Below are 284,919 nucleotides of genomic sequence, written 5' to 3' on the forward strand. Positions count from 1 at the left end.
ACCATCTTAGGCGTTGGGAGATGATCTTCCGATCGAATCACACTGCCAACGATTTTTCTTTTATCTTTACGAAACGTTCTAGATGCTTTTGTATGTCGGCAGATCGGTTTATTTTTGTAGTACTAGATGGTGATCGACTAATTAACGTGGATTTAATTTCAACAATTTCACACTACATGTCAATGAATTATTAATTGAATGGGAATATATGTATATATAGTTAAGTAAGCAATAAATCTCTTAGAAGGGACCCTTTTCTTAATTCTGTGTCTCATAAAGATAACCTATCTGGCAAAACAATTAGCTGGAAACATCAATCCATAGTTATAAAGAGTTTTTGAGTTATTATTTTTCTCATTATCAACAACACAACGTTTTTATCAAGAAAAAGGAAATCCCCATTCTTTCGTTATTAAACATAACAAACAAAAATGTCTCACAAGTAACCTTTCATTAACTCCTAATATAAATGCCAGACTTCAAACAATATATATATATATATATATTAAACAACATTAGGCAGCAATACAAGTAAGAAAAACCCTAAACTAAAATATTTTTTTAAATAACAAAATCGTCAAAAATATTACAAAATATAACAACATATATCAAATATAAAATTACTCTACTTCTAAATTTCTAAATATATTATAGTTTGTAAATATTTCTCTTCTTTTAGTTAAAGAGATAGAAAGAAATAAAAAGGAAAGATAATGTCCACCATAAGACTTTTCTTTAATTGTAAAGAGAGAAATAAATAATGTTTTCATCATCTTTTTGTCCATTACTTCTTTGTTGTAACTGCAAATTTAAAAAATAAAGCAAAAAGTTTGTGTATACATATATGAATATATATTGCACCACACGAAACCATTTTGATTATAAATTTTGAATGGTTTGAGAAAAGAAAAGAAGAGGAAGAAAAACACTCTCAAACAAAACTGAGAAAACAGAATTGTGAGAGATTACTGTGAAACCTTTCTTTTGTTTTGTTTACACACACAAAAAGGGCAGAGTAGACAAAGAAGACAACATACAATGGTTTCCATTAATTTGTCTCTAACTTAAAATTAATTTGTGTTACACAGTGGACAAAGAAGCCAACATAAACTTTCTGTCTATCACTATATACAATATGGGCTCAACTACAACTACAACTTCTTCAATTTCATTTTAATTTAAAGACTGTTTATATATTTACCTAACTCTCAATTTTATTTTAATTTTCTGCCCAATAAGTTCATTATCTTCACAAATGAAAAATAGGTCAACCATGGTTCAACATGCCCTTTCAAATCTATTATTAAATATAAACTAATAAAAAGTTCAAAAACTTACTCTACTAACCTTAATTAACTTACCAAGAGTTTAAACCTTTTTTAAAAAATGTTGTTGCAATAGGTAAATTTTTTCTCCAACAATGCTATCTACTACGTAGGGTTTGAAACAATTAAAGACCGCATCTTTAAACTTGAACCCAATTTTTTTATAACTAGGTTACGTGTTTGATATACGACTTAAAACTTAAATCTTAAAAAGATTACATCTTCACCCTACAATTTTTATATTTTCTTTTCTTCAGATTTTGTTAATATAAATTGGGTAAAAAACTTACTTATATCTTCTTTAAAACACCAATCATTTTGAATGAGTTTGAAAGTTTTTATATTTGTATAAATAGTTATGGAACTTTTTTTTGATAAAAGTGTGGGTATAGTGAATGGACAAGTAGGGCTGAGGTGGAAATATGGGGGTTTGTAGAAATGTAATGAGAATGGTTGCTTTGGCTTAGTGACATCAAATTTCCTTTTTCCTTTTTGGTTCCCTTATGGGATTGGGTTTTATTTATCAACACATTTCAAAAAGTCTCTTTTTACACACCATTCTATTTTCCTTTAATTATCTTTTCCTAGGTTCCAATTATATATACCTTTCTTCTATATTACTTTTCCATTCGTATCAACTTCCTTTATCTTTTTTCTTTTCTTATATATATATTATACACATTTATTATTCATTTTTGTGAGGTAACTTATTTTTAGATTAGAAAAATAAGATCAAAGGATCCTTTTTTATCCAAAGTAAATTTATTTCAAGAAGAAAATTGTGACCTTGGAAAAGAGAAAAATCTGCCCATAAAGTGACTTAGTCTTTTGATGCTTTTAGATATTTGAAAGTCATAATTAATTAATTGTACTTAAAGTTATTATAATGCTATATTATTTATAAAGATTATTTGAACTAGGATTAGTGAGCTCATCGTGGGATTTGCACCTTTGGATAAGGGTGCATCCATAGAGCATGCATCAATACAACATGATGCTAAACCTCCGTCTAGGTCAAGCATGGAGCTTTCGGGCTTCCCTTTCTAGCTTTTAGATCGATCCATTAGCATTTTAATTAGAGTACGATTTTGACTCGAGTCTCCCATTTCTTTTTTATTTGGTTGGTTCCTAAACTTTGCCAAATGTCAATTGCATTGTTTGGTAAAACAAACCACTCATAATGATGATTATATTAGTGGTAATATAAATGCAAGTTATGAAATAAGCATCCAGATGCACATCTCAATTATCACGTAGTTAATTTCAAATTTTGATGTAGCTAAAGTATTTATACTTCAATTTAATTATTCATAAACTGTTAAGTAGAAAAGTTGATTAGACATACATTTTTTTTTGGGTGAGTAGATGTCAACATGACCAAAGTGGTCAAGTGGTGTTATGTATCTGTTGTTTGTTAGTTTTTTTAATGGTTCTAAATTATTGGTTAAAATCCTCATGTTTTTTCCATCAAAGTTTAAATTTAAAAAATTAAAGGACATATTGGATATGAAATAGGAATTATTTGTCCATACAAAACTAGCTAATGGTGTAGTGTTGATCATATAGCACTTTATACATTTACTTGCACACATATACTTATCTCTTAATTTGTTATCCAAATGTATATAGGTAAAGGTAAAAAAAAAAAAAAAAAAGTCAGAAATGGAAGAATCATTTCTTTTATTGAATAAATTAGTATTCTTTTTAGTACTACCAAAGTGTCATATACATTCTTTGTTTATATATCATCGGGAGGCTCTATATTAATATAAGTGGATCTTACCCTATTTTTAAATCGATGATGATGATGTACCCATTAATAAATAGATGGAGTGTTCAAAAAAATTAATGCTCGTGGAGTATTAGAAATGTTTTTTTAAAATATAAAGTAATAACTCTTTTTAACCTTTTTAAAAGTTACCAAATTAGCTGTTAAAATTAATTAATTTATTTTTGTGTTCATTAGGGTAGATGATAACATCACCTTAATGTGGTCCATAAGAAGCTAATAATAAAAGTGTAACTTTCAAGAAGATTGCAATTAATAATATTTAGATTCTTTTGGTCATACAACTGTCAACTCAAAATATTCATTGATCAATACAAATGGAAAAGATGGTAAATAATTAGTCAATCAATGTTGATTTGTAGATGGATTTCATTTCAACCTTTACAAAAGAAAGAAGAAGAAGAAAAAAATGACAAAACATAATCGAGCGAGAGATCTATGATACACTCGAGTTTTCATACATTTGCAAAGTATAGGAAAGAAAGTTTTTCGCTCTAATCTCATACAAAAATTAAAATGTAGATACCGACATAAATGTCATGTTTCAATTTATGACCATGATCATATTGATGAATATGTTATTTTTAAGAAAAATAAAAATATTTATTATTATATTTACGTTAATGACAATTTTGTGCGTTTTCTTTTAATGTTTTATGATTGTTTATGATAGGATGGAAATTTAGAAATATTGATCCAAAATGTCGACACATCACAAGTTAGCAAAATTTCATCTCCTAGTTTTCTCTAGTATAGTAGTAGATGGAGAATGAAATTTGAATATCTAACCTTAAAATATAGTAATACAAATATCATGATTAAATTATAAATGTAGTCTATATATAACGATTGGTAAAAAATTATAAATTTAGACTTTATGATTTGATAAAATCTTCCGTATAGTAGTTATTAGATGAAATTCACATTGAAGGTGAAACATAATCAAACTAACCTACCTTATTAGTAGTTACTTATTTTAGCTCAGGTTCTTTAGTATAATAGACCGTAGAATGATTAGAATAATTCAAATTACAAACTTTTATTATGCTCGATTTTGCTAATCGGAGATATTGGGTGTACCTCCTACTAATCCTTCTTTACCTTTCTCCTAATGGTTTTAGTAACTCCAAGTAATATAATTGACAAAAAGTTAGTAATTTAATATGAAATGGTGAAGATATAGCTCTGCATTACTCAAATTAAAATCCATCAATTAATTATAATGTATAAATGAAATTGAGATGGCGAAGATATAGCTGAATTGATACAATGTAATTTTGAAATTAGAGATTGATTCCACCATCTCATGTGTTTTTTATTTTAAATTAAAATATAATTTATGTTTTTAATTATCATACAACAAAAATAAATTTTTCAATAAAATAAAATAGTAATTCTTTTAGAGGATGTAGATTGGTAGAATCAAATCTTTATAACATGAAAGTTATTGAGAGAATAATAAATAAATTTAACTTTTCACAATAAACTTATTCCATTTAGAATTATCTCTTAAGAAACTTCACCAAATTAGCAGGAAAATTTATCACATAATCCTAAATGAGAGAAGAAAGATAGAGGAAGAGAAGCAAATGAAAAATAATCACTCAAATTAAAAAGATAATAATAATCGTTACTCTTTTTAGTTATTGCATTTTTTAATCTAGTTTATATTAACCATCAAATTCATAGAAGTCGTCTTATACACATGTAGAAGTTACGCACCCGTAGCTTTAAAATGAAACTTTAATGAATTGTTAAATTTGAAAGTGAATGAAAGTTAAGTTTAAGATTTAAATGTATGTAACTATTAGGTCAATAATAATTTTTTTTCGTAAAACTAAAAAAGATTGAGATCGTAAGAGATGTGTGTGGGAGTAAGCAAAGGTGCACATATGGGTTGGATGCATGATTTTGTGGTAACTTACCTACCAATCCTCCACCTGTATTCAACTTTTTCTCTTTCTTTCTATACAATCACTTCACTTTCTATATAAACCAAATATCTTTCATGCTTCTTCTCAATATCATCTTCTCTTAAATAAAAACATCAAGAGAGAGGGCTACACAAAGGAGAGAGAAAGGCGCGCGAGAGCGAGAGAGAAGAGAGAGGCTAGGGTTTCTTGCCCAGCCCCCCTCTACTTTCATATCAAGAACGAGAACAAGAACAAGAACAAGAAGCAGTTTGTTAGCGTTATTACTTTGAAGGCAAAAAAAAATGACTATCTTTCATAGTCCTCATCTCTTAGTTTTCACATTTGGCCTTCTTGGTAATCATTAACGTCTATTTACATTTTTTCCCATTATCATGATATACCTCTCAAATTCAATTCAACTAATTAAAATATATGTTTTAAATTATCAAGAGATCTCGTTCGAATCCTTTTACTTTTTCTTGTCATTTGATTTATTAAAAATTAATATCTAACATTAGCTAAGTAAGCAAACCCATTCATCCCATTCAAGGAATGGTCTCTTCTCATGACTTTCTTTGAAGACCCTTTTGATGAAAATTCTTAAAATTAAATCTAAAAAAAAAAAAGAAGAAAAAAACCAAATAAATCTTCTTCCTTTATTATTATTGTGTTATGATTGTTAAAGAACAAAATATAGCATTGGTGAGAATGAAATTAAAGAAATTAAAAAAATAGATACATGCATTTAATGAATGAATTAATTATTGGGGGCCGTGACATGCATTAATGATTTCTCAACTAACTTATAAAAATTTTGTCTTGCAGGTAACATCATTTCCTTCTTTGTCTACTTAGCTCCTTTGTGAGTTTCTTCTCTCTCCTATCTCTCACTTCCCATTTCCCCCTTCTCTCTTTTAACAACGATTAATTTGGCTTAACACACATTAATCAATCAAATGTTTAATTACAAGTTTCCTACATCTAACCCTTCATCAATTCAAACCCTACGTTAACATCAGACGAAAAGTAAAACAAATTAATAAACTGAACTGTGTTTTTCGATTATTGATCTCTCCTCTCAGGCCAACGTTTTACCGAATATGGCAAAAGAAGTCCACGGAGGGCTTCCACGCATTGCCATATCTAGTCGCTCTCTTCAGCTCAGCCCTTTGGCTTTGCTATGCCTTCCTCAAAACCAACACTTTTCTTCTCATCACCATCAACTCCTTTGGCTGTGTCATCGAGTTTCTCTACTTCATCGTTTTCATCGTCTTCGCTGCCAACTCAGTCAGGGTTAGTCTCCTTCCTTCCTGTTTTAAATTATTATTAATCGTAAAAATACATTTCCATTGACAATTTTTTTTGTTTTGGGGTATAGATGTTGACAATCAGAATATTTGCTATGATGAACATGGGGCTTTTTGGATTGATCCTTGTGGCCATTCACTTCATTCCTAATCCTTCAAATCGTACTGATGTTATGGGGTGGATTTGTGTTGCTGTTTCTGTCTCTGTTTTCGCAGCTCCTTTAAGCATTTTGGTGAGTATTTTCTTTCCCTTTTCCATTATTATTATGGAAAAATTTTATATATAATAATTAAGGATGCATGCTTACTATATTAATCTCACAATTTATAAATCTAATGTTTACATAGTTGAAAATATAAATGATTCTAGTACTATAAGGTTTCTATATTCTCCTATTACAAAAAATTATTGTATCTACTCATCTATATATATATATGATGTTGTTTTCAAAATTACTTACCCCATGATGGTAATGATTGAATTAATAAGCAATCCCTTCTATGTTACTTTAATTTACTTGATTAAGTAACGTTTTGTCTTATTACATAGCCCAAATTACAAATTTACTCCTTTTAACTTTCTAATATTTAAGTTTTTTTTTTTTTTTGTATTAATTGATCTCTTATTAGTATTTGAACTACTTTTAAAAAAAATAATTTGTTAAACACAGAATTTAAACTTTACTTAAGGTTATAAATTTAAAAGTTAAAAAGGTCACCTTTCTTCTTCTGATATTTAATCTTTAGATTTTGGATTTAGTTTTATTTGGTTTATAGGTTTGGAAATGTTATTATTTTAGTCCTTCAATTTTGAGTGCGATTTTGGTTAAGTAGGTCGATAAGTTTCAAATTTTATAAGTTAATTAATCTTTCACATTCTACTTCATTTCAAATTCAGTAGTTTGTTTCAAGTTGAGTGAAACAAACTAAAAATATTTATAACTATAGTAAAATGTCACAAGTTATTCGTGATAAATACTGATAAACTACTAGACATTGATGTATACATATAGATATATAACAGAAATTAATTTTGGATGCAGAGACAAGTGATGACAACAAAAAGTGTTGAGTTTATGCCATTTACACTCTCATTCTTCCTTACACTAAGTGCCATCATGTGGTTCGCTTATGGTCTTCTCTTGAACGATATATGCATTGCTGTAAGTGAACAAAATTAAATTTACTGATCGAGCTTCGTTTCATTTTAGTATTTTGTACTATTTTCTGAACAAAATTAATAATTTTGAATACAGATTCCAAATGTGGTAGGATTCATATTGGGGTTACTTCAAATGGTGGTATATGCAATTTATAGAAAAAGGAAAATAGTAATAATGGAAGAGAAGAAACAGCCAGAACAAGTAGTTTTGAAAAGCATAGCAGTTTCTGAGGTTTTTGCCATGAAAAAGCCCAACGGAAATGATGCACAATTAAAGGAAGTCATTATAATAAAGCAAGAAGCTCAAGAAGATGACAAACTCAGCTGTGACAAAATCAATACTTAATCAAAGTTTGTCTATACACTTTCATCAATCACCAAAAGATTGCCCCTTTCGTTTCTCTCTCCTTTCATCCAACTTTTACATCATTTCCTATTATCTTATATATCTATATAGTTTACAATCATATATTGTTTGCTCACTCTTTACCTCCTCCTGTGTGTTTCAATTATAAGTTCAAGTTTACGAATTTTGATTTTCTACGTACATGTTACTGTGTAGTTCTATGTTCTATTTTCAATTGAGTTATAAGTTTAGTCCGTTCGTTTTGAGTTTTGTGTTTAATATATGTCTTTAACTTTCCAAATGATTTGCTTGGTGGATTTTTAAAATTTTAAAAGTAATTGATCCATTAAATGTGATTGAATTTTAGGGCTAAGAATTACAAGGTGGAGTCGTAAATTATATAAGAATTAGACTTGAAATATTAGAAAAAAAAATGAAAATATAGTAGAATTTCAATCGAGTTCAAGATAGATTGTGTCACTAATTATAAGAATTTATTAACAGACTATAATTATTCAAATAACAAACAAGTTAAGTGACAAGACCACATTTCAAATTGCTTTGGTTGAGCTATAAAAATTACACAACATGCCAAAAGAACTAATATTTGTTTAACAAACTGATAGTGATAGGTGAATGATAATTAATTACAAAGGTTTATAAATGGAATGAGTGAGTAAGGATGATTTAATTTAATTAGTTAGTTGTGTATATGTTAGATTGTTATACACTCACAAAAAAGCTTAAAATTCGGTATAAAGCTGATGGTTGTTTAAAAGAAACGAAACGAAACGAGTTGAAGTGACGAAAGTCCGGAGAGGAAATGGGAAGGAAGTGCTTTGTTGAATTGAATATGCATAAGTCGCTTTTGAACGTTCATAAAGACCATATTTGGATCATACAAAGGATGCCTTTTTTGTGCGTGTAATGCCCACACATTAGTATTGTATATGTAAAAAAGCTAAAGGGAAACGAAGGTGCACTGGGATGAAGTTTGATAGGAAGAAGAAAATAGCAAAATTGGCTGATTCAAACAGTTTTGTATCTCTTTGGTTCATACAGGACATAAGCAAATAAAAAATGCCAAGTCTCACCTTTTCAATTCCTGACTCTCTCTTTCTCTACATTCTCCTCCACCATGCTTGCCTCTTCTTCTTCTTCTTCTTCTTCTTCTTCTTCTTCTTCTTCTTCTTCTTCAATATCATCATCATCATTATCTTCTTTTTCTTCTTCCTCTTCTTCCTCATGTGTAAATTTAGGGAATTCATATAAAAGAGGAAAATTTTAATTGAACAAAGTTGAGAAAAAGTATTGACCAGGTCCCTTAAGGACCAACCCAACCCCTACATCAATTGCTTTTGCTGCTTACAAATGACAGAGTTGCAGCCTATGAGCAATGATTTAGAAGCTTGAATAAGCCCTTCGAACATCGAAACTTCTTCATTTTTACTCAACTGATCATACATAGTGCAGGAAAGGAGACGAGGTAACAGAGATGATCATTCCTGTTTCATATCTTCGTCTAATTGCATTTACTTTATCCATTAGATCCATCAAAACTGCCTTGTGTGCTCTGCCGTCGTTTTTCTCGCCAATTTTCTCCCCACATCTTGGCCTCGGCAACTGCACGTTCTCTGTCTAAATCCCTATTCAAAATCCTAGCAGTCTCCCTTGGGGAATCGTCCTTCTCGGGACCATCCAATGGCCACCTTCGTCCAGATGCTCCACCTTCTTCATTCTTTACCATCCCTCCTCCACCTTTCTCGTCTCTATTCCGTCTTTCATCCCGGTCACCAGAACCTCTCTGAGCAGCAGTACCAGCAGCAGCAGTACCTGAAGGAGAACTCGGATCGTAGGATTGATTTGCTAAATAAGACAGCGCAGTAACCACATCTCCAATGAGCGGACGGGCGGCAGCCTGTTCTTGCGTACACATGGATGCCACAGCTAAAGCCTGGTAGAGACCTCTCATCGGATACCGCCCCTGCAACTGTGGATCAGCCAATTTTGAGAATCTTCTGCGATCGTTAAAAAACGGGCGTGCCTGCATTGTAAAAAACAAGACCCCAATTATAATTAGCACACAACAAAACACTAGTGAACATGCTGAAAATATATCATGTCTTACCCATGTAACAAGATTCTGTTCTCCTTGGGGTCGGGTGCTATCAATGGCTCTCCTTCCAGTAATCAACTCTAAGAAGACAACACCGAAACTATAAACATCAGATTTGACAGTTAATTGTCCAGTCATGGCGTATTCGGGAGCACAGTAACCATATGTTCCCATAACCCTGGTGGAAACATGAGATTTATCTCCAACAGGGCCAAGCTTTGCAAGGCCAAAATCAGAAAGCTTTGGATGGTATCCTTCATCAAGTAATATATTGGAAGATTTGAAGTCTCTATAAATAACTGGAGGGTTGGCTTTGTCATGCAAGTACTCTAGACCTCTGGCTGCACCAGCAGCAATTTTCATCCTTGTGTTCCAATCTAGGGGTTCCTTCTCAGGTGGAATTTCTGAGTAAGATGAAAAAAATTATTAACAAGATACAATGACAGAAGGCTAAAAGTACTTGACGTTTGCTATGTAAGTAAAGTAACATTCTTCATGGATAAAGTTACAAGGGAAAACAAGAAATTCTCCCTAAATCCAGTAGAATCCCATTCCATTGGCAGTAAAAAAATAATAATTAAGAAGATAAAAATCTAAAAAAGGATAAAGCATGATTCCCAATTGCTAAGCCTTGAGCTAAAAAATAAAATATTAAGAACCGTTTCTATTGGTTCATTCTTTTTGGGAGGATAAGGAATGTCATTCCAATTCTCTCATTTTAGTAGGTACCACTATCATTCTTCCCATTTTGTGTCTTTCTCTATCTACTTTTTTGCGGGTCTCACACCAAATTAACTTTGATTCTGATCCTAAACATTAGTAAACAATGCCATGATAGTCATCTGCATTTAGATTCTGATTCTATAACAACTTTAATAAAGACAATATTAGAAATTTTATTAACTTGCTACAATTTTTCTTCGTTTTCTTCCTTGTTGCTATTATTTATCAAGTAAACGGAATCAATATGATCAAGCATGTAACAACACTCCTCTCATGCATATTTCTAAGTGACTATAAAACAATCAAATGGTAAGATTGATATAACATAATTAATTCATTTTATTCATAAACTAAACTAGCGAGTTTAGAGTTTATCACAACACATCTCACAAATTCCAAGACGTATAATTCACATAATTGCAATAACACTGATGATATGATCCAATAACACTCAATAAGCTTCATTAATAGCTGCTGTGAATCAGAGTAGAGAAGGTTACTTAATTCATAAAAATGGATAACGGGAACTAAAAAACAGCTTTTCTTAAATCACATAACCTCATGCAAGATAAAGTACCTAGATTTGGACTTTGCCCCTTTCCAAAATAGCTTGCAAGAATATTGCAAGGGATAAATTATGAACAACAGACAAAGTATATAAGTCAATAAGAGGTACTCTTTTCTGTGTGAAATCATAGATCAACTGAAACTTTGTCTTATTTGGATGAGAAATGCTTCCAGAAACTAAATGGAAAATCTTTGTTTTCATTTCAACAGTGTCTTTAGATTTCAACATAAAACTCACAAGACAATTAAATATTAATCTAGCTACCATGTGATAAAGTTAAAAGGTGGTGGAGAAAACGAGGAATGCTTTCTCCAAGAGCCCACAGCAGGCAACCAAAAATCATAAGAATTTGGTCTCAACCCTTTCAAAGTATGTTCTAGACTATATCCAATATTAAATTAACAAGAAAAGTGGAAATATATTGTGGAATGACAAAGGTGCAAATGAGAGTTAAGAGGCAACAATCAACATCAGATCTAAATTTAAAATTTCTCCCTAAATTGCAGGGTGTGATGAACAAACGATTTCTAAAAGAAAATACATATATTGAATTCTTATTAACATGTGTGGATCGTAATAATAAGATTTAAAGTCAGGAAAAAATGTTACCGTGAAGATGGTCTTCCAATGATCCCAAAGGCATGAACTCATACACAAGAAGTCGTTGATCTCCATCAGCACAGTAACCAATCAGATTCACCAGATTTGGATGATGCAGAAGGCTAAGCATGAGAACTTCCACTAGGAATTCTCTGTTGCCTTGAAGACCATTCCTATCCAACTGTTTAACAGCAACAATCTGCAGCGAAATGTACAAATCAGAAATTTTCTTTGTAAGAGGAAGATTGCTCAAGATTAGCATTTCCATGTAACGAAGGCTGCTTATACTTATTGGAAGATCAATCCCAGTTTGGTGGACTAATATTGTAAAGGAATTAATCGTTCTCAGACCTATACATCTATATATGTTTTGTTCCTCAAATTTATGTGAATAAATTCAATTAAAATTCTGGAGCATGACAAATCTGTCTTTTCTTCCAGTAAAAGTCTGCATAGCAAACTTGTAGGTACCATAATTCATCTTGGCCACACCAAGTTTCCCATGGAAGTTGATCATGTGTAATAGCATCAGGACATAAAATAGTACATATATATAACCTAATCAAACACTTATACCTTCAATCCTACAATTTATACATACATGCATACATACATATACATACATGCATGATGCATACATACCAAACTACTTTTCTCTGGCATAAGTAACTTCTAAGGTACTTGAGCAACAACACAAAATCTTGTTTTCAACAAAAATAAGTAGCTAACATAATACAATTTCTAGAAAACTCATAATTTCTTTAAATAGATAAATGATATTAATTTCATCCTCCTTACAAGTCTTTATCTTAATGGATATGAACCTCGCAGATCATGAAGACTAATTAAATTTTAACATTCCCTTCAAGTAAAAGATCAATTCCAAACTATTTTCCCAACATAAGATAACCTGTAACAATATATATCCAAGTATAATATATAATTGAAAGTTGTATGCCTATGCCTAGAACAATATATATTTGATGCCTTAAAATATAGACACATAACCTGGCTTGTGCTTTCGAGCCGCCCTTTGTATACACGTCCAAATCCCCCTTCCCCAATAAAACACTCTGGTCTAAAATTCTTCGTAGCTGTTGCAAGCTCACGAAAAGTGAATGTTTGAGCAGAAATATTGACAAGAGGTGTGGGAATCTGCTGTTCCCTTTTGGAACCTCCATTACTTTTCGATCTAAGTTTGTCTATTCCTGCAAGGAAAACATACCATCAGAGCAATTAAGTAACCGATCCATTTGAAGCATCCAGCCCTCCTACCATTCTAAAACCTAGGATCTGACCTCCGTGAAAATAGGGAAAGACACTTGGAGTGTTAAAACTCTATTTGCAGAAAGATCACGAAGTCATCATTGCTAAGTGGAAAGAATCTAATACTGCAAAACACTATTGGCTGGCATACAAGCATGATTGCTCCAGAGAACAAAAATTTGGATGAACACAATTGCCAGATTTAGTGACATCAAATAATTCATTGCTACTCTGATCCCTATTACATACCCATCAGTCAGATAGAATTCACCATGATTCCTCAAATGAAAAGAACACAAGTCTATCAAATTTAAGAAAATCTACTGGGGTCCACTAATCAGCAATCAGTAATCAGTAATTTTTCTCCATTGAATTAAAACCTTTCATAGACTAACAAGAAGCAAGAAAAGGAACAACAATGAAGAATGGTTTAAACTTAGATCAAGAACACAAAGATTCTTCAGCAGAGACAACTCCAGATCAAGAACCAAAAAGAAGAGATAAACTCACCAGAAGGCAACTTGGCAATGTTTGGTGGAACCATTGGATGGTCTTGCTTACCATCATCGCTTTCCTTTTCAGGATTCAACTTCTCCTCCTCCCTCGAATCGAAACAAGGAAAACAACCCATATCCTCAAATCAAAAACCCAATCCACAAAATCCTTTTACTCCCCAAAAAAACAAAAACAACTGGAAGAATTGATCTCAAACGCCGCCAGAATCAAGGACTCAAAATCCAATCCAATTACAACGAGAAGCAAAGAAACCACATCAAGGATCAGTCCAAATCTGTCCGTTCCTAAAAAATTTCAGTACTCCAGAACCTTCCCCCCCGATCGGGTAGGTGAAAAAACAAAAGAACCAAACAGAGAGAAAGAGAAAGTAGAAGAACCGAAACAGTATAGAAATAGGAATAAAGGATGTTGAAGAGAAGAGGGTCGTTGGGGGAAAAACAAAAGGTTTCGTGTGAGATAGATTAACTGGGGTCTGTACAGTGAAAATGAAGACCAGAGTTGGAAGAAGAAGAGCCGGCTTTGCTTTGAACTCTCTACTCGGCTTCCACACGCCCCTCCTTGTAATTACAATTACAGTAACCCCATTTATTCAATTAACAAAACAGAATAAAAAAAACAAGTGGGAAAGGGAAAAAGAGGAGAAAAAAGAAAAGAAAATCCCATCTCAAATTTCACATCCACTGTTCTTCTCTCTCCATGAATAATTGAATAATTATCCAATTACGCACCATTTCTTTGAACTGTTTTGTTGGGTCGTGTTCATCAGAGATAGAGAGAGGAAATGGGGTTGAATTTAAGCACAAGCAGTGATTAAAACTAAAAGAGAGACCTCAAATGGCGGGGACTGGTGGATTCCATATTCAACCCATCTCTTTGTTTATTCAAAGCTTCAAATTTTTTTCCATTAAATTTCTTCCCCTTTTAGCGTTCTTCTGACGCTGATTTCAATTCAACCAATCACAACCATATCTGTCATCACCCTCGGATTCAAATCCGACGGTTTTCTATACATTTTTCTTTCCCTTTTTTTTTTAGTGAAGTGTGAAAATGAAAACTTTTTAAAAATTTCCAGTGATTGAAATTTTCTCTTTGTCATTTGAAGTGATAACAACAGCTAATGAATGAGATTCAAAAAGGGAAAAACGTCATTTCTCCATTGTGTTTTTCTAACTCTCTCCAGTCTTTAATCCAACAAATAACCTTTTCTTATTGTTGTAATTTTATTCTTGATCATTCTTTTCATTGAATATATTTTTCAAAGTTCATAAGAAAGGAGTTCAAGTTTTATCTATTTTCTCAAATTCAGTTCTACTTAATGTTAGTTTGGTTTAAAAGTTGCTCTCAACATCTATATAATTTAATGCCTAACTACCTAATTAGTTCAACTAATTTTTCTTTAATTAGAGTCTGCCTCCCCTATTTTAAATTTGGTATTCGATCTTAAAATGAGTCATTTATGTATTTTATAAAGATTGTGAGACCTCTTCATCCTTCTAACGTAAGATCCTCCGTCTACTTTCTTAAAGTCCATTCTTTAGACTTTATGGATACGATTTCAATATCGTATTAATTAGATTAAAATGAGAAACTGCATATTATTTATTAGATAATTTCCATAACTAGTAAGATTTGTATAACATTATCTAATCAAAGAAACAAAGAAACAAACACACTCCTCTCTTTAATAATGAAAACTTCTCATTTAAATGCTAAAACTTATACTGATATTAAAAAGGTATAAACATCAACCCTTCATAATAAAACTCTTACTATGTTTCACAAAACTCTCATTGGACAATTTCAATATGCATATCTTTTACTTTAAATATCATATACCATAATTTTTATAAGCCAATTGAAACTTAGACATGAGATGAATGGTTACATAATATAATACAATAAATTATAGATTTAATTTATTGAAAATTCATATTCCCACTATACCCTAATAACTATTTAATTAGTTGAACCACCATAACTTTAATTCAAAAACTAAACATACACACCAATGTGGAAAAAATTAAACTAAGATTATAATTTGTCAACAAAAACGTTCATCCATGTGGTAGAAATATTCCAATTTTAAAGCTATATTGAAGATGAAATTATTAATTTAGTTCAATAAATGGAATTATTTGCTCTTTGTTTTCTTTTTGAACCCAAAAATAAAATAAAATTTTCATAGGACATCAAGTTGACATATTTATTAAATGTGTCACTTGGTTTATAAAAATCATAAATTATATCTGAATTTTACTAATTGCTTCCTGGAAAATAAAATTATTATTTTATATGTGATTCAGATCCATTTATATTTTACAAAATAATTATGCAAAATTAACACATAATTATGTCTTTCTTTCATATTTATATAAGCTTATAGTTTTCTCTTTTGTGATTTATTATTTGTAGTGGGAATAGTGTATTTAAAAATCATTAAAATTGAATAAAGCAAAGGAAAAAATAATAAGTATAAAGGAATACAAAAATTCCCTAAATAAAATTCTAATTCTATAATACATTTTATTTAAAGGATGGCAGCATTTTAGAAGGTAGAGAAGGAAAGAATGATTCTCTATCTTTGGATAAGTCTTTTGTAGGAAGAAATAAATCATTAGACTACACATGGTCACCAAACTTCCCTAACTCTCCACATTTTTTTCTTCCTAATGTATCAAATTTAGCCATTGAAGTTTAATTAAATTTTGTTTTTTTATCTTTAGATCTATTTTTGATTTTGAAAGGAGGAAAAGAAAGAAGAAAAAAAGGTCAGCACCGACAATATTGTAAAAGGCAAAACACACATTGGTGGGTTTATAGGATTTTCCCATATGTGCAAAGATTCCCATTTCCACCACTTTCTCACTTTCTTTCTCCTTCTAACAACCCTTCCCTTTTTCATACTATTATTTAACCCTTCAATACCAAAAAAATATTTACCACATTTACCGAAAGTCATAGAAATTAAAATTTAAAATTTTGTTATAGCTTTGTAAATGTTTTAACTTATTTGGTTGTTTTTAAAAATGTCTCCCAATAATAATGAAAGTACATAACATGTGAATATGTTTTTCAAAATTTATATTTAAAATGTTAGTAGAGATGACAATTTGTGGTAATGACAAATAAGCGTTTAAGAAATTAATAATAATTAATGTAAAGAAAGAAAGATAAGTTTGTGGTAATGAAAATGAGGCTTTGGATTAAACTTAGAGTTTGACCATATTGTATGGACGTGGAATCGACATTCAATTCTAACTCAAAAATTCCATCAATATATTAGCATGTTCATAACCCCCTACATTCTCTCTTTTTTCCTTCTTCTTTTCTTTTTCATTATTGGCCAACATTTTTTCTAAAGCTTATAAAGAGTAAATGTGTAATTTGGAGAAATGACTCCTAACACTATCTAATTTATATTATAAGAGTTGAGTTGATTTTTTATTATTATTAATTTTGTAAATGGATAAACTAAAAACAACTAGCTCAAGGTCAATCTTCATCCTTTCTCATCTCTCTTCAATCATTCTCGTCGTGTCTTTCCAATCATTCTCGTCTTTTTCAATCTCACCGTCTCCTTCTCTTCTCTCGGACTCTTCATGCCACGTCTCGCCTCGGTCTCTCATCTCTAGCTTTAATTGTCTCCTTCTTAGTTTTCAGTGTCTTAATGTTCGTGATTATTTAGTTTGAGTTTTTTTCCTTCGTTGAAAATTTAGTAGATTTGTAGTTTTTATGTGTTTTGAATAATAGTAGAATGATGAGATTAGAAAAGGAAAGCAAGCCTTTTGCAATCCACCCAACCCAACTCATATTTTAAGGGTTTTTTAGGGTTAGATTGAGAATAGTGGTTGGTTGGAAATATGCTCCTACCCGACTCGTTTACCCTCAAAGAAATGAGATAACTAATCTTTTTTTATGTTCATTAAATTAGTCCGTTATTATACTATCTTTAGTATCAAAGTCTTGTAGGCTCGACACATACATATCCTCGTACGTGGATTCTCTTATACAAATCGACTCAAAATATATTTTATACCAACTTTGTAAGCTTTATATTTCTATTAAATCTTTAACCATAGGAAAATTTAAGAACTCATCGAAAACTTGCTTAGACAATAATATGTGTGGTCAAAAATTTTAAAGGTCTCTAAAATTTAGTCCCTAATCTCAAGTGAGCTATAATGTACTCATGATTTCTGAAAATCATAAAGGTGTTGACATTGGTGTTGAATTGATGGTGTAACAAAAAAGTGATCCTAAAAGGTGAAAAATAACGGAAAAAAAGATTTAATTAAAAAATGTCTAAACATAATCGGTTTTTAATAAGAATTTGCACTCAAAATGCTTTAATTGTTTATTTCACTTTGTTCCATTCTAATACAATTACAAATGTCCAAACATTTCGTAGATTCTATTAAAATAATATATTTTAATGTAAGGAAGGGAGAGATCAAACCTCAAAATTTTAAATTTATAATTCAAATTAACACAACCAACCTTATTAATATTTGATTGAAGTGAGAGTTTGATTAGTCACGTCACTTGATAAGGATGAATTTGCTATTTTTAGGAAGAGTTATTTTGAAATGAAAGTTAAAGTAATAGAGGTTGAAAAGGTGATTTAATATAATTTATATTATTTTTAAATTTATAACCTTAATTCTTTCCAACTCATGAAATTTACAAAAATAAAAAGCGCGCTGCCCAATTTTTGTATTAGTGGTAACACAAGATGGGTTTGAATTTTATATATTGATAATTTGATGGTGGGTTCATTTGAGAAAGCTATACATTTGTATCTTTCTTTTTAACTTTGAAATAACGTTATAGACTAATGAGAAGTGGATGTTTCCCAATTTCATAAGTTTGAAATATTCATTCCCACTTACCGTTAATTGAGGGGAAACTATTTTTATTCATTCTTTTTTATTATTATTATTATTTTTAGATTTCTCCTCCAATAATAATTTATTCAAATATTATTTATGCCTTCTTTTCATAAAGATAAAACAAAATAAAATCTTAATATTGCAAATATGGCTATAAGGAAATTCATTAACTGGGCCTCAAAATAGGCTTATGAGTTTTGTGTTTGCTCTTGTGGGCTACTAATGGGTCAAGGCCTTAAACTCGAAGGTCTCTAACTGGCCCATAATTAAAGTCCATTATTGGTTGTTCTCCAACACCATTAAAATTGTACCATATAACTTCCCCAAAAAAAAATATATATATATATATTAAAAATTTTGTTTAAAATTTAGAATAACTTTTCAAGTATTTTTGAGAAACACTCTTTCTTTTAATCCGTCAAACATACTATTAATCACATAACAAACTAAAACCATATAGAAATTTTTTCAATATTATATCAAAATAACCTATGATATATTTAAGGTAGCACATATTTTGTGTAGTTTATTATTATCGGTATACTCTAACTATGATTTCACTAGACCACTATTATAAAATATAATAGAAAGAAATAGGGTAGGGGTTGAGGTAATCACTATTACGTGTACTATAACTCAACACTCATTATAACTTTAAGGCGTTTATTGATGTTTAAGTAGACAATTAACAAAAAAAAATGTTTTAACATTCATTAAAACTCTTGCAAGTGCTTTTTTCCCATAATGTTATGTTCTTGCTTTTGTTTAGTAGTAATATTGATTGGATATTATAAAACAGTGGTATTCTAATAGCATAAATCATACTTGTTGACTTCCTATATTCTAAATCATAAATTAAAAGGGTTGCATTTTTATATATCATATAGGTGTATAAGTTACATAGTGTAAGTGAAATAATTGGTTGAAATGGAGCATGTAAAAAGAAAGAAGGAAGTTTTATGGAGAGAAATTGTAAAAGTTGATATATAAAAATAAATGTTGGAATTGAAGAAAATGTTTTTAACATTCCAAACAATGATTTTATGACAATGATTCAAAAAGGGAAGACAAAAAGAGGTGGTATGGAATAATGCATGGCATTTAAATCCATATGTGTTATACATAGATTTCATTATTTTGTTCCAATATGAAATGTATGTATTCTCTTTTTACTTTTATTATTTCCCCCCCATCCAAGTTGACTTCACAATTATTGGTTCTAAAGAAACATCTTATGTCAAGAAGAGTTCCCAATATATATATATATTTTAATTAATTTATAGTTTATATAAATAATTGTATAGTAGTTTTAAAAGGAAAATATTTGAGTTGGAAAGAGGTTTATGAGTAGTGGCGATGAAATGTCCCCTCAATTAGCAACAAGGTTTGATGTGTTCATTCAAATTGATGACGTGTGCGCTATTTAATGGTTCGTTGAGGTTGCCACGTCACTCTTCCCTTTTTTTATATTATGATTTCTACCAAATCCGTAGTTGGAAGTTATGTGTTTTTCTCTTTTATTTATTTATTTTACTACACAATAAGTCACAGCAACCAAACAACATCATTGTAGTATTTCTCATTTCCTTTATCACCCTCCTACTTATTCTTATTTATTTCTTTCTTCTTTCCTTTTTTTCTCTCTCTCTATATATATATTATAAGTTTGTGTTTAAAAGTTTGCAATTAAAAAACTATATAGATGAGATACAATAAACTAAATTTGAAACTCAAATTTCAGTCAATCAAATTTGGGCAATTGTTTTTTACTTTTCATTATTACTATGTGTCATGTCAAATCATTCCTATATTACATCAAAATTAGTGTGTATTATATATATATATATATACACGGTAATTATTCCAAAGAATTGAAATTTGATTACACGTCCTAAAATATTTGGGTTATTTCATTATATTTAAAAACAATTTTTAAAAATAATTTTAAATATTGAAATAATTGAAATTATTAATAAATATAGTAAAATTTTACATTTTTATTATACCAGTAAAAGATTTATGTTGGACATCTACGAGTATTTATTTAAATATTTATAAAACAAAAGATTTACTAGATGAATATTTTTAAAAATAGCAACATAAATTAAAATGTTAACGAGCTCTAACAAAATTTTAGATTGTATCTGTGATAGTTATCACTGTACCATATCAATAACTATCAGTAATAGAACTTGTTAAATGTTGTCAATATTTTGTAAAATCTAATGTTCTTAAAAACTTCCCTTTACTATATTTATAAATGATTTGGCTAATTTTATCATGTTTACAAATTATTATAATTGTACTTATGGATTAAACTAAAGAAGAATTTTATAAAATATTTACGACAAATGACAAAAATTTAAATTCTATAATTGATAGTCATTGATACGCTATATTGATAGAAGTCTGTCAATTAACTATTATTAATAGAATTCAAAATTTTGATATTTTAATTTATTTTTCTATTTTAAAATTTTCATAAATTAAAAATAAAGATGGTGAATATTGTATTTTATAAAGAAACATATTTGAAAATTTGGTATATATATATATATATATATTGGGAAGGGGTAGAAGTTGGAATTAAGGGAAAATATTATGTTGATGGGTTTCCTTTCCTGATGTTGCGCCGGTATTCGGCGCCTCCGTACGCAGCAGCCGCCGTCCCAGTTCTGATTTTGCAGGCCACGCCTTCCCATCCCTTTCCTCTTCTTCTTCCTCTTCCTCTTCCTCTTCCTCTTCATCTCTTTTTCTTTTTCAATTATACAACTAACACCACCTTATTTTTTTTCCCTTCACCTTCTCTCTCTACAATTAACTAATCAAATGTTACACCATAACTCATCTACTGCCTTTTGCCTTCCTAACTTAATAACACATGCTACTGTATTAACTTAGCTTAGCTCAATGTAATCCACATTCTGATACATTGTTGGATCATCCTTTTTTGTAAGTGCTGTGCTAAAAAAAATGATCGTACAGTTTTTATATTTGATTTTTCAAAAACTGTTCAATCAAATTTTCAACCTTCTGCTTCATGTTAGTATGTTACTGATAAATTCAATTTGTTTATTTGCTACCATTTACCATCTAAACTAACATAAAAATATATAGTAAAAGGTGAGAGATTGAACTTAAAAGAAAACATGAATATATGTATATATACATTTACTATATATTTTTATTTTTAATCTCTTTGGATTTCTTGTTTTTTTATTTATTTCTTTTCTCTCTTGAAAATGAAACAAAGTTCATTAAATTTCTTTGGAGATATTCATGAGCAAAGGTACAATTATGACATATGAGAATCACTTCAAAGGGGACACAATTTAATTGGAGTTGCTATTACACACAACTACTCTGAATAGTATGAATTGGGAATGTTTAATTTCTACACATTTAATAAAAAGATATCATATATTATTACCTTTCCTTTTCTTAATTCTATTGTTTTTTTTTTTTTAATTTCCATTATTTGTCATCATATGTAATAACATCTAATTTATATATTTTTCTAAATCTCTAATATTAATATAATAACGTGTGAGTATGACCATTTTTAACCATTGTGTTTTATCCTTTCATCAAACAAGTCTCCTTGTTAATTTATCCAACATAAAAGTGAGAATACATTAAACTAAATTTCTTTAACAAAACTCTCACATATAGTATAACCACAACATGACATAAACATACTTTTTCGCATTTTTCTAAAATCATTCAATATGTGGCCAACCCATAATTATTTAGCAATTATATTGTCCTAATCCTTAGATATATGGCCAAGAAAAAAGAAAAGTTTGAAACTTTTTCGTATACATTTAATCACATAGCTACATTGGTTGGACTCCCTAGCTCAAATAACTTCTTAAAACAACTAGTAGGTATGTACCCTAAAAACGATTAAATAAAATATATAGAGATAATAGACGGTTAAAAGAAGCTTGTTACTTAAGTTTAACGATAAATAAAGTAAAAATTAGATTCAAACCTTTTGACTAATTGATGTTGTCTAACAGTTGAGTTATATAAACTGCTTAGTTAGGTTGGTTAGTAATATTAAAAAAAGATATGTATATAGATAGATATGGATAATAAGCAAGGTTTATATATAAAAACAAAATTGGGTTGTGTGAATGGAAAAAGAGGAAATGTTAGAAGAAATGGAGACATGAAAAGAGGGAACAAAAGCAGAGAGAGAGAAGAAGCAAAGTAATGTATGAAAGGCCAAAGTCTGCAAACTGTGAAAGTGATTTCTTTTTACATAATATATATATATATATATATATATATATATGATGCTTGTTTGTTTGTTTTTGAAACTTTTTATGCACTTTATTTTCTGTTTCTGAGCTGATCAGTTTCATGTGTGTGTGCTTTGCAATGAAAAGTTAGGTTTGTTTCAGCAGATCCACGAGAGGTCAAAGCGATAAACCCCATAAAAAAAATCCTCACCTTTTCTCCTCTCCCTTTCACCATCTACCTTTTCTTTTTCATCTCTTTAGGGTTTGTTTGTTAAACCACAATTAACTCAAAATGTAAAGTAATAGTAGTATATATATTCATATAACTTAGTTTTTGAGCCTAAAAATAACTTCAGGTAACTATATATACGTAATCTTGACTAAAAAGAATTCAATTATATTGAGAATTTGAAACAGTTAAGTACCAACCAAAGAAGAGCTAAATAAGATAAAGAGTCATGAGTTTGTTTTTGTTGGAAGTTAATAATAAGATTAAGAAAGGGGTTGTGTGGTGTGGATTGAGAATGGTAATAAGAAGAGAGAGAGAGAGGTAAAAAGAAAAGCAAAACATGCGCGTAAGGGTCACGTCAGACATTTCCTTTCTTCTTCCCTTCTTCTTCTTCCTATCAGAAGAGAAAAAAACAACAACCCGACAACAACCACAGTACATCACAGCCGTATCTATTTATACAATTTGTTTTTTTTTTTAAAAAAAAGAAAAGATAATTTTTTTACTTTCTCTTTGCTTTTATTAATTTTTGGTTTCTATGTATTTATTTATTTAAATCCCAGCAGCCGCCTCCCATTCAGAATTCTGACAAACCCTATTTTTCTTTTCTTTCTAATGTAAATCTATCTAATAATATTGTAATTCATTTTCTCTTGACACAGTAGACAGGAAAGAAAAGAAAGAAAAAAGACATAAGAAAACATAATAATCCCACGCCTCTCGACAACAACAGACAAATTCTCCTTTTTATTACTTCTCTTGCCTCCTCCATTTTTAATTTACTACTCCACTTCACTTAACCACGTTTCTCTTTTTTCATTCTTTTTTATCTATTATATAATAATCTAACATGCTCTCTACTTTCTATAGTTTTGTATTCCACCTCTTCTAATCTTTATTTTCTATCTAATTAATTAATATCTAACTAGACATACCTTAGTCTTTGATCATCACCTTATATTAGATATCATTACTATAACTTCAACATCATATCAAACTCACTATTTGATTTAATATTTTGAGTATTCTTTTCTAAAGTATATACTTAAAAGAAGATGTAAAAAGATTATTACAATGCAAAATATATTGGAAAATCATGTCATGGCTACACAAAATACATAAAAGATAAAGACAAAGGTAAAAATTTATTATTTGGGGCGCCACCAACATAACTACTTCCCCTCTCTCCCCTATATAAACCCCCACATCCCTCACAATTATACAATCACCCAAAACAAAAATCCCTCAAACACAAACTATTCATTTCCCACTTCTTTTCAATCACTCATCACGAAGAAAAATGATGCATTATCAAGCAGAGCGTTCATGGGAGTACTACATGCCGGTGACGGCATCAGCATCAAGAGACCCCGTGGACCGAGTAATCCGGCTAGCGGCGGAGAGTGCAGTGGTGATATTCAGTGTGAGCAGCTGCTGCATGTGCCACGCTCTCAAGAGGTTGCTTTGTGGAATGGGAGTAAGCCCGACGGTGTACGAGCTGGACCATGACCCCAGAGGCAAAGACATTGAAAGAGCTTTGATGAGGCTGGTTGGAGCCACCTCGCCACCAGTCCCCGTCGTCTTCATCGGCGGGAAGCTCGTAGGGTCCATGGATAGAGTTATGGCTTCTCATATTAATGGAACTTTGGTTCCTCTTCTCAAGGAAGCTGGGGCCTTGTGGCTCTAGATCTTGATCATCATCATGATCTTTATTTTTTTTCAATATATAATTTTTTTTGTCCTTTTAAATTTTCTATTTCTCCTAACAAAGTTCAAGTTGTTTTTTTTCTTCAATTGGGGTTTAATTTTATGTATCAGATAGATTGATTTTCATATGTCTTATTTCTGTATAGAGATATGGAAATTTAGGCTTCATTATAAATGCTTTAATTATCAACTCTTCTTCTTAATTAATTCTCTACTCCTAATTTTTCTAATTGATACAAAATTATACTAATGAACCCATTTAAAAGATCTGTTCTTGTTTTATTTTGCTGTACTAAAAAGTATATTTAGAAAGAGAGAGATGGAACAAATGCCTTTTTTTCAAAAAAAAAAAAAAAAATTATCTCTTCAATATCACTTCTTAAATTGTTCTTAGCAGAATTCATTGAACTTTTCATTTAGTTTTTGTTTTAGAAATGTTCTTATTAGCTAAATTAAAGAGTATGATATTGGTATGATAAGAGATATCTAAGGATCCAAAATATGAAATTTATGGATAACATTTTAGGATAATGAGTATAATGAACTTTGACTATGATTGTATTGTTTTAAAATATCACTTTCATCTCAAAAGTTGATCTCTATTTTTCTTTTTGGGAAATTTCAAGAATTGCCTCTAAACTTTCCCCCATACTTCGTTCTACATAATAATACATATGATAGAAGTATTACTAAAAGTGGTAATAGAAGAAACTTTAGTAATTAGAGACTACATCTATAATCCATTTTTAAAGTTAATGGTGTGTATATAATATCTAACTTAAAAGAAAAATAAAACTAAAATATGTGAAACAAGTAGGATTAATTGTGAAAATAAAAATAAAAATGAATAAAGTTTGAGAAACTAAGATTACCTTTAAACCGACCATTTACCTTCATTAATTAATAAACTATTTCAAGGTGTAAAATTAGTCCTATTAAGCAATAACATTTACATTAAATTGTCACCTTTTTAGTCCAACAAATTACCAATTAAAGAAATGAAGATCAAACTTTCAACCTTTAATAAGAAAAGTTAGGTTAATTATCATTAAATTTAGCTCATTTTAGAAACTAAATAGTTAATCAACAACATTGTTCTAACTACTTTTTCATGCTATATATATTATTATTAATTTCAGAAAATAAAATAAAATGATAAACACACATATATATATATATACACATATAGTATATATATGATATACACATATTATATGTTTCATTTGTGTCCATTGCAAACAAGATAAAAGCATGGAGAGGCAAAATAATGTTGTTCCTTCAATTATTTTTTCTTCTGTCCCTTTTTATTTTTATACTCTTTGTGCTCTCTCTCTCTCTCTCTACACTGAGGAGTTGTAATTTGTCTACAAAAGCATAATTTATAGATCTAATAATTAAGTATGATTAACTCATGTTGTTTTCTATTATTTTCTTCTTCTTTTCAATGTATATAGTCAACTATACATGGTCCGATCTTTGCAAAGAATTTTCCACATTCATATTTAGGGAATTATTATTGAACATATGTTGCATAGGTAAATTTGAGTTCAACTAGGTTTGTCATCTCAATAAATTGTATATTTGGAAGTAATTTTGAAATGGTAAAATCACTTGTACAATTGATTTTGAGTGATTTGAATAAGATGTGTTCCAAGGAAATTTTGAACAATAAAAAAGAAGATTTTAACTTACTCAAAATCACTCCCAAACCATGAACTAATAATGAATGTCTTGATCATATCCATAGTCTTCCAATTTGGAACATTTTGTGAGAATCATTGCTCTCTATCTTCTCCTTTCTCCATATTTTCCCTCTAATTTTCACAGCTTGCGGAGAAGTACAAAGTCAAAACCTTAGGTTTATTTTGTTGGATTCACATCTACATCTCTTAAAAATTTGTCACATGCAGTGTATTAAATTACACACACATTCACATAAGTTTACTTTTCTTATTCTTCTATTTTACATATTGGTAAACTTAGGTGGTAAACTCAATAAAAGTGTCAAAGTAAACCTAGGTTTGTAGTAGAAAAATAGTTTTAAAAAATTAACATGAGTACAATCACTTCAAATATAAACAAAACCAATGTTGTTCTATAAGTTTCTTCCTAGTTAAATTATAAAAAGTATTTGTTGCAAAAATTACCACGTTATATCCTTGAACTTTCTATAAACATCTCAAAAATTATATCTTTGAGTAGATATTCTATAGGATTTCAAAAAAAAAAAAATTGAGATATAAAATAGTGTATAGTAGGTGATATGAAACAGAAATTTGAATCACCGTATTGTTATATGTTATCGTCACACACAATTTCAAATCCTAATTTCTACTTGAAATTCTAATTTATATTTCATGGATAGTTTTAAGGTGTGTTTGGATTGATTTTTGTATAAAAATTTAATAACAAAATTTCACTAAAATATGAACATTTTGATTTGAATTAATAACATCAAACTTAATTCTAACATGAAATATCTTACACCAAAACAAAAGAAAGATCTAAAAGGTTAATATGTAGTGCGATAAATAACATCCCAAGAAATTTCAGCTATAAAACAACGATATTACAGCCTAACCAAATGCAATCTTTGTTTTGCAGTTTGTAACTTGTACTGAAAAAAAAATGTACTAGGTTTTATATATGATTATGTTGAGAACTCATGCAATGTACTATCATCCCAAATATGAGCTAATATCAAGAATTTTGAACTCAGACATTCGGTTGACACATAGTTTCAACATACAATTTGTCCAGAACAATCCGTAGATCATACAAAAGTTCAGAAAATTGGAAAATAACTATTGTTAGTAGTTTTAAGCTTAAATTAAACAAAATGATTAATGAAAATTTTGGTTCTTGAAGAGCAGTAGACTTTAAATTGAATAGATAAAATTCACAATTCAACCGGATATTATATAAAATTAAAATTTTAAATTGACATACACTATAGTATGAAAGGTAAACCTGGAAGAACAAAGTCACCACAAGCACAAGCACAAGCACAAACATAATAAATTGATTCTCAATATCTATCTAGTGATATTTAAATGCTTCTATTTCAAGGGTTTCATGAAGGAAGCCATTCTGAACCGCAGCACTCTAAGCCTCTGTGGAGAGAACAAACTGGTGTTGCAATCTTAGTTTTAATATCTCTTTGGAAAATTGACTGATAGAAAAGCTATGATTGAGATTTGATGTTTTACGTTTCTTTCACTTCTTTTGTGTTTTAATAAAAAGCTTAGTATTCGGATGAACTTCTCTTTTTCATTCTCCATTTTCTTCTAACATACAAATTATAGATAGATATTTATCAAGACTTCCATCAGATATTCATCATTTATGTAAGCAACATCCAAATTATACATATAAATAGACCAGCCCCATTTAACAACTTCCCTTGTCTGACCAGAAAAATGTTAAATTACACAAAAAAAAAAAAAAAAAAAAATCAACTTTCAAATTTGTGTATATCAATAATATTCTAAATTTTGAAAAGTTTCAAATATGCTCTTCATCTTAAAAAAAAGAAACAAAAATTAAAAAGCTTAGTTTTAGATGGAAACGATTAAACTTTTGTTTTAAAAAAACACAAAACAGTTTAGAAGTTTCATACTTCAAAAACAGTTAAAAAAAATATTCTCATTCATACAAAATTTATACCAATTTTAAGTTAAAACCATAGATTTATATTTATTTGATGAACACAACCAATGTTAGTGATTATTGTTTTAATTAACCTAAAATTTATTGTCAAATAGAAAAACGTATTTGACTATTAAGAGTAGTATAGTGATAGTTTGATAGATCTATACATGTGAGATTTTTTTATTTAATAAATAATTGTTTTGGTATGTTTTAAGGACGTTGGAGAAATTGTAGACACCTTATGGATAACTTATTTTCTCATATACGAACAATCAATTAAAATGTGCTTACAAAAAAAACTCATAATTGCTAAAAATAAAATCCACCTTCTTACCCACAAACTTAACATGTTAACAAAAAATAAATTAAAAAACATTAATTTAAATAATCACTTAATTTGAATCAATCTTCAATCAAAGATAATTTATTATTTTAAAATTTTATAAGATTTTGTAAAATTCCACGTTTTAACCCAATTTAAAATAAGATATATAGATGGATTATAGCCTTAATTTGAGACGTATACATGAAACGTATACAAGTTTGTTGGTAATATTGAAACTTTTGAAAGTATATAGGGAGGAAAGTTTAAAGGTATTTATATAATATTTTAGCATTTTTTTTCAAACACTGCTAGAATAGAAAGTTGAAGGAAAGGAGGGGAAAAAGTCAGATTGCATTAACATTAGAGAAAGAATGAAAAAGTTTGAATTACACTGAAACAAAGAGAACTAAGAGAAAGGGAGGCTGATCAAATTAACTGAATAATAGAATGGGCAGTTAATTAGTTGAAAAAACGATAAAGCAATAAAATCAGTGAATATCAACGGTTCATAAATAGGAAATCACTTTGTATATATAATTATGAAGCATTAAGTGTTGGCTCCATCCATATGGCCTAAAGGGTCATCTGAAAGAACCATTTTTGTAGAATGTTGGCTGACGGATGGAACAGTTGAATTCATTTATCCTGTTTTTGTACATTAACATATTCTATTATAAATTTTGAGCCTTCAGCTACATCATTAAAAAAATCATATTGCATTTAATATAAAATCAACTCACCCCATTGTTAAACTCAAATTTGGTACAGATAGCCTAAAATATAAGTGTTGCATAATATATTTGTTACAGCTATTGAAAGCATATTTGACATTAAAAAGAACACACAATTGAGCTAAAAAGAACACACAATTGAGACTAAAAAGAACTAAAGTTTTAAAGGTAGTCTTTGAGGATTTAGGATAGAACTCTTAGAAAAACAATTTTTAAAAAGTGATCATTCCCATGGGTTTCTTTTTCCAAATTATCTTCAACTTTTAGTACACAAAGTGCAGCAAGAGAAAAAAAAGAAAAAGAAAGACAAATGATAAACATTCACAAGGCAGAAGAAGCAGAAGAAGAAGAAAATTCATACTTCCAGCAAAAGAATATTCATGTGAACTATAATAAATGTGAAAGTTTCTATACAATTTTATCGATAAAAAAGGCTAATAGACTAAGTAAAAAGCTGATGACTATAACTTAATTGATATAAAGTATGAAATCTCAACCTAACAGACCAAAAAATTGAATATCTAGTCTACAAATGGTTGAACTCAAACATAAATTTTAGAAAGGCATGAAACTAAAGGGTTTTCATCCAGATCTTCAAAAAGTTGATCGATGTTTCGAATGTCATGATCAGAAATATGATATTGGGCCTTTGTAAAAGTTGACGCTATATATCGTTATTTTAGCAGCTCATCTGACCCTTTTTTCTGCTGCCTTTTCAATTATAAGTTTTGTTAAGTTAATACATCTTTTTGTTTTTTGTTTATTCGTTGCTGTGTTTGTTGTGTTCCCAACATCATAAGAAACAAGCAAAACAGTTGAGTACAGGGGAAGCATGCAAAAGAGACAATACATGCTTAACCAAAGCTTTATTTGCAACGGCGAGCACCGAGCTTATAATTCAGCCAATCCTTTTATATTGTTTTAGATGCTTTAAGATTAAGATCTTTTTAGCTTCTTATACAAGTATTTAGAATAATCAAATGAAATGAAAACAGACAAATAAGAGGGATATATATAAAGTCTAGACGCCGTGGCACCCATGCAACAACTAGACAGTCTAGAAGGGCAGAGGATTTAGGCTAAAAATGAATCCTTTTCCCAATCAACCGGAGCTTAAATTCAGGGCAGTTCCTAAATGAATCCTATGAAATTGCCTAACAAGGGCTTCATTTGGTATCATAGAAATTTTTTCTTCTTTTCTCGTGGCATTTTTCTGGGTCCTAAATATAATGAAGTTCCACTTATTGGGTAGTCAGTAGAAATATGAAAAGTTTCTTCCTTGCATCTTTCCAGATCTAGGAAATCAAATAGCCTTTTAATCATCCCATTTATCTCTGAATCCGCCTTAAAAGACTAACCACAAAACCCCTTTCATTTTACACTTGCCCCCACATTCATCCAAAAAGGTACTTCACATGTCTTTGTTTGTAGTGAATAGAATAATCATTTTTTCTTTTCTGATTACAGTTGGTCTAACACCAAGAACTCACGGGCACATTATATGCAAACAGTATATAGCAAACAATCACTTGAAAATTTTAAGATCTTACCCATTGATGCTTCTCGCAAAACCTCCTCCACTTCATTGAATGTTTCTTATGGATCCCACCATTTCTCTCCTTCTTCTCCTTGTTTTAACATCTTTCTTCACTAGTTTGTTTGGCCGAACAGCTGAAGCTCTAACGTCAGTCACTCGAATCACAATAGTGGGCGCAGTTTATTGTGACACATGTTTGAGCAACAGTGTCTCCAAACACAGCTACTTCTTGCCTGGTAAGAAAATTCCATTTCATAATAAAGAATTTGAACTGCCCAGCATTGTGTGTTAATAGACTACGTGATGTGTGGTGTTCAGGTGTGGATGTTCATTTACAGTGCAAATTCAGAGCAATTGCTCCCAAAATGGCTGAGCAAATGGCCTTCTCTGTCAACAGAACAACAGATAAATATGGAGTATATAGATTGGAAATTCCATCTGTGGATGGAATCAATTGTGCTGATGGTATGACAATGCAGTCATTTTGCCAGGCAAGCTTAATAGGCAGCTCATCTGAAGTTTGCAATGTCCCAGGTTTAAGAACTACTTCGGAAGAGATATCAGTCAAGTCTAAGCAAGATAATCTATGTATATTCAGCTTAAATGCTTTGAGTTATAGGCCAATGAAGAAGAACGAAAGCTTATGTGGGAGTAAGAAAGAGAAAATTCCAGATCCCTTTACCTCCTCAAAGTTTTTTCTCCCTTTCTTCCCTCCTTATTCCCTCCCTTTCCCCTTTCCTCCTCTGCCACCATTCCCTTCCTTTCCTTTACCTCCACTTCCTCCATTGCCTCCACTGCCTCCACTGCCCCCACTGCCTCCACTGCCCCCTGTTCCATTTTTTCCTTTCCCTACTTGTCCTAACCCACCATCTTTACCATTTCCTTTCCCACCTTTGCCTCCTTTATTTCCTTCACCTCCAAGTCCATCTCAACCATCTGCACCACCTCCGCCACCCCCATTTAGTCTCAGTGATCCAAGGACCTGGATACCCTATGTTTCTCCATTTTCTCCTCCACCGCCTCCGCCATCATCACCACCTCCATTCAGTCTCAGCGATCCAAGAACCTGGATACCCCATCTTCCTCCATTTTCCCCTCCCCCACCTCCTGCTTTCGATCCCCGAGACCCGAGAACCTGGATTCCTAATATCCCTCCATTTTCTCCTTCCCCACCTCCTGCATTTGATCCTAGAGACCCCAGAACATGGATTCCCCGTATTCCTCCATTTTTCCCTCCCCCACCTCCATCATTCGACCTTAGAGACCCCAGAACATGGATACCCCATTTGCCACCATCCCCTCCACAAGGCCCTCAAAATCAAAAACCCTAATATTGTGCTTTGTTTTCCCTCCTCTTTACCACTACAAATTTTCTTTCAATATGATATTGTTTGATATGTGCTTATGTATTTTTCCGGTGCCCTGTCCATTCGGAAAAACAACAAACACCTTGTGTGCCAATATAATTCATGTACAGAAAACAAAAGGGGATTTGTCTGTTATTAATATGATAAATCAAGAAGCTGGATATCATCAATGTATTATTTCATTAATCTTCAAATTTGCAAGAAAAGTTTACATTCTTAAGTCTTTAGAGAATGATACTAAAAGGAAAAGAAAGAAACTCATAGACCGTCAGTACCTTGCTTCCAGAAAATACCACCGCAACAAAACAACCCCAAAAGAAAAAAAGAAAAAAAAAAAAAAAACGAGAAAAGGAATTGAATTGCCTTCAATACAGAATACCTTTTCTACCTAACTTGAGCGGTGGCAATGGCGAATGAGATCATTCACTTCTTGTTTTCTTTTTCCTTCTTTTTCTGATTCTAACGCTTTTTGATGTGATAATATGAATTCATTGATCCCAAACTAAATTCCCTTTTAAAGACTTCATCTATATGTTCTAAATGGATCACATTCTTCTCTGTAGAAGTACAACTACTCCTCATCCAGCTCAACAACCTTGATAAGCAATCAATTGAAAAAAATAATGGGATTCAAACCAATGGAGTTGATGGATGTAAGATTGTTGTTCTCTTCAGTTAACAATCAATTAGACTTCACACTTATATCAAACTCAATATATAGTTATTGCAGTTTGTAAGTTGGTCTCTTGTCTAAAACCATTAAAATTCCTCTAAAGTTTCTGGCCATCTCTAGTAATACAGCAGTGTCATTGTATATCAATTCCAACTACAACTATACTACTTGAGTTTGATGAGTCCTTATTAATTCAATCAAGTATAATTTTTTCGTATATTTAATATTATCATTATTATTTCTAAGAAACAAGAAAAAAAAAAGTTAGGAATCAAAGATTAAAAGGAAATACTTCCAATTTTCTATCCTTTTCGGCCGCCCATATGACTTTAGATTTTGGAACATTATCTTTAATCTATATAAATCATACCAATACCTATTCTTTACCAAAACATAGTTTTTTTTTTTTTTTTTTTACTTTCTTTTTTCATTTATCAAAGCATATATTATCTTTGAAACATTTTTAAATAAACCAAAATTTTATATTGCATAAATATTTTGAATAGTTTTCTGATTTACAATAATTTTAATTATAATTATCTTATTATTTTCGTACCTTCTCAAGTTGATTCAATAATTGAATAAAATAGTAGCCTACCTAAGGGCTTATTTGACATATGGTTTGTTAATTTACAAAGTCAACATCCAAGTTGATGTTTTGTTTTCCTCTCAATTTTTTTAATTTCAATTTTGTTTTAATAATGAACTTTAGATTAAATTGCAATTTTAGTCTCTTAAATTTAATTCTTCAACTTTTTAATTTTTTTTATTAGTTGACTAAACATAGAATGAAAAGTTTATAAACATTTATATAATAAGAAATCACGTATTTTTTTTTCTTTTTGGGAAATATATAACAATTACAAAAACGATTTAAAAAAATTCCTAAGGTTTTCAAACACCATTTTTTAAATTGAAAAACACACCAAACTCAATTTGATACAAAACATTCATGTTTTTTCAAAGAAAAAAAAACTGAAAACAAAAAATCACAAATTAATTCGTTAGAAACGAGTCCTTATAATTTTATAATTTTCAATTTTTGTTTTTAAAAATCTATGGTGAGAGACAATAGTTCATGGTAGACACGATATATGATATAAAATTGTTTATCTCCCACCCCAAGTTTAATCAAAACTATCCCTTACCCACCTTTCATCTATACAAACCTAAAGCTTATTATAAATACAACAATGAGCCTATAACCTAAGTTAAAGTTATTAGAAACATTATGACTAAAAATTACCAAAATGATTCCCTAACGACCACCCTCCCCACTAATCTCAAACTTATAAATAAAATAACTAATTAAATGTAACATCAAAACTAAATGACTATACCAACTTAGCTAAAAACATAAACTTAGAAAATACTTGTTTGCACCTAAACTTAATTATCCACTCACCCTCCCCCATCTTAATCACAAAACTTAATGTCAAAATTAATCTAAAGGTAAAAACTCTTTCTAGTTGGCTCCTCCTCCATCTTTGTAGTCTAAATAAAAGGGCAGTAGCTGATTAATGAAACTAATATAAGGTTTAGTGGTAATTTATAATTAGTGACTTGCAATTGCATGTATTATTAAAATCCAAATTTGTAATGTGCTTTGACTAACCCCTCCTAGCTACCCACTAATTTCTGCCCCCATCAATAATTCACTCCACCATCATTCTAATATTGACTCCAAATTCCATACATTCTTTTTCATTTTTTATTTTACACCATTATTATTCTTTTTCATCTTTAAAATTAATATTACCATTCCAATCATTTTGATAAAAAGTACATATTTTCAATTTATAATTTAGAAAAGTTATTGATTTTTTTATCAAATAAACGCACGATACTTTTAATTTTAAAATAATTTATTTTGAAGTTTAGAATTTTCACAAATATATTTTCTTTTCCGTCAAAATTTCGTCATTTACTTTATTTATGGAATAAATCACGAACTTAAATATTAATAACATAAACAAAGTTAAGTTATACTTATTTTCATCATGTTATCTTATTACACTCTTTTTTATGTTAATTAACTATTGCATTCGTGGTTTTTTTTTTAATTACTAAAGTATATATTTTTTTAGAACCCTAAACTTATTTGTTAACGTTATTAAACTAATCTCATAGGACTAATCTCATTTCTTGGTTTGGCCGACCTTCGTTTAAAAAGTATTTCCAAAATTGAACTGCAAATTAGAATCTCTAACAAACAAATTCCAAAAATTTAAATATTATAAGTAATTATTCTAACTATATATTGAGAATCTTTAGAATTATACTTCCTGAGGAAAAAGTCTATGAACCCCACCCATAGTTATTAGACTTAGATATAAACAATTCACATTTTAATTTTTTTGTTTTAGAGTTTTTCTTCATTTCATTTCCTTTATTTTAATTACAACTAATTTCACTTTGATTTTGGCCATTAGAATTTGACTAAAATGGTTTCATAAATCAAAATTAACTGATATAAACTATCTAATTTTTTGCTTTGTGGTTCAATTCAAGTAACTTGGCCTTTTAATGCCACCCAAGGGACCAAAAAACTAAACATAAACATAATAATAAAAGAGTATAGTTTAGATTTTTTGGCCAATCTGTTTGTTTTTTTCATTTAATAATACAAGTTGACTTTTAAATTTTTATAATATTTATTGTTTATTTATATCTCAATGTGCTCTTTTGAAAATATATATTTAAAAAAAAAATAGTATGTTGTATCAAAATTGTTTACGTGTATTTGTTTGTTTTTCAAATTTAGATCGTCAAATTAAATGTTGACAGCGATGAAAAATGTCATTTTCTCAAATCTAATGAACTAGTCAATGGAAGTTTCAAATAAAATGTTAGATGTTGAGTTAATAATAAAATATTTTTTAAAAAAAATTAAATATGTGTTGATTACATTAATATTATTAATTTCAAATATATTTTTAAAGGCGTCGTTTGAAGATTAAAGTTTGAGTAATGTTGTAACATGATTAGATAAGCTTGTCATCTTCTATACGTAAATTCACAAAAGAAGAATAAATCTCCCTATTAAAGACGACGACAAAATTAATCAAATTAAATAAGTTTACATTTTTTAAAACATAGAGGCTAGTATGAAAAAAATGCTACTACTATATTTCCCCCTATTGAAGGAGTAACAATCTCACATAAAAGTCACATTAAGGGCTATTATGAAAGCAACTCTTCAAAATATTTGTTATTTATTTTTGCATGAATCTATAAGAAAAATATTGTCTAAAAATCAAGAATGGCATCTTTTATAAATACCATCCTTTAATGGCACATTCATTGAATTACAATAATTAATAAATATCACAATTTTTTTTGTTTTTTTTTTTCATCACCCATTTTAAATTTTAGTCTACCTACTCAATCTATCAATCTCATCCCCTATCCAAGTGGCAATCTTTCCTCAAGCCCACATAATTATATGTCATATTGGGAAATAGTTTGTCTAATCAACATGTCAGGTTAGTATTCGAAACGTAAATTGATATATTTAAAAGTTCAAAAACTTGAACACGTCGCACTTTTTTAAATTCAAGGATATGAGGTAGCTACGGATTTGAAGCTCTTTAACTTTATCATCGTAAGTATATTAGTGTTATATGTTATTTGAGTTATGTTCATATTGGTTATTTAATCGTAAAATATATATATTTATCGGATTGTCTAGATTTTCATCTCACCCCTAAAACAATAAACCCTATCAACTTCAAATGCAAGCTCTCTCCACCTACCATAATAATTTTATAAATTCAACTATTTCCACGTTATGGTATAACTTAGAAGATTGTAATACTTTAACTAAACAAAAATATATTTTGGATTGCCTTCCTACCATTTGTTTTATTTGAACTTGATTAAATTAGACAAATTAAATGATCTGTTAGTGCTAAGTCACGATCAATTTACTAGGATTGTAATTGAATGGATCATTAAACAAATTTAAAGGACTAAATAAATACGATTATTGAAGAAATTTAATTTAACAATTAATTTAATTAAATTGTATTTTAACCTTAAAATGAGTAAAATTTGGGTGTGGTTGAGCTGCACAGTCTAAAAACGTGTCCCAACCTTATGGCTACACGTGTCAGCTTTTTTTGTTGGTGTCTTTTTTCTTCTTTTTTTTAATACAAAGCTTTTCTTTCCTTTTTATTCTTTTTTTGTGTGTGTTTTTCATTTTCTAAACTTTTCAATTATAAAAGACAAATGAAAAGGAAAAAAGAAAAACAACATAAAAAATCAAAGTAAATGTCCAAATGGAAAATCTTCTAATACTACAACATAGATTTTGAACTCAAACAAACATCAACCATGATTATAGTTAGTTTTATTTGATTTTAATTAGCCAACACTATCTTCCTATTAACTAAAAAGTAAATAAAAAGAGTGTTTAATATCTCCTATAGTAATAAAAATTTTCTTCAATACCATCATCGATTCGTTGACTCATCTAGTCATTGTAAAATACAATAAATAAATAAATATTAAAAACCCTATTCTAAAATATTAATAATTTATTTTTCTTAATTTTCCATTTTAAAATTTTGCACTAAGAGACATAGCAGTTGAGAAGTGAGTGATGTCATGGAAAATAAATATCAATAATTTAAAATGAAAAAAAAAATACAAAGGAGAGAAATGGAAAAAAAATGTATTAAAAATTAAAATTCCACATGGGGTTGGCTTTATATATAAACCTCTTCTTCCTCCCTCCATTTTCATACAGACGCCATTTTCAATCAATCTAAGAAAATTCCTTCCCCCTTTTCTCTCAATTCTCTTTCATTTTTCTTCGTAAGTCTTCAAGAAATTTTCTTATTTTATTTATTTATTTATTTTTTTCATAATCATCTTCAATTAATTTTCTCCCCAAATTCATCGAATTGGTTTTTCGTTAATCACGATGAGTAACACAATGAGACCTAGGGTTAAGATCTTGTTTTATTTAGTATACGATCGAGGTTAATTTCCATCAAATTCAACAAAATCAAACCCAAATTTCCGTTTAAATCATTCTCGCTAAGTTCCGATCCGAAGGATTTTCGTTTCTGAAATTCGCTAGTTTCGTTTACATTTGATCCATGGATTTAAGTAGAGAGAAAGTGAAGAACAAGGGATTGATCTTGAAAACCTGGGAGCGGTGCAAATCGATGGGCCGAGGGCAAAGAAATTCACCGTCCTCCACTGGAATAAAACGATTCTTAACGAGGAAGACAAAATCCTTGCCTCGCTTGGAGGTCTTCTCCGGCGGAGAAGACGAGGACGAGAAGGAACGCCGGCGTAGCCGAAAACGGAGAGTTGCGCCTGAAGGATGTTTCACGGTGTACGTCGGAGCAGAGAGGCAGAGATTCGTGATCAAAACAGAGTGTGCTAACCATCCTCTGTTCCGATCGCTGTTGGAGGAGGCGGAGGCGGAGTACGGATACAACTGTCAAGCGCCGCTATCGCTACCTTGCGATGTTGAGAGTTTTTATAGCGTATTGATGGAGATGGATGACGACAGCGCCGGTGATCTCCGCCGTGGATGTGGGTATCCAACTCCGAAGAGATTTGGATATAATCTTCTCAGTCCACGATCTTCATCGCTGGTTGTAAATTAAATCAGTTTTCCACTTCAGATTCTCTACTTCTCTCTCTTTTGAATTTAAAAGTGGTTTTTTTAATTTGTGTTGGTTGGTGGTTTTAGATTTTAGGATTATGTGTTGTTGTTCTTGTTGCAAAAGGTGGTGTTATGAATGTGGTGTTTTGTTGTTGTAAGGGTTCGTCTTTTAAAAACCGAATCGATTTGGTTTTAATTAATCGATCGGTTCGTTCTTTTAGCAAACTTATATATACATTAAAGTTGGAATTTGTCTAAAATCGATTTAAACAAATTTGTATAATTAGACCGAACATAGCTCAAAGTTTGACAATTCATCTGAAAGGTAAAAAAAAACGATACAAATATGTCCAATCTAAATTAAGCTAACAGTAATTAACTAGAATTTGTGGAACAAAATTAGAAACCATATAAAAGGAACGAATGCATGAATTTGTTTAGTCATTGTCTAATAATTCTTATTAATTTGAACGAGAAGTTTTAATTAAAGAACCATAAATAAAATCTTAATCAAACACAAAAATTCAGCCAAATAGGCACTAAAGGCCAATGATTAAGCATAAATTTGATGATTAGGCTAAGAGCCATATCAAGGGGCAATGGAAAAATAAAAGGTTTTAATTAAGAGATCAAATAGGCCTTAAATGGAGGTAACCTACTTACAATTTTCTTGAAATTAAAATATAACAAAGTCAAATAGAAGCTAACAATTTTGCATCGTTAGATGTATTATAGCGAAACTATAAAAATATTTGAATGTTTTATATATTTAGATGTAAACTATTGGACAAATACGATGACTTTGTATAATCGATTATTTAAAAGCATGCAACATTTAAAACAGTACACATGAGACAACTATTTATTTTGACATACGTCATTGACAAATAAATATAATAAAATTAGATGGATCGAACACTCATAGATATTTGAATATTAGTTTTAGTGTATTATAATAATTTGTGATTTTAATCGGTATTTTTCGTTTCTACTACTTTTCTCTTCATATTTTTCTTGTTTATTGCTGTCTATGGTATAATAATTTAGTCAATAATATAAGAATATTGTTATCTCTCTCTAACAAAATATGTTGTTTCAATGTTAATCATAAATAAACTTTGACCCTCTAGTTTTATTTTTCGAGGTGCAAATTCATGCAACTAATAAATGGGTAAAATTCAATGATGAATAATAACGTTGTCATAAATTATTGATTCCGATAGCCATTTTTGTTTTTAGCTCATTATTATAATAAGCTTTTTATAATTACAATCGAATTTATATTATTTGTTCCCTTTAAAATCTACTTGAAATATATTTATGGTAAATTGGTGGATGAAGGGTTAAGCAGTACAACGTTTATAAAATTAATTTAACAAGTTAACTATAGACTTTCCAGTTTCAATAACAAATTTGATACAAAAACTACGTAATATACACCCCTCCTATTAAGTGCATGCAATAATAAATCTAAAAGCTTATCTTCAATTTAACTTATAATTATCTACATAATTATTGACCTTAGGTTGAGTGTCCATAGGATGATCACAAAAAAGAACAAAATTAGTAAAAGATAAAATTAATGTAAAAATGATATTTTCGACAATTTCTCTAAAATATTTATAGAGGGAGAGGTGGAATCATATATAAATTTAAAACCCTACAAAAGATGAAGAATGACAATGAGAAAGAAAAGGAAAGAATGTCGTATTATTGTTTTGTTAATATAACAGAAAAATTCAATGCCTATCCACACCATGAAATTTTCATCATGCATGACGTCCCATCATTTTTTTTTCTCATTAACTAAACAACTTTATATAAATCTATAATATAATTTACTCTCATGCACAAACTTTACTTACTATTTATTTACTTTTCTTTTTAACTTTGGTACAATTTTTTTATAAAAATTTATTTTCTTAGAAACGAGTTTCTTCAAGGGCCAATCGAGCAATGTGTCATAGTTCCTTCAGATGTTTGCCAAACTTCACGTTTTTTATTTGTGGTTTATGGAGAGGAAAAGAGGAAGAAAAGGGAAGGTGGAAGAGGGGGTTTATATGAAGAGAAGAGGGAATTGAAGAATATTAGGAAGACATCTTTTTGTGGTAAAAAAATGATGTAAATATGTGTAATAGATATATAAAATTTCAAAATTTGTATCTGAATTTTTGAAAAAAGTTTATACTAAATACTATAAGGATATCTTATATAAACTTTCAAATTTTTTTTTTAGAATAGGTATGAAAGGTTAGCAGTAGTAATTAATTTGTATTTTAAATATGTATATTATACTTAAATACTCAAACAAAGACGTAGAACAAAAGGAGGGGCTCCTTACCAAAACCTTCCATAGAGAAGTTAAATATGGAAAAGATGAATAGGGCAATGGGAAAAGATGGAGTAGAAAGTGTCAAAAAGAAAAAAAAGTTATATTACTTGTCTCCTACATCTCACGTATCCTTTAGTAGCAAATATTTTATATAAAAATATGGTTTGATTAACTATGGTTAATAATGATTCCGTAGATGCATTTCCAAATTGAGTTTTGACGTAAATAATTATAAAACGCTAACAATAATATATTGGTAATTTATTTTATGAATATGATTTATTTTTAAAAAGATACCAATTTTAAATTATCTAACTTCTTTACAATTTTTGAGGTGAAGATCACATACAAGATTTGATCCCAAAAAATATCATTTAGTAGTAAATATGGTTTTTTCTAAAAAAAATTCAAATTCTTGTGCAGTTAAATAAGATGAGTTTGTTTGAATAATAACTATTGAGAATAAAAATTTGAGATTTATTCTAAATTTCTGTTCCTTTCTTCTTTTTGTTGGGTTCATTATTTGCCCTTAACTTTTGGTTCTGCAAAAATAGGATGGAGTTAGGAAGAGGGCTTCCACCGCATATTGTTGGTGAAATCTTGTGTAGGGTTGTCATCTCCAATTTTCCCAACTTGAGGCTTCTCTCTAAAGCTTGGAATCATTTTATCTTACATAACGCTCACGATTTCTTTTTTACAAACGCAAATGATGCCTTTCTTCTCTCCACATGTGATCGAACTCCCGATAACAAAGATCTTAATCCTAAGATGCATTGTATCCGTTTTGATACTACCAAACATTTGGGTTTGGATTTGGAATCCGAATGGACTAAATCACCATCGTTAACCTTTGATGGTGACTGGTCCTTTATCTATATGAATGATAATTCCTGCAATGGTCTCGTCTTTCTTTGTAAAGGTGCTTTTTATTCTCGTCATGATGGCATATTCAATCCTATGACTAATGAGTTCTTCCAAGTTCCTCGAAGTGAGTTTGATGGTGATAATTATCACTTTGGATTAGGTTTTAGCCCTATAACAAAACAATACAAATTGTTTCGAGTTACTGACTCATTCTTTATTGATGGTAACTTTGACAATAACTCATCCATAATGGATGTTTTACACTTTAGTAGAAGGAGTGAAACTAATCACAACTATAACCAATGGAGACAACTCCACTCTATCCCTCCTATCATATGTAGTCATGGTGCTTATTTGAATGGTGCCATCTATTGGATTGGAATAACAGAATTAGATAAACAAGATGAGTATCACGTATATGCTCTCGATGTTGAAACTGAACAGATTAAACTGAGTGCTGTCTTGGATCTTGGTTGTCCTTGCTCCATCTCCAAATTATCGTTGCAGCAATTTAATGGCAGCATTTATGCATCTTTCCTCATCAATGTCATTCAAGTGTGGAAGATGGAAGAGAAAGATTTGTGGATTAAAGAATTTGTTATTGATGACATACCAAATAATTGGGGCTCCTTAACCCTTATCAAAGCCTTTGAGAATGGAGAGATATTGTGTATGGTTAATTTTGATTTTTTTTGTTGGTATAATTCTTTCACGGGGAGGAAGAAGATTGTGCCTAAGAATCAAAAGAAGGGTAGAAATGTGTGTCAAATAGAATATTTGAATTTTGGTTTGCTTCAAAATATTTTGACAGGAAAAGAGACAAAAGAGTGACAGATCGTAGATAGCAGCTACGTTTCAGTATCCATTGTTTATCCATTGAAGGTTGGTGAAGGGGAAAGGCAGTGATTGAGAATCCCGTAAGCTTTGCAGAGATGTATAAGCAATGAAGCTGTTCTTGCAATGTTTAATCATAAAGGACACACCAAACTCAATCCTTCTACTTAATTTATTGCTTTAGTTATAATTATGTCCCTAATATTTATGACTTTTTTAGTTCTCATTTTTGTTCTATCATATTGTGATCTTCAAACCTTTCATTTTCATCTCTTTTGTGTATTTTTAATTTCTTTCAATAAAGTACATTTATTATTATAGTTTTTTTTTGCTTTTTCATTGAACGTCTCTCCACCCTTTCGTTTTGCTTCTTTTCTTTCTTTTCTTTTTTACTTCCCTTTCTTTCTTGCTTCTTTCCTTTTCCTTTTTTTACTTGAATTAAAAAAAAAAAAATCAACTTTTCTCCATGGAAATTCAGCAACATTTGTGTTCTTGTTCAATAGACAAAATCTTGTTGTGTCCATTATGAATAAACATTGCAAGAGCAGCTTCATTTTTCCTTATAAGAATTGAGTTTGGTGATTACACCACATGTGTCATTTGAATATATCGTATATGCTTTGAACGCTGAAACTGGATCTTGATCCTTGCTCCACTTCCTATGTATGCTTGAAGCAATTTAATGGCAGCATTATTTATGCATTTTTTTCATCAACCTATCCACTTATAACTCCACCATACGAGTGTACTCAAAGATGCAAGAGAAAAATTTGTGGATTGAAGTATTTGTTATTGATGACATACCAAATGATTGGGGGCTCCTTTACCCTTCTGAAACCCTATTAAGATGGAGAGATATTGTGTATGGTTAATCTTGATTTTTTTTTTGTTTGTATAATTCTGGGAGGAAGAAGATTCTGACTAAGAATCAAAATAAGGTGAGAAATATGTGTCAAATAGAGTATTTGAATCTCTAGGAAACAAAAGACATAGATATTAGAATGATTATGATTGTTTTAGTATGGGTAAGATTTTTCTTTTTTCATTCTTCCTTTTTATTATTTATGATTATTTTTAGGTAAGATTGCTTATGCTTTAATCAATGACACATGTGATTAAAAAATTATATAATTTGCAAGGTTGAAATGTAGGAATATGTTAAATTATTTGACTCTCATAACATTGAGATACTAAAACAAAATGTAAGATATTAAATGTTAAGGTATCCAATAGATTAAAGTTATTTATTTATTTTGAAAGTTGTCTCTTCTCTTCTTGATAAGATGAAATATACGGAAGAATGTGGAAACCCATGATGGAAAGAGGGTTCTGATCTCTATCTAAATGTCAAAAAGGAATAATGAGAATGCATTTATTTTGAATTTAGATTGAGGTTGCAAACAGAGAAAGCAGAACTTGGGAGGAGAAAATCAGGTGCACAAACTTTACTTTCTATTTATTTACATTTTTTTTTCTTAGAAACGAGTTTCTCCAAGTGCCAATCGAGCAATGTGTCATCAACTTGTTCCCTGAGATGTTTGCCAAACTTCATGTTTTTAATTGTGGTTTATGGAGAGGAAAAGAGGAAGAAAGGGGAAGGTGGGAGAGGGGGTTTATACGAAGAGAAGAGGGAATTGAAGAATATTAGGAGGACATGGTTGGCGTGATGAAAAGAAGTCATTCAAAGTAAAATTAAGAAAAGAAGAAAGCATATTTGATTGGTTTATTATGTTTAAATAATATTATTGTAAATAACTATAGGTTATAAATAGAATAGTTGTAAATACTATTGTTATATTTGGAGCTTTCAAAAATATAATAATGAGCACTAAAAACTACAAGTTGAGGACTAAAAACTCTTTTTTTTGTTTGTCCAAGCTCTAAATTTTATGTTTTAGTCTCTAATGTTAATGTTATATGAAGGAAAATGCATAGTCCTTTGAGTTGATGAATTTAGAGGATGGAGAAAGATGATATTTGAGAGAAAGATGATAATTCCAACCTAACATTTCTTACAAAGAGAACTTGATGTCTTAATCAATTAAATTAGGTATATATATGTGTATATTTTAATTGTTTCATATATGTGCATATTTTAATTATATCATTTTCAATCATTAATAAAGAAATTAAATGTGACATGTTTCTCTGGATTGAATGTTGTGAGATATTCGATACTAAATTATCTAAGATTCACAGTTTTTCTAGATTGAAGGTCGTGAGATATCCGATACTAAATTATCAAGAATCAACATACTAAATTATCAAGATTCAACTATTTCTCTCGATTGAACGTTCAAGAATAAAGGTCTTCCATGTGCGTGCAGGCCTACCCATGTCGTAATCCATACGTGTATAATTTAATTCAACCTAGTAACTTGGGGATTCTTAAATTATCAAAGATTCACTGTTCCTCTCGATTGAACATTGTGAGATATCCGATACTAAATTTTGACAATTTCATCTATCGTGCAAGGAAAAGGAAAAGTTTTGTTGATTGATTATTTCCTTTAGTTCTGTCATCTATTTGGCACCCATTTGCCTGCTGAGTTAATTAAGTAGTGTGTTCTGCGTACTAGTTAATTAGTTCATTTGGTTAATTAATTAGATGTTAGTGTTAATTATTTGGTTGGTGTGTTAATTATTTGACATACTGATTTATTATTTGCATCTTTTTAATTACTTGACACTCATTTGTTAATTACTTGTATTCATTTGGCATCGTGCGTTAATAATTATCCATTTGACATATTTTTAATTATGCATGTGAAAATAATTATCCATTTGACATGTATTAATTATGCATTTGAATTATTTGAATAAAAGAAGACACCATGTATTTGACAGTTTTAATTTTGGGCATCCTGCATTCTGAGTTAATTATTTGGTACTCATTTGGTCTCTTGATCAATCTCTTGATCAATTACTCATTCAAATTATTTGCATTCTGTATTATTAATTATTTGACATTTGGCTACTGTGTTATTTATTTGCATATTGGGTTAAACCTACTTTGACATTCTGCCGTCAGTTATTATTTACACCCATTTGGCATCTTCGTTTAATTATTTATTATTCTTATGCATTAATTAATTATTTATTACCTTCTCTTATTTATTTTTTAGTTCTCACTAATTGTTTTGCGTACTTCTTAATTAATTATTTTGCATCATTCTATATTAATTAATTATTTTATATAATTATGCATTAATTAATTATTTTGCATCATTATGCATTAATTAATTATTTTGTATCATTATGCATTAATTATTTATTTTGCATACTTTTTTATTAAATAATTATTTTGCATTTTTTTACGTTAATTAAATATTTTGCATCTTTCTGCATTAATTAATCATCTTGTACATTTTTGCATATTATCTCTGTATTTATTTTATCTCAACATATTATCTTAAGTATTTTTCAAATTTTACAATGTTTTGTCATTATTATTATTCATTTTCCAATTTAAATATAAAAATGTAAATTAGAGAAAAAGTATTGTTTTTTATGGATTTTATAATTTAAATTTCATGAATACATGAAATTTATCTATTTGAAATTTAATTAATAGATTATTTTTAAATAAACACATTTCATATTTTAAATGAAACTAAGTAGTGTTTTGTATGAATTTATTATTTGTTGGACACATGAAATTTCTTATTAAACACCTATGATGTAAATTAAAATATCAAAGTTTTGGTATTTTAATATTCTTGAGGTGAAAAAAAATATATATCTTTTGAAATAAAAATAAACTTCATTAGAAAATATATATCTTTTGAAATAAAAATAAACTTCATTTTTCTAATGGCATCTATGCCACTCAAATCAGGCTTAGATTTTATTTTATTCGATGAGAATTGAAAACCAAAAGACATTTTAAAAAAAATCTAAATAAAATTTTGTTTTGTGAACCATTATAATTTAATTTTAAAAGATAAAATTAGATAACCATTTTATGGTGTTGTGGGGTGCTAACACCTTTCCCACACACAACTGACTCCCGAACCTAAATCTCATTAATTTACCTATACAAAAATCTCATGAACCTTAATATGATTGGTGGCGACTCCAAATTTATTTATTTTTTAAATTAAATAAATGATGGAGGTCGGCTGCTCCGTGTAGCGATCACGTCGCGACAGCCGACATTTGTCTTTTGGTCACTACAAGAATAACGGTCTTCCCCAATGCACAGAAACGTCGCTGAAAACCCTAAATTCATTGAGAATCACTCTTTGCCTCACCGAGCTCTACAACCGCACAGGAAAGTCTTGGGAAGCAAAGTCGTATGCAGACAATGCATTGAGAATCTACCTAGAGCCCCAAGCAGGGGCTAGCTTCATATGAAAAGATTTCAAGTGGGCTAGTGGAGATCTCAACCGTGTACGAAGCCACGAATGAATCTGAGGAGGCATTTAAGGTTCTACGAAGGGTAACAAAGATATTGGAGCAGGGAGGGGGAGGGGGAGGAGGAGAAGGAGGACGGTGATAGAGTGGGAGCAGGGCGATGGCCGGGATAGAGGCTCAAATGGGGGTGATATGGTGGGGAAATATGGAGAGGCTAGGAAGGCATTTGAAGGGGCAATTGGGAAGCTAGAGGGGCTAAGTCAGCAATGTTTGGGGTTTTGTTGAACCAAATAGGATTGGCTTGTATTCAACTTTACAAAATTGGAGAGGCAGTTAGGCTATTTCAAAAGGCCAAAGTGGTGTTAGAGGAACATTATGTGGTGTCTATCATTTTGATACTCTTTCTGGTTCTAGTAATCTTGCTGCTGCTTATGATGCTATGGGAAGCAGAAAGGAATACCTTTTTTTCTTAAAGTGTTTTAGCAAAAAGGTATTTGAATTGGAAAACAACTCTGAGAAGAACTCCAAAAGGCAATTTGTCTTGTTTGCTAGTTGAATTTATAGTGTGATATATTCTAACTTTGTTTTCAATATTGCATTTTTATGATTTGTAGGCAAAACTTTAAATATGCATTTGCAGGTTGCAAGGAGACTCATTGCCTCTTTTTAATATGCTAAGAGCAAATTACAAGTCAAGTTTAGAGAGAGAACCCCTGAATGAGGTGCAACTCCTGTTACTTTTCGAACTTTGATGAATCAACACCTTTTGAAATGTGCAATTATCTCTCATCTTAATTTTTTTATTAGATGAATTTACGGAGAAACTTAGTTGAAGTTGCATAATTGGACTCTAATTTAATGAGTTTTCTTCAGCTTCTCGATGAACTTGCGGAGAAGTTTTATGGAGTAAGGTGCAGAGAAATCCCATGGAGTAAGGTGCAGAGAAATCCCTTACAAGAGATCTTTAGAGATTTCAAAGATCTCTTGAAGGTGATTATCTCTCTCACAATCTTCGTTTGAATTAAGTTTAATTCATATTTGGATTCGCTTGTTTTGTTTTGGTTTCTAAACTTCCATACATCTTGTTTTGCTACCAAACTTTGAAGAAAAAAAAAAAAAAACACACGAAACACCAGTACATAATCAATTCATTTACTTGCACATGACCACATATTTGAATCTTAATGTTTCAATTGTAGAATCTCGGTATGCATCGAGAAAACCAAAAAATCATAAGTTGGAAAATTTTAATATTTTTATAAAATCTCGTGCTGGTTTTCATCAAATTATGCGTTTTAGACAATGATCTATTGTTTCTCCATCATATATAGTCTCAAATCAAATACTTATGGCTTTCTAGAGTCTTACATACCTTATTTTTATAAAATCATTGAGTTAATATGCTCATTTTTTTTTTATTATATACTCTATTCAGAAAGAGCCCACTGCCTCATCTACTTAAATTTCGTTTATAAATATCAATAAAAATAAAATTTTAGTTCAATTGATATCGATGTGAATGAAAGACCAACATGTTCCAATTTATACTAAAAAAAATTTGTTTTAAATTACTATTCTCACATTTTATATATATGGTTTCAACCCTCCAAACTCAATTAATTTACTAGACAATTTTATAAACAAAGGTTAATAATTATACTTAAATATTTTGAAGTCATGAATTCATTATAAAAAAAAAGTTCCCAATTCAATACTTTGTTAAAATATAGCTAAAAATAAATGTGAATAAATCCATGTATGCCTTTGGACTTGCTACTCTTTCATTCAACCTAATCCGATCATGAAATTTTATAACTACAAAATATGATTTATAAGTCTAAATTGCCATTTTAAAAGAAGGGCGGATCCATTGGGCCGATTTAGCCCATTTGTTCAACAAATGAACCAAACCCCTCGGCTCACAAGCCCAACTAATGGAAAAGAAAATAAAAATGATATGATTGAAACCATGATTTCATTGAATTATAGTACTTATCATCTAATCCATTTAAATATTGATAGTCACTTTATTGTTAAAAAAATAAAAAATGAAGAAGAAAGATATAAACATATATATAGTTTTTAATGGAAAATTGGAAAAGAATAAATAAATAAAATAAAAAAAAAAAAAAAAAAAAAGAAGAGAAGAAATCACATTTACTTGGTTAGTTGATTTAGCTGTTCTGACCACCCAAAACACAAACCCTTCCCTTACCCTTTTTCCTTCTCTCTCACACACACAGCTTCTCTCTTTCTCTTTCTCTTCCTCTCTTATTTCTCTCTCCTATTCTTCTTCTTCTCTGCAAACAGTTTCACCATTCTCCCCAAACCCCTAGATTTTCTCATACAATCCCTTCTCTTCTCTTCAGCTTCTCTCTTTAAATCACTTCTTCCCCAAACCCCAAATCCGGCCTTTCCTTTCGATCTCCCACTCTTATTCATCCCCCCACCCGCCCCTCATGGCCGACGGCAAGTTCGATCTCCCCGACGATCTTCTTTCCTCTCGCCCTTCTGATCACTCCTGGACCCCCAAAGGTACTTATGATTCTCTTTATATTTATATTCATATATGCACATTCCTTTCTCTCTCTGAATTCTCTCTTCTTTCTGCTCTCTATCGATTTGATCCGTTGTCTTCTTCGATTCAATTTCTTTCACTTAATGTCTTCTTTATCTTTCTTGATCTGACCTGGGTTTGCTTATGGGTTTTTCTTATGGATTTGAATCTTTATTTTTCCACTCCTTGAATTAGGGTTTTGAATGTTTTTACTTCTTTCACCAATTTTTTTTATCTCCTCTTTCTTAGGGTTTTCAGATCGTGTGCCTTTCTTTTTCTGAATTTTTACTGCTTTCCTTTATTGGCTATGGTTATCTCTGTTCTCTGTTCGTTGTTGTATTGGTTTTCGTTTCGTTCTATGGTGATTGGATGAAGGAGGGAGGAATTTAGATGTACTGATGTTTTGGGTTGTTGTTCAATGAATCTACATTTTCTTTTTAAATTTTGGTGGCTTTAGTTTTATTGATTCGGTATTTGCTATCTCAATCCTCTGGAGTTCACTTGTGGGTTCTGGGTTGTTTGTTTTTCGTAGTCGAATTTGTTTATGGGGTTGTAATCTTTACTAAAGAGATGACCATGTTGGACAATTCTGAGGCCTTTTATGTTTATTATAGGATTGTATTTGTTAGGTTATTGATCCACTTATTGCGATCGTTATTATTATTATTTCTTTCTTCTTGTCTTCTAACTGTGTTTGGATGTATTGCCACTTTATTGGTTTTTTTTTTTGTTTTGTTTTGGTTAGTATGTTATATTTATTGCCTTACTAACGTTGCAAACACATATGTCCTTATTCGTTGAAGCTTCTGGAGGGAATGATGAGGAGAAGGTGCTCTCGGGTTTCCTTGATGAGTCTAAAGGTATCTTTCTTAAATATTATGAGTTTGTTCATTTGTATTGTAAAATTAACAATGCTAACATGGTCAAATTTTGCAGACTCTGTGGCTTCAGAGAACAGCATACCATTGTCCCCTCAATGGCTATATGCCAAACCAAGTGAAACTAAGGTAGTAATACTTTGAAACATTTGGCATAATTACATTTATTCTCCTTTCTGTTGTTGGAAAAGTTTTATTGATAAGTTTTAGTTTCCTGATTGTATGTACCCTTTTTAAGTCTTTATTCTACAATCTTTTTCTTGAACATGAGGTCTTTTGAAACATATCTGTGCTGAGTTTCAAAAGTAAGGCTTTGGTCAGCCAACTTTGTATTATGTTTGTGTTTCTCTTATTCTCCCACCTGAAAGGTTATGTTATTTTATTGAATCAATGTTATGTTCTTCTAGAGATAATAACCCCATATTGCTTATGTTTTTGAGATAATGGAGTTTGTTTGAATAGATTGCGTTTTTGTTTTTGTCTCAATTTTGTATTTGAAGAACTCATAATTTTTTTGTGGTTGTTGTTGTTGGAAAGTTTCAACATGTTTCTTTATACAAAAATATGTTTTCTTGTTTGTTATGTGATTTTTTGGTTTTGTTTATTTCAAAATGTGATTTATTTGTTTTTGTCTGCTGAAGTCCCGAACTCTCTTGATAGAGGTAAAGAGGTAAAGGAGAGCAAACCTTGTTCTTCTAACCATTACTTTGAAAGATGAGGTCTTTATTTGCGAAAATGGAATGAAGATAAAAAATGTATTAATTGAGCATAAAGAGATAGCTATTGATGATAAGCGCTGAATTTGTCAGCTTATGGGAATTCTTTTTAGTCATGTTTAGAAGTCGATTTTTGAGTTTGAAAATGTAACAAAAAAATCGGTAAAATAGATTTTTAAGTGTGGAGAAACATGCGAAAAAAATAAGTAATGTAATACTCTTTTCTTGTGCATTTGTTTTATTTGATTGACGTTTTCTAAATCAAAGAATTGTTTGTAACTATACTCGTTTTTTTACAGTAGGTTGATTTAAATGTGTTGTATTAAATTTATGCGTACAAGAATCAAATGTAATCTCAGCAACATAAGATACTTATGTTAACCTATTCAACTTAAAAAGCAGGGAACTGTTTAAAAGATAAGTTTGCAAAACTGCTCACAAAAATAATTTTCAGAAAGTCAACCAGCCTCTTAGCTTGCACCAACTGTATCATATTTTGAATAGGGGATTGGAGCTCGAGCTACTAAAGTATTTTACCCTTCTCAACTTTGCTGTCTTACCGGATAAATTCAATTTTGGATCAATTGGAATCTTTTAGTCATTTCTGTCTCCCAGGTTTCTAGCTGATCTTAGAAGTTTCTCCTGCAGAAGTTTAATAAGCACAAAAAAGATGTTAAGATTTCTCTTGCTCTGGCCTCAAAATGTTAGAAAGGATTTTAGTTTTGTTAGTTAGTTTCTCTTTCTACTAGCTTGTCATGAGAACGAGAGTTTCTTCTATTGATATAGATCTTTGTAGAAAATTTAGGTAAGGCAATTGCAATCCTATGATAGCCAAGTTTGATTCTGGTCACACCCAGTTAACCACAAGATTGTATTGGTTGTCTGTCAACAAGGAGGAGTAAATCTTGTTAAATGCTTAACATTGTAACAGCTTCTATTTAATTATTTGGAAGAAATTGAATTTGGATAGAGCCTGCATTAATTTTTTTTGCAGTAGATAAGCATTCTGTTCAATGTGGAACAGGAAGTGCGTGCTCCAACACCAGTGTCTCTTGCTAACTCAACTGATCTCAATCAGAAAGAGGGTTGGCGCCCTGATGGGTCAGAGGACAAGAAGGATTGGAGGAAGAGTACTTCTGAAAATGAAAGTGGCCGCCGTTGGAGAGAGGAAGAGCGAGAAACTGGCTTACTTAGTGGTCGCCGCAGGAAAACTGAGAGACGCATGGATAACATGTCAACTAAGGAGACAGTGGAGGGTAGAGTGCTCCCTAATTCAGACAGATGGCATGATGGTCGCACTTCTGGGCATGATAGTCGTACTTCTGGTCATGACAGTCGTACTTCTGGTCATGATAGTCGTACTTCTGGACATGATAATCGTACTTCTGGGCATGACAGTCGTACTTCTAGTCATGATGCACGACGTGACAACAAATGGACGTTGAGATGGGGACCCGATGACAAAGAAAAGGAATCACGAATGGAAAAGCGATCAGATGCTGATAAGGAAGATGTTCGCAGTGACAGTCAATCAGTGAGTGGCAATCGCCCTGCTTCTGATCGTGACTCTGAATCGCGTGATAAATGGAGGCCTCGCCATAGGATGGAAAGCCATGTTGGTTCAACTTCCTTTCGTGCTGCACCTGGTTTTTCACTTGAGAGAGGGCGCGGAGATGGGGGGTCTAATTTGGGATTTACAATTGGAAGAGGAAGAGGAAATACCATTGGGAAATCGTCTACTGGTCTCATTGGAGTACCGCACTTGGATAAGATTGAAAATGTTCCTGGGAAACCAAGATACTCATCTCATGCTTTTTGTTACCCTAGGGGTAAGCTTCTCGACATTTATAGGAGGCAGAAATCTGATCCATTGTTCTCGGATATGCCTGATGATATGGAAGAATTGCAGCCTATGACTCAACCTAGTGTTGTAGAACCATTGGCTTTTGTTTCTCCGGATGCTGAAGAGGAGGTAACAAATGGATTTCTTGAAATGTTGGATGGCAGTGAATGTACTGGAAATTTTAATTAATATTCTGATCATGACATCATTTGTTTCATGCAGAGTACCCTTGGTGACATATGGAAGGGGAAAATCACCAGTAGCGGGGTTGTTTACAATTCACATATGAAAGGAAAGCTTACTGAATCTGTTTTAGGTATTATTCTATTCAATTAGCTGTGGCATTTGTCCATTCGTTTAAAAACTAAACCAGGAAGTAACTTTAATCCCAGGAGATTTAGACTCTGTAGATAGATATCAGGCTGCGCTGGATTTAACTTTAGAGTCCGAGAATGTATCAGGTATTGAGTTTGTCTAAATCTCTCTCTACATTTCCTTTATCTAGTTATCAAGGATAACCAATATACTTTACAAATTGGATGTCTTTGCAGAAACTGCGAATGAAGATATTCCTGATGTGGGTCATGAAGTTACAAACGATGAAGCATTCCAAGATGCCATTGATGGGAGCATTTGGAGTCATCCTTCAATGAGAGATGTCCTAGATGGTTAAACATTATGCTCTATATCTCTTTTTTTTCATCTTGCTATCTGCTGATAACAAATATGATATTGCTAATTGCCATCTCTTACTGAAAGCTTTCTTTTTGCATTTCTAATTTCTGTGAATTAGGTAAATATGTCAGCCATAAGGAAGAGGAAAAAAGGTCTAGTGCCATTTCTATGCCAGACTCTCGTGGATTGGCCCACACAGTTTCTACAGCCGGCTCCCTACGTGTGATGGAGATTGGCAGTGGGCACCCTGGTACTCAGCTAAATTCTGGTGTGAATGGGCGAGCAAATTATGATCATAAAAGGCCTCAGAACTTTGATGAAATTGAGTTTGCCAATTCGTTTGATGCCAGATCCAAGCTTTCTGATGATCCTAGTTCTATTTTCTTTATTCCCTTCTCTGAGCAAAATCCAAATAAAAGTTCTGACGTGAGATCCGAGGAGCTGAGTTTGTTCTATCTTGATCCTCAAGGGGTTATACAGGGGCCATTTATCGGGGCTGACATCATCTTGTGGTATGAACAAGGTTTCTTTGGGTTAGACCTGCCTGTTCGGTTGGCAGATGCCCCGGAGTCCCCATTTTGTGAGCTAGGGGAGGTTATGCCACATTTGAAAGTTAGGGAGGGAAGTGTTGATTGTGCTGATGTGAAATCTCTTTCAGGCCAGTCTGGTGCCTCAGGAGGAATAATGGAGACCAGTTTACCTTCCAAGCATTCGGCACTTGATATGAATGATGCATCTACAACAAATGAGGTTCATCGGACACTTGCTGAACTACATGGCCTGTCGAATCAACACATAGCATCTGGAATGTCTGAAACTGAATCACCATTTCAACTACATGCCAAGGGTCAAAGCTTTCATGATGTTGTTGCTCAGGATGAAGGTTTGTTGTGTTCTTTACCATGTTGATTTGTTTTATTTGTAATAAAATGTTTTTTTTTCCTTTTTTTTTGACAAACTCGTCATGGTAATTTCTCTGTTCTCTAGAAATTGTGTTTTCTGGAAGACCTGGAAACGATGGTTACCAATTTCCCAACTCTCCTGGGGTGCTGCCTATGGTGAATTCTATCAGCCAGCCTTCTCTTTTGAATGAGTTAAGTGATCGCAACCTGCCTGTTCAGAATGAAAATAAGTTGCACCCTTTTGGATTGCTGTGGTCTGAGCTGGAAGGTACAAATACGAAACCAGTTGAAGTCACAAATTCGAAACATACCAAGTCGGTTAATAACATGCCTTCAAGCATGGTAAGAACCGCACCGTTAGTTGGGAAGCCAGAAGTATCTCTTAATGCAGAGACTTGGCTTGATGTTTATAGAAGAAGTATGCATTCTGACCAGGGTGTATACCAGGAGGCCAATGTTGCTCATTCCTTACCACATATAGAACAAGAATCTAATAGGTTTGATTTGGCAGATCAACTCATGTCTCATCAATATCATCAGGCACTTCAACAGCGGAATTTATTGTCTCACACTAACGAAGCTACTTTAGATCATCATATGCAACAACAGAATCTTATTCACCAGCAGCTGTTGGCTAATAGAAGTACACCCGATCTTGATCATTTCTTGAACTTGCAGATGCAACAGCAACAACAACAACAACGGCAGCTGCAGTTACAGCATCAGTTACAGCAGCAGCAGTTGCAGCAGCAGCAAAAACTTTTGCAGGAACAACATCAGTCTCAAGTCCAGCAGGCATTGCTTGAACAGTTGTTGCGTCGACAAATGCATGATTCAGGCCTTGGGCAGTCACGTATTGATCCAATTAGAGCCAATAATGCTCTTGATCAGGTGTTAATGGAGCAACACCTTTTACATGAGCTACATCAGCAACAATCTCATCATCAACAAAGATCTGTTGATCCATCTTTCGAGCAGCTTATCAAAGCGAAGTTTGGTCACTTGCCACCGCACCAAGAACAAAGAGATTTGTCTGAATTATTATCTCGGGTTCAGCATGGGCACATTCAATCTTTGGATAATCAACTTGCCCACCAGGATGTGCTACAGTCGAGACAGTTGTCTATGGCATTAAGGCAGAGGGCCAGTATGGAGGACAAGAGACACGCCTGTGGTCCTATCTGGCCAGAGGATGAGGCCGATCAGCAGTTTTTCAGAGGACATGCTGGTACACAACGTCTACCAACTTCAGGGTTTGAATTATACCAGCATCAACAGAGGCAAGCTCATGCAGACCAGCTGAATCACCTTGAGCACAACCTTTCCTTTCAAGATCGGTTTAGGCTAGGTCTTTATGAGCCTGCTTCACTTCCGCTCGAGAGATCAATATCCTATCCTGATGTTGCTCAGGGGATGAATCTGGATGTAGTTAATGCCATGGCTCGTGCTCGGGCTTTAGAATTGCAAGAATCCAGTGCACATAATCCACCTGGTGGTCAACTGGTGGGGCAATATGCACCCGGTGCCATTCCACAGAATCATCATCACTCTCTAGTCAGTAACCAGTTCCATGTTTCACATTTTGATGGAACTGAAGGCAACTGGTCTGAGAAAAATGAGCGTCTTGGAAATGAATGGATGGAGTCTCGGATGCAACAAAGGCATATCAATATGAATGCTGAGCAACAAAAAAGGGAGTTGGAGGCTAAAATGATTTCTGAAGATCCAACTTTATGGATGTCAGATGGACTTAATGATGAGAAGTCAAAGCAGTTATTAATGGACCTACTCAATCAGAAATCTGTTCATCAACCCACCGAACCCCTGGATGTAGGAAGTGGAGCATCTTTCAATAGAGGATCATCTGGCCTCTATTCTGGATCAGGCTCTCTTGAACAATCGTTCATTCTTCATTCAGGCAAGGAAAGAGGAATGAACAACACATTGCCGGTAGGGTCTTATGGTTCTAATGCTTATGAACCACTGCAAGATGAGCATCCTGGCAGCTTGAGCTTGACAAGCAATGAGAAGGTCCCATACAGGTCGGATTCTGTGTCTGCTGTCAAGGGAGCATCAATTTTGGCTGGTCTTAAAGCCAATGGTGCGATTAACAGCTCTAGTTCTACCATGGCTGCCGCTGGTAACCTTTCTATGAATAGGGACGTCTTAGAGGTGGAGGGTAGGGCACGGGGATTGAAAGGTGAGGGTTTGGTGAAAACTCAAGCTTTTCAAATTCAAGAAAGCATGCTTGACCAAGTGGCATCTGCTGATCGTGGGGAATTTGCAATGGATACTCATACCCTTAGTCGGCATTCATCTCTTGGTTCTGCTGGTATATATTTTTTCTCTTGTTTCCTAGTAACATTTTCTTTTATCAATCTCCATTACGAAGATGGAATCTTATGTTCTATTTTTTCATTTGGAATGTAGGATTTCACAATGAAAAGATTGCTAATACGTTTCCAGAAGAAGTTGCTAAAGACCCGTAAGTTCAAATTCTTAACAATTTCCTCAGTTTAATAAGTACGGTGGAACCTTTAGAAATATGTAATTCTTTATGATTATTTATCAACATATTCTTAGTTGTATAAAATGAATATATTATATAACTATTTCATTTATCTGTCTTTTAACAGGGTGACCATTCACAACAAAGATAATACTTCATTGAAACGCCCTCCTGTCTCACGCACTTCGGCATCCCAGGATGGATTGTCTGTTCTGATTCCAGATCCAGTTGTTAGAGGGAAGAACTCAGATGGTAAATAATAAGTGATCCATTCTGTTATCTTCTTGATTCATTTTGAATTTTGTATACATTTATATTATATTTTAGAATGATCAAAGATCCATCCCAAAACGCTTTATTCAGGTGGAAGACCGGACCCAACTAGTATTTTGGTGAACCAAGAAAACATGGCAGCCATGAAGAAAGAGATGCGTTTCCGACGCTCTTCTTCTTGTAGTGACAGCGACGTGTCAGAAACTTCTTTTATCGATATGCTGAAGAAGACAGCTCCACAAGAATCCCATTTGGCAACGGCGGGAGTTCCAGAGCCATCTGATGGAATGCAGGGAGGTAAAGGTGGGAAAAAGAAAGGGAAGAAGGGGAGACAGATAGATCCCGCTCTACTCGGATTCAAAGTCACCAGCAACCGAATTATGATGGGTGAAATCCAACGCTTAGACGATTGATCGATTTAGGCAGGATATAGAACAGAAATTGATTTTTTTTTTAATCATTTTTGTAGATTGTGCAGTTATTTGTTTTTGTGTTTGTTTAACCCTCTTGTAAGTTGTTGTATATAGGTTTTTTAGAGGTGTCAGCTGCGTTGAAACATGTGGCCAAAGTATATGTATTCCAATTCTTTTCTTTTTTTTCCGCAGTTGTAAATGATCAAATTTGAGTTGGTCAAATTACCAAACCTTTGTACAGGAACTTGGAAGAGAGTTGAAATTTTCATCAAAATTTGTTGAAAGTATGGTGTGTACCTTTGTCTATCCTATTCAATGTGACGAATCCAACATACTAAGTTGAAAATTTGAAAACTATTTTTGTATGTATGGAGTATAATGCTTTTCAGGAAGTTATCTTATCATCTAATCTTTAATGGGATTCACATAAATATGAAAATTCATTTTTGTTTTAAAATTAACCTTAGGGTGGAAGAAATAACTATGGGATACTAAAAAATAACCAACCTCAATGTTTTGGACCAAGAGGTCTGAGTGTTTATACTTTAAAAGAAAATTTACACATATCCTAAGAGATTAAAAGGTTAAATTGCTTAAATCAAATTGTTAGGTTTCATCAAAAAAAAAAAAAAAAAAAAAAAAAAATTGTTCGCCTTGAACATTTTGAATTACATTCCATCTTTTTCCTTTTTTACGATCCTCGAACTCATCGATACTCACAATGGAGAAAAGCGTCAGAATGCCGAAAATACCCTTCTTGTTCGCTTCTTATACAAAAAACACTATTGGCTTTATCAACGGAGCGGCAGCTACTCTCCTTTAGCACAAATCTCTCTATCCATGGCGGCTTCTCTCCCTACTACGCCTCTGGTAAACTTTCTTCTCTTCTTTTCTTCTTATCTCCATTTCCCACTTCCACTTCTACTTCCATTTTTCTTTCTTTTGATTTTTCTTGCTTTTCCCATTCCAAGGTTGCCTTCGCTTCTGGTTCCGATACCAAAGCTTCAGGTCCCTCTAATTCGGTTAAGCTTCATAGGCTTCAATTCCCCTCCTCCTCCAGTTTTCTATCCGGTTCCTTGCACTTTCCTTCTCTCACAACCTCTTTGAACCCCTTGTCTTCGAGGATTGTTGTTCGTAGCTCCGTCCGAGCTAGTGCTGAGGTAACCTATATAAGAACGATTGTACTGATTTTCTGTTCAATTGGTTGCTACTTACATTGAAAATGGCGACATTGGTCTTCTTTTCTTTGCTTTTAGGTACCTCCTTTACAAGCGAAAGTTACAAACAAGGTGTATTTTGATGTGAGCATTGGCAATCCAGTAGGGAAGCTTGCTGGGAGGATTGTGATTGGATTATTTGGGGATGATGTCCCCAAAACGGCAGAGAATTTCCGTGCTCTTTGCACAGGTACTATATCTATTATGAGATTGTTTACCTCTTACCCATGGAAATTCAAGTCAGTTCTGGATGTTATTAACTTTACTAACCTTATTAGGAGAGAAGGGCTTTGGATTCAAAGGTTCTGTCTTTCATCGTGTAATCGAGGATTTCATGATACAAGGGGGTGATTTTGAGAAGGGAAATGTGAGTTCTCTCTAATGTTTGTCCATGTGTATATTTTATTATTTTATTCACTCGTCAATTGTTTTCACTTTCTTCTGTCATGATTAATAGAATTCATATCTTTTTTTAGATTCTTTTTCAAAAAATGTTCTAAATAGTTGCTCTCTGAAATACCCGAACTGTTTATGTTGTCATTCGGTCATTTTGTAATTGCCTAATCTTGGATGCAGGGATGGTTCTATGGGGTTGGGTGTGGAATCATGATTACCATAAATATAATATATTTCTTGTCAGTTGGTGAGTTTGTGAACGATATTATTTGTTTCCTATAGGGAGCTTGTGTAATTTGTTGGACACAACGAAAGACTTTAGACCAAAATTTTAGAATGAAGAGAAAATTTGAAATGAGGTTTTCCTATTGTGTGCGGTGGTATTTTGCTTGATTGGAGCTTGACACTTACACAGGGTGAGAAACACCTCTATTTACAGGTGTTTAGGAAGAACTATAGAGAGTTTTAAATTTAATGTCCTAGCTAGGTAATAGACATTGAAGAAAATACATAATCCTTGCACGTTCCAAAAGATTCGTAGAATAAGTGAAAAGGCTTTTTGGAAATTGGAAATTATATTTAGCATATGCTAGCTTAACGGGGAATTACCAAGATAAATAACATCTGCTTACCTGAATAGAAAAAGAAGAGGTACTTGGTTGCGTTATTTGCAGCTGGAGTATTATGAATGCTTGAAATTTCTATTAAACCGTCAAATCACCCAAAAGCTTAAGCTGGTGGTTGAAAGCAAATTTAAACATATATCATCAACACTCCTCCTCACTTGTGGGCTTGAAATATTTGAAAATTCCAATAAGTGGAAATTGATTTAAATTGGGGAGGAAACGACAATGCAGAGACTTAAACACAGAACCTTCCTGGACCACCTATCCTGATACCATATTAAATCGCCGATTCACCCAAAAGCTTAAGTAAGTGGTTGAAGGCAAATTTAAATATATATCACCAACAATTTCTGTGACCATCTCTCTCTGTTTGTTTTTGTTCATGATGCAGTGTCTGAAATAAACTCCAAAGGATATATTTTGTTAAGAGATGCTATTTTTAGGTTGTGCTGGTTGGTTTGATTGAAAGATTTTGTCAATATTGGCAAGTTTCTCATGTTGGTAAAAGAAAAGGAGAAATATTGCCTTTGAATATGATTATAGTATGACAATGATAATGAAGTCAAAGTTATGCTACTTTGACATTTGTGAGCAAGTACATGGAAAGCGCATAAGTTCAATAATATCTTGTTATGCACGATATTATATGTTTACTATTGGTATAAGATAATTCTTTGGATAAAAGGGAGACAGATGATGAATTAAGATACTTACACCATGTTGAGAATATAAAGGTTCATATTATTAATGAGAATTTTAAGGGCTATAGGAAATAAATTGATTTGTGACTTTTGGTTTTTATATTAAATTGTGTCCATTGAGTTCTTTGGGAGTTTTTAGAAGTTATGAGAGTTAAACTATTTACGGTTTCTTAACCATTGAAATTCCATGCTTACTTTTTGTAAGCATGTATAAAGGCATGTTTAGTTGAATAAAAAATGACTTTCTCCACACTTGTGTCATCCACACCCTTTCTCTTCTAACAAGCAATTAGTAAACAGTAATAATTACATAGATATTCTCTAAATGGTTTTACAATCAATGAACCATGTACTCTTTCATTTTTATTTCCAATGAAATTTGTTATTATTAAAAAGAAAAAGGAGAGTTTTACAGTCAATGTTGGATATGTTATCTAACAACAGGGTCTTAGTAGATCTTTTCCAAGTTTTCCATTATATCAATGTGTTTATTTATAAACTGGATGTATTCTGATTTTAAAAAAATAGATGAATTCTTCTGAATGATTACTAACCGGGTCTTTCTTTCACTTTTCAGGGAACTGGGGGCAAAAGCATATATGGCCGTACATTTAAAGATGAAAACTTCAATTGTAAGTTAAATCCTGTACCGCATGCTTCAGTTGGTGCTTTCTGTCATCTTTTTCTGTAACTACCAAACTTTCTATTTAACCAAAGAAAGCCTTAATTTATTTTCTACTGTATGTCTATTAAGAAATGACTTGACTATTTGCATTACTGGCATGAAGTTTCCACATTGTTAGATGTTTCTTCTTTATAAAATTGTGTTATATATTGCCCATGTATTATTAGTGGCTATTTTGGGCACAGTTGATTCTTATAGTTCTAGGTGCAAACTATTTTAGTTTGGATTATAATAGTATGTATTTAAAGTGTGTACTATTTTACTTTTTGTTTACAAAATAGTAAACTTTGTAGACAAAGAAGATTTTCAACTAATTTTATTGTAGCTAAGTGTGGGATCTATGCGTTATAGTAATAAAAAATTTCAACTTATTATGGGAGATCCAAACATTGAGCGAGTGATAACATAATAGCCCACCCCACCCAAGGCAAGTTGGGGCTCAAACGCCCCCTTAGTATATGTTATTATTAGTATTATGTAAAAATCTCCTTGAATGATGAAAAAAAAAAACTTTAAAGGGAGGTCTGTGGATATTACTGAACTGTGCCTATGTCCTGGCATGTGGAACTATAACCTTTGGGCCTTGTCTAGGTATGCAGAACTGTGTCCAAGAATTTGAAGCAACATCAGGCCACTTTTAATGCTTTCATGCATGTACGCTCTAGTTGTTGAACTCAGACATTGGACCTTTAGGGAACAGTCGGTGCTTTTCAGATCAAATTTTAACTTTCAATGTAGGGTATCAATTTTTTAGCTAAGCCATGCATTATCCAATGTCAAAGCAAATTTTCAGTTATGAGGCTAAACCAAAGTATTTATAGTTCTGGCCGAATTGATTTTGATTTAGTGTACTATCTTTGAATTTATTTAAACTTTCCTATGTTGTTCAATGAAATGGTTTGCCTCTCCAAGTAAATTGTTTTTATTGAGTACCATCATTTTATAAGATTGATTATTGAGTGCTTATTGAGTACGAATAGTGCATTTGTATTGTGAAACACACGTGACCTTGGTTGGTCTTCATGTTCTTGAAGTCTATGTATATTCTGATCTATATGTTCTTATACACACACGTACACATGCAATATTTTATTAAGAATTGACTTTTTATTTATTGAAAAGGCTAAAGTCTGTATTAAAGACTTCTAGTGTCCCCTTTACTCAACTCTGGAACATATTCTTCTTTACAGTGAGTCATACTGGACCAGGAATTGTCAGCATGGCAAATGCAGGTCCAAATACTAATGGAAGTCAATTTTTCATATGCACTGTCAAGGTACTTTGCACTTTGGTCTTGATATTATAGTCAACTGTTAGCCCTGGCTTATAAAATTATAATGCCTAGTTGAGTTCCTTGACATGGCCATGATCTGGCTTGAGGGAAAATTAGGACCTTTCTTAGCTTCAGTTTTGGATTTATAATTAGAAATAAGTTTATTAAACTTGAAATGGAGACAAGATGATCAACCAACGTCCATCTCTTGTCTCAATAGCTTGTGTTATTTAGTTGTCCAAGTCCTTATTTTTGCATCTACTGCGTGAATGCTAGACACAATGGCTGGATCTGAGACATGTAGTTTTTGGGCAAGTCTTGGAAGGGTTTGAGATAGTAAAGCTAATTGAGTCGCAAGAAACAGACCGTGCTGACCGGCCGTTGAAGAAGGTTGTCATCAGCGACTGTGGTGAGCTTCCTGTGGCCTAATTGATCCATGACCAGATAACTAATCCTACCTTCGGATCTTAGCTAATTTTTGATTGAATGATATTTTCTTGAAGTCTTTTTGGTTGTAAAAACTGGTTGTTGGTGAAATAGAGCTCAGGAGGCGGGATTTTATTTGATGAAATTAGACGATGTTTTGTTGACCCAAGTTATTATGGAAGCATATTGCCCACGAGGCTACTCCCCCCTTTTTTTTTGAGAGAAATAAAGAGGTCGCCTTGAATCTGTATTTTTCATTGAACTATTCCCCCCTTCTTCCTTTTGAGTAAATAAATATTACTTAACTTTGACATCTAGAACTGACCTATTATGTTTTGGTCAAATTGTAAATCGGTCTCCTGTCGGTTTCTCGAGATCTTCATAAATAGTTAATACATGAATCTACAAGGATTTTTTCGATAAGCAGTACTTTCAAAGTTAATAATTAAATGTATAATTGTATAACATGTCTAAAGGATTGAAAATAGGTTGACTTGTATCACTACTAGGAACTAATAGAGTTTATATCTGATAGAATTCAAATTTTGGTTTTAAATTTTGTTCTACCTACAAATTATTTTGCATTGTCCTATGTTTGTTACTATATTAAACCTTGATTGCTATATTTGTTGGTTGGTTGGAGTCAAATTTCAATCAAATCGTAAGTGAATCGAATCAATTCGTTAGTGTTCAAACCGACTTTGATCATGGAGTACAAACTAGTTGTTGGTTAGTTGATCTGTTAAGACTTTGAATTTTTTTAAAAAATATTCTGATATTGGATTTTTTTACGAAACTATTATGAGCTTTTATCAAACAATAAAGGACAATATTCTAACTTTGATATAGAGGTCGATTTTGTAATTTAATATAGTGGGTGTTCGGTCTACCGACTTGATAGTGGACGTTAAAAAACTAAGTTTTGTAGTGCACTCTTGAAGTTAAAGTTGCACAATTATTTAGAAATTTTATTTTGCTTTCTTTTGCACATTTATTAATTAACTCCACACTACAACCCCTATATCTTGAACACGAAATTCTAACATTATTGACCCCGTAGTTCATAAATCTCTCCAAACACTTTCTTAAATGTTATTGGTATGTAGTTAAATGTGAAACTTTAATTGGCTTGTCTTTGTGCATTTTTTTTATACAAGTTAAAAATGTATCATTCTAAAGTGAGGAACTAAGTGAAAATTATAACTTAGAAAAAAAAAATAGTACAAGCATATAATGTCAAAAAGATCATAGTTCAACCAACATCTATATACATTGAAATCTATGGTTTGAAACCCAATCCCTTTACGGTATATATTTAAAAAGAAAAAACATAATCACAAATCGCGTCTAGACCAATTACATCGAATAAGATGACAACAAAATATTCTTGATGAATTTGATTGGTAGTACTTTTGATCAACCCCAAACCTTACCCATCCTATATTTTCTTTGCATTTCTCTAGATATTGAATCTCCATTTTCTTTTATAGAATGTGTTTGTATCTTTGAAAGAAGGATGAAAGAGATTACATAGGTGAAAATATTTGGTTGGTTTATCAAAGTAATTAAACACAATGATGTAAAGTTTGATCTATAAAGATGTTTATATAAGTTGGTATTGACTCAACCATTTTGATCAACTATGACATTTATACAACTTTCGATCTAGAGTCCTTGCCTATTTGATCGAAATGATCAAGAGCTAATGTTTTTCTACTTATCAACTATTTATAAGTAAATATGATCAAAATTTAAAAACTAAATGGTTATTAACGATCTCATTTGAGTCAAAACGAGTATCGATCAATTGACATAAAGTTTGTATACTTTCAACCTCAAGGTGATAAGTTCAATTATCGCATTCCACGCCCTTGTACTTTGAAATTTGTATCATTTTAAACATTAAACAAATAGATACTTGAGCTATACAAAAATAGATCATTTAAAATTTCGAACTAAATAGCTCTGTGTGATAACCATTTGTTATTTATCTATTTATTTTTAAAAACTAAGTCAATAAATCTTCATTTCACCCCAAATTTGTTATCTACATTTTACCAACGTTTTAAAAAGTCGAGCAAATGTCGAAAATGTTACAAATATATATGGGAACCAAACCCCAATGAGATGGACCAAAAACTAATAGTACACTTTCACCTAACCAAATAGAAAATGTAAATTACAAGTTTGATCTTATAAGTTCTTTAATTCAAGTATTCATTAGTCTTCCAACTTTGAAAACGTTAAAAGATCTCTAAACTTTAAATATTTTGAATCTAATAGTAACCTTTGCTTATTTAGCTTTTTAAAATCAACAAATATGATATAAACGTGAAATTAAATATCTAGATCACGAAATTATAAGTCTAATAAGTTTATAAACATCATAACTTTCGAATAAGTCAACAACAAATTATAGATCTAAAATAAAAAAAGTTCAAAATCTTGTTAGATAGAAAATTGAAAGTTCAAAAACTTATTAGACACCTTTTAAAGTTAAAAAAACGAGATACAAAATTAAAAATTTATACTCTTATTTTGTAAAGTACAATATAAACGTGATCGTCGAAAGTAGAACTAAACTTGAAATTTAACCTATCGTAATAAAAATAATATCCTTTTGTATTGTATGTAACAGACTTTTCTACCTATAGATTCCATAGAAGTTAACTAATAATATAAAGATATATGTATGTATGTATATTTTGGTCCTTCTTTATAAAGTATATTTGCAAAAGAATGTGTTGCAAAAAAGTTATGATTGTGACAATTGATTCTCAAAGAATTACATATCACTGGGTTGGTTTTTATTATTATATTAAGATTCCAAAACAATATGAATTCATCTCAACCACTGATATTTTTACAAAAATTCTATATTAACTGATCTCTTTCTTTTGCTCTTTTTCTTTTCATCCAAGTGGGTTGAATTATTATTTATTATGGAATCAAATCAATAAAATTTCCCCTTAAAGTACATATCATTCAATCTCTCTTTACTCATTCAATTTACTCATTCACTACATCTTTTTAAACTAAAATTGCATTATCATGGTTTACTTGTACCTTTTTATTTCTTTCTTCTCCAACAAACCTATCAATTCATTGGAAGCTTTGTCACAATGCACTTACTATCAAGTTTTGGATTATACTTAAATGGGGTGAAAATTGTTTTTCACTATGTTAATCAAAATAGGAGCATTTACTTTTTATGGATATGGATGTAAAGAAAAAAAAACTGGGAAGATATTGTTTTTCTTTTCGTAAAAGAAATCGAACCTTCGTTTGGAAAATGGAAGAATATACAAGATCATAAAAATGACCAAAAAAAAGAATAAGAGTATTTTGTTTTCTATTTAAAAGTAAACTAATAAGATTACTTTTGAAACTAGCTTCAAGAACAAGCACTCTTGAGTATTAAAACACAAGTCACTTGATTCTATATTTTTTAGTACAACTAGGGTGGAAAACGACCTTCAATCGCTAGGAAAGAAGAGAATGTTCTGTTGCTACGTTTACTTTGGCACTTGATTAAAGGAATTAGGTAATAAATGGATGATTTGATGTGATATGAATATATATGTATATGTATATTTACAAGATATTTAGAGCAAAGGGATGGAGTTGTAAATGGATATACATGATGAATAACACTGTACAAGTTGAAACTGAAGTTGCAAAGATCAACATAAGGATTGACCTAAAACTGTGGTGTAATTTTGAGCTCTTTCTAAGGTCATTTATTCACAAGGAAATTTCTAACATTCACTAAACCAATTTCCTCAAGAACATGACTTTATCAACCCCAAATTGTAAAGAAACTTTTCTGATCTAGATCGAAAGAGATTACCGAGCGAAAATCTACTGCTTTCTGGCGATGGAGATTTCATGCAGAATTCGTCGTCTTTGACACACAGTACTGTGAGACCGATTTCTTTTCGAACTGCTTCAATCATCTCACTCTTCACTGGATTCCCAGATGCATCAGTTACATAGAACACATTAACAGCTTGAGTACCTCGTGTGGTAACTTCAGCTCGAGTGACTGAAAGACCGTTTTCTCTAAAGATTCGAGTTACATCGGAAAGAAGTCCAGCCCTGTCATCGCTGCAAAGTTCTAATCTTATACCCTGAGAATTTAGGAGAGCACAGTCATATAAGACTCGAATCGATAATACAAATCATATTCAAGAAATGTAAATTGACATCGTTTATCACCTCGGATGTTCGTCTTCGAATGGCAGCCTCTAAGCAATGGATTACTCTTTGCCTCTCTGCTTCAGAACTAATAGGACTTCCATCCATGTGACGGATGTAATACTCCTGCTTAACAAATGCATAGTCAATTGATTTCCGGCTTCACGCATACGGCAATTAAATGAAACGAAGTTACATCAAATGGATCGTGGAGGAGCTGCACGAGCCATGAATAGATTAGAAGTTACCTGAGTAGCCTCTGGTCCTTCAGCAATGACAGTAGCATGGTACACAACATACTGCATGTCTGTTAGTGTGCAAACTGTATCAAACAGCAACTTTGGACGATCCGGAGACCTCAAGTTCACAACGGTATATCCCTTATCAGCACAACTCTCGACAGTCACAAGGGGTTTTCTCCGCTCACTTGTCGAGCCACAGTCCAAATCGTCTTGATCATAATCGCGGTCTGCATACATCATTTGGTGCAGCCTCCTTTCCTTGTGAGTAGAACCCACCGAAACAGCAGTGTTGGCACTCCTCTTATCTCGATCCCCCTTTAATACGAAGAGGAGAAGCTGTTTTATCTTACCAAGCCGATCAGGATCATCGATTGGAAACCCAGTAGCCTCGTCGGTGATGTAAACAACAGAAGCCATTCTTGAATTATGAGTCCAAACTTCTGCAGCTACCACATTGCACTTGAGGTCTGCTAGAACAGCAAAAACCTCAGAGAGCAAACCAGGCCTATCTCTTCCAGTCAATTCAATGGTTGTATGTTCCTCGGCAGCTTGAACACCAACCGATCTCCTCAATGACCTGAAGCTCCGACCCCTCGGCCCAAGTGACTGCAGCAAGAAAATTCATTCATAAGCAAAACGTAACATCTTATACAATCTCAGGACATGCAAATTTCTCAAATCAACTTGCATAAAAACTGTGAAGTAAATTCTTACTAATAATGCTTATTTGATCACACATTATGTTAATTTTTCAAATAAAAGTTACAATGAAATGATAAGTTAGCCAAAATCAACACATTCAGCAACAAACACACCATATTATATGTAAATTAAAAGCAGGAAATTCTGAGGCTGTAGAAAGAAAGAGAACCAGAGAGTAAAATCAACTGAATTACTATGAAAAACTAATCCAGAATCAGAACCCTCTTCCTAATTTCCATATTTCCTTATAATTCCAATTTAAGCAGAAACAAAGGAAGCCTTTGAAATTCACCTGTTGAATGCGCTCAGCAACATCATTTTCAGAGAGCTTATTCCCACGTTGATCCGTTACATGAAACACTGAAGAACAAAAAGAGAGAGAGAGAAAAAAAAAATTAATGAAGAAATGCTCACAAAATCGGAGACCCTTTATTTCAATTCACTTGACTTAAATATAAAATCCAGCTTCATGGGAGGACATAAAATCTTAGCTCACCATCCATAAACCATTCGCCGTCAGAAGAAATGTAAGCTCGTCTAATTATGAGATTCAAATCATTAAGAACCTGAACCACTTCCAGCAAACTCCCTCGCTTATTAGCACTATCAACCTGAAAAATTTCACAACTGAATTCGAATTAGAACAAAAACCCAAAAGCCATCTTGAAAATAAGAATTGAAGTAGAAAAAAAAAGACCTTAATCAGAGTAGCTTTTCTGCTGGAATCATTATCAACGGTAACCCTGGAAAACAAAACCCATTTAAGAAAAGAAACAGAGTAAACAAAACCCATAATGAAAATCGAAGATTAAAGAGAAAAAGAGACCTGGGAGGGTTCATACGATTGACGAGCTTCTCGAACTCGTCGTCGAGAGGGAGAGAAAGAGACCAACAATCCATAAAAGAAGAAGAAGAAGAAGAGGGAAGTAGTGGAGATTTGTGAGTGAGTTTTTTTTAGGGAAAAAAGAAATGGATGTCTCCTCCGAGTTTCTTTGAGATACCTTTGGCTTTGGGAATTCTGATTTCCAAATTGCTTTCTCTTTCTCTTTCTCTTTCTGTGGTTTGAAACTGACCTTTTCTCCCCTCTCCACTGTCTCTTGGTGCCTCTTCAGAGCTCTCTCAATTGTTTTTTTCTTTTTTCCTTATTTTCTTCCTTACTTCCCTTTCTTTCTTACTTTTCTATATATACACACACCCATATATGTAAACTTTTGTTATATCTACCAGCATAACTCAATTGATATACACACAACCGTCTCATAAAGATCTAGATCAAATAGTTTGACTTTCTAACTGTGATATGACATTTGATTAGTTGAGATATGTTCACGTTGACATTTCACATTTTGTTAAGTCGACTAATATAAGAGTTAAAGATATCAAACTTTCGTTGTCCTAGTAACTATGCTTGCGTTGAAATAATTTATTTAATATTTAAAATGTAGTCACTCCATTCATTTTAGGGTATATAATATGCTTGCAATTCTTAAATGTTTGACCAAAAACTTGTTTCTACTTCTAAACTATCTCATGAGGTTTATCAAATTTATAGTTTACCTGGTTTTATTTTAAGTCTATCTAACTTAAACTAGCTCGATTCCATAATCCCTCGGTCAACTTGTAACTTTTTTTTATTATAAAGGATGATAGGAGTTATTTTATTTTGTTTTTTTCTACTCTATTCTATGCAAGGTGAAAGGGTAAAAAAAAATTGAACTGACCCAGAGTGGCCAATCAAAGGCATATTCATCATTAAATTGGCTACAAATATTAAACATTAATTAGTTTTGTTTATACATATTATATAAAGACAAAAATGTTGAAGGAGGCTGAGCCACTTTTATATAGTTGAGCTAAGGTTCATTCTAACTCCTTAGCTAATATGTTTAGCTTAGTTGACAATTTGAATTATCATAAACAAATTAATAATAATATATGATGTATCTTAAAATTCTAAACAAACTATATATTTCATGTTATGCTAAATTAAACTTGATATTTTAAAATAAATTATAATAATTTTATTTAATGTTTTAAAATAAATCATGATCGTAAATAAATCAATAATAATTTGTTATCGATTAATATTTAGTGGTCAACTACCCATCTTTCAAATTTTAAATTAAAATCTAATTTTTAAATTCTTGAAATTTTAAATTAATTCATCCTTTGTTATGAAATTTGTGTTCATTAATTTTCTTCCGTAATAACCTTACATTTAGAATATATTTTAGTTTAGTAATCCTTACTACTAGTAATTTTCTTATATATGGAAAAAAATAAAATTTAAATGATATTTATATAAAAGTAAAAGAAAAAAAACAATAAATATTCCAAAAAGATGTTGGTACTACTAGTAGGCATGGGGTATCTTTTAAAAGAATAATTTAAACATTTATATATATATATATATATATAAATAAAAAAGAAAAAAGGAAAAAAACTAAATATGTGAATTTGATGTACGGTACGGGCAGCACTGTCTTCGGGTGGGGCCGCACCCACTTTTGCCACTTGGCACTTTGCTTCCTCTTCCTCTTCCTCTTCCTCTTCCTCTTCCTCTTCCCTTTTACTTTTTTTTTTTTTAACCTTTTCTTTTCTTTCTTTTTTAAATCTATCTATCTATCTATATATATATATATTTTTAATCTAAAAGAGTGATTGTTATTTTTTGTTTCTTGGGATGGGGGTGATGGTTCACGAGAATGAGAAAAGTGTATGATATGAAGTTAAAAATATTGGATATGTGTGTTGTGTTGTCTCTATTTTTATAAAACACATAGAATAAGGTTTATGTGTAGTCCATATATATTTAAATTGGTAACTTCACATGTTAATTATATAGCTTCGACTTCTCAACATCAATGCTTCCCAATTTTCATCTTTCTCCTATATCCCCTTTTCTCTTTCTTTTTCTTTCTTCTTTTTGGACTTTTTAAGGATACGTACATACATATATATATATATAGCCTTACAATTCCCACTACCTACTCCTACTACTGCTTCTTATCTTTTACTTCTAACTCCCACTTATCTTTAATCCAAATATGTTTATAAACCTAATTTTACTTTATTGCTTCCCTGGTAAATTTGTGTTGTTCTTTTTCTTTTTTTTTTTCCCTTTATATATAGATACCAACACAGTGACAACAAAACTAACAAAAGTTAGTAATTAAGACAGTACAAATCTGCCTATAAACTCTGATGGATTCAAATGAAAAAAAATATATATATATATCCTTCCACCACAAATGAGAACAATTTCTATGATGTGTCAAAAGATATTAGATGATTGACTATCTAATTTTGTATATGCTCAATGTGTTCGTACATTGGTGCCTACATTTATGTACCTCAAGAATTTCATTTATAAGAGATCTTAATAGTCCTCAACAAAAAACTTCACAGTGATAAAAATTATAGACTAGTACAGAATTTAATGTCACATTGACATGTATATAGATTGTGTTTTATTTCATAATCCTGAAATGCATACCCTATATGTGTCCTATGAAAATGTAGCGGGGATTAGGTTGTTCATTGGGATACCCTACGACTGAAAAAAATAAAAAAGAAACTTGTTGACCTTTAAGGTAGGGCACGTCGTTGTGGTGTAAGAAAACCATTTGTCCTTTGTTTGTCCTACACTCTAAATTTTAATTTTGTAGCCTACAATAATAAATAAATAAATATAGGTATATATATATACAAAACTTAAATATCAATATTATAATTAGTTTCTACAAAACTCATTTCAAATAACTTTAATTTGTTTTTCAAAAATTCATTTTCATTTACACATTTTGTAACAAAAATTTCTTATAAATAAAAACACATGCATTAGAGTAAAGAGTGCTTCTATTTTATACTCATTTATTGTTAGATGGTTGCCAAATACATGATTGTTTATGAGCAATGTAAATCAGTTGAATATGAAGAGGATAATAGAGGGCTCAAAATGAGTAGTAAATTATGTTGCATTGTGCAAATCTTCATATACAAATATTGGAAGAAACTTAACTTGTGAAGGTGAAGGTGAGAGGAGCCTATATAATATGTTGTGTTAGATGAGATCTCGTACAAAACATCAAAGAAGCTTAATTAATAAACGTATAATATTTAATTATTCCAATTTATAAGTTTGTACGTATGTATATTATGTGTTAGATTCACTTAAAGTCTTTAACTATTTGTCGTTTTTCTATTATTTTGTAACCGACAAAAACTCATCCAACCATTAGATTTTACTAACGGATGTTACTCCAAAACAAAACCTTGTTAGATTATAAAAGTTTCCATAAATGATATGACATTTTTTCCTTTCCACAAGCTCTCATGACCTTGTTCTTCACTTATATACTCACAATCTTATTTAGTCAATGTGAAACTTTTATTGCATGCCAACAAGTTTTATTTGATTTCATTAAATTCTATATTGGATTTAAACCTAATTCTAACCTAGTTATTCTATAACATTTTTTAAAAAAAAATATCAACATGTAGACTCCTAAACTTTAGGTAAATTGAAATGTGTTGAAGTAACAAACATGTGAACTTTTGCAAATATATCAACATATGCATCAATTACATTTCATTTCGACATGATTTATAACTTTATAAATTAAACTTTTAAATTTTTATAAACAAATCAAATTAGACTCTATTAATTTAGTATGCATCAATTATAATTATCCATTGTGTTAATTTGTTGATATTTGAAAAAGTCTAGACATATATTTAGATAGATGATATTGAAACGTATAATCTTGATAAAGAGTTTAAATTAGTTCACTCATACCCATTTAAAAGTTTATATCAAAGCATTGTAAGTCTTATACATGATATTGAAAGTATAGGGTGGGGAAATTCTTTTATATAGTTTTTAAAATTGTTATTATATATATATATATTGAAAAGCTGAAGTGGTTTGGAAGAATTGGGATAGTTTTTTTGACCACTTGGAGGATACAGCCAACCTTTGTTTTTGAAGCTTTTGATCCTCTCATTTTTCTATGATGATTGTGATAAGATTCCTTCCTTTTCTCTTCTCTTTTTTTGAGTTCTCCTATATGCTCTAACTAAACTAAACTACGTCCCATTTTTTCAATTTCTTTTTTTCCAACTTTCATTTCATTTTGAACTAATAAATTATTTATCAAAATCAACAATAACATTTACATAATTCTACACCAAATAACATTTCAAAACACATCTCTAATTACTTAAATATATTTAATTTAACACTTCTCTACATGGTTTTTATGCTATTAGAATTAATTTGATTGATTAAAAATATTTTATGAGAAATTTTGAATGTGAAATTTTAATTTCAATAGCTGTTTTTTTAAGAATACAATAAGAAATGAAAAAGAAGAACTAGAGATTTATATATATATATACTGTGTGCTATGCTACTTGAGCTTGGTTTGGCAATAAATTTATTGTAAAGTTTTTACTTTTGAAGCTTATATTTGGTAGTTTGTTCTTTCGCTAGGTTTTGATGTTTGGAATATTACTTCACTTTTCTTCGGTTACTTTACGAGTTTTTTACGGTGGATTCTCTTTACTTACTTTCCATCTATACATTCATTGTCATAATTTTATTAAATTTAAGATTTTTTTTTATATAAAAAAAAACCCCCAATATTTTCTTAAATTAAAATTAAGTGTGTCCTTTCTTCAAATTTAATATTTTAACTTTCATAAAACATTTAAAAATATATAACAAAATATTTGCAATCTATATTTTTAAATTTCAAAACTATACTATTTAACTTAAAAATCCTAAAATTTGAAGCACCCAAAGATAAGCATAAAAAGCCCTAAATCAAGCAACATCAAAACAAATTACCAAAAATATATAGCCTTCAAAACTGAAAACCCTACCAAAGTAGTCTTAATTAATTTTCTTTTTTTCTTTATTTTAGCTTTTCTTTAAAATTTTAATTTAATCTTGTTAAAAAAAAAAAAAAAGAGTTTGATTTGAATTAGTCTTAATAAAAATAGTGTTAAAATTTAAAAACGTGATCTAAGTCCATTAGTCATATAATTCCATAATTAGATTCTCACTTTAATACGTGAAAACAAAAAACTTTAGACTTAATTTAAAGGGCAGAAATAAAAATTGATTTAAATTTAATTTTGTTTCCAAAATTGATCGTATTATATATATATAAATTAAAAATAAGTGTGTTGGTAGTGAAGGTGGGTTTTCTATGTGTATCTGAGTCAGCCCCACGTATTCATGTGTGTGTTTAAAGAAATCCACTCATTTTAAATGGAAACCAATGTGACCATTCCATCATTCTATTTTATTACAAATATCCTATATATATTTTTCTCTCTCTCTCTCTTTTTTTTAAACAATAAATATTCCATTTTTTTTATTTATAATTCTTAAATTATTCAACATACCTTAATTAATCAATTTTCTTTTTCCTTTTTCCAATTTTTAAAATAATACAAATTGTATTCAAATTTTTAAAAAATATACGAAGCTTTAGCACTTGAAAATATACTTCAACTTTATTATTTTTTCTGTTGGCTCTCATTGTTCTTTAGATTGAATATTATTAACAAGCAAATATATTGTGGAACACAATTTGATTGAAATAGAGTCAAAAAGTTGAATTCTAATTTGGAGAAATCTTGGGAACTAATGCTCAACCTTTGCTCCATGGGTCCTCTTATGTATAGATGAGGATGAAAAAAATTATATGAACATTTCTATACATCAATATATTCACTTATATCATCACTCAAACATTAAATAATATTATGAAAATTTAGAAGGGTAAGATCTGTTGATTTTTCTAATATACAATTATCAACATCTAAACATTCTATTTATATATTAATTTATTTTATGTGATTGAATGTGTTTAGCATAAAGATGAGTTTATAGTAATTCATGAAGCAATTTCATTACTTTAGCTTTCGAGAATATTATATGATAGAGTGTTTGTGAAATGGCATTGGTCAACCCATCAAATCCATATATACTTTTTTAATTAAATAGGAGGTTGTTATTTATTTGTTTTATTAGGAAGAAATTGATAAGTTTCATAGCCATTTTATTTCATTTATTAATATTATTTTCTTAACTCAAACTATCTTATTATATAATTCAATTTTTAAGTGTATCAAATTATCCTTCCCTTATTTTCTATTTAAGAACATTTATGGTTATACTAATTAAATCTCTCAATGAAATAATTTAGGCTTAAAAGTCAAATTTTGACTAGAGATATATTCACACATTTTATATAATTATTTATTATATAAAATTGATATTTGAAGAAGAAGGTAAATTAGTATCCATACAAAAATTTAGAATTTAATTAAATTTATTTACACAATTATTAAGACCTGTCTTTTTGTTTTTGTTTTTTATTAAGTTCTTGTGAGTTTTTTTATTTTCTTTTAATTATTATTTTGGATTTTAACCTATCGTTTTCGTATGCTTTTTTTCATTCCCTTTTAAGTTGTATAATTTATTTTGTTTTTTTCTTTTCCATTTTTCTTATCTTGTTTGGAGATTTCTTCACAACACTTTTAAAGATTTGTTTTATTTTTATAATTATACTTTCAAATATTCTATTATTTTCTCTGTAATTTGACCTATTAATACGAGTAGAATAAAATACAAAAAGAATTTTGTAGAAAAATTTCCCAACAATCCACCTACTTAATATTAAAATACAATGTATATATCATCAATATATATTACAAGGCAAGATAATTATCTATCACATTAGATATATCACACGTAAAATTGTCGTATATAATAACAAATAAGTCAATCTATACTATTCAAGTCATATATCTTCGTTTTTTTATAATTATTACAACAAATATTTTATATTTTCATTCTTTTCGTGTGGGACCTAGCTACTTAATATTTGGCATATGATTTCCACCGATATAAACTTACTACAATATTCTTTCTTCTCCCATGAAAAAAAAACGTGTAGAATATTAATAAAATTCGATCTAATAATATAATACCATATACGGAAGAGTTTTCATTAGGTATGGAGAACTGTTAGTAACAGCAATGAATAAGTGAAATCTTCAAAGTGTTTAATTACAGTAGATAGTGAATTTGTCTAGATTTTGCATTCACGTAATTAAATGGTTTTGTGTTGACTTACCGCGTGGGATGCATGTCACATGTAACATGTAAGATGTAACGAATCTCCACCAAACTTAAAATAGAGAGATTGAAATATGAAATGATTTTAGAAAAACAAAAAGGGTAATAAATGAGAGGTTGGGAAGGGGCAAAGGAGGGGGGGGGGGGGGGGGGGGTGAGGGGAAGGGCACATGGGGTGGGAGCAGCATGGCATTGTGCTCTGCCCAAACTGTCTAATTCTTTTTCACAAGAGATTCACATGTCCACACCCCCCACAAGCAAGTGGCTCTTTTTTCTTCTTCTTTAATATTGAATATTTATTAATTTGTTGTGAAATCTAAATATTATTGAAAAATAAAAGTGTAGGTTGAGTGAGTTAGGAAGTGTTTGGTTGTGATGCTATGTGAAGGTGTTGGTAGAATTGTTTAGGCTCACATTCCCACGCAAATCGAACCCACATCTTCTCTTCTCTGCTTGTTATTATTTAGTGAGTGGAATGATGTAATTTGGTTGTGATTATGTGGTGTGATAAATAGGAGTGATATTTGAAATATTTAGGAAAAGGAAGGAAGAGGATTGAATGTGAAAGGGCATTGATGGAGGGAAGAACCAATTCCAATATTTGATTGTGCGGTCCAACAATCAACTACATTTTGGTCTTTGGACCACTCTTACAACGTATCTGAATCCCCCTAACTTAGGCCCACTTTTAATTCTTGATTTCGATCCACCAATTTTTCCTTCACACTTTCATCATTTATCACTCTCCTATCAACACATTACTTCATACTAATTATAATATACCAAAATTATCTGTCTTATACATCTCAATACTAATAACAACACTTACTTATACTTACTTATATCATATAATTCCATACTCTAGCAAAATAATGACAATTTATATTTAATACATATATAAAGAGAGTTTTCAAAGGAATGAGAGAGAGAGAAAATTTTAGACTATACATTTAAATTTTATTCATCAAGATTAATGGATATTTAAAGGTAGATTATATAGGTAAATAATTTAAATTATGTTTGTTTCTTTTTATGAAAACTTATATTAGTTTTTATACCAAATATTGGTATTTTATTAAAATTTTATTTTATGTTTTTTTAACACACTCAAATTCAACCAATATGCATTTGAAAATTTTACTTATAAATATTATTTTGATATTCAACGATCCAACTATTGAGATAAAATTTATAAAATTAAAATATGTCATAATAATATATCAAATTGTAAGATAAGATGTGTATAATATCATAAAAGAATATATGGAGAGTGAATTTAGGTGATGGGTAGATGACATTGATGCCATAATGGGCTTTTTGTAGATTTGGGCTTCAACAATAGATTTGATTCTTCCATTAATATGCAAATTAATAAAGTTGTTTTGGAAGATAGAAAATTAAACTAAAATATTTATAAAAATGTAAAAATATAAATTGAAAATTTAAATATGAACATACATTGAATGTAAAACTGTTGAAATACAACCTAGCTTCCAAAAATTGTGCGAAGCGAATTAAAACTGGGAGACTTAATCTCAAAAACTGAGAAAGAGTCTTCAGTTTCATGAATCTTTGTGATCTTTTGAGTTTTTAAATCATATAATAACAAGTATTGTTCTTCCAATAAAAAGAAGATCTCCCCGCTCTCACAAATTTTAATAATTTTAAGAGAGCACCCCTTCCATAATATATTATCTAAATAAAACAACGGCACACATGCTGATATGTTGACCACAAACCATAACGTCCATAACCCATTTGATGCACAACTTCCCAACTTCCACACTTCAACTTGTTTTTCGTGTTCGCCAACTTCTTCTTCTTCGTCAATGATTGATACATAAATCCCGTCGTCAAAAGCATCAACAATAGCAGAATTAGCTAACTTTGGAATATCAATTATGCTAAAACTTTCTTCTTCAACATCCAAACAAAGCATTTTGATTTTCTTGTCTTTGTCTATGCAAATCCAATAAAGTACTCCGTTGAAATAAATACCATCTTCTTGATCGATATACAAAATTGGCAAATAGCTAACATGCCTCCATTCATTACTTTTTCCTAAAGTTAAAATTTCAAGGCCGCAAATATTTTTCACTAAGAAAATTCTTGCAAACTTGTACTCATTAGATTTAGAACTAAACCCTAATCCAAATCCAAAGTACAAACAGTATTCATTATATCCTGGAAGTGTAACATACTCGTTTGTCATCGGATTTATTATAGTAGCCACATACGACGTCTTATAATATTTGTTTTCCTCTATAATACACAACAGCCCATTGCATGAATTTGTGATTTGAGTATCCGAGGAAATAGGAAAATCAAATGTAAACGAAGACAAAACATTCATGCCTTGAGAGAATTTGTGATGAAAGTCGACACAATCCATGCGAGGTTGAAGAGGCCGCCAGGTGATGAACAAAGTAGAAGAAGAAGAAATTCTACAGTTCAATATCAACCGATTCCAATCCTTACAAACTGCCCGGAAGAAAGAGAAATTTACGGTGGAAATTTTGGAGAAAATTTCCTCAATTATATGAGATGGAAGCTGGGAGTTGATGCTCATTGTTTCTTCTGACGTTCTTAATGCGAAATCTGTTTGGAATTGAAAATTTGAGATGGGCCTCTGCCTATTTATAATTAAGTAAAACTTTTTCCATATTCCTTATGGAAAAGGGAAAGCAATTTTACGTAATAATATAATAATATAACTATAATTACGTAATATGATAACGTAGTAATATTATAGCGTATAATCCTAATAACTTAATTTTACATAATAGTATGATCGGATCTTATCTGTGATCCTCGTCTTGCTTTGTTCATTGGATTAACAATGGCAACCAGAACTGCTTGTTAAGCAAACCCAGTCAAACAAATTCTTCCTGTAGCCACGGGGCCTGCAGTCGGAATTTTGTGAAGAAGTAAGCAAACCCATTTGCTGTTGATGTTCATCCAATTTTTTGCCTTCATAAACAATGCTGACCTCGCAAAATTCTGGTGCTTTCTTTTTCACTATCTCTCCTGTCCTCATTCTTTTCCCTAATAGCCTATTAAGAAATCCCACAGATGATCATATGAGAATTTGAAAAGATTTTTTTTTTTGGTACGGACAACCCAATAGCAGCAATGTTGTCTCCACCATGCAGTGATACTACTAGTTGGTTGAAACGAGTATTGGGCATCCCTTACATAGTGGTCTGTACAAAAATCTTAAAAACACAAAATGGATTAAAAAAAAAGAGATACAAACCTAGTGGAAAGAGGTCTTTTAGTCCCTATGACCAAATTTGTGATATTGAGCACTGGAATTAGTTGAAGGATTGCTTTGGTTGTTGTATTGCTCTCTAGAAGCAATGTGTCTACTGTTACCTGACACATATGGGGACAAATTAGTATCTCTATTTTGTGTTTTTTTGGCAAGTTTAGGAGGATTCAAAAATGGTCATAAAACCACTTGAAAAATACTTTTATTATTCCTTCCAAATCAATTTTAATACTATGAAAAATGAATTTACATTTTGAGTGATGAAGTTATGTTTCAGTGATTAAAACATATGATATTGTTTTGACAGGAGAGTCGGAGGAACTGATCTAACAACACCTTGGCATCAGTGCATAAGCGGATGTATTTCTGCAACAAATTTCTCCTTCTATTGTTTTCTTCATTGATATACACTCTTAATTGTTCTCGGCTCAGTTGGCTTCTTGCTAATCTTCCAACTGAAACCAAAATGCTGCAGCTCAGAGAAATTCATGAACATAGATGAATATCAAACCAATGAAAATATGCTAATGTTCTTGTGATCATATCTTTTTTCTCGTGTGTCTGAAGAGATTTTCAATTGCGTAAACAAGGAGAGGGTCACATTAGATTCAACACATTTTGCTCTTAGTGTTCTTCCCATCCTCTAAAGAATGATTCATTCCTACAGTCTAGACTTGAGTTTGACTTTTTTGGAAAGAAAAAGATAGTCAAAAGAGACAAAAGGAACAAAATAATGGCATTTCACTATGACCCGTATTCATCAAACATCCTCTGTAGGCATATTATGGAAGAAAAATAACCTAGAAAAGTTGTTGATGAATGATCTGTGAATCTTTGATTATGATCTGAAAGATGGAAAAAAAAAAGGGAAAGAGAGACATAAATCTTGATTACCTGGTGTAGGGATGTAGGTGAGAAGAGGAAAAACATGGACGAGAAAGACACAACAACCTGGTGAGACGACATGATTAAGGGCCCATTTAAGCACATCTATATCATCTTTACCAACGGCGACGTAGACGTCGGTTGCAGCACTGTCTCTGCTACTAATAATAGTCTTACTTTCCTCTCCGATCTCAACGATCTCTGGCGACACGATCCTTGCACTGAAACATTGCAGTTGCAACTCTGTTGGTCTCCCTTGAAAATCCTCTTCCATTCTTAGCTCTCTCTTTCTCTTTTGCTATCCGTAACAACTAGAACTGATATGAGAATGAAAATGACAACAATGTGTTTTAGTGGGGTGAAAGTATACAAAAGAAAAAGAGAGAAAAAGTGGATAGATTCTCTTGTATCATGGGCCTGCAACTTCGTTGTTATGTCAACATTTGTTTTTTTCCCCTTGTTGTATGTCTTTGGTTAAGTCAAATAGATGAGATGAAAAAACCAAAGAAATTCTTTTGACTTGCTTCTCTCAAAGTGAAAAGTGTGACTCTTATTTCCTTAGATTTAACCACATGAATAAAGGCCTCCTATCAGTTTGATTTTTCTGTTTCCCTCTCACTTTTTCATCCTTTGTAAAGTATATACTGACCTCTTTTATTTATTTCTTTCTTTCTAAACTGACCAACAACTTCTAAGAGTAACAAAGATGAAAGAGAAATGAAAAACATTAAACAAATACATTCATGTCTCCAATACCAAAGAAGAGAAACAGAGAGAGAGTGAGCAAGAATTAAAAGTGGGTCCTTGTCAAAATAGACTAAAACAATTAATCTTTAACATCTCCATCCTTAAGTGGGGTCCTATGTAGAATATTATGAAGGGGTGGCACATACAGCCACCGATAATTCTTCCAACTTCTCTTCACTTTTCTTCAAAACAACAAGATAAGCCTCATCTAAAAGCGCATAAAATATGACTTTGGTAGGTGTTGAAGATTTTGATTAAAGTTTGGATTAGATACATCATTAGGCTGCTGATTAATATGAAAACAGATGTGAATGTTACAGAGTGAACCTCTTTTATCAATGAAATAAAATGAATAAATAAAGTGAAAAGTGGCTTGCTTTTATAATGGTCCTATGAACCATTATTTTTGGTAATGGACAATTGAATAATTTCTATCTCTAGTTAATGCTTCCTGACCTTGTATTTGTACTCCAAGTGATTCCATCATCAACTTGCCTCTGCTGGTTGACCACCACCATTTCTTTGTAAGCTGTTTCTAATTTCCTCGTAATCTTCACATTAAAATGCCTTAAATCTGTTATGTGACGCTTCAACAAACAAGAATTTGTTACTTACATTATTTACGATTTTAAACCCTACTTGTTACTTACATTATTTACGATTTTGACCCTAGGGTTTAAAGAATTGCATTAATATAATTTGTGCAACTGTAAATGATCCTTTATGCAGCCAATACAATATGTGCAGTCTTTTTTGCTTAGGTTTTTGGCTTATCTTTTAATATCGATTTCTTTACACCTGAAATAGACTATAAGCACATTTATGTTTGTACATTTATCCAACATCCAAAGACTCCATCCATTTCTTTTTGGCAGCGAGCTCGTAAGAAGAGGGGATAACATTTTGGTTGTTGAACTCTTCTTTCCTGTCAAGGTAATAGCTATGTTTATGAACTTTTGCAAAATAGGTAGTGTATTACTTATCATTTCACTAGTTTTTATGGAGAAATTCAATCCAATTGTCTCCTCAAATCATGTTGGTTGGAGAAAAATAGGAACTTTTTTTTGGTCATCATGTTAGCTAGTTTAGTTTATCTGTCACAAGCACGTTGTGAAGAGACATCTATGTTTGTTGTTTTGTTGTTTGTTTCCCTTTTCCCTTTTCTTCTTCTTTCTTGTGGCTTTCTGCAAGTTGCAGAGTAGAATCTTGAGTGCAAAATTGTGCTTTGTGGAATCTATGAAGCCTCACATAGACCAAGAAAAGTGCGGTGTGACAATTAAGATCATGCCTTGGAAAGTTGGCCAGAAGATGCTACTACCAAAATGGCAAAGATAACGATCAATCCAATCGATGAACAAACTGTGATAAGGAAAAAAAATGAAAGAAAGAAAGATTATGTCATTTTCCCACCATGAAATGACACCATTCTCCATTTGTCGATGATCAAAAGGCACTCATAATATAGTATAACAGTATCAGACCTATGGCTTCAACCTTCAAGGCTCATTACAAGCTGATTTAGATGAAAAATGAAGCTTGTAAATTTTCCATTCTACTGCAAAGAAGATGTAGTAAAATAATGACAAGTTGCTAAAGCGTGCATGGGTCAGCAGAACCGTATTTGATATGTACTTAATTCTTTGAGATAGGAGGTTCAGATTTTCGTCAATAACGATGAGTTAGAAGAAACTATAACATGTTATTACACTGTTATCATGTTACAGTCCCACCATAAATATTGACACTTTGCATTTTAGCTGTGTGAATTCAATTCAATCTGACACTGAACAAATCCTAGACTTTTCAAGCCATATGTAAGATTTTCAAAAGATTTGTTTTATTTCTATCACTTTTAGTGTCCCACCACGTAGCTTTAAGCCTTTGACACTCGTGGAAAGTGGAGAAGTGCCTTATTAAATACCTCCAATGAATTTAGTGGAGTCAATCAATTTTGAAAAATCCTTATTGATTTCCCTCTAAAATGTATAAATTCAGAGCATAAACTCAAACCCCAAATAGCCAAACAGCAAATATGTACCAAAATCAAAAGGAAAGAGCCATTCTTCTTACTGCTACCAAACTGTTGATGATTCTATTATGTGCTGGCTGGATTTCTCTCTGGCTCTTGAAACCAACAGATCTTTGGACCAAAAAATGGCATCTTGCTGAAAATAGTGCCCGAGCCTCTCTATTTGGATATTATGGTATGAAATTTGCATGTTTTTCATATTCACCTTTCTTGCAGATCCAACTCCTGCTATCCATTATATAATTGATATGAATTTCATGTTTTTCAGGTCTCAACTTTGTAGTCTATACTTTTCCTGTTATTGTTCTTGTTATGATTGGACTAGTTCACTTAAATAACAAACCCTCCAGTCCACAAACTTTCAGGAAAGTTCACCTTGGTTGAAGTTCATTTGAACAGTTCAAAATTTCTATCAGACCTTTTGATCTTCTTCTTGAATCCTTGCTCTTTTTTTTTTCCACAGACAAACAAAGTTCTCAACTTTTTCGAATGCTCTCTCAAACCCACTTGTTGTGAACAATTATTTGGGTATTTTATCTGGAATTGAGCTTCTGGGTGTTGCTTTATTTCTCCTCTTCCTGGCTTGGACATTCTATGCTAGAATTTCTAAAGATTTCAGAAAGTTGCTACCTGTTGAATCACTCAACTTGAAGATGTGAGTTTTTTTAAAAAAACAAACTGAATGTTTTTTTTTTATTATATGAATCTGGGGTTGAATTATTATTGTCCATTTTGATGATTTTCAGATGGGAACTCAAGTATTTAAGAATAGCCACAAGGTTTGGCTTGCTAGCAGAGGCTTGTTTGAGTCTACTTCTTCTGCCTATTTTGAGAGGGTTGGCTCCATTTCAGCTAATTGGCATTCAATTTGAAGCTTCAGTGAAGTATCATGTTTGGCTTGGAACGGCAATGGTGTTATTTGGCACCTTCCATGGCATAAGCACCTTGTTCATCTGGGGGATCAGCAACAAGATTCAAGATGAGGTAGCTCTCCTCTTTGCTTTTGTTGTTACTAATTCTATTACTTTATAGACAATGTCAATGATACCATTTGAGTTCTGGTTTGTTGGAACAAGGTGTGGAAATGGCAAAACACTGGCCGGATTTACATTGCCGGGGAGATTACTTTGATTACAGGATTAGTGATTTGGATCACTTCCTTGCCTCAGATACGGAGGAGAAAGTTTGAGATCTTCTACTATACACACCATTTGTACATTGTTTTCTTTGTATTCTTCTTGTTTCATGCTGGAGATAGACATTTTTACATGGTGTTTCCTGGACTGTTTCTCTTTGGCATTGATAAGATCCTCCGAATCATTCAATCAAGAATCGAAACTTGTGTCGTGTCTGCTCGAATCCTCCCTTGCAAAGCTGTGGAGCTAACTCTGCCAAAAGATCGAAGTATTTCTTCATTCATCCCTATTTCTTTCCCTTTCAGATTTATGAAACAAAAGGTGATAGTTGTTTGAATGGATAAGTTTGTTTGCTAGTGCAGGGCTGAAGTATAAACCAACTAGTGTTGTGTATGTGAAGATACCAAGGATTTCTAGATTTCAGTGGCATGCTTTCAGCTTGATTTCCAGCTCGAGTGTTGATGATGAAACAATGTCAATTGTCGTTAAATGTGATGAGTCATGGACAAGGTCTTTGTATGACGTGATAAGCACAGAACGAGAGGGAGAATCAGATCAGTTGAAGTGCATTTCCATTGCAGTTGAGGGCCCTTATGGACCTTCCTCCATGGACTTCCTAAGGTTTACATAAACAAAAAATGTTTCGGTTCAAATGTACATGATTAATGTTTCCGATACTTGTTTCAAATCGTGCATAATCCAAACACGTAACTAATTTCATGCAGATATGATCACTTGCTTCTAATTGCTGGTGGAATTGGAATAACCCCTTTTTTGAGCATTTTACAAGAGATCAATTCTATGCAAAACAGTAGTCGATTCAAATGCCCTGCAAGAATACAACTTATACATGTCATGAAGAACTCCCAAGACATTTCGCTACTCAACTCGATCTTACCTTTACTGCTGAACAGTTCAAACAAGAAAATGAATTTGCAGCTCAAAGTATTTGTGACACAAGAAGTACAGTCTGGTGCAACTGTTGTAGAATTGCTAAACAAGTTCTCTCAAATGCAAACCATACAATCAAGCACTAGATGTTCAAGCTACGCAGCACAAGGACTTGAAAGCTTGAACTGGATGGCTGCAATTACTGGATTAACATCAATTGTGTTCCTCGTCGCCTTGATCATCTTCAACCATATTGTCATTCCAACCAAGAAAGCCTCTAAAAAGACGAAAGATCGAACTCCATCTTGGATCTCAGATCTACTTCTGATGTCTTCCTTTACTTTAGCTATCTTATCCAGTGCAGTCGTTGGGATTGTTTTAAGATGGCGAAGATTGAAGAAAGAAAATCTAGCACTCATCCAAACTGAAACCGGAACCCAAAATGCAATTCCAAGTTCAGTAGTAAGAGGAAGTAGACAGGAAGAACATGAAATATATTATGGAGGAAGGCCTATCTTCAAAGGTATGGATGGTATCTCTTATACAAACTCATTCTAAGCACATTGCGAATTTGCATATTCAAAACAATATATGGTTGTAATTTGTTTGGGATTGAACAGAGATATTTTCAAACATCAAACACGAAGACGAGGGAACCGAAATCGGCGTGATCAGTTGTGGACCGGCAGCAATGAACGTGTCTGTAGCATCAGCATGTAAGCAAATTTCACAAGGTTTAAGGAAAGACTCAAAGAAAAAGAGACAACAATTCATTTTCCATTCCCTCAACTTCACACTTTGATGTTGCCCCTAACAAGAAGAGTTGCCAAAGTAGAAGACAGAATAAAGCTGCAGCCCAACAGAAAACATCTTTCTTAACTAAGAAGATGTTTTTAAGCACTTGGAATGTTAGTGGGCACTTAAATAACTAAGAAAATACATTATACTCTTCGACATCAAATGTCAAAACAAAATTTTACTTCATCTCTATCGAGCAAGCTTCTTCCACCTGCAACATTTCTTTACACAGATTCACTAGCTTTCTAATGCACATCTAGTTTTGGTTTTCTAAAAGCTTAATTAAATATCCATGGATACCCCGCCTCAATTTGCTACATCTGGATGTACATAACAAAATAAAACTTTGGATTATGAAGCCAAACCTCCTAGTTGGGGACTGGGGAGTCTGTCTTTGTTTGATTTACATGTTTGAGAAAATTGAAGTCTTTTGTTATTTGTCTTCATCAATATGCATATAGAGAGAGAGATGGAGGAGCCAAACATAGATGAACTTGTTAGATTACTAATAATTTCCATAAGCAAATTAATAAACAATTTTGTATTTCGCTCACTAGTTTTGAAACTTATGTTCCCTCCTCACAATTTTCAAATTATGATTTTCATCTTCTTTTTTTTCTCTTTGAACACAAATATTTAATTTAAATTCGCATTCAAATCTATAAAACAATATATACGTTTTTAGAATATGTTTTTGTAACATTCTCATGTTTATTTCTTTTCTATTCTTTACCGTAGTTTTCATAATTTAATTTTCAAGCACACAAGGACTGAATTTTTAGTACAATTTTTTTGTTTTCAAAAGTTTACACAAATTTTAAGATTTTGATAGAAAGTAAATTAAAGGATGTCTTTTAAAAATATATGCAAAATATATCGTCTATCTATAATTGCTTGCGATAGATAACGATAGACTAGTGTCTTTATATTATAATGGTAGTATCTTTCGACTTAAAATTTAAATATTATCTTTAAAAATATATAAAAAAAACAGGGGAGAAATTAATTGTGAGAAAGGAAAGAAATAGTAATAATATATGATGGTGAAATTATTGGAGAATTATGGAGATTGATGGAATTGGCATTTGGTTCTCAATATTGACCACAAATTTTGCAATGGATAGATTGTTGTTTCTTCTTTTAACTTACCATCCATTAAATTTAAATGCAGTGATGGAACAGTTTTCATTTTCCATATCAACTTCACAAAAATTACTAAATATTACACTCATTTTCTTTTCTACAAATTATTTATATAAATTATTAAAAAAAAAAAAAACAAAACAAAACATACACACACCTCAAAATTGAAGAAATGAAAGTCAAATTCAATCTTGCAATTAAACCACTCTTCTCCTCAAAACTTCCCACCTGCATATTTATAAAAGAAAAAAAAGCACACTCTAAATTTTTATATATATAAAAGAAGAAAACAATAATCTTGAATAGATAAATTATATATAGAACCTTACATTATTTTGTTTTGGTTAATTTATTTCCAAGAACAGATTATTATTATTATTATTCCATTAAAATAGAAAATCCAGAAGTTTTCTTCAAAAATTAAGTATTTAATATTGAAAGACTAAATTTGGGATTTATTCGAGAAAGATTTTAAAGAAATTAATTTTATTTTCTCAGAAAAAAAAATTGTTCTTATTTATTTATAAGGAATACTTATCTGAAAAATGAAAAAGAAAAAGAAATTCTTTTGGAAGAACAAAAGTTAAATTAATTTTTGGTTGGGATATAAAAAAAAAATTGAGGATGAGGAGCAAAGAATTAACCTGAATTTGAAGAATCAAACACACACACTGAAAATTATGAACCAATCTTTGAATCTTCGTCTTCTTCATTTTGCCCCTCTTTCCAAATTTAGTCCTAATTTTAGACCTAGAAATCCGAAACAGTTTCCATTTGGAAAACCCAAATTATCAAATTCTTCATTCATCATCATCATTCTTCATCTCGATTCTTGAGAATCATCTTTCTCAGGAGCTTGATCCTGCTCCAATGGCTGTGCAGAGGAATCACGATTTTGGCCAATTTGATGATAAATTTGCGAAAACGAAGGCGGATTCAACATCCCTCTCAAATTATTCCCATCCTGCGAAAGCCCCAACTCCAACCCAGGTATTTGTTGATGTTGATTCCCAATCATGGCCGGGAAATTCACGGATCCCAAATTCATCCCCTGAAGTTCAAACCCATGAAACCCAAACTTGGGCATAATCGACCCCGGATTCTCACTAACAAATCCAGTCCCAATCCCACCTAAAGAGGGCCAAAACCCCTGGGAGGCCATATGAGATCTACTCAAATTAGCACCCATCATCGCCCAATTGGTCCTGGGAACCGCTTCGATTTTAGGGGTTAAAGAAGCAGAGACGGAAACAGAGGAATCATGATCGGAAAGGGAAACACCAACAGCATGAAGAGCAGAAGCGGGGATAGTACCGGAGCCAGTGGCAGCAATAATAGAAGGCTCAGCTTGTTGAAGAAGCCATTGAATGGTCTCCCCATCAGTTTTATGACCCAATTCACGAGTTAATTGAAAGACACGAGCAGCACAAAGAGCAGGCATACGGATTCTACGACCACGGCCATCGACTTTTTTATGACGGTCTTTATTAGAGGTACGTTTAGGAGCCAATTGCTTGTTGTTGATGTTGTTGTTGCTGTTGCTGTTGTTTTGATCTTTGTTTGAAATAATGAGAGTGAAGTCTTTGATATCTGAAGAAGTTGTAGGTAATGGAGGTGTTGTTAATGGAGATGAAGAAGTTGCAGGAGAAGGAAGTAATGGGTGATGCTTGTTGTTGTTGTTGTTGTTTTGGTCTGCCATGTCTGTGTGTGGGGATGGGGAGGACCCAAAAAGAAAAGTGGGTTCCTCTTTGTGTGTGGACTAATGAAGGGGTTTAGGAGAGGATGAGATTTTGAGATAAGAAACAGATAAAAATGAAGAAGATGGGTCCTCTTTCTTCTTCTCCTCCTCCATGATTGAAGAGCTTTGCTTTTGGCTTGGCTTGGATTTGGATTGGCTTGGCTACTTCATCAAATATTTGATGATACGATACTCTTTTATGACTCAATTGTAATTCTTCTTGGATACTTTATTATATAAATATATATATATTATATATATTTCCCTATTTATTACAGCTCTTATATTTGATTGATTGCTTTGCTCTCTCTATTCCAATTTTTCTCTATTTTTGTCAAAAAAGTGAGAAAACTAAAGTGGGGGTAATGAATCTATGTTTTACTATCTAACATTTGGCCTTTTTCTTTTTCTCTAATGGACAATACTTTTCTACACAACAAAATTTCTTTGGCTTTATATACCAATAACCTAAACAATAAACAAAATAGTATATTTACTCTTAATACTTAATAGTATAATCGTCTAAACCTTTTAAGAATATTAATACCAAAAAGTCTAAAGTTTCTGGTGGATATGAACTAAACAAATTTTACTCACAAACGGCAAAAGTAGGGATTGTTTAGAAACCAAATTTTTAATGAGAAAACAATATTATATATTTGATATATACATCATAGCTTATTTAGTATATATTTTGATTCTCTAGAAATATCACATTCTCAAGACAATTGGTACAATATATCATCTTGTATATTGAATAACATATGTGTTTATATTTTCATTTTTAGCATAATTGCAACAAAAAAAAAATTATGGTATATGTTATGTATGTTTATATTTTTTTAGTATAACAAAAAAAAAAAGTCAAGAATTAAATATTTTTAAAATTTTTAAAAATGATAAAATTATTAAATTGGTCTAAAATTAAAGCTAAATCCCTAAAAGATTTCACGTGTAAAAATCTCAATTTCCTTTTTTTTCTTTTTAATATTTGGAATAGTGTATCTTTGTTGGTCTAATTACATTACCTTTAGTTGATGAATAGACTTGATAAAAAAAAAAATGATGAATAGACCCTACTCAAAAATTGTCGTGGCTAAAAATGTTGTGTAGATTTTATTTCAAGGGTATTGGCTCTTTGACATTTTGCAATCAGATATTTCTTTATTTGTGAATGCTAAAATTGGGTTGCTATCAATTTATATAAATTGATTCATTAGAAATTGATAGAAATCTTAATGGAAATTAAAGTCTCATCTAGATTTTTAAGAAAAAATGTTTATATAAAAAAAAAAAACTTATTTTTATTAAACTTTTTCGATAAAAATGGTTTAAACCAAACCTTGAAAAGCTATTTTTGAATTCAAATCATTCTAAATCAATCTTTTATATATAAAATAATAATTAATAATAAAATATCGAACTATTCTTTCTTCAAAAACTTTGAAGTTGAACATGTCATTAAAAAATAAGTTTGTTCATACAAATTGTGCTTAATTATGAACTATAATCTTAAACTATGGGGTTGATTTCAATTATATCACAAACTTGTAAAAGTAAATTTAAAATCTTAATCAAATGTAAAAACAATAAAATATATTAAAATTACTTTGGTTTCCCTCCATTCAAAATTTAGCCACCAGTAAATAATAAAGAAAAATGATAGAATGAAAAAAAATGATATTACAATTTTTTTAGTTTTATATTTATTTATATAAATTTATATGAATAATGCACCGACCACTAAGCAATATATTTAATTTGAATATGAAATCTACTGAAAACTTTTAAATTTCTAATTCAATGGTCGAAGTATGTGGTCAATGTTTCATTTTTTTTTTAATATCGTAAACTAATATTTACAAATGTAGCAAAATATTACCGTTTATCTACAACAAAACGCAATATAGATAAAGATATAGATAAAGATAAATTTGGCCTATTATAAATAAGTTATATGCTATTTTGTTATATTTGTAAGTATTTTTGGAAATTTACTCAATTAAAAGATAATTTTCTTAATTTTAAACTTATAAAGTGAAATATAAAATGGTTATCGTATAAAATCAAAGATAATTATTCAAAATATAGTTAGAAATATACCTCGATCTAATTCTTATTAATTTTTCACATTTCGTTGATCCTTTGAATGGTTGTCTAATTAACCATTTAGAATAAAATAGTTCCATGATGTTGAATGGGAAGGTGAGTGAAAATTAAATTGATAAGATTGAGACAATTTTAAAATTAAGTTTATTATTACTATATCTATTAGTTTAATTTTCTTTTTAAAAAAATGGGAAGGGAAGTTATTTTGAAAGTTAAAATAATAATGATATGTTTTAAATAACTTATTTTTGGGGTTTAAGAAATGGGTTAGAATACACTTAGTTCTCTATTGATAAAATACAAAAATATTAATGATGATATAGAAATGTTTTAAAATTGAAGCCAAAATTTGAACCAAAATTGTGAATAATAAAGAAACTTATTAGATTAAAAAACAAATTACAAGTTGTGGAGATGGGTAAAAGGTTACCTACCAAAATGAAATAACATTTTCTTCAAGAAAAAGTAAAATTGAAAATGATCAATAACATTTTTCTCACCTATTACCCTAATCTAAGTCCTATGATATGAAATCTTTTGATGACATTAGATTGTGGGAGTAAGTATCTAAAAGACCTACATTTATTCATTTATTTATTTCACAAAAGTTAATATTGATTAATTGTACTTTATAGGGAGGGGTCTCTTTTATGGTTGAAATTATATTGGAAATATATAGAAGCACTCTTAATTTATTTGCAATTACTTTTTTAGGGCATGAAATGTTTTGCCCAAATAAAATAAACAACTTTGTGTTAAATTTTGGAATTAATTAGTGCTCCTCATCATCATCGGTCTCTGCCTCACATATTCATTATTATTATTTGCACCATCTCTAACCAAACCAAATTTCTTCATATATGATTTCTTTTGTTCAAATCTTTATTCATCATGAAATAATTTAATAAGATAATTACTTGAAAACCAGAATGATTTGATATTAGAATTTTGTAAAAATCAAACTCAATAATTGAAATTAAGTCATGTGGTAGTCTTGATTTTATTTAATCTATAACTTAATTAAACCTAATAATTTCTAAATCCATGTCTTCTTGAAAGAAATGTATGGATGATGAACCAATATTCTATATCTTTTTTTAAAGGATAATAGGGGGTGGCAAGAGAATATTTTCTAACATCATTAAAGTAACTTTTCATTTAATTTTTAGAGTTGAAATTTCAATTCTATCATTCATTTATAAAAACAAAAATTGAGAATCAATTATTTATTGGGTAGAATTTTCAAGTCTTTGAATTTTAAATAATACATAGCTGTGATGGGATATATGAAAGACGTGTATGAAAATTACTTTTAAAATACTTTTTTATTTGTTATTTAAAAGAGAGTGAAAATAATAACTTTTAAATTTTGAATTATTAAAATCATTTTAAACAATTAACTCTTCTCACTAAAATTATTTTTGAACACGTTTTTTTTCAAGTATATATATATATGTGTGTGATAATTAATGTAATTATATTAGGCATAGGACCACTTAATTTTTCATCCTCCTACTTTCTATATTTATATCTATGTAATTTGGTTTTCATACTTTTTAAAACATTTATTTTCATCATGAAAAGTAATGTATCTTTAACTAGTATACATATATCTATTTTCAAATTCCATACTCATCACGAAAATCCTTTTAAATAACGAACATTGAAAATACAGTGTGGTGTTAGTTCTTAAAATATAAAAAGAAATAAAATAAACTTTTAAGATGAAGAGATAAGCAACTCGAAAGAATGGAGTAAAATATACCTAAGTTAAAAGTATAGAGATCACCAAAATTGACACTTAAATATTCGAAACTATATAAAAACTATATATATATATATATAGTATCATATTGTAGCCATTTGGTTTCTGTTTTTATTTTTTAAAATTTAAGTTAAAAATAAATTTTAAAACTTTTTTTTGGTTGAAATTTAGTTTAAAATTCAACCATGGTTATAAGAAATTACGATTATAAGCTTACTTTTTCAAAATTAATTTAACTAAAACAAAAAAAATGAATGGATTTCCAAACAATTATGATGATTGATTAAAATTCGAAAACCTAGTTTGGAGAGAAATTATAATAGATATCTTAATTTTGCTACTTTAACAGTTGAGCTACTAAATTCCACGTCTTTAAAGGGTAGAAGATGAAAAGGAAAACGTGTATGATTGAAGTGAAAGAAGATGAAGATTTTGTATTATATTGTGGATGAAAAAGACTCACGTGTATGGCTAAGAGGTATTGTTGTTCATTGCCATGAATGAATAATAAAAAGAAAAATGGTTAGGTTAGATTAGGTTATGGGGCCATATTTATTCATCCACGAAAGACCATTGTGTGACCATCTCCAACCATATTTGATTCGTTCCTATAAATGTTCATTTTTCATATCCCATCTTCATCACTTCTTATAGCCGTATAACTATGTACATAGAATCACGTAAATTTAAAAAATAATTAAAATATAATAACAATCCTGTTTCAAAATCATGCATATTATTTTAAATTTTGAAAATTTAAAAACAAAGCAGAAGTATTCTTTACAAGCTTCATTTTCAAAAATAGAAAACCAAAATTATTATTAAACAACACTTTAGTTTTTAAATTTTGTCTAGAATTTTAAACTAATTTTAAAAGAAGAGAACGATTATGAATGGATAGTTGTTGCATATATAATTTGATTATTATTTTGTATTGCCTTTGTACATTGAATGGGGTGAGTACCAAATGATTGTTAATATTTTGATTTAGATTTCATAATTTTTATTATCATGTTCGTTCAAAATGAGTCATGTCAATTCTTCTACCCAATTGAATAACTTTTCGTAATTGACGGTGGTATGCATAATCTTTTTTATCCTAATGTGAAACATAAGCCACATGTCTGGTCTATTTGATAAGTGTGTGAAGGGTACAAAATACAAATATTTTTGTTCTATCTTGACTTAGTATAATATATGTTTTTCTTAAATTTTAAATTTAGGGTTTTGATTGAAGTGGCTAGATTGAGTTTGTGGGTTTCCTACTGTTTAACAATTATTAAATTGTTGAAATATAACACACTAAGGGGACTATGTGTATATTTTGGTTTCTTGTTCCTAAGGACTTGGATTTAACTTTTGTAGATGTATAATTAGGGTTTTGGTCAAGCTACTACTACTCCAAATATAAATTGGTTGGGGAATTATCAAAAATAGGATAATTTGGAAGGATGTAAAGAGTTTTGAGATGAATTTTAAAAAAGATGACTTTTAGGACAAATTAGTTGGAAAAAGTCTATATTACCCTCAAGTTAAAAAATATCCTAAAATCAATTTATGAATCCTCTCTTCTCCTTCTCCCTCCGTTTTTTCACTTTCTAAAAATGTTTCATTTTTCTCTCATCCCTCCCTCTGGTGTTCCATTTTCCCTCATTTTCACGAAATTTCCTTTTTCTTCCTTTTCCATTCTTTAATTCGTTTTCTTGAAATTTCTTTCTGAAGCTCTTCCCATGGTCTCCCACCGGCCTTTGAAAACCATTTTCTCCATTTTCTCACTTCCAAAAAGAATATTTCATTTTTCTCTCATCTCTCTCCATTTTCATACATTGTGGGATAAATTGGCCTTCCTAATTCTAAGAGCATGAAAATGTTGCTCTCACCTGCATTGTTGTACATTATATAAAAGTTCTGCACACTTTACAATTTTCCAAGATAATGAAATAAAAATTGCATACCAAAAAACAAAAATGGTATTCATTCCATTATATAAAACTATTTATGTACATAGTTTGGAACATATACAATTCCTTCAAAAGTTGGAACTAAAAGTCAATACATGGGATTGTTGGTCCATAATTGAAATGCCAATTGTTTTCTAAAATATGACATGTTTTCTTGACATAATGTAGCTACATCTAAACCAGAAGCTTCATATTCGAAATACTTAATTGTAAATACACCACAATCACTATTGTTGCGTTGAAGTGGAATGGAGTCGACAATGACAAGTGGCCAAGGTTCCTTGTGTGTTGATGATCCGCCTCTCCTAACAAAGAATCCAGTAGCATCGAGCAAATTTGGCACCATCTCTTGAATTGGCTCTAATATGCTTCTCATATCTTCGGCACTCGTCAGCGACGGAAGCGAATCCCATACCTTAACTTGACAACGTACCAAGTCCAAGCATAATAGAATCCAATGATTGCCATGGATATTGAATGGAGAGTAAATGTAATCAACATTCACCCAAGGATCTTGACAGTCTTGTTTTGATCCGACAACATAGTCAACCTGCTTACTAAATGTGATAAACTACTTACTATAGACTGAAAATGATGAGCAGGGTCAATCTTGTACATGGGACCGTTAGTTGATGTTGAAGCCATACTGAAACCTGCATAAAAAAAAACTAATTAAATATAATTGCATAAGAGACTTACTAAACATGGATGCACTAGCATCTTGGGACTTCTACTCAAAATTTTGGAAGGTGAGAGATAGGTGCGAGATGCTGGAAAACTTCAAGGCAAAGTTGCTAAGTCTAATAAAATTGCTAACCCTAAAGCCTTAACACCTAGTAGAGTAGCTAAACATGCATTCTAAACGGTTTAGGAAGGTTAACACTCTCATCTTGGGACTTCTACTCAAAATTTTGGAAGGTGAGAGATAGGTGCTGATAGGTGCGAGATGCTGGAAAACTTCAAGGCAAAGTTGCTAAGTCTAATAAAATTGCTAACCCTAAAGCCTTAACACCTAGTAGAGTAGCTAAACATGCATTCTAAACGGTTTAGGAAGGTTAACACTCTCATCTTGGGACTTCTACTCAAAATTTTGGAAGGTGAGAGATAGGTGCTGATAGGTGCGAGATGCTGGAAAACTTCAAGGCAAAGTTGCTAAGTCTAATAAAATTGCTAACCCTAAAGCCTTAACACCTAGTAGAGTAGCTAAACATGCATTCTAAACGGTTTAGGAAGTTTACACTCTTATATTGGGACTTCTACTCAAAATTTTGGAAGGTGCGAGATAGGTGCTGATAGGTGCGAGACGATGGAAAACTTCAAGGCAAAGTTGCTAAGTCTAATAAAATTGCTAGCTAAACATGCATTCTAAACGGTTTAGGAAGTTAACACTCTTATATTAGGACTTCTACTCAAAATTTTGGAAGGTGAGATATGATAGGTGCGAGATGATGGAAAATTTCAAGGCAAAGTTGCTAAGTCTAATAAAATTGCTAACCCTAAAGCCATAACACCTAGTAGAGTAGCTAAACATGCATTCTAAACGGTTTAGGAAGGTTAACACTCTCATCTTGGGACTTCTACTCAAAATTTTGGAAGGTGCGAGATAGGTGCTGATAGGTACGAGATGATGGAAAAATTCAAGGCAAAGTAGCTAAGTCTAATAAAATTGCTAACCCTAAAGCCTTAACACCTAGTAGACTACCTAGACTAGCTAAACATGCATTCTAAAGATTGTATTCTATTGGAACTACATCACTAAAAACATTAACAAAGTAGAGAACAACAATGCAGCTTATGATAATGTCTTTCAACAAATTGCAAAGGAAATGGTCTTTCAACAATGCAGCTTATGATATTCTATTGTACTGGTAGCTTTGCAGAGTTTATATGGGATACCAAATATATGTTCGAATTCAAGTTCTAAACTCCAAGGTATGGTTTTTCTATTATTACAGTACATTGCAAAGGAAATGATGGATACGGCACTGCCAACGTAGAGGAGTGGATAAGAAATGGAGAGGTCCGGTGAAAACAAACCTGAAATCGAAATGGATGGAAGTGGAGAAGCGTCCGCCGGAGTTGAAGTCGAAAGTAAAACAGAGACACGTGCAATGTCAGTAGTACGACTCTCCTTCCTTGCATTTTGAAGATTAGTGAATATCCCTTCAAGGTCATTAACACAATTCTTTTCTTTTTCCTTCAAAACCTAATGAGAAGTAGATTGATATTTACTCTTCAAACCCTTTGGCATTGATCCGTCTCTTTTCTTCCACCAAAATTATCTTAGCAGCAACTGAAAAAAAAAGAAATCACAATGAAGCACCAACCCTATATATAAAGTCCGTTCAGATTGCAAAACAGAATCTACCCAAAAGGAAAAAAATCATATGGGCTTTCGAAACAAATACATTTCTAATGCTACCATTGAATATTCATCCACTCCCTCTTACTCAGTTCAAAAAATAGGAGACTGAATTGGAAACAAGTAAAATTGTAACCATTATAACGATCATAAAATGATCACAAAATTTCACCTAAGCTAATCCATCCTTACCTAGGTCTCTATTTAAAATTTCGGCAAAATCTTAAACATGTTTTTCTATCATGTACTAATTCACCGTGATCTCTGTGTGCCATCATCAAAGATTCGACTCAGTAAGCGGTCTTTTGATTCAACCCTAATTCACGTATTAAAAAGGAAGAAAAACAGAAATAAACAAAGAATAGTTACCCACCAAATTGCTGAATATTTGAGTCGAAAATCAGAGGAAAGTTTGGAGGAAGAAGATTAGGGGGTTTAGTTTTTTCCTTAGAGAAGTAACAAGTGTAGCTTTGGCTCTTTGTTCAGATCTTTTAGTTCACACCGGAGGAGCGACGAACGACATCCGAGAAGCGATGATATGCACCGAAGTAGAAGGAGAAGAAAGCGAATGTGTGTGTGTGTGTTTTTTTTTTTTTTTTGCGTTTTGTTTCTGCGTTGAGGAGAAGGAATGGAAGGTAAAATGAATTAAGGGTAATTTAGACAATTCACACATAATTTGTCCTAGAAATCAACTTTTTAAAAATCAATCTCATAAATCTTTTATTCCTCCATTTTTGGCTTATTTTTGTTAATTTCCCAAATTGGTTACCTTAGCTTCTTTCACATCAATTATTATTTAGATTTGAAATCACACTTATATAGCTATCCCATTTAAGGACCAAATCTCCATCCAATTATACAATTTTCAACATATAAAATTGAAAACAAATTTGTTGCATTTTAACCCTTTTATTTCAAAAACAGAAAAAAAATGTTATTTACAAGTAAATGTCGGTCAAATTTTCTATAAAATAGAATAAAATTTTAGGTTAGATAAACATTAGATATCGATAGACTTTTATTAGTGTATTAACTATATTAATATACACGAATATAATTAGTATTGTAAATATATTTTAAATTTTTATTATATTTTATAAATAGCTCCTATAATTAATAAAATAGATTTTTTAAAATAAAAGTCTGTATATTTAACCTTTTATAAGTTTTCAACAATTTTTTTTCTCTTTTTCCCTCTCTCCAACATTTCTTTCTCTCTAATTTTTTCTTTTCACTTATATAATTTTTATTTCTCTAAAATTTTGGTTGGAGTCACTGCATAACGTTTTTCCTCTCTCAAAATAAAACATTTTTCCAAGAGCTTCTCTCTCTAAATTATTTGTTTTTAAAATTTCTCTCTCCAGTAAATAAATCTCTAACTTTGCTTCACTCTAAATTTCTTCTCACAATGTGACTTTCTTTGTTTTTACCAATTCATCTAACATATTTAATTTACTCACAACTTTTTTCTCTCTAATTTTCTTAAAGTCTATTTCCTTTACCATTTATCTATTTCCCTCGAAACTTTTATAATTTTTCTTCTAAAAATAATTAAATATTTTCCTGTCACGCGTCTAAATATATATATATGTTCGTTTAATTAATTTGTGACTTATTTATGAAGTCATATGTATAGTCTTGTTTGTTTACGCATATAGGATGAGTATGTCTTGTCCATTCAAGTAAAAAAATATTTTTGGTGTATGGTTCAAATATTCTACTTAGAAAAATTATATTGTTACATATCAAGGTAAATTTTTTTATTCTAGTGAAAATGTGTAAGTACACAATGGTTAAAAGAAACTAAAAAGATTAAAAAGAAGAAAGTGGTAAGAATTTATTTTAACCTAATGTTTTATTTTCTTTGGAATTTTGATGGTGATTGGTAATGTGACAAAACACACACAAAAGAATTGTCAACTAATTTGGGCAGGAAAATTATTCTAATAGACTTTTCTTCTTTTCATACTTGAATATTGAAAAAAGTAGGGGGAATTTTTCTTTTTCTTTTGGAAAAAACAATAAAAGTGAGAAAATTAAAAAAAAAAATAGAAACTTGGAAAAAGAAAAGGTGGGAAGAAAAGAAGAGATTGATAATAATGGGTAGGTGGGTTACATTTGTCCTCTTCCTCCATGGTTTCACATCTTGTGTTGCCCATCAAGGGAACACCAATGGGACCCTACTCTTAAAGTTTGCTATTGACATATCACCCACCCTTTCCTACAATTCTTTTTCATTAAATACATTCATTTTTTAATCAAAAACACCATCCAAAACCCATCAATTTAGTAAATGTTCAAATAGAACGCGCGGATTCCTCTTTTTTTCTTCCCAAATAACTAACTTAAAATTACAAAATCTTAAGTTAATATGTTAGGGTTAGAAAGCTTGTATTATACGTCTAAACATATACATATGTATACTATTAGCAATGATTTCATTTGAGTTCTTACCCTCCACTTACTCAATGTGATTTTCCTTACCATAGAGTAATATGAATTTTGAAGGAACATTTGAAGAGTACGTAAAAAAAATACTACACCATGCACTAAGAAAAAGAAAAGCAATAATTAATTAATTTTTGTATAAATGAAGGTTGAATTTGATATTGAAAGGGTTAAATATGAAGAGGAAAAAAGAAAGAAAGGTGCTTGATTAGATCACGAGTCTCGAGGAGTGGAAACCCTTTCTTTCATGAAATCATTGTCCTTTCCTATTGGGAATCAAATGGTGTGGGGGAGAGACAAATTTCAATAAATTACATCCTTTTTATGATTTATGTCTTCTTTCTTTCTTTCTTCTTACTAATTTCCAATTCCAATTCTCCCTTTTTATCATTTTCATTTCGTCTTATACATTATGATTATCAATATCTTATATTAACTTCCATTTTTGTTTCAGATATATATATATATATATCTCATTATGGGTTTTCATATATCTAATAATTGTGGTGAGCCGTATTTGTGTTTATTTTGCTTTAATTTATGTAAAGAATCAAATCTTCTATACTTTACCCTTTCATTTTTGTGAATAATAATAATAAAGTATCCAAACAAGATTGTAATATTTTGTTTTAAAAACTTAGTAGATATGAATTTAAGTTAAGTTTTTAAAGATATAGTTTTTTGGTATAATGTTTGGATTAATTAACATTACTTTTTCTACTCATTTTTAGTACAACTTCTACTCTTAAATAAATGTTCCTATATTGACACAATGTTTAAAATTTCACATAACAACAAAATAGTTGGAAAGTTTACAAATAAAATAAAGTTTGTGTACTTCTCTGTGGAGTAGAAAATACAAAATAATTATTAAATGAAACATATTTTTCACACACATTAAACAAACACACATAATTAAATTAAACAATCACTTTTAAAGTCCCATTTAACAAAAAAGAGAAAAAAAATCATAACAACATTTATTTAATTAGCTTTTGGTTTTCTTTGCTTTGGAATTGAACCTAGGACTTGACAAATACAAAGAGAAGTAAAGAAGAGAAGAAGAGAAGAAGTTGTCCCCCACATGGATCATTTTAGATTAAATATATCCATGTAAACAAATTATAATTTAATGTGATTTCTAATTTCTTATTCTCCATCATATTTAAGTCTCTTAAAATAAGAAAAACAAAAAAAACAAAACAACATTGTTCAAGTGAGCTCGCTCTATCACCTCCTCGTCGTAAAGAGCGAGAAAGCATATGTGAGTTCTCCCTAAATATAGTTGGACATATGCATATAGAAAAGAACTAAGAAGAAATCCTAACTATTATGAAAAATTAATTTTTTCTTAGTTAACATACAATATTTGGACTTGATTTAAATTGATAATATATATTTTATGTTAATTAGAGCTTGTGATATATGAAAATAACATTAGTTTATATATCTTAATTTGATATAAATGGACCCACTAGTTATAGATAATATATAGATCAATATATTAGTGCAAAGACTATGAATATGAGATATTGATTTGAATGTTCTTGTTCATGCTAAGAAAATGTAAGTTGAATTCTTCATTGAAATAAACCATGTTAAGAAAGGTTTTAGAAATTGATCCTCCTTTAAATTTATCTAAGATTTCAACATTTCAATTTTTAAAATAATTTAAAATATTATATCCAATATATTATACTTCAAAGTTAAATAGGGATTAAAATCTAGATTTTTAATTTATAAAAGAAACTTGATATCTAGTTTGATTTATATATTTTTTATTTATTTTAATTAGTTAGAGATAAGGAGGAGGAAGCAATCTTTTTCACAAAAGGGAAAGGGAAAGCGATTTTGACAATTTATCTCTATAAGAAGAATTCATAATTGGGATTCAATATTAAAATAGATAAAGATGACAACAACCATATGAGACAACTCATTTCTTAATATATTTATAAAACTAAAATACTAATTCAGAATATTTTTCATTCTTTAAATAAATTGTTGTTTAATAAATAATGGTTTGGAGTTCCAAATATTAGAATTTTGACCCCAATTATTAAAAGTAAAAGAAAAAAAACAACTATTTGAGATTTAATCGAACCTCTTCATCTACTTATTTAAAATTTTGAGTTAATTAGTAATTTAATAGTGCCAATATTATAAAAATATATTAAAATTTTTGTTTGGAGGATTAATGCTACAAGAAAAATCAATTTAAGTTGTATGAGTTAAAATTTAATAAACTAATAATACTAAAACTAAAATCAATTAAAACCCAAGACTTTAAAACTAAAATCAATTAAAATGTAAGACTTTCATATGTTCCACAATTGGCAACAAACCTCAAGAATAAGTCTAACTTTGTCATATTGAGTAGTATAATACTTGGACTCTAGTTCACATGAGCCCAAAAGTGGCCCATTAAATAATGTGGCCCATCTCTCATTAATTTTGTACAAAACCTCCAAAAGTCCACAATACCTAATCTCACTTTCGTAGTAATCTTAAGAGTGCATAATGAATGATTAGAAATCGTGCTAAATTCACATTAAACATAAGATCAATTTAAACTCTACCAATTAATTTTTTTTCTTTCGAACTTGTGGTTCGAAGAGTCACAGATTTCACTCACTACTTTGCTGAAAAGAGTTTGATAATAAATTAATTTTCTTTTTAAAAATATAATAAAAACAAGAGATTTCAAATTCCATATTTATTTTTGAGATATACTTGTTTTAATATATAAATTATTTAATTGATTATAATTATTGTCTACAAATAATAATATGGGAAAATAATCGATGATTAATTGGAATAATATCTTGATTTTGATTTACCTATATATATGTATATATATTAGCTTAATTAATTAGAAGATTTCTACTCCAATATTTAAAAACTACTACTCTTTTATCACCATTCACATTAAAACTTAACTCATACAATTGCTACTAACTATTTTTACAAGTTTTTGGCCAGCTCCTAAGACATATTTTTTAATTACATAAAAAATATCAACCTCGTTCATATCGATCGAGACTCGAGTCGAGTCGAGTCAAGTCGAGTCAGAGTCTCATCCCGTCCCTACCGAAAAGATTTCCATATCTATTAATGAAAAAATATGGCTTTGATGAGGTGGATCATACTTGGCCTAGTGCCCTGCAGTTACTGCACTTTATGTACTTATTTCCCCCTTAGCATGTGCATATATCGAATATATGTCTTCAATTTTACATTAACCTATTTATTCATTTTATGTAAAACATTACAAATCAAGTTTTAATATTTTGCTATTTACTTAATTTATAGGTATTAATAACATAGATATTATCATCTAAATAAACTCACATGTTATATATAAGTAATGTGTATTGGATTTGCAAGTTGGTTGGTATATATAGGTTTAGTAAGTGTTATTCTTGAAAGATTAGTGGTAAAGATGAGAATTAATAGAGAATTATTTTAATTTGGTTCTAAACTAAACCTTATTTTGAAGCCTTTGGAAATTAGTTTAAGATCAAAACAACTTTCCCTTTGGATTTATAAAGTAAAGTTTATAATGCAAAATTTTGCATATGCATGTGTCCTTCTATGTTAAGAAAGGAATTTCAAACCCTTCAATGGGTCCTCTTAAAATTGCTATCTCATGTAGAAGTGCTCTACAAAAAAAAGCAAAAGAAATATTTATTTCTCAACATCATGTGAAGGCCATTTGGTACATAGGGTAGATTAACGAGGTTTTCTTTTAGTAAATTAAATAGAATAATATTGCAACAATTATATTATCGGACGAAAGAAGAGTATAATTATATCAATTAACCGCTAGTTATATATAATATATTTTTATTTACAACATGTCAATTGGTGAAAAAATTTTAAATTTCTAACCTCAAAGTTGATTGGACAAGTTTTGCATTAGTTGAATATTGTGCTCATACTAATTAGTTATGTTTATGTCCATTACAATTCTTGAACTTCTATCCAATAAGCATCAATGAAATATCTTTATATATATATATATACACGAGTAATGTTGACGAGAAGAAAACACGATTGAAAATGACTTTATATTAGAAATGAAGAAACCTCAGCATTATTTGAACTAAAAAATCTTAATTACAAAGAAAAAAATAGAGTTAGAGTTAAATATATAACTACTAATATATGGATATGATTTCATCAAAATCATGATATATACACATATTAGCTCATTCCAATATTCACCATCATGCATGAAGCTTCAACATTGACTAGCGTAAAGATCGAAAGAATTTAGCATTACATTTTTTATCTCAACTATTGTGAGATCAAATGATTAATTATTACATTAAACAAAATAAAAAGGGAAGACAAAAAAAAACTAGCATGAGAAACAATCCACAGCTTCAAGCTTCCTTTGCTTGTTAACTCTTGCAATGAAGGCTTCAGCTCTTTTGTTCAACTCTTCGTTGGCCAACTTGCAGTCCCCTTCGTTTTCTTTTTCGCTAAAACCGATACCGTTGTCATCCTCAATGGGGCTGATCCCTTCCTCTTCCTTTTCTTCCACAAATTTCTCAACAACCAATTCTTTCATATTTTCGCAAGGATTCAAGTACTTCATCTCCAAAGTCCTCTCAATATAGTATTCATCATACATTGTGTTCATGAAAGCTGATTTTGCACCGGTCAGCTTTTGTTCTCCAACGATGTAGACAACAATGAAATTAACAATAACAAACAAGCAACTCGGGCTGAAGAACGAGGGCGGGGTTGCAACCATTTTGATTATCGAGGAAATCGTGTCGGGAGGAAAGTAATGAGATTGAGAAGAAAGCCAATAGGTAAAGAAGAGGAAGATGAGAGAGTGAAAGATATTGAGATTGTAGAGGAAGAGTTGGCTTTTCTTGTAACAATATTTTATGGCAAAAAGCTTCTCTGCATTGATGACATCCATTTTTAGGGTTCTTTTAGAGTTGGGATTTAGGGTAACCTTTTAAGTTTGGGAAGTTTTGGAGGGAAACCTTTTAAGAAAATCTCAAAAGCCTCTATTGCTTCATGGACACAAAGTTGAAGGGATTGTATTTTTATTTATATAGTGACACATAAAGTTAGTTGATTCATTGGGTTAGGTTTCTGAACCCTATCTAGGGTTAAGCATCCCAATTTATATTTATTATTTTTTATTTTAAAAAATATATGTGTGGTAAAGAAAAATGTAACTTCTATTTTTAATTTTCTTAATTATGCATGCTCCTCATAAGGTTAATGGTAAAATTAAGGCATCAAAACAATAATTTAAAAATATGAAAGAATAAAACATATATTAAAAATATGGATGAGTGAAATGAAATAGAGCTTAGGAAATTAAACATTTTACAACATCATTTTCAAGAGGTTAATTAATGGTTCACTTAATTTCTATTAATTTAAATGCCATATAAGATCATCATCATCATTATTATTTTCAAATTGAATAATATTTTAGGGTTTTCCTTCAAGACAAAGTAGAGAAGAAGATATTTTGGTGGGTGGGATTCAAAGAATGTTACACTTTAATAATTGTGTGCTAACTTTTTATAAAAGTGACATACTCAAAAATTATATTCTAATCTAATTTTACTTCGTGTTTTTTCCCCTTTATTTTCTTTTGGGTTTTTGCCTCAATTTCTTCATGATGGCTTCATTGATGATTTTGAGTCTTTTTAATATTCAACTTAGAATCTAATTTATATTTTTTTTAAAAAAAAAAAAAAAAAACCTTTGGTTTTTCTACATCCATTTTTCTACTTACTTTTTTAAGTTTTTATTACCCTTTCCTATATTATATATATATGTATTTTTTGGGCTCATTGTCATTTCAAAGAAGAAAAAGGACACTTCCAATTTTACAATAATCTGGGCCCATTTTCAATCGAATAAAGGGCCCAAAAGGGCCCACAAGATGATTCATGGAAAATTTAACTCAAATTATGCCTACCTATAAATGATGTATAACTTTAAAAATTAATTGTCCAACTCGAATACGGATATAATTCAAAAAGAACATTAACATACAAATATATTAGTGACGAATGAATATATGGTACAAATTTCTTTTGTTTGTTAGAAAGGGAGATCAAACGTCCCACCTATTGGATGGTGGTCATGCCAAGTACTACAAAACTAGATTCGTCTCAACATGCATAATTGAATAAGTAGAATATCTGCAGGTATCGCTAACATGATTTTAATAGGAAATATAGAGTTACGTAATTTTGTCGTCCAAGGTCTTTTTGGCAAGTGCCTCTCCTACAGTTTTGAAGCTCTACAAACATGGGAAAAAAATCCCTCTAAATAGGCACCATGTTTTTAGCCTTTCAAAAAGGTTATTTGGTGGTGTCAACTTCATCACACCTCTAAACAATTAGATTTAATCAAGATTAACTCCGAATTAATTGTCAAGAGTAGTCTAATAGCTCAATACAAATTGTGTACCTTACAAACTCTAACGTAATGTGTTTCAGACTAGTTAGGTTAGACGAAAGTGTATTACGTGATTTAGAATTCGACATAAATTATCTTTTTTCGTTTATTTTAATCACCTAATGACATCAAATGAAGGCTACAAATGGGTGGCTAGACAAGGCGGTTTAACTTTTTATCCATGGAACAAACACAAAATATGAAAATTTGGTCACTATTAAACTCATGCATATCAATTTTAAGAGGAAAAGAAAAGGAAATTTGACAAAATTTGTCCACAATATATAAAAGTAAAAGTAGGAGGAAGAACAATCTATTGACAAAATCTGGAAATGTTTAATTCTTAAAACTATTTTAGAAACATGTTCAAAACTAACCAAATAAATTACACAAAATTCAACCAATAATTTTTTTTTTTAAAAAAAAGTTGTTTGCTTCCCACTAAATATTTTTGTATTATTAAAATATAGCTAAATTTTCAAAAAAGGGGAAGAAAAAAAAAGGTAAAAGAATTAGAAAGAGATTTAGATAAAATTAGATTTATAAAGAGAGAATGAATATAAGTGATGGTGACAAAGTAGACTATATCTTAAAGTAATAAGTGGACTATATCATCTTTAAGTAAAAATGACTCCAATTCATCATCACATATCACTTTACTCTTTTTTTATAAATAAAGTTGTGTTATCTATTTTTTGTTAGGTAAAAATAAATAAAGAAGAGATAATTAGTATAGGCCTTATTGTCATATTTATCATTTCTTTCTTCTTATTTAACTTAAATAAAAATTAATGTTTTTTTATCGTATAACTTATCAACAACAACAAAAAAAAATCATTTATTTTATTTGAGAATAATAGAATGTTATTTTTGCATAAAAATATATATATATAGTATTATTATATCAAAAACATTCTCTTTCTTTTCTTTTCTTTATATTGAATATGTTCTTTTTATCAAAATTTCTCGAACGAATTTTCCTTTCGACTTTTTTAGGGAATAGGATAGAGAATAAACTCATTGTCTCATTAAAACTCACTATCAATTCCAATATTTGAAAATTACTTCATACCCTAAATAGTAAGATATAGTAGTTATTACTTTCAATATGTTTAATTATTTTAAAAATGAGAATCCAACCGTCAAGAAAAAAACTCAATAATTTTATTTAGATATAATTAGAGATATATTTTCATTTCCATTACAATCATTAGTACATATTAACAAAAACAACTTATTAAAATTACAACAAGAGAGAGATGGAAATCAAAAGATGATGATGAATAACAAAAATTCTCTCTCTATATATAAAAAGGTAATGAATGAATAATTTACATAATAGAACATGAAAATACATTATCATCACTAAAAGTTTGATTGGGGTAAATATGAAGCAAGGAATATTGAGGAGGATATTTAAATGTAAAATGATCCAACTTGTGTTGAACATTTGAATCTTTGTTGTTGCTTGATTTGTCTTCAGATTTCTTATTAAAAATCTCAACCTTCTTTCCCATTCTCTTTTTAATGCATTCCATTAGCTTTGGAGGATCAATCATTCCCTTCACTATCACTTTTGAACTCTCTCTATCTGTTTCCACTCTCATTACTCCTACATCAATATTCATAATTCTCATATACAAAACAATGGTACTTATTTAATATGTTGTTTAATTAAACTACAAATTTTACATTAGTATATACATATATAGTGCATTATTCATTTCTTACCTTCCATTTTCCCAATGGTTTGTTTGATGTCGTTTTCACAGCCTTCACAATGCATATTCATTTTTAGTTCCACTGTCTTCATTTGAACCTACAAATTACCCAATCATTCAATGCATAATTAAGGAAGTTGAATATTAAAAATAAATAAAAATTTAGAATTTACCTCTTCCTTTTTAGGTTCAGGTTTGTTTTGTTTGGAAGTATCAGGCAGTTCCTTAGGAGAAATAAGTTCCACATTTTTTGAGTATTTTTTCTTAATTTCTTCCATTATTCTCTCTGGGTTTAGATCGTTTCCTTTTATTACTACTTTTTTATTTTCCATATCAGCTGCCACTTCCTCCACACCTATATATATATATAACCCAAACATTGTAAAAATATAATAACATATGATCGGTAGCAACATATTTACAGTAGTTTAACAAAGAAAAAAAGTGAAGAATAAAATAGGTCAGTTACCATGGCGAGAAGCTTTCAAGCATTTAGAGAGTTTATGTTTGCAGCCTTCACAATGCATATAAACTTTAACCACAACTTCTGTTATCTTTTTCTGTTCTTCTTTTTTTCCCTTTCCCTTCTCTTCTTCTTGCCTTCTCTTCCCATTTTGATTTTGACCCTTCAATTAAATAAAAAAAAAATCAATAATATTGTAATAATAAATTGCAACCTAAACATATATTAAGTTATGAAAGTTAAGGGTTTTTTTTTCCCATACCTTTCCCATCTCTTTGTATGATTTGAAATCCCACTGTTGAAAAAAGAAGTGTGATGAGAGGGTAATGGCATCCATGTGTGGCTTTATATATAATGATTTGAACAAGTGAAAATATATATGTAACTGACCTGTTAATTAATCTTCTGTAATGGACAATATATTAAGGAATTATAGTTAATTATAGAACAATCATGGAAACAATTTAAATACAAAATTACGACGAAAACAAGAGAAATGAAGATATATGTTTCTTTATTTGCAAACTGATGAGATATACTAATTTTGTTCTAAAGAACAGTTTCTTTTTCTTTCATCCTTGCATAATTAATGATTATTTCCTCTTATATTCCATGCTTTAATTGTTAATTAAAGTTAATATATATTTTTCAATGTAAAGTAAAGTAAGTTTTAAATATTTAATGAAATTTCCTTTCTTATTTTTAAACAAATAATATATATGTGGCTTTATATATAATTTTTTTTAATCTTATCGATGTGTTTAGTATTTGTTTTTTTGCTTTTTAAATCGTACTTATATGGTAAAGTCAAAAGTGTTTTAAAATATAATCTAACTTTAAATTAATGCCAAATTGGGCTTTCGGTTAATTATTACATTTATTTTTAAACAAAAAGATTAAATTTCTAATCCTTGTATTTATTTGAACACTTGAAGTTTAGACATTGCAAGCTTTTATTTCCCTAAGATTTTATAACTTCAATTACTAGAAATAGAAAAAAAATGATAGAAATTTCAGGTAAATTTTAATAGAAGGATGTAAACATTAATGAGAAATTTAAAACATTATGTTATGTATAAAATTGGAGTTGGACGGTTAAAACTGCCTAAATAAGTAATTCATTTACTACTAATAAACCTTTCAAATTAAGTTATGAGATTCCTTCATCAATATTATAAGAAATAAACATATGAATTAATCTTATGTTAATACACAAACTAATTAAAGAAAATATGGCATTGAAATAAAACAGCATGGCTAGTGTTCATGCAAGGAAAGGTAACTACGTAGGTTGAAATTTTTGGATTTAGCTAAGAAGTTTTCGAACATTAATTGTTTCCATTGAAAAATATAAAATATAAATTAGGTTAAATTAATTATCATTTGAAAATTCTCAAATATAGTAGAATAAATCAAATAAATATTTACAATTGATTTTGTTTTTTTAGTGATTTTTTCTTATAATGTAGTTTATCTTTTATTATTTAAAAAAATCCTAAATTATATCTAAATTTTGAGGTTTTGTTATTTGGTCCATAAATTTTTAGAGTGTTTCTAAATATTTCTAATTTTTAATTGTGTGTTTAATAAATTTTGATTGATTTAAAATTTTAAAAATTAATTGATTTATTATATATAAAATTGAGTTTGATTCAAAAATTTTAAAAAATGAAATTAAAGGGTGTTGACTAATTTTTTATTTGATATTAAAAGTTTAAAGGCTGAAATAATAAATTTTAGAATTCAATTTTAATATTTGTAGAAGATGGAGAACTCAATTTTTACCACAATTAAAAGGTCGAAGACATAATTGCAATTTACTACTCAAATTTTTTAATTTCTGTTATATGTATAATTAATCATTAACTTACTTCTAAAAGAAGAAAATTATCTTTTAATATAACGTAGATGTGTTTTCTTCCTTTAACAATACGAATCTTTCATATTTATTTTAGGGATTATGGATAACTCTTATCTCTCCATCTCCATCATCATCATCATCATCATCATCTTCTTCTTCTTCTTCTTCTATCTCGTGGTTAGGTCCACGGCTAGTCCCTTCTCCAGCAGCTTCTCTTTGTTGATCTTCTCCTCCGGCAGAGGCGGGTTCTTCTTTGATGACCGTGGCAATTTTCTCCACTCCTCTTCGGATGTGAGCCAAAAGCTTTTTCACTTCAAAAACTCCCTTCACCGTTATCAGTTCAGGAACCTCCTTGTCAATTTCTGCACTTATTACTCCTATTTTTTTTCCGTATCCAAACAACAAAAAAGCATACAAATATTATAATTTCAACTACCTTGTAACTATAATCAAAGTAATTAACTATATGGAAATTGGAAATTAAACTTATTTCATACCTTTCATATTCTTGCAACATTTCTTCATTTGATGTATACAATTCTTACAATGTGCATTATATTGTAGAACCACAATAACACCCTAAAACAAAAAAACAAGTTTTTCAAATAAAAATTAAAATAGACAATGAAAAAAAGATAAAAAGTTTCTCGATAACTTTCGTTTATTTTATATTTTCATTTTTTATCAGATTGTTATATAGTTTTGTTTTAATTTCTTACTTTTTAACGAAATCTCAAAATTTTATGATGGTTTTCTAAAATATATTAGAATATCAACCTACATTAATATGAAATGAAAAATGTTACCTTAGTTTAGAAACTTAACCTTTTCTAGAAAGTCTTGTTCACTGGGTGTTTTGTTTTTGCCTAAAAAGATGTCCCAATATTTCTTGGAAAGCCCCATTTTTCTTCTAAGCTTCTTAGCTCTCACTTAAAATCATACTCTCTCTAATTTAAATACTAATCCTAAAAGTGCATGCTCATTAAAGTCATTAAGCCTGCCAAGATACAAATATTATATAACATTAAAAAGTCTTTTAATAAAATAATAATTAAAAAAACAGCATGCACTTTTCTTTCTTTCGATTATCCCAATAATAAAAGCTAAGTTTTGGAAAAGAAAACATCATTTTATTTTCATTAAATATTCAAGACAATAATATTACTAAAAAGCATTTAATTTCTATGATTACCATTTGGTTTATTTGTTACTTATAATGTTAGACATTACGTCTAATTCATATAAATATTTAAGTGTATTTTAGACAACATCTATATTTATATATTCATTCTATTAAAAAAAGTTGGGGTTTAATCAGAAATACAAAACAGCCTAAATTGTGGAAAGTAGTGTGAAAAAATAACAAAGGGAAATGCGATGAAGACGCTGACGAGTACAAGAAGACACGTGTCATCCCAATTTACACTTAAAAGAACGCGTGTCAGCTAAATCAACTGCAGTATACACATTTCTAACTCTACAACCTCCACGTGGGCACAAACCCCATCGTTATATCTCTCCTTTCCTTCAAACTCGGACCCACCCCCATCTTCTTCTCGACTCTTTCCTATCTTTCCCTCTCCTCATAATCACTCTCTCTCTCTAAAACCAAATCTGAAATCTGAAATCTTCACATCGTCGGAAAAATTAAAATTATACTCTGCCAAAAATTTATTTCATGTCGGGTGTAACTCTTGCGATGGGTCCAGGAACGGACTCGAACGATGCAGCGATGCCGGAGTTGAAGAGGGCACAGCAGCTGAAGCCACCTCTACGGCAGCAACATCAGCAGGAGCAGAACACTGTTGTTGGTGGGGTCATGGGATCTCTACGCGTAATTGAACTCCAACTTGTTGCTTTCATTATGGTGTTCTCCGCTAGCGGCCTCGTACCATTTCTCGACCTTGTTTTCCCCGCGTTTACGTCTGCCTACCTTCTCTTACTGGCGCGGTTTGCGTTTCCGTCTCATGGTCACACATCCACCAGGTCACCAGAGATTTTCCAGGCAAGGTTTTGATTTAGTGTTATGTTTATATATATCGTACTTTTTGGTGTGATTAGGGCGGAATCACCATGAGATAATTTTTCACGGGACAAGCTGGGATTAGACAATTTCCTAGCTTTAATTAGGATGCATCTCGAACAACAACAATAATATAAGAGACGTTTTAATATAATTTGATGGGTTATTAATTAAACAGTGTTTTTGTCATCACAGGGAAGCACGTTGTTTAGAATGTATGTGGTGGTGGGAACGACGATAGGATTGTTCTTGCCATTGGCCTATGTGTTGGGTGGATTTGCTAGAGGCGACGAGCATGCAGTACGATCGGCAACACCGCATTTGTTCTTGTTGTCGTTTCAGATTCTAACTGAGAATGTGATAAGTGGGTTGTCGTTGTTCTCACCACCGGTGAGAGCATTGGTACCGCTACTTTATACGGTCAGGAGGATTTTTGTGATTATGGATTGGATGAAAGATGTTTGGCTAAACAAATCCCTACCGGCAAATGCACCGATCAAAGTTAGTATTTTTTACATATTGATTCCTCAATTTTGCATGATCTAATTGTATTACTCACTGTGTCCTTGTGATGTATTGCAGGACATAGGATGGTTTTGGTTTGGAAGGACATTAGCGGTGGCTAATTTTGCGTATTTCTGCATAAACTTATTTGGATTTTTGATCCCAAGATTCCTTCCAAGGGCATTCGAAAAATATTTCAAGGAGAGAGATGACGAAAGTCATGCCAAATTTCATGAAGATAAGCTTTCTTCAGCTGCTGCTGCTAAATCTCAGCCCTCCGATAAGAAATCCGATTGATTCATTCTCTTTTCTCCCTTCCTTTTTTGTTTAATCTTTCTTTCCTACAAAATCAAAACTCCCTCCCCTACTTTTTGTATCATTTTAGACTCTCTTGATGTTGTGTTTCTTTTTTGGGTGCCTTTTGTCCTATAATTTATTATAAAAATAGGTAACTTTTGACTTCGACTCACTACCCTACACTTTGTACTATCACATTACAAACTTAGATTGGTCATTTTCTAGTTTCTCCATCAACTCATAGTACTATATTAAATTTTCTTTTATAATGTGTTATATAAAAGTCATAAATTAACTTCATATTTTCATTTTGAATAGTTATATGACAATTATTTAAATTAGAACAACAATTGGGTAATTAATTTTAAACCTTCAATTATAATTTATAAAAGAACTACACATCTTGAAAATTGGGTATAGTTTGAAGTGATGTTTGAAGTCTACTAGTTGGTTTTTCTTGCATATGTTAGGTCTTCACTTATAAAATAATACTACATTTACTCTCTACCTATAGCTTAAGACTTCGGTACCATATAGTCGTACTATGAAAAATGGCTTAATTATATGGTGAGATTCGGCCACGTGTTATGGTTGTTCTTATCGGGAAATAAAGGGGGAAAGACTGTTATACCCTTTTATTATAATCTTGCGTCCTATGTTATTTCTCCCTCACCCGCTCCTTCCCTTCTTGTAGCCTCACGCGCTCATCCTCCTCCTCTACTCTTTCCCAACATTTTTCTCTATTAACTTGGAAGCCTATTTTTCAAATTTTAAAGCTTAATCATATTTATTTCTCTAAATGTACCTTTTTCCTCTTTTTCTTTATGTATTGATATGTTGTAAGGTGACAAACTATTGATAATATTGATATAACAATGTCTCAACTTATTTTCAAAGCATGAAAGTTTTATTTATTTTATTAATTGAGTTTTTTTCGTTTGATGTTTTTAGTATTTGTTTAAGAAGATGTTTGCAAGGATATAAGATATGTTGAGCTCTAAGTTTAAGGCTATCATCGTAGATATAGAATGTGGATTTTTCTCTAGTTGTTTTCTCTAAGTTTTGTTGAAATAATTGTCACGATTTGTTTTAAAATAAGTGGAGAAAAAATATTTTAATTGAAGATCATTGCTAATTACCTATTTAATTACTCATAACATTTTTCTTATAATATTATATACGTGATTCATTTGAATGTTACACGTATATAATAGTCGAGAAAAAAACTTGATCTATATGTTCTAGAGATCAAAGATAGTTTTAGAAAAGAACAGACGAGTAAAATAGAGATCATAGATAGTTTTAAAAATCAAAGCTTTGAAAGTCGATATTATATAATAAATATACTAAAAATTATTTTAAAATATCTCTTGATATTTATGTTCTAATAACATTTCAATATTTTTTTCTAATAACATTTCAATAATTTTTTCATGTAGTATTATTCATGTAATATTGTTGGTGGAAGTTTGAATTATAATCTAACAAATAAGTTAGGAATTTATCTTAAATAGTATTTTTTTTCTCTTTTTTTTTAAAGTTTTTAAATCAAATTATCTTGTTTTAGAAAATTATTAAAATTTAACAAGAAAATTATTAAAATTTAGAACGAAAAATTTGAGAAGAAAATTGATATTTTTGAAAGAAAATTATTAATATTTAGAATAATTTTATATTTATTTTTGCATACCATCCCTACACCAAAATTAAGTAAAAGTAGGTATTATTTAATATATATATATATAAAGTAAAGAATATATTGCAATATGACAATTAAAAATTAATATTAAAATATAAAATTTATGACAATTTAGAATTAATATTAAAATATAAAACTCGATAACGTCGTTTTTGTTTAATAAAAAATTTATTGACTTTAATGTGAGGTGGTATTACGAGATAAAAGCCTAAACTAATTAAACATATATAATCCTTTAATTAATCAACCATAATAAGTTCTATAGTTTAGTTTGAGCATTATTCAAACTATTATTTCTAACTTATAACTTAACTTACTTTGTAAAGTGGTTAGTTTAATGATCTCATCTTTCACGTAATTGATTATATGCTTCAATACCCTCTCCCCACCATATAACATTATTATTATGTAGAATATTCTTCTTTAATACATCATTTTAGATTTTCTATTCAATTATTTTAACTTCATTTTTATAATATATCAAACCTACCAAATTTTAAGCCTATTTGAACTACTTTAATCTTTAATTAAATCAAATAATTGATCATTGGAATATTCAAACAACCATCCTTTTGAGTTTTAGTCCATCTAGGAACCATTTTTTTAAAAATCAAACTTATAAATGCTTCTTTAATGATAATATAATCCAATGATTTTCTTTTATTTACCCTTTATAGCTAGCTCACATAAATATAAATAAAGCCTCCAAATCAGCACTTACCATTTTCTATTTTTCAAAATTTGACACTAATAAAAATATAATAATAAAAAAAAGTATTAGAAATTTGTTCTCTCCATAAAGAAAAATTCAATACTAAAATTGAAATGTAACTTATAAAAGGATTGAAAATGATATAGCCATTTTGAAGAAAAATTTCTTCAAAAAATGTTTGACTTTGACAAGTAATTTGGTCTCAAAATCTCTCTTTCAAATGTGTTTTGAAAGTGTTTTTTAGGTCAATTTGTTTAAGAAATAAACCAATAATAGTCAAATATTGACTATAGGTAGAAGAAATGTTTTTCATTTATAGCAATGTGGACAATTTCTCCATTTAGGTGGGAATTGAGAGTGTGGAAGAAAAACAATCTATATGAACTCATCCATAGATTAAAAAAAAATGTATTCTTTATGTCTTCATCTCATTTTATTTTCGTTACTATCTTCACCTTACGTACAAACATATGTATATTTAATAAAATATTCTTAATGATTCTCTTTCCCTTTGTACATAGAGACTTCGAGATTGGAAGTTGTTTGGTAGTAGATTTCTTTGCACGAATGAACCTTATTTGAATTAATGAATTTAATCTCATAGCCTTATTTAATTTTAATATCTACTCAACATGTTTGTGTATATTTCAAAGATGGAATTAAAATTATTAAGATTGAGATAAATGAGTTAGTTTTAGTAATTTGGTAATACTAAAATGAACAATAAAACTAAACACAATAATTTTATAAACATACTTTTACAATAATCTGATTTTCAATTCAGTTTATATATATATATATATATATAATGATAATTTTGTTTCTTTTCTCGAGAAGAAAAATAGATACAAAAAGACCAAATATAATGAATACAGAATTGAAAAATGTAAGAAAAAGAAAGAATAAAGCTGAATTAAAAAAGAAAGATTGGAGCAATCAATAATGGAAAAGAAAATAGAAAGAAAGGGGAGTGTAAGCCTAAGGGCCAAAGCTGCTTTCACACCCCAATTTAAATTAACAATATTTGACCAATCCTCTTCCTCCACATGTCGCTATTTGGTTCACTTATTTTCACTCCTAAACACTTCAACACGCGCTACTCTGTGCGTAATTTGGATAACTTTTTATACAATCATTTAACAAAATACTCATAACTTTACTTTTGTAAAATAAACAATAATATATATAATATATATATATATATATATATATATTAATTTGGGTGGTGGAATTGAAATTTTCAATTAGAGACTCGATCCAACGATAAAAAAATTAAAATTTTCAATTCAACCTATGTAATATGGATTGAGTTATACATATTATTGAGTTATTTCTAATTGGACTTGCATCTTTGGTTTAAATATTTATGCTTCATACAAAAATTTAGTTATATATAAATTTTGTTTTTTTTATTGATTTTTTGTGCACAATAATTTGGTTGCTATAATTTAGTTTTTCTATGGAATTCTATGTAAGTATTTTGTCAACTTTTTTTTTACTTGAGATACTTTTCCAAATTTAGAATTCAACTCGTAATGAAGTGGGATATAATTTCCTAATTTAGTCTTAAAACATTATTTTTTTTCAACCTGACAATTTATATTTATATTTTCTCTCAACTTTTAAGATTTTTATTTTAATCCCTGTCTTTCTATTTTAATTTAGAAAATGTTATTTTTGGTCCAATATGACGACTTTGATTTCTAGGTTAGATTCTTCAACATAAATTTTGATTGTGTATTTCAAGAAATCTAGTAAATAAAGTATTATACTAAAATTTGAATTAGAAAATTTAAATTGAAGTGAAAGTTGTAGAAGAATAATACTAAAAATTTTATTCAAACTTATAATATAATGTTTTTCTACTGGTAAATTCATACTTCCAATGTTGTTTTTAATGAGAAGCTATTAAAAAATATGATATGTTTCTCATTTTATTTAAAAAAAAGGTCATTTCTTGTTTTTCAAAAACGTTTTAGAAATGGTGTAAATATATTAAAACAACAAAATCAAACATTCTTTAAACAATAAATTCTCCATCTCTATGTTTTCAAAATATATTACAACAATGTATTTATCACCCCTTCTTAAAATCCACCTAATAAGTACGTTTGAACCTTTTATTTTAAAATGACTTTTTGTATAAAATTTTGACATTTTAGATAACAAAATACGTATATAATTTGCATGACTATCACATGTCGTCTATTATATTTTTCCAACAAAAAAATTCATAAAAAAGATAAATTTTCATATATTTTTACCAACATAAAACAATGTTAAATGTGGTTCAAGATAATGTTAGAAACTTATAAGCTAACTCAAGTCCATAGAATAATGAAGGAAACTTAAATAAAAGTTGGCTCACGATTAAAGTTGAAAACATATATATCGATAGACAAATAATCAAGCTAGCATGCAGTTGGTTTGACACCTTGCAGTCTCGAGGGTTGGAAACAACTTTGATATCAATAAAGTTACACGTGAAATCACATATGAATTTTGAGGGAAGACATTATAAGTAACTAACCTCATTTAACAAACCCAAATTAAGGAATAAGTAATTATCGAAAGAAAATCTTCACATTGTTTGTTACTTTGAAAGTTATTAAAGTATAGTAAACTCGATATCAAGTCGATGCAAGGATCACATACAAAGGTTCGGTCGAAAAGCGAGACCAAATTAAAAGGAAGGGAATCAAAGATTAAGTCTACCAAAACCCTAGAGATCAAATAAATTAGCAATTAAATTTATTTATTATTTTGTACCCAATGAATTGAGAGCTAATGAAATTAAAAAAAAAGAAAAAAAAGAAAAGCAAAGAGCTTCATTATCTAAACTTTATTTGCTTTTTTCAACGTATAAAAAAACAATAAAAGTAAAAAAGAAAAGAAAAAAGGGACCTCTGAGCTTTTTCCGATTGTACCCTTCATTCAGTCTCTCTTCTTCTGCCTTAATTTCCAAGTAAATTAATATCTGAACCAGCAAAATCAGAAACCCTTTCTCTCTCCCTCTCTCTCTCTCTCTCTCTTGTTTCTATCTCTAAAATCCCACCATTATCAAGAACCTTAGAACGTAAAAAAGCACAGATACGAATACCCATTTGCGTTTTTTGTCCAAGAACCACAAAAGTGGCCAATATGAAAATAAAGAACAAGGGAAAAGTTCATCCATCTCCTTCTTCTTCTTCTTCCTCTTCCTCTTCCTCCTCTTCTTCTTCTTCTTCTTCTTCTTCCGATGGGAACTTTTTCGATGTCTTGAACTATCTCCCGGTAGCGATTTTTGCTCTCATCTCCGTACTCACTGTCGATGACCGGGAGGTTTTAGCCTTCATGATGAGGAGATCCATGGAAACCTCATCCCCATCTTCTTCCGTTTCCGGAAAGAAATTTTCCAAGAGAGTTTCCAAGAAATCGGATGCTCCACGCGCTGGTTCTCATAGCGCGTGTGTTCACGCGCCTCCGTCTCTTACTTGCTTTGATTGTTACATGAGTTACTGGGACCGATGGAACTCATCGCCTAATGGGGAGCTGATTCATCAAGCCATTGAAGCATTCGAGGAGCAATTAGCCAAAGGGGAGAAATCCAGCAAGAACGTTAAAGGGAAGAGGAAGGACAAAATCAGCCGCCGGTCTTTAGATAAGTCATTGAATATTGTTTCGCCGCCGCTTTTACCAGTGCCGGAAACTCATCCTCTGCAGATTGATGAAGGTTCTTCTACCGCTCAGGCGACGTCGGGAAGTATCGATGTGGAAGTAGAAGAGAAGACGGCGGATGGAAGCTTAGACCCACCTCGGACTGAAGAAGATTCGGTGGAGTCAAGAGGGGCTTTAGTGGTTATTCCATCGCCTCCACCGAACAGCCATAAGGGTTTCGCCCGGAAGGTATGGCCGGACGTGCTAGGGTTATTCAATTCTCGTTTATGGAGTCTTTGGAGTCCAAATTAGAAATTCAGAAAATTAAAAAAAAAAAAAAAGGATGTTTTGATATTTTCCCACTCCTTTTTTTTTTTATTATTTTTCTTGAGACTCAAAATGAGAGCGTAAATTCCCAAAAAAAAAAAGAAGAAAAAAAAAAGAAGAAAAAAAGAGTAGGTGTTATTTTGCAATGGAATATATAGGGTATGGTCCCATCTTTGATCAACTTTTGAGAAATATGCCTTTCTTTTTTCTCTATTATTATTATTATTATTATTATTAAATATTAGATGTTTTCTTTTTTTCCTTTTTTGAGTTATGGATTGTGTTTGGCTGCTCAGAAAATATGTAGGAAAATGAAAAGAAAATACATTTAAAATATGTTTACATTAATAATGATTAGTTGTTTAGTTAAATGGGAAGTTGGAAATTTGCTTAATAATTAAGCATTCTGATTTGGTAGAACCAATTTCTGATGGCGACCCTTCAAACCCCCCTTCTCTCTCTTACTTCCTATATGAATTGATACTGCCCTTTTTTTAAAAAAATAAATTGTTTTTATTTAATTTGAGTTGAGTTGTTTTTATTTTCTTAGTTTTCTTTTTTTATTTTTAATTAATAATGCTTTGGGGGACAATTTTTCTTGTGTTTGAGTGAAAGTTTTATTTGAAAATAGAAATGTGTGATAGGAAACAATCAGTCAAAATTTAATCTTGTTCGTGGAATCTTTAGCACTTTCTTTTTTTTGTTTATATAAATAGAAAACACAATGTTATATAAAGCAATCTATCAATTTCCCAATATTCAATTCTCTTGGAATTATTTTCATCATTTTTTGTTGTGGGGATATTGGTTCATTTTGTTTGGGACCTTTGAATTAAATACTATTTGTCCTCCATCGATTATATCTTCAAGTTGTATAGAGAAAAAATAGTAATTATGTTGTGGATAATAGAATCTTGAAGTATGTAAAATTGCATGGATTGATTGATGTTGATTTTGGGCAGCATTGGTACAAGAAATCTAAATGAATTTTTTTCTATTACAAATGTAATTAACTGCCATAATTAGAATGAAGATATAGTCTTTAGATTCTATAAATTTATAGACTGTTTAGTGGTTAAAAATAAGTGTTTGTTTTTAACAACTTCAATTACTTTTGAAAATTCTTGATAAAAAGAAATAGTAAAAGCAAAAAGCCAAATATTTGTAGAATTTATCAGTTCATTAATAATGTTGTACACTGCCATTTTTTTGTGGACAGAATGTTACATTTAAGGTACTGCTCTATAATAATAATTTGTCCTTTTATTTATGTATTTTTTTAAAAAAAAGAATTAAGAATTAAGAATTGTGGATAACATTGTAAAAATAAAGGCACCGTCGAATCGTAGACGGCCACATGTCAAATATGTGTATGAAGAAAATATTAAAAATGCCATATCTTGTTTCAAAATGAAAGGAATAGAGTGGCTCAACAACCATGTGGGAGACACTTGGAATTGCCAAAAATAACTCTCTCCAACCCCTAACCCCTAAGCTCTAATGTCCTTCCCAATTATACTTTGAATTCACCTATTATCTTATTCCTTCTCATTTCCTACTTTCTCTTCTTCTTTTTTTCAATATCAACTCATACTCTACCAACAATACACATTGATACAAACTTGTTATACCTATGATATTCTTTAGGTTGGCATTAGTTGGCTTTTCATTTGAATTCATGGAGGATTCAAACTAAGGAATTGAATTGACGATAAGAACACTCTTGAACATGTAATAAAGGGATGAGAAAAACAAACATTTATTGCATTAGTTTCATTAAGAAAGAAGTTCAAAGGGATCCTCACTATCTTTCATCAACCATTTCAATCTAGTTTTAGAAAGAGTATCTGGTTTAATAATTTTCCGAGTGTCCTCAACCTCTGGCTTTTGGTTGTTCATCGTCATCCTCCCATCCACACCAAGATGTCGGTTTTTTAACGACGGGTTGACTCTCTTTTTGTAATCGTTTCTGAATTCCATGTTATCATTCCACTGGTGCATAAATTTTTCAACCTGTTTGTAATGGAAATATTAGTTTTCATAAGTTCTCAAAATCCTAAAACTGTTTATGAACAAGGAGAGCTATAGCTAATGTAACAATGAATATCATGGAGAGTTTAATTATAACATCCTTTCCCTAAAAAGAACAAAGAAACAATAAACAAGGGATATTGGAATAACCTGTGTTTGAGATACTTCTTGAACTGCTGCAATGTCTTTCTTTTTAACAAGTGCTTCAACTTTCTTCATGAGGGAACGGTATTGGTAGTAGGAAGCATTCTTTACACGAAAAAAAACCAAAAACATTGATAAATTAGTTCAAACTCAACTTACATCATGAGAAATCAGCAAATAATTATGCAATTCAGGATATGGTGATCTAAATCAATGACTACACTGAAAATAAAAAGCAGAATTTTCATTTCTATCAGTAGATATAACTTATAAAACAACCTGATATATGCATTATTTATCTTTTTCAAACAAAATTTCTCGTTTATTCACATGCTCGGTAGACAGGGCCAGGTTTCTATACTTGATGTAGCATGATTTAAGTGCAAAATTAGAGTTCATAAGTTTCCAATTATCATTTATACCTCTTCCCCATACTGCTTCTTCAGTCTAAGAATGGTTGTGTATGCGTCATCTTTTTTGCGATTTGCATCTGTGAAGAGCTTTTGTAGAGAACGTATATCTTTTTCTACCTTCTCGAGTTCTAAATTTACCTTCCGAATTTCGGTTATTGTTTTCCTTTGTCTTTCCCTTGGTTGAATTGAACTGTTGTTGAGCATCTCTATCTGCAACATTCAACATCACAAATTTTTTAGTTATAGTTGTATGCCAGAAAAAAAAAAAAAATCTACATTTTATTTTTGGTTCTTACTTCTTCTTGAATGGACTTTTTTGAGCTTAGAGAGTTCCACAATTTTCCATTCACTACGGCATTAGCAATGGCTTTCTCCATAATAACTTCATGATGTTTTATGCCTTTGAGAATGGCTTGTTTACGAGCATTTTCATCGGATTCTGTACGCCCCATGTAGTTGGTGGGAAATTGTCCTCGCAAGCGCTGAATCTGTTCATGAGAACCAAGAAACTTAAGAAAGAACATAATTCATGTACTAAAGATCAAAGGATAAAAAACGAGAAGTAGAATTGAATATTCTATTAATGCTCAAGGTTTAATATTACAGGAGCATGAAGTTCATCTAATGTGATGCCCCCATCCTTCCCTTGGCTTGCATTGACTTCCCTTAATAGCTTTCTCTCATCAGCCATGTTTTTACAGCCATGTAGCATCAAGAAATGCAGTTTCTGCTCACATGATAAATCTATTACATAAGACAAACAAGATCGAGAGCGTCACAGAAATGCACGAGAAAGAGTTCAATTGACAATACTTGCTTATCGACTTCCCCTGACGACAAGCACGAGTTGACCGGCTTTCCTTTATATGCGTTGTTTGCAAAGGTCAGTTTGTCTAGTGATAGATGCAGGATGTCCAATCTCTCCTTATGCCATTTTATGGTGAGTTCATAATAATCATACTTCTTCATCCAGCTCAATTTTGAGCGCACCGCGTCGCGATCCATCTACAAACAGAATTCACTAAATTCAATGTGTTTTATACCACTATCAGTTCATAAAGGAAATCCGATTTTTGTCCAATGAATGAAAAGTTACAATCTTCCATTGTTGAGGGCTCACATGGGCTAGTGCCAACCAGCTGGAGAGTTGAGTAAAACGTTCTGAAAAGAAAGGCTATGGTTTATTTTTCACATACCATCTTTTCCCGTATCTTTGTGGCTAGCAGAACTTGGTCTCGATTCGTCTTGTCAATCATCTCTTCAGCCTTCTTGATCATGGCATCCAAATTTGGGTTCTCAAGTGGCAAAACCTTCACAAAATAAAAATGTCGAACAACTCCAACAGGCATTTCATCATCAGAACAATCTATTATCCCCTCTTCACCAATTACTTCCGATCCTTCTTGTTCTTCCACCATATTCTTCTCTCTACAATTGAATTGATCACCTTCTTCCATGGTGCTTTTCTTTGCCTAATGCAGAAACATACTTCAAACTAAATATAAAAAAACCTTTCAAAAACACTGAAAGAAATTGCACCCAGTTCATAACTAAAGCATCGGGCTCTAGTTTTGTGTGTAAACTAAAACTAATTCACATTACAGTGGCAATGTCAAAGCTTCATAACTAAAGAAAAATTCAAACTTAAGGATGAAAAACAGACCAAGAAAAATAGACAAGGGGTTTGATATACCTCAAAATCAAAACAATGGGTGTCTGAACTTGGTGCTGTGAATGGGAGAAGATGGTAGCCTTGATCAGATTCCATGGAACCACCATTTGAATGATTTTTATAGAACAATGGGAAGTGGATTTGTTAGCTCAGAATTGAGCACTTGCTCCCCACGCCAAGTTTGTATTTAAAATATTTGTAAATTCAAGTCAACTGTTTGTTGGATTTATATATAGTGATCATGTTCAACCCTTTTCACAAATGATTAAAAGATTCTCTTAAATGTTTGAATGAGGCTAAATTATTGTCCATATGATAAAAAAAAAAAATCAGAAAACCAAGCTCAAATCACAGAGACTGAATTGAGTTTCCTCTACTTCATTCTACAACTTTGGCGTTAATAAAATAAGGGTTGATTTATCAAAATATTAGTTGGTTCCTTCAAATGTAACACAACTATCTCTTGTCGTTGGCATTCACCCGAATCAATTAGATAGAAGCTAAACTGTGACACACATCGAATCTAAGTCTGCATGGGACAGAGAATATGTGAATTTTAGAGAGGAGTATGAGAAATATTGGGAGAATTACATCAGTAATTTCTCAACCTTCTTACAACATGATTTTTTTTTTTAATATAATATTTCATATAGAATTGATTAAATAATAAATATTAATCACAAGACTTTATTCCATAAATCTATGAATTTTTTAGTCTTAGAAAATAATAATAAATGAAACTACATGAAAGTGAGATTTCATCACCTATCTAGTTTTAGGGTGGGTTTGAAATACATTCTTAACTATTTAAATGTAAAAAAAATATTTGATAACCGCTCAAAATAAATAAAACAATTTTCGAACGGGGGTTTGCAAGTTGTTAGTTACTGTTTTGTAATGAATATTTTCTTTGAAAAAAAATTCATCAAAAGAGATAGTCTTCTTTAAAAACATTTTTTTCTTAAGTCAATCCAAATAGATCGAAAAGAAATCTAATCTTTAGGTTAAAGAACTTCTCTAAATAAGTTTAAATTTTGTATTTTTTTCTTTAAAACAAAAACCAGTTAAAATTCAATTTAGTTATATTATCAAAATGAACTTAGCTCAATATCCCTTCTATGCAATTATTGTACTAAAAATCAATTTAGTTATGTTGTAAAAGTTAATTCTTTTTCATTGTCACGGTAGCTATGTTCAAGAAAGTTTATTGTTGCTTCCGAACAAAAAAATTGAGTACATTACAACTTCGAATCAGTACACATTGATATTTTTGAATAATACTTACAGAAATGGAAACATTTGAGCAACAAATAACCAAACAAAATCTTCAAGCATATGTAATATGTGCAAGTGAACAATAAATTTTACAAGGACACAAGCTGAGAAATTTTGTTGACATGTATATACTTTTTAATCTATGAGAGCTAGAACTTGACTAATCTCATCAGACAACCACTTGACGCTACTATATTTGGTTACCAAAGAAACTCATACGTTACATCTTTAGTCAACCATGATTTAAATCAATGACCTTCCACATCTTTCATCAACCATTGCAATCTAGTTAAGGAAAGCACCTCTTTTAACAAAGACATCGACTCTCTGTTCCTAATCACTTTTGAAATCTGAGGCAATTGTTATGTTGTATAACCTTTTCAACCTGTTTGTTAGAGGGCGAAAGAAAAAAGAAGAGTCAGTTCTCAAGCTCTTAGAACTCAAGTTGTAATAGCATGTGCAAGCTAATGAAAAACCTGTGCTCGAAATAATTCTTGAAGTGCTGCAATGCTTTCTTCTCAGCAAGTTCTTCAACTTTCTTTGGGAGAGGAACCAGCGTTCTTAACATATAAAATACCACAGAATATATCAGATCTCTAGTTTAAGAAAAGCTAACAAAATATTACTACGGTTTTTGGATCTTGGATATTAAGTCTCTCCCACTTAGTTTCTTTGTTTTTATTACCTACTTTTCAAAAATTCTTTTAAAATTGGTCAAGTTTTGAAAAACAGAAGAAACGGTTCTTAAAAACTTTGTTTTTGATTTGACTAAAAAACCACATGTTACTTCCAGAAATTTGAAAATTATAGTAGGAAATATGAATAAACAAACATAAGTTTCAAAAATAAAAAACTAAAAACTAAATTAACTTATTTAATCAACTGCACAATGATTACAATCAAGCACTAACTATGAAAAAAGAAAGAATCTTGGTGTCTAACAGACATAAGATATCATAACAATGTCACAACACAAACCTTTCTTCTTTTCGACAAAAATTTTCACTTACTTCGCAGTACTTTGCAAGTGAAGAGAGGAACAAAGGCATACTTCTAAACTTTCTTTTAATTATTTGGTTCAACAAGCAAATGGTAGAAGATCAAAATTGAACTTTCGATTGGTAATTAATGCCTTAATCCACTAAGCTATGCTCGGATTGGTTACCGACTTATAATTTGATGAACGAACTGAGTGCAAATTTAATATAACTAAGCAATAAAATATTCAGTTTGTATGTGATCAGTTTATCATATATACCTCCTCTTCGTATTGCTTCTTCAGCTTAAGAATGATGCTGTATGCCGCGCCCTTTTTTCGATTGGTATCTTTCAAGCGTTTCTGCAGAGAACTTATATCCTTTTCTATCTTCTCCAACTTTTTTTTTAACTTTATAATTTTGATATTTATTTTTTTGTGATTATGCTCAACCTGACCTGAGTTGTATTCGTAGCTGTGTTCCTCCTGCAACTGTTCATTAACAAGAAACATTGCACAAGTATGAATTACAACTTATAGAATATGATAAATCTCTAACATTTCCATTAGACTAGATTATACAAAAAATACCCTTGAACTTTTGGGTAGGCTCGTTTCATTTTAAACCTTGACCTTTGAAACTGTACCAATAAATACCCTTAGAAAGTTTTCCCACAAAAATGATATCAGGAAAGTTGTCTCTAAAGATGGTGTTTGAAAATTGAAATACTTACCTGACATCATTTACAATATCATTCATGTAAATTGATGTTAGAGTTGATATTTAAGAATAGAGTTTGTGAGTGATGATGTAAATGATGTTCATGGTATTTTTGAGTTGAACTGAATTGTAGAACTGATCTTAGGCATCAAGATAGTTCGAACTAAGTCGTAAAGGATGTAATGTAGGTTTTTCAAATTTTATAATCAGCTATCCTTCCAATTCGTAATATCATAACCCTCCATTTTATGGGAAAAAAAGAAGAAGAAAAAACTCTCCAAGGGGTACTTTCTGAATAAGTTCTAAGTTCAAGGATTAAAATGAAAAAAAAATGCTAAAAGTAATTGAAACATGCCCCAAAGTTTAGGTGTGCTTTGTCTAATTTAACCTTTGTTTATGGCTCTTACCTCTGCTCGTATGGCTTTTTGTGAACCTAAGGAGTTCCACAATTTTCCATTCACAACGGCATCAGCAATAGCTTTCTCTCTAGCAATTTGATGTTGTTTGATGTCTTTGAGAATGGTTTTATTACGAGCAGCATCATCAGCGGCTTTCGCACAATCCCTATAGTTGTAGCACATTTGCTCTTTTAGGCGTTGAATCTGTTTGCATAAACCAATAGGCTTTAGAGATATGATAATTCATACAAGTAATAAAAATCACAGGAATTGAACCAAAAGTTGAAGATTAATGCTTAATATTAAATATTACAGGAGCATAGAGTTCTTCTACTGTCATGCCATCATCCTTCCCTTGGCTTGCTTTGATCTCCCTTAATAGATTTCTCTCATCAGCCATGTTTTTACGGCCATGTACTATCGAAAATGACAGTTTCTGCTCAAACATCAACAAATGTATACACACACATTAATAAAATGAAGATCAAGAAACTCTAAGATGTCACAATGAATACAAAAAGAAATTGAGTTGAATAGGCCATACCTGCTTATCGACTTCCCCTCCCGACAAGCACGAGTTAATCGATTTCTCTTTGTATGCACTGTTTGCAAAAGTCAGTTTATCTAGTGATAGATGCAGGGTATCCAATCTCTCTTTCTCCCAATTTGGGGAAATTCCACAGTTATCATAGTAATTTATCATGCATAATTTTGCCCTCACATCATCGCCATCCATCTACAACGAAAACTTATGAAAATCAATGTCTTATAGATCATTAATCAACATCACTTCAACAAAGAAAAAACTAACTTTTCAAGTTATAGAAAATTCTAATGATCTATTTATTGGAAGAGGCTAGAACCAAACAAGGAGAATTGACTATAATGTTCAACCAGGATTAGGAATGACTACGGTTTCTTTTCACATACAACTCTTTTCCTTATCTTCTGAGCTAACAGAACTTGATCTTGATTCATCTTTCCAATCGTCTCTTCAGCTTTCTTGATCATGGCATATACTTCAGGATTCTCAAGTGGCAAAACTTTGACAAAAGAAAATTGTCGAACTGGAACAGGCATTTCATCGAATATTTGGTGTAGATAATCATAATAATCCACTATCAGCTCATCACCAGCAGGTTTCTGTTCTTCCTCCACCACACCCTTCACTCCATAATCGAACTCCCCTCCGTGCATGGCGGGGCTGTTCTTTGCCCAATGCAAAAAAGGCTTCCAACAAAGAGAAAAAAAGAAACCCATGAAAAAATTTCAACGTATTCACATTCCTACTGATTCATAACTGAAGAAAATTCAAAGAGCAGAAGAAAAACAGAGTGCAGAAAAAAGAGAAGGCGTATGATACCTCAAAATCAAAGCAATGGGTGTTCCAAATTCTTGGTGGGAAAGGGATTAGACAGTAGCTTTAATCGAATATAGGGAAACATTCTTTGATTAGTTTATATGAAGTTAATATGTTAGCTCTCTTCTCAGGACTTGCTCCTCACGCAAAGTTGGTATGTGAAATATCTTTATTGTCGACGAGTCAACTGTTCTTCCAATGGTTATGGTCAACATGAACGTTGTTTACTTCTTTCACAATATCAAATATTTATTCATAATCTTAAATCACCAATTCAGTACAATTTTATTTTATAAATAAAAGTTATATTAATTAGAAAATAAACCATATGAACTTTACTTAAATTTTAAGATAAATTTAATATAATATCGAACTGATTATAATTTATTAAATGTTTTTATGAAAAATTGTTATGAATACAAAAAAAAAATGAAGTTCTTTACATACTTACATAACCGATAAAAGTCTACATTAATAGAAATAGATAGAAGTCTATAAATGTTTACCGTAGATAAAATTTGTATTTTTGTTATATTTTATGGAAGAATAGTAAAGATTGTTGGAAACGGTAGACATGCGCAGCGGAATAAGAATCAAATTTTACTCTAATTGTAACTAAACAAATTTAGTAATCAACATGTATAACAACCCTAATTAAAATAAGATAGAGTTAAAAGAAAACTCACCTTTAATGCTTTTCTTTTCTTGTAATATCTTCAAAATTTTCTCACGAACTCGAAGCCGTGACTACCACTAGAGTTGACCCGCTATTCTCCGCACTTGGAACCCAGTTGTGGGACTCAAATGGTGGAAGGAAAAATAGAGAGATGATATATTTTGGAGGAATCTAATATTTAAATTTTTTTTTGTTGTTGAGGGAAAAAATGTTCTTGGTTTATTTTTGTAATTTTCAATTACAAAAATTAATCTTTTTTTTTCAAACATAAGGGTTCTTTCATCTTTGTAAAAGAAACTTTTACAAGCAAACTACATGCAAGAGTTTCCTTATCTCACCACTTGGCATTCTCGGTGGGATAGATGTCTTGCATGCAATAAGTCACTTGCATATGTTTGTCAAATCTCAACAAGTGTTATTATTTAAATTAGTCTAAGGGCAATATGGTAATTTAACATTTAAATTGATCGTCTTGACCAATTTCGACCTCGCGAGCATGAATTCATATTCATTTTTTTGAAATGCAAATCACATTTGAATATAAAGTCGGTTAAAGTTTGACTTTTCAAAGTAAAATCAATGTTTTGACTTTTCACAACTTTGACCATTTGCATCAATTTCGAGCTTCTGAATATGAATCCATATTCATATTTTTAATATTTAAATTATATTTAAATATGAAGCTTTTTTTTAAACTTATAACTGATACAAATATATTCGTAGGTTTCTCTCTCTTTGCTTAATTCGAACAATCTGAATTATTCCATCATTATGTTCTAAGTTGATTCCTTTTAAGCTAGCGGGGGAACCTAATGGACCTATAAATCATGAGCTCCAACGATCCGAAATTAACTGGTTAAACTCTTTTAGATCAAGTTAATCAATCTTCGTTAACTAACGAGTCATTCTACTAAAGTCTCGTAGTTGCACTTCCCTCAATATATAAATATTTGTGTCCATGTGATATAATCATAATAAGTAAGTTAATCTTTCACAGGTTGTTCGTAATCTCACTTGGGTAAAAGTACCAGGGTAAAAGTACCATTGTACTCCCAAGACTACATCTTGCTCCTTAGGTCCTACTAATCCACTAATGAATAATTGGTTTAAGGTCCAACCTTTAAACCGAATCCCTCTCGAGCCAACGAGAGGGTGGGGCCCCTTGTTGAAGACCTGGATTCAGTCCTTAAGGGAACAACCTATCTATTATTCCTAAAATGGGTAGGAGTGAATTTCGTCTTGCACCCTATGTCCCTAGCTATCCACTTGGTCTTATCTCTGAAATGGAAGGCTTATTGGGCCAGCGCCATTGAGTTGCCCTCATCTATGCAGATCTAAGGATAATTCCGTATGAACAGAAGTTCATAGTTAACTCAGGATTAAGATTAAGTTACATTGGATATCTATAAACGAAATAGTCAGTTTTATTAAAGTTAACGATGTTATAACCCAAGAGCGATTACATTGGATGCCCCACTTTCATGTCTCTACATGAACGATTCAAGATCGCATCGTTTGTACTAACTACAAAGCGGATCGCATCCATAATGTCCTCAAAATAAGGTGTCCAACCGTATTCGTATACAATAGACTATTTAGGTTATATATTCGAACTTAATCCACGTTTATGTTTCTACATAAAGTTCAAGTTTACTCAATAATAACCTAGGGACCTTTGTTTATTGGTTTTAAGATTATAATATCAATAACGATTTTATTAATTGAATATGATTACAAACTACGATTTTTAGTACATAAATTCCAACGAAAGAATAACAAATTTAACAAAATATTTGTAATATATATCAAAATTTTCAGATTATATCAATAATGGATATTGATAAATACGGATATGCTTCTACTAGTGACATTGAGTCTATCAATTTCTATCATTGATAAAATTCAAAATTTTGCAATTTGTAAATATTTTAATTTATCTTATTATTTTTAAAAATGTTGAAAATTTTATTTATTTATTTATTTACTTTAAATGATTAGCGCCAAGTAGGATTTGAAAGCAGAGCCTAATAAATCTATGAAGATGATAAACTATTTGAATGAAATTTGTTTACAAGGTAGATTTTTTTGAAGCTAGAGGGTAAATAACTCACAACTAATGATTGATTCTAAACAAGAGTTTAGTTTGCATCAAACTTAGAATATATGATTATCGCGTTACGTTCCAAGACAAGTTCAAAGAATCTATGAAGAATGTATGAGAACAAACATTTATTATATTGCATTTTAGCTCTGTTAGAAAAGAAGTTCAAAGGGATCTTCAGCATCTTTCATCAACCATTTCAATCTAGCTTTCGAGAGCACTTCCGGTACGATAACTTTTCAAGTATCCTCAACTAATGATGATTTTTGTTTAGTAATCATCCTCCCATCGAGGCAAAGGTCTCGACTATATAGAGATGGGACGACTCTTCGTCTGTAATCGTTTCTAAACTCCAGGCAATTATTCCACTGTTGCATAAACTTGTCAACCTGAAGGGGAAAAACAAGTCTTCATAAGGTCCTAAAATTCTAATATATACAACTTCCCGCCACCAGAAAAAGGGATTATTAGATTTAACCTGTCCTTGAGATAATTCTTCAAGTGCTGCAATGTCTTTCTTTTTAGCTAGTACTTCAACTTTCTTCATGAGGGAACAATATTGGTAGTGGGAAGCATTCTTAACCCATAAAATAGCACAAACAACGTCTTAGCCATTAATGAATAAGCCATTAAACACACAAAATCATTCAACGAGGAGGTATAAAGCAAGATTTATAAACTTGATGTGGCATGATTTGAGGGGAAATTTGAAGTAAACTAAACAATAAGAATATGCATATAAATATATAAATATACCTCTTCTCCATATTGTTTTTTCAATTTAAGAATGGTATCGTACGCCTCAGCCTTTCTGCGATTGGTATAGATAAAGCGTTTCTGTAGAGAGCTTATATCCTTTTCTACCTTCTCTAGTTCTTTCGTTGTCTTCTTAGCTTTGGACCGAAATCTTGCCTGTCTTCTCCTTATATAATCTGAAGAGTCGTGAGTTCTTGCAACTTTTGATGTACAAAGAACAAATGACAAATTTTAATTATAAACTATACAGTTCAAAAAATCAAAGTCCAGTGTTTGCATTTTTGCTCTTACTTCTTCTTGAATGACATTTTTTATACGCGAGGAGGACCACAACTCTCCCTCGACTGGATCATCATCAATACCTTCGATCTTCTTAATTGCATGAGTGATTTGAAAACCCAGTGGTTTAAGCCACAGATTCCCAAACAATGATTCAAGCTGTTTGTATAACACAGAAAATTAGGTGAGATGATAATCATCTAGACTAGATCATATTGTATAATGCATAATGTAGAATATTACAGAAGAATCGACTTCATCTACTGTCGAGCCACCATCGTTCTCTTGTCTTGCTTTAACTTCCTTTAATAGCTTTCTCTCATCAGCCATGTTTTTACACCCATGTCGCATCAAGAAAGATAATTCCTGGTTATACGTTGATAATGGATTGCATAAGGGGAAAATGATCGAGGAAGTTTAAAGAGTTGAAATGAAATTACAGAAAACAAAAGTTTAAGAGTTGATCATACTTGCTTATCGACTTTCCCTCCTGATAAGCACGAAATATTTGGTTTCCCTTTATGTGCCTTATTTACATAAGTCATTTTCTCTAATGAAAAATGGAGTATATTCATTTTGTTTCTGTTGCACAGTAGGATGAAATCATCCCAAGATTCATAGTACTGCTGGTCATTCAACTTGGCAATCACCTGATCACGGTCCATCTACAAAAAGAAAATTACTATATTCAGTGAGTAACATACCAATATCACTTATATTCTAGGAGAAGTAATTTGTCTAATGAGTTGAGATTGTAATCGGCCATTGTTGTGCATCAAAAGGCTCACATGATTCATGATCCAGCGCCATACCGGGAGAGTTCATTAGAATGTTATGATCTTTTCACTATTTGAATTAGAAACAACTGAAAGAGTATAATTCTTCTCCACACACCCTTCTGTCCCTTATCTTCTGGGCTATTAAAATTTGGTCTTGGTTCATCTTTGAAATCGTTTCTTCAGCCTTGATCATGGCATCTGTGTTTGAGTTTTCAAGTGCCTTAACTTTGACAAAATAAAATTGTCGAACTCCAACAGGCACATCATCAAACACTAGGTGTTCATCAACTACCGCTTCATCACCAGCAACTTCCGATCCTTCCTCCACCAGTTTATTCTCTCCAAAGTCGCAATCTCCTTCTCCCATGGGGCTGTTCTTTGCCTACCACAAAAACAACGCCTAACAGATCAAATACCATTCAAAAACACTAAAAGAAATTAAACCCAGTTCTAAAATTAGCATCAGATTCTTGATTCTTTAGGGTCCAATTCACATTACTGTTACAATATAAGAACTTCATTCATAACTGCAGAAAACTCAAATTACAGAAGAAAAACAAAGCGAGGAAAAGACAGAACCGGTTTGATACCTCAAAATCAAAACAATGGGTGGTTCAAGATCAAGCTCCGAGTAGGTGAAGATGGTAGCCGGATTATACGACACAACCATCTTTTGAATGGGCTGATATAAGAATGTAAAGGGAATCTGATTCCTCTGCACGGAGCAATTACTCCTCACGCCAAGATTGAATGTAAATGGAAGTCAACAGCAAGTCTGCAAGTGGGCTTCATATAATATAAAAATTTTGCAATTTGGGCAGCGTTCATATCACCACAGAAAGAAAGAAGGAAGAAGAAAATTGAAACAGTATTGTTGGAGGGGAGGCAAGTGGAAGAAGAAAGAGAAGCATTGGATGGCAAAATTGTTTACAAAATCGAAAACCACAAAAATCAAACTATCAAACTAAAATGGATTAATCCAAACCGACAAATTCCATTGAAAGGCTTTTGGAAGGTTTATGTTTGCTTGATTCGGAGTGGATTGGTTATGATCATCTTATTAGATGACCTCCAAATTGTTAAGTGGAGTTTTCTTTAGTTCTAATCGGGTTTGTTTATAGAACACTTTTTTTATTTTTTATTATTGACTTCATTTTTGTCACATTAAAACAAGTTTCTTAACATAGATCATATATAAGTATTAGATAACATAATAACCCAAATACAATGTTAATTGAATTATATTAACATAGTAATTTTAGATGGAGTAATTAACAAAAAAAAAAAGTTTTTATAGTGTTATATAAACTAAATATGAAATGCATTAGGCATCTAATGAACTACCTTGAAATTTGGTGGCCAAAACAAAGACTTCGTCATCATGCTTTTAAAGATAATATATGATCTAAGTCAAAATGTTGTGATTAAATAAATGGAGATTTCAATATTATTGGTAGAGAATTTGATTTCAGTAGAATTTAAGCTAAGGCATTCTCAAGAGGATGGGACATCTATATAGTTCTATTATCCAAATTCAAGTAAACTTTGAGAAGGGATAAATAATGAGAAAGTCTTCTCTCTAATCATGTTGCTGATGGGGTTGGGCATATGATAGTGTAGAGATTTTGAGGAAAAAATAAGACATAATAATGTTTTATTTTGGTTATATTTAAGGAGTACATGTTATATTACATGACTCTCGTAATAATAGTTGAAAGTAGATTTAATAATTTGTAAGTCCCTAAAAATCACTAAATACAAAGTTTAGGTGTTTTGCTCTTGTATTCAACCATGATTTATAATTGTAAGTATTTTCAAATAATTTCTTCGTAACTCTATTGTATTGAACATATCAACCAAAATCTCAAACACTTTTTCATTTTTTACTCTTAAACCTCGTTTATTAATTCTTTTTTATTTATTAAAATTAAACCTATAAATAATATTTCACGGATTAATTTCTTTGTTTCATTGTTTACATTTTAGGAATATTTTCAAAATTTTATTAAAAAAAAAAACAATTCTTGTTTTTTTAGATTGTGTAAAAGTATAAAAGTTAGGCTTGTTCCTTTCATTTCATTACCATGATTGACATCATTCTACATAGAAGAGTTTCGGTACTAACTAAATTCCAAAAACAAAAACTACATTTTTTTAGTTTTCAAATTTTCACTTGATTGGTAAAAGAAAGCAAGAGATTTAGATGTGGAAGAGATGTTTATAGGCTTAATTTTCATTTCCAAAAACAAAATTATAACCAAAGATAATTAACTTATTTCGTACCTTCTACATTATTTCACACATAGGTAATAGAAATATTAGTGAGAACTAACTTATTTCATAGATTCTACATTATTTCACACATAGGTAATAGAAATATTAGTTCCAAAACAATGATTCCATGCTTTACCAAAATTGTGCTTTGTTGAGATCAAGTTTGACAGTAGCCTCAAGTTACAATGAAAAACATAAAATATAAATAAATAAGAATAATAATGTATGTGCATCCCAACTGTGGGGTTGAAAGTGAGTCAAAGGTCTCAATCTCTATCCACTGTCCAAACAACAGAGGCATCAATGTTCTTCGATAATAACCAATCATCTTGCAAAACCAGCCTCACATTCAACAGGGAAGAAAGAGTTCAAAAGGGTATTAAAAAAAAACACCGATGCATTCAGCTTTAAAAGTAGGGTTCAATCCAGAAATGAAAGTTAAAAAAAGCATTTAGACAAACAGATTAATGTTCACTGCATAATCACATCACAGTAAGGGGCTGCTACTAACTTGGCTTTGCTTTTACATGTACAAATCATAATGAATGAGGGTTATTGCATTTAGACAAAGAGATTTGTAACACAACATGTTCAGTGCATATATTCACATCCTTGTGGGAAGGGACTTATAGGGTGTTGGTCAAAAAGAAAAGGTCAAGAGAAGGATAAATATGTGGCACACTTTGTCCACAGCATAGTTGTTTTCCCTCATGTCATTGAAAAGACATTCGGATTTTAGTTTCATGTTTGGTTCCTAAAAACAAAAGTCGGCATAAAAGTTTAGCAGGTCCCAGAATCAGATAATAAAATGCTCGCTTTTTGTATCTGTAATATGGCCTACCCAAGATTTGTGATTAAATTACTTTTACATTAATTTCACTTTAGTCTATAGTTTTATTTTTGTTCTATTTTTTTAAAAGAAACATCAACTCTTACTAATTGGCTCCATCGCTAACAAAAAACAGCATAAATTTAGCATATGACAAGTCATTTATAGTTGCACTTTTAAAACAATCATAAAAATCCAACAATGCATTATCCGTTACAATCCATATCAAGATTGTTTTTATCTTTTATTTTTCTGAACAAATATGGCTTGCCAAACTACATTGATAAGATTAAAATAAAATGTGACAATCATGAACCTCATTTCTGGTGTCAATTACTTTTCTAATTGTTAGTAGGACGTTATCTAAGTCTTAATGAAAAGATATGTTCACTAATATGAACATAGGTCAACTGAAATATTCATGCTCCAAAAAGAGGTGAATTAAAAAAAGAAAAGAGATGAAAATAATAAAATGTTTAAAAGCATAATGACCAAACTAAAACAAAGGTTACATCTTGGTTTTGGCAATGTTAACAGGCTAGCAAAGCCCATAAGCAAGTTTTCTGGGTCAGTTTTCTTTTAGAAGCAGGAATAGAAAGCATGAAAGACTTGATAGAAACATACCAGAAGGAAGAAGGTTTTCATCGGCTCCTAATTGTCGCGCCGCTGAATATAAAAATCTCTTCATACAGTGAATTTGGTGAAAAGGGTTAGTGTGAACATGTATAAACATGAATCAATGAATCTACCAATCATATTAGTTGGATTTGACAAGCTTTTGTATCACAGATAAAAACCTATCTTCATGTTCAAAAAGCTTGCAAGTTCATGGAGCATGGCCCCTCCTTGCATCTTTCCCACTCTGTCACCAGAGCTAATGCAAATCTAATCAACTTAAGATTGAAATATCACTCTACCAGGTTGAAAACTAAAAACAAATAGAGCAAGCCAACTTATCAGCTGGAAATTTAGGCTTGGAAATTTAGGCTGATTTGACATAAAATCATTCCCTCTCAAACTCATTGAGGTAAATATCGCATGGTGCTATGCATCATAGTCCCACCTTAGTCAAATCTGAAATCCTCTGTTCTTAAATCTTCTCCCTGAAATTATAAAACACGCTAAGACTCAGTATGATATCTATTTTGTTTTTATGTTTTCTATTTTTGAAAATTTAACTTATAAACACTACTCTTGCAGTTTTTTGTAATTTGCATATCCTAAGGAAATTAGGAAGAAAGCATGTATACAGTGAAAATAGAAAACAAAAAATGAAACCACTATAAAAAGGGGCCTAAGTTAATATCATAATTTATCCTCAGTGCTCAAAATTTTATGTGAATATTGGGTACATATCGGGGGCAGACTTGAGGCATGTGAGATCTTTTTCATGCTCAAAGAAATAACTAGAGAAGGCTTCAGAAGTATGACATCAGAACTGAAATCATATCAACTTTCTTTCCTGGGAAGAATATTTTCTCTTGTAAAAAAGCTCAGAAGAATACTGAGGATTAGGACATATTATTCACAAATTAACGAGTTTGCATTTGCGCCTTATGTACTTCAAAACCAATGTCAAAGTGCATAAACCCTTCTTCCTTCTCTTCTTTCTTACTCTATCTCATCGGGTCAACATGTCTTTAGCCAAAGAATACCACAGAAAATAAACAATAAGTATGAACAAACAAGAACTAGCTGAGATCCAAAAGGGTAAAATTTCTGTCCTACAATAGAATGTTTCATAAATGTGGAGTCGCAAATGGTTCGTTTAAAACACACATGGGACCCAGGAATAATTTTTTTCCTACTAAATTTTCTTCTTGAAGAAATATTCTGAAATGACGCTAGAGATCATATCATGAAGCCAAAAAATTTGCTATAAATTAAAACTCTCTAAACCAATTGTAACACAATTTGAGGTTATCAACAACAATACTAGAATCATGGCCATTGTTAGGGAATAAAGATCAGAAGCGCAATCTAACCTTTACATTATATCAGATCTCATATGAGTTCTTGCTTACAAACATATTTTTTACAAAATGGTGTCAGGGAGACCAAAAGGTCATCTACTATTAAAGATCTTTAGTTGCAAATATCCACAAATAAATGCATGATCCAACATGTAGATTTAATAGGAATCACATAAGAAAATAAGACATTGAAGAGTCCTTTCAAAATTTTCAATTAAAATATGCAACACAATGTATAGTCTCTTCTACCTTTCCAGGTCAGATTAATGCAAGTGTGCCCCTGATGAGAAACGATCCACTTCCTTGTCAATTATCTTTGCTCTTATTTTGGTCCAACAAAATATTCTCCAGAGACCCCACCAGTCGTTTTGGGCTTTGCTCACCAAATCATAGAGAAGTTGTTACAATTATAAGGATGGAAACTATCATTTTCCCATGAAGCATGTGCAAAACATGTTTGTGTAGATAGCACAACTATAAACAAAACATGAATAAATTAAGGTACTTAAAACTGATTAAATATAACTAAAAGAAAATGTTTAAAAACATCTACAAACAGTAACAATATGCTTTTTGAAGAATGGAAGAACTTCAGGTTTGGAGAGAGTCAATACCACGACCTAAAGTACCAAAAAAATCAAAACTAGTCACATTGCTCAGATAGAATGATGATCAGCTTCCAGAAGGGTGCCCCAGGACCCACTAACCATTTGGCCACTTGAATGGATAGCATAAGCCAACCAATTCTTTTGTAAGGATCCCTATGTTTTCTTTACCACATCATCTCAAACTATTGGAGGTACGCAAGAAGAGTTTGACACTCTTATTAATAAATAAGCAATGAGTTAAACTATGGAAACACCTTTTTTTCTCATCACCCCTCTAAACTGAAGACATCAAAATTCAGGTTTCTGAAGCACAACCAGAAAGATGAAGGTAAAGTTAATTCTGCATTAATTCTTGTAGGGTGTTTCTGTCTAAATACTAAATGATGCTCTGGTTTTTTTCCACATAGCTACTTGGTTGGATGCACCGTAAATTTCGGCAGAACAGTGGTGAACCGCTCAAAGATTTTGCCATTGGTAAATCTTAATTCCTTCAACTACTAAACGATATACTTAATGTATTTGTGTAACAAAGAGATCGTTGATATTCTTATATTGTTCTCTATAGGCCAACAATCGCTTGATGATCAGCAATACATCTCAAAGTCAAGCATTAAACCTTTCAAGCAATCCCAACGAGAACAGCACCTTCGAAAATCTTTTGCTGGTCTAGAATCAGAAGTGGGGGACGAAGACTACGAAGATGAATCATCTCATCCTATGTCTGAGATCTTCCATGGATTTCTTGCAATTGGAACTCTAGGATCTGAACAAGTTATCGGTGACCCAATGACACCAAAGTTTTCGATTTCCGTTGAGAATATAACGGAAAATGAAACTGAAGTAACAGAAAATGAACTGAGGCTTATTAATGATGAGTTGGAAAAAGTTCTAGGAGCTGAAACTAAGGATGACGGATACAATGATTCCTCTGGAAGAAACAGTTATGTCAGCATGGGAAGGAGCAGCCATGGTAGCACCATTACCCTCAGTGGCAAGCCAATGGATGGCCTAGAAAGCAATTTGAGTGGGACCATCATCTGCCCACTTCAGGGATATCTTTTTGGGTCAGCTATTGAATTGTCAGAGACTACAACAACAGTGGCTAAAAAAGAAAACAGAACCTCCCTTGGCGAGCTGTTTCAGAGAAGCAAAATAGCTGAAGAGAATGCAGGTGCAAAATTTGACAAGGAAGACAAACGAGCTGAAGAAGATATTGAAAAATCTGCCATGCACCTGATGAAAAAGAAACTGAAGAAAAGAATGCTGTCTGCTTCTTCCAGGAGCTCTGCTACAGCTGTTGAATCAGGAACAAAACTGCATAAGGTATGCCAAACAATGATTTAAACTTAACTCTTGCTTCCAATGTTTCAAAGAATTTATCAATAGCGCAACGCATAGATAGCCCGGGAACAATCAACAAAAATCTATAAGATGGTACCTTAGAACACTCAATCCAAAGAATCAGGAATCAGGATCAATGCAAACCTGCCGAAACCCCTCATGCCACTTTTCTTTTTCCTTTTCAACTCTTGGGATAAACAGTTTAAATTACTGTCTGACCTCATCTGAGTATTAGTTTTCCAACTGTATAAATTTTTAAACTAGGAGGTAGTTCAATTGAGAGGCTTTAGAAACCTATTTAACCATAGAGAACTAATGAGCCCAAATGAATTTTTACTGTTTTCCTATCTATGAATAATTGTTAAAGAAAATTCAACATATGAGATGTGGATTGCAGATTTTTCACATGTTCCACAGAAAAGTTCACCCTGAAAGCTCAGCAATCATACAGAAGTCTGATAAACACCCAAAGGTTCAGAAAAAAAAGAAAGCAAACCATAACCATGATGGTTGCTGCAACAATGGAGAGCAGACATCTGATGAGGATATCATGATATATCCCCAGAGAACACGGTCGAAACCAAGCTTTCAATGCGTCAAGAATCAATTTCCACCACATTATGGACTAAACAGCTCTGATCCAAATGACAACAAAGAACGCTGGATTAATTCAGATGAAGACTGTAAGTTAATGAACTCATCATCTCCTATTTCCCAACATTCACCTAGATGTCCTATTAGTTTTCATAAACACTAATATCAGCACCCACAAGCTACAAATTAATACTCTTAAATTATAAGAACTAAAATTCAACTCATAAGAACTACAATTCAACTCATTGTAGTCCTGACCTAGTATTTATGCTTACCTTCCACAAAAATAGTAGCTTATCATTTTTCCTATATTTTTTTTTCTTTTTGACAATATTGGTGGTGGGGTATCCAACCGGTTGATAGTACATACTTGAAGTAGGTCGAGCAGTACTCATTTTGGCATCCTTTTTTCTGTATCTGCTAAACCATTGATTGCTCACTGCATTATTTAAACAATTATTTGAGAGACAAATGTCTGCACTGACTCATGCAACTCTAATTATTATGTTCATCATAGATCTAGTGCTGGAGCTTTGAGAGGTAGAAGAAGCAAATTCCGTGTTCATCACTAGCCGAGTGTGTTGCAGTATTGTTTACTCATATTGATATTGGTAATTATTGCTGATAGTGTGCAAGTTACTACAGTCTGAACAGCGTTTGGGTGTGAAAATAAGTAGAGGATCTCCCTCTTCAAACACTCACTTTGTATGTTGTGTGAAATGTATTGATGTCCCTAGAACACTTTATGATCATATTTGCTTACGATATTCCACAAAAAGCATGTCCTAATTGCAGTTGACTGTTCTCTGTTTTCTTTTTCTTTCGCTACCGATAACCCTCTGTTTTTTCAATTAGGCTAAAGCGAAATATAGACATTTTCCCAACTCTATTTACCTAAAATGAAAAAGAGAACACTGGTAGCGCAGAGAGAGATTTTCTGACACCTAGGTTTAGTGTAGCCAACTAACCAACATACAATGCCATTCTGTAAATATCCAAAATGATAAAATATCCTAGGACTATGAGTAGTATGCACCAAAAGCAAAAGAATAGCCAGCTGCCCATATCAAAATGTAGAATGCCTTTGTCTCCAAAGAGAAACAGCTTGTCAATGAAGAATGGAACAAGCGGAAAATAATTGTCGCAAAAACAATCGATGTTTTTCTACTCAAATATTTTCATTTTGTAAAACGAAGAAAACTAGAAAAACGCTCAAACAAGTAGTCTATAATTTTATTTCCTAGAAACCAAAAGCAAAGAGAAGAATAAATTAAAATTATTGGGCAAAGATCAAAAAACATAATACGTAAATGTTCAAATTAATCACTCAAAAAATATAGAGTTAATAACTGAATAACAGAAACAAACGAAAGAAGTAATCTAATCTAATTATCTAATCATTACAAAACTTCCTTGTTTTTTCTTTCCTGGGGGAGGGGGGTGTAACACATTAATAATAGCGAGAACAAAAGTTCTCATTTTCTTCCATTCCTAATGAATGTTGATTTGGTAAAATATTTGCCAACATTTTCCATCTTAGTAAGGGTACTTCTCCATCGTTGTTCACCCACTCCTCAGATGGACAAGTGCACCTGGTTAAGTCTATTGTTGATAACATAGAATTTTGAGTTGAAAAGCTATAGGTTTCTGTCCCCCCAAACAATCTGCCAAAACAGGAAGTCGTCCTTTTAATTAGCACAATTCGAGATTCTGATGTAGATACACAACTTTGTCCTCTTTCATTCTCACTAAACCAATATGAAAGGAAAAACCAATACTATATAAGTAAAATCTATCAGGTAAACTTCTCCTAGGGGAGAAATCAAGTAGTTGGAATCATTATACCTATCAAATACACATGTTGTGTTTGATATACACAACATGCTCACCTATCTGATCAAGAGGAAACCCATGCCAAGAACAAGTCATAGTAGAGCTCCAAGGCCCCAACTCTTTGCAATCAAACACAGATAAATTTCTAGAATGAGCTTAAAAAGAAGCTTTCAACATAGCTAAATTTCGAACTTCCTGTCAAGTGCCCTCTAGCATTCAAAAGACCCTCCTATTCTTTCGGACCAAAGTCCAAAGAACCGAAAAACCAAGCTGTCCTAAGGTTCTTTACACTGCCTCAAGTTTTAGGAAAATTTCCTTCAAAGCTAAAATTTATAGTTTTCGTTTCTGTCATCCAGAACTCTATTATATTTTATACCTCTTCAAAAATAAATTTTATTTTAAACAGCTATAAAAAATTTATGAAGGGTTAATATAGCTACGTGAAAAATTTTCCGAATACGGAAGAAATCAAGATTTAGCTTTGAGTGCAAAATCCCCCAAGACTTGGGGAAAAACGCTCTTTCTTAGACACAAAAGGGCAGAATCTAATTAAACGCCATCATATTTTAACATCTCAGGCCACAAATGAGAGTTAAAAAAATCTTCACTAAGCACAGTGAGATCATTGATACCAATCCTGCCAAGTGCCTCAAGGCAAGAAAACTGCTGAAGCTTATGGATGCATGTCAAACTCTCCTCTAATCGATGTGATGGAGACGAAGCAACAACCACTAGGAAGAGCCACTAAATTCAAATTGAAAACCGATACTTTTTCTCATTTTTATTGGGAGATTCCAATCATATGATCAACGGTACTAGAAAACGATCTGATCAAAGTAATTTGTCAGCAAAAGTTGTTTTGAACTCCTTTTTTAATCTACCCAAGAAGACTACTACAGTCCGTACCGGCATGAATATCCTAACGTGTGTTTGGCCGTGTAAACTCAATTTCAACTATAAAACTATTGAAATTTGCACATTTATCAAATAACTTCATCTTTTATTTGTCTATTTTAAATAATTACCAATAAACTCTATCTTACAAACTCTACCCTCAGACTTAATAACTTCAATACATTAACTCCAATCTTCATAACTCAACCCACCATTTCAAACACATACACATCAATGAAACGAGTATTATAATTTCTAAGTGAACAAAGGATTTACAACCCATGAGTGTACTTAAAGAAATACATTAAACATCTCACTATACCAGACCTTTCTAGTGCAGCTATGAAATTTTGAAAGAACGTAACCAAATGAACCAGATTGTTAATAAAGCAAACTAAAACAAGAAAGCTCTAGAAATTAAAAGGGATATTCAATTATTCAATCTGGCTTACCAAACCTACATTCAAAGAGACTAACGCATTAGATTTCAACTGCAATGAACAAACTTCCGATGCCCAGAAAGGCAGTAATAGAAAATCTCCTTATTCATTGGCATTCTGATTAGCTAAAATTACAACAATGTAACAAAAGAATAGAGAAAAAACCAAATGCATTCGATTCAAAGAGACGCATGCACTCAAAAGTAAATTTGACCAGAAATTGTCCGGAGTAAGAATGCGTCTGATGTATTCAGTGGTCAAACGTTACGCGCCACCTCTACCTGAGAAAGAGAAAAAATAAACCATCATAGGTTAGTATAATGCTAAAGAAAAACAAATTACTTACTGATCAAATTGATTGTTTCCAATTAGTTGAACATATAAACTGACTCGAACAATCACAGATATAAAGAAAAAAGGAATAATACATACCAAAATGATTAATTAATTATTTTTTACCGTTTTTAAATAATTTATTGTGCTTACTCCACACTATATTTAGTATCGAACGTTGAATAGAAAAAGACGAAATATTTATTTTCAAATTTAATATAATATCTTCAATAAAAAGAGAGACCAATGTGATAAAAAGCTTTCCTACGAGTAAAAAGTTATATTAAAAAAATTATGTAAATGTTATAGTATTAATTTTTTTTGTTTATGAGTGAAACAATTGGAGTAGGTTGTCTTGCATGGTTGTACAAATAGAAAGATATGTTAATTCATGGTCATACCATATGATTATTGTTGTGAAATGATAGAATGATTACTCATGTGTTGATACAATATAAATACACGTCTGATACACTTTTTTTTCTTGATCAAGTTTGACTAAATTTACCAAAATATTATGTTTAATTAATATGTTAATTATTCAGTGAACTTATGCTTAGCAAAATCATGCCTATTGCTTGGTGGACTTGTGCTTTAGCAATATCATGGAGTTGTGGAATTATCTAATTCAAAATTTGTTGAAATATTATATTCATGGGTTTACTTGTTTTTGTTTATGTTTAGACATTAACTTGTTTTTGTTTTCCTTTATCCTTTATTTTAGAACAATCTATGGAGACTGACGATATCTAATAGTCTCTTCACAGTTTCACATCTATATATTAAATTTAATATATTATGATGGAAATAGCTCAATTCAAGATGAAGGGGGATTATGTTGGACATCAAAATGTTACAATTCAACATCAATATGATCATGAAGCTCCGACAACTCAACTCTAGTCAAATCATCACAAAGTCCTATGCTTGAGACATTGTTGATAACCTCATCTTCATTTGGGGATCTAGATATAATCACTATGGAAGTATATCATCCTTTAATTATCTATCATGGTGTGCAAGATTGGAATGTAACATATTGATTTCAGTGATGGTATACACATTAGGAAGTAAGGCTAGTCATCAAATACTTGAGGTCACAAGAACTATGGATAATATATAACTTAGCAATATCAATCTAAGTTGTGAAATCCGCATGTACTTAATTACACTCTGATCAAACCATCATGTACACGACAATAAATCACCCCTAGTTAAGATGCAAAATCTTGTGCTTGAAAGATTTTCAACTCATCTTCCTTATGTGACCTAGATATTATTACTATAGAATAATGTCAATTCTCACATATTACCATGGCATGGCATGCAAGATCAGTATGTGACGCATCAACTTTGAACCTTTCTTTCATGGAATCAACCTACTCCAAACTTGAACTCAAAATGTGAGCAATTCAGGTGTGGGCACTTAGAAGTACAACCTACTAATCTTCGCTGCCTTGTTTGATTTGATTTAAAAGCTTTTCTAAGGCCAAATGTATCATCAGAACCATCAGCCACCAAGTATTACATGTTTATAAGACAATAAAAGTGTGCCAATAATTCAACACATTACACAACAACTGAAACTATCTAGTTTATTCTTTTCATAATTTATTTGAAAATGACATAATACAAAATCAAATTTATATGAAACAAACCAATGTGAGCAAATGAGACAAGCCACTGCCTGCTAGCATGTACCATCCATGTAACTTATGAGCAACTCCTGAACCATAGATCTATCTGGCATTCTCTCTGCTGCACCATATATTGGAGCTAATCCTCCATTAATTGGACCTGGATTTTTTTTTACCTGCAATATATCATTACAAATAAATAAGTCAACAAGACAACTAAGAAATAAGCATATTAGTTAAATTGTCTTTGATGGACTAAGAAGATCGTTGCAAATAAGCTTACAATGGTGACAGATTCTTGCAGGTCCTGGAGAAAGTCGTCAACTATCGATACATGCTGAAGCGTCACGCAGATGTGAATACTGAATCAATGTGAGAGATGATTAGTCTTTATTTGGACTGAACTGCAAACTTTAAAGTTGATGCATGAAAATAGTAGAACAGAAAACATGAACCATCTCACAGGGTCCTGACTTGTTCATTGAAACAAAGGCATCAAACTTTCTTTCCACCAAAAAGCTTTTGAGTTTTATATCTAAGGTAATGGGAAACAAAAAATCTGTCTGACTAATTAAATTCTTTCAAGGTAGAAAACTTAAAAATTCGGTGCAATTCAACATTCTCTCACAAACAAAGGAGTGGACATTAAATGTAATCCAAATATGATATTCTTTGAGAAAGCTCACCTGCTAGGCTTTTGCAAGGCATTCAAATGCCAGCCTTTTGATGACATAATGTCATTGACTTCAAAAATGTCAAGAGCAGTAGACCCAAATGCTATAATTGTCATGTCTGGCTTTCCGATAACAAATAACTCAGGAATTTCGTTTATCCTGCACCAAAAAGAAATTAATTTTGAAAGAGAAAAACACCTTGCAATTCTTCACAGCCTAAATAGATGAATAGAGAGCATATTGAAACAGAACGTACCCCCTATGTATCCTCTTTGATACTTCCATGATCTCTTTTGTGTTTTGCAAATATCCTGTAGAAAGCAATTAAACCACAGTGAGCTCAAAGCCAAGTAACAACAACAATGAGTGTCATTAAATTCACGTTGTAGATACCTTCTTCTCCCAAAGACATCATTGCTGCCCAAGCCCCAGCAATCAAGCCACCGGGTCTGCTTCCAGCTATTGTTGGAGAGACGTAAAGCCCACCAGACCACTCACTTACTAAAAAACCAAAATCGAAAAAGGAAAAGTCATTTCTGCGAGTTCCACCACAACAAAAGGAAGAGAGGTAGAATATTTCTCTCTTTTTTTCAGTAGAATGACTTTACTCCCATGAAAAAGATAAGTACGAAATTGTATTAGCCCAAGTCTGTGACAAGTCTCCAGACTCTCCATGAAGATTTCTAATTATGAAACATGACAAGAAAACATATTTTATAGCTCACAGTTTCGTAAATACATCTCAAAATAAAGTTAAACTTTGATGATAACCATGGAGACCCAATAGCTGCCACATTAGTAACTATTAAAAGCTTGATTTAAACTTGAGGCATGAAAAGCCAACTTTTCAGTAACAGGGATAAGTAAACTTACCAGCAACAAATTGATGCTGTTGAGATCAAGGTAGGCAGGCACAGCCAGAAGAGAACACCAACCGACCAACAACCATAAAGCTAAATGAAATCAGAAATAATGTAAAATTGATTTTTAATTATAGAACTAGCAATTTTAACTTCAAACCATCTTGATAAAAAAAGTACAATGAGAAAAAGAAAAGGATGATCATGTGAACATTAAGCCACGGAACACAGCAGGCATGATCTTGGTGGCCTGTCTTGCTTTCCACTGATAGTTCTTTTCCCTATCTGCATGTTCATCATGTGCGAGAGGAATAATAGAATTCGTTGCGGTACTATGTTTTTTTTGTAATTATCAACTTAATTATAATTCTTTTGGATTGGAGCCCTTCTTGTAATTGGGCTTGTGGGTTGTTTTGTGTTTTAGGCTTGTTTTTTGCATGGCCATTGTATATCCCTTAATTCCTTGACCTTGGTTTCTTATCCAAATAAATAAGATTCTGTACATCTATTGTATGTATGTAAAAACACCAACTATTCCAATCCAATCAAAATAAGGTCGAAATGCTTCACAAAAAGAAACTACCTTTCTAATCTCATGATTTCTGTACAAAACCACGCTTGTTCCTTTGGGTGCTAATCCATATTTATGTACATCCACAGAGATTGATGTCACTCCTTTAACTGAAAAATCACAAGGTGGAATTGGGTACCTGAAAATAAGAAATAGAAAGAAATTTTCAATCAAAGGTGGCCTGAAAAACTCCGTGTGTAATAATTGCAACGCTGATTTCTTCACGTAATTTCTACATGATAAACTAATCACTGCATAGTTCATGTGCTGCACTAGCCTACAAGGTAATATAATCCCACACATACGGGTGGGAAATATATCGCTATGTTCTTGCATAGTAAGGTCGATATCCTCACTCTGGAAACATAGAGAGAAGAGAAGGGCTAGTGATAAAGCATTTGATGATGTACAAGTAAGCTTACTCCTGCTAGATTAATGGGTGATAAAGCATTTTTCCATGTTAGAAGTACTACCAACATATTGGTGTGTTAAGTATATTTTTATTTTTGTGTTCTAAAAGGTAGGTACTTTCAACTAATAAAAAATAATTTTGAATATGATATGGTTTTTTAGTGCATATCAAAAATTTTGTTCAGATGTAAGACGAAAGAGCCTTACCCAAGCTTGCGTGCAAACGGCAACACAAAGCCGCCAAGACAAAAGTCAACGTGCAGACAAATGCCAGAGCTAGAAGCTAATTCCCCAAGTTCCTGCAAAAACATTACAAAATATTCCAAATAAGAAACTACTCACGAAATGCCACATAAGTTAAGATTGATAGTCTAGTCCCAGCACATAGAAAACAACTAAATAATGCAAGACAACAGGGACATACAACAATCGGATCAATGATTCCGTGAGGAAACCCAGGCGCAGATCCAACAATCTGCAATATTAAGAGCATAAGGGAAAGTACAATTAGATGAAAGACAAATATAAATACTACAAGAGGCAACAGGGTGAGTTATCTTTCCAAAATACACAAAAACAATAGTATCATACTCCTTGATTGTGGATAAAGGTAGGAAAAAAATATAGAAACAGAGTTCCCCTCAATATAGGAGTAAGAAGAGAATAAAAGATAGATACCAAGATAGTATTCCTGTTGATAAATTTCCGAATAGCTTTGACATCTGCTTTGAATTCTTTGTCTACAGGGACACGCCACAGCTTGATATTAAAATAATGAGCAGCCTTATCATATGCTGAATGTGCAGACTCAGGTATTATCCTGAACATTGAGGGAAAACTATAATAAATTTAAGGTCATCAAGAAATGTATAGAACGGAACATACATGAAAAACACAGGGAGTATACATTTCAGGTTTTTTAATTCCTCTCTTGGATTTCATATAGTCACGAGTTGACTTCACAGCCAACAGTATGCTTTCAGTTCCTCCCGACGTCATGTTTCCGCAGATTTGCCCTCCAGAAGCCTCCACTTTACTGCCAAGAATAGCAGCAGTCATGGCCACTACTTCAGCTTCAAACCGCACCACACTTTGAAATACATCCAAATGTAAAGGATTTGTGTGTGCAAACCTGAAAAAAAAAATCCAAAACGGCCCAAGGAGAATTGTTAAAGATCCATGAAACGTTTTATGATCCTATAGGAGTTTTATTTGTTATGGAAAGGGAAGCTCTTCAGTCTTCAATAAAGGAGATAAGAACATGATAATCCAAACTCCACTTCAATAGGATATCAGCAATCTGGATGATGTTTAAAAGATATATAATAAATAAACAAAAGTAATAAAAGCGAGAGATTTCGACTCAAGATGTTTAGCTATAATATCATTATAAGTTGCTTTTTGTCTCAACAGCTTTGTCCATTGAGTTAGAGTTACCTAGTAAAGATTTAAATTGTGTCCAAACTAATTAACTTCTCTTCCTTCATTCTTGATCCATAATTGTATCTAAATACAACACATACTTTCTTTCTGCCATGGATGATGGAACTTTGAAGTTGTAGAAACCTAAATGATCTTTGATAGAGGCACTAACTTGGGAACATTTTCAGAAAAAAGAATTCATAGGCAAAACATGAGACCCCACATTACTACTGCTAATACTCGTGACTAAATAACAAAATTACATGATAGCAAAGTGACTTTAGCACTTCAGTAGAGACTTGAGATAAAACATAAAAGTCACAGATCAGCTACAACTTACTAACATTGAACATGCCTCGTTTATGATAGAAAAATGACCTTCAGATTCAGATCCTCCAATGTAGCTGCTCAGACGTGAAAAACAATCATAAATATTGACATTTTAAAAAATATATATTTGAATTTCAGTGTAACTATATTCTAATAAAGTAGTATTGAATCGGTAAATATGCATGTGCAAACTTTCAAACATACACTGTACCCGAGCATTTTCCCTGCCAAACCACATCGTTTTGTTTCTCACTTTTCATTTTCTCAATGACTTCAGTTCCCAGGCCGGCCATCGGCAACTCAGTCCTCCAACTTTCTCTTTTAGAATTACCGCTGGATTGTAATTTTTCCACAACCTGGTCATTGAACAAATATTATCACCAAAGTTATAAGTACCAAGTATTAGTATCAGTTATGATGATAGCTTTAATTGAGATTCTAAATCATTTCTTCAGTTACAAAATTCAAAAGAAATCAATTTGGTCTAAAATTTCTTATCTTCTCCTTCGAAAGATATCAGGACATCTCCTAATATGTACATGAAGAGACAAAGCTGGAAACAGGGCACTGATATTTCCTACTCAGAAGATGGATGAGGTCTTCATTGCCAAATTTTCTGAGGTTGTAACCCTCTAAATCATAACCAAAGACGGATACCAGAACGAAGGAACTGCAGTGCGATATCAATTTTGCCGTGGAAGAAAGAAAGAAGAGTCAACGCTTTGGGTCAAAGTTTGACCAACTAAATGGCGACCTAGAATTAAGAATTTGAAATAATCTGAAAATGATCCAGCAACCCTACCGATAAGTTGTCGACGCATACCATATCACTAAAGTTGCTCATTTAATTAAACCCAATACAGCATAACCTGCAGTCTCATTATGTAAAAACAGCATAATTGCCATAACATAAAACCAATTCATACATACAAACTTCATATCACATTTAAAGAAAATATAATGCTATAAACACGAAAACCAACCTTCTGCTTCTCAGAATCGATCCGACGTTTCACCCCTGGAATTAACCTGTTTCCACAGAAACAATCAAACAACTAAAACATCACCACATTTTCAACAATACCAAATCAACAACTTCAGCACCAAAACTCGAAAACCATACTTAATCGTAGCCATGAAGAACGATAAGCAGGTAGCTTTAAGTCCTGCTTCGTAAACAAGATCCAGAAATGACTGAAGCACCCGAGCCAATAGTAGGACCAAAAGAGGGCCAAAAACGAGAGCCAGTGGCTCGTATTTGGACAGGAAAGCATTGGCAGAGGCTCTGAATTCCACCAAAACCGATTTGAGAGAAGAATCCATGACGAAAGTAATACAAAAGCTTAGTGCAAAAGGAAGAGGAAAAAGAAGAAGAAGAAGAAGAAGAAGAGTGAATTAGAACAGAGAAACACTTGGGAGAGAGTGGACGGAGATGAAGATGAAATGACGATGAAGGAAAACGAGGAAAACCATTATGTTGTTCATATCGAGAAGGAAAGAAGAGCGAGGATGGTTGGTGTGGTATATATACTTCAAAAGAATCCACGCCATCTTTCCTCCATAGCTAAACGACAGCGACCTTGGGCAGGTCTTCCGATTTAGTAACGTAACGTCTTCTCTTTCTTTCTTTTCCGGAAAACTTATGAATATAAAAACTTTACTATATTTATTAAATATTTTGATTCAAATTATTATATTTATAAATGCTTCAAAGTTCAAAGTATAATTTGACTTTGATTAGATTATGTTTTACTTTTATTTACTTTTTTAACTTTGTTGTTGAATTTTAGATGTTCCTTTTAGACTTTAATTTTGTCAAACAGAGATTCTTAGAGTTATAAATAAATTTAATTCCTTGTAGTTGCTTTGGTTAGCTTTTACACTTTTCAATTTTAATTTCTTTTTTTAGTATAATATAGATAAGAATGGAGATTGAATCTTAGGCTTGGGGGGAAAGTATATCAATCTTGGTTGAATTAACGAGAGAAATTATACTATATTTGGTATGTTTAGTTAATATTTAGTTTACTTCTTAATTTAGACTAATTATTGTTTAGTTAGCATTATGTAAAATGAATTAGTTTATTGTCTTATTCTATATATAACCTCAGTAAGTTTCTATGTAATTTAATCTTTTATAAATTTGTAGATTTAGTAGGTAGTACACAGTTTGTAAAATGAATTAGTTTATTTTCTTTCTATAGTGTTCGAGTTTTGTAAATAATTGTCTCTCGTAAATTGAATTTCAAATACTACAAAAGATCGAACTATACTTTGGGGAAATAAAAAGTATACTTCAAACACTAAAAAAACCATAAGAGAAATGGCATTTATGAAAATTTGTTCTAAAATGCAATTTAAAAAAGAAAACACATATTTATAGACTATATGTGATCACTCCAATCGTTATAGCTCTTGTTCAAGTTTATAAAACGTGGAACAAACCCTATGATCGTAAATTTCATTTCCACCAAATTTTGGAGATCCATTAATTTCTCATTTCTTCTTTTGTAAAACATACACCATTTTTTCCACTAGTATTTTTCGTGTACACTTTCTCCTCCTCAACGTGTCCTAATGGATATCCTCACAAGTCCAATTTCCATTAAGAAAAATTCATAAAATAAAGGAGTATGGTATTAAATATTAATATTGTTTTATAATTTCTTCTATAAAAATGTTAATTAATTGACTAAAATTGCACATATACTTTAAACATTAATTATAGCCAAGAGAATACACCATACTCTTCCTTTCGTTAAGGAAAAACAAGAGAAGCTTACGTCAACATTTCGCCAAAACAACCTTTGAATATTTCTTTAAATTTAAAACCTCTTGATGTCAATTGAACTAAAATCTTATCGGGACTCTTAAATGTGAGTGTAATAATGAAAAACTAGAAGTCGAAACAAATTCACGTTGAAAAAACAATTTGAATGAAACACACACCCATGTTTATCCCATTTTTATAATTAATAACAATGTTTCCATGACTGGATCCAACATTTATATCATTTACTTCCTTCACGACTATATACTTAATTTATTCATCATTTACATTGCTTTCGTTATCATTTATATTATTTTTCTCACAAATCAACTGTAGTTTATATTATTTTTCTCACAACTCAACTCTTCCACAATATAGTACAAACTTACGACTTCTATGTTTTACTCATTTATGAATGTTCGTCTGGAGTTACTTTTTAGACTTGAGTTGATTATTATTAGAGAAAAGTTGACATGAATAATGAGGTAAAAATATATAAGTTATAATAAATAACAAGGTGATAAATATAATATAACATGAATAACAAGTTTGATAAATTTTTAAATTTGTTGGTGTACTCAAACAGTGGACGAGAATGTAATGGCATAAGGAAGAAGATAAGATCTTAAATCTAAAAAAAGTAGATCAAATCTCATTTTAGAGTCTATTATATATATTGTAATGTTTATATACACTTAATTATTAACTTATCAATCAATGAAATGTTAATGGCAACAATTTGTAAATCTCTTTTTAATCGTCACCAAGCAAATCTATCCATAATGTCAACGACTAAACTTAGTTGAAACGAAAAGCTCTTGGAATCAAGTGTCGTCACCAATCAAATCATCTGATCATAAAAATAGTTACCATTCAACCTTTCAACTCCATAAACTTTTTTAAACACACACAAAAAAGTCAATAATATGCTTTGTTCATATTCCCAATGGTTTATGGACAGCACGTCTGTTCCTCAAAAAGCACTTTTGTCATAACTTTCTTTGTCGATAAAAGTAATTTCTCAGTTACATGTCATTTCCTAATAAAAATCATCAACTCAATAAGGAGGTAATATTTGACCAAGCACATAGATCAAGTTGGAGCCGCCAGTACTAATGATGAATTCGCATACTTTTGTATCACAATGAGTCCCATCCCCGTTTGGACTTGATTTTTGATCCTGCTGTATTTATCTGGCTCACACGTCAAAATTGTGAGAAAGCTTAACTAGTTCCTCCTATCCTTTGCCCGTTTTCGTGAATGATGACCCCTTATTTTCCATTTATCGTTGCCACCAGGTCGATTCTGTTCTTCGATTTCTCGAACTTTACGTTTTCTGCAAGAGGTTTTAGAAAGAGCATAAGTACAACAAAATGTTTGATAATGCACCAGAATTAATACATTTTGAGTTGAAAGTTGAAACAAAAGAATCTTTGAAATTATGAGGTGAGAGTCGATGAGAAAACTGGTCGAGGAGATGTGATCACTACAATCTGTTTTGACAGACACAAAAGATGATAAGATAAGAGTCATATCATGTTCCACCAATCTTGCATCAGAATACGCTTTACATTTTTCAATTCTATGTTTAACTTCATAAACAAGCATAAAAAATTATGTCCCAGGCAAGTGATTCTTAGGAAGCAGCCAGCCATAGCTTAGGAATGGATAGTTTGTAGAATTCAAAATGGGTAGCCATATACTTCCCCATTTCTTTTCCTTCACTGGAAAATTTTGCAATAGCAAGAGGAAATGATAAGAGAGCAAACCTGTACTGAGTGAGAGCCTGGTCGGATAGCAGCTCATCTGCAAGCGTTGCTTTCCTTTCCTTCTTTGTTAATCTACCCGAGAAGAAGTCCAAAGAAGACTCAACCACAGTTCCCACCTGAAAAGTACTTAAAACATTACATAGGTCCAAAGCAGATACAAACACTGTAAATTATGTCAAATTAGAAAATTTTATTTTGCCCATGTATAAATTAGCAAAACACTTGAACTAAAAGCTTGCCTGGAAATATTTGGGAAGAGTTTTCGACTTCGAATCACCCTTCTTGTAGTGTCTCTTTGGATCGATGACACTCCTCAGCTATAATCATCAAGAGAAACAGAGATGCAGAAGTCAATCTCAAACAAATTTTCTTCAGAGGAAATAGAAGATGATAAACACGTATCAAGAACCAAAGCAAAGGTGAAAAAAGGGTCTAATTGAATAAAATAAGACCCAACGAATAGTTACAAAAGAAATTTGTCACCGATAATAAAGAGAAACAATCTCATAACGAATCAAGCATGAATTCCTCTAAAAATCCTCTTATTCTCTCCCCTCATAAACCACACTATACAGCACACAACCTAGCTAGTCATAAAAAAATTCCAACCCCCGCAATGGTAGATGAAGGAGAAATTTCAAGGTCATATCACTAAAAGCTTAAACACACCAAAAAAGCAATTCCATACTGACTAACCATAATCACAACTCCAAAATAAATTACTCACTTCCAAAGACCTAAAACAAAGGATGCAATACAAGGTGGTAGGAACAGTACAGAATCAAACTATATTGAATTGTGAAGGATAAAAACATAAAAGACAGCCAAGTAATTCAAAGTACTTGGACCTTACCATTCATTGGAATCCAAACCAAACAAGTGAACCTCATCAATTAATTTAAATCCAACAATTGGACTCAGTTAATTCCATAATCTTTTTTATTCTCACAACACACATGACAATTGACAACAAACCTAATATGCACGGGTTCATCTTCACCCAACTTGCGTTGGTGCCCTTCCAAGTTTTCATCCCCGTCCATGTTGTCACTTACTGCCTACAACATCCTGTTAGGTACCTTTCTTTTCTTTCTATATATTTATATTCTTCTTTATTGTACACCCTTGATCCCTCCACTTCCTCTCCACAACCCCGGTCCCGACATCTCTTCCAGGTTGTCATTCCAACCTTTGAAACATCAATCGTCAATGATCCCCCTTTGGACATATTTTGCCAATGATTCTCCTTGCTGACATATCTACCTCAAATACTTCACCTTCTTTGCCTTGAATGCATTTTGCACCCCTTGGCAGGTTTTCAAATACTGGCAAATCGTTCACTGACTTTCTCAATCCTTTTCCCTCAATGTTTTTCCAGCCACCTGTCTTTCAGTTAGTCTTACATCCTCTCTGTGTGCTTTCTTTCGCTTTCATACAACCTCGTTCTTCCTTGACAGATTCGAACTCTTTTTTCTTTTTCCCACTTTTGTACAAAAACTTTCCACATCAACAAGGTCTTATTTCTCCTTCTTTTCTAGATCGATTTCCCTTTCACTCTGCCTTGACTAGATAATACTCCCGACTCTTCCATTTCTCCCAATATTAATTCAATTTCCTCTTCAATTCTACTATTTTCTCTTCAATTTTTTGAGCCGTGTCTTGAAAATATTGGAAGATAGACATCATGTTCTCCCGCCATCAATCTATCAACTCCTTAAACCTTTCACAAACACTCTTCAGTATTGTTCACTCAAACTTCATGACCAGGACCGAAAAGCTCTATAATAATTTGGTAGGAAGCACTACAAGATCAAACTATAGTAGAATGTTAATATAAAGGATGAAACTTGAAAGCTTACAGGATAGCCAAGTAATTCAAAGTACTTGGGTCCTCCCTCCCCCTTGAGATCTAAAGCTCTAATTCACTCATCAACATAATGTCAACTTTCCCCTTCTTCACCTCTCACATTTATAACCAAATACCCTAACAACTTTTTTAACTATGTGTTAATATACCCGAACAACATGTCTATCAAAAGGCCCAACAAAGAAGGTGTTTTCCTAAAGAGCTTGGCAGACAAAAAACTTCATATTTTTTTAGGGTTTTCACCTTCCAAAAGAAACAAGAAAATGAATTCCCAAGAAGAAAAATAGTCTGGTACGTAATGAAAAAACGAACGAGAAGAAAACTCTTGATACACGGTCAAAGTTACCAGCTTGCTACATGTGTGGATAGAAAACTGATCAAGAGTAAAATGGATAGTACATCAGAGACAGTCTCACCTTCAACAAGCGCAAATCTTTTTCCACTTCAGGGGTCATGGTTTTTGCTGGCATGTCAAACCTAGTTACAGTGACAAGCGTATAGGTATTAGAATTTAGAACATCAACTACTATGGTTAATCAGCATTAAAAAAATAGAAAAAAAAAACCTTAGTCTGGTTTTTTATTTTCAGGAATCAATAGTAAAACTACTAAAATTTATAGAGAAGAGAGCATATACCAATTCCTCCCAGCCGTGTCACTGACTTGCTTTCTCAATAACTTGTTCAACTTTTTTGGGTTGTTTGGTGGAACAAATAACCCATCTACAAGCTCTGAATTGCTTTTCCAAACAAGACCGTTTTCTGCTTGACTATTAGATTTGTCGCAAGTTTTAGCTTTGATCCCCGATGAGGAGGCTGGCAGCTTTGGCTCCCAAGAGAGGCCAATTATGGGCTTTCCTTTCGACATCAAAATACTTTTTTAAAATTCCGCTACGCACGACGTCGAGAATGAACGGCGGACAAAAGACGGCAGACCCACGAAACCTAAGGATTAAGCTGTCTTGCGTAGTGCAATATCAGAAGATTGAAAAAGTTTGAGGAGGAGACGGCGAGAGAGTGAGGGTTGGCGCGAGAGGGCTCTCCCCGAGGGTTTCCTAGAGGTCAAAACTAATCTTTTTTTTTTACTAATTGCAAAAAATCAACTCTCAACTTACATTAATATTAAAATTAGATCAAATAGATGCAAAACATTTGTATAAATTTGAAATTTTAAAGGTTATTTTTAAAAATATAAAAATAAATTAAAATATTTAAGCAAAATTTTGGATTGTACGCTTCTATCACTGTATAAATGACTGTTAGTGATAAAATTTGTTATAAGTGGTAAATATTTTATAAAATCTACCATTTTTAAAAAAAAATTCAAATTTCAATGAATATCATGGTTATGAATAGGTTTTGTAGTTTGTTTTTAATACAAATAAATAAGGAAAAATGATTCAAAAATATAAAATTTGATCAAAATATTTAAGATAAATAAGTGTAAATTTTTTTATCGATTTATTTGGCGTGAAGAGTTTGTATTTTATTTTAACAAAAACCCATTAAATGTAGCAAAATACAAAATTTAAAGTAAGGTTTATCGTATCTACAAAAATGCTTACATCTAACATCAAATACTTTTTTAAGAATATATTTCATAAAGTCAATATCCAATATAATTTTTGATTCACTGTAGAACAAATTTATTTTTGTAACGGTGAGTTTTATTGGACACTCAAATGTTGTAGGATAGACATGCAAATTATTTTGTGAAATTAGTTTAGGTACACATCAATTAACGAAACTCACAAATATAAAATAATATAGAAGATAATAAAATACTTCAAATTTCAAGCAATAACTTGTTTTTAAATCTAAATAATTTAAAAGTTAAACCAACCATCATGGATGGATAATTCTAAACCGATCACAAAGTTGTAGACGATGGAACTCAACACTTCATCGTGCCTAAATTATTTAGATATTTAGGTATTTCAATCCAAATTTGTTAGAAGAGTATAAAACGTAAGAGTGGTTATAAAAAAGGAATAAAAAAGAAAAAACAAGATTAAAAAGAGGCTTAAAGAAAGTTAATTTTAAATATATAACAATATAGATAAAAAGAGATAATTACAAATATGATAAATATAAGGAAGACTATGACATACTAAAACACATTTCCAAAAAAATGTTAAAGTAAAGAAATGTAGAAGGGGGGAATATCGTAAATTAACGAGTTAGCACAATTTCATTTTTGCGAGGTTTTACTAATTTCCTTCTTGGCGAATAGGGTTGTTACGTTGCAGCTTGCAAGAGCTCGTTGATTCTCTGGGTGAAATTTTGCCACCGGCGGAGGCTCCTCCTCGTCCACCTACTTCAATCCGCCGTAACTCCACCGTCACAGATTCGATTTTCATCAACGTTCTGATGCTCAGCCTCTACTGCACCTCGTAGTCACTGCACCACCACTCCCAGTCATACATCGTTGCCACTCTCATGGCGATTCCTTTTGGGAAGATCACCATTCTCGTTGGAGCTGGTTCATACACAGTAAACTTAGTATTTTATATTTTCTGGTTACTGAATGTGCTACACACTGTGATTGATTGCTTGCTTGATCGTGGTTCGGGGGAGGGGAGTTTGATGAATAACAACTGTAGTTTTAGCTCAGTAGGAAGGTTGATACTTGGTCTGTTTGTGTGCTTTGTCTGTGGCGATTGATTTTTATTTTTTTTCTGTGCCGAAATCCTAGCATTGAGATTGTGCGTTAGCTTGAGGATCTTCCAAAATTATCTTCTTATATTATCGGTGAAACTGTGGTGAAGTTGTGCTTGTTTAATTTTCAAATTCCGAATATATTTTTTAACCCTAATATGAGTGGAAGCAATGTCTGTTTGACTTCTTGATTTTATGGCTAAAGCTATCCCGTGTTGTAGTCGAGTCTGCATACCATGAATTGCCAATTTGTTTGACTGGTTTGAGTTTCAAGGTAGTACGAGCTTGAGTTTCAGATGCTGAAAACATTGCAAGTGGAGACCATCTTGAATTTCTGTTTTACTTGCACTAAATCATGTATTATGCCATTTGGTAGTACTCTTTGAAAATGCGTAAAATTGCTATTGCTTGCTATAATAGTTCGTCTTCGTCATTTTTAACTGAGTTGTGAAGTAAATTAGTGCAAATCACGCATGGTCTATTCTTTCAGGTATTGTTGGCTCTGTTCTGGCAAAAGAGGGACGCCTGCCATATGTACAAGATTTCGTCTCAGGTGCCTTTAAGGTAATCTTCTGTATGAAAACCCGCTTTTTATTTCTGATGAATGGTTGAAAAAGAATTTATTTTGTGGTTGATTTTTTTCCCACTTGGGGGTAGGAAGTTGTATCGATGCTGTATCAGAGTAGGCAATGCACAGAAAAATAAAATAGAGTGAAAAACTGTAGAATCCTCCACAGCACCTTAGAAATGGAACTAGTGCTTCAAACTTGAGTAAGAAAATCTTAGCACGATATCATTGTCGGCATCTGATTAGTTTGATTGATATGCTTACAGCTTACCAAAACATTTTTCATAAGCTGAATTTAGAGAAGAGCATAACTCATCTAGGGACAAGAAGACCTATTAGACTGAGACTTTGATGTGGAAATTCAATTGGGATGTCGCTAGTTTTTATTAAAAAAAAAAGGAATAGTTTCAAGACATACTGCTAAGTATAGGTGTTTGTATTGCAAGTTCCTTTACTAATTGTTTTGGGAGATTTCAAAATTCCCATCTGTATTAATGTACATCTTTTGAAATGGTTTCACGTCTATCTGTTCTGCTCTGTCAGAAGCCATGTATGTTTTTGTTCTGCATTAGTCTCAATTGGATTTGGTAAATGCATAGGCATGTAGGCCCCGAGTAAGAAATTAAGTTGCTGCTCTCCACTTCATTAGGATTTTCTTAAAGGGTCTTACATTTTATTTATTACTCTTTTTTTTTCTTTTTGTTTGTTCTTTTAAATGTTGTATTCATACCAGACGTTTGGTTGGAGATACCTATTTGTAAAACCAACAAAGACTGGAGAATGATTGAGAAATAATTTAAATTACAAGTGTTAATGCAACCTAGCAGCTTAAATTTTAGGACCAAAAGTGGTGGGATGGGTTTTTCCTCGTATTTATCTTGGTTAAAAAGTTCTCTCTGATTGAATATTGATGTTTTTGTTCTTGACCTTTGTATTCTTTTTGAAATGAACCTTCTTAAACTGAGGCTGTATGTTTTTTTCACCTATTTATATACCTCTTGTCTAGCCAGTACATTTCTCCCGCACATTTCCTAATTGTTTGTCATTTCCGTCAATTTTTGTAGTCTTAAATATTTTGCTGTCTACTATGCACAGATTGCTCTAAGGCGTATCAGTCGAGATGACTCTAGCACTTCAAAAACCAAGCCACGCAATGACTCTTTAATGGCTCAGGTGTCTATTGAACTGATTCTCTTGAACAAAATGATTTAATTGTTAATTGTTTCCAATAAAGATTCCGACTGTTCTCTCTTGTTACATTTTCCATAAAATTTAAGATTGCATCTCTAGTCTATTTTTTCAAAGTTTTTTTTTCAGCAGCCTTTTCCCGTTCGTTTTAGATTGTGCTGAAGTTATATCTCTTCTTTTGAGATTCTGGTATTATTGATGCAAGAGCAATAGAACACAAGGTAGAAGGTTGGCCTATTTGTGTTCAAAGCCTTGCCTTTTGTTTTTTGTGCTTTGACGTGTCTGCTCTCGGGGTTTTAATTGTTCCATCTTCTGAAGAAAACACCTTTCAGTTGTTGATAATTATAGAAGGTTCCTACCCAAAAGAGGGGGAAAGAAAATAAAACAAGAAGAAAGAAAGAAAAAAAAGAAAGAAAAGAACATGAGAAGCTTGTAATTGCAAAAGAAATCCTTAACACTGCCAAGAAGATATTTGTTTTGCACTTTCACAATAAGAATCCACCAAAGTCGGGTCATCTTAAAAATTCCGTTGATCTCTCTCTTTTCAAAGAAGCAGAGAGTATCTCAAACTTCACATTTATGTCGAATTTAGTTTTGCCTTTAAACGACACTTCAATGCATTCTTGAAGCTGCAAATCTACACATTTCGAGAAGTAAAGCATCATATAAAAATGAGACAAAACTCAGGACAAAGCCTCATAGATTGGACATTTTCTCGTCAATGGAAGTTGGAAAGGTGTGCATTAAGAATTAGAGAAGAGAGACTCGCTCGAACCACCCCAATGCCCTCCTTGTTCTTTAGGTATGACAGAAACGAGGCCAGATCCTAATGAGTTTTATCATTATTTTTTATAGCTTTTTTCCAAGATAATTGAGAATGTATCAAGAAGTATCTTTTAAGAGTCTTCAATGAGTTCTATGAGGGGCATTTTAGATAGATCTTGAAATGAAATTTTTATTTGCCTTATTCTAAAGAAGTAATAACCAAGGTATGAGATTTTAGACTTAGAAATTTTGTCGTTTTAAATTAATAATTTTTCTTTAACCATAAACAACTTCTTATTGATATAATGCAAATGAATAAATGCTGAAGGGCTACAAACCCCAAAGGGAGTGAAAACAAAGAAAGAAAAAGAAAAGTCATGGACCATCAAATAGATTTTAGCCCTGGGAATAGCAAATCTGTAAATGTTTCATACATTATTAAAAGTTTCTCAACCACCAGCTCTATCTAGCGAGGCCTATTGTAAAAGCTCTTCATGCAAATAAGCTATAATCACTTCCTCAGTAAAAGGCCACTTAAGCCGAGATTGACTTCAGCTCATAACCAACCAAAATATTAAATCCAGGGCATATAAAGTTCTTCGAAAAACGTCGGTCGGTATAAATGCTATATCAGCTACATTTTCAGCTCATCATGCAAATAAGTTGAATTAACTTCCTTAAGGAAAGGCCACTTAAAACAAGACTTGACTTCAGCCCCTAAACGACCAAAATATAAAAGCTAAGGATTTTATAGATAACTTCCTCAAGGTAGGAATTATTTTAAAAATTGATTTTGAGAAGGCCTATGGATTTCTTGGTCGTGGGCATCCTTAACAGAATTATTTCAAGGGGTAAGGGCATGTTTGGTAGGCAGTCTAAAAACATCAATTTGAAAATAAAGGATTTGATAAAAACAGAGTTGTATCTCCTAGCGACCGACACTCAGAAGGAGGCACTAAACCTCCTACCTCTTCACCTCCCAAATCTCATCACGTGGCCTCACCAGAAAATTCTATTGTCCCTCTCAAACCAAGCTTCCCTTAAAATGGAAAAGAAATAAGCTTCCCACAAAAGATTACCTTTCTCCCCCAAAAAAAGGCGACCTCAGGTGCACCTCCTCAATGACAGTGTAACGGTGACCATTGCCATTCCAAGCCAAAGATAAGCCAAAAGTCTCCTAGCAATGAAGCTAGAGAGATTGAGCGTATTGATAGCTCACAACGAGTGATATAAGTCCTTATCTTGACACCTATAAATAACACCAGTATGAGACACAAATGTGGATCATCTCTCAAGATCCATAGTGTTGACTTTTCCATGTAACAACTGCTACAAAAGGTCTTAACTTTTTGGGGATTGTACCTTCTAGGTGGAGTTGAAAGTAGGGGCAACTTGAAACGGAGAAGGGGCATGCACCATACAGTAAAAAGAATTGCAAGAGAATCTTTTGAAGTATTAGGGCTTCACATATTAAAATTCTCTGTTAATTGAAACAGTTGTTGATCTTGAAGAACGAAAAGAACTAGCGATATCTAATGCCTCACTATCAAACAGATGACACATGACACCTTATGACAAAGAGGCGAAAGGATTAACACCTAGTAACATTAAGGCCATAAATGCAACTTCTTACTTGATGAATGGTATAAATGCAAGAATGACCCCAAAACGTTTATGACTCACCCGCCAATCTTCCCAAAAATACACATTTGAGGCCTCCCCAAGAAAGCATAAACAAACAAGGAAAAAGATTGGAAGCCAAAAGCAAGCACTTTCTAGAGATTTTTATTAGACCCTATGGCACCACCATCAACAACCTGCTCGAAAGGGTGTAAGTCATAACTTTGTGCAAAACTTTGTGCAATGAAGTGTCAAGCTCCATGAAGAATTGCCACAACCATTTTTCTAAAAACATCTCATTAAGTAATCTCAAGCTATCAGTCCCTAGGTCATCCAATTCCACTAGCTTCACCACGGCCTCCCACTTATCCAATGTGGCCCTTGCTCCTCATCTATCCCCAAGAAATAACTAGAAATTCCATTCAACACCATCTGGATGATAGTGAGGCTCCCCCTTTTGAGAAGAGGGTTTTTCTTTGACAAGACAATAATTTCTAAATCTTATCCTACATTGAATTCCATCATTTTGCTTCTCATTTACCTCCAAATGAAAGCCAAGATATGAGAACAGAAAGCTTGCACCCTACAAAATAGGCCCAAGCACTTAGCTTAGACCGACTGAAGTTCAAAAAAAGAAAAAAAAAAAAGAATATTTCTCTTATTAATCCTAAGCCCCAAAATTATATGTTTTCCATGAAAATTTCATTTGCAAGTCACCATATGACGTTTGTATTATTCTTTTTGTTCCTAGAATTGCAGTTGGTTAATTGCAATTTACACTTTTGCAGGTAAAAAGCTTACGTGAGGAACTGCAAATGTTAGCATCAAATCGCCAGATGACAATTGTGACTACTGGGGGAAGAGGTCTTGATGATCTTTCCATAATTTTCTCATTTCTCATTTCTCATTTAGATAGATATTATTAAAGATTGCTTCTTGGTTCTTTCATCATCCATTGATTTTTTTCTCTCTAAATTCTAGTTTTAAAGTTTCTTTTTGATAAAAAAAACATGCAAGGAACGACCGAATTCCACATTTTCAAATTTTTTTGGTTAATTAGAAGTTAGAACAATGAGTTATGAGATCTGTGGCAACGGAATCTTTTTTTGGAAATCTTGGGGTTGCCTCATCTTTCCTTCTTTTGAAGCAAATTTCCTTTTTTAATAAAAAAGGAAAAGAAATAGGAAAAGGAGACACAGTCATAGTCTTATTTTAAATTTGGGCTGGTATATACATTTATCCGTTTGGAAGGTTTTGGTTTTCTCTTATAACCATCCTACTGCATTTAGGAATGATCGGCATTCTCCTTTGTATTACTTGAACAAAGTTTCTGTTTTCTATTAGAAAGTCTTCTTATGACCATTCTGTTACTTCTCTCTGATTTGTTTTACATGCTTCTAATTAAATGTAAGACATGATTTCAGAAATCTTAGCAGGTCCTTTGTTTAGGTTATTTACTTTATCATGTAATTGCTGCTGCCTCTGTAATAAATAATAATGTTCAATTTTCTCAATTGCTGTATTTACGAAATAATTTTAATATCAATATTAATGAGCACTTTCTGTGTATATGTTTAAACTATGTTATTGTTTTTGTAATGTTATATGAACATCCAACTTAAGCTTAAGCAGTGGATTTTAATTCACAATGAGACTTTTATGTCAGGAACTGTGAAGTATTTTTTCTATCTCATGTTTCTTCTCTTAAAAATATTCCTTCACTTCTTCTTACCTTGATATGTTATTATGTTGTAATCTTTGTTTTTTTGAACACAGGGGGTAGAAAATATGGCGTAATCATTCTTGTGGTTGTAGTAGGGTATGGAATCATTTGGATGAAGGTAATTGTGTGGTTCATGGGGCAAATCGTGCTATGATATTCTCATAAAAATGTGCTGTGATATATTTTTAATCAGACAAAAAAATGGACTATTTTAGTGGTGGGGTGGATTAGTCTACAATTTCCTCTTTTGATTCTATGCTGCGTTTGGATGTGTCATGTTGCAAGTTCCAATTGTTTTCCACCTTACAACCTTTTGTCGTATATAAGACACAGTACACTTTTGTTTCCAGGGATGGAAACTTCCTGATATGATGTTTGCTACAAAGCGTAGTCTAGCTGATGCTTGCACTTCCGTTGCTAGGCAGCTCGAGAATGTTTACTCATCCATTGCGGTAATATCTTCTGAATGTACTATTTATCATGAACAGCATTTGGTAATTCATTTTTGGGATTGCAAGAGTTTTTTGAAAGCTCATTTAAAGCACCGAATTCTGGATCACAATTTATTAGAAGCATTTTAATAATTTCCAATGACTCGATGATTTCGTGATTCTTTATGTGATTGTCCAGGCTACAAAACGGAATTTATCTTCAAAAATGGACAGTGTTGACAAAAGTTTGGATGAAACTTTGGATGTCACTACTGATACACAAGAACAGGTATTCTTTTACTAAAGGTAGAAGGGTTGAAGATCATCGACTGAACTGTATATTTTCTCTTTTTGTCCATGAAGGTCTCAGAACTACGAGGTAGATCAGAAACTTTTGGCAGGGATATTAAGTCCGTTCATCATGCCGTCCAGACATTGGTAACTACTTGTGGATAGTTGAGCTTTTCCTTTTTTGTTCCTTCTCTGTAGTTTATCTCTGAACTTTGAATTAAAGATTAACCTGTTCTTTTTGTGCTCTAGGAAAATAAACTTTGCACCTTTGAAGGAAAGCAGGTGAACCTTCTTTCTTTGTATTGTTTTCATTGAAATATTTGGTTTTTGATGCTTATAACATTTTACTGTTGTTTCTAGGACTTATAGACATCTACACAACTGGTGGTGTTTAATAATACTTGTTTTGGCTTTTGATTCTCTGCTTAGGATCGAACGTATGAAGGTGTTAAGAAATTGTGTAATTATGCTATCGACTTGGAGAATAAGAGGACTGCAGAGCGTACTCAGGCATGTATCAAACCGTTTCCTTTTCTTCTGCTTCTTCATCTTCTACTTTCTTTTGAAAAAATAATTAATTTGGGAGTAGTGGACTTTGCCTACTTTCTTACATTTCTTGTCACGCGAGTATAAAATTCTCACTCTAAATTTTGTAATTAGCTACTATTGTTCTTTACCTTGTAGAACTCCAATGAAGTGATATTCTTGTATGATATTTCATTCCTTTCTAAAGTATTTGTCTTGCTCCATTAATCGGATCTTTATGGTCATCGGCTGGAAAATTTACACCATTGAGACCTGAAATGCGAATCTTCAAATACATTATATTCACATACCTTTTGCATATAACTATGATTTTGCAGGCAATTCCTTCTGGTCCCTCTAGGCAAGTTCTTGAACTCCCTCCAACACCTTCACCAAAGGTAAATTATAAGCATTTATCTGTTTAATAATGCTGTCACAAAAATTACATCAGAATGGTGATAGATTAGATATTATCGGCTTGGAGAGCTCATTTTAATTGTTGCGTTCTCTCTGTTTTATTTTTTGTTTTTCAGTTGCAAAATCGGTCGTTGCCGATTGGCTTTTCACCAGAAGCACTTTCTCCCTCTGAGTCTAATGGTTCTTCTGACCAGGTTAATTACTTTTACCCTTGAATACATGACGTTTTTGCATTCCTTCGAAAAAGAGAAAAAAACCAACCGGCAAGATTTTGGGAAATGAATTGAATTCCATGTTGGCTGCATGTCTAAGTTATTTTAAAATACAAGCCTCTTAATAACCAAATATGATAAAGTGTTCAATCATTCCTATAATATCCGTGGTAGTAAGCTATCTGGACATTTGAAAAAATACACCAATTTTCTTATGTTTTGAACTAATTGTTTGACTTGCTTCAACTCATGTTAACTTTAACTCTCTTCGAGTTTGAATTGCTCGAGCTTCTCCTCATGATTTATTGAACAGAGAAATACATTATGAGTCTGAGCCATAACTACAATCATATCTTACCACTGATTCAATCTCAGGCTCAAGTTCAACGGCGATCCCTCCAAAATACTGTCTCAGACCCTGGCTTGATGGTTGTCCTATATTCTGAATTCATTTCATAGCATCAAATTCAATCATCTGTACAATTCTAACACTTATTGCTTCGTTTGGCAGTCAATAGCACCTACAGATTCAACGGCTCCATCAAATAGCAGCCTTGATACAATGTCGAATGGGACTAGTTCATCCGAAGCTACCAAAAGCGAGGCTGGGAATTCCGGTCTTTCAGGACTTGGATTTCTTACCAGAACAAGGAGTGCAATGAGCGCAGTATTCCGGCATTCTCGTTCCAGTGTTCAATCTTGAGGAAGTATTCTTTTTGTAGAATTCTCTATCGACCCAACTGGACGCCAGTTCTTTGAGGACTTGTTATATATCTAAAGCTAGCAGTGCCTAATCCAGATGAAGGAAGGTATCGTATAGTTTCTGGTGGGTACAGAATTTTGTAGTTATGATTACAAAGCTCCTTTATTTTTTCTTCTTCTTTGTTTTAGGTATCAAAGTGGTTATTCTATATTTTTTTTGTTCTACTTTGTCTTACGATAATAAAGTTAAATTGTAATGTTATTTATGATTCTGAAGCCTTTCCCCTCTTTTTCATCTTAATCTATGGGGTTCTTTGCTTGATCTTGGTTTTGGTCCTTGGAGTTATTTTGTTCCCATTTTGACTTAGGACAATGATATTACTTGAACAATGTTGGGTAGCTTTTACAACTTTTTCCTCGTGTTCTAAGGAGATGTCATGGACCAAATCATGACACACTCATAATCTGCGTATGAGCATATGCTATACTAAACCTAAAATTTCCTGCACGGCAGTAAGAAATCCATTTGATTAGATTTTTCTCTATTAATTTTATGATCAATAGATGAATGTTTCTCTAAGTAACTTTTTGTTCTTTATTTATACTTTCACATACTATTGAAATGCCAATGGATCTTTTCCCTTTTTCTTTTTAGTCAGAAGACATGCTTAAAATAACTTATTAGCATTTTGAGTTGTCTCATAGAAGTCATTGAATATATTCAACTTCAAAGTTTCTGTTTTATTGGTCCCTGAACCTAAAGTGATGCAGAAGCTTTCTATCGTCAAATGTGTTTTCTACATGTCTATGATATATATCTACAAATTTATACACATGCAGATGAGAAAATATCGACTATGTTATGGTTTGTCATAGTTAGGTTGAAAGATTAACCGTTGCAAAATTTAGTCAATTTAGTCCATTCATTCTTTAGTTTACTAAATATGAAAAATTAAGTTTAGCTTAGTGATAGTTGGTATGACGTTCTATTCTAGAGATAGAGGTTCAACTCCTAACTCCAAATCTACTAAAAAAAATTAAAAACATAGTGGGGGTGAAGGTTCAACTAAGTATAATTTTTGCATAGTTACACATTGGTTCTCATAAATAATTTAAAATAGGCCATGTAGTTGTAGTTTGGTTTTAGTACAAAATTAAGAGTAAAAAAACATCTTAATTTTTTTGTAAAACTGAAATTAAATGGTTATGCTTTATGAAAAAGGTTTAATTAGAACTTAAGTGTTCTAATAGTTAGGTCCATAATTTTTATAAAATACCAAATCAACGTGTATGGTCAGATAGAAAACTTTGAACTTCAAATTGTATATGGCAAGCTTCTTTGACTACTTATGGAGTTTTAATATTGTATTTTTTTTACTATGTAAGATCAAGATTTTCATAAGTCTCTAGGTCACTAACATATGATAGACGTCAAACCAGTCAGGTTTGTTTTAACCAATTTTATGTTTAACAAATCATTACATTCTTATATATATTTTTGAAACAATAATACCCAATCTACAAAGAATGAAAAACCCATAAACTTGTTAAATACGTGGAAATTAGGGACTATAGTGTAATTTAATCGTCCTTTTTCACTCAAAACATGCTTCCGGCCCAATTTAGAATCCAAATACAAAAGCCCAACTATCCCACAGTCATTCCCGCCTTTTTCAATTCCCGCCATTTCCAGGTCCTAAAACTTGGTCTGAACCGGAAAGATCCGAACAGACCGGCTTGGTTCGGATACTAAACGAACTGAACTTCTCGCGCGGAAGAAACCAAATATTTTGGTTTGGTTCGATTTTCAGTTGAAACCACACTGAATTAACTGGTATAGTTATGTATTAAATTAAAAAACGGTTCATGAAGCAATTATAAATTTACAGAATGCAAACTTTATTCAAACTTTACTTGCAAACTTGCATTCTCATTTGTTCCGTATTCCTCACCATATACTAAATCTCGTTGTCATTAGTTCGGTTTGACTCGAGATTTGAACCAACCAACTTACGGGTCCATCCCGGTTCAGTTTTCATGGCGCGTTTTAAACTCCATCTATTCTCAGCTTCAGTGCCACGATCAGTGACTGCCATGGAACCCTATCGTTCTCACAGAAAATCTCCCATCTCAACCAATTCCACTACCACTCTCCCACTCTACCGCTCTGCTCCTCCTCTTGAAGTCAGGCTTGAAGATTTTGAGCTTTATGCCATAGATCGTCTTCGAGGTGACACATTTCTCTCTGCCTCGGTTTTCATTTTCTAATCTTATGCTCGTCATCATCTTATATTTTGGTTGCTGTTTATTGGGTTTGTGGTAATTTATGATTTTAAGCGGTCTTGATGGAGTATGGCTTGCCTGGTTATAACATTGCTGAATGAAGCAATGTAATTTAGGGGGTAGGGAGATGGTAGGAGTTTGAATTGTTTTTGTTAGCTAGAGATTTGAATTGAGGGAAGTTGGTGGCTTTATATTTGGACGAATTGGATATTACGAGTTGATGTGCTATGAATCACCAAATAAAGATAACAGAAAGCGTAAAGCAACTGAAAATTTAACACGGAGATTTGCATGGTTTAATGATAGTGTGTAGTGCAATAACAGTGTGTTGAAGGATGACAGTTTATTATTAGAGAATAATTCAGAATATGTAGAGCTATAGAGTTTATGTAGCGAAGCGCACTGATCTGAACTTTAGGGTCAAAATTTGTAAATATGCCAAGGTTTTGGGCCCTGTTCATAATCATTTGAAGCGCCAGACCGTAAATTCAAGGCATTCTAATCGGTGTTACATGCCATTATTAGTGTTATTTTCATCAATGGCTGTTCTAGAAGAATCCTGAACTGGAATCTTTACCCGCTATTGTTGTTTGAGCGCAGTTCTTAAAGGGATTTCTGATGGGTTATCTCGAGGAAAGAAATCTGAAGAAATGGAGAAACTGGTGAGGTTTGATTTTTTTTCACCAACGTTTAAACACTATTATTTTTCCTACTTTTCTCTAATGGCATTATTATTTTTACACTGCACAGGTTAGAGAATTGTTGAAAACCAACATGAAACATCCACAGGCATCTGAGGTTGTGAACAAGGATATAATATCTCACTTTGTTCTGCGCCTTGTGTATTGCCGAACGTAAGTTTACCCCCTTCTTCTTCTTGTACTTCTTTTTCTTCTTCTTTCTCTCTCTTTTAAATTATTTTTTGGCTTAGCTTTTGTTTATGATTATTTTGGCTTGGTCTCAGGGAGGACTTGAGAAAATGGTTTCTTTCTATGGAAACTATGCTATTCCGACATCGTTTTCTTTCTGAAGGTCCTGAATCTCAGGTATACGATACATTCTTTAGTGCTCTCTCCATGCTTGTTCAACTGTCTGTTGCGTGGACACTGCCACTGTGTACTTCAATTCTCTTTTCTCCATTTTCAGAAGCAGGTATTTGCGGAGCTTGGTCTCTCATACAAAGCAATCAGTAATGCAGAATTTGAGGTAATTTAGATATTTAATTTCATTGGCAATAATATCAAATATTTATAGTCCCAAGTTGTCACATTGATCAAAGATTCAAAATGTACAACCTTCTTTACCTTGTGAAATGTATTGGGCCTCTCTTTCTCGTCCATGAGTTTTCTTTGAAATAACTTATACATTTTCCTTCTTGTAGGCTGTAAGGGACAAATTGGTTCAAGTTGCTCGGTTGATTGGTCAGCCTGCACCAAGTAGTAAGAATCATAGTTTTCACTTTTAATCTTCAAACTTGTATAACATCATGTGAGATAATTTTGGAGACCTGAGGGTATATTGAAAGTATTAAATATAGTGTGGGCATTTTAAAAATAAACTCAAAAGTTCAAGTTAATTGTCAATTTCTTTTTCGTCTTGGGTGGGCCTCCTTGTATGTTTGCTGTGTGTTTACTATCTTGTGCTGTAGAGAGTATAGTGTGAGAGTTTATTTTTATATTATCCTTGTGCTCATCTCCTTTTTTTTTTTTTTGCAGGTGATGCTATATACTATAAGGTAACCTCTGTTTAGTCAGAGATTTCTTCTAATATGCATTGCGGTTGCAATCTCAATATGGTTTTGAAATTATTTTGTTTTAGTTCAGGAAGCGGAGTGTTGCAATCGGTAATTTAGTTGATGTTCATATGAATTGTAGAGATGAAACTGTTCATCTGTAAATAATATCAAGATTCACTGTTTCTCTTGATAGAACGTTGTGAGATATCCAATACTAAATTTTTGACCATTTCATCTATTGTCCAAGGAAAAAGAAAAGTTTTCTCGATTGATGGATTATTTCCTTTAGTTCTGTCATTTGTTTGGGAAGTTGAAAACTGCCGATGGATTATTTTACTGTTATTGAGTACTTGGAAATGTTTGGTATTGTGTGGATAGGATAACATACATCACATGAATGCATTCGTACATGGATCAATGGTGGATCCAATTTGGTAACAAAACTTTTTTCCTAAGAAAAAAATGTAATGGGACCCATTTCTCGATACATGAACTATGAAGTGCTATCTTTTTCTTAAATTGTTCTGTTTGAAATATTGCACCTAGATTTCTTGCATCCATGGCTTGATAAGTTGGATACCTTGTTCCTGCTGACGTGGGTCCTTGGTTTTTTATACTTTCTATGATCATTATTGATGAATTTTGTGTTCGTAGAAAAAGAAAAAAAGAAACAAAATGAAAATCCAGCTTGTTGGATGTTCTTTTCTCTAATATGTTTCCTAACTAATCATATGAAGGTACCATGGGAAGAAGTTCCAGAGCTTGTGGCTGGTCGAAGAGTATTCCTCCATAAAGGATATGCATATATTGCTATTTATCAGGTTAATATTATGCTTACATATATGTATATTTGTTTTCATTTCATCAATGAAATTTTTTGTTTCTAGTTAAAAACACATGCCTTTATTTCTATATTTCATGCACTTTCTTGGTCTTAAATAGTTCTTTCTAATTTTCCTCCATATATTTCGTAGGTGGTTTCCCTTGTTGCAACACAATTCCGCAGTTACCTATCGAAGGCCCTAAGTCTGACGAACAGGTTGCTAAGAGAGCTTGATTCTGATCATGTTACATTAAATTTTCCATCAAATTACTATCTCATAAATAATTGCAGTATTCATGGATGATAACTTCGTTTCCTATTACAGAAAGATAATGTGTGATAATTTCATTTTCTCATAAATTTTATTTATTTTATGAAGCTTAAGAAGACCCAAGCTAGTACATGACAAAATTTTCATTTTTTAAATGACTAAAAGCTATGAATTTTGTTTCCAGGAAATGGACATCTACAATAAGAGAACAAGAGAAAGATCGGTTGGCCCCAGTGAGTATTATTAACAGTAAACATGTGTAGTGTACTGTGAACGGCTGTTATACTTGTGGTGCCTGACATATGTTAAATACTTTATAGATAGTAGAAGCCCTTTGCACGAGCTACCTGGGTCCTGACTACTCACAGGTAGTTTATTTTATTAAGTGGTACATTATCACCTGATGTAATCTGATATCATTCGTTGCTTAATATTTCTCCAGCCAAGAGAGTATGCGGATATATCAATAAAGGACCTTGACCAAATAGCTAAAAGTTCATTTCCACTTTGCATGCGACACCTATTTGAAAAGGTTAGAAGACCCCAAAACTTGGCCTAGTAAATCTGGAAGTTGTTCTCTCTCTTCCTCCCTGCTATTTCTTCTTGTTTTTGGTACCTAATATTGAATATATTGGTCAATTTTCATTGATTTATTTTACTCGTGCAGCTGAAAGAAGATCATCATTTGAAGCATGGAGGGAGGATGCAATTAGGTCTCTTTCTCAAGGTTGTACACTGCTGATTTACATTTTGAAGTAATTTTCATTTCTTCTTTCTGTTTGATATTATAATCACTGAAGCTTTGAGTAAATCAAATAAAACTATCTTTCATTCAAGTGCTAAATTGTTTTGTTTTTCTAATGAAGAGTTGAAATGCTCTTATGATATGAAATTGCGCACATGTTCCTCCATTCCCTTTTGCATGGTTAAATTTTTCTTAATGAATGATTAATGAGTAATTTTGATATCAGCTAATTTTTGTTATCATTTGATATGGAACTAGCATTCCTTTCTAGAAACATCCGAAAGATATCAAAGCAGGAGAATCACTTTTTGTACCTAAACGGAAGACTATCGAATTTACACCAAAGCTATATTTCTAGGATCAAAACCATAGGAACATCTGAAAAAAAAGTATTGACTGGTTTGAAGGTTTAAGCGGTAAATGCTGTTTAATTTAGATGATCAATGATATTTGTATGTGAGGAGAATCAACCATCATGAATAAATAATATGTAGTTGATTGAAGTATGCTTAGTATAGTTGATAGAAGTATTTATGTGCGATGCTCCTTTCATTATTGGTATGGAGCCTTTTTAATCTTTACTCTTCAACTCTTCACATGCAGGGTGTTGGTTTGAAGCTTGATGATGCCCTGGCTTTCTGGAGAGCTGAGTTCTCCCAGAGAGTAAGCATAACATTACTCTTTTAGGTTATCTGCAATGGAATAAACATCAGTAAATACAACAGCACAGGAGCATGAATATTCATTATTTTCTTTGCCTTTTCTTCATAAGCTATATACTGGAACGTGATGACCAGTTATAATTGTTTGTTTGTTTATTTATTTATTATAAATTGGGTTTCTTTTCATTATTTAAGTTATAGTTAATGTGCACTTCAATTATATAAGAAGTAAATTTACATCCTAATTTTTATTCACGAATAATTATTGATACAAGATTGTAGGACCCAGTTATAGAAATAGAGAATTATTAGTAGAATAGTAGTACGATCATTAGAATTTAGAAGGGGCATATTAATAACTAGATAGCATGTTTGCTAGGGCTTTTACTTATAAATAGGAGAAGTAGGTTGGAAGCAAAGGTGTGAAGAATTTTGTAATGATTTCCTTTGGGAAATTTGAGAGAGAGTAGCCCTCTCAAAAGGCATGTTATATTGTAGTTTTTCATTGATGTTGCAATATAAATCTATCTTTTAGTGTTCTTTGTTGTTCTTGAGTATTCTTTGAAGATATCCTAACAGTTTCTTAACAAGAGTTTACACGATACTCTCAATCAAAATTAATTATAATTGGACTATGATCACAAAATAAGTTAGATTTAAAAGCACTGGGAAGTGGGAGGAGCAATAGGACTTAGTCACCTTTCCTTGTCAATAAATATTATATTTCATGTCTTCTTAGCCCTGTCCTCACTGATTATATTCACACTCATTCATAGCTATTGCTTTATCCTTTTATTGTAGGTTGGTGCTGAGAGGTTTGACAAAGAATATGCATACAGTATCAGGCATAACTATGGAAAAGAAGGCAAGAGAGTGGTAAGAGACGACCTTTAAAATTCTTTAAAATGCAGATTTGTTTTTGAAACAGGAAAACTTTTAAGATGCAGAATTAGTAGGGTCAACACATATAGATTTATGTTTTAGGAAACGTCAAATATTTTTGTATCTTTTTTTGACATTTTCTAGCGACCTATTTCTCAAGAACATGATTTAATGGTTTCTTATGTTTTATTTGACCTCTCCATCTTTGTCCTACTCATACAGCTATAAGCAGATTTGTATAATTTTGGGCTCTCTTGATTTGTATCTATGATTCTTCTATCTTTCTCTTCTGTTTTATTTGGTTTCTATTACTTCTCTAGGCCTTGCATCAGATCTATTACGTTGTTGGCATGACCTAAGCTTGTCAAAATATGTACTAGTAATGCAGTATGATGATAGCAGATGTTGGATTTAAGTTTTTAATATAACCGCTTCCATTAATGTTCCCCTATTTTGCCTATTTATAGATTAAAATTCTTTGACAGAAAGTTGTCCACATACGTATCTATTTACTTCGGTACTGTGTTTTATTTATATAATCATCCGATTAATTTATTTTTGCCTTTTTACGTTAGAAGATCCATTAGGGAGCCGGCCTACACACAATTTCTTTGTAAAATTATGATCTATTTAATATCTTTACTAGGATTATTCGCCTTATTCCTGTCAAAAAGTAATCTCATCATCACCTAGTGTTGGAGATCATCATGGATGTCCCTATAGACATTTCAGGTACGCTTGTTTAAACAATTTCCTGATATCTTGAATTTTAGCCTGAAAAGATTTAACCAATATATTTGTTTGTATGTTGCATAGAAAGAAAGCCGTGTTGTGTTCAAAAGTTGTTTTTACGCTAAAGTGGGACCTTTAATTTGGAATAGTAGAAGATGTGGAATAGAGGTTTAGAGCAGCAACGAGGCCTGTCAGGAAACTAAGTTAATTATGCATGCTAAGGGTAGTTTGGGCTTTTGGTGCATGATTCTATTAGAAAGGGTTTTAAAAGGCCCTCTTGGTTGTGCACGTAGGCACTAGTTGCAAGTCTGGCAAAAGAAGGTGCACATTACACACGTGCATGCTTTATGAAGCCCCAACACTCAAAAGCCCTAGACCTTGGGGCTTTTTCATTATTTTTAAATAATAGTAATAATTAAGTGTTTTCCTTATTTATTAACTAAAAAACCGAGTATATTTTTTCCACTTCAACTTTGCTTTACCTATCCTGTATAGTACTTTTATATATAGTGCACCTCCAAAAAAACATCCATGCTTTTTTTGCGCCTTGCACTTAATCCTTAGAAGACTATTGTACTTTATTCGGTCCATCCTAAGCTTTAAAAAGACCAATTAGAGGCACATGCAAAGAAGGAAGGAAAAACAAATATATCAAGTAGGGAGGAAGAGAGGGTTAATTTTCATGCTAATTAGGTTAGAGCTTTTTAGTCTTGAAAATTTCTAATTAGTTTTTTTCTACTTGTATCTCACCTTGAATTAGTTTTTGGCTCAAGGAAGCACTAATAAAAGGTAGCAAGGTTTCAGGCCTAACATCTTGGTAATAGAGTAGATCAAAGTATCTTGTGATATGGCAGTGAAGATGGTAAGGAATGTATAGAATTGAAGTTGGTATTTAAGACGGTCCAAATGTAAGTGTATTAATTAGCTGTGCCCGTGTTGAAAGGGCTTGCTATTTTTTAGTGAGGGATGGAGTCAATAATATACAAACTAGATTCCATGATGCCAGAGCAAGTAAATCTTCATCTATCTACTGTCTGGATGATGTTTTTGCCATTTTCTGCTTCACTTTGTTGCATTGTTTTTTCATGATCATTTTCTTAATTACAACGTAAAAGTTACACTACTTTCAGGTATATTTTTCTCATTGTTTGACATATGGATTTCTTTAACAGTGAAGACAACTTAAGAGCAGCTCTTGGTAAAATGGGAGTAAATAACCGGACAATGGAAGATATAATGGACAAAGTGCGAAATAGACATTATCAGGTTCTCAATTTACTGCCTCTTAATTTTTATGTTATGTCAGTTGGGATTAATGTTAATAGTTGTCATGTATCTTTAGTTGGCATGCACCTTGACATTTGAATCAATCCATGGCTCGACATGTGATGCTGGGATTAATCATCCAAACCAGTACTTCATTGATAGTCAAAAGGTCCTGCAATCTAAGGTAGATCATTTTTCTCACAAGTGCTTTAGTTTTCCTTTTGTGCATAATATTCTGTGGTCCTGCCTTGATGAGTTCTTCACATCTATCCTTGTTTAGTTGGTATTGTTATGGGAGTTATATACACCAAAGCCAATATCTACTGCAGATTCAACTACACATAGTCTGTCATTGTGTTGCTCATGTAACTTCATCGTGTTGTAATTTTGATGCCTTCTTTTATGGACACTGAATTTTGCTACCATATGCGTAATATTGCCCTTGTGAGAGTTTGTCCCTTCCCTTATCACGCAACTTAGGCTGACCGCATGACAGATTCTGAACTCAATGGATGCTACCCTACTATGAGTTATTTTATTATCCAGGGAGTTAACGTAGGTGATTTTAGGGACATCAGCATTGTTTTCGAGTTTGGCCACTATGGCAAGAAATACCATTATGTGAAATGTTTAGAGCCTTGGCTACGAAGGATCGAAGTTGGGGCCGTATATCTTGTTTTAGACAAAGTTTGTTCACATAGCATACAATTCAAAGTTGAAACTTAATACATGCACTTGTTATTTGCAGAATAATTCAACATCCTAGTAACACGTTCAAGCGCCTCAAGTGGGAATCTACTTGGGATTCTTCAGGTTTGTCAGTTCTTGATACCTACTCATATTGTTTGGTATCAAATCACATTTCATGCAGCCTTTTGTTCCACTGGGAAATTCTCTTACAAGGTGAGTCAAACCATTAAGATCTTTGATCTTTAGAACTGTAAATTTATACATTTATACATGTAAAGTTCTCAACTGGTCCCTAGATGTTCTTTTCCTTCAAGGTGGATGAGGTTTTTGTTGCTTTGGATAGTTCTATTGTCGAAATTTTCTTAGTCGTTTTATTCTTCAATATTTTATTTTATTTTGGCTCTTGTAATATTTGGAAGCCTTCTACTCTACTTCTTTGGTTTCTCTTTCATTTTCTAGCAGTTTGGAACTTTCTAATTGTCCATTTTTTTTAATTCATTGTTTAGTTGGGTATTGTTATGCGAGGAAGAAGAATCAAAATTTTGATCTTTAGATCGAGCATGCAATTTATTTATGTTATCTTTATGAGGTGCTAAAGTTAGCAAGTAATGAAATAGTAATAGAGATCGTCACATATATAGCAAAATTCACCAATATCGCTAGCAAAATTCACCAATATATTAGCGATAGATTATATTTATAATGTATTTTTAAATGATACTATACACTTAATTATTGGTTCTAAAAGTGTTATTGGTTGCGATTATTCATCACTTAATTTTGAATTCATTCATATGGTAGCTATAGAACTTTTTTAATTTTTAATACAATACATAAACCTAATGCTAAAAGGATATTGGATCAAAATGAATCAGATCAAAGATCATTGATGTATACTTGACTTGCTCGTTCTTAAAATGTAAGTTTACTGTATAACAGTGTAGTATTTGCCATTGATTTTGCAATGCATTAGTTCAGAGATTTGAGAATGCGGTAAGAGTTTAAAAAAATACCTCCAGTTGAGTTGTAATATTATATTTTTATATTTAAAATGAAAATGAAACATTTTTTTTGTTTCATAAAAGTAGGATAAGATGGGTTGAACTTTATTATTCACTAAGCCCATATGGTCTTTTTAGGTTGATTCAAATCTTACTCTACGTTTACGTGGGATACATAGCCTCTTTAACTCGTTTCTTTTTTAACATTATCAAAATGGATATAACTCATCCAACAATAATTGATATTACATATCATTATCATTTTTGTCATTTTGAGGTCATATCTTTGAAATTTTATACTTCACTTCTTGTACTAAACTAAAATATCATAACGTATTATATTGAAATGAAACGATAAGGTAGATTCGTTCTTGAAGTTGTAGTTTTAATTCAACACAACTATCTTCTGTTTATTTATGTAGAACTTGTAAGAATTTTTTCTTCTTTTTTTTGTTGGAAAATTTATTATACATAGAATTTGTTATGATGTTAAAATTATTGTGTTAGATCCAACCTTTGATTAGTATTGAGGGAAAACCTTGGAGAGCAATGATTGTACAATGTTCATAATTTATTGTACTTCCATTATTTTGTTGTATCACATTAATGTTTCAATAGCTGGTTGCTGCTTTTTCTATCCGTACCATCATATTACAAACTCCAAAGATTGGTGACCTCATAATTCATTACTTCTTTTAATTTCATGTTATCAATCACTCATTTATAAACACATTGAATGCATTTATAAAGCATTGTATATGTTTTTATAGATCTGAAATTTTATTTTGATTAATGATTATGTTGTTTTTAGTTATTAACTTAAAAATACTAATATTTATTATTAGGTTTTTTTCCGTTTGACGTGAAATCTATTAAAGAATGATCCGTGTTAGTTTTGTAGTGAACATGAGACATTTACAAATACCTTATAATTTGAAACATATAATTTTGAAAGCGGAAAATTTAGTGCTTGTTAGGTATCTAACTTTGATTCATGTATGACATAATATTTCTACACAAAATATAAAATTAAAGTATAATTTTAGATATTTTGAAGACATTTATAGTAGAGTGGTATAATACAACAATCAATATTAACAGTGATTTGGAGGTGTTTTTCCTTATATGTGAAACATACGTTAATAAGGGTCTCATGTGGGGTATTAAGTTCATCCTTTTTCTAATATTGTTTTAATTTTCGTTATAAGTGAGTTGTCAACAAAAGAGACGTGAGAGAGAGAAAAAAATTAAGAAAATCCACACAAATTGACCTTTAAGCATTTTTAAAAGTTGATTGGTGGTTTAGTCGAACTACAATTTTGAAAACATGTTGACACGAACAAAAAATCCTTTTTTTAAGCTACCATCCTACCATCGTCATGGGGTTGTAATATGTATACAAATCTAAACCTTAACTGAACTAGAATAAGAATATATAAGAAAATGTAAGAAAAAGAGAATAATAATGGGAAGAAGAGAAGTGAGATTTGAGGAATGAAGAGTGATAGAGAAGAGTTAAGTGTTTTGTGTGTGGAAAATGGAATGGGAAAGGCATATATTATGTGCGTAATGATGAAGCATAGTGTAGAGAGAATAGTAAGCTTCTTCTTCTGCTTCTGCCAAATGCAACTCATTAATTTTATATATGTAACACCAACACCATTCTTGGATTGGACCACCTTCTTCTTCTTCTTTTCTAATTTTCCAAGCACATATTTATTCATCTTTATATATTTAATGTTGGGTTTGATAAAAATAAATTGAAAAGTCTTCTTTTTTCATAAATGGGGTGAAGCTTGTGAACAATGGGATCCACCATCCCTTTTGGTTTCTTTTGGAAACATTTCTTCTTAACCATTCATTCACTCTCTCTATCAATCCATCGCCTTCAATTCCCCCGCCCTCTTTCAATTAACTTCCCCATATATGATGACACCTTCAATAATCATACTTTTGCTTTCTTTTGGTCAATGTTAGAATTGGGTGACATCATAATTATATATTAAAGAGTTTTGATTTATAATAACTAAGCAAACACAAATATCTAATTTTGCATTAATGTGTTTTCTAAAAAGTTGGTAAATATTTGGGAATTTTTCTTTGTTGAATTATTGATATCCTCTCATATATCAACCGATTTAAATCAAACATTTAATGACAAGAGGCCATAGCATTTATTTTTTAACCCACAATAAATTACTTTCATCCATTTTACTATATTTTCAAAATAATTTCAATATTTTACTCTTTTAGAAAATGTCAAAATTTTAAATCATAATTATTAAATTAAACCTTTTTTTCCCTTTTTAGTTTTTGGAAAGGACGGTTTCTAACTTTGGACAATCTATCTTCTCTTCATATTTAGATTTGAATTTTTACAATAACTAAAGTGGTTTGATATCTCTGGCCATTAATTGACAAACACCATTTTCTGGATTACTATTTATTGAATCATAATGTAAAATATTTGATTAGTAGATCACATTCATCCTCTCTTTTTATATATATATATATATTGACTCTTCTCAATGAAATTATTGTTGTTATTGAATCAATAATTTTTAAAGAAAAATATATTTCTTTTTTGAACACTAAGTTTAGACATATAAAATTACAAAAATTAAAATGAAAACCAAAATTGGAACTTTTGAACTATGAGAGACAAATTGATAGGCATATGTAAAACGTGCATGTATTGTTCATCTTGGGGTCCATTTTACCATTGTGGCTACCACTCTTTTTTTCTTTTACTTATTTAGACAAAAATATAAATTGTCTCGACTCATTAATTTCAACCATAAATATTGTCAGAAAATTAATTATAAATAATAAAATTCTTGAAAATATTTATAAATTATAATATTTTATATTTTATCAACAAATCTAAAAATTTTGCTATAAATTTTAAATATTTTAGTTCACTTAACTATACATCTTCTAAATATATACTCTGTTCGTTACACTAACTTTCTTATGAATTTTAGACGTATATTTAATAATATTTTTATTTGGGTTTCTTTGGAAGAAATAATATTCTTGTTTGTTATGTATGATTTCCTTTTTTTTAAAAAAAAATCTATGATGTTATCATTAAAATCTATATAATATAACTTTTATGTAATAGGAGTGGCGAATACAATCCTCGTCTTCGTCGTCATTGGAGAAAAAAATCTTTTTCTTTCGTCTTTATTTTCGATACAATAAAAATTTTCCTACTCCATTAAGAGACGGGCCCTCGTAGGATCTTGACCATAAGATAAATAAACATTTTTTATTGTATATATTTAAAACTTAGATAATTAAATTTTAGATATTTATTATTACTCTCGAAACAATATATATGATACATAGCAATGACTATAAGCAAATTGAGATTTAAATCTCTACTCGTATCTTTGTGAAATTATATTTTAAAAGAAGGAAATATAGAAAATTGTACTTTCATCCATTCTTTTTTTTTTTTTGAATATTCAGTTTGATATTGATTATAAATTAATTAGGTAAAACATTTTTGTAGTTCTAACATAGGGAAGATTCCAACCTTAAATTTTAAATTGGTAAAATCTAGTTTATTCACATAATTACAATCATTACTTTGTTCTATTGTTGATATAATAAAATACTCAAAGAAGAAATATTGGAATATCTTAATTTGATAAGATTCCATAAAATAATCAAATTATCCAAATCAAAAAGTATATATATTTTTGTTTTCATTAAGTAATTCAAATTCTTCCCATTTACCTAATTTAATTTTTAAAATAGTATTAGGTGCAATCAAATCTTTCAATTCAATCAATCATATTCATAATCAAAATAAAATGTTAATTTTTAATCAGTTCAAATTAAAATTTAAAATTTACACCTATCTAGATTAATAAAAACAAGTTTAATTTAATTACTACACCATTATTATGAATTTTTTAAAAAAAGAAAAAAAAAGACTTAACTTAAAAGTAGCTAACTAAATCTATCCTAATTTTTTTAAAATTAAATAACTAATATGGATGGTCAAAAAGTTTTAAAATATACCATAGTTTAAAGTAAGGGGATAAAAACAAATTTTAAATACATATAAAAGATATTAAAAATATTTTAAAATTAAGTTTAGCTCAATGTTAATTGTCATAATCCTCTATTATCGATGTGAAGGCTCAAACTCATATCTCCACAATGGTTGGACTACAAAAACTAAAAACTTGTTCATATAGTATATATGTTTTTAAGAGAATTGAAAGTATAACAATTAGATTGAAAGTATTAGTATAAATATAGAGATATATAATATTTTAAAAAATTACATATATAACAAAATTTGTAAAGTTTGAGTGATAATAAAGTTAGAAAGGAAGTAAAGAGTCTTTAACCCAACTAAACGTAACCGACCCCTAATAAAGAAAGAGAATAGTATTTTAACAAAAGTTTGAGGTAAAGGATATGGGAAAGAAAGTCACATGGTGTTCCCTTTTTCCAAATCCCACCATTCTTTTTGGGTCTCTCTCTCCCATCATTCCTCTTTAACCCTCAACTCATAAAAACAAACACACTCTGTCCCTTTCTTTGCCACTCATTTCTAAGCTTTTTCTTTCTTTCTTTCTTTCTTTCTTTCTTCTTTCTTTTTTGTTTTTGTTTTTGCTTCTCTTCTCCAAGATTTTTCCTTCTCTCCAACCACAATGCCTTGGAGTTGGGCCTAAAGAGGAAAGCTAAACACTTCCAAAATACCCATTTTCTCATTTCCCTCTTTCTCTTCTTCCTTTTTCCCAGTTACCCACTACCCACTATCCTTTTCTTCTTCTCCCTTCCCTTTATCATCATCAAAGTACATTATCCACTCTTCCCAATTTTGGATTCCCCTTTTCTTTTTTTGTTACTCTGTTTCCCAATTTCTCCACCCTTTTGCTTGTTTCTCTAATTATCTCTCTGCTATCTACTACTGTTCAAACAGCTATCTTAGATCGAACTTTGGTGCCCATAATGTCGAAATCCGGTATTCTTTTGGATTTTGAGACAATTTCTCATTTTTATGTTTTTTCAGTTCTTCCTATTTTCTCTCCTGTTTAACGTTTCTCAGGTTTCTGAGATGAAGATGGAGCTTGACTTGTGAATTTCTAAGAGGTACCCTTCTTTCTAAATTTCTAACTCCGTTGGTGTGTTTTGTTTGTTTTTGTATGTGGGTAATCTTTAGTATGAATTTTCAATTTATGGGGATTGTAACTTTTTCTTGTGGAGTCAGAAATTGAAATTAGTTCATCATTTCATGGGGTGAAAAGAAAAATGATGATGATGCTGCAGAGTTTTGTTTCAGTTTGTTAGTGAAGTAGACAGTCCGATGTTTGCTGTAATGGTGGATTTTAATCTTGGTGATAGTGAACTGCTTTTTCCAAAATTTGACCATAGATCTTAAAGGAAAGTGACTAAAGTGGATATTTCCTGTAGATGGTCAATATTCCTTGTCTTTTGGAACCTAAAATTTGATCTAGTTGAGGAAATTTTGGGAGTATTGATTGTATTGCTTGTGTGCAATGATTTTGATGGGGGAAAGAGAAGCTTGTATGATTTCTGTACCATTTTGGTTGTGTGTATTGTATTTACTGTCCTAAATTGTATCTTGTTATCCCTTTTGAACCTGTCTTCTTTATTATTTGATGTCTGTTTGCTTTCTATTCTGATTTTATCTTATTAACAGTGTTCCCAAGGGTGTAAAGTTGAACTGGGAAGGATCCTGATTGAGGCACTTTTTTTTGTTGGAAATGAGTTGAAAAGCACCTTGAGAATCATTCTTGCTTGGAGAAAAGGAAAACATTCCGCAATTCACTACTGTAGGAGGAAACTGAGAGTGTGTTGGAGTAGAGGAAGTTGCTTCATGTATTGGGAACTCAGGGGCATTGGTAATATGGATGAAAGATCTATGGATGACATGAAAGGAACTCGAGTTGCTTTGATTGAGTCATCGTCTTCGAGATTAATGAAGAGGTCACGTGCCCCTGGAAGTGGAGCCCAAGTCCCTTCGTGTATGGTAGATGGCTGCAGTTCGGACCTTAGCAAATGCAGGGACTATCATCGCCGTCATAAAGTATGCGAGCTCCATTCTAAAACACCGAAAGTAACCATTTGCGGTCAGGAACAACGATTCTGCCAGCAATGTAGCAGGTGGGTTAGAATGTCTAGTACATCAATATGTTGCAATTTGCTTCATTGACTCTGCCTTACATTAATTTCCTTGGTTTTCTTTTCTGATCGAACTTGAGTTATGTAGATGGGATATATACTTAAGCAGTTAAGCTTGTTGGTTTTCCATCTTGTCCTATATCATCTTGACTTGAAAACTTCATCCATTTCAACTTTTTCCATATTTCAAATTTTCTAAGCATTTTCTAGAATTTATAAAAACCATTTTGGACTTGGAGTTTTGCCTTACGCTCTTTGTGAAAACTTTTATTGATCTTATGATATGTAGTATGCTTGATACGATTTATGTTCTACGGTGTACTAATAAACGTGGGAGGGACGTTTTTTCTTTTACACTTTTCTACCATTTTGAATTTGCATTTGCACTTGTTTTTCTGTTGTATCGTTACTCATGCTACCCTGGAAACAAATGATAAATAGAGTGGATCAATTTGCATGAGTCAATTCGCAAAATCATGCTTATTTATTTAATCATAGATATCTTCTCAAATTGTTGTCACATACTACATCTATGCGTTTTCCACCATAGAAACCTCGTAGCATTACCTCATGGATATATTTCAAAATGGTGCTGTTTTTGCTTTTCACCAGATGGATGGTTGGATCAGTGTTGGATGCAAATCTTTGTGAGACTTACATTTTGTGTTTCTTATACTTGTTATTTTTGTCTGGTTGGTTCCCTTCTTATGTTGATGTAGATTCCATTCTTTGGTGGAGTTTGATGATAGAAAACGAAGTTGTAGGAAACGCCTTGATGGGCACAACCGACGTCGAAGAAAGCCTCAACCAGCAACTATGACACTAAATGCAGGAAGATTTCTCTATGGCAACCAAGGTTCGTATTATCAATTTAGACATGGTTTTCCAGTGCAAGCATCTTCTCCCCGGTCTTTTCCAATTGAATTTCCTTGCTTCCAAGAATTCCATTTAACTTCTCCCGATGTTTTCGTTATTGTTTCATTGTCGAATAATGAACCAATGCAAAGTGCATACAACTTCTTTGTGCAGGTCCAAGATTCTTACCCTTTGGCAATCAATTACTGACTGCCAGCAGTGATGTGAGCTCTTCTTGGATTGGAATGATCAAACCCGAGAACAATGTGCCGCTTTGTGGTGGCAACTCACAGTTTGACTTTACTGACAGAAGAAAAAGTATGTTGCCCGGTTCGTTGTCTTCTGATTACAAAGAAAAACAACTAGCAATCTCTTGCATCCCTATAGGACTGCTTCCCAAATCATCTGATACTCAGCCATTTCTCAACGTTGGATCCAGCAACGGTGGGAATGTTCAGAAAGTGCTCGGAAACGGATCGAATCGGTTCTTCGACTCTGACTGTGCTCTCTCTCTTCTGTCAACACCAGTTGAGCCTGGGGAGATTAATCTAAGCTCCATGAGCCAATCCAACCTCATCCCCCCAGCCCATTTCATCCACAGCGACGGTCTTGGCTTGGAGGGTGACCCCATTAGTTCTGGTTTAGTCTCGGACGGTAGCAGCGATGCCAACATCCGTTGCTACTCAACATTCCAGGACGGACCTGATGGATCATCTGTTGATCTATTCAGGTTTTGAAACATGAAAGTTGGGTCATTTTTCTAGGTTCTGAGATATAGAATTATCTCGTATGTTTATTCACTTCAGATTTTAACTCAGCCACTATCTATCATCAATCTTCCTGTCTCTGCTTGCTTTTTCTTTTTGTTATGTGAATTTTAATGAATGCTTTTATTTTGTGTGTGAAATGTCTCTTTCAATGTTTTGTTTTTACTTTTGTTCAGACTTCAAATTTTGAACATTAAATTTCTGGCTCTATTGAGTTCCCTCTTGGAAGAGTCCACAACTCAAAAATTTGTTGAACAATATGCCTTATATATGCTCTCTCTTCTCTTCTCTTGTCTCTACTTGCTTTGTTTTTATGGATCTTCTTTTGGCTCAAATTTCTAATTCAGTCTCTAATTTATTTTTCAACTAAATCACTTTTCAAACAGAAAGATAAAACTTCATCAGATTTTGGTGATTCACTTGAAAACATTTTAATTTATATTCTTTATTTTCCTATAATTGAAAATTAATAATCCTACATATTTTTGCAAAAATGAGATGAAATAGGTTGAGATTATCTATAAAATCAATCCAAGTACTGGGTTTTGCTCAATAAACTCTCTATCCTTTAGTAATGAGTTTGTATTTTGAAAAACATTCTCTTATACTTGATTGTTCTCTTTTTCATATGAATGTAGCTAATATATTGTTGAAGAACAATGTATCTCTATAAATACGTTTGATTTGTATTCGTTATTCGTCGATATCGTAACATCTATAAATATATTACGCGCATGTCATTTTCAGATTTTGCCATATAATTTTAACAAATTTTCTAGAGTCTTTGAGAACCTTATTTTACAGCTCTCTAGAAAAGAAAGAAAGAAAAAAAAAAGGTTATTCTACCAAACCCAACGAAGACTATTTTATTATCATAGAGAATATATATGATAAAACTAAAGTATTATAATAGATTGATTCAAAGTTTGTAAATGAAAAGAAAGAAGAGAAAGAAAAAGAAAGTAATTTAATTGTGAAAAATAATACGAAGGATTAGTGGGGAAAAAGGAAAAGGATAATGTGTAATCATTATCAATAAATCTTTGTGGCACTTAGCCATACTCATTATTAAATACGATGGAATAACATTGTTTTAATGTGTGCTATAAAATAAAGCCTATAGTTTTAATTTATTTTAGAGTTATGTTTTATTTTATTGTTTTGATTCTAAACTCTATAACCTATGCAATCAGGTTCACATCAAGGATTCCATAGGCTTATCTCTCCTAAATTACAAATACTCATTTTCAAAATATTTACAAATCAATCAATAATAATATTATTATTCCATATTAATTAAATCTAACTTAATTAACTTTAATTATTTCACACGAAATCTATTAACTAAACCATATTAATGTTCTTTTCTTATAATCATAATAGCATAAAATCCTTTATAAATATTCTCTCACCTTTATATTCTTACATTATTTTAGAACAATATATATTTTGAGACTGTGTAATGAACAATTATTTAACTATATTATATTTTTATAAAAAGAACTGTTACATTTCTTCTTCTTCTTCTTCTTTTTTTCAAGTGTTACATTTTATATGCATAGTGGTACGTATAGTGCATGCTTACCAAGTTAGTAAGAGACTTTTCTTTCATTGTAGAAAGAGATTTAGAGAGAGAGTATTGTCTTATCTGATATTCTAGAGTCATTTCTTTTGTTTCAATATTGAGACCACTCTCAAATATTTGGTCATTCTTCAATCTTTGTATTACGTCGTCAAGGCCATGAATACCTGATATTCTAGATGAGAATTATTGCATGAATACCTATGGCCAAATTGGATACCTTCAACCTCATATATCCTAGTAGAGTTCAAGCTAGGTGACTCTTTCATGGGATCTAATGATCTCAACTTGTGGCTTATTTAGACTAAGATCCTAATTGAGTAGTCTTGAGGTAGTTATTTCAACCTTGAGTCTTGCCTTAACATTTGAGCTCGAATAATGGTGAACAAATTTCATCGTCTAATCTTAATATTTGAACAGAAACACTAGCTAGGTAACAAGATTGATCATACTTAGTTTGTAAAACTATGGGTTAAAGTTGAATTTCTGGAAAAAAAATACCAACAATAATTATTCCCTAATCGTTGTTTGGTTGAGTTTATTTGTTATTTAATCATTATTTGTAGTTCTAGGAAATTTAGTTATATATATATATATATATATATATACTTTTGAAAAAAGTGGGAAAGGGTCGCCTGTGAGTTACGAAGTCCTATATAAATTGCGGAGCTGATGGGGTGCCTTTAGCGAACCTCCGCTCGTCTCTTTCACCCACTTACCGCCGTTATATTTACCGTATCGGAACAAATGGAGAACAAACAGAAGCGAAAAGGCTTCATTAGACGACTATATCGAGCCGCAAGATCCGCCGGAAAGGCCAAAGTGAAGCAAAGCAACCCTCCCACGCCGTCTACATCGCCAAATAGCGGCGACGGCGACGACCCATTTGCGAATTCGAGCGAGACGAAATCTGCAAGTAATCCAAACAGACCCGTGGCGGCTACGACGGTGCAGAAGCAGGCCTCGTCGACGCACCATGGAGCTTACGGTGGTTATGGTGGAGGGGACGAGAATGTAGACGTGAAGGCGGCGACGTACATTTTGTTGGTAAAAGAGCGTTTGAAGATGGAGAGGTCCATGGATCGGAGAGTTTTGCAATCAACAGCAAAGATTTACGACAAAATATATGATTGACACGATAGAGTAGACGAATTTTATCATCTCAAATAATTTTCTTAAATGAGACTTTGCTCCATTCCTACTTGGAAGTGATCAAATTGGAGTTGCTTGGGATCGATGTTAGATCTTTTTCCATAATATCTGTGGTTGGGTAGATTTGAACTTTTAATCTTTTGAACAACAAAAGTATCTTTTAAACTGATTGAAATTATGTTTAAATTGATATATATAATTATAAAATAGTTTGATATTAGATTTTTTTCCCTTTTGAGTACTCAAATATTCCATGCTCACACATCGTTGTAGAAAAAGAAAACAAAACCTCAAGGATTCAACTCCTAAACACATGAATGACAAATTAAACAAAAATTGTAATTTCATCAATTCAAAATTAATCCGAAACATAGTTTTAATAATTAAAATCCAATTTTGATTATATAAAAAACGTAGGTAAAATTTTTAAGTGATATTATTGTAATTTAGTTTTTCTTAGGCCACTGTCAATTAATTTACAATTGATGGATATTGGATAGTATACATATTTATTCATAGTTGTATTTGTTACGTGAGATTTAATTAAACTCTAGACTAATTTATACTAATTTTAACAAATAATCTATGTTATATTTATCCAATCATTTATATTGCTTGATTGAAGAAGTTTGTGTGTCTCACTACCTAAAAAAAACCCCATCAATTTCTTTCTTTCTTTCAAGAACTTCTTACACTATAAAGTATAGACTAAGAAGTTCACTGCTGATCTTCAAAATAACCTTTGATTTTAATATAATTCAAAATAAAATATATAAAAATAAAGTAGAATATTACAATTGGGTAAAAGGAAAAAGAATATACGTTAAATTTGAAAATAGAAGTGGGTTAGTTAAAGAACCTTTCACTAATTCCCCTCAAATAAAGGTGTGATTGAGCAATCCACTTCATTCAAACATACACAATATCATTTCCTAATTAAATTGCACATTTAATATATAAACCACAATTATCAAATAGCCCATTTTCTCTATGTATTTTTCATTTCTTTAAATAAATAAATAAATAAGAGTTGTTTAATCAACTAAGTTTGTGGATATTTGTCCTAAAAAAATTGGGTGGTAGGGATTTATTATACACATTTGCTCAAAAAGGATTTATTAGCACTATCTTCATTAAATTACAAATTTAATCCCTACCTAATAGACAACACATTGTATTTCTTTTTGGCATGAAAATTGAAATACAAAGAGCTTCTATGAGGGGTTGATTACAATAATTAAGAAACTATAAGGATATAATCGATCAAATCAAAACTTTATAAGAAACTCATTTTGGTTTGTTTTAATTAATTTGAGTGTACTTTTTATAATAACCACCAAGTTTAATTTATGTTTGAAATTACAATAGCAAACCCTACAAGACATTGGTATAAATGATGGCCCAAGAATATGAATTTGAGCCCACATGCATTTATATTGGAAGACTAAAATGGGCCATCCCAAATGCTATATATATGTGTGTGTGCTTTAGGTTGAGTATGGTTTTCTTCCTCTTCATGGACTTTGAACCACACAAACACAATCTCTCTTACACACATGTGTTCTACTTGCATTTGTAAACATTAAATAGCACATTTTCAATTTGGAATTTACTTCTCCAATCATTCCAATGTGATATATATATATATATATACATTCCTCTAACTATATATTATATATGTAGAAGGGATTTAGACCTAACTTTAAGATAGGTGAGGTAGGTATTATGTTTTAAGGGATGCACAAAAGATCTATAAAAAATATTGGATAGGGCCAATTAGATTTTGAAGAGATGTTAGATTGATTCAAGATGTATGCTTTATCCATTACTTAATGGATGGTATACACAAAGTCTTCTATCCTTTTCTCTCTTTAGAGGTAGGTAGACCCTTTGGAAAAAAAATCTTTCTACTTCAAGTATATCCTATGATTATATACTCCTCCCATCGAGTTAAATAATGTTACAAACCCTAATTTTTTAGAATTACAAGATAAAACGATAGAATCGTTGGATGAAGTTTAAACCACTTAAAGTTTTTAGGAATCCGAACGTTTTGATTGTAAGCATGTCATTTGAGGTCTTAAGGAGGTTGGCCATGAAAGGTGTTTCGCATTTGGTGTCATTATTCTTTGAGCAAGTGGGCAGTTGAATTTTTCTTTTACCTCTTGATTGGCTTGATGAGATATTAATTGTTGTATTTGGGTTTGGAATATTTGACCCAATATTTTCAATATAATGCACTATATAATATCTGTCTAGCCATTTGATTCACTTCAACTTTAATCCCTTCACATATTGAATCAACTATGTACGTTATAGGGATATGTTATTGCACAGACGAAGTGGACAAGAAAAAATAAGCATGAAAAGGAAGGAAACAATAAAGATTAACGCACATATATTTATGTAATTTATTTAATAGTGTGTTTGCTATGTTAAGAAGAAGAAAATATATCTTTTAACATGAAAAATATTGTAAATGACAAAAGTGGTTGAAAATATTTTAAAAAACATATATATAACAAAATTTTAAATTATATTAGTGATAGACGTTGAAATAGAAACTTCTATCAATTATAAGTATAAAATGTTATTATATTTTATAACATTGTGGTTGAAGTTGTACTAGCTAGGTGCATATTGTACAATAGGGGAGTTGGATTTGAAGAAAATCCAAACCTATATCAAATAAATTGATGTAAGATAACATATGTATATATTTGTAAAGTTAAGAAGGTAAGAGACAAAAACATAAAAATAAGAAAAATGAAAAGGCTATTGGGTTTTAGCTATTTACTTTAGAGTTTGACAAATTGAAGGCATTTGTTTTGTATCCATTAACTCAAATGGCAGACCCATATGGGTGTTCCATGTGATCAGCCTCTTTCTTTGAAGAAAGCTTTCAAGTTATGGAGAAAGGGCAGACCCTGTCACATGGAACATGCTAATAAATAAGTTATGTAATAAGTGACTATTTGTTTCTATTTTTTCTTTTGGTATAATCATAAATAAAATAAATGAATAAATTAGAAAAATGAAAAAGGGAAGTGATGACATACATTAAATATGTTTGAAATGGATGAAAAAGACAAGACAACAACATTCTTTTAAGGTTTTGTCAAAATCAAAAAGCTTGGGCCTTTGATATTATATATATGTATATATATATATATATATATGTATATATATATTGGATAATTCAAAGCCCCCAAAAACCCATTTGTGTGTTTCATTTTACCAAACCTTAAATACTTCTCTAAATAATCTTTCCCCATACAACTTCCCTTCTTTTATCATAATCTTTACTTTCTTCTCTTCAAACTTTGCTTAACTTAAAATGGGTAAGCAACTCCTTTATATACATATATTTATAATAGTTCTCTCATTTTCTTAAAAAAAATTGAGGTAAGAAGTGTACTTTTTTTATATATGTATTTGACTGCCTTGTGTAAATCTTTATCCCTTACAGTTTTCTGTTGTAATTAATAGGAAGAATGTGAATGAGTATGATATATTAAAAAAGGTTTTATTATGAGAGGTGATATATTTTAGTTGGATATGAAAAGAAAAGGTAATAGTTTTTTTAAATTATTGTGAACAAGATTGAGACATTTATAAGTTTATTAAATATATACACATAATAAAATAACATGTTGCCAAAGATTTCCAATTTCAAGTGGTATGGAATGGGAACAAAATTATGTCTAACCAATATAACATATATGCTTCTGTCATTTTTTTTAACACGTTTTTGGTGATTAAAATACTTCATTTTGTGTGTGTTTGTGTATTGGCATTTCATTCGGATGTCAAAGAAATTAATATATACTTTATTTCAATATGTTCTTAAATCTTTTAACAAAAAAAAATCAGTTAAAGTCATATAATAACAAAAACTTGAAAAGAGAGAAATGGAATAAGTGGTTGATAATGATAATCAATTATTCTACTTGTTGATGTCACAATTTAGAGAGAAAAAAAACTAACACATCTATAGGATGCTTGACAAAGACACTATATGATTCCTAAGTGATTAGATCAGAGGTTGAAGGTGTCAAAGCTAAGGGTTCAAGAATTAGACTGAACATACTACTCTTCAGTGAGGTTGTTTTGTTGTTGATATATAGAGAGAGGGTTGATCTTAGGGTATCCACTATTTTCTTCACCTTTTACGAGAGGGAGAAGAATTGATTCCTAACTCAGAGAGAGAGAGAGAGAGAGAGAGAGAGAGAGAGAGAGAGAGAGAGAGAGAGAGAGAGAGAGAGAGAGAGAGAGAGAGAGAGAGAGAGAGAGAGAGAGAGAGAGAGAGAGAGAGAGAGAGAGAGAGAGAGAGAGAGAGAGAGAGAGAGAGAGAGAGAGAGAGAGAGAGAGAGAGAGAAGAGAGAGAGAGAGAGAGAGAGAGAGAGAGAGAGAGAGAGAGAGAGAGAGAGAGAGAGAGAGAGAGAGAGAGAGAGAGAGAGAGAGAGAAGAGAGAGAGGAAGAGAGAGAGAGAGAGAGAGAGAGAGAGAGAGAGAGAGAGAGAGAGAGAGAGAGAGAGAGAGAGAGAGAGAGAGAGAGAGAGAGAGAGAGAGAGAGAGAGAGAGAGAGAGAGAGAGAGAGAGAGAGAGAGAGAGAGAGAGAGAGAGAGAGAGAGAGAGAGAGAGAGAGAGAGAGAGAGAGAGAAGAGAGAGAGAGAGAGAGAGAGAGAGAGAGAGAGAGAGAGAGAGAGAGAGAGAGAGAGAGAGAGAGAGAGGAGAGAGAGAGAGAGAGAGAGAGAGAGAGAGAGAAGAGAGAGAGAGAGAGAGAGAGAGAGAGAGAGAGAGAGAGAGAGAGAGAGAGAGAGAGAGAGAGAGAGGAGAGAGAGAGAGAGAGAGAGAGAGAGAGAGAAGAGAGAGAGAGAGAGAGAGAGAGAGAGAGAGAGAGAGAAGAGAGAGAGAGAGAGAGAAGAGAGAGAGAGAGAGAGAGAGAGAGAGAGAGAGAGAGAAGAGAGAGAGAGAGAGAGAGAGAGGAGAGAGAGGAGGAGAGAGAGAGAAGAGAGAGAGAGAGAGAGAGAGAGAGAGAGAGAGAGAGAGAGAGAGAGAGAGAGAGAGAGAGAGAGAGAGAGAGAGAGAGAGAGAGAGAGAGAGAGAGAGAGAGAGAGAGAGAGAGAGAGAGAGAGAGAGAGAGATCTTAGAGAGAAAAAGATGAACGAATGAAGTGATAGTTTTTAAGGCTTCCATGCTTTGTATGAGTTTTTATTAAAATTGGTGCAATTTCTTTTAGTTTTCTTACTATGGCTTTTACCACCTTTCTAAACAAAGCCTTTGAATTGCCAAAAATAAAAATAAAAAAAGCACTGCTTTTTCTTTTTTAGTTCATTTTTTTATATAAAAAATAAAATAAAATTTAAGCTATGCTTTATTACGGTTTCACTTTTAGTTAATTTTATGTTTTTTTAAATTTATACATGAATTATACCAAATTTCTAATTATAGTTTGAATAATAATAAGTTTTTTTTTTAATTTCTTTTAGTTTTCCAAACTTTTTCATATATAGATATATATATATATATATATATATATATATATTTTGCAAAGAAACAAGGCATAAACTTATGAATGAGAATAGTATCTGTAAACTGAACTAGAAAAAGAAACTAGAAACCAAAACAAAATGGTCTGAAAAAAAATCATTAGAAAGTTGATAGCTAAAGAGAAAAAAAAATTAATTGGATATGAAGTAGTACTAAATTTCAAAACTAATTGAGTAGAGAAAAAAATATTTTCATTTAGACTGAAGTGTTTAAAATAGAATTTGAAAGTTTATCTAAAATCAACTTTTAAGTGTGGTATCAAACCCTTCAATTTTTTCTTTTAAATGACTTTACTTTTCAAAACTAAGAACAATTCATTTCAAATTTCATCTATTTCATTTTGTGTGAGAATTTGGAAGAAAGAGAATAGAGTTGAATTTGATTTATTGGAATTTGTGAGTTTTGAGAAACATCTACAATGGTCAATTTTTTGAATTGACCAAGTTTATGAGCATAGCTTGACTTTTTACTCAAATTAGTAAGAATTGTATATATGTGCAAGTGTTTATTTTAGTCAATCAAATTTCAAAAGCTATATTCTAATTGATTAATATCAGACATAACCAAACCTTTCAAAACAAAATTAAAACCTTTTACTATAATCTTAATTACATATAATTTACATAAGCAATCACATCGAACATACGTTATACTAATCACACATTAGCCATCTACAATTTCAAATACGAGTGATAGTTTAACTTTCTTGGTTTTCTATGTTGATGAATCTATTCCTCCAAGTACTATGGTAGACTTTAGCCAAATTGAGCATCAAATTCTTCCATACGAGCACATGTTGTGTATAGCTAGACCATCAAGAATAATGTCTCCTATACTCTATAAGTTTTATCCTAAATAATGCATCATCAAATGAATGCACATAATTTCATTTTAACCCTAAATTCCAAAATAACTATCTTTTAATACAATTTATTAAATAACGTTTTGATTTTTGGAAAAAATGTCTGCCTTTCTTTCATTCAAACATATTATATTTACCATACGTAATCTTCACCATTCTTAAATAAACAATCTAATTTTTAACCAAATATCAAGAAACAAATTTCTAAAAACAAAAATACTTCAAAAGGCAATTTTTTAACTTAAATTTTGAAAAATAAATAGATAATTAAGAATTATTGTTTTAATTTTAAGAAATTAATTAAATACTTATTCATTAAAATTTAAATTGTTACTTAATTACTTGTAAAAAAGAAATGTATGGAAGACCAACAAAGTTGCATGAAAAATTGAGATAATAAAATAAAATCTCATTATTTATGTTAAATTCTGTTGGAATCTTTTTGAGTAGATAAAAGAGAGATGAAAGCTATTTATAGGTAACCTACAACTTAATCCATCTTCTTATTTTATTTCCTTGTTAGAACGGTAGAATATACAAGATTATCAATTAAAATGTCAAAATCATATGTTTCGTAATCGTTTTCCCATATCCAATATCGTGTTAAACTTGATTACCTAAGATGTTTAATGTGACCACCATTAGTTCGTAACGCAATTTAATAATAATAATAGAGTTTGGATAATTAATTTGAAACCATTGTTAGTATGGATAGAAAAAAGAAGAGTAAAATAGGAGATATTATAAGGGGGGTGGGGGGAGGATAAAAAGGTAATTTAGAGTTAGAAAGAGAGAGAGGGAGGGGTGGTAGGGGCAAAATGGGGAGGAGGAAAGGAAAGAAGAGTGGGAGTGGGACGTGACTTTGTTAAAGAAGAGTTTCCGGAATTGGAATAAGTTTCACGTGTCATTACTGCTGACGCTGATTGTGTTCGCCCCAATCTGGTAAAACTATTCTGACATTTCTACCCTCTAAGTACCCTCCTCGGTCCCACCTTCCCTCCCTCCCCCATTTCTTTTTTTCCCAACCCCCAAGTCCCTTTCTACTTTTCTTTTTCTTTTTCAAACCCATTTATTCCATTCATTTTACTCTATTTCATCAAATCTAACATTTTACTACAACTTTCTTTTTAAATACCAAAATAAATTAAAATATTTACAAACTATATCACAATTTTAAATTCCACCAACCATAAAAACTTATAAACTTCTATTTTTTTCTATTGGTGTTTATAAAATATTTGAAACTGAACCGAATCGAAACTGATTGTATGTGGTTTGTGTTATGTTGAATGTTTTAAACCGATTCTAAAACGAACTGAATCGCTTCATTTATAATAAATTAAATAGATTTAGAAAAATGTTCATAAATGTTTGTTTCTAAAACTCAGTTAAATATGTTGACTTAAGTCTAGAAAGAAAAATTTTATAGAACTTGGTGCTTTGGTAGTTCGAGATTGTCCAAAATTTAAAATAGAAAATCAAATTTTATCTAACTCGATGATTTGACATAAACATGCGGTTCGGTTCGGTTTCGTGTGAGATTCTTTTGTATTTTGCGGTTCGGTGCAGTTTCAACTTGAAATCGAACTGTGAACACTTTTATTCTTAGATATTTAGAAGGAAGCTATCAAATATTTTATGGGTAGAATTTAAAATTTTGTTATAAGTCGTAAATATTTTATTAAATTTGGTAAGGTAGAATATTGTTTAGATAATATATATGTTTTAGGTTTTGTTAAGATAAGAATATTGTTGAATGTATAATTAGAGCAATGTTTGATCAAATTGATGTTTTAAATTTCATTATTTTAGTTAATGTTTATTATTATTAAGTTAGTTATCAAGTTTAAAAAAATGTTTATTTTAATTTATAATCATTTAAAGAGTAAAATTTTTTCTAGTGCGTTTTTGTTGTTGTTGTCTAACATATGAAAATGTCACTTCAATTTTAATTATGTGTATTTGACATTATGATGTAGACATGTCTTAAGAGTCAATGCTGTGATCAATTTACGTTGTGAAGTAATAGTAATTTAATTGCTAAAATTATTGTTTACATTTTTTTTTTTTGGGTTAAGAAGTATATATATATATATACTTAGGCAAAAATTAAATTTTGTCAGAAGTTTATTAACACAAAAAATTAAAATTAAAATTTTAGAGATATCAAACACTTTAAATATACAAACTTCATATTTAGACATTAAATTCGTAATTTAGCCTCATTTTAAAATAAATTTCCAAAGTCTCACAACTTAACCAAATTTGATTAAACATTCTTTACAAAATATTTCTAAACGTTTTCCTTTTTATCTTGACGTAACTTGTTTCATCAAAATTTTAGTGGAAAATGAAATAATTAAGGTCAATAATATATATATATATATATATATATATATATATATATATATATATATATATAATTTATATAAAAGATATCCTAATTTTTAAAATTTACATAAATTACAAAAAAAAAAAAAAAAAAAACTTTATTTGACGAAATATTTACTAGAATTTTGTTTTTAGTAGTCTTGTACTATAAAATATAAATAGCTTTTTCCCATTTTTCATTACAAGTATTTGAAAAGTGCTTCTACCATTCATTTTTATTTCCATTGAAAAAAATAATAAAATGAAAAGCTATAAGTGCATGTAGAAAATATAGATATGAATAAAGATTTAATTTAAAAGGCGAAGGTAATAAAATGAATTGATTCATATATGTTTCTTTGCTGCTCTATCATGCTTTGTGGTCCTCCAATATATATTACTCTCCTTATTTATTCATATCTCTTCAAAAAGCATACATACATATATATGTATATATATATGCAAAGGATTTCTTTAAAAGAAAAAAAAAAAAAAGAAACAATTTAGTTATTGTATCGTTGTTTTGCATACAAGTCGACTGTTCACGAGTTCTCCATTTGTAGAATTAGGTTAAACTTTAACCTACCTAATCTTGATCAATACTACTAATCCTCTTAAAAATAGTTTGTTTTTCATTCAGTCATAGACTAAGGCTCGTAGATGATACCTGCAGTGAATTTGATTTGAATTATGAGAGAAAAACGTGAGTAGAAAAAAAAACATCCACATGGGTATGGTGCTTGTCACACACATGCATGCATGCTTAAGTCAAGGTGTGAAAGAATATAAAAGTCGAGAATTTTAGAGTAATTTACCTCTTATGAAGTTATATAAAGTTGCGGTGATTCATCTAAGGTTTTTTTTTTTTATAGGTTTTACAATCACTTTAAGATACTCATACAACATATGAGAATGAAGAGCGCATGACTTGTTTCACACTCAGGTAGGGTCGTGGTTCTAGAGTAACAGTTTCTGCTAGAGCATGTATACACGTTAATTTGGGCATGGCACAAACTAAACTCTCTCTCCCGTTGGTCCAATTTAGGTTTAAGGTGCCATCTTCGATTCAAATTTTATCATTTTTTTTATGTTGTCACTTCTTTTTTATTGGTTATATATATATATGTTATGCACTCCAAAATCATGCATAACCCCATCTTAGTGAAATGTTACTTACTTTTGTTTCTCATTTTACAAATGGATGATTAGTGGATCCTAATGGTTGTTGGTGGGAGTCGAATATTTTTCACATGATAAAAAGCTAATTTTTTCCTTTTTTGTAAAATATCAATTTTAATAGTGTCAACGGTAGACCTCTTCATTTCTTTTTGAAAGAATAAAGAGATATTTCAAACTTAAACCATTTTAAAGAATATATTTTAAATTACTTTATTAATTAGAGATATCTTTTCTATTTTTTAAAAAAACTTTGAGTTATAGATTTATATACCTTCAATTATTATTATCTTCGTTCTTGCAATAATATTAATAGCATCAATAAATAAGAAAACATAAAATGTGATATTCAATGTTGTGAAATTTCGAATGAGGGGATGAATACATAATATATATTAATTCTTATGCATCTAAATTTCTTTAAAATAAAAATAATAAAAAAGAATCATTCATGTAGCAATAAATAGTCAAATATAGTTAGGGCCTTTTCTACCTCAATTATTTGCCTAAGTTAATTAGTCCACCCTAACTTTTGGTATAGATTTATTTTTTCTTTTTGGTTCATTTGATATTCCTAATCTTTCAAATCTATATGTCAGTTCATTGAAATCTCAAAATAATCCAAAACTTAGAAAAGAGAGAGAGAGAGTGAAATTATCATCCTTGCCATAAATTTGACCATAGCTCTCTTCATACAACTTTAATTTTGCTAAACAATAATTTCATTATTTAATAATTATGTTTTTCTTAAAAAAAATCATTCCATATTCTGAGCAATTTTGGTAGAAGTTTACGTATTAAATGTCCATCCAAAATTCACATTTTAACAACAAATCAAGAGTTGAAACTATATAAAAAAGAACTTTAAAAATAAAAACATAACGATTATAATAAAATGTGATTGATCATATACAAAATATATATAATTTTTTTACGATATCAACATTTTGATAATATTTTTATGGATGTTTTGAATCCTACATAAAAGTAAAAGTTAACGATAATTTTAAAAGAGTACGCATAACTTAAATACACGATGTATAGTACTAAAGTACAAGAACAAAAATATATGTAATTAAATTCATGGATTGCCACTACATTATTCATAGATTTTTGTTTTTGAAAAAAAATGTAAATAAATATAGCGTATGAAGAGAAGGCATTATCAAATGGCCCACTGTGATTGATGATGTGAGAACAGGAAGTAAAGACACCAAAGTGGGGTTTGGTAGTCACAATCAAAATAGCTAAGCTAAGCCCTATTATTATTACACATTATTTCTCTCTATCTCTATCTCTCCTTCATTCTTAATGCTTTAAATCAATAATTCTCCTTCTAGTTCCAACTTTTATATCTTCCTATCAACCCCTCTTCTTTGTTGTCAAATTCAACTTAGTTCAATAGTACAACATTTTTATTTAGAAGTTGAAGTTTCCAATAAAAAAATCTATAATTAATCAACAATAATGTTGTAATCTATCCCTAATTGTTTTCTTTCTCTCACAAAATATCAATTTCTAATTTGAATTATTTATAGTACTTTTATTGTGTTTATCGTTCATATTTTAGTTAAATTCTACTCTTATCTCTATAATTTTAGTTTGATTAATTTAGATTTTCTTTTCTAATTGTTTATGCAAATCTCTATAATATATATTAAATCATTAGGGAAAATAATATATATTTTTCTTGAACACACAAGTGCAAGTATAACGTCGAATTAAAGAAGAAAAATATATGAATTATGGTCTATTTATATTCACTTTAGAAGTAGAACACATAATAATAGTATTTGAGTATTGGATATTTTGTATATATTTTATTCTGGACAAAGGATGATGATATAGCTTGTCCAATGCAAGGAGATCGATCATTATCATCATGCATGCATGTGTGATAAGTTTTTATTTCTAAATTTCAAATATATATCTTACTTTTAGTTAAGAAAACAATTTACTCTGCTATATATTGTAATTATGAATATAGATGAGGGAGGGAGGTTGTTTCAAAGCTCAATCTGGATATCCAAATGGGGGGCCAATACATGCAAAAGAGAGCAGGTCGTCCCATGTGATATTTTGCTAAGCTCTCGGCCTCGAAGGACGAAAGCCAAAGCACACACCACCTTCTTTCTTCAACCTCATTTCAATCATCAACACCCTCCTACGATTTTGTTTTTTCTTCATTGGACACACTTCGTTAGCTTCTGTCTTGAACTTTCACATTTGTAAGGCCAACTAATATTAATTCCTCTCTTTTATGTCTACTTTGGTACGTCCATGGTGTTTTCTTTTTTTAACTACATCTTATTGTTTCTTTTCTTTTCTTTTCTTTTTACTGTTTCATTTCCTTTCCTATTTGACGCCCATTATATACAATATAATATCATATAATTATATTTTCTTAGAAATAGCTCGTTTTAAAATTATATTTTATTTACCAAATATAGGAATTTGTACTGCATTTAATCCTCATATAAGGATTATAAACTATATGCAATAATGAACACACAAAAATAATAAAAACTGTCGGCTTCCATTAACAATACTTCTGTAATTCATTTAAAATGGAAAACTAAATACAAATAATAACTTCTTTATTGCTTTCATTTTCATTTTGTTTTCATAAATACACTCTCAAACTTTTAATTATATATATCAATTGCCATCCAATTGTACAAATATTGCATGCAAAATTTTAAAGCAAAAACGATTGTTTTTAACTTATTAAGTGTAATTAAAATTGTGCCTTAAAAGAAAAAAAAATGTATCATTTTTTTTTCTTTTTTTAGTGAGAAAATAAAGTAAGAGCGTGAGATTTTAAAAAGTAATTAAAAAAGAACTAAATATTCAAGCTTGTTTTTACTTAATTTTATAAAAAAACACAAAATTTTAATTTATCTTAATATGAACCAGACAAATTAGATAATAGAAAAGAAAAAGTTACCAAATGTCCCTTCGTTTATAGATACTAAAGTTAGATTTAGGCTAAATTACAATTAAAAAGATATGATTTTAAGTTAATAATAAAGTGTTTAACAATATTTTAAAATAACTACAAATATAGTAAAATTCATGAATGATACACTTTTCTATTAGCAATATAGTTTACAACTCTATCAACTTTCAAAAATTAGATCTAGATTTTAATATATTGACATATTTTTTACTTTGTATTTTATCTACTAATACATTAGCTAGACATGATTACTATATTTACAACAACACACTAATTTAATATTTAGAATAGTTGTAAATATAACAATTATACTTAAAATAATTATTTTAGTATATAACAACATTTTAATAAATTACAAATTAAATATACTTAATTCCTATTCCTAAAATTGGTACCCCATTATCTAATATTTGACCCAAAAATTCTTAAGTTTTGCTCTACCTTAATTAGTGGTTGAACTCTTAAAATATATATTCACTTTTGTCTTAACTTTTATATTTGTTTTATTTTGGTCTATTTTAAGGCATACATACATATTTTAAGAAAATTAATTAAAGCATCTTAGTTTCTATTTTTCCATTTATATTTGGATAATTAATTAAAAATGGTTGCGAGTTTGAAAATCGAGAGAATAAATTCGATATTGATTATAAGTTTGAAAAAATTAAAAGTTGAAGTAGTAAAATAGATATATTTTTTAAAAATGAAAGACATAAAATTAATAAAACAAACTTGAGGGAGAATTGATATAAATCTTAATTAATAGAATAAAAGTTTGGGAAAATGCAAAGTAGGCAAATGATCATAAAATATAAAATTCTAATACTTATATTCATATATGTATATATAGTTTTGTTCATAGAGTAAGCACACAAGTAAAAATATTATAGAAGAATAAAGTTTCGACCAAACTATATAATAATAGTTTTCTCGTCATTATCATTTTATCTCTTTGGTTATTTAAGTTCTATCTTTCTGATTTTAAAAGTTTCTATGTTGTATGCTTTCCATAAATTCTATTTTTTCTTTTAACAATAACTCATGGAGGCTTTTGAATAAATAAATGAAATTTTTATGGTTTGAATTAGTTCATGATTTCACCTAAAATAATCTAAACAAGCTTGAAATTTTTACTGCTATGGAAAGAAAAAGTATACAGAGGGTATTTAAAACTTCAAATTTTGAAATGAAAAACTATTTAAAAATTTTATGATATATTTTGATTATTTAACCCTAATTAGTCACTCATTAGTAAATAAATCCAATTTGGTAATATATATATATATGTGGTACAAACAACAAATGAAGTTTAGGTTAAAGTTCACAATCGGAGTGAATAATAGATAATAGGTTGAATTACAAGTTTAGTAATTTGTAAGTTTGGTTCTAGTAGATCTTTAAACTTAATTTATCAACTTTAATTATCTAACACACCAACCTGTAACAAAAATCTAAGGATTTTTAATTCTATACTAAGTAAGCAAGGGACTCCATGTGATTGTAATTCATAAAATATACCGTTTCATCGAACATAAAAAAATCAACTTTTAAAATCAAAATCATAAGTAAAGAACACAAAAATCGTAAAAGAATAGAAAACGTTAAAATGTTTCCTAACAATACATTCAACAAAGTAGATGGAACACAATATATATCATTAGAGAGAACGTTTTTTCATAATACAAAGCGGCGTCACTGGAAGTACTATTAGAGAGTATAAACCCTAGTTAGCTAAGATGATCATAATAGTAAACAACATAGTATATTTATGTATTGATATAGTGGTAGATATATAACAGATTCAAAGCATTTCAAGGGAGTAGACGTTAAAATGATATAAGAGACAAAATCTAAGAAAGTACAAAAGAGATTTATATGAAGTGGAGGGGTTGGGCACACTACATCCCACCATATTCATAGATGCAAGCTGCCAAAGTACTATGAGTTTGGACCACCAAACAGTGTGTATATGTATGTGTATGTGTGTGTTTAAAACACATTGCTTTCATTCACCATCTCCCCTTTCTCACCTGCACTTCATCTCTTATTTATTGGTCCCCTCTAACTCTCTCTCTCTCTATCCCTTCATTCCAAAAACCTAAATTCTAATTCATTTCAAATGAGACAACGTTTCATGACATTACCCTATTCTTTTCATCTAATTTCCTCTCCTTTATAATTATCTCATTGTTTCAACCTCCCCATGAGTTTACCTCAACGATACTTAGTATTTACTTCTGTTTACGGGAAAAGATTAAGTTTGATCCAAACCTTTGTGTTTGTTGTTTAATTAATTTTATGCTAACTAGCTAGATATATGTATTATGTTTGTTCGGTGATATATAGTTTTCTTTGTTTTTGTAATATGTGTTATGAATAATATACATATATAAATCTCTAGTTTATATAAATATTAACCTACCTTTTTAATAAATAATGTCTATTTTGCCCTCCAACACGTGGAATACAACGACCTTTTAGGTGTGCAATTGAGAGATATTTATACAATAGACGTCGTTGCGATTTTAATTTGTATCAACAAGAGACAACTTTTGGAGTGAAGAATGTATAAAATGATAATTTTTTTCAAATTTAGATGTTGATTGAAAGATGTTTACAACAATGTGGTGTGGTGGTTCTCCCGATAGAATTAGAGTTCAATTATAAATAACTACAATAAACTAAATCTTTTAGCAAGAAGAAAGATGATAAAATAGAATAATAAATTATAAAGTACTTCATAAACATGTGAGTTACGTACTAATTGAAAGGATTTTTGAAAAGTTATCATGCCTTTAAAATCTTGATGAGAAAAAAGAAATAACTAACAAGTTTAATTTTATTTATTCAAACAATTAAATTATAATTTAATAATTTTTTCTTGAAACAATTTGAAAAATAAAGAAATAATATTGTTTTGTGAACAATTGGCCAAACCATCAATTAATTAGATAAAGGGAAAATTTTAAAATGGGAATTAGGAGAGAAAAAAAAACATCAAAACCCCATGGTTATTTTTCATAGAAAACTTGGACGTCCAAGAAATTAGATTAATAGTTGTAAGAAATAACATTTGAAAGAAGAAGAAATAAAAAGAAAATAACAATAAAGTGACCCAATAATTATTGTTAGATATAAACTTTCTTTAATGGAGTTGAAAAATGGTACAAATGAAGAAGATTTTAATTGTAACAACCAAATTTCACATAGGGGGCTAAATTAGAATTGAAGTACACTATAAGGTCCCAATATATCCTTACTTAAAACAATCAAAAGACATTAATAATTTCCTCATGTGTTAACCCTACAAGCAACCCCTATTAAACTCTTTAAGAGAGAAAAAAAAATTTGCCTAAATTAGGACCCCCTTTGGACCAAATGGCTTAATGATGGCATTGATTTTTGGTTGAGAGAGAGATTTAGATTTATCCCAAAAATCTAGATCAAATAAATTGTAGTTGGGATTTAGATTTTAGAGCTACTTTCTATCTATAATCCCCACCTCCTTAAGTTATTTGGGCATGGTGGTTAGCTAGCCCTAGCTTTAAATGTTATCATTATAACCTCCTTCACTTTAATTTAATTCTAATTCTTTCTTCTTATGTGATTTATAAGCTCCAAAACCCTCATTTCTTCCCATATTATATACATCTTCTTCTTATCAACTTTTAAATTTTGCAACTTTCTATCGTTATTTTAACTTTTTGATCTTTAGAGAAAGAGATTATGCTTTCAATTTGGTTGCTAAATTTCAAAAGCCTTATAGAAATGATTTTTGATGGGTTGTATTAGTTAAAAATTTAAAATTAATTAAAATCGATTTTGAATGATGTAATGCACAACATGTTCCAATAATAGTTCTACAAACTACATGGATAAAAGCCAAACTACTTCTTTAGATAATTGTTTTGTATGAAACAATGTCAACAACCTATTCATTTTCTACATCTATATGTTATTTATATTAGTATATTTCAGATATTTGGGCTATGAATGCTTATACACTCACAATAAACATTTAGTTCAATCATAGTTGAATCAGTAAGCGAAAATGAAATCATATACTTGCTACGCCAAGGTTTTTGTAATGTTATTTTCTTATAATAATTAAGTATATCTTAAGTTACATTTTCCATGCACGTACTCATACATACATACACATATATATAGAAAGTTATAAAAAAAAAATTATCAAAGCATTTAAACGAATATTTAATTAAGGGGATACATTTTAAACTTCTAATTGGAGATTTAAAACCAATTTAATAATCATTAATTACATGTGTTTTATTTTTGTGGATGAAAGTAAGATTTATATAATAAATTCATGAAATGCACCAATAGATTTAGTTAGAATCTGTTTGTAGGTTAAACTTGATCATCATTATAGCTATAAGGAAAAAACATGAAAATGTTTAATGTTAGTTACTTACTTTTTTTCAAAACTCATCTAAACATTAATTGAAGTCTATTGTAGTGTGAGTATTACGCTATCATAGTTTCCTTTTGCCTTTCTTTTTCTTTAATGTACTATAAATAAACGGTTGTTTTTGTAAAAAAGTTTAGAAAAAGTTATAATATATGGGTTTAACATCGAGGTACACAGGTTTGTCTAGTCATTTGAATACCTCTAGTTTTTTTTTTAAAATATATATTTTTTAAATAGTAAATCCATTATTAAAAACTTGAGGACTAAAAATGTTTAGTTTAGAAGCTAAAAAACACGTATAAGGTTGATCATTTTCATTTTATTGATAGTTTCTTTATAATTTTGTAATATATGGTTGGAAAGAAGCTTCATAAAAATGTTATTTACAAGAGAAAAAGAAAAATGTATGTGAAAGGGTTTTGAAAGTAAAGTTTAATTTAAATGCAGGAGTTTTGAAATATAGATTCTTAAAATTAAACTTCCCTATGAACAATGAAAGTTTTACTTTAATTGTCAAAGTCCAACCACATTGATTAGATACAAGTGCAAAAATAATGCGTGAGTTTAAAAATGGTGTGTTTTTCTTGTTTATATTTAATTTAGTTTCCAAGTTAATGATGAAATGAATCGGAAAGGCCCTAAATTGTTGGGTAGTAAAGTTAATTGAACACATTTATGTTAAAAAATGAGTTCATCAAATTTGGAAGGGGGGGTGGTGAGACTTTAACTAATTAGATTCTCCATTTTAGAGCATACAAAGTTTCCAAAGTGAAAAAGGGGGAAGGAAGAACACATATTGTATTTGGAAGAGAATGTTGGAGTTTTAAAGTTTATCAAATTTGACAAACTTCTTTTGCTCTTTGTTTAAGGTTCTCAAAGTGTGTTCTTAGATTTCACCAAATTTGATGTCTCTCTTAAAGTATCAATTCCTCATCCTAATCTATTTTGGTAATCTCTTCTGTTTTCTATCTCAACTATATTGTTTTCATATTAAATAATTACGTCCAAATATATATATAAAAATTATACTTTTTATTTCCTACATACAAAACTTTTTTAGGACAACATAGAAGAGTTCAAACCTCAAAATTTATGATAGTAGAAGATAATTATCCAACCATTCAAAAGATGACATGGGATCAGGTGATGAATTAACCGTTTTTTAGATATTGTACAAAAATAACAATGATAATAAGACTCATGTTACTATATTTTTTAAATCACAAAATTAGAAAATTAAATTTAAAAGATGATAACTCTCTAATAGCCATGCGATAGCTTCTTAGTAGCCTTTTAATAGTTGTCTGATATCATTTATTTCGTCATATTTGCAATATGCAAAAGAAAAAAAAATGTCATAGACTATTTTTTTAAAAATGTTTTTGTCATTTGATACAATTTTCCTCTTGTATTTGTAGTATGTAATTAATAAAAGATAAAGTAAAAAAAAAATGATAACAGAGTTTATGTTATGCAAAAATAGCAAATTTACAAATCGATTATTGTTTGATTACTGTTATATTTATCAAATTTACAATACTAAAAAAAAAGTTTTTTTCGACACCTAATCTAATTTTGGAATTTTGGAAGGAGGAATTGTTATGGATATGGAAAAAGGAAGAGAAAATTAGGGATGATTTAATTAAGAGAAATAGAAAGGAGCATTAAATTACCGTTTAATATAGGGAATTGAGTTTAGAAGGGTGTTGTTGTTTAGAAGTTATAAAGTACAAGTGTAGAGGGAGAGGGGTAAAGTGGTAAAATGGAAATAATAATAATAAATAGGGAAAATATATAATTAAATTTATTTTCATCTTGTTAAGGTTAGGTCACATGATTAACCGAGGTTGGGGTATAGTCAGATGGATATGAGGCTACACCCACTTCACAGCACGACACGTGGCAGGTTTCATTCATTTTTACCTTCATCTGTAATCACCACCATTCAAATCAAATCTCTTCATCGCTCCCACCAATCCTGCGTATAAATCCTCTACACACATCCGCAGTGTATAACATCACCCAACCTCTCTTCCTCTTATTGGAAGAAAAAAGAAAAAAAGAAATATATATATGAGAGAAGAAGAAAGAAGAGGGGGAAAATAGGGAAATAATAGAAATAATTAGAAGAATGGGAAGAGGGAGAGTAGAACTGAAGAGAATAGAGAACAAGATCAATAGACAAGTGACATTCGCTAAACGAAGAAATGGTCTATTGAAGAAAGCATATGAACTTTCAGTTCTATGTGATGCTGAAGTTGCTCTCATCATCTTCTCTAATAGAGGCAAACTCTATGAGTTTTGCAGCAGTTCAAGGTCACTACTACTTCCCAAAACCCAAAACTGTTCTATTCATATTTCTTTTCTTTTAATCCCATTTTTCTGTTACCCTAAACCCTTTTTTTTCTCATTTCTCTGCTTTCTCCTTTTTCTTCTTTTTTTCTTCCCTTTTTTATGCTAAGAAATATTTAAACAAACAAACAAACACACATACATACATATATATATATGTGTAACAGATTTTGCATTTTGGGGTTTCAGTCTTTCGGATTTTGCTTTTCCACCCCTCCTCCTCCTCCTCCTCCTCCTCCTTCTTCTTCTTTCTTAACTCCTTTTCTTTCTAGATTGGAATTTTGGAAATTAGGGTTTTGGAAAAATTAGGGCTTTCATCAATTAATTAGGGTTCTCCTTTTTTTTTCTTCACTGATTTAGGGTTTTTTTTTTCTTCCAAGATGGGATTTTTCATTTTTACATGAATAAGAATGGATCAGAAGATTTATTATTTATTAGAGTTGTAGCTTGAAAAATAAACCCAGAAATGGTTTCTTTATCTGATTTTTTTTTTTGTAATTTGTAATTTTTGTTTTTGATTATTATTATAAGAATGGGAAGAAGAAAAAGAAAAAAGAAAAAGAAAAAGAGAGAGATCAGAAATGGGGGTTAATTATGAGTGGGTTTCGTGGGGATTTGTTTTTCTGTTCTATTTATTTCTTTATTTAAAAAAAAAATCTGCATTTGAAAATTATGGTAATTAGGGATAAAATTTAGAAACTTGGGAATATGTCAGAAACCAAAAATGGATTTATAAAATTCACTCTTTTTCTTTTCTTTTAGATTATAAATTAAAGTGAAAACAAAGTTGTTGCTCAATAATTTTTTTTCATCGTGTTGATTTGATGAGTATTTCTTTTTTGTTCTTAAATATGCTTTTTTTTTTTTTTTTTTTTTTTTTGGAATTAAGAGTCATTGCTTACCAAACTCCAGTTGGTCTTTCTTTTTTTTTTCCTTTTTGCAAGTTTTTCTTTTTCTTCTAAACCTCAAATTGTACATTTGATCTTTAAAAAATAATAAAATAAAAAGAGAGAAGAAGAAATGAGATCGAATTATGACTCTGTTTTGTATTAATTTCTTAATTTCTCTTCTGTTGTTATTTTTAAAAAAAATTACATAGTCAGACGAACCTAAACCCGATTTGTAATTTTGTGAAATTACTTTTCCTTTTTTTATAATTATTATTACAACCATTTCATTTCTTTGTTTTAGAATTAAGGTCTCTTGGATTCATTTAAGAAAAAAATATATATATATTTAAAAAACTAATTTTTATTTGATAAAAATTATTAAGATGTTCCTTTTAAAATGGTTACGAAAAAAAAAAACTAAAAATCACATCCTAAACTGTCAATGTGAACTGAAGAAAAAATGCATCAGAAATGAGATTTAATTAATTATGACTCATTTTCGTATGGATTTGTTTTTTTAATTTTTCTTTTTTACTTTTTGAAGATTGTTTTTTATTTTTAATTCAAAATTTTGAAAATTACTTTGGATTACTGTTCATCATATCTATTTCGGGAAAACGAGTAGAACATTGGCCATATGTCAGATACCTAAAATGGATAATTGTAAACTTAAATATTTACACACACAAACAAATGATAGTATAATAGTTCAATTATTTTGCTAGTTGCTACATTAATTTATATGTATATATTTATATTTTTTTAAAAAAGTTAAGTTATTGTGCTTTTTTCAAGAGTTTAATAGTGTTCATTTTCTGAAGGAAAGCTCTATACATTTATCAATTGCAGGAATTTTTTACCTTTAGTTATGGTTAATTAAATATTACTTAATTATGGTTAATGTGCATGTGCTTAAAGCACTTTTTTTTTTTTTTTTTTTTTTGTGGAGAAAACATGTGCTCATAATTAGTAGATTACATCAAATACTTTAGGTTTATGTGGTTAATTAGTTCACATTTTATTAATCAGTGGCATTCCCATCAAGATAGGAGACTCAATCCTCCATCTCAGATTTATAAAGAACAATTTGAAAGATTCAAACTTTTTAACCCCCATGAAATTGCCTCTAACAAAAACTGTGGAATTCAATAACTCTAATTCTAAAAATTTCGGCTTAATTTTCAAATTTAAAACCTAAAAACCAACTAGTAATAAATGGGGTCAAAGAAAATATCAGAAATGCAAAATTTGATTAATATATAGTTGGGGAAATTAGTATTAACAAAAAGAATTTTGGTGTTATTATTATTGTGTGCCAAATCCAGCATGCTCAAAACTCTAGAGAGATACCAGAAATGCAACTATGGAGCACCAGAGCCCAATGTCTCCACAAGAGAAGCCTTGGTAATCACTACTAATTTTTACTAATCAATTCTTAATTTTAGTTCTAATTCTTCTAATAATAATAATAATGTTTAACTGAAAATTTTAAAATCTGGAATCTCTATGATTTCATAATGTCAAAAAAGAAAAAGAAAAAAAAAAGGTTATTGAATTTGTGGTATAAAGTATTGTTGATGGGACGTTAAATATAGGAACTGAGCAGCCAGCAGGAGTATTTGAAACTTAAAGCTCGCTATGAAGCTCTGCAACGATCCCAAAGGTAATATAATAACCCCCAACACATTTTTTTTTTTCCATTTTTAATTATACTTTCAATCTTCACCATATGAATATTCATATTAGATTATATTTTTATCGTAATCTATTAGTTTTTTATCTTAAGTTTATCAATGATTTAACATAGCATTAGTCTAATGATAATCTTTTACGAGAGTTTTGTACATTTACACCATCTAAAGATTATTAAGGCTAAACATTAAACAATAATCATCCTCTCTAGCTTGATGAACAAAATGCAAGAAAGAACACAAGAAGGGGTCTGTTTTTTATGTGGAAGTTAAAAGATATAAGTTGTATACATATCATGTGTGTATGGATATGTATGGATACGATTTGCCCACAACTTCTTAAGTTGTATTTAGTTAGCATTTTCTTTAAAACGTTTACGATAGGTTTCTCACAACTTTTAAGATTATATTTATGTGTGCATGGAGATATTTTTATAAGTACTGTGTTAGGTAGTCTATAAACTTCTAATTTTTCAAACTTAAGAATCACGGATACAATCCTAACGGATAAAAATCTAAACTTTGATTTGATTTTGGTGCAATCACCTAATCTTATTAGAAGGAAAAGACTAATATTCAAGTGTCCACTTGGAAAGTCTTCATGTTGGATTGTTGTGAAGTTTGAATTGATAAATATGATTTAAATTAATAGACAAATGATGATGAGTATCATTGAAGAAGGAAAGAATTAAGTGGTAGATTTTGATGTGGTAATTAAATTAAGCAGGAACCTTTTGGGAGAAGACCTTGGCCCATTGAGTAGCAAAGAACTTGAATCTCTTGAAAGGCAACTTGATATGTCACTCAAGCAAATCAGATCAACAAGGGTAAATATATTTCTTTAACTTCTAAATTATTGCTTTTATTACGATTTCTTTTATACCCTTTTTCTCATTTATCCTTTCCGTTCTTTTTCAGACTCAGTATATGTTAGATCAGCTCACTGATCTTCAACGTAAGGTATGGACAAAATAGAAACAAAACTAATGTTACAGATTTCTTTTTTCCCCATGTTTGAACTTTTGACATCAAGAAAGGGAGTATATGTTAATTATGTTGCTTAATTCTCTATTTTACATCATATCTATATATATATTACAAAAGGTTCATTGTTTAGTGGGTAATTAAATTAATTTAGAATGGTTAAATCAGTCTTTCCATGTGATACTATACTGATACTAAAAGTAGAGAGATCAGTAGGCGTTTATCTCGATTAGGTTGACACATCTCTATCCTCCTCATCACAAATTTGATACCAAAAGAGCATATTTTGTTTGGTCCATTAAATGAATGATTGGCTAGAAACATATTCTTTGAAAAAAAATTAGGTTTAATATATTTTTATAGACAATACCCCCAAATACTTGTTGTAGTTAACAATTATATCCTTCTATACAATGGTAACTCCTCCCTTGCGTAGACTTGATGTGTCAACTTAATAGAGATGTCATAGTACATAGATCGATTTTCTCTCGTCTCTCTTCTACATTTCTTTCAAAAATAAAAAGAAAAAAAAAAACTCCTCTCGAGTGAACTTTTTCCTTATATGTTTTTACTTATTTTTTCATTGTTTCTGAATAAAGTTCGAATTCTTTCCGAAAATAGGAGTAATTTTAATTTTATTTTGTCTTGTTTGTTTGGACTCTCTCAGGAACATCTTCTTAATGAAGCAAACAAGACTCTGAAACAAAGGGTATATATATTGAAATATAAGCCTTGAAAAAGTTGATGAAATAAAATTTTAGAAAGTTGTAAAAAAAAACTTTGGTGGAAATTTTTTGGATTGCAGTTAGTAGAAGGGTATCAAGTAAATGCTCTTCAATTGAACCAAAGTGCTGATGATATGATGTATGGAAGACAGCAAGCTCAGCCACCTGGTGATGCCTTCTTCCATCCTCTAGATTGTGAACCCACCCTACAAATTGGGTAAATATTCTTCTTCTAATTCTTTACAAATACATACATGCATACACATACACACATATATATCCTTTTATATATTTTTTGGAATTTTGTTTATGAGAAGTCTAGACTTCTTTTGGTATGGCATACTTGCATTTGCGTGGAATAATGTCTTATAGCTTATAGAAACTTTAGATGATATGTATAGTATGTTTGTGTATTTGTCGATGAAACTTGGTTTAACTTGAGTATGTATTTGAGACGTGTCTAAATTACTTTAATATGTTTCTCATTTGTATTTATGTATGTTCGAAATATAAAACCGAAATTTAACATTAAGCTAAATAAGGAGATTATTTGAATAAAACCAAAAATAAAGTTGCTCATGGTCTTCTCTAATCTCTTCCCCATTCATTTTTCTTGGTGTTTTTTTTTTTTTACATCAACCTCTATCTCTCGTTCTTCTTTTATTTTTATATATATCATTCGTTGAATGAATACTTTTGGATGAGATATGATAACAGTGTCAAGGATGTGTCATATTATTTGAGATATCTCGGTGCACTTAATGATCCCTATTCTCACTTACGTTATTTTAAAAAGAGTAATGCTTGAAGTTGGACAATATTATATCATATAATGTAGAAATATATAAAGATATATTATCCTTAGTTTATGTTTTGCATCTAACTTTTTTTTACCACAGCTTCAGTTTATGTGACTTGTACGGCTTGAGAAGTCTAAGATAGATTGTATAGTATGTGTTAAATCATCACACAACCCGAATGCTTGAAGTGTTAAAGTCAATTTAATATTATATCAATATTACTCTAATACTTTCCTTCGTCTGTGAAATTGAAAACTTGTAAAATTCTAACAAGTGTGATTCAATATAAATTGAGGAGGAAGTTCAAATTCAAGACAGCTAGCTTCTTACTCTTCTACCATGCTAAAACTTCAATCAAACCCAAAAGCTCAAACCAAAATTATATCAACACCAAGTGTGTATGTGTTGTTGGATTTGTCTTAGGTTCTACCATCTGTGTCTGAATTTGTGTTTGTAAAAGCCTGGTAGATTGTGCTTGACATAAAAAGAAAATGAATTGATGAATGAATATGAATTTGATTGATTTTGCAGGTATCAACCAGATCCCATAACAGTGGTCACTGCTGGGCCAAGCATGAATAATTTCCTGCCAGGATGGTTGCCTTGAAAAACCAAAATGAAAAAAGACAAAAAGAGAGAAAAAAAATGGAAATTCTTCCATTAAATTTGAAAAAAAATTAGAAAAGAAAAAAAAAAAGCAGTGATTTTCTTTGCTTTTAATTTTCTGTTGCTTATTCTAAACCCCCCCTTCAGAAAAAAAAACATTTTTCATTGCTTGGAACTTTAATATATATATATATATATATATATATATATATATATTAATACAAACTCTGCACTTATTAAGTCTTTGTAAGGAAATTATGTGTATGTTATGGGCACTTTCCTTTCTCTTAGAGGTTCAAGAGACTTTGCTTTTTGAACAACAATTGTAATTTGATTATTTTTCTTTCTTTGTCATAAAGTTGAAAGTTTGTGTGTACTTTCATATTTTTCATTTTTTATTTCCTGGTATATTGAAATGTCTTTAATTCTAGTTCAAATAAGTTATTTTAGTCACTAAGTTCAACATTTTATTTAGTTTATATGTAGTTTGAATTTTAAAAAATTGCAATTAGTGTAATTAGTAAATATAATTCATTCTATCTCTTATATACTCCTATTAGTTATTTGAAAAAAGAAAATATCTAATCGCTAATTATCCTTAATTAAAATGTTGATTAGGTGTTGAGATAGTCATTTTCTTATGCCAAACTTGCTCCTCACTGACCACTTTGTGTATAAGATATTAACCTCATATGAGGGGAGATGTTTGGATAATTGTCACACTCCCACAACAACCTTTTCCTAAAATATTCATTTCATTAGATTAACGTCTTATTTAATGGAGCAAAAGGCTATGTTTGGACATCGGTCACACCTCCAACACATGCCTAATTAACTTTGGACTTTAGTCGCACTCTCCCTCACAACTTGAGGATAATCAAAACCCTCACTGCCACATGATAAATACTCTTTTGATTATGACCATTCATCTAAAGTAGAAAAATAAATGAACAAGGTTTTTCTTATGGGTGATACTTTTGTTAAATTGTGAATTCTTGAGTTTGTTAAAACTATACACCAAATATCATAGTCCAAACTCGTGCATGGAATTGTGAGAACGTCAATTATGAAAGGTAGATTAAAATTAAATACCACAAGAGTCCAAACTTGTACATCCCAATTGCTGAGTATCATGAATAAGGCTGCCCTTAAAGCCCATCAATTGATAAGAGCTTCGTTTTGTTGGGCCGCTTTAAGGCCCATTATATCAAAACTGGGCTCGCCGTCCATCAACTGTACAATTTGATCTTCTTCTTACATATCTTCCTTTTAATGATATGAATTATGAAATATATAGTCCTAATATTTTGAATAAAGAGGTTTTTTATTCTTTACCTTTAAATTTTGCTATTGATTTATCTAATTCTTACCCTAATCTTGAAATCTGTTTGTAATATGTGAGAATCTGTTGAAACTCGTTTGTTTTGATAGAAGAATCAAACTTAAATTAAATATTAAAGTGAGTCTAGTAGTATACATCCCATCGCGGAAGCTTCAATCCTTTGATCTTCACAAATATTGTACTAAAGATAATACTAAACTAAATTAAAAAAGTTTATGTATAAGTGAATGAATATTCCAAAATCGGGTTTCCTTTTCCTTGTTGTGATCCATTAAAATTGAATCATTCAATTGTTTGAAAATCATTAAACAAAAGCCGGACAAAAAAAATTAGGACAAACTTGATCAAATTTAATGTCAAAGTTAAGAAGATAAAAGTTATTACTGATGTGGAACGTGTCCTGACATATCTAATGTTAGAAGACTTTTAATTATTGCATAAGGATTGAACTTATTTGTTTAGGAAATGTTATGATGTAGGCATAAGAGAAGTCTAGCTTCAGACATCTAGATCAAGGTTTACTGTCAAATTAAGTTAATGCTCGAGTCACTTGAATTTTGCCATACACTAAGCATTCCCCATTCATTCAAAGGGAAAGGCTTAGTCCTTGACCTTTGTGAGCAGGTCAAGGTCAACTTGGGCCTTTCACCCAAACTCTTATTTTCATTTTTCTACGGTGTGTGCTTTTTAATTTGGATTTCATCCTTGGGCGAGTGCTTATTAAATGTTTTCACATTAGTACACATTTTGATTGAATAATGTGCTAAATCGTAGAAATTAATGATGTTAGGAGGATGAGTCTATCTGATTAGTATAAACAGTATCATGTTAATTTTACTCTCATCCATCAAGCTTAGAAAATTGATAGTTCAAGTCTAGTGAACCTAAGAAATTATTTGGGTTAGATTAGATCGATCTAACTAAGATCACGATCCAATCCTTTGAGTTGATTCTTGAATCAAAGTTTAGATCTAGTTTTATGATGAATTTGGTGGCCTAATAAATCAACACATTGAATACTAGTTGCTTAAATATCATATTTTATATATAATATTCCAATATTTTAACCAAAAGACTTGCTTATCCTGAATTTGAAATTAAAACATAACTATACCAAATATTGAAATCTATCTATTTATATTCAAAGAAGGTAAGAGATAAAGTTTAAGAACTTTTTTTTCTTCTTAATATTTATACAAATTTCGGGTTATATATAAATTACACACTAATCTTAGAACACATGATTAATAATGTATGTGATGAAAAAAAAACAAAGTTTTTTTTTATTTAGAGAAAAAAAAGTTTAAACTTATTGACAAATTATGATCGCGATGACAAAAAAAAAGATCTAAGTTCATTCAATTTTTGTTTTTTTGCTATAGTTGGTAAACATTTTGGATGGCTTTTAAATTTAAAAAAAATATAATTTTACTTGAATTTAAATAATAAATATGACCTCAAATTTACGTGATAATTGTCCATTCTCATGCCACAATAAATTACTCTTTAATAAGTTCAAACTCGTGCTACGATTTTTTTAGTTTAAATTTTAATATCGTCTATGGAGGTTTTTGGTAATATTATGAACCTTCTCTTTTTGTTGACGTACAACAAATTGAGAATACTTTCCATTTGTTGTCTCTAAACTTTAAAATGCATATAATAAGTCTTTAAATTTTGTATGGTTTGTTTGATAATTTTGGTATAGAACAAAAAATCTCAAGTGTATCTTCTCTTATGTTTTCCATCTCTACCGCACAAAAACAAAATTATTAAATATTTTATTAAAAGTTTTATTTTTGTTTGATGAAGAGATGAAAAGGTTACGAAATATAAGTACAATGAAAAATCAATCCAATCATACACTAAAAAGTATAATATAACATTTATATAAATATAAGTATTAATTCAGTAATAAACAATATGTATAGATACACATAATTAAAATTTATTTAAGATATATTTTAAAGGATTGTTATAATGATCGGTAAATTTAAGAATAATAATTAAGTATCATATAGAAAACAAATACAACATAGTGTATTCGATAGAATTCTATAAGAAAAAAGTTATTATTATATTTATAACTATTTCTATTTAAAATCTAAAAAAAAAAAGACATTTTTGGTAGCTTCAATCGAATTATCTTTTAATTTATGAGATTGGTAGAGTTAATGATGGGTTAATTTATGAAAATATTTTTTTTTGCCCCTATTTGAAAACGTGGATTTAATTTAGGAAATCATGAACCAAGTAAAATTGTGGACCTTATGGAAGATTAATTTCTCCACTTATTTTTGAATACTTTTATCCATAGCTTAGTTTTGTCAATTATGAGATTATCTTTTGTTGAAAAGATGTAACACGAGCATATATAAATTACAATATGAGCATATGGGATAAAGGGCTATAATGTATTAACGAATCACATCAATAATGATTTGACCACAAATCACTAAGAAGATAGCTGCATGCAATCACACAACTTGTCCGACAACAAATTCATAACCATCAACCAAATAAATCTTTCATACACTCCAATTATATTATATAATATAATGTCAAAAATGTAAGGCTAAAGCTGCCTTTTCACCTTTTTCTCACCTATATATATAGAGTTGAAAGAAAAGCTCTCTTTACCTAAAATATTATTTAGGTCCGTCAATTTTAAAAATTGTTTCATTTTAATTTCTATACTTTCAATAAATTTTAAAATTAATGTGCATACGATTAGTATACTTGCCAATTAATATGTTATAATATTTTGATATATTATAACATTTTATCTATATTTTTTAAAATTTTTAAAATTTAAATTATAATTACTCGATGATCAAATTGTATTTTCATTTAGAGAATTAAATTATTTTTTAGTCACCAAATTTTGAATGGGTTTGGTTTTCGAATTTTAAAAATATACATTTTTTAGAAGAATTGTGGAGAATGAGTCCCTAAATTAATTTATTATTGTAAATCTTAGCTTTTAATAGAACGTACATATAGTTGTGAGAAGAAAAAAAACTCACTTATTTAACAGGTGAGTGTAAAGTAGGTATAAAAACAAGAATGTATTACTGCCATGCCACATGAGGGTGCATTTATTGAAGTAAAATAAGATAATGTGTTGTTTCATAAATGTTAGTATAGGAAATAGGAAGTGGAAGATAATAAAGAAAAATATAATGTATTTTTGTTAGAAGCAAAATTTGTTGATATATAGTTAGCATAATAGAAAGGGTATAGACATTGTCATTGTTATTGAGCGGTGAAGTGACATGTAGGTTAGCCATAGAAGACACGGGAGGGCCTTAAGGCTGAGTAAGCATCGGTTTTATCCTTTTTGGATAAAAGCTGCCCATTTACATTTTCAATTAGTAAAGTAAAACACAGATTATGATTATATTTATATATTAACATTTAATCAGTGTTTATAAGTCGAAAAGGAAAACATATATTTGCAAGATATTAACATAAGTATTCTGGTGTTACAAATAATGTAAGGGAAAAGAAATAGAGAAGGGTGAGTGAGATGACAGGGACCAGGGAAAAAGCCACGGAGGCGGGGGGGGTTTGGGGTTTGGGGTTTGGTAATTTGCAAATTCTCACCCAAGAGTTAATACTTTTTAAGTTTTAATAATAAAAATAAAACGAACAAGAAAACGGCCACCAAAACATGCGGTAAGAACTGAGTCGTACAACATTGGAATATACTTTTTATTATTATTTTTAATTCTCTTAATTTTTAAAATAAAGGGGCACAGTGCGTGAGCCCCTTCCCAGCCACAAATACCTACAAGTACCACTTGCTTTTGACACGTGTCAGCACCATAACACTCCTCCTCTTTTTTTCTTTCATTTTTTTATTTCCCCTTTTCTCAACCTGTAAACTGAGTCATATATTGGTTGGGTAAAAAATTACAAAATTAAAAAATTAAAAAAATTAAAAATAAAAACCGAGACGCGGGGCTCCTCCGTTTAGTGATTCGTTTTCTAGATGGAAGATAAAAAGGAGGAGAAGAGAAGAAAAGAGAGGGTGAAAGAGGAATTAGGGTTGACTGTGGAACCACACATACCAGAGAAAAATGGGACGCAAGAAGATCGAGGTCAAGCTAATCGAAGATAGGTGTAATCGCCATGTCACTTTCTGCAAGAGAAGATCTGGATTGTTGAAGAAGGCGAAAGAGCTCTCTGTTCTTTGCGACGTTCAGGTTGGAATCATCCTCTTCACCAATCGCGGCCGACTTTATGAGTTTTCCAGCGGAAACAGGTACCACCATATTATTCAAACGCCTTCTTTTTCTTATCTCCCTTTTTCTTTCCGCGATTCTCCATTCTTATAATGTATGTGGTTTTTGTTCATATCGATTATACACATATGTACGTGTGTGTGTATAATAGTGAATGCCTTTTGAATTCTTAACTGCTAGCTCTACTTTCGTTTTTTTTCTATTTAATTGCTTTCTTAAATTTTTCTACGGAAAGAAAAGTTCTGTGTGTCGTCCTAGCAGCTTCTAATTTCTGTTATCTTCTGGTATCGACGAACTTGCATTTCGTTCGTCTCTTTCTGTTCTTCGACTCTCCTTAGATGGACTTTTCTTCAATCTAATGTTTGTTTCCTTCTGTTCTTATTTCTTCTTACTGTATTCACTAACAAAATGTCGTTAGTGTTCGGCGATCTAGAAAATCGTCGGAACTTTGTTTCCGACGCGTTTCTCGCTCTCTGATTTAATTTTATTGAGTCTTCTTTTTCCGCATTTATACGTGTCAACAAATATTTTGAAGCCATATATGTAATTATGAAACTGTCACTGCTTTTTAAACATATACATATATATATATATTTACATCCTGAAATTTAAATGTTAGGAGGAATATATTTTTGGCTCTATTTGAATAGTAGCTAAAACTACAGACCCACACACACGCACATATATATATTTGGAACATACGCGTTTTTACGGTGAAATAGAGTAAATATTTGATATTATATTTTAAATTAAGGACAGAAATATTAATGAAATTAAAAATTTGAAAATAAAATTTAAATATTTATTATAATGGAAATAACAATTATGAACTAAATTTCATAAAGGAAATATAGGATCTGCCCAATAACTCAGTTGTATTTGTATGATTTTTGTATTTTAATGATTGGCTATACTAAAAAAAAAAAAAAGTATTTTAAGTTCATTTGTTCTGTGGGCAATTGGATTGATTTTTGGAGGGAAATTTGAATGTGAGTGAGAGAAGAAAAGGTAGCTTATAGCAATTAAAATTTTGACTAGAAATAGTACATTCTTACTATTACTCCACTTAAAAGTATATTATTTTAAAATTTATAGTTGAAGTCTACATGTGTAAGATAGAGTTATTTTGGTAAACGTGCAAAATATACCAGAGGAAAAATATATAGTTTGTTATTATTGAATTCTAGTTGTTTAGTATCAATATGTGAAGTTTGTGGATTGAATACTCATATACTTTAATAATATATAAATTTAATTATTCACCATATAAAATATTATTTGTCTAGAGTAGAAAATGTATTTGTTATAATTTATTTTCTATATCTTTATTGTTTTCCTAGAAAGGTATCATTTATATTTGAAATTGTAAAACAAAATTTTAATTCGTAACTCATTCAACGAATAACTTAAAATTGTTTTCTAGAAAAAAAAAAGTACACCTACGGCCTACCCTTTTGTAGGTGATGCTTTTTCTGAGGGAAAATAATATTAAAAAAACTTATTCTCATCCATGTTATTTATTGTTTTTTATGTTATTTATTGTTTTTTCTAAAATAGACTGAAAATCTATTTTTATAAAGCTATTGTGTTTCATTAATCTACAAAATTTGAAAGAAAAAAAAGGAGCTTAATGTAGACTCGAAGCAGTTATAATCATAAATTTACGTTATCAAGAATAAAAATTTAAGAAAGATTATCTTATACAATGAAAAAATAAATTAAGAGAAAAATGAAATCAGTAATTAACTGAATAATGAAATTTTGGAACGAAGGATGAGTTTCTTAAAATTAAGATTGAAATAAAAGATAAATACTTGATAGTGTCTGAAAAATAAGATTGGAATTGAAATTAAAAAGTTCTAAAGATTGAGGGTGAAATAGGAATATGATAATTATCCCTCGTAGAAAAGATAGATAAATAATAAATGCTCACTTTTAAATGATTTGGTCAGCCTTCATAGTATTACATTATTACTTGTTTTATCACTGAATAATTTAATCGTATTTCTAAATTACACGTTACCTGTCAACATCAAACTATTTATATCGAAGGGATGAGGATTGCACATCAGAAAATAACAACACAAATCTTTTTAAGAAAATAAAAAATCTTCAGGATAGTGATAAGATATTTTTGTTTCTGTTTTTTTTATTGGGTTATTTTATTTTAATATATTTTCTTATTAGTTGAACTGACCAATTTTAAGCTCTCAATAAAAATAATGTATCATCACTTTAGTATTTAATACTAATGATGTGAAATTCATTAATAAAATATTCATATATTAAGGACTAAATTTAAGGGAAAGAAATGAAAAGACCCCAAAGATTAGAGACCAGGCATACACATTAGTTTTAAAAGAAGAAAAAGTAATTAATCGTTTGATTCCTCAACTAATTTTTTTTCTGAACTTTGGAAAGCCTGATTTAGATCTTGGTACAGGGAAGAACTTGCATCAGTATCTCAATTTCAATTCAAACATGGGTTTGATTCATATGTGAAAACACTTAGAAAATAAGAAATAAAATGACCAAATGGTAATGAAAAAGAAGAGGTCCTTTTTCTAGCAATAATGATCTGATGTAGATTATTATATTTCTTTTCTATATTGCTTTGGAAAAACAAATTTAGATAACTTGATAGCATTTCTTCCCTTTGAAGGAAGGTCTATCCAACATGATATTATTATTCATTTAATTTGGTTTTAGCGTCAAAAACCGACATGGGTATTATTCAATTGAATAATTCCTCTCCCTTTCTTTCTCTTATCTGCCGACTTCTTAGAAAAGGGGTCCTTTGTAATCCTTTTTCTCTGTCCATACTTCTCTCTCTTACTTACTGAATTGATTTGATTTCTTAGAAATCTTTTAATATTTATTCCAATGGTTTGTACACTCCTACTGGGAGGGGTGAGAATAGAAATTTGAAAATGAATAATCAAATCCAACCGAATCAATAACGATTAGTCGTTTTTATTTATAAAAATGGTTGATCGACCAAACGATTAGTCATTAATAGAGAAAAAGTAAAATCTCAATTGAATAGCGAGTTGATTTAAACACTATGTTTGAAAAACTTAGTTTTGAAGTTAGATAAGCCATTGGTCAATCAAGGAAAAAATAGAAAAATCAAATATTGACCGCTCGGCTAGAATTGGTAATCAGTATTATACTATCTTTGAAAAATTCCAATTTTCGATTTAGAAAACCTATTTGTTCAGTTTTAATGTATATTTTCATATGAAATCAACTCATGCGAGTATGATCATCCCTACTCATCCTACTTCTACATGCATATCTAAGATAATGATTAAACCTTTCTATAATGTTTTTTTAATAAATAGATAGAAGTGAAACGTATCAGAAAATTAATAAACATTTGAGTGAAATATGGTACATGCTTTTATTTCTTAAGCTTGTTGTAATTACATAACCATTATTCTAATTCTAGTTTCTTCAAGAAAAACGTTTGGCTTCAAAATGTTAGGGCATAATTACCTTCTTTAACTGCTGAAGTGTTATATATATTATATGATCAATTTTCCATGCTTTAATATAAAAAACAATTTCTACATAGGGTCTCACACATAGTAATTTACTGACAAGGTAACAATTTATGCATTTATTCATGTCTCATACTTGTGTGTTCGTGAAGGGTTTATTTATTTATTTATTTGTTATGTTTTGTTGTAGCTAAAAGGAGGGCTTTCTTGGGATGGATTAATGATGAGAATTTGATCTCTTTTCTTATGAGTTGGTAACTCGTTTATTTTCTTCTTATATAATATAGGAAGCTAGATTTACCCATAATTGGCTCAGCTACCAAAGAGCTATTAAGATATGCCAAGATAATAAATTAAACCGACATTGTAAATATGTTAGTTATTTCCTTGTCATAGGGTTTAGTAAACAAATTAGCCCTACCCGTGTGCCCTAAAGTTCAGAGTTCAGAAGATCAAGACTGACATATCCATTGGTGGAATGCTGTAATTTTGTAGAAATAGAAAACCTCTCACTCATATAGATAAGATACATTTCTGTAGGTCTTGAAAATACTATAACTTTTAGGCTTGGAAAAGTGCAGAAGAAACTTCAGAACACCATAATTCCTGCTTTTAATTACATAAGACAAAATGAAAAGAAAATGTTAAAAAAAAAAAGAAAAGAAAAAAACTGTCTTGGAGACTCCTTAATAACTCTTATTGACACATCGAAAATCCAATATTCTGACGTGTAAAACTGACAGATAGCCCGTCTATGCATTGCATTTGCATCATCCCTCACAGTCCTTAATTACCACCTTACATCAAATGAAAAGCCACAAGCTATCTTTCTTTATACATAGAAAGAAAAGTCACACTCCAACTATTATCGAGTTGAGAGGAAAAAATAATGCAGGAAGTATTTCAAGTACACCCTTTAAAAAGTGACCAGGGACCCACAAACATGCAAAGAATATAAAAGAATATAAGATCACGCCTATGTATATATCACTAGACATTTTTCATTTTTAGGGGGAGTTAACCTTTTGTTAAGGAAGTTCTGGTCATTAAGCTATATATTATCTTGGTTGGGCCATGGTGGCTAAAGGTTATAGCCTTCTTTTGTTTTGTAGTTATTTTATGCTCTTTCTGCTTAGAGCCTTCTATTGTAGTTATTTGATTCCCTTGTTGGGCTGTTTTTTCCATGTCCTTCAAAAAGAATTTAGATATTATATATATAAAAAAAAAAACATATTCATTTTAAACATATTCCATTATAATTAATTGGTCAATTCGAGTATTTTTCTTTTCATTTTATTTTATTCAGACATTTAGATCGTACACTCCTCACACAACTCCTACATGGTTTTTTATATTTGTGTGCATTATTGGATTGATCTAGGGCAGTACATTGCTGGGCTGAGTTAGATTGAGTAACTTCTGTAAGAGAGGGCAACTTAACCCAATCCAACTTTAAGACACCCATTTGGATTGTAGCAATTTAGATTGAATTAAAAATTTCCCTCATACACTCATGAATGAAACGATCAGTTCTTGAAAATTTCAAACCCTACCCAAATCAAACTCCAACACGTAGAAACAATTGCTATAATAAGACTTTGTAATATCTATATCTTAAAAATTTACATTCATTGGATCTACTTTTGTTCTATGAATCTTTTAACAATTATAATTAAATTCCTTAAGACAAATTAATGTTTATAAGGAAAAATAAAATATTCAGTTAGTGAGATGATTAGTGAAATCATTCATGAATACAAACATTAGGAAACTATTTATCTCGGACGTTTTAGACATTGTGAAATAGATGAAGGGAAGTTAAGAGGGAAAATAGAAACTGTTAGGTCTTAGGTTGAAGCAAATAAGAGGTTTCCATCCGTACTCATCCATAATACTAAAAGCTTTTCTTAGACTCGTTTTTTAGAAATTAAGAGTATTAATACAACTAAACAAGACACTAATGATTCTAATATACTATATCTTTTAATTGTTTTTTAAATACAATGAAAATTTTAGAACTATTGGTATTTTTTAAAACAAAATATGAAGTTTAGAAGTATTTACTATCATTTAACTTAAAAATAATTACTTGATTAGCTTCATTCCTTTAGGAGTAGGTCTATAATAATTTAATGCTATGAATTCTTGATAACTAAATATTATAGTATTAAAAGTAGAGATGAAAACACATATTTACGTGGAAATCCAAGTTCAGGGAGAAAAACTACAATGCCAATATTTCTTATTATTTTCTTTTGATAATAATACTAAAAACAAAAATATTTATAACAACACGAGTCTAATTAAAAGAATTAAAAAAATTAGAACAAAGTAAATTTTAACTACCATGGGCTTTTCAATATGACCCAAGCCCACTACTTCTAACACTACCATCAAGTTAGAACTTAATTTTCGAAAATAACCAACTTGCTAACACATGAATCAAAGTTCTGTCTAAGGATCCTCTCTATGAGTGTATCAACAATCTATTGGCTCGAGAACATGTAAGGGATGCATATGATACCACTTTCCAGTCTTTCTTTGATAAAGTGTCTGTCAGTCAATCTCCATATGTTCAGTTCCATCATGTTGGACCGAGTTATTGACAATGTTAATAGCTACCTTGTTATCGTAAAATAGTTTCATAGGCACCTCATAGTCCTAACGAAGATCAGACAACACCTTCTGAAGCAAGATTTCCTCTTAGATTTTCAAACTTATAGCCCTGTATTCGACTTCAGTGCTGCTTCGAGCCACAACTCCTTGCTTCTTACTTCTCCAAGTAACAAGATTGTCCCACACAAAAGGTGCAGTATCCCAAGGTGAATTTTCAATCAACAATAAACCCTGCTTAGTCAGAGTCAGTATCAATGCACCTTCTGTCAATCTTCCTGAACCTTAACCCTTTATCGAAAGTTGCTTTTGAATACCTTAGAGTTATGTTAACTACCTCCATGTGGTCTTCATAAGGAGCTTGCATGAATTGACTTACAATACTCACATCATAGGAGATGTTAGGCCTAGTGTGAGACAAATAAATCAACTTTCCCACAAAACGTCGATATTTGTCTTTCTCAACAAGAATCTTATCACCTGAGTTTTCGAGTTTGGTATTGGATTCAATAGGAGTATCAGCGAGACAACATCCCATTATACCTGTTTCAGCCAATAAATCAAGTATGTACTTTCTTTGGAACACATAGATGGCCTCTCTGGACCTAGCAATCCCAGGGAAGTACTTCATATTATTCCCCATTCCCCATCTTCCATTTTAGTTGGATGACCTCAACAATGTCATCCCCAGATACCACAATGTCATCGACATAGACAATCAAATGCAATGTTCCCATTCTTAGAGATTGTTGTGAACAAAGTGTGATCAGAGTGTCATTGATTGTATTCTTGAGACTTGACGAAAGTGGTAAATCAATCAAACCAAGCTCTCAGTGACTATTTCAATCCGTACAAAGACTTCTAAATCTTGCAAACCTGATAATCAAACTGAGCTTCAAATCCTGGGAGAGAACTCATATACACTTCCTCATGTAAATGTCCATTAAAAAACGCATTCTTAACATCAAGTTGGTATAAGGGCTAGTCTTTATTTATAGCAATTGACAACAAGACTCTAACAGTGTTTAACTTTGCAACAGGGAAAGATGTCTCAGAATAGTCAACCCCATAAGTTTGAGTGAACCTTTTGCAACTAACATGGCCTATATGTCTGTCAAGGGTACCATCTGCTATGTACTTGAGTAGTAAATAGGTGGAATTATAAACTTATAGTTATAGTTTAATCTCTTGCTTTACCGTCACCGGCAATAAAAGATAACGAAATCCAAGTTACACCACCACAAGGTTACTTGGTTGGAAGTTAGCACTCAGAATTAGCATTTGTTTGTTGCTTATGAGAAGCACTAGGAAAAAAAGAGTCTTTCTTAATCTTTAAACTTGTTGTGGCCTTTTTAAAAGAAATCTCATGACACAAAATCAATAGGAGGGTATGTATTGTTTTAGGAATTAATAGTGATTAAGACAAGCTTAAGAGGTGGGCACGTTTGATTGTAAGGTCGGCTCTTTCCCTTCTTCTCACCTAGGGCTTCCTCTGGGTGGCAACCTGAGAGCTATGACATTATGGGTTCAATTTGTAAGAAGATTCATAAAAGACTAGTGGTGCAAAATAAATAGTTCTTCTCAAAAGATGGCAAATTGATCTCGGTTAGATATGTGTTGAGTGGCATCCCTGTGTATTACTTATCATTTCTTCGGGTCCCTAGCTCGATATGCAAGAACATTGAAAAGTGTATGAGAGATTCTCTATGGAAAAGGGTGGATGTAAGATATGCAAGAAATCAGATCATGCTGGGACGCCCTGTGAACCAAAAAGATTTAAAGACCAATAACTTTAGAATCTACAACAGAGCTTTGTTGACTCGGTAGCTTTGGCGCTTCTCCCTTGAACCCCAATCCTTATCGCATTGGATCAATGTGAGTAAGCATGACACCCACTCGAAAAAGGGATTTTCAAAATCCTTGAGAAAACATTTCTTTTGAGCTTTTGACTTTCTCTCGCTTCACTTGTTGCATTGTGGTGAGGATCAATGGGTGGGAGAGAGTTCCATTTGTTCTTCGTTTTCACAAACTGTAGACATCAGATCTTTTTTGTTGGGTATGAGAATTTTATCTTCTGCTTTTAGGTTTTGTCGCAGTTTTTCCAATAAGAAAACAACAAAGATCTCTTATTTTCTTTCTTTGCTTGAGAGGTTTCAGTTTTAGGAAGGAAAAGAGGGATAATCGTGTTTCGAGTCCTAACCTGAATCGAGGGTTTTCATGTAGATACTTGTTCAAGTTTTTGGGAGAAAAAGAGGGATAATCGTGTTTCGAGTCCTAACCTGAATTGAGGGTTTTCATGTAGATACTTGTTCATATTTTTTGTTGGATCCCTCCCCTCTAAAAAGTATATTTTTGAGGTGGCTGAAGGATTAAGGTTCCGAAGAAAGTTGTTTTTTATTTGGCAAGTCTGGCTTGGTCAGGCTAACACTATTGATAGGCTTGTTAAGAGGAGAACTTTACTTCTTGGACCTTTTTGTTGATTGCTTTATCGAAAGGCTGAGAAAAACTTTGATAACTTTTTTTGGAAATGTCAGTATGTGTGGGCTATGTAGTGCTCTTTTCTCCAGGAATTTAGTACTAACTATGTTGGTCAAAGGAGTGTTGTGCGACGATCAAGAAGTTTCTGGTCCATCCACCTTCCAGAGAGCAAGAATGTTTTTGTTGTTGTTTTTTTTTTTTTTTTGCTTGCTATGGTTGTGTTGTGATTTGAGGTGTAGGGATTATAGCAAGGTTTGATCTTTGATTAGATTTCATGTGTTTCTTTAGGCTTCGACTTTGAAGACCTATTGTAAGTATTTCATTGGTAATAGCTTACCTCGTTAGAACCACTTCTTTTAGTTGGAGAGTTTTTGTGGGTTCTTTTGATTTCAAGCTATTTGCACTTGTGAGTATTAAAAGTTTTGCATTCAGGTTGTTTTGGTTTACTTTAACCATCAATTCGATTCATTTTTTTGTTCATTTTAGTTTACTTCAATCGGTTTCATATTGATTCGATTTAGTTAGATGGCTTCAAGCAATTTGGTTTAGTTCAAGTTGGTTTTCTAGTTCATTTGCAATTATGAAAAATCTGAAGAAAAAAATATTGATTTTTGTTCTGAATTACATTTGTGGGTTTGATTTTAGATAACTTTATGAGAATCTTTAATTTTTACACAGAGATTATAGTTTTCGTTCTTCCTAGATTTTGTTTTAGATCTTTGAACTATGTTTTCAACTTAGAAGTTCTTGGTTTTCATTTTTTTGTGGATTTTTGTTTCCATCCAAGATTTATTGATTTGATTCGAAAGTTTTTGTTTCCATCCGATCTATTGACTTGGATATATGCATATTAGGTCTTCTCATACAGGAGAAAGACCTTTTACGAATGTAGAAAGAATAAAAAACAATAAATGATAAATATTTGAAAAATAAATATAGAAATTCCAACGGTTTGTAACCTACTCAACTCCTCTACCACATATGCCTAAAGATGAGAATTTTTCCAAAGGTCTAACTCAAATCTTGCGCAAACTACTAGGCTAGTCCCTCTCTTTTTATCCTTGTTTGTAATAGTCCATACAAACAGGAGTTTTTTCTCATACATTAGATAATTAATTGATTCATAATACAAATTTTCTTTAGACTTCTTACAAAAATCTCTTTATTTCAAGAGGGGAACCCATGAAATTGAAGGGGTTTGTAAGGTGAAATAAGATAAGAGTCCAATAGTCCTTATCAGTTGAGAAGTTGCCAATAATTTCATCCATTAGAAGGTGGTGAATGAGTTATACCTTCCAATGACAAAAATAACAAACTACGAGATGGTATTCATTGAGAATAAAGAGTGATTCAGTCTCAGTATCAAAAATAGATATCTAAACTTTTAGGGTATTCATTTGAAGTGATATATAAACCGAGCCTTGAGAATAAAGCTGCAGATGCTCTATCAAGAGTGCAACCTATGGTTCAATTGAATCAATCAACTGCCTCAAACATAATTGATATTGTTGTGATCAAAGAAGAGATAGGCAGTGATGAGAAGTTGCAGAAGATCAGAGAAAAGTTAGAAGAGAAAGGAGAGGGTCAAGAAACCAAGTTTTCATTTAAACAGGGCATACTGATGTATAAGGATCGGTTGGTGTTATCTAAATCTTCCAAGTTGATTCCTACAATCCTACATGCATACCATGATTCGATTTTTGGAGGACATTCGAGCTTCTTGCGAACTTATAAAAGATTAACTGGAGAATTGTATTGGGAGGGGATGAAACACGATGTTAAGAGATATTGTGAGGAGTGCATTACATATCAACAAAATAAGATGTTAGCATTATCTCCAGCTGAGTTGTTGACACCCTTAGAAGTACTTGGTAAAGTTTGGGAAGATATTTCCATGAACTTCATTGAAGGGTTGCCGGAGGTTAATGGATGGAAAGTCATATTTGTTGTGGTGGATAGATTTAGCAAGTATGGACATTTTCTTCCACTTAAACATCCTTTATAGGCATTTTCGGCCACTTAAACATCCTTACACTGCTAAAACGGTGCCTGAAATCTTTGTCAAGGAAATAGTGCGACTGCACGGATTTTCCAAATCCATAGTTTCAGATAGGGATAAGGTATTCCGCAGTCATTTCTGGAGGAAGTTGTTCAGATTGACAAACGCACGGTTGAATTACAACACGACGTACCATCCTCAAACTTATGGGCAGACGGAAGTGGTGAATCGAGGAGTGGAAAACTATTTGCGATGCTTCTGTGGAGAGAAATCAAGAGAATGGGTAAGATGGTTGCATGTGGCAGAATATTGGTACAATACTACGTACCAACGTTCATTGGGAATTACCCTTTTTCAAGCTGTTTATGACAGGACACCTCCTTCCTTTGGTTTATTATGGAGATTGGTATACACCGAATTCCACATTGGATGAGTAGTTGAAGGAAAGAGATGTAGTACTTGGAGTTTTGAAAGAACGTCTGAAGTTGGCACAGGAGAAAATGAAAATATATGTGGATTTAAAAAGGAGAGAGGTACATTATCAGGTGGAAGATTTGGTGCTACTAAAGGTGAGACCCTATCGGCAAGTGTTATTGTGGAAAAAAAGGAATGAAAAACTATCTCCTAAGTTTTTCGGTCCTTATAAAATACTTGAAAAAATTGGACTTGTAGCTTATAAGCTTGAGTTACTTGATAATGCAACGATACATCTGGTATTTCATGTGTCTCAGCTGAAGAAAGTTGTTGGGCCACACGAAGAGAATAAGAATGATATTCCCATGTTAACGAAGAACTACAAATGGAAGGTTGTACCGGAAGAAGTTTATGGTTACTTGAAGAATAAGTCTGGAAGCTGGGATGTACTGATAAGTTGGAAGGGATTACCTCGACATGAAGCTACTTGGGAGATGTATGAGGAGGTGCAACAACGTTTTTCAGATTTTCACCTTGAGGATAAGGTGAATTTGGAGAAGGAGTGTAATAATAGACTTCCAATAGTGTATCAGTATAGTAGAAGGGGTAAAAAGAAATAATAAAGGTAGAAGTTATTTAACGTGCACATGAATAGCACGTGAGGGTTAGTAAGGTTAAGAGTTAGTTACTTTGATTGTTAGTATAAATGAAAAGAATAGTTGATGGAAAAAGTAGTTAGGTTTTAATTTGTGAAATGATTTTCTTTTCTTCCTTGAGAGAGAGGATAGCAAAGAGGTTTCATATTGTAATCGGAAATTGTTCCTATTCTATATTCAATAAAGAAGTAGTAAATTCATACCAAGTGGTTTCCATCAGATGGTTGTAGGTTGATTGTGAATGTACAAATAATTTCATCCACTAGATCAACAACTTCCAATGACAAAGACGATAAACTATAGGTGGTTATAAGAAATGAAACAGTTATTCGAATGAGAGACTAAGAAATGTAGGATTGGGCCTTGTTCCATATCTAGCAAGAAGAGTCCATAGATCACTCGTACAAGAATCATGAAAAAGGTATAAGATCTCTTACATCAATCGCTTATCTCTTCCATCTGTCTACCCAAAAATTGATACCTAATTGTTGGAGATCCTTGATAAAGACAAAAAGGGAGGAATAAGACTTCCAAACCTTGTTACAGGGGAGTTGAAGGGTTGTGGATAAACTCAACGTGCAAAATTACCTTAAAAAACATGCGGTGCATCCATATAACTACATCTACTTCCACAAAGTAACTCCTTTACAAATAACTAAGAAAAGATTTTCAATGAGTTTGTGTTGTCATAATAAAAGTTAGGTGATCTCCCGGGGAGATTTCATTTTGTATATATGTTTGACTTGATGAAATAGACTTGTTACTTAAATAATGATTCAATTACATTATTGTTAAGTCAGAAAATCATTCGCTAGTATGTGAGTCATAGTTCTTTACATCCTCGCATGTGTTATGGCACTTTAAGTCAAACTCTAAATCAAGAGTAGTATAATATTTAATATTTAATTACAAAAGAAAATATAATATTTGATTGTGATGATATGAGTTATAAACAATTATGGGTGATTATGTATCACCCAGTAAAATCATTAGTTAAGAGTTCTCATGTGTCAAAGTAGGTATAGCTCAACAACATGCATTTTTGTCAGCAACTAGTAGGTCTGTGGTAAGAATCTCTCCACCCTTATTGTACTAAAAGAATTTCCATATAAGCAAATGCTTTTCTAAATTCCTATATCTTGAAAATTTTGACGTATTTTTAACCATGAAAGCTTTTTTTATGGCCAGCTTAATGGTTAACGTCTTGCACCTCCTCCTACCAATATAAACATAAGTGAGTCAGAGTTGGGATTCGTCTCTTTTTATCATGCAGCCGGAGAAAAGGAAGAAATGAATGATAAAGACATGATTGGGATCTAGGAGACGAGATTGATCCCCCACCTTTAGTTCACATGCTTTGGTGGGATGATTTCTACAACAGTCTCCCAATCTCTGAACAACTCTTCCTATTACTCCCAAAAAGTCCAATTTATCCTTTACCCGCTCAAATTCCTCAACCCTTCGTTGAAAGCCCTACAATTTGGATTTTGCGAGAGAGGGACCAAAGTAAGACAATGAAAAGAGCAAGACATCTTTTACGTATAGGCCTTTTTCATGATGAGTATCCCTTGGTTTGAAAGTCACTAGCCTCAGTAAAAACTTAAGTTTATAATAGGAAGAATGAACAAAAAGAAATCTTAAAAGACAAGTCGTTTAATATCGTAATTTTATTATACATTTTGAGCCACCAAAGCAATTAGGAATGCTTTGATGGCTAGCAACACCTTCGAATGTCTTGCCTAGATGAGGTAAACTAATTTCAGAACATAGATCTATTTATATTTCTCTACCTCAAGAATTATCTCTAAAGAGGGAAATGGATTTTTACTTTGCTTAACAAAGACTGCAAACTAGCCAATTTGGGAGCATATAGATACCTATTTGTGCAGAAGGCAAAAGTTGAAAGGCTAATATTTTAGATGATTATAGTTGGTGTCATTCGAACAAGCATGAGTTGGCATGCTAGCCTAGTCATTTTGATTAAGAAAAAAAGATGGCATGATGTAACAAAAACTACTTAGCTAGTTGATAGGCTATTAGTTTGTTAGAATGATTAGTAAATTACATAATAGCTAACTTTATAATAAATTTTTCTCTTTAAATATAACTCCTCTCTCACGTTGGGAGATAAAATTCATTCAAACCAAAATAGACTTTCGTATTACACCATAGTGTACCTATTTGGGTGCCTAGGTATTCCCTTCCAAACACTCAAAATTATTGGGAGTTGTGTCATATGCATTCAACATATCAGGATTTTGTATTGGACCCCTTGGATTTCCAAGTATTTACAAGCAATTAATAGAAAAGTTGTCTGGTGTGGTGATGAAGGCAAACATGAATGAATATGAGAGAAATACTTTGTTTTCTAACATAACAAAACCTTGAGCACATCTTTGAGGAGTTTATTATCGTCGTTGCACAGCTCCACTCGAGCACAGCCTAACATCATTGAACCAACGACCACGGGTAAGTGGTTTAGGTTTTGAGACCTATTTATGGTACTTCTGCAATGAAAAACCCGAAAGATGTGTTGGATGGCTGTCATAGGCATAATTTTGGTATGATACCACATTCCACGTCTCTATTCGTATCACTCCCTTTCACGCCGTCTGCAATCCCCCCTTTATAATAGTGATGTTCTAAGTGTCTCAAAAAACTGGATATGCTTCCCTTGATCAACACTTGACCAAAAGTGTGGATGATTGAGTATATTTGAAGTTGAGATCATGTTGTCAACCTTCAGCTGTCAAAATTCTAAACTAAAAGCTCTCTCCCAAGTGCTTTTAGCCTTCATTGTATTATGTCTCGAGTGGGACAATCACCTACACAATGGAAATACCACCAATAGGCTTTTAAACAGCAGAAGAAAATCATGGGCATACCCATGACCCATGAGGTCGAATGGATTACAAAATCTAAAGATGTGTTTATGGATATCAAAAGAATGTGAGGTGTTGGTTGAAGAAATTTCTCGCTCATGAAGTCACCTAGGAATCTTCCAAAATCACACCACGATGATTTCCTATTTTCCCACCTTATGGATAATGTACCATTGTACCTAATGGTGATGTTAGGCCTCCTAGTTCACACTAATTCAAGGATGAATAGGAATACAATTGCCACCTTGGCCAAGTTAATAAGGAAAGAACTTGTTCACGAGAGTGCCAATGTGACATGTATCAGTGGTAACTTGTATTTGCCTTTAGACTATTTTGTAAAAGAAATACATGAAAAGAAAATAAACCAAAACAAAACTTCCTGGAAAAGCTCCATCTAAGGCCGTCAATCCTTAAAAGAGCTGTCAATCCTTAAAAGAGACACGAGCACTATGATATTTCCCTTCCCACTAATAAATGACCATTTTCTTCGTGTACTTTCCTCCTATAAGGAATTCACACAACTAAATCTTCAAAATCTATAGGGTCATCATAACTGAAATGGTGTATGTGTCATGTTGGTACAAAGATTAGCATTGACAAGCTTGGGCATGCTAGAAGACTGAATAAGCTTTTATTTTAATTCTACAAAGTAGCCTTTTCAATACTACCTAGGGCATGTGCACACAATTTGTAGTTCATGCCCTCAACTTTAAACGACTTGAATTGTTCTTTTATTCTTCCAAGTGCTTTAATGAATGTACGCCCTCACTTTCTAGTGCTCTTTCATGATTGTGATGCAGCTTACTGAATATTATTATGCGCTACCAAAGCCACCTTCAAGGGAGAAATGAAAGTCCAATTGACAACGACCTTCAAGGGACAAGTGAAAGTCTAATTGATAATGACGCAAAGGTGAGTGAGGATTTACAATATCTAGTGAAGGGAATACACTTTTAAATATTACATTACTAAAAGTATTTTTATAAATGTACAAAAGAGAAATTTTAAAACGGTGTTTCATTACAATTTTGAAGAAATTTTAGAAACTACTTTTATCATATAAAAAATACTTTAAAAATTGAAAGCAAGTGCTTCATTTTAAAACACAAGCACACAAGACAAATACTAAAAAAGTCAGTTAGAAGTGGTAATGAAGTTTACAATATTCGATTTTTCTTTCCCCCGGTTGAATATTGTGGCTTTCATTACCAAGGGGGAAAATCTTGCATCTCCTTTTTCTTTCAAATATAATCTTGCATCTTCTTTCTGCAGGACCATGTATCTGATGAGACAATCTTGGTTTCACTCAAAAAGCTCCTACAAACTATTCAAAGGCATCTATATTTTAACTAGTCTTTTTTTATGTAATATAATTGGTCAAAGTTTGACGGACATGTTCTCATTTCCAGTCAGGTTGAAGAACCAAATTTCAAGAAGCTCGATATAACTCAGATGGTGCAATTGGAGAATCAACTTGAAAGCACACTTGACAAAATCAAATCTCAAAGAGTGAGTTTATTTATTTGCACTGCATATTCATCTAAGAGGTTTCAACTTAACCTTTAATCACTTCAAATGATTTCTAAGTCCCTAGATATACCATCATGTTTTTCTTATATGCTGTCCTATACCTCATATTCAAACTCCCCAGTGGTACCCTGACTGCAAAAGTTATATGGCGGTTCCCCTTTAAAAGGTGTGCTTTGGATCAATTTATACAAATGTAGACTTTTTCACGAGTAATCTAACTAACGAGTTGAACGCACTTTTAGGGCATGTGAAAGCCTATTTTGGGATATGTTAAACTTTGTAGATATGTTAGGCTCTTTCATGCTCATTGAATGACGTACAAGGTTCAGAAGTAATTTAACTAGACCATTATGATCTGATGCACTAAAGCGCACTCTAAATTACACTGAAACAATGACGATCGCAGCTATTAGTACTAGGTAATCTTCTCCCTCTTTCAATGGACCTTGTCACATAATTAAAAGAGTGAGGCATCTGACAAGTCGCCCACCAAATAGAGTTGCAGCTCACGAGCACCACTCATTTAGTATTCCATTGTCCTCAGTTAACGCTGGCTAAGGGATCTAATTTTAGGCCTAACTTGTAACTAGGTGACTTACATTATGCAGAGACGTGCTTATATCTCTATGCTGTCAGGTCACTACCATTGGTACTATCTCCAATTGGGGGGAGGGGGAGAATCATTAAGAAACAATCAAGCAAGGTGAAGTTCTGGGAGATGTAAATAGGAATGTGAAGTAAATAAGGTTTTAATAAAGAGAGAAAGAGAGAGACTCAAGATCGCTGCTCTTTCCCCTACTCTAATCTTTGTGTTCAATCCATTCACAAAGCTTTGTTCCTCCATCAAGTTAGGTAATTTTGGCAATGGTTTACTTGTTGATGGATTCAAAACAATACCTCAAACTCCCAAATCTTGCACACTCCCTTTTTGTCAAACTTCTGAAAGATGTTTGCGTACACTTCCTTCTTGTGTAGACAAAAACCTCATAATCAAGGCAAGCCAGAATTCTGATGCTTGTGTACACTTTCTTCTTGCGTAGACACAAAAGCCTCTAAATTAAGGCAAGCCAAAATTCTTCCCAAGTTTGGATAACTTTTCTCCTCTATCCATCAGATGCATGCCTGTGCTTTCCTCTTCTTATAGGGTAACGAAAAAGTAAAGAGATTTAGCTTGGAATATTGTTCATTGGTCATTCTATAATTAACTTGTCCACAAATTAGTGTGCAGAAAATAATAAAAAATAGAGAAGTAGGAAGGATATACCTAAAGAACAAATTAAAGAATTTTTTTTCTCCGGTCTCATAGAACCTTTACCAAGTCACAACATTCATATACGGGGGTGGTTGTAAATGAGGAAGGAATGGGAACTTGAAACCGCCCACAACTTTGTAGGAAGGTCTGTGTATCTAAGGACTTCCTCAAATATATTTAAACAGCCTATCAACTTGGAACCAAGAACTAACTTCTTGATTCTCAAGTTTTCAATTGACTTTTCAAGGCTACAACTTTCTGGAATGTCTGGAGTCCAAAGGAGTTCACACCCAGAGACTCAAACATTAACATTCTACAACTAACTGCTTGATCCTCAAGTGTGGATGAATTGACACAATTTAATAGCAATTGAAGACTTTTCCTTGGTAATCACAATTGCTATAAGAAATCGAAATTAGTTGCCATATGCTGTGGTATTAAGAATTATTTTAAAGCTAATTTCAACAAGTATACGTATTATCTCTAAGTAAAGATAGAAAACCTTACCTGAATTCCAAATATGAGGAGCGATTCCAACAAACTGCTTACTTCTGAGCACTTATTCATTGGGGTAGGGTAACAAAACTTGTATGAGAATATGCTCTTCTGCTTTTGCACCTTGCTCTGATTTTAGATGGAACAGCAAACAAAATCTCGAAACTAAGAATTTAAAAGTTATACAATGACATTTCTTCTTGCTTGCAGATTGAGGCAATGATAGAGAATGATGACTGTTGGACATACGACATGGACATGGCTATGGGCATGATCAACAGCCCGCCATTTAATTAGTGAAATATGGCACAAACAAAACTATGGTTGTTGTTGTCCCACCAAATAAAATAAACCGAAGCTGCATAACTCTATGAAATCCTAACTCCTTCCTGACCTGCAGAAGCAAATATGCATAATATGTAACATATAAGTACGACAGTTGTAGCATTTTTCAGGTTCTATGCTAAATGAAACCATGCATCAAGCACTTAATCGATGCTTCTTCTACTAAGCCTTATTGTTCTAACTTGGGAAAATTTTAGAGGAAAATTTCACTTTCTGTTCTTGAACATATCTTTCATTCAATCTCTAGATTTCAGTGTTTCAAGATTTAAAACTTAAAAGCTATCACTCGTGCATACTTTTGGGTCTTGGTGTTAATGTCCAGTTAATTAACTTTTTACAGAATTATATGATGTAATTTCTTTTAATTAATTTTGTAAATGGATGGAGAACTAGTGGAAACTAATTTAGTTATAGTTTATATCGATGAACATTCAAGAATAATTGGTGAAAGTGTGGAACATTATTACAATGTGTGGACTTAAGAAAGAAGACCCAAATGAAACGATACCCAAAACTCAAGGATTAAAAAAAAGTACTTTGCCCCATATTTTATTCATGTAATTGTCTCTATTTATTTTATTCACGTAACTCAAGGATTAAGTTGGTTGTCAGTTGATGGTCTTTATTAAATGAAATAAGTAGGCATTCATTGTAATTTAATTTCCTGAAAAAAGCATAAAAACCCATTTGAAAACCTTTTCTTTTGATATGGTCACAGGTCAGATTTGTTTGGACATGACAATTGGAAGTGACACTTGATTCTTGGGAAATTGACAAAAATAGGCCAAAAATGGGGTATAAATAGAGTTTTAGGATTGATTGTAGAAAAGTTGAGATTTAGGATAAATTGGAGGTGAAATGACGAAAATACCCTCTTTTAATTTTAATTCACATTTGCTCTTCTCTTCTTTTCCAACCCCTCTCTCTCTCTCTTCAATGTCATTCACCTGAAGAAAAAAAACAGAATTGCGAACGCAGCCTTCTTCTCCTCTCCTCATAGATTACGTAAAGGGAAAAAAAAAGAAGAATCCTTCTCTTGCAGTCTCATAGATTACGTAAAGAAAAAAGAAGCATTTCTCCTCCTTCTCATAGATTATGTAAAGGAAAAAGAAAAAAGAAAAACTCATTTGCGATTCTTCTCCTCTCTCAAAAGTTTGTCAACTTTCCGCTTTACTCCGGTGTCGTTCATCATCTACTCCGGCGAACATCTCACGCATTGTGGTTTGTTTTAATTTTTAAATCCGAATCTGAATTGTGTTGTGTTATATGTATATATATTTTTGCATCTTAAATGTATAAATCAAATATTATTTTTTATTGTTTCAAGTTGATTTAGGGTTGATTTAAGGTTGCTTTATAGATGTTTCAAATGATGTTAGCAATTTATCATTATTATTATTTTATCTCGCAAACATCTGGTAGACATCTCGCAAACATCTCGCAGACATCTTGCAGGTTCTTAAATTGAAATGTTTAATCTGAAATGAATTGATTTAGGGTGACTTTTAGCTATTGTTTTTTTGTATCTCGCAATATCCTAAACATTTTGTAGCTGTCAAGATCGTAAACATGTAGGGTGTGACTATGCACGTTTTATTTAGTATTTACCTACTGTTTTTTAATAAACTTTGTTTATGTGATATGTCAAATGCTAACTTCAAATCATTTTTTGCAGCAATTGAAAAGTATAAGGTGGTTTAAGGATGTCACATATTCCCATGTTAGTGCGTTACGGTGGTATGTGGGATGAGAGGCGAAGAAAATACGAAGGAGGCATGTTAAAAGGCATCGTTGTCAGTAAAGAAATAACACATAAAGATTTACAGGCAGAATTATATGACCTTGCAGAAGTTGACCCTTCAAAGTTCGACGTAATGATAAGATGCATATATGAGATAAAAGTGGAACACGAAGCTCCTACATTTGAGTTAAGCAATGACCGTGATTTGAAGTTTTATCTTCTTAGTGAAAATCCATTAAAGGTCCCTTTATACGTCTCATTTGAGCCTAAAAGTAATCAAAGCAAAAAAGTGTTAAGCAAAGATTACAATTCAGTATCTGGCAGCAACCAAGCTCATAACTTAAACCCTCATCCTCCAATTGTAATGGATACATTAAATGAGAATGAAGTCCATGTTCGTGAAGTTGAAGTTGGCTTGTGTGATAACGTGATAGGGACCACTTCGGCTATATGGGAATCATATGAGTCATATGATTCGAAAGATGAGACTTTTACATGGGAGCCAGTAGAGATGAATAGTGAATCATTTGACATCCCACAACATAGAGATGGTCCTACAAAAGATTGCAAAGGAAAATCTAAAGTTCGTTACAGCTCTTCTAGCCAAAAGTTGAAGACAGACATGAATGATTGGTCCGAAGAAAGCTCTACAAGTGAGGAGTTTGATGTAGGACAAATATTTTTTTCCAAAAAAGATTTGTCAATGAGATTAAGTGTCTTGGCAATGAAAAAAAATTTTCAGTTTGTAGTAAAAAAGTCTACAAAAGAGGTTCTCTTTGTTAGATGCATTGACAACAAGTGTGGTTGGAGACTGCGAGCGATGAGATTGAAGGATTCAAATATATTTAAGATTAAAAAGTATGTCAAAGTTCATTCGTGTTCTCTTGACGTTTTGAATCGTGACCATAGGCAAGCAAAATCTTGGGTTGTTGGAGAATTAATAAAGTCAAAGTTCAAGGGAGTCGGTCGTCTATACAAACCGCGTGATATCATAGAAGACATGAGGCAAGACTATGGCATAAATATGAGTTATGAAAAAGCATGGCGCGCTAGAGAAAATGCGTATGAACGAGTGCGCGGGTGTCCTGAAGAGTCATATAATCTATTGCTTAGATATGGTGAAGCTCTCAAACTTGCAAATGTAGGTACAATATTTCACATGGAACTTGAAGATAATCGTTTCTTCAAATATCTTTTTATGGCTGTTGGTCCATGTGTTCGAGGATTCTTAAACTGCATTAGACCGGTTATAGTCATGGATGGAACATTCCTTAAGAACAAATATCGGGGTCAGTTGATAGTTGCTGTTTGCTTGGATGGTAACAATCAAATTTATCCTCTTGCCTTTGGAGTGGTGGACAGAGAAACAGATGCTTCAATACAGTGGTTCTTAGAGAAATTGAAAGGTGCAATAGGAGAGGTGCCTAATCTAGGCTTCGTGACAGATCGAAAAACATGTTTTTCTAAGTGTATTGCATCGGTTTTTCCCTCCGCATTCCATGGACTTTGTGTCCAACACTTGACTCAAAATTTGAATGATAAATACAAGAATGACACTATAGCTACTTTGTTTTACAATGCATCTAGAACATACCGTGAATCAACGTTCTCAGAAGCGTGGAGAAGTATTCTTGCATTTCCTAATGATTCAGGAAAATATTTAAACGATGTTGGAATAACACGTTGGTCTCGTTTTCACTGTCCAGGAAGACGATATAATATGATGACAACAAATATAGCAGAGTCCATGAATTCTATACTGAAAGAACCTAGAGATTTGCCTATTGCTTCATTCCTTGAACATGTTCGAGCTTTGCTACAACGTTGGTTTTGGGAGCGTCGAGAAGAAGGCATTAAAGTGACGTCTACATTGACTAAATGGGCAGAGTTAGTTCTACAAAAGAAACAAGAACGAGCTTTGACAATGAAAGTCAACCCAATTGATTGTTACCAATTCCATGTTAAAGATTTAGATAAAGAGGAGGTCATAAATCTTCATACTCAAGAGTGCACTTGTAAGGAGTTTCAAGCTGAGCAACTACCATGCGCACATGCCATTGCTGTTGCACGGGATCGCAATATAAATGTTTATAGCTTATGTGCTAACTATTACACTAATGAATGTTTGTTGGCAGCATATTCGGAGGCCGTTTATCTAAAGCTGTGAAGGGGGTTGACAAGTATACACTTGCACGCTTGCTACGTGCGGGCCGAACATGTGGTCGTTCAGTGGATAATGGTTCTATTTCCATGACGTCTGAATCAAAATAAGTAAGACTTTTTACTCCAATTTCCTCGTTCAAATCGTCAACGACGTCTACTGGCTCCTCCGAATGAATATGAACCTTCTTATCCAACTCATCCATTGTGTCATCCTCCGTGCGGTTTGCTTCGACACCCTATGGAAGGTCAAAATGCATTACTAAGGATAAAGCATTAGTAAGGATGATTTTCACCCCACTACAGAACTTTGATTCCTAACCTGCTTTTGACGTTCAACATGTTTCACCCCATCACTTGTGTCATCCTCCTTGGGCATCCTCAACCAAGAAGGTGTACCGGGTGTGTCAACATCTTCGGTCTGGGCATCATGACCTTCAACTCCCGTGCAGTCTCCTTCTTCACCCTTTGGAAATGTCAAAATGTATTGGTAACGTTAAACAAACTTTGAAAATGTTAAACAAACTTTGATTCCTAACCTTTTTTTGAACTTCAAGGTGTTTCAATATAGTCGACAGCATTGATTTTAGGCTTTCACGTTCATTCTCGAGAACCGCTACTCGATATTTGAGTTTTCGAACAACTTCTTTCATCTTAGACTTCCACTTCTTCTTTTTCTTACTCTTTTTGCAGTCATTGTCATCATTACTAGCTTCTCCTGGTCGTTTTGAATCACCATTCTTCTCAGAAACGGTGTTATATGGATGAGTTTTCTCAACAAGTTCCCCTGAAGACATTCTTAGATGCTCCTCCTCTTCAGGCATCATCTCAATTACCACGTTAATTAAGAACTACAAAGTGGAAATGTAGTTAGTTAGTCAAAACATAAAGGAACAAAGTCATGCATTCGGTAAGTTACTGTTTGTTGATACTTACCATTGGTGAGTCAAACACCTGCCTCTGTAGGACATGAGACTTCGGCGATAGTTCGCACACCCACCTCAGCATTCGTGGTATTGCATCGTTGCTTACTTTATGTACACCACATTCAGTGATGGTTGGTATAGACTCATATGCCCAAACCTATTCCATGTTCAACAAAACAAGTTTAGCAAGTGTCCCAAGATATATGTATATATAAATATGTGCATAGGAAGTAAAGTAACATACCTGTAACGCCTGCGGAAATCCCATGACAGTATATTTTGTCTTAGTTGATTTATTCTTTCCCTTGGCATGTTGCATGTCCAAGGCTCGTTTTAAGGCAGAAAGTGTACGTCCAAAAACCAACCCTCCCCAATCGTAATTGTTAAATGTGGTCCAATCATCTGCAATCCTAAATAAAGTTCGGTCCACTTTCGTCCGCCTATCTTTTCCTAACAATGACATCTCTATAAAGTAAACTAGAGCTAATTTAACTATGTCATCGTCATCGTCATCCCCCTCGTATTCCACAAATGTGTCCTCTAAGTCACTTATATAAATACACTTTTTTTGTTCGAAGAACTTCTCCAACAACCTACTATTCCCAACCAAATCAATAGGCTCTGGTTGAGAACTCCATAGACCCGTCATCATATTAAATTCTCTCCTTCCAAAACTGCACACGACTTCTCCTATCTTGAAACTTATGTGATCAACCCTTTCATCTTCCACCTCTCTTAACAATAAGTAGTGGATGAGCGGCCCATTAAAGATTATATTCAGATCCAAAAAGTGGCCGAACTTTGTATTTCTAAATAAGGTTAATTGATCCGGTTTCAATTTAGCCTTTATTGTACGTGTACTGTTTTCTAAATGTGCTAAACTACTTACTATAGACTGAAAATGATGAGCAGGGTCAATCTTGTACATGGGACCGTTAGTTGATGTCGAAGCCATACTGAGACCTGCATAAAAAAAAAAAACTAATTAAATATAATTGCATAAGAGACTTACTTAACATGGATGCACTAGCATCTTGGGACTTCTACTCAAAATTTTGGAAGGTGAGAGATAGGTGCTGATAGGTGAGAGATGATGAAAAACTTCAAGGCAAAGTTGCTAAGTCTAATAGAATTGCTAACCCTATAGCCTTAACACCTAGTAGACTAGCTAAACATGCATTCTAAACCGTTTAGGAAGTTTACACTCTTATATTGGGACTTCTACTCAAAATTTTGGAAGGTGAGAGATAGGTGCTGATAGGTGAGAGATGATGGAAAACTTCAAGGCAAAGTTGCTAAGTCTAATACAATTGCTAACCCTATAGCCTTAACACCTAGTAGACTAGCTAAACATGCATTCTAAACCGTTTAGGAAGTTTACACTCTTATATTGGGACTTCTACTCAAAATTTTGGAAGGTGAGAGATAGGTGCTGATAGGTGAGAGATGATGGAAAACTTCAAGGCAAAGTTGCTAAGTCTAATACAATTGCTAACCCTATAGCCTTAACACCTAGAAGACTAGCTAAACATGCATTCTAAACGGTTTAGGAAGTTAACACTCTTATATTGGGACTTCTACTCAAAATTTTGGAAGGTGAGAGATAGGTGCTGATAGGTGAGAGATGATGGAAAACTTCAAGGCAAAGTTGCTAAGTCTAATACAATTGCTAACCCTATAGCCTTAACACCTAGTAGACTAGCTAAACATGCATTCTAAACCGTTTAGGAAGTTTACACTCTTATATTGGGACTTCTACTCAAAATTTTGGAAGGTGAGAGATAGGTGCTGATAGGTGAGAGATGATGGAAAACTTCAAGGCAAAGTTGCTAAGTCTAATACAATTGCTAACCCTATAGCCTTAACACCTAGTAGACTAGCTAAACATGCATTCTAAACGGTTTAGGAAGTTTACACTCTTATATTGGGACTTCTACTCAAAATTTTGGAAGGTGAGAGATAGGTGCTGATAGGTGAGAGATGATGGAAAACTTCAAGGCAAAGTTGCTAAGTCTAATACAATTGCTAACCCTATAGCCTTAACACCTAGTAGACTAGCTAAACATGCATTCTAAACGGTTTAGGAAGTTAACACTCTTATATTGGGACTTCTACTCAAAATTTTGGAAGGTGAGAGATAGGTGCTGATAGGTGAGAGATGATGGAAAACTTCAAGGCAAAGTTGCTAAGTCTAATACAATTGCTAACCCTATAGCCTTAACACCTAGTAGACTAGCTAAACATGCATTCTAAACCGTTTAGGAAGTTTACACTCTTATATTGGGACTTCTACTCAAAATTTTGGAAGGTGAGAGATAGGTGCTGATAGGTGAGAGATGATGGAAAACTTCAAGGCAAAGTTGCTAAGTCTAATACAATTGCTAACCCTATAGCCTTAACACCTAGTAGACTAGCTAAACATGCATTCTAAACCGTTTAGGAAGTTTACACTCTTATATTGGGACTTCTACTCAAAATTTTGGAAGGTGAGAGATAGGTGCTGATAGGTGAGAGATGATGGAAAACTTCAAGGCAAAGTTGCTAAGTCTAATACAATTGCTAACCCTATAGCCTTAACACCTAGTAGACTAGCTAAACATGCATTCTAAACGGTTTAGGAAGTTTACACTCTTATATTGGGACTTCTACTCAAAATTTTGGAAGGTGAGAGATAGGTGCTGATAGGTGAGAGATGATGGAAAACTTCAAGGCAAAGTTGCTAAGTCTAATACAATTGCTAACCCTATAGCCTTAACACCTAGTAGACTAGCTAAACATGCATTCTAAACGGTTTAGGAAGTTAACACTCTTATATTGGGACTTCTACTCAAAATTTTGGAAGGTGAGAGATAGGTGCTGATAGGTGAGAGATGATGGAAAACTTCAAGGCAAAGGAAATGGTCTTTCAACAATGCAGCTTATGATAATGTCTTTAGAATACAATATTTAGAATGCATGTTTAGCACATATCTATTGTACTGGTAACTTTGCAGAGTTTATATGGGATACCAAATATATGTTCGAATTCAAGTTCTAAACTCCAAGGTATGGTTTTTCTATTATTACAGTACATTGCAAAGGAAATGGTTTTTCTTCCTAAAAACAGAATGGCTCCCACGGTTCTCTATGTCTGTGTGCATATGACATGCATTTCTTCTCCAAAATGTGCCAAAAAAAAAAAACTCACATCTTAACAGACAACTTAAACAAACAAGATGGAATACTGTAATAATAAATAAGCTACAACAGACTAACTCTAAAAAAAAAACTGAGATTTTATTACTCACTTGACTTCAAAGATGATGGATACGGCACTGCCAATGTAGAGGAGTGGATAAGAAATGGAGAGGTCCGGTGAAAACAAACCTGAAATCGAAATGGATGGAAGTGGAGAAGCGTCCGCCGGAGATGAAGTCGAAATGGAGACCCGTGCAGAAGAAATGGAGACGTTCGGTGAACAAGTTGAAATCGGAAAATATAGCGGAGAGTCGTGAAGAAGAAATGGATGGAAGTGGAGAAGAAATGGACGGAAGAGAAAAACGTTCACCGGAGGCGGGAGAGAGTTGAAGAGGGTAACTGCAGACGCGGGAGAGTTCAAATGCGAGTTTACGTTTTTCTTTTGAACGGCCTTCTGTCTTCGGGTTGAAGAAAAGGAAAAAGAAGAAAAGAGGAAGGAAAATAAAAGAGGGTATTTTCGTCATTTCACCTCCAATTTATCCTAAATCTCAACTTTTCTACAATCAATCCTAAAACTCTATTTCTACCCCATTTTTGGCCTATTTTTGTCAATTCCCCTTGATTCTTTTTCCTTTGTTTCTAAAGATGGACTCCTCTTTCTTAGTAATATATATACATACACACACACTATCTAAAAACATTGTGATTTCTTACTACCAAATCACTTTGTATCTACGATGATATGGGAAATTTAATTAGTAAAGAAAAAATTCAATATATCCTATAAATTTCTTCTAAAAGAAAATATGATTTGTTTCTTTTTATGATTATATTATTTTTTACCTTCAACAACCCATGTACGCAACCATTTTTAATTTTTACAATTTGTTTCTCTTTGTCATACTATTATAAAATTATAGCAATATAATGACAATAAATCAATTTCAAATCAGGCAATAAACACATTATGATAAGGAATTAAGAGTTCATACATCTTAAAGGAAAGGGTAAAAGAATATAAAAAGAGTAAGGTACAAAAAGGATTATTGTAATACATTGTTTGATTTTTTGTGCCTCTTTCCGTACCTTCTTCCTCCTCCTCCTCCGTCGATTGAGAAAGAAACCCAGCAAACTCAAAGCATATAAAAATCATAAAAAAAGAAAATGAAATTAGATTTTAGAAAGAACAGTACTCAGATCTGAAGGGTAATGGAGAAATCAAATGTGTCGGAGAAAAAAATGAAAAATAAGAAAAGAATGATGAAAAATGGATGGATGATTACATAACCTTTTGGGTGAAGAAGGATTCCTGTGAATTAAAACATGCAGCAGCGGCAGAAGAAGAAGAAGAAGAAGAAGAAGAACACAAAGAAGAATGAAGAATTTATATGGAGAAAGAGATAATAATAACAATAGTAACAAAAAGCACCGAAAGTGTGTAATCGGAATCGGCCACCGTTTCGAGGGATCAATGCAACAATGCCAAGCAGGAGGTGAAAGAACAAAAAAAAAGAATTCCCAATCTCATATTCACTTATCTTTTTTAGTGTTTTAGATATTTGTATATATAAAAGACAATGCACAGCTTTTATGTATCCAACCCCTTCTCTCTTCTCCTTCTCCCCACACAAAAACCACCATTTTAAAAAATTGAAAATTAAAATTAGAAAAAACTAATATCTTCATTCCTATTCTATAACGTTGGATAAATATTTGTTCGTAGATTCGTTCCCCACGTGTCACTCACAGATTTGTTTGGCCAAATACTACCTTAGATTTGACCGTTGAGATGCCACGTTAGTGTCCTACCTCATCAATCTTTTTTCATACCAACATTTTTACTCCAAACTTATTTTCCCTCTACTTCTAAATTAATAATTGTATCAATTTAAAATATATTAATTTAGGAGTAAAGCTTTACCATTCCATTAATTTAAATCATAAATTTTATCAATTTAAATCATACATTATGCTTTATTTGAATACACATGCAAAAGGGTAAAACTTAAATTGATACTTATAAAAATTTGAATGTTTACATTATTTGATCGGAATTTAAATTGATATAGCACAACGAATAAAGCTCGAAAGATCTAAGAATATAAATTAATATTTTCTCTCTTTTTTTTTCCTTTTACAAAATTTATAGTCAGACATATTATTCAAACTTTTGACATATCATTACAATTTTTTTTAAAAAAATAAGTTTATATATCTAAACTTTCGCTTTGTTTCTAGACATTCATTTAGTTCACAATTTTTAAAAATGTGTTTGGAAGTAATTTTGACATGAATAAAATCACTTTTACTATCAACACATGTTAAAACAGGGACACGATAGTGGAGACAAGGACGGAGAGTGTCTCCCGCTTCATCCCAACTTCGTTGTGAACCCTCTGATCAATTTTGACGACCAAATCACCATTTTTTAATGACCATCATCGGCTACTCTTTCCGATGACAGTTTTTCAGCAACCATTTGTGTGGCCAAATCTTTTTTTAAAACAAATTCAAAATAATGAATAAAAATATATTTATTATAATTAATTGATTAAGTAGTTTTTAAATATAAGACAAAATTTGATAATTTTTAAACGAAACGTAATAATTAAAAATTAATTTTAAATATTTGACAATCATTTTTTAAAGTTTGAATCCAAACAAAAATTTAAGTAATACTTTTATAAGTTAAAAGAAAACAGATTTTAGTTCATAGTGATATTCATAGAGTTATATTCATCTAAACAATTCTTATAAGAATTATTTAAATGCAAAGTGTTTCAATACACTTTCACTAAATCATTTTTCTTTCCTTCCAATCATTTAGTAAATAATATATAAAATAACTAGTTAGTTAAGCTCATATTACCAAATCAGTAAATTAAACATTGGTAAGTCTTAGTTTTTTTTTTTAAAAAAAAAATCTACCAAAACAAATAACAAATTAATAAATCATTTTAAATAACAAATGTGTTGTAAATATTTACAAATACAATAACAAAAAAATTTGTATATGATAGACTTACTCACATAAACATCTATTAGTATTTGTTAAAGTCTCTCCATTCTATTACATTTTGCAAAACCAAAATTTTGTTATATTTGTAAATATTGTCAAAAATGGTATCATATTTATATATAAATTATCTCATTTTCCTATATTTAAAAACAATTCTTTAAATAAAATACATAATTACCTTTTTAACTTTATTTAGATCTTTTTGTATAATTTGATTTCCATAAGTAGTATACAATTTTGGACATTTAAACTTAGTCTCTATATACTGTGAATAAATACAAATATTAAATTTAGTCGATTTTAGTTTCCTGTTTGTTTTTTAAAAATATATATTACATTTTCATAATCAATTTTGAAAATATGAGGTGAAATTTGGAACGATTGTATAAGAACAAAAAAAAAAAATTGTTAATAAAGAAGACCAAAATTGAATTTTAAATCACACACAAGATTAATATAGTACATTAAAATTCTATAACAAAAATCAACCTGGTGATTAAAATATAATTTAAAAATACTGATGCAATATGATATAATAATGGAGAAAAAAAGAAGAAAAAAGAAAAAAGAAAGAAATGTTTATATGTATTTAAAGAAGAAGAAAGGGACAAATGTAATGTGTTGAATATGAAAGGATTCAAATTCTAACAATGTGCTATCAATCAACAATATTGACTTTGAGGTGTGTCATAAACAAATTTATAATAAAATATGATCCCATATGTATATAATATATATAGCTTCTTCTTCTTCTTCGTCTTCTTCGTGGTTGAAAATGCTATAGATCCAAGGGTCATGGCTTCTTCAACATCAGACATAACTTAGCAGCAAGGCAAGGGCAACCATCAAAACGTTACCTCAAGAATGAATAATGACGTAGCGAGGACTGCGCCCTCAGTGGACCAAAATGGTAGAGTTTAAGTATAAGTAAATAAAATTGAATGTGGGGGAGGTTATTGATTTTTTTTTTGTATTATAATTGGGAGTGTTCATACTTTTGAGTTTGTTGAAGATATAGATAGATAAGGTCCCATAGGCCATATGATTCGGACATTTGTAGAATCCGGATTACCTGCTCTCCGGCACGTCAACTCCATCCTCTCTTTCCCTTTCTTCCACATTTAGCTTCCTCGATCGTCGGTACGGATAATTCTGCTCTCTCTCTCTCTCTTTCTTTTATTTTGCTTTCTCTGCATCCGAACAAAACTTAATCCGAGAAAACTCCATTCAACTGGGACTCGGATTCCTCTCCTCTAATACCATTTTCAGTTTTCACACACACAACGCACACACACCTCCCCACTTCCCTTTTTAATTTCTTCTTCTTGGGAATCTAACCTTTCTCTTTCAATCACTGTTCATACTTATCCACTTCTCAACACCACCTCTGTTTTTTTTTCCCTCCCAATTCATTCATTTCCCTCGCTTCCAGCCGTCATCGGAGGTTGTTTCGTTTGATTTTTGCGTTTTCTCTTCTGGGTCTTTTCTGTTTTTGATGATTATGGCCCGACAAGATCCCCGATCTGGGGTTTTTTATGAGATTTCCTCTCTGCTTTTGAAAATTCTACGATCACCGCCTCCTCCCGTGCCCTTTTCCGATCATGTTTTGGAATTGTCTTCTGCTATTACTTCGTCGTCCTCGAGAATTTTGCCTTCTTCTCAGATGACCCCAGCTGGATTTGCGGCTTTGCTTTTGGGGATTTCTTTGGCTTTGATGCTTTGTGGATCGGTTACTTTCTTCCTTGGCTTCATGTTGATGCCTTGGATTCTTGTTTTGGTGATGATTTTTTATGTGGTTGGCATTGTCTCTAGCCTCTCTATGTTGGGTCGCTCTTTAATTTGTTGTTTTACAGCTCCAACGCCTCGGAAAGATTTTCATGGTCAGCTGCTTATCTCGCTCTGTTTCCCTGTTTTTATTGGATTTGATTCGAATCTTCTTCCTTTACGTTGGATATCATTAATTTATGCATATTGTCTGTATGTCTGAATGCTCTCAAGGATACTTATGCTCTTCCTCTTGCTGGTTCAAAATTATAGTTGATGTCTCAATCTAAACATTTGTGTATGCTTATGTATCTAAATTTTCTTTAATGATTGTAAGATTCGGTAGTGATGTGGCTGTGTGCAAAGGTGGTCTAGATACCCCCAATACAGAAAAATAAGAGAAGAAGAAGAGGAAGAAGAAGAAATTTTGGTTGTATCTTGTTCAATAACTTGAGAATTTGTTCTCTGTAAATTAATGTTTGCTTTGTTTTCTTGATTTTCTTAATGAAGGTTTGCTATCTTCTCAATGAACGCGCATATATAAACCTGGGTTTTCATAGGCCTCTGTTTCTGGTTGTGCCAGATTCATTTCTATCTTGCTTAATTACTTGTGAACAAGTAATTTACCATCTTCCGACACTATACGAGTGAAAGGAAAATCTAGCCAGGGTAGTTTATTATCGAGTGCAAAAATATATTTGTTGCCTATAGGATATATTGGCAATTAGTTTCTCATACTTAACATCAATGGACTCAAAACTCCAAGTTGACGCCAAGTATTAGAAAGCTTAAATTTTTCGCATTTGGGTGTTTTGTGTGTATATACAATCATCTTTCTTGAATTTTTAGTATTTCCCGTACTTGGTTTGCTTTGAATTTTTATCCGTCTCTGGTATTTGAAGGACATTAGGTCGTTTCTTGTAACATGAACTGAATTATATGCCTCGGCTCTGTATTGTAAGCATACTTACGAACATGGTTGCAGACTTATAAGTTATAGCTGTTCATGTTCGAAGTCCTTAAGCAAAATTTTTCAATATCTGTAATTTGATTATTCTGTGGGTATGTTTGTTGTATGCTCTTGTACATTTTTTCAATTGTTTTGGTTCGGTTAAAGGTTGGATTCTTATAAAAAAAAAATGTGTTTTTGTTAGAATGGTGCTTTGAGGATTATTGGTTACGAACTTCGTTTATTTGTTATTGTTGTTTTTGCAGGTTGGAAACAAATGTAAATATGAAGAAAACTTGGTTCAACCAGACAGGTGAATTACTTACCAGAGGATGGAGCGCGCGGGGCCTATAGAAGAATCAGAGTAAAGATGCCCTTGTGAATGAATGGTGCTGCCTCTAGAAATATATAGGCAAGAAGATGAAGTTTGAATTGTTTACCACAGTTTGTTGTTTTTTTAAAGTTGTGGGTGTGACAATTGTGTTAAGAATCTTCCTACTTTTGAGACTGTTTTCAGTCCATTTCTTCCATTGCTTTCTTCAAGTTTTTTGATCATATATATTATGTAACTGCCACGGTTTGAAATGCCTGTTAGGCAATCAATCAAAGAAAAAAAGGAAAACGATATCGAAATTGACAGCTTCGTTGTTACGATGCCTTTTTCATGGTGTTGCTTTCTGCTTTCTTTGGAATCTGGAGGGAGGTTTCATCTTTCAGAGAAAATCTTGGTCTATAGCCTCTCAGGTATCAGTTTCCTATTAATGTTTGGGAATATTTACTTTCTTTCTTTTCCTTTGCTTGAGAATTGCATCCAAGATTTTTAAACTTTTGGTAGAAGTTGAAGTTTGTCTAACTTTGAATTTGAGATCATATTTGTTTCTAGGCTTATTTGTCTGACTCCAAGTTCATTCTGTATGTTTTAACCTATTCATATTGTAGCCCTCAAATTTTAGTTCTTTTAGATTAATCTAACCTTTGAAGGGCTCCAAAACTTGTTTGAAGTGTGTAGTTTGCAATTCTTGTCCATGTTTTATAGGGTTTGTCAAATGACCTGAAGTGAAGTTCCTTCTTATATAGAAACATTCAATTGCCAATACAAAGCCTCAAGATTCTAACATTGAAATGTCAAAATCACCTAGCTCACTCACACACTTGGAAGAAAACAAAGAATTAAGAACAGCCCGAACTAAGTCGAGTCAAACAAACATCACACTAGAGAATTAGAAACCAAACAAGAAACGTTGCATTGAGGCGAACGTGGATGGTTCGAGTCTATGCACTGGTGAAGAGTTAGGAACCAATATAGAGATGAACCTTGATGGCAAGTAAGAAGACACAAATGAGACCAAAGTAGAGAATCGAATGGACGATAATAGCAGCAGCACTGGTGTGAAAGTTGCCAAACTCTAAGCACCGGCGATTGCCCGGGAGCTGAAAGAGCAGCCCTGGAGTTAACAAAACAAAGAGAATCACAGCTACAAAGATAGGCCCCCAATCTGCCATAGCTCGTCCTTTTCTTTTTGTTTTGCTTCCTTCTTCCTTCAGTTAACTGTTTGATTTTCCTGATCAATGTTTCTCAACTGTTTAAGTAATAGAGCTTTATAGTAGAGAGAAAGAGAAAACTTTGGTGGGAAGAAAAGGGTATATGGGGCGGAGGCTTGGAGCAGTGGAGTTTCTTTGATTCATTTTTTCTCTAATGTGCCGTTTTGGAGCAACCCATGTGCTTGTTTTAGAATAACTTCTTTTACTTTGCTTCCTATTTATTTGGTAATTTACTTGGTTAAATTACACTTTGGTTCATACGACGGATATAACTTTAGAATTTAGGTCACGATTACCAAATTGTAATGAAAATTGATGTGATTGTAATAAAATTTTATCATCAATGGTAATGAGTTTAAATCGTAAACTTACTTAAATTGTTTTTATCACATATACTTAGAATTACAAATTTTGTAAAACTTACTATTATCGTTACATTTATGTTCGAGGATTCATCGGTATTGGTAAAGAAAATGTTAAATTAAAAAAAAAACAGTAATGACAATTGTAACTTTGTTAGAGATTGTAATAACTCTTCAAACTTGGAAAAAATAATTTATAATGCTTGGTAAACAATTACAAAAATATTTTATTTTTGATTCAACTACAAATAGATTTCTAATTAACTTTTTTTAGTGATGTAATTTAGAATTTAAAATTACTGTCCATTGTGATAAAATTTGTTTGTTATAGATTAACTTTTAAAAAATTAAAATGAAAATATTTAACTAGCGAATTCAACACCAAAGTAATGATAGAACATCTTCTTTTAGTGTAATTTGATTATATATTTGAACGTGAGTTCTATGTGTCGGTACAATTACATAACACAAGTAAAATAAATAGGGTTCACGAATTGATCTATTATATTTAATAATGATGCCATGGTAGAGACCTACTTTGGAGACTTTACCGGTGAACTGTATTTATTACAAATACTATATTATATATGTTGTAGCACATATAGCATTATAAAATGTCATTTTGTATATGTTGTAGCACATATAGCATTATAAAATGTCATTTTGGGTTTCAAATCTTCCAACCTACGAAAAGGCTATTGTACTACAAAAAAAAATGTTAAATTATACTTGAATTGACATCATTTTCAAATTCATGGCATGATGCTTCGTTAAAAATCACTTTTTGTCTCATATGCTTTAAATTTACAACAATTTTAGTTTCTATATCTAACACTTGTAATTTTTATTGAGAAAAGAATTCATCAAACTTAAGTGTTAACTTTAATGCCTTGGTTCCTATAATTTATAAATGAAATTGACCCTTAATCAACCTACATAAGGGAAATTTTATTAGGAACTAAATGTTCATAAATTGTAGAAGTCCAAGAACTACAATAACACCAATAAATTTTAGAGATTGAATTAATGTTAGAATACAATATCAAATATAGCAAAGTTGAAGTTTCATTTTCTACTATTACTATTATTAATATCTATTGGAGAATTGGTAATGAAGATAAATCAAAGTGAAGTTAGAAACTTATTTACCACTTGCCCAAAAAAAGTTGCTCTTAGAAGTAGTAGAGGGGAGAATATATACTTTACTTATGCCGTACACTTGTTCCATTCTTTGCATTTTTTTCTCAATCATATGTTTATTTTTACATAAATTACATTCAAAATATTAAAATGTATACCAACAATTTAGAAAAGATTGTAAATATAGACGAAGAGAGTCTAACATAACATAGCTAATAGATTATGAAAATAATAAATCCAATATGTGCAATCCAGCGTTTCAATAATAGTTGAATAAATATGTGGTTGTGATGTCAACCATGTTCTCAAATAAGGATGTTATGGAAATGAATACAAGGAAGTCGTGGTTGCATTTCCACGCACAAGTTTTTCTATATAGAAAAATATTTTTGTATGGTTTATCCTAAGATCTCACTCTTCATAAATAATACATATTACATTGTATGAATTGACATGATTGTGACTACCTTTAATTATTATCCAATTAACTGCTTTATAACCATCTCTATATTTTTATGACTTTTCCATCTTTCTCTCTTCCTTCATTCTCTTTTTTCTCTTTTTATAATAAAGGAATATTTAAAGATAAAATTTAAATTGAATTTAGTAAAGGTGGTACCAGTGTCTAACGACTAAAGTTGGTTGTTATAGCTCACTCAATTTCAAACGAGTAAATTTGGTTAAAGAAAAATTGCATCAAATGATAAAAATATTTTAAAAGAACAACTCATTTTGGACGGTAATCATAGGGATATCTATAACTTATAATTAACTACAATATTACTATTTCAAATCTATTTTTGTTGTCATGCTTAATATTTCTTACTAATTATTTATCTCTATGTTAAAATGTTTGGTATTCAAAGTACATATTATTATATTATAAATCAAAATAGTTTGCACCCTAGAAAAATAATGTCAGAAATATATGATAATCAATAGTTATAATAATATCAAATTCATCGTTCAAGTATCGATTAGTCTTTTTAAAATTGATTTGATTTTTAAATATTAGAACGAGTTTTTTTTTTCTTTGCAACTTTTGGGTATAGATAATTGAGATATATTTTCTTGTATCTAACATAAATAACTTCCATGGATCATGAATAGTTTACTTTAGTGTTCAAATAAACAAATCTCAACTTTCTATAAATCACCAATTGGTTTTAACAAAGTCATTGAAAACAATCTTTAGCCAACATATTTGACTTTATAATCCCATCATTTTCTAGGCAACCCAAAGTTGACAACACAAAAAAAAAAAAATTACCATTTTTGTCCTCTAAGTATGAATTGTGATTTTAATTTGATCTCAATAATTCAAAATTTTTCAATATAATGTTCATTTTAGTGGTAGCTATAATTTAGTCCAACTCTGCAAATTGTCCAAATAGTTAATCAAAACTTTTTTGAATTATCTAATATTTTCTACTTAAATAATTATGTCATGTTATTATATTAAAGCTTATGGGGTTAGGTGGAAAATAACACATACTAATATAATACAATAAAATAAAATAAAAGATGGGTAAGTAAGACCCAATTTTAAGAACTCAATTGTCAAATGGGATTTTATTTTTCAAAGTTTTCTAAGTCTTTAAGGGATGACATTAAGAACATAGGCAGCTAATTTCCAATGAGTTTAACTAATTTACAAGTAGGTTTGTGTCTTTTCAATCAATCTCAAACGTAAATTGGTATTCCTAATTCTTATTTTACTTATTTTGATAAAAGAAAAAAAGAAAGAAACAAATGAATGTTGATACTGAATTTAAGATTTTATTGAAAATAAATAGATTAAAATTACGAGTATTTTTTAAAATAGCAAAATAAATTAAAATATTTACAAGTCATAACAATATTCTAGATTATATCGATGATAAAAATTGATAGATTCTTATCACTGTTTAATAAAAGCATATCGACGTCTATCAATATCGATTATTCATATAATTTAAAAAATTTGTTATATGTCGTAAATATTTGATTAATTTTTTTTTCTACAAATTTCTTTAAATTAAACCATTCAAAATATATAATTTACAAGTTTCAAACAATAAAAATTAAAATGTTATTTCTATCAAATTTAAGCTATAAATCATTGGTACTAATTTATATGACTATATAATAAAAAAAGATTAAAAAAAAAAAAAAAAAGTCTTTTACACGTGCAAGAAAAAAAGAGAGAGAAATTTATTTGATTATTTATTATTCATTAATCAATAAGTTATGAGATGTGGCATTGCGAGTCTTATCTGTCTACCAATTTGCATTAATTTTGGGTACAAAATGACGGAATTACCCTCCCCACCGACTTCTCTTTTTATTTCAACATATTTATTTTTTTATTTTTCAAAAGAAATATACTTTAAAATTTTTAAATGACACACTAACTGTTTTAAAATTTAAAAATTAGTAAAATTAAAATTAAGCATTACTTTTTTTCTATTAAACTTTTTTAGATAATTTTATTTTAGAAGTAGAAGTATAATAATATTTATATTTATAATTAACATATTTATTTATATGCGTAGTATGGAGGGCAATTTTATAATTTTCATATAAGAAAAAATGGTCAATTTCTCTTTCAATCTAATGACTTTCATTTTCTAAAAAAATTGATTTTTAATCATTTCTATCTAATGAGTTATTTTATAAATGAATTTCTAAAAATATATTATTCTAATTTATCAAATACTACAATTGTTTTCTTAAAATGGTTTTTTTTACAAAATTAAACGCTTTAAAATCTCAACCAAACACATCTATAGTCTATTTTAATTTATTACATCAAAATTTTAACTAATAACTATTACTAACAATCTATTGATGTGTTATAGCATCTAAAGTATATTTATATTTTTTAAAACAGTGATATATATTATCAATTTTATTCAAAAGGATACTTTTGTAATGAGTCCTGCATTCTAAACTTATTTCTCTTGCTTGGTGATAACGATATATTTCAATATCGATTGTTAATATCAAAATTAAGTGTATTAAGTTTTTATTTTTTAGTATTTTTTCTATAAAATATAAATAGTTTGTATTATTTTTATCATTCCTTAAAAAGGTTTTTTTGATAAAATTAATATTTTTAAAAAATATTTTTCTATAGTTGATCGCCAGACCCTTGGTCTTAAACTAAAAAAAATGGAAGATTTCAAACAAGAGAGAAATGTGGAGCAAGGTGTTGTGCAATGTTCTTGATTTGTCAAAAAAAAAAAAAAAAGATTATAAAATGTAATAATTAGAATGAATATCAACATTTAAAAATAATAATTAAGTGTATAATAACATTTTAAAAAACAGTAAATATAGCAATATTTGTAATATGATCCATTAGTGACAAATTTACAGTGTTAATAGACTATGACATATTTTGTTGTAGTTACAATTTTTTTAAAATATTGCTATATATGTGCTAATAGTTTGAATTCAATATTGTATTTGCAATCGTACCAAATAGTGTATAAATTCAACTTAGACTTGAACTTTGACTAAGTCTCACAATTTCCATCTTCCCCGACCAAACATCACTCCAACAACGTCCAATTAACGGCAATTCCATTCATCTATAATTTACTCAAATTGGGAAATTAATATCCAAAATTACATAAGAATCAAGCAAATTAAATCCAATAAATAATCTCCAACCAACAAATTCATAATTAATTAAGGTGAAAACCACCATTTAAGGTTCCATATCTCTAAAAGTAAGAATAGTGTGTTGCGAATTTTAAACTTTCATACTCGAAAAGGTATATTTATAAAACAACTATCGATATCAACCTTAACTCTCATATTCTCTTCTTCCGGTTGATGTGATTTGTATAAAATTAGAACTCATTATTCGTGAACTATTACAGATAATTTATGAATTTATTAAATAATGTACATTAATTATAATATTTTAATTTTAGAGGCACTTGCAAAAATAGCAAAATAAGTTATAATAATTAAGTTTATAGCAGACACATTTTATTATTTGCGAAAATGACAAAAACGAAACCCAACCCATACTTCAAGAGATAAAATGTCATAAATGCCCCTTATACACGTCTGATACACCAAATACACCACTTGATACCCCTAATACTTCTTAATACACCAAATACATTGGATTGATACACTTGATGCACATGATACACTCGATACCGAAACATTATTAGTATATGTTTGATACAAATGATACACTACATACACTACAAATACATTTAATATTCTTCATTTATACAATCGATTGATTAAATGCACTTGATATGCTCGAAGTCCTACTTATACACTTGATATACACTTGTAAACTTGATTAATATATTTGACAATGATTCAATTTACTGATATGCTTTAACAATATATTGTTAATATACTTGATAATGATATACTGAGTTACATCATTCATGTATTTAATAATACTCTAATGAACTGTATAGAATTTGAAAAAACGAAAATCAGGTGGTAAGTATATTAACCAACTAATACATATAATATAAGTATATCACAACACTGATGTACGAAATTGAAACAAAGTAAAATAAAAAAATTAATGTAAAAAAATAAAACAAAATAATTTGGAATCAAATTCAAATGACTGAGACCTTAAAAAGTGGGAACATAAATAAATAATGCTTATAACATTAAAAAGAAGAAGAGAAATGAGTTATTGAATGGTAGTTTAGAAATTATATCAAATTTAAGATGAAAAATTGATTTTTTTTTCCATATTTACAAAATTTTAAAACAACCCGCTATAATTACTATATTATATTATAAAAATGCTATTTATGCAATTTTCCTTCATTTTAACTTTTAGACGTAGGTGAGATTAAATTATAACTTTCTCATAATCCTTTTTTAGTATAATATTAAAATGAAGGATGAAACGCAATCACTACTTCTTAAATCTTTTTTCCAATCAAACTTTCTTCCTATCAAAGACCAAATTTTCACCTTTACTATTATTATTATTATAAATTAAATAATTGTCTTAGGGATAAAATGGTAAATTTATAGCATTTTTATTAAGGGAAGTAAAGAGATAATCTGTGAAAAGGTAATTTAGGAAATATAAATAAGAAGAGACAAAAGACCAACTAAAACTGAAAATAAATAAGAAGTGTCAATTTTATAATTCCAATTGTAAGCCTTTGGTCCATTTTCAATTTTTCACTTTAAGAAACCGAAGGAATACGGAAGTTCCGTTAATGTGGAAGTCAATTCTCCCTCTCCCAATTTCACCTACTCCGTAATTCGGTGAAGGATTTTCAGGCGTCCACCCTGGAGAACTCTTCTCTCCGATCTCCTCTCTCTTCACTCTCACAACTGGAAGCTTCCTATCTGCAATTCGGGAGGAATCTGAAATGTTTTCTTTAACTTATTCTTGCTGAAGGAGCTGACTCGATCTGTATATGATGAACGCCGGTGAGTAATGGAGTCAGCAGTTATTTCATTTTTTCTTCATGATGTCGACATGAATTTCTGCTTAGTTTATCCAGTAAGTTTCGCGGAATATGGTTTTAACTAGTATAAAAAGTGTGGGTCTCCGAATGTAAAAGGTTACGGTGGAAGTTATTTGTGATGAGTGGTTCGTGTTTGATGACGAGCTAGGTTATACTTCAGTTCTATTGATATAAGTTGAGCTGCTTTCAGTTGCTACAGTTCTAAAGAATCAACCCTCAAGCTCCTGGGAATTGGCTTGTATTTGAATTAAAATGAAGGATTATAATAAGCTGGAAAGGAACAGTGATGCTCTTTAAGTCAATTTAAGACAATATATTTTCAGTAGCTTCGTTAAGTCTTACATTCTTTTTCCTGCGCAAAATAGTTAAGTATTTGGAAACTTTGATCCCTTGAACTCTAGTTTATTGTTTGTACTTGGATCCTACTAAATGTTTTTCATTCTCTAAATAGCTGACCATGTGTCTGATAGTGATAAGTAGGAAGGAAAAATGTTATCTGTACAATCAGACAGCTAAGGTTTTGCTTTAGAACATCTTTCTTTTGTAGTGATGAATGTATTTTATTTATTTACTAAAAAAAAGAAAGAATACTAGGGATCCAAAATTGACGGATGTTACATGTAGCTCGATCAACTTAGAAATTCGTTTAAGCCATTTGATTTTTTTGTCAGGGTGTGCATTATAGGGTGGGTAATCTGGGGGAGAGAAATAGTAGGGTGTTCAGAGGATGGAGAGGGATTCTAGTGATATTTGGTTGGTTATTGGGTTACATGTTTTCCATTTAGGCTTCGATTTCAAAGACCTTTTGAAATAATTTGTTAGGCACTTTTTTTTGTATAGTTGACATCCCTTTCTTTAGTGAGATTTCCTTTTTTATGGACTTGGTCTTTATATGCCCTTGTATTCTTTAATATTATTTTCTCAATGAAAATCGCTATTTCTATTAAATAAAAACTTAAAAATTTTTTATGTGCCAACTATGCCGTCTTTCTATCTATCAGTTTGTCATCTTCGTTTGAGTAAGTTTTGTGATCAAAATTCCTTACCCTGAGATTCCCATGATCTTTGACATTGTATCCATGCCAATTGTGTTCGGTCTTTACTTTTTTGGAACTACATTCAAGTTAACCAGGGAACAGGTTGAAAGCCTTTTCATAACATATTATCTCAGGATATGATATTAATGATCTTTATCGAGAAGCACAAACACGTTGGCTGAAGCCTCCAGAAGTGCTTTTTATTTTACAGAATCATGAGAAATATCAGCTGACTGAGGAGGCCCCTAAACAGCCAACTAGTAAGTTTTCTTTTTAACTATTATTTTTCTTTGGAATGCTTTTTTATGGCATAGCATGCTAGATAGCTAGAGTGTTGTTTTATACCATTTGGATAATTATTGAACCATGGATTTGCAACAGGTGGTTCCTTGTTTCTTTTTAACAAGAGAGTACTCCGTTTCTTCCGCAGAGATGGTCATAGCTGGAGGAAGAAAAGGGACGGAAGAACTGTTGGAGAAGCACATGAACGACTTAAGGTTTTGTACCATTCCATTTAAACTCATTTTCCTATTTACTTTTACTTTCTTCAGTAATATACAAGTATTTTTCTTGGCTAGAATGGTTAGTTTTCTTTTTCTCTTCCTTGAAAACAAGATCTGCAATCATAGAAATAACTGATAAGTAGTAAAAGAAATGATAGCCAGGACTTCTTGTTTGCATGAAATGGAACATACTATGGTAACACTAGTTTTGACTCCAGAACTAATGAAATGCTACCCAAGTAATCGAGTGCTGGAATATGAACTATAAAATGTAATCGTGTAATTTCTAGCTGGTTAGAGTTGTAGTATGGAAAAAAATTATGAGCCTTGGATGTGGTTAATTCAACCACAATCGTACCCAACTTTGTGCTATAGGAAACTAAAACTTTTGTGTTAAAGATTTTCCTTAGTCCGTGCTATACTACCCAGTAATCTGTCTGCCCCAGATTTTTTGAGATCACTTAAGTTTACTGATTGATCGAATCTGGATTATACTGTCTTCATGGCTAGGTTGGAAATGCTGAAGCGTTAAATTGCTATTATGCACATGGAGAGCACAATCCCAATTTCCAGAGACGTAGCTATTGGATGCTGGATCTGTGAGTGTTCCTTTTCCATCTTTTCCAATGTACAATGAGTCATGTGACTCTGCTTTAAGGCCTGTTTCCTACCTCTTGGTTTAACCATCTGTGAATTTAAAGCCTAAGCCTAAACACTTATACAATTAGTTGGGCATTCAAACCAAGGTTTTTGTATTTCTTTTACTATTTATATTGTTTGTTTATTGAAATAGCCAAATAGGACATCAACGTAACCCGTATTGAATTTATACAAGAGTAATAAATTTGAACAGAACACTCACACTGCATTTGTTATTTAATGTGCATTTGTAATCTATTTAGTAGGAATTATACAGTTTTTATGGTGGGAGATCCGTGGGAGTTGTGCGAGGTTACTACGTTGAATGCCTTAGTTGGGCCTAAGTGGCTAAGGTCGTCTGTAATTATCTATTAGATTTTATTTGTTGGATTAAAATCTGTCCAAAATATTAATAAGAAATTATAATTTTCATCTTGTTTTACAGGAGAGAAATAATGTTTCTTAAATAGAAGAAACACCCATTACAAGTATGAAATCAAAATTCCAACAAATATGAAACAACAAATTACCAAATTACTAATAAAACAGAAGAAATATTTCGTTGAGAAAATGAAATACAGGGAGATCCAAGCACCAGCAGCGATTTCAAAGTGGATTTCCAATTGGAAACTAAATAAGAAAGATTAAAAAAGGGCGCTTAGTTTTGCACGAACACAACTAAGTAATAAAACCAAATCTATAAAATTAGCAAAACAAGTAGAGGAAGTTCTGACGTGACCTTATTATGCTTGCCCCACAATATCATCTTCAACAAAAGTTTTTTTTTTCATTAAAAAAATTAACTTCTCTTTTTAACTCGTCATGCTATATTCTTGTTGTTTTGCAGTCTATTTGTTTTGATCTCCATGCTCTCTCAGTTTTATATGTTATATAGTTTTGGAGTTGAGTAGCGAGTGTTACTAAATTATACATTTTTAGTATTCTATTATGAATTTGTGTTTTCCTTATGGCTGTATTCAAAGACAACTGCTATGAACTTGAAGCTGGTTTGGATTGATTTTCTTCAAGCTTCAAGGAGCGTTTTTAAGTACAAAATGAAAGTATTTTCAAGTATTCTGAGAAATATTCCATACAAGCTTAAAACTTCACTTAAAAATTTATTTCAAACACGACCTTAATTTCTCACTTATTAAATCAAAATTTAAAGCGTGGTTTTTAAAGACCTTTTCAAGAATTATGGTGAAGGAAACCAAAAAAGGAGAGCTTTTTGAGGGGAGGGAAATTAGTAATGATATCAATTTCCTAAAAAAATAAAGAATATTTAAAGGAGGTAAATACTCAACAAAGAAAACTAACTAGCAATGAGGAGGGATAAGTGGCCGAGCTGAGCTGTGCACCCGTGAGAAATATAAAGCACATTCAACAGTTTCAACAGTTGCTAGTGCAGATTAAGTGATCTCTTATTTTTTTATATAAATATTGTGAGCACAGTGCTTTTATGTTAAGTTTGCCATTAGAAATTTAGATGCTTATATTTAATTTTCTTGGCAGGTCATGTGACCACATTGTTCTTGTACACTACAGAGACATCAATGAGGTGAGTTACTACAAGAAAAGAATAGACAAAGCAAGAATGAGCTGATGCTGTCACTATTCTTTCATCTCTGTCAATATCTATCTTTATTTTGCCGTATGGACTTTTGTTTTCCATTTTTCTTTCAGGAAAGTTTATCTTACGTGAAATATTGATTAAACAGTTCATAGTCCACTTACTTGTCTTTATAGGCTTATAATGTTTATTTTTGTTTGCGCTTGTAGATGCTTCAAAATTATTTGATGTAACTTCAATTGATGCTTTTAGAAATGAACTCCCAATGCTCTTGTCTGGTGAGGCCAACCTCTTTCAAGTGATGCATAGATCCTTACCTCTTTAATAATGGAATCTGGAATTAGTCCTCTTGCAATACAAAAGAGGGGAAGAGGAATCCCCAAAGGACCAAAGGGTTAAAAAATGAGGGCCTATGGTCAAAATATTTACAAAGTTGTAAGTACAAAAGAATTCGGATATGAACACTTAATCTAGACCCCTAATTTCTCCCCAACCAAATTCTCCTCAACATGGCTTGGCCATAATGCAATTCTCCACAAAATAAAGTCTGCTAAATGAGCTTCCTAAACCAAGGAGAATGACTGGATGGAGTTTGGAAAGCACCAATGTAAACCAAAGGTTTGAAGAAATTGGCACAAAAGCCTCTTTTCAATGAAGAAAGAGATGCTTATATAATCCAATTAGCTAGGGATAGCCTCAAGTTCTTCCTTTATCATTTAATTGGTGTTCAGTCTTACTTGAATGCATACCCAAAGGAAAACTTTTACCTTCTTAGGCACTTTGGCTTTCCATGAGAAAATCAGCCGACAAACAAACACAGGTGCTATTTTCCTTCCTAACCAATCCCAAGCCCAACCCTTGAAACAAACACCTGTTCGGTTGTGACTTGTTCTTCTTTTACACTTAATCTTGTTGCTGTCAAGTCTGTTTCTTTTTCTTCCTCTTTTTTTCTGGTCACTGCTCTACCAAATAGAAAGTGCCATCACGGGTTAACACAATGTTGGAATCCAATCACCAAAATTTTTTATTGATCACACTTGATCTATTCTGGTTAGATTCCTCATTGTTTTATTGACGTCATTAGAGCCTAAAGTGTTTGAAGCGAACTTTCCTATGCTATTCTCACTCTAAACTAAAATGTCAATGTTGCTGTTGGCTTTGAATCTATCTCGTGATGGTACTTCTTCAAAGGATTAAATGAAATATCAAAAGCAATGGAAAGGAGAACCCTAAATAAAAAGATTCAACTATTACCAAGGGGAAGGAGAACAAGAAAAGGGTGTGAGAAAACAAAAGGATGAAAATTGAATTGATGATGCAAGAAATCCTCCTAGCCTCGTAAATACTAAACAAGCGAAAGGGTAAGCCCAAACAAAACAATTTTCCAAAGAACATCAATCAGATGCACCTCAATACAATGAAGAAAAAGCTGTTCCTAATGCTCCATAGGTGATTCTAAAAACAGTCATAACAAAAACCACACTAACTGAATGTCAGAAACCAAGGTGGAGATAATAGCCTTATTGATGAAGGGAAAGTGCTGAGTTGGTAGGGAGATTGCCCCAAGATCAACATAAATGCGAACATAAGACTGATGCATCACCAATATGCAGGGAAAGACCCTTATCTTCACAAATGACCAATCCACATCAAGTTGACAATGTCCCCTTTCTAAGCACAGAATTAGCTTTTTCTCATATGGGATCGAACATTCTAGGTTCCGGATTTCTCTAATGTTCTTTGTTTCACTTATCCATGTTGCTCTTCTTAGCTGGGAAGGCCATTATATTTTTTTTATATATAAACAACTACTTTCATTGAGAAAATAACGAAAGAATAAAAAGGCATACAAAAAAAAGAAAAAAAGGCCCACCAAAACACCCCAACTAAAGGGTCTCCAACTAACGGAAATGTGTCCAAAATTTGGAAATGTGTCCAAAATTTAAAAATATTTAATTCAGACACTTTTTGGGAATGTCAAACACCTGCTTGGAGCATGTCTAGAGGTATCCATGTCCATGCTTCCTAGGTTATGATGGTACTTTATTCATGTGTGAGCGTGGGCATTTTTCTTGAATCACGTTTCATTACAGATTTTTGTGCTATTTTGTTTCAAGGTTCCTCGTATTCCAAAATCCATTCATTTTTGTGCCAGTAATTATGTGTTTGTAATATCAGTATGCATTTCAGCTAGAGATCTCTTCTATTATTGGGGATGACAGATTATATTGGTGGAACCAATATGACTTTTAAGCGCATGCATATGTATTCTATTTTAAGTAAATTTGTCCAACGCACTTGAGATTTCTGTTACAGGGAAGGTCCGGGACGGAAAGTGTTCCACATTTGTCTCCAGCATCAGTTTCTACTTCCGGTTCCTGTTCATCCCAAAATCTTGCTTCAGAATATCAACAGACTTCATTGAGCCCAGGGTCTGTAGAAGTTACATCTGACACTGGCAACCATACTATTGAGTCAAATGGCGTGGATGGGCATTTTGAAATATCAGAAATAAAAGGTTCAAACGAACGTGATGTTTCTCAAGCGTTGAGAAGGATTGAGGAGCAATTAAGTTTGAATGAAGACAGCTTGAAAGACATTGGTTCATTTTATGGTCAGGACGAAGATTCAAATTCTAACCTTATAGACTTCTATGAGATGTCCAATGAGGATCAGGTTTCAGTGCTTCAGCATCAAGAAAATGCTATCCATGATAATAATTATACATCGTTTATGATGCAAGGTAATTCCATCATAAGCTTTATCTTTTATATGGAGAATTGTGGAAAGCTTATCATTGATCAAATTGCCTGTTGGAGTCCTGTTGAATCTGAGGCTTTTAATTTTTTTTTTACTATGCTGCGGTCGCTTTCTTGTGTTGTATTTTTCTGATGAAACAAAATGATTTGTGGGTACCATGTTTTGGAATGAAAAGTTAACTCGTCTGATATACTTCTACTTTCACATTGAGCATCCTTTATTATTTGTGGAGGAATATTGAATTTTGAAGCATCTTTCAAATAGATGCTGATGGAAAACATCAACATTACAATATGGCACACGAGTTTATATTCAGTGGTGAAGGAACTCAACCATGGGGTGGTGCACTTGATTCAAGTAAGACAGCCGTTCTTGAGTCTCATGATCGACATTCTCTCCTATGGAATGAAAAAGTATGTTTTTACAGCTGCAGTTTAGATTATTTAACTACCGTTTTCATTATTAATATTCGGGAATTATCATTTGAATTGTTAATATTTGATTAAAAACAGGAAAACCCATCATCATCTTCTACTGTTGACAATGAACATTGCAACTGGCTGGACAGCAGAGGAAAAGGTACTATAACAAAACATTTGATTTCCATGTACTCTATTTACATTCAATTAAAAGGGATTGATTTCTATTATTAACTTGAGTTATGGTTATCTGTGTTACCAGCTTTTCCTATGCTTGGAAGCTGCACATCGACAGAGTATTCTTCACCACTAGACACTCATGATACTAATTCCAACTATAACATACCATTTCTTAAACAAGAACATGGAAATTCTTTTGAAGTCGATACCAGTTTAATTGTTGCACAAGTGCAGAAATTTACAATCCGCGAAATAGTACCTGAGCAGGGTTATGCCACTGAGAGTACCAAGGTACTTGTTATTTTTTGTATTCCTGTGCTGTGATAATCATACAGTGCCTTCTACTGTACAATAGTTTGTTATGCACTTAGGCTTGATGGCTGCCCTCGGTAGTCCAGTACATTGTATTTTCTTTTTACTGCTTTTTTAAATGGATTACTATGAGGTTGAGGCTATTGCAAGTGTGAATATCCGTTGTTGACCTGTTAATAATGTCTATCTTCATAAACTTTTAAATCTGTTAAGTCACCAATTAAAAGTTGTCAGATTATCATAATTATATTAATACATTAATATTCTTTCTCACTTGAGGGCTTGGTCATTTATAGAAAACCTTTAAAATGGTAATCAACATTAATTAGGTAGGAAATAATGTAGTAAGAGTTCAAACATAGAATCTCTTTCTTTGACACCATGCTAAATCACTAATCAACCCAAAAACTTGGAATGTTTTGTGATATTTTGCTTTTTTCTCTTACAACGCAAAGTATTTTCTACTCTTACCCTTTCCTTCTGGCTGCAAACTTCTACCACCCAACACACACACACTGTGATGTGTTTTTATAGCGCTGAGCATCCTGCCATCTTTTTGCTCCGTGCTCTTTTTGGCTTTTGGTGTTGGACACTTTTGGTTGATCATGGCCTATGCCTCGTGACATGCACGATACTCTTAAGTTCATCTTTGTGTTGCATCCTTTTCATGGTGCAAAAAAATTTTGTGGTGGGAGAATCTTCTTGGACCCTTCCTCAAATTTTGATGTTTTTCAGGCTACAAAAGTATACTTATTTTCAATTTTAAAGTTTTATTGTAATGTACCTTATATTTAGTAGTGTTAGACCAAATAGTAAGAAATTCTTTTGCATCAAGTAAAGATAAAAATACCGGTAGGACAAGTATTTGTGCTAGTTTTTTAGCCCGCTGGTTTGGAACCAACTGCCAACTTTCCAACAACCAAACCGGCCTGCAATGGCTAGTTTATAAAATAAATTCTTTAGCCTCCAATAATTAGTTGAAACTAACAAACCCATAACCAACCAAATTGTAGCCTACGTTTTTTTTTAAAAGGACCTCTTCATTAAGATAATGAAAGGGTTTAGGGTTAACTTCAAAATTTAACCATTTTAACCTTTATATTTGTAGAGTTTATAGATGCAGAAGACTAGCAACGGTTCCAGTCTGAACTGTAGCAATTGCTTGGTTCCAAAAATTAATATAGGTTCATAGTAGTTCTAACAGGAAGGTTTATAAATTTTACTCTATTACGATTCTGTTCAGCTGCAGCCTCTGTTATTATCATTGAAGCTTCAAATATTAAGGTCATAAATTCTCTCTATCTAGGTCATCATTATTGGATCTTTTCTATGTGATCCTTTAGAATCTCCATGGGCTTGTATGTTTGGAGACATTGAAGTTCCTCTTCAGATTGTTCAGAATGGGGTACTTTGTTGCAAAGCACCTCCACACCTTCCTGGGAAGGTTGCTTTCTGCATTACATCGGGCAATCGGGAACCCTGCAGTGAAGTCAGAGAGTTCGAATATAAAATGAATGTTTGCAGTCATTGCCAGTCTCATTCAACTGGAGCTGCAAAGAGTCCAGAGGAGCTGTTATTACTTGTCAGGCTTGTGCAATTGCTGCTCTCTGACTCATTGATGCAGAAATCTGACAGGTTAGATACTGGATTTAGGAGCAATAGTCTGAAAGCTGGTGATGATCAATGGAGTTCTTTGATAGAGGCTCTTCTAGTTGGTAGTGAAACTCCTTCTAGTACCACCGATTGGCTTTTTCAAGAATTGCTAAAAGACAAGTTGCTACTTTGGCTTTCTTCACAACAGAAAAATAGGCATGATTTAACAGACTGTCTTTTGTCCAAGAAAGAACAAGGCGTTATACACATGATAGCTGGCTTGGGCTATGTGTGGGCACTTAACCCAATTCTCAGGTGTGGAGTAAATATAAATTTCCGTGACATTAACGGGTGGACTGCTCTACACTGGGCAGCACGCTTTGGAAGGTTTGGCTTTTTCAGCATTTATCTTTACATTGACTTTAAATTTCATTTATCTTGAAAATTTCTACGGCTGTCCTCAGAAATGATAATTACTTGAACTGCTCAATAATGCTACCATTCTAGAGCCTATGGCTCAAAGAAAAGATGAATATATAATCAAGTAGGGTAAGAAAAGAGAACTATATGTTATTCTCTGACTTCTTTTCATCCCAATCCCAATGAGAGGCTAGAGATTTAATTTCCTTTAAGGAAAACTCGGCCAACAATATGCGACTTATTTTTCTGCTGCAAAACCTAATCGTTCATAACATTTTTTATATCTGATAAGTGGTTGGATACACTGGCACACGTAACTTGGAATGGAAGGTATACCTAACCACAAGGTTGGAAACCACAATAAAGAATATGTTCTTTTTTTCAATTTTCAATTTTTTTACTCATATGGTAAACCATTCTTGGATTGTGGGCATTCCATCTAAATTGAACTAGGAAAGAACAAATTAAGGAAGAATTGCTCTTACCACAGTTAAAAAACATACATCGTTTGATGCATTTTTTTCGTGATCGACCTGAGTTGGTGACCATTCCCTCGACATATTTGAGTTTTACTTTAGTAGAGCTTGTTAAGTGACGTTTTATTTTATTTATTTTTTTCCCTTTATTCAGGGAAAAAATGGTTGCTGCACTAATAGCCTCTGGAGCATCAGCTGGCGCCGTGACTGATCCTAGTTCACAAAATCCAGATGGTAAAACTGCAGCGTCTATTGCAGACATCCATGGACACAAGGGACTTGCTGGTTATTTATCAGAAGTTGCACTTACTAGTCATCTCTCATCCCTCACACTTGAAGAAAGTGAGCTTTCCAAAGGCTCTGCTGAGGTAGAAGCAGAAATGACAGTCAGTTGCATTTCAAATGGGAATCTATCTTCCGCTGAGGACTATATCCCTCTAAAAAATACGTTAGCTGCAGTCAGGAATGCTGCTCAGGCAGCAGCCCGTATTCAATCTGCTTTCCGTGCCCATTCTTTCAGGAAGCGACAGCAGAAAGAGGCAGCCTTTGCAGCTTGTATAGATGAGTATGGAATCGATCCAAATGACATACAGGGGCTCTTCGCTATGTCAAAAATGAATTTTTCTAATCGGCGTGATTACAATGCAGCAGCGTTATCCATTCAAAAGAAGTATAGAGGTTGGAAAGGTCGTAAAGAGTTTTTATCACTACGTCAGAAAGTCGTGAAGATACAGGTACCATATTTTCTCCATAACATTTATGTCATTTACTCACACATAGTTACTAAACCCGTTAATCAATTCATTCTCCCTTGATAAAAACGTGCGTGCTGCAAGGGGATTGGAAACATTTCATGCCTCTGCTAAAGCTTCAAATGTTGACGCTCGTCCAAGTTACTATTTGAATGATTGATGTCATTTTCCATTGTTAACAGGCACATGTGAGGGGGTATCAAGTTAGAAAGCATTACAAAATAATTTGTTGGGCTGTTGGAATTCTCGATAAAGTTGTATTACGTTGGAGAAGGAAAGGAGTTGGCTTGAGAGGGTTCCGTAGTGAGATAGGATCCATTGATGAAAGTGAGGACGATGATATTTTAAAGGTGTTCCGCAAACAAAAAGTGGAAGGAAACATTGATGAGGCTGTTTCACGAGTGCTATCCATGGTTGATTCTCCGGATGCTCGTCAACAATATCATCGTATGGTTGAAGGATTTCGAGAAGCCAAGGTGAGTACTTTCTAATGGTATTTATAATTATGTTGCTTCATGATTCCCAAGTTCTTTTCCTACTCTTCCTTCCTTCCACACAAGTTTATCATAATTTTTAAAGTAGAACAAGCCTCAGGTTGGCCATCTCATGGAGCTTAATACGTGGTGCTATCGACATCTTACGTCTTTAACTTTTACAGGCTGAACTCGATGGTGCAAGTAACAAATCAGCAGCATCGACCTCTCTCACCGATATTTCAGGAATGGAAGATTGTAATCAATATCCTAAGTTTATATAGGAGCTACTTAGTGATCCTAATTAATCTAACAGTCACTGATTTTGTGTCTCCCTTTTCTAAGTTTCTCTTTTAGTATAATCAATATCCTAAGTTTGTACATGTACAGTACCCCGTAATTATTATAAATGATTTGTATTATTGCTGTAAATGGCTTGCTTGGGACTACGTAATGAGATTGATGTAATTAAATTAATCTCTACTACCATATTCTTCTTCTACGTTGACAATTAGTTGAATATGTTCATTTATAATTATTGCTAAAAAAAAAAATCAATTTTAAAAGTTGAGTGGTTGTCAAATACTTACAATTATATTATCAATTTGTATGTTTTTTTTCTTCTTGGCGATACATATCAACTTTGTTCATGATTAATGTGCATAGTGTGTAGATGTATTTAACAATTTATACTTGGATTAAACTTGGCTATATACACAAGTATATTAATCAAACTATGCTTAAATTTGGCTCTATACTAATAATTTAACACTTACTTTTTCTTACTTATCAAAAAATTATTGTTTGTTAAAAGTTTAGGGGTTAAAATTAATACAAATTCAATTTTAAAAAGTGTATCTTTAAATGTAACTTTAGCTGTAGGTAAGAAGCTATGCATGTGTGATGTTGATTTTTGTGCAACCATGCAAAATTGCAAAATGGAAGACTGTAGAAGACAGACTACTGACAACACGCCACGTGGATGTCACTGCTACCTGTCACCCTCATAGCCGCGGTCACCCATGGCGGCCTCCATCAATGGCGGAACCCGATACTGGAAGAGCGATATTGAAAATCCGTCACCTCTTCCCTTCCATAGAAAATTTCAAGTGAAACAAATCCATGGAAGAAGAAGAGCAACGCCTAGAGTTGATTAGCCATGCCATTAGGAGGCTACTTGTAGATAACAAGAACAAGAAATCCTCTGATCGGAGCTCCGTCGACGATGGCGATGAAAACGGAAACCCTTCTCTCCTCCGCGACTTGCTCTCTCAGGTACACCAGATTTCACGCTTTGGATTTCCGGAACACTGAACTGAAACTTCAAATCCCTATCCCTATCGTTATTCTATTGAGGTTTTTGATTTGTTGCCTCGTTATGCTTTGGTTTCTTTTTCGTGTTTTTCGATTGATTTTGCTCTGAATTTCGTATTTTAGTTCTAATCAGGATTACTCGTGTTGATTCATATAGAATCCCACCTAGATTTTCCCTTCTGAACTTGTTTCATGATGATTTCATTGATTGTTATCATCCTCCTCCAAATTTCTGTCTCTGCACTTTTAAATTGTAAATTTGGAAACCAAATTCATTTCTTCAACGTCACAGATTGAGTCACTGAAAGAAGGAACAGAATCAGAAGAGTTAATTTCTGCATTAGATACTTTGAAAACAAAAGTTGAAAGTTCTATTAAAGAGGAAATTGTTGATGATGAGTGCAGTAGAGAAGACGTTGTCAAAGAGTTGAAGAAGCTGAAGAGGCAAAACCTTTTAACTCATTGTCTTCTCTCAGTGATGATTGTATTGACTGTTGTTTGGCAGCTCTCTGAGGTCTCCATTATCTTGAATGTAAAAGATAAAATCAGCCATCCCTTTAGATCTTTGGGTAATTTTATCTCAGGAATGTTCAGACGCCCCAAAACCATTGTTGATAATACAGACAAGATTTCATCTAAACAAGACCATGATGAAGTTTCATTGCTTCCCCCTCTCAAAATTTCAGACCTTCCTCAAGTGGGTTTGCAATAATTTTGGATTTTAATGGCTAAAAACATTGCTTTTCCACTTGTTCTTGAACCAACAAAGGGGAGATGGGGTACAGAGAATGAAGCTCCCAAATGGAGATAAGAAGATGGTTTGGCTAGCAATTTTGCGTCCCTTCAGACATTACTTTTTTCTTTTGATAGTTTAATGAATTTGATTCTGTCTACTATAGTCGATTGTCTATTGTATTATGGCAAAACTATGCACCTCTTTAAGAATTTTACAATTTTGATCTCAAATCTTTTTTTTTTTTTTTTTTTTTTTTTTTGTAGTCTCTTCCCTTATTTCATTTATTTTCTTCTCTAAAAAGGTTCCCAAAAGGCAATGGTGAACAGGGAGAGATTTGGTTGAAGGAATTCCCATATCCTATAACTATTATACTTGTTGCTTGGTTGTGTTGGTTGGTTGTTCTTTGGTTGTGTGACTTTCTTTTTCTTTTTAAAATGGAATACAAAAATCGAAAATGGTTGTAAATGACAAAACTGCTGAAATAACAATAGTAGAGATTAATAAACATCTATGAGTGATGAATCATAATAGTTTATGTGTTCATCTATTATTTGCAACTAAACTAGTTTGCACATTTTTTTTCTCCTCTTGAAACTAAACTAGTTTGCACATTTTTTTTCTCCTCTTGAAAGTGAGGTCTTTGAGACTCTTTGATTGACATTTGCAACAATAGAAGGTATTATTAATTTCATGTTTAACTCACTCCAAATTATATACTTAAAACATTATCAAAGTCATGTAACCAGTATATATACTTTAAAATTATTTTAGTACATGCATTTTACTTCTAAAAATGTTAAAGAACCACAAACACTTTAATTTGGTTAGTATGTTTGTGTTCATCATGTATCGAATACTGAACACTTTGATACTTATTGGACACATATCGTACGCTAGTTGCTATATTAGTTAATTAAGTTAATTAAGTGAACTAGAAACATATATATGACAACAATAATAAATTTTAAATATAAAATATATAAAATAAAGTTTCTTAAACATATGAATGCAGCAATCCATTTACTTTGATACACGTGGCCTACATCTTTTAAAGATGATAGTGTTGTATTTTTTTTAATGTTGTAGTGAAAAGTTGTGACTTGAGAGACATTGTTGTAATGTAATACATCATTGAGCATAAATTTGAAAAGATGTATTTGTAGATCACTCTAGAATTTTTCAAGAGTCGATGGTTTAAGCAGCCAAATATGACGTGTGGTGCACAAAGATCTAGTTGCAATCATGACGAGTGTTGCACAAAGATCTAGTTGCAATCTTGCTTTTGGAGGAGATTCAATAATCATCAAAATGGTTACAACTTACAAGACACCTGCCTTTCTTTTTAAGTAAGAAGTTCATAGCTCCACTCTTATTCTCCCATACGAACAAAATAAGGGATACAGTTAACATAACAAAATTGACAAATACAACCATTAGAAGCTTATGTTTTGAAGTTTAGCCCTTTTGGAAAAACTTGTTTTCTTGGATCCTCAATGATAAAACTGATGTAAGCATTGAAATTTTGTAATCTTCTATTACTTTTCCACTCATTTTAACCCATTAAATCTAATATACTCACAACACTATCATCAGTCATGAAAGAACCTAGTTGTCTTATAAGTTATATACAAAGTAGAAAATAATTAGTAGACAGTTACCAAATGAACCCTAAACTAAGCACTTTCTCAACACTGAAAACTTGAACATCAATAAGTGAAAAGGTCATATTAGACTGCTGAGAATAAGATAGAAAGATACTACAAAACAACTTGAAAAAAGAGGAAATCTAACATCTTTATTAGTGGCAATCTTTAAAAGCTTCCAGACTAGCTATTTTCTTGGAGTATCCACTCAAAATCTAACACTCTTCAGCCTCACACCCATTGTCCCCCTCCCAAAGAGAAAAAAAAAAATGGAAACCACTAAATAAACAATTTTATACAGAACACTGAACTGAAGGAATGGGAACTGTCACCAAGAAATGTACATTATCAATTTTTTTTTCAAATCTTGTAGTGTGAAGTTTTTTACCTATTTTCATCTGAAATAGAAAAGGTATACAACAAAATTAGCTAAAACAAAAAGAGAAGAAAAGTAAAGTTGTATGAATACAAATCAAACATATTTTTTTTAATATACAAAGTGTTTTTTTTTACTTCTAGTTGCCACCCAACATTCTTCCTCCATCCAAATTGATATCTACACTGCCATTTCTTGACCCCTTCGATGAGCAACTTGTAGGATGATCATAAAAATAAGGAAAAAAGATTGCAAACCACAGAGATTTTAATTACTTTCATATGAGAAAGTCCCTAATGAATCATTCTGCTTCCAAATAAATCTTGAATTTCTGACCTTCGAAAAATTATAGTGACGTTTCTCATTTGTCTGATGACGAGAACTCCACCCGACCACTCATGTCTGTCTACTTATTTACACTCTTCCACAAAATCTAGGCTTGCCTGACATAATATGAAGCAATCCAAGAAGTTGATTCACCTTCAACTGCGAAAGACAGAATTTGATTGAATAATTTCATCATTGCGATATATCGTTTAGATGCTGTACTTGATCCTACGCATTTCTGAGGAATGGAAGTTAGCAATCAAAATATGCTTACTTACTCAGCGGTAATTTACACCCTTTTAAGCATGCTGTACATTCCTGACTGAACAGGCCAATGTCATTGGCAACCTCGGATTATATGATTGCTCTCTATAAAGTTCCATTTGAGGTACTGTGGAAAAATTGAGAAACTTCTCGGTAAAGTCGCTCAACTTCAAATGGTTTCGAAACGTACCCATCCATCCCACATCGAAGACATTCCTCATGTGTAGCCTGGATTACATCTGCTGTCATGGCCAAGATGGGTACACGCCAATAACACGTATTCTCGTATGCTTCTTTTGATAGTTCTCCGACTTGGATACCATCATTGATTCGATGTTCAATTTCCCGAATTCTTCTTGTAGCTTCAAAGCTGTGAAGCAGAACATTAATCACTCAATTGATCAGCTCATTTATGTATGTTCAATGTTCATAGCTCACAAGTTCAAAGAAACAGTCAAATCAAGTTTTTTTTCCTTTCCTTCCTTCTTAAAATATATATATAAATAAATGAAAAATGCATTACTATCGCCACAAGTTCTTCAAAAAGGAGGAGAAAAAGGAAGTATATTTATCACCTACCCATCCATTTCTGGCATCTGAATATCCATGAAACAAGCATCAAAATGATGGGGTGGCGTAAGCAGTTGGATTGCATCTCGTCCGCTGTTTTCACATACCACATCAGCTCCATATCGCTGTAGAGCACCAGCAGCAACAATACGATTCACCTTATTGTCATCTATTACCAGAATTTTTCGACCAAGAAGTAAATTGCGGAGTGAGAGAACAGGAAGCTCTCCGTTGCGAGGGTTACCCTTGATCCCCACATTCATGACCCGGTGTAGAGAGGCAGCAAGCATGCCTGCCCTCAATGGCTTTAAGATGACAGTGGGAGTGAATACATCAGAGACTGTAGTGCTAGCTTTTGAAGAACTAATGGAGCTAGTAAGGAGAAATAGTTTGGGAGGAACTGCATAAGAATTTCTCAAGTTTTTGATAAAATGATCCGATGTGCTCACATTCTGATCCCAAAGTTTCTGCTCAACAAAAATCATATTGACAGTCGAACCACTAATAGTTGTGGTAGATAGACATTGATTCAAGTCTGATAAGACTTCGACATTTATTGCAAGTCGTTGAATGTGATATCTCGATACTTTGGCCCGTATGGGTTGATGGTCCACAACTAAGGCTCTCATACCCTTAAATTCTGAGGTTGCACTGATGGAAGTGTTCTTAATTTGTTGTGTGTTATTATACTCACTTGAATTCGAGCAGTTTGTGAAAACCGCAGTGAATGTGAAGGTAGAGCCAATCTTAGGTACACTCACAAAACCAATCTCCCCCTTCATGAGGCCAACCAAACATTTACTAATACTCAGCCCGATACCCGTTCCCCCATGAGTTCTAGAGATGGATGGTCGAACCTGCATGAAGGGAGTGAAAATGCGTGATTGGGCTTCTAGAGGAATACCAACACCCGTATCTTCTACAGATACCATGAGGTTAATAAGGTCTGGTGGAGATGTCATGAAATGACAAGCAGTCGATCCCTCTTGACTGAACGTTCGAAACCCTGCCCAGCTGAGGCGTCTATTGGCAACAGGATAACCACTCAAGGTGCTATTTTTTGATGACTCGATCTCAAGATCAATCGATTCAATAACCTCCTTGACAAGATTAACAGTGACAAATATGTGTCCTTTTTCTGTGAACTGCCGAATCCAAAAACATCAACTTTTAGCATCTAAACAAAAACCAATAGTCAAATACACTGGATTCAATTTTCTATTAATAATCATTTTCACTTGGTTTAAGATATTTCAACAGTCCCTTTGTGTGCCTACACCAAAATTCAGAACATCAGTCGAAATGGAACAGTTCCCACTCCACTTAGATAATTTGTTCTTAATTTTCTCAAGTATGCATGAAAAAAAGACAAAACTTTTAATTGACATGGGGCATCAATCAGAGAATGTGGCTAAATTAAAATCCTCATCCTTGATCATTGGAAATTCCTGAGTATGATTTCCCCCCGGCCTAAATTATCCCATTAGTTTGTTTTGCAATACAGAAGTAAAGATTACTTGCCTTGATCGAGTTTCCCACAAGATTAGTGATGATTTGCCTAAACCTTCCAGGATCACCAACAAGCGTCTCAGGAACACTATCTGAAACGTAAACTGCCAGCTGCAATGATGACAAAGTGACACGCAATTATAAATAAGTATAGCAACAAAACACAGACAGATGAGGTAACAGGAAAGTAAGGATGAAGAATAGCGTGGATAACAGAATTTGAAGTGTATATTACCTCCAATCCTTTTTCTTGAGATTTCCCAGAAAAGAGTGATAAAATATCATCCAAATCTGCTCGGAGATTGAAAGGTATAGCTTCAAGTTCAAGCTTTCCAGATTCGATTTTTGCCTGATCCAGAACCTCGTTTATCAATGACACCAAAGCTTTTCCACTGTCTTGTGCAGTTTTAACATAATCTTGTTGAGTCACATCTAAATCTGTGTCCATAAGCAAATGCAACATTCCTGAAATATCCAAACGAAATAAGTCAGATTATTCATGCCACAGTATGATTTGAAGAATTTCTTAGAAACGAAACCAAAAGCGTCAGTGGTAAATTCTCACCTAGAACACCATTCATAGGAGTTCTGATCTCATGGGAAACAGTTGCAAGGAACTACAAGGGGATAAAGAACTCGTGAGGCTCAATTCATGAATGAATGTAGAGAGGATATAATTCTGATTAATCAAGGTGTCCACATACCTGGGATTTGGCAATATCGGCATCTTCTGCCCGTTTCTTGAGTACCATCATCTCATGATAATCATCCTCCACTTTGGCAATTCGGTTCAAGGTTGCATGGAATATATACCCCAAAAGCAAGGCAATAATGAGTATGCCAATTGAAGTTGTCATTGCCAACCAAGGCCAGGGTTGTTTTTGTTTGAATCTGTGTCAGAAACATAACATTCACCATTCTGTAATACATACTTATCTTAAAACGAGCTAGTTTTCTTTTTCTCATTGGATAGAAAGAACTGCTTTCATTGCGAAAAAAAATAAAAAACATTCAAAAATATCAACCCCACCGAAACGTCAACCCCAGAGAAAGGGTTTTCAACTAAGTAAAAAGTATGCCAAATTTAGATCTCATCAAAGAGAAGAATGGTTGGGTCTTCGAATAGATGGGAAGCTCCAAAAGAAAAAACAAAGATCACTTCAAGAAAAACAATGTTCTTGGAACACATTGACGTTTAGTAGAACAAACCAAGCTGAAGAGGCTACATCAAAATGGAACTATTTTTGTAATAATTTGTTTTGTTACCTGCATCGCATCTCATGTTTCCTATCTGGATCCCCAAAGTTCAGGGGACTAACATGCTGCAACCCATCTTCTGATACATCTTTACCATACATACTGATTGGATGTGATTGGTTAGTGGTATCATAAACATTCACTAGGATAGTTTGGTTGCTTGCAAGTTGTTGAAGTAACTTCTCCACCAGTGACTCAATATCAAAAACTCCGCCAAGATACCTGTTTGACAAATATAGATGCATGCATTATAGAATTGGCAGCTTAAGATACTTCTCTTTGCAATTGATGAAATTTTCACCAAATGACAGATGGTAGCCATTAAATTGTACGAGAGATTATAATTTACCCATACTGGTTTAATGATTCAGTTTGGTTTGAGATAAATTGCATTATTAGAACTGGCATATCAAATTTGATTATCAGATAGAAAACATACCCATCTGTAGCTTGAATCCTCTCATTTGGGGTGGCATTTGATGGAAGATCTCTTTTGTAGACTGCAAATGTAAGGATAACCCCAAGACGATTTGTTTTGATTAACTTGAATGGAGCAGTTAAGACTCCCTTTCCTGATGCTCTAGCACGTAATACATTATTACGGTCTTCCTGGTTATGCAAATAATTCAATATTAAATTTTATGCTTAAAGTAAAGAATTGATAAAATAATCAATATGGCATCGCATGTTAGAAGCTTAAAACTTTTCAGGGCATTCTAGAAAATGTACAGGTCTTGTCAAAACCAGGGCCATTTAACCACCAATCTCAACTAGAAGTATCAGTATCAAAGAGAATGACTGAAGTGAGAAGATTATTTGTCTACAAATTGTCCACTTTGGTCCAGCACAAGATAATTGGAATCTCACTGACATGACAAGGTTCCAAAAGATAAGAAAGGATCTCACCACTCCTGACAGCATATCAAGAGAAACGACATGAGAAATTGTATCCTGTGCAAAGATTACAGGAGCATATTCGTCTTGGGTGGGTGATGGCTCCAGATCTTCTGGAGCATAGTCATCTTCATGAACTGGACTTTGTTCGATTTTGTCCATCCTTTTAATTGTCCAGCCTTGTTGCTTCTCAAAACGTTCTCTGTCAGAATGAAGCACCCTTACTGCATATGCCACACCACTCGTAAGAGGCCTCTCAAAAGCAGTTCTTTCCGTGTACCTCGCAAAGGTCCTCTACAATATATGGAAGTTAGTTTTTGTTGAATGGACAACACAAACCATATTTCAAAAGAATACAATTCAATCCCATGAAACAAGAAAAAACACTTGAAAATGAAAGCTAGGGTGCTATAATCCAAAAGAAAAAAAACACAATTTCAAACTTCCTTTTCAGCACAGCGTCTCGTGGTTAGAAAATTCTGATCTAACTTCAGATTTCAATGCTTAGATTATTAACATCATACAAAACCAAACTTTAGATGGATGAAATAAACAAGAGATAACTTAAAAACTAATTAGAACATCTTTGAATCTTTCTTCCCTCTCAGTTCCTCTTGTTTAGGGAAAGAGAGATGGAGAGAACAAAAAATATATTTGTACCTGATCTATAGCAGATGGGTTCTTGCCATGATGAAAGGTGGAGATGAGAATGGACATTGCTTGAATATGATTCATACTAACATTAAACTGATCTTGAAGCATCCTAGCTCTCTCATCACACATACTTCCCAAAGCTTCTTTTCTCTTCTCTGTAGCTTGAGAGCTCATGTAATGAAAGATCCATAAGGAGGCAAGAATAGAGCTAAGAACCCAAGCCACCAAAAGTCTTCTCCACCATGTCTTTTTAACTTTCTTGGATCCAATATACTGATAATATTGGTGATACATCTTGCAACAATTCCCAATGACAGTTTCCCATAATTGAAGCCATATCTTCCCACCCCCACCAAGCAAACCGGCCTTAGTTTCCATAACTCCACCATTAATGAACCAGTTCATGGAAGAAATCTAATCAACCATATAAACTACAACTTCTCATACACATAAGCATCAAGAGAAGATGCCCTAAGTTTGAGCTAAACCCCAAATACATGAAGCAGAACTCATTCAATCCAGTAGCCGACACAAATTAAACTGGACAAAGTGATGAGGTGGGTCTGACCTCTTTCTTAAACTCAGTTAAGAAATATTAGAAAGAGAGAGAAAGAGAAGAGAGACCCACTATCAAATCTACAGGGAAATGTCTAATTAAACCCAACACTTGGACATGGGGGAAAAACAAAAACAATCCAAATTCAAGGTATGATGGTGATGAAGAGAAGAAGAAGAAGAAGAAGAAGAAGAAGAAGAAGAAGAAGGGGAAGAAGAAGGGGAAGAAGAAGAAGAAGAAGAAGAAAGTGAAAAAAAAAATGAAAGAGATAAAAACCAAACTACAGATTGAAAATCATTTCAAAGGGTGTATGGGAAAGAAGATGCTTTCTTATCCACCTAGCCAAACCAGATGAGTTGAAAACAAGAACACTATAGTAAGAGCCAAAAATTTCTTTTGATTAAGGGATAAGAAATTCACATACCTACAAAAAAGAATCCTAAGATTCTCAATTTCTAATAACTTAAAAAAAAAAAAACAGAATTTGGTTTTTATCCTATAGCTGCCCACCAAAACCCAGAAAAAGGAATTGGTCCAAACACAACCCTCAAAAGATTCCCAAGCTTAGTTAATCAAAAAAAAGAAAAGAAACAAAAACAAAACCCTCAAAACCCAAAACCCCAAAACCCAGCAAATGAATCCAAGAATACCCAAGTTATCAAAAAACAGAGAAAACAAGCATTTCAATCATGTGGGTATCAATGTTTGACCCTTGAGATAACAAACCTGCAAAGATCTATAAAGCAGAAACACATTCAAATGATTAAAGATAGCAGTGGAAATTGCAGCTGAAGAAGAAGAAGAAGAAAACCCAACAAAGAATGAACTCATGGAAGAAGCTGAAGAGAATAGGAAAGAAGAAAGAGAGGGCTTAGTATAAGCAGTAGAATGGTAAAAATGGATATGGGAGTTTCCCCATTATCTCTCTTTCTCTATCCATTTAATTTTTTTTTTTTTGATTTTTTGATTTTTTGATTTTTTTTTCATTTACATATCCACTCAAATTGATGCAACTCTTTGTTAATAAAATGGATAAGAAAATAGACCCAAAAACAAAACAAAACAAAACAAAAACCAAAATGAAAATTACATCATATCATGATGAGCTAAAGAGTAGAAAAAGCCATAGTCCCACTCATCAAACAAATTAGTGCTCTCTCTCTCTCTCTCTCTCTCTCTCTCTCTCTCTCTCTCTCTCTCTCTCTCTCTTAACTTTGCTGTTTTGTTGATATCCTTATCCAATTCTCCCATCCCCAGCATTGCACAATTTCTACACGCTAACTCCTTCCTCCAAATCTCTACTTTTTTTTCTTTCACAAAACTACCCTCCATTCCTACTCATTTCCACATAATAACCCTTCTCCTCCATTCAAGTTCCTTTTCTTTTTCTAAAGTTTGTGTTTTTTTTTTATTTTGTCTTCACACATAGTCAAGATTCAAAATTTCTACCTATAGAGCATTTGAAGTCGTGAATGTGGCACAAAATTCGATTCTTTTTTTTTTCCTCCAGGGTTTCAATGCATTACAATTTTGATTGTTTTGAAGGTTCTTTTTATTTTGGAATAGTAAGATTTTAACTACAAAACATGCATAACTCTAAATAAAAATATTAGACTATTTTCTCTCATTCGATCAATTTTTTTAATATCTATTTATTACTGGAGAGAGTCTCAACAAAATTTTGTTTTCTAGGAAGATCTTTGATACTTTTTTTATTATGTATTTAAAAAAATACATAAAATATAATTTGCAATCGTGTTCTTATAAATACAAAATAAAAGATTTAAAAAGTAAGTTCATATAAAATTAAGATTTCAATAATAACCTTAGGGAGATAAGTCGAATAAACATAAGTTTATATCATATTTGGTAAAGAAAAAAAAAACAAAAGTCTTATCATGAAAAGCTATTAATTTGTTTTTTAAAAAAATAACACAAAGTACAAGGGTAAAAGTGTAATTTTATATAATAAAAAGGGAAGAGAAGTCTTAGTAGTGGCAAACTCGTAATTAAAGTGAAAAGCAATGGGAAAACCTAAGGAGCCACTTCAAGGCAAAGTGATTAGGCCATCACTACTACATAACACATTACCCACTTTTTTTCCCTTCTAAAATAAAAATAAATTTCATTTGGATCCCTACCTCTCATAAAATCTTCAATTCAATCTTATTATAAATTTTTTTATTACTCTTTACTTTTGATTACTATTTTTACTGTAACTTCTTAAAGTAAATTCACATATCCTACTTGTTTGTATGATAATTATTTAATCAACTTCAATTAGAAGTATTAAATTCACTAAAATTGAAGAAATGCGAAAGTATGAACTTGATTTTCTTTCAATTGGGGTGGTTCTGTGGGGGCCCACCCGATGGGAGCTGGGATGATAGAGACACGCACCACGTCAGCAAGCGGTTCTTACGTCTCTAACCAATGAAAGAATGCTACGTGGGAGAAAAACTATGGGCGATATGCCACGTGTGAGTATGTGAAAGGAAAGAAAGCATTTAATTTATATTTTTGATAAATAAAATAAATGAGAAGAGCATCCCTGTCCCACACGTGTACCGCGACTTCGACAACCTTGTCGGCTCCGCTCTACACATTTTCTTTTATTATTTCTTCCTTTTTATTGCGTAAGAAAGAAGCCCTTCCCCTTCCCCTTCCCCTCCCCCTCCCCCTCCCCCTTCCCCTTCCTGTAATACCCAACACAAAACCAATCATATGTTTTCTTCATCTTATACCAACTTTCAAATTTATTAATCTCTATCCTCCTCCACGTACCTACAAAATAACTTTTCGGTTCTTTGCTCTAGGGTTTAAGTCGTTGGGTGCTTTCTCCAGTTAAATAATCTCTGGTTAAAAAAACGTTTTAAATATTTTTGTTGCTTCAAAATAATAGTATGCTTTTTTTATTTTCTTTTTATTATTTAGGAGTGCACGTTGATTCTCATTAAATTAAGTTTAATTAAACTTGGTTTGATTGTCTTGTTTAATAAATAGATGACCCAACATTAAATATGCACTGTTAATCAGTTTGAATATGAAATCTTTTTCTTTTTAAACTGTATATGGATATACATTAAAGTAATATAAATAATCACCACATAAATTGATTAAGACAAAATGGCAGCAATATAGATATTTCATTTTCAAATTACATTATTCAATTAATTAAAAATATTAGAATAATGGTAATACACAGTTCATTTCACATTA

At 31.6% G+C, this 284,919-nt stretch overlaps 31 protein-coding genes and 3 long non-coding RNA genes across 50 annotated transcripts; 18 read left to right on the forward strand and 16 right to left on the reverse strand.

Moving 5' to 3' along the window:
• Nucleotides 1-5,140: 5,140 nt before the first annotated feature.
• On the forward strand, nt 5,141-8,100 carry LOC101220116 (bidirectional sugar transporter N3). Its single transcript, XM_004140499.3, has 6 exons — nt 5,141-5,381; nt 5,853-5,889; nt 6,110-6,320; nt 6,406-6,567; nt 7,378-7,497; nt 7,591-8,100. Exons 1-6 carry the CDS (start codon nt 5,330-5,332, stop codon nt 7,840-7,842), a joined length of 834 nt encoding a protein of 277 aa, XP_004140547.1. The 5' UTR covers nt 5,141-5,329; the 3' UTR covers nt 7,843-8,100.
• A 710-nt stretch (nt 8,101-8,810) lies between these two features.
• LOC101219880 (serine/threonine-protein kinase PBS1) lies at nt 8,811-14,591 on the reverse strand. The gene is made up of 5 exons (XM_004140498.3): nt 13,626-14,591; nt 12,858-13,057; nt 11,859-12,048; nt 9,971-10,362; nt 8,811-9,886 (listed from the first exon to the last, which is right to left on the reverse strand). The coding sequence occupies exons 1-5, from the start codon at nt 13,744-13,746 to the stop codon at nt 9,380-9,382; spliced, it is 1,410 nt and encodes a 469-aa protein (XP_004140546.1). The 5' UTR covers nt 13,747-14,591; the 3' UTR covers nt 8,811-9,379.
• A 9,705-nt stretch (nt 14,592-24,296) lies between these two features.
• GRX7 (glutaredoxin-C1-like) lies at nt 24,297-24,683 on the forward strand. Its single transcript, NM_001308873.1, has one exon. The coding sequence runs from the start codon at nt 24,297-24,299 to the stop codon at nt 24,681-24,683; it is 387 nt and encodes a 128-aa protein (NP_001295802.1).
• A 4,327-nt stretch (nt 24,684-29,010) lies between these two features.
• LOC105435770 lies at nt 29,011-33,140 on the reverse strand. Of its 2 annotated transcripts, XR_969721.2 has the most exons (3): nt 32,694-33,102; nt 30,961-31,180; nt 29,011-29,324 (listed from the first exon to the last, which is right to left on the reverse strand). It is a non-coding gene; the product is annotated as an uncharacterized LOC105435770 (long non-coding RNA). The 2 variants fall into 2 exon arrangements; XR_969720.2 differs by lacking the exon at nt 29,011-29,324 and having other exon boundaries at nt 29,620-31,180; nt 32,694-33,140.
• On the forward strand, nt 30,914-32,508 carry LOC101219402 (leucine-rich repeat extensin-like protein 3). Its single transcript, XM_004140496.3, has 2 exons — nt 30,914-31,183; nt 31,266-32,508. Exons 1-2 carry the CDS (start codon nt 31,000-31,002, stop codon nt 32,276-32,278), a joined length of 1,197 nt encoding a protein of 398 aa, XP_004140544.1. The 5' UTR covers nt 30,914-30,999; the 3' UTR covers nt 32,279-32,508.
• Nucleotides 33,141-37,737: 4,597 nt separating the features above from the next.
• Nucleotides 37,738-38,870, forward strand: LOC101219164 (protein SMALL AUXIN UP-REGULATED RNA 10). Its single transcript, XM_004140495.3, has one exon. The coding sequence runs from the start codon at nt 38,093-38,095 to the stop codon at nt 38,609-38,611; it is 519 nt and encodes a 172-aa protein (XP_004140543.1). The 5' UTR covers nt 37,738-38,092; the 3' UTR covers nt 38,612-38,870.
• Nucleotides 38,871-49,185: 10,315 nt separating this feature from the next.
• LOC101204211 (protein ESSENTIAL FOR POTEXVIRUS ACCUMULATION 1) lies at nt 49,186-58,046 on the forward strand. Of its 2 annotated transcripts, none has more exons than XM_011658493.2 (12): nt 49,186-49,531; nt 50,357-50,413; nt 50,490-50,560; nt 52,172-53,119; nt 53,213-53,306; nt 53,383-53,451; nt 53,542-53,658; nt 53,784-54,548; nt 54,653-56,899; nt 56,998-57,052; nt 57,204-57,328; nt 57,440-58,046. In XM_011658493.2, exons 1-12 carry the CDS (start codon nt 49,456-49,458, stop codon nt 57,760-57,762), a joined length of 4,947 nt encoding a protein of 1,648 aa, XP_011656795.1. In that variant the 5' UTR covers nt 49,186-49,455; the 3' UTR covers nt 57,763-58,046. The 2 variants fall into 2 exon arrangements, with proteins under 2 accessions (XP_011656795.1, XP_031743481.1); XM_031887621.1 differs by having other exon boundaries at nt 53,386-53,451.
• A 429-nt stretch (nt 58,047-58,475) lies between these two features.
• LOC101218923 (photosynthetic NDH subunit of lumenal location 5, chloroplastic) lies at nt 58,476-63,399 on the forward strand. Its single transcript, XM_004140494.3, has 7 exons — nt 58,476-58,632; nt 58,734-58,922; nt 59,019-59,169; nt 59,258-59,346; nt 61,280-61,334; nt 62,578-62,663; nt 62,937-63,399. The coding sequence occupies exons 1-7, from the start codon at nt 58,603-58,605 to the stop codon at nt 63,087-63,089; spliced, it is 753 nt and encodes a 250-aa protein (XP_004140542.1). The 5' UTR covers nt 58,476-58,602; the 3' UTR covers nt 63,090-63,399.
• Nucleotides 63,400-66,626: 3,227 nt separating this feature from the next.
• LOC101218687 (ACT domain-containing protein ACR4) lies at nt 66,627-69,393 on the reverse strand. Its single transcript, XM_004140493.3, has 7 exons — nt 69,054-69,393; nt 68,925-68,970; nt 68,724-68,838; nt 68,520-68,587; nt 67,532-68,131; nt 67,305-67,409; nt 66,627-67,216 (listed from the first exon to the last, which is right to left on the reverse strand). Exons 1-7 carry the CDS (start codon nt 69,125-69,127, stop codon nt 66,869-66,871), a joined length of 1,356 nt encoding a protein of 451 aa, XP_004140541.1. The 5' UTR covers nt 69,128-69,393; the 3' UTR covers nt 66,627-66,868.
• A 9,230-nt stretch (nt 69,394-78,623) lies between these two features.
• On the reverse strand, nt 78,624-81,063 carry LOC101203966 (U-box domain-containing protein 33). Its single transcript, XM_004140598.3, has 4 exons — nt 80,548-81,063; nt 79,990-80,108; nt 79,639-79,757; nt 78,624-79,435 (listed from the first exon to the last, which is right to left on the reverse strand). The coding sequence occupies exons 1-4, from the start codon at nt 80,810-80,812 to the stop codon at nt 79,216-79,218; spliced, it is 723 nt and encodes a 240-aa protein (XP_004140646.1). The 5' UTR covers nt 80,813-81,063; the 3' UTR covers nt 78,624-79,215.
• Nucleotides 81,064-82,057: 994 nt separating this feature from the next.
• On the forward strand, nt 82,058-86,676 carry LOC101203723 (ferric reduction oxidase 8, mitochondrial). The gene is made up of 9 exons (XM_011658496.2): nt 82,058-82,218; nt 83,281-83,489; nt 83,583-83,679; nt 83,778-83,969; nt 84,061-84,298; nt 84,391-84,718; nt 84,813-85,071; nt 85,176-85,864; nt 85,962-86,676. Exons 2-9 carry the CDS (start codon nt 83,318-83,320, stop codon nt 86,141-86,143), a joined length of 2,157 nt encoding a protein of 718 aa, XP_011656798.1. The 5' UTR covers nt 82,058-82,218; nt 83,281-83,317; the 3' UTR covers nt 86,144-86,676.
• LOC105435771 (transcription factor TCP20) lies at nt 85,920-89,219 on the reverse strand. Of its 2 annotated transcripts, XM_031887743.1 has the most exons (3): nt 87,927-89,219; nt 87,440-87,510; nt 85,920-86,042 (listed from the first exon to the last, which is right to left on the reverse strand). In XM_031887743.1, exon 1 carries the CDS (start codon nt 88,979-88,981, stop codon nt 88,103-88,105), a length of 879 nt encoding a protein of 292 aa, XP_031743603.1. In that variant the 5' UTR covers nt 88,982-89,219; the 3' UTR covers nt 85,920-86,042; nt 87,440-87,510; nt 87,927-88,102. The 2 variants fall into 2 exon arrangements, with proteins under 2 accessions (XP_031743603.1, XP_011656799.1); XM_011658497.2 differs by lacking the exon at nt 85,920-86,042 and having other exon boundaries at nt 87,181-87,510.
• Nucleotides 89,220-94,854: 5,635 nt separating this feature from the next.
• On the reverse strand, nt 94,855-97,968 carry LOC116404427. The gene is made up of 3 exons (XR_004217272.1): nt 97,591-97,968; nt 96,893-97,148; nt 94,855-95,508 (listed from the first exon to the last, which is right to left on the reverse strand). It is a non-coding gene; the product is annotated as an uncharacterized LOC116404427 (long non-coding RNA).
• Nucleotides 97,969-107,440: 9,472 nt separating this feature from the next.
• Nucleotides 107,441-108,630, reverse strand: LOC105435985 (heavy metal-associated isoprenylated plant protein 8). Its single transcript, XM_031888269.1, has 5 exons — nt 108,556-108,630; nt 108,300-108,456; nt 108,004-108,185; nt 107,841-107,928; nt 107,441-107,721 (listed from the first exon to the last, which is right to left on the reverse strand). The coding sequence occupies exons 1-5, from the start codon at nt 108,628-108,630 to the stop codon at nt 107,441-107,443; spliced, it is 783 nt and encodes a 260-aa protein (XP_031744129.1).
• Nucleotides 108,631-111,686: 3,056 nt separating this feature from the next.
• Nucleotides 111,687-113,215, forward strand: LOC101203000. The gene is made up of 3 exons (XM_004140594.3): nt 111,687-112,159; nt 112,373-112,678; nt 112,760-113,215. Exons 1-3 carry the CDS (start codon nt 111,833-111,835, stop codon nt 112,976-112,978), a joined length of 852 nt encoding a protein of 283 aa, XP_004140642.2. The 5' UTR covers nt 111,687-111,832; the 3' UTR covers nt 112,979-113,215.
• A 5,510-nt stretch (nt 113,216-118,725) lies between these two features.
• Nucleotides 118,726-119,337, forward strand: LOC105435986. The gene has a single exon (XM_011660095.1). The coding sequence runs from the start codon at nt 118,726-118,728 to the stop codon at nt 119,335-119,337; it is 612 nt and encodes a 203-aa protein (XP_011658397.1).
• A 1,397-nt stretch (nt 119,338-120,734) lies between these two features.
• On the reverse strand, nt 120,735-123,933 carry LOC101202762 (proton pump-interactor BIP131). Its single transcript, XM_011658498.2, has 8 exons — nt 123,634-123,933; nt 123,137-123,412; nt 122,754-122,945; nt 122,545-122,667; nt 122,237-122,428; nt 121,950-122,150; nt 121,534-121,632; nt 120,735-121,365 (listed from the first exon to the last, which is right to left on the reverse strand). The coding sequence occupies exons 1-8, from the start codon at nt 123,706-123,708 to the stop codon at nt 121,129-121,131; spliced, it is 1,395 nt and encodes a 464-aa protein (XP_011656800.2). The 5' UTR covers nt 123,709-123,933; the 3' UTR covers nt 120,735-121,128.
• An 893-nt stretch (nt 123,934-124,826) lies between these two features.
• Nucleotides 124,827-128,534, reverse strand: LOC105435772. The gene is made up of 8 exons (XM_031886749.1): nt 128,346-128,534; nt 127,913-128,212; nt 127,527-127,718; nt 127,296-127,418; nt 126,992-127,186; nt 126,146-126,355; nt 125,364-125,447; nt 124,827-125,272 (listed from the first exon to the last, which is right to left on the reverse strand). Exons 2-7 carry the CDS (start codon nt 128,177-128,179, stop codon nt 125,418-125,420), a joined length of 1,017 nt encoding a protein of 338 aa, XP_031742609.1. The 5' UTR covers nt 128,180-128,212; nt 128,346-128,534; the 3' UTR covers nt 124,827-125,272; nt 125,364-125,417.
• A 2,536-nt stretch (nt 128,535-131,070) lies between these two features.
• LOC101218214 lies at nt 131,071-133,974 on the reverse strand. 3 transcript variants are annotated; one of them, XR_969723.2, is made up of 8 exons: nt 133,524-133,968; nt 132,943-133,315; nt 132,625-132,819; nt 132,398-132,520; nt 132,167-132,313; nt 131,876-132,075; nt 131,598-131,696; nt 131,071-131,508 (listed from the first exon to the last, which is right to left on the reverse strand). XR_969723.2 is itself a non-coding variant. In XM_031886660.1 (8 exons), exons 2-6 carry the CDS (start codon nt 133,298-133,300, stop codon nt 132,043-132,045), a joined length of 726 nt encoding a protein of 241 aa, XP_031742520.1. In that variant the 5' UTR covers nt 133,301-133,315; nt 133,524-133,974; the 3' UTR covers nt 131,071-131,508; nt 131,598-131,696; nt 131,876-132,042. The 3 variants fall into 3 exon arrangements, 2 of the variants coding, with proteins under 2 accessions (XP_031742520.1, XP_011656803.1); XM_031886660.1 differs by having other exon boundaries at nt 131,876-132,051; nt 133,049-133,315; nt 133,524-133,974; XM_011658501.2 differs by having other exon boundaries at nt 133,049-133,315; nt 133,524-133,972.
• Nucleotides 133,975-136,657: 2,683 nt separating this feature from the next.
• On the reverse strand, nt 136,658-138,728 carry LOC116404523. The gene is made up of 2 exons (XR_004217358.1): nt 138,259-138,728; nt 136,658-137,139 (listed from the first exon to the last, which is right to left on the reverse strand). It is a non-coding gene; the product is annotated as an uncharacterized LOC116404523 (long non-coding RNA).
• Nucleotides 138,729-138,797: 69 nt separating this feature from the next.
• Nucleotides 138,798-141,351, forward strand: LOC105435773 (protein LAZY 1). The gene is made up of 5 exons (XM_011658503.2): nt 138,798-138,945; nt 139,025-139,091; nt 139,183-139,940; nt 140,356-140,641; nt 141,070-141,351. Exons 1-5 carry the CDS (start codon nt 138,940-138,942, stop codon nt 141,087-141,089), a joined length of 1,137 nt encoding a protein of 378 aa, XP_011656805.1. The 5' UTR covers nt 138,798-138,939; the 3' UTR covers nt 141,090-141,351.
• A 4,132-nt stretch (nt 141,352-145,483) lies between these two features.
• Nucleotides 145,484-151,530, reverse strand: LOC101217975 (sphingosine-1-phosphate lyase). Of its 2 annotated transcripts, none has more exons than XM_004140491.3 (15): nt 151,081-151,526; nt 150,941-150,986; nt 150,162-150,313; nt 149,972-150,031; nt 149,113-149,337; nt 148,884-149,025; nt 148,630-148,680; nt 148,413-148,504; nt 147,807-147,933; nt 147,237-147,252; nt 146,757-146,864; nt 146,620-146,674; nt 146,376-146,522; nt 145,973-146,051; nt 145,484-145,865 (listed from the first exon to the last, which is right to left on the reverse strand). In XM_004140491.3, the coding sequence occupies exons 1-15, from the start codon at nt 151,278-151,280 to the stop codon at nt 145,743-145,745; spliced, it is 1,623 nt and encodes a 540-aa protein (XP_004140539.1). In that variant the 5' UTR covers nt 151,281-151,526; the 3' UTR covers nt 145,484-145,742. The 2 variants fall into 2 exon arrangements, with proteins under 2 accessions (XP_004140539.1, XP_031742922.1); XM_031887062.1 differs by having other exon boundaries at nt 145,486-145,863; nt 145,969-146,051; nt 151,081-151,530.
• A 2,048-nt stretch (nt 151,531-153,578) lies between these two features.
• Nucleotides 153,579-157,434, reverse strand: LOC101217737 (rRNA-processing protein fcf2). The gene is made up of 5 exons (XM_011658504.2): nt 157,000-157,434; nt 156,780-156,840; nt 154,736-154,813; nt 154,497-154,612; nt 153,579-154,063 (listed from the first exon to the last, which is right to left on the reverse strand). Exons 1-5 carry the CDS (start codon nt 157,227-157,229, stop codon nt 153,955-153,957), a joined length of 594 nt encoding a protein of 197 aa, XP_011656806.1. The 5' UTR covers nt 157,230-157,434; the 3' UTR covers nt 153,579-153,954.
• A 1,070-nt stretch (nt 157,435-158,504) lies between these two features.
• Nucleotides 158,505-167,783, forward strand: LOC101217504. Of its 2 annotated transcripts, none has more exons than XM_004140489.3 (14): nt 158,505-158,843; nt 159,510-159,583; nt 160,683-160,760; nt 163,949-164,024; nt 164,937-165,001; nt 165,234-165,335; nt 165,514-165,603; nt 165,678-165,752; nt 165,855-165,887; nt 166,035-166,115; nt 166,469-166,528; nt 166,664-166,741; nt 167,135-167,188; nt 167,271-167,783. In XM_004140489.3, exons 1-14 carry the CDS (start codon nt 158,801-158,803, stop codon nt 167,460-167,462), a joined length of 1,101 nt encoding a protein of 366 aa, XP_004140537.1. In that variant the 5' UTR covers nt 158,505-158,800; the 3' UTR covers nt 167,463-167,783. The 2 variants fall into 2 exon arrangements, with proteins under 2 accessions (XP_004140537.1, XP_011656807.1); XM_011658505.2 differs by having other exon boundaries at nt 158,506-158,854.
• A 1,735-nt stretch (nt 167,784-169,518) lies between these two features.
• LOC101217274 (probable DNA primase large subunit) lies at nt 169,519-178,102 on the forward strand. Its single transcript, XM_004140488.3, has 19 exons — nt 169,519-169,691; nt 170,345-170,406; nt 170,495-170,598; nt 170,709-170,790; nt 170,891-170,950; nt 171,126-171,183; nt 171,460-171,479; nt 172,217-172,300; nt 172,454-172,518; nt 172,758-172,806; nt 172,894-172,941; nt 173,016-173,105; nt 173,241-173,300; nt 173,922-173,981; nt 174,782-174,856; nt 175,509-175,594; nt 176,767-176,860; nt 176,937-177,044; nt 177,609-178,102. Exons 1-19 carry the CDS (start codon nt 169,556-169,558, stop codon nt 177,624-177,626), a joined length of 1,359 nt encoding a protein of 452 aa, XP_004140536.1. The 5' UTR covers nt 169,519-169,555; the 3' UTR covers nt 177,627-178,102.
• Nucleotides 178,103-183,070: 4,968 nt separating this feature from the next.
• LOC101217032 (squamosa promoter-binding-like protein 16) lies at nt 183,071-186,610 on the forward strand. Of its 2 annotated transcripts, none has more exons than XM_031887754.1 (4): nt 183,071-183,666; nt 184,238-184,701; nt 185,469-185,575; nt 185,749-186,610. In XM_031887754.1, the coding sequence occupies exons 2-4, from the start codon at nt 184,415-184,417 to the stop codon at nt 186,309-186,311; spliced, it is 957 nt and encodes a 318-aa protein (XP_031743614.1). In that variant the 5' UTR covers nt 183,071-183,666; nt 184,238-184,414; the 3' UTR covers nt 186,312-186,610. The 2 variants fall into 2 exon arrangements, with proteins under 2 accessions (XP_031743614.1, XP_004140535.1); XM_004140487.3 differs by having other exon boundaries at nt 183,095-183,666; nt 185,439-185,575.
• Nucleotides 186,611-208,482: 21,872 nt separating this feature from the next.
• Nucleotides 208,483-214,847, forward strand: LOC101216798 (agamous-like MADS-box protein MADS4). The gene is made up of 8 exons (XM_004140486.3): nt 208,483-208,739; nt 210,991-211,069; nt 211,261-211,328; nt 212,084-212,183; nt 212,275-212,316; nt 213,008-213,049; nt 213,146-213,282; nt 214,397-214,847. The coding sequence occupies exons 1-8, from the start codon at nt 208,555-208,557 to the stop codon at nt 214,470-214,472; spliced, it is 729 nt and encodes a 242-aa protein (XP_004140534.1). The 5' UTR covers nt 208,483-208,554; the 3' UTR covers nt 214,473-214,847.
• Nucleotides 214,848-219,775: 4,928 nt separating this feature from the next.
• LOC101216562 (MADS-box transcription factor 8) lies at nt 219,776-238,498 on the forward strand. Its single transcript, XM_011658507.2, has 5 exons — nt 219,776-220,080; nt 235,406-235,517; nt 235,878-235,939; nt 236,015-236,114; nt 238,093-238,498. Exons 1-5 carry the CDS (start codon nt 219,896-219,898, stop codon nt 238,177-238,179), a joined length of 546 nt encoding a protein of 181 aa, XP_011656809.1. The 5' UTR covers nt 219,776-219,895; the 3' UTR covers nt 238,180-238,498.
• Nucleotides 238,499-241,942: 3,444 nt separating this feature from the next.
• Nucleotides 241,943-247,798, reverse strand: LOC116404765. Of its 7 annotated transcripts, none has more exons than XM_031888176.1 (7): nt 247,318-247,798; nt 243,944-244,017; nt 243,299-243,307; nt 243,065-243,211; nt 242,668-242,979; nt 242,451-242,594; nt 241,943-242,367 (listed from the first exon to the last, which is right to left on the reverse strand). In XM_031888176.1, exons 1-7 carry the CDS (start codon nt 247,382-247,384, stop codon nt 242,083-242,085), a joined length of 1,038 nt encoding a protein of 345 aa, XP_031744036.1. In that variant the 5' UTR covers nt 247,385-247,798; the 3' UTR covers nt 241,943-242,082. The 7 variants fall into 7 exon arrangements, with proteins under 7 accessions (XP_031744036.1, XP_031744037.1, XP_031744038.1 ...); XM_031888177.1 differs by having other exon boundaries at nt 247,287-247,797; XM_031888178.1 differs by lacking the exon at nt 247,318-247,798 and adding an exon at nt 246,421-247,029.
• Nucleotides 247,799-250,225: 2,427 nt separating this feature from the next.
• LOC101208751 lies at nt 250,226-252,621 on the forward strand. Its single transcript, XM_004151186.3, has 2 exons — nt 250,226-251,130; nt 252,230-252,621. The coding sequence occupies exons 1-2, from the start codon at nt 250,746-250,748 to the stop codon at nt 252,244-252,246; spliced, it is 402 nt and encodes a 133-aa protein (XP_004151234.1). The 5' UTR covers nt 250,226-250,745; the 3' UTR covers nt 252,247-252,621.
• Nucleotides 252,622-253,001: 380 nt separating this feature from the next.
• LOC101208994 lies at nt 253,002-253,607 on the reverse strand. The gene has a single exon (XM_011658508.2). It carries the CDS (start codon nt 253,464-253,466, stop codon nt 253,254-253,256), a length of 213 nt encoding a protein of 70 aa, XP_011656810.1. The 5' UTR covers nt 253,467-253,607; the 3' UTR covers nt 253,002-253,253.
• A 6,538-nt stretch (nt 253,608-260,145) lies between these two features.
• Nucleotides 260,146-272,111, forward strand: LOC101222798 (calmodulin-binding transcription activator 4). Of its 2 annotated transcripts, XM_004140592.3 has the most exons (13): nt 260,146-260,428; nt 261,638-261,763; nt 261,885-262,000; nt 262,517-262,605; nt 264,158-264,203; nt 266,532-266,958; nt 267,240-267,388; nt 267,488-267,554; nt 267,657-267,865; nt 269,193-269,866; nt 270,530-271,109; nt 271,310-271,603; nt 271,786-272,111. In XM_004140592.3, the coding sequence occupies exons 1-13, from the start codon at nt 260,416-260,418 to the stop codon at nt 271,882-271,884; spliced, it is 2,889 nt and encodes a 962-aa protein (XP_004140640.1). In that variant the 5' UTR covers nt 260,146-260,415; the 3' UTR covers nt 271,885-272,111. The 2 variants fall into 2 exon arrangements, with proteins under 2 accessions (XP_004140640.1, XP_031742808.1); XM_031886948.1 differs by lacking the exon at nt 260,146-260,428 and having other exon boundaries at nt 261,934-262,000.
• Nucleotides 272,112-272,383: 272 nt separating this feature from the next.
• LOC101222559 lies at nt 272,384-273,890 on the forward strand. The gene is made up of 2 exons (XM_004140591.3): nt 272,384-272,875; nt 273,207-273,890. The coding sequence occupies exons 1-2, from the start codon at nt 272,723-272,725 to the stop codon at nt 273,624-273,626; spliced, it is 573 nt and encodes a 190-aa protein (XP_004140639.1). The 5' UTR covers nt 272,384-272,722; the 3' UTR covers nt 273,627-273,890.
• Nucleotides 273,891-275,565: 1,675 nt separating this feature from the next.
• LOC101216313 (histidine kinase 3) lies at nt 275,566-282,884 on the reverse strand. Of its 2 annotated transcripts, none has more exons than XM_031886947.1 (11): nt 281,151-282,884; nt 280,503-280,784; nt 280,036-280,205; nt 279,606-279,818; nt 279,044-279,230; nt 278,905-278,956; nt 278,575-278,804; nt 278,352-278,450; nt 276,840-277,975; nt 276,271-276,630; nt 275,566-276,155 (listed from the first exon to the last, which is right to left on the reverse strand). In XM_031886947.1, exons 1-10 carry the CDS (start codon nt 281,547-281,549, stop codon nt 276,366-276,368), a joined length of 3,033 nt encoding a protein of 1,010 aa, XP_031742807.1. In that variant the 5' UTR covers nt 281,550-282,884; the 3' UTR covers nt 275,566-276,155; nt 276,271-276,365. The 2 variants fall into 2 exon arrangements, with proteins under 2 accessions (XP_031742807.1, XP_031742806.1); XM_031886946.1 differs by having other exon boundaries at nt 276,275-276,630; nt 281,151-282,882.
• Between the last annotated feature and the right edge of the window lie 2,035 nt (nt 282,885-284,919).

The sequence above is a fragment of the Cucumis sativus genome, chromosome 6 (genome assembly GCF_000004075.3).
Source record: "Cucumis sativus cultivar 9930 chromosome 6, Cucumber_9930_V3, whole genome shotgun sequence".
Taxonomy (NCBI): Eukaryota; Viridiplantae; Streptophyta; class Magnoliopsida; order Cucurbitales; family Cucurbitaceae; genus Cucumis; species Cucumis sativus.

Bases quoted from the DNA above. Each gene is read 5' to 3' on its own strand.
- LOC101220116 (XM_004140499.3), top strand. From the start codon at position 5,330: ATGACTATCTTTCATAGTCCTCATCTCTTAGTTTTCACATTTGGCCTT. The intron at 5,382-5,852 runs GTAATCATTAAC...TTTGTCTTGCAG, and splicing joins TTTCACATTTGGCCTTCTTG to GTAACATCATTTCCTTCTTT. The intron at 6,321-6,405 runs GTTAGTCTCCTT...TTTGGGGTATAG, and splicing joins TCGCTGCCAACTCAGTCAGG to ATGTTGACAATCAGAATATT.
- LOC101219880 (XM_004140498.3), bottom strand. From the start codon at position 13,746: ATGGGTTGTTTTCCTTGTTTCGATTCGAGGGAGGAGGAGAAGTTGAAT. The intron at 12,049-12,857 runs GTTATGTGTCTA...ATTTCGCTGCAG, and splicing joins GGCTCGAAAGCACAAGCCAG to ATTGTTGCTGTTAAACAGTT. The intron at 9,887-9,970 runs GTAAGACATGAT...TTTACAATGCAG, and splicing joins AACAGAATCTTGTTACATGG to GCACGCCCGTTTTTTAACGA.
- GRX7 (NM_001308873.1), top strand. From the start codon at position 24,297: ATGATGCATTATCAAGCAGAGCGTTCATGGGAGTACTACATGCCGGTG.
- LOC101219402 (XM_004140496.3), top strand. From the start codon at position 31,000: ATGTTTCTTATGGATCCCACCATTTCTCTCCTTCTTCTCCTTGTTTTA. The intron at 31,184-31,265 runs GTAAGAAAATTC...TGTGGTGTTCAG, and splicing joins ACACAGCTACTTCTTGCCTG to GTGTGGATGTTCATTTACAG.
- LOC101219164 (XM_004140495.3), top strand. From the start codon at position 38,093: ATGGATTTAAGTAGAGAGAAAGTGAAGAACAAGGGATTGATCTTGAAA.
- LOC101204211 (XM_011658493.2), top strand. From the start codon at position 49,456: ATGGCCGACGGCAAGTTCGATCTCCCCGACGATCTTCTTTCCTCTCGC. The intron at 53,120-53,212 runs GTAACAAATGGA...TGTTTCATGCAG, and splicing joins CTCCGGATGCTGAAGAGGAG to AGTACCCTTGGTGACATATG. The intron at 53,307-53,382 runs GTATTATTCTAT...CTTTAATCCCAG, and splicing joins GCTTACTGAATCTGTTTTAG to GAGATTTAGACTCTGTAGAT.
- LOC101218923 (XM_004140494.3), top strand. From the start codon at position 58,603: ATGGCGGCTTCTCTCCCTACTACGCCTCTG. The intron at 59,347-61,279 runs GTGAGTTCTCTC...TTCACTTTTCAG, and splicing joins GTGATTTTGAGAAGGGAAAT to GGAACTGGGGGCAAAAGCAT. The intron at 62,664-62,936 runs GTACTTTGCACT...CGTGAATGCTAG, and splicing joins TTTTCATATGCACTGTCAAG to ACACAATGGCTGGATCTGAG.
- LOC101218687 (XM_004140493.3), bottom strand. From the start codon at position 69,127: ATGGATTGTTGGTCTCTTTCTCTCCCTCTCGACGACGAGTTCGAGAAG. The intron at 68,971-69,053 runs GTCTCTTTTTCT...TTTGTTTTCCAG, and splicing joins AATCGTATGAACCCTCCCAG to GGTTACCGTTGATAATGATT. The intron at 68,588-68,723 runs GTGAGCTAAGAT...TTTGTTCTTCAG, and splicing joins CGGCGAATGGTTTATGGATG to TGTTTCATGTAACGGATCAA.
- LOC101203966 (XM_004140598.3), bottom strand. From the start codon at position 80,812: ATGGAAGAGGATTTTCAAGGGAGACCAACAGAGTTGCAACTGCAATGT. The intron at 80,109-80,547 runs GTAATCAAGATT...TTTTGGTTTCAG, and splicing joins CACCTACATCCCTACACCAG to TTGGAAGATTAGCAAGAAGC. The intron at 79,758-79,989 runs GTGTTGTTAGAT...CATATGTGTCAG, and splicing joins GCTTATGCACTGATGCCAAG to GTAACAGTAGACACATTGCT.
- LOC101203723 (XM_011658496.2), top strand. From the start codon at position 83,318: ATGTACCAAAATCAAAAGGAAAGAGCCATTCTTCTTACTGCTACCAAA. The intron at 83,490-83,582 runs GTATGAAATTTG...CATGTTTTTCAG, and splicing joins CTCTCTATTTGGATATTATG to GTCTCAACTTTGTAGTCTAT. The intron at 85,865-85,961 runs GTATGGATGGTA...GGGATTGAACAG, and splicing joins AGGAAGGCCTATCTTCAAAG to AGATATTTTCAAACATCAAA.
- LOC105435771 (XM_031887743.1), bottom strand. From the start codon at position 88,981: ATGGCAGACCAAAACAACAACAACAACAACAAGCATCACCCATTACTT.
- LOC105435985 (XM_031888269.1), bottom strand. From the start codon at position 108,630: ATGGATGCCATTACCCTCTCATCACACTTCTTTTTTCAACAGTGGGAT. The intron at 108,457-108,555 runs GTATGGGAAAAA...ATTTAATTGAAG, and splicing joins CATACAAAGAGATGGGAAAG to GGTCAAAATCAAAATGGGAA. The intron at 107,929-108,003 runs GTAAATTCTAAA...GGTAATTTGTAG, and splicing joins CTGAACCTAAAAAGGAAGAG to GTTCAAATGAAGACAGTGGA.
- LOC101203000 (XM_004140594.3), top strand. From the start codon at position 111,833: ATGTCGGGTGTAACTCTTGCGATGGGTCCAGGAACGGACTCGAACGAT. The intron at 112,160-112,372 runs GCAAGGTTTTGA...TTGTCATCACAG, and splicing joins GGTCACCAGAGATTTTCCAG to GGAAGCACGTTGTTTAGAAT. The intron at 112,679-112,759 runs GTTAGTATTTTT...GATGTATTGCAG, and splicing joins CGGCAAATGCACCGATCAAA to GACATAGGATGGTTTTGGTT.
- LOC105435986 (XM_011660095.1), top strand. From the start codon at position 118,726: ATGAGGAGATCCATGGAAACCTCATCCCCATCTTCTTCCGTTTCCGGA.
- LOC101202762 (XM_011658498.2), bottom strand. From the start codon at position 123,708: ATGGAATCTGATCAAGGCTACCATCTTCTCCCATTCACAGCACCAAGT. The intron at 122,946-123,136 runs GTATGTGAAAAA...TTCTGTTTGTAG, and splicing joins CAAAGATACGGGAAAAGATG to ATGGATCGCGACGCGGTGCG. The intron at 122,429-122,544 runs GTAATATTAAAC...TCTCATGAACAG, and splicing joins TAGATGAACTTCATGCTCCT to ATTCAGCGCTTGCGAGGACA.
- LOC105435772 (XM_031886749.1), bottom strand. From the start codon at position 128,179: ATGCACGGAGGGGAGTTCGATTATGGAGTGAAGGGTGTGGTGGAGGAA. The intron at 127,419-127,526 runs GTATGGCCTATT...ATGTTTGAGCAG, and splicing joins GAGGGGAAGTCGATAAGCAG to AAACTGTCATTTTCGATAGT. The intron at 126,356-126,991 runs GTAAGAGCCATA...GTTAATGAACAG, and splicing joins AAAAAGCCATACGAGCAGAG to TTGCAGGAGGAACACAGCTA.
- LOC101218214 (XM_011658501.2), bottom strand. From the start codon at position 133,300: ATGGGAGAAGGAGATTGCGACTTTGGAGAGAATAAACTGGTGGAGGAA. The intron at 132,314-132,397 runs GTAATATTCTAC...TTATACAAACAG, and splicing joins TAGATGAAGTCGATTCTTCT to CTTGAATCATTGTTTGGGAA. The intron at 132,076-132,166 runs GTAAGAGCAAAA...GTACATCAAAAG, and splicing joins AAAATGTCATTCAAGAAGAA to TTGCAAGAACTCACGACTCT.
- LOC105435773 (XM_011658503.2), top strand. The intron at 139,092-139,182 runs GTAAATCTTAAT...TGTTCTCTATAG, and splicing joins GCTCAAAGATTTTGCCATTG to GCCAACAATCGCTTGATGAT. The intron at 139,941-140,355 runs GTATGCCAAACA...TGTGGATTGCAG, and splicing joins CAGGAACAAAACTGCATAAG to ATTTTTCACATGTTCCACAG.
- LOC101217975 (XM_004140491.3), bottom strand. From the start codon at position 151,280: ATGGATTCTTCTCTCAAATCGGTTTTGGTGGAATTCAGAGCCTCTGCC. The intron at 150,987-151,080 runs GTATGGTTTTCG...CTGTGGAAACAG, and splicing joins TTCTTCATGGCTACGATTAA to GTTAATTCCAGGGGTGAAAC. The intron at 150,314-150,940 runs GTTGGTTTTCGT...TTCAATGACCAG, and splicing joins TCGATTCTGAGAAGCAGAAG to GTTGTGGAAAAATTACAATC.
- LOC101217737 (XM_011658504.2), bottom strand. From the start codon at position 157,229: ATGTCGAAAGGAAAGCCCATAATTGGCCTCTCTTGGGAGCCAAAGCTG. The intron at 154,814-156,779 runs GTGAGACTGTCT...TGATGATTATAG, and splicing joins AAGATTTGCGCTTGTTGAAG to CTGAGGAGTGTCATCGATCC. The intron at 154,613-154,735 runs GCAAGCTTTTAG...AGTACTTTTCAG, and splicing joins CTCTTCCCAAATATTTCCAG to GTGGGAACTGTGGTTGAGTC.
- LOC101217504 (XM_004140489.3), top strand. From the start codon at position 158,801: ATGGCGATTCCTTTTGGGAAGATCACCATTCTCGTTGGAGCTG. The intron at 160,761-163,948 runs GTGTCTATTGAA...ACACTTTTGCAG, and splicing joins ATGACTCTTTAATGGCTCAG to GTAAAAAGCTTACGTGAGGA. The intron at 164,025-164,936 runs GTCTTGATGATC...TTTTGAACACAG, and splicing joins TGTGACTACTGGGGGAAGAG to GGGGTAGAAAATATGGCGTA.
- LOC101217274 (XM_004140488.3), top strand. From the start codon at position 169,556: ATGGAACCCTATCGTTCTCACAGAAAATCTCCCATCTCAACCAATTCC. The intron at 170,407-170,494 runs GTGAGGTTTGAT...TACACTGCACAG, and splicing joins CTGAAGAAATGGAGAAACTG to GTTAGAGAATTGTTGAAAAC. The intron at 172,301-172,453 runs GTTAATATTATG...TATATTTCGTAG, and splicing joins CATATATTGCTATTTATCAG to GTGGTTTCCCTTGTTGCAAC.
- LOC101217032 (XM_004140487.3), top strand. From the start codon at position 184,415: ATGTATTGGGAACTCAGGGGCATTGGTAATATGGATGAAAGATCTATG. The intron at 184,702-185,438 runs GTGGGTTAGAAT...ATGTTGATGTAG, and splicing joins TTCTGCCAGCAATGTAGCAG to ATTCCATTCTTTGGTGGAGT. The intron at 185,576-185,748 runs GTTCGTATTATC...TTCTTTGTGCAG, and splicing joins ATTTCTCTATGGCAACCAAG to GTCCAAGATTCTTACCCTTT.
- LOC101216798 (XM_004140486.3), top strand. From the start codon at position 208,555: ATGGGAAGAGGGAGAGTAGAACTGAAGAGAATAGAGAACAAGATCAAT. The intron at 211,070-211,260 runs GTAATCACTACT...CGTTAAATATAG, and splicing joins TCTCCACAAGAGAAGCCTTG to GAACTGAGCAGCCAGCAGGA. The intron at 211,329-212,083 runs GTAATATAATAA...TAAATTAAGCAG, and splicing joins GCTCTGCAACGATCCCAAAG to GAACCTTTTGGGAGAAGACC.
- LOC101216562 (XM_011658507.2), top strand. From the start codon at position 219,896: ATGGGACGCAAGAAGATCGAGGTCAAGCTAATCGAAGATAGGTGTAAT. The intron at 220,081-235,405 runs GTACCACCATAT...ATTGTGATGCAG, and splicing joins GAGTTTTCCAGCGGAAACAG to CTTACTGAATATTATTATGC. The intron at 235,940-236,014 runs GCATCTATATTT...TCTCATTTCCAG, and splicing joins CTCCTACAAACTATTCAAAG to TCAGGTTGAAGAACCAAATT.
- LOC116404765 (XM_031888172.1), bottom strand. From the start codon at position 247,384: ATGATTTTTATATGCTTTGAGTTTGCTGGGTTTCTTTCTCAATCGACG. The intron at 244,018-247,317 runs GTACGGAAAGAG...TTTTTTATGCAG, and splicing joins GGAGGAGGAGGAGGAAGAAG to GTCTCAGTATGGCTTCGACA. The intron at 242,595-242,667 runs GTTAGGAATCAA...ACATTTCCAAAG, and splicing joins ACCTTGAAGTTCAAAAAAAG to GGTGAAGAAGGAGACTGCAC.
- LOC101208751 (XM_004151186.3), top strand. From the start codon at position 250,746: ATGATTATGGCCCGACAAGATCCCCGATCTGGGGTTTTTTATGAGATT.
- LOC101208994 (XM_011658508.2), bottom strand. From the start codon at position 253,466: ATGGCAGATTGGGGGCCTATCTTTGTAGCTGTGATTCTCTTTGTTTTG.
- LOC101222798 (XM_004140592.3), top strand. The intron at 261,764-261,884 runs GTAAGTTTTCTT...GATTTGCAACAG, and splicing joins GGCCCCTAAACAGCCAACTA to GTGGTTCCTTGTTTCTTTTT. The intron at 269,867-270,529 runs GTTTGGCTTTTT...CCCTTTATTCAG, and splicing joins TGGGCAGCACGCTTTGGAAG to GGAAAAAATGGTTGCTGCAC.
- LOC101222559 (XM_004140591.3), top strand. From the start codon at position 272,723: ATGGAAGAAGAAGAGCAACGCCTAGAGTTGATTAGCCATGCCATTAGG. The intron at 272,876-273,206 runs GTACACCAGATT...TCAACGTCACAG, and splicing joins TCCGCGACTTGCTCTCTCAG to ATTGAGTCACTGAAAGAAGG.
- LOC101216313 (XM_031886947.1), bottom strand. From the start codon at position 281,549: ATGAACTGGTTCATTAATGGTGGAGTTATGGAAACTAAGGCCGGTTTG. The intron at 280,206-280,502 runs GTGAGATCCTTT...TTGCATAACCAG, and splicing joins TTGATATGCTGTCAGGAGTG to GAAGACCGTAATAATGTATT. The intron at 279,231-279,605 runs GTAACAAAACAA...TTTCTGACACAG, and splicing joins AAACATGAGATGCGATGCAG to ATTCAAACAAAAACAACCCT.